The following is a 234,404-nucleotide window of genomic DNA, read 5'->3' as shown; positions in this document are numbered from 1 at the left end:
GCTGAAGGTTTGGGGAAGGGAAGAGACACAGTCTCCAAGCTGGGCTCTCTGGAGGACAAGAGTGCTGCACGTCCACTTCCATGAGGAATATAAGGATTTGGAGATACTTACCTTTGGGGAAATACTCACCTTTGGATATATGCACCTGTGGAAATACGTGTGACATTTGGAAGGACGTTTTGCTGGGTTGGCCACTAGCTGCAACGTGGAATACAGTAAGACTGGGGAAAAGTTATTTGAGCGAGGGAGAGTTATGATTTTGGATGTGGAAGAGACATCCCTGAACTGTTAACCCTTAAAGAGCCACCAGAGAACAGAATTGTGTTATACTTTCGTTAGTTTCCCAAGACCTTTAATAAAATCCTTGTTTTGGTGAACCTGGTCTCCTTGCACTACTTGAGCAATCCCGCTGAAAGCTGTGTAGCCTCTCGTGACATCACGGATGGTGGAGAATACGGGCACGCCTGCTGTTAATAGTGCATGTCAGAGGAGGATACCGAAGGTTTGATCACCCAGTTTTCCAAGCTGGCCGTAGGCTCCCCGCGACTGAAATGGAGGACATATTGAAAGCCCTTGTTGCTGGCCAGCAAGCCCAGATGCAAGCAAACGTGGCTCTCTTGGAGGAGCAAAAGAAAGCCAACCTTCTGAAGGCAGAGGAATTGCAGTTGCAGAGACAGAGGGTTGTCCAAAATACCCGCCCAATAAAGGCAAGTGACTTTATATCTAAGATGGGAGCTACCGATGACATTGAGGCATACCTGCATGCATTTGAGGGCCACGGCCACTAGGGAAGCCTGGCCCAAGCAACAGTGGGTTGGTCTGTTAGCCCCCTTTCTAACCGGGGGAAGCGCTGAATGCTGTCCGGGACCTGGGCCCCTGACCAGGTTACTGACTATGATGCCCTGAAGTCTGAGATCCTCAGCAGATATGGACTCACAAAGTTTGGTATGGCCCAGCGCTTTCACAGCTGGACCTTCCAACCAGACCAACCTCCTCGGCGCAGATGCATGAACTTGTCCGAATCGCAAGGAAATGGCTGGATCCGCAGAGGAATACAGCAGCGGCGGTGGTGGAGGCGTTGTGGTGGATCGTTACTCACGCGCCCTGCCTTATGAGGCAAACGGTTCATCAGTCAACAGGCCTTGACCACGGCTGATCTGACCGTGGAAGCTGTGGAAAAGTACCAGGCCACAGCGGAGATGCTGAATGCTTCCCGAAAAGACCCCAGGAGTGCGGCCCCACCACAAATGGGAAGAACCCGTCCAAAGGACCCCAAGGTCTCGAACTCAGCCACGTCAGGACTTATCCCGGCTCCAGGGGAGCCAGAAACCAGGCGGGTCCAAGAAGAGTACACCAGGAGGGGGAAACTCGAGCAGTGTTACCGGTGTGGGGAGATGGGACATATCTCCTGGCAGTGTGGGAAACCAGCCGATGAACCTATGCCCACTGCGGAGTCCTCCAGCTCAGCACCCACACATCGTTTTGCCTCGCTCTTGGGAGTCGTAGATGGCGGCCCAGATCGACCCCCCACCTGCCCGGTAACTGCGAATCACCATGATGTGGAGGCCTTACTGGATTCTGGTAGCCGGGGCCACCCTGGTGCGTAAGATTTCGGTGGGCCCAACGTGTCTGACCCCGGGGAAAGTCCTCCCAGTTTCCTGTGTCCATGGGGACACCAGAGAATACCCCATTACTGAACTTACAATGACCAGCACACGGGAACCATACACACGCCGTGGGTGGTTGATTCCCCTCCCGTCCCTGTCCTAATTGGACGAGACTGCCCAGCCTTTACCCACTCTGGAGAGAGTCTCAGGAGAGGATAACCAGTACCTCGGGAAACGGAGAGGCAAGACTCATCCTGGGAAGGCTCCGTGCAATCCTCCGAGTTACTCACTCCCGCCCGGGCTCTGATAGGGATGGCAGTGCCCAGACCGACACCGAGACTGGTCCGGATACTGGAGAAGAGAACGCAGCCCAGGAAAGTGCTCCGTTCTCCAGTGAAGAAGACGTCCCAGGCACCGCAAGAGCTTCCCCTCTCACAGGCCAGTATGGTACGGCTCAATTACAAGATCCTACTCTTGCAAATGCCTTAAGAAATGTGCAGGTATTAGAAGGTGTAGTGTTAGGTGATAAGACAACCCCTACTTACCCCCATTTCGCAGTAAACCGGGGTTAGTATATCAGATAGTCAAGAAAAATGAGGAAGTGCATGAACAGCTCCTCGTGCCACAGCCCTACTCGGGCCACAGTACTCAACCTAGCCCACACACAACCGCTAGGGGCCCACTTGGGGTAGAGAAGACTAAGGAAAGAATCATGCAACGCTTTCTTTTGGCCAGGAGTACACAAAGAGATAGAGAACTACTGCCGTAGTTGCCCTGAGTGTCAGCAGGTTGCGCCAAAGCCCACATATAGAAACCCGCTCATTCCCTTGCCCATTATCGAAACTCCTTTTGAGAGGATTGGATTAGAGCATAGTCGGGCCCTTACCGAAAAGTGCCAGGGGACATCAATACATTCTGGTCATTCTGGACTATGCGTCCCGGTACCCGGAGGCCATTCCGCTGAGGAAGGCTACATCCAGACAAATCGCCAAGGAGCTGTTCCGCCTCTCAACTAGTCTGGGAATCCCAAAAGAGATATTGACGGACCAAGGGACTCCATTCATGTCCAGGGTGATGAAAGAACTCTGTGCTTTACTGAAAATCAAACAGCTGAGAACCTCGGTCTACCACCCCCAGACAGATGGCCTAGTGAACGTTTTAACAAAACACTAAAATCCATGCTGCGGAAAGCGGTAGGGAAGATGGGCGCAACTGGGATCAGCTGTTACCTACATTTATTTTTAGGTGAGAGAGGTACCTCAGTCTTCTACTGGTTTTTCACCCTTTGAGCTCTTGCTTTCACAGACCCAGAGGACTGCTCGACACCGCCAAGGAGGCCTGGGAGGAGCAGCCATGCCAACAGCGGACACTGATCGACCATGTAGGGGCTATGAGGGAGAGAATGAAGGCCATCTATCCCATGATGCGGGAACACCTGGAGGCCAGTCAGCGGCAACAGCAAGCCTCCTACAACAGATCTGCTCAACCCAGGGAGTTTAAGCCGGGGACAGAGTGCTGGTCCTGGTGCCAACCGTTGAGTGCAAATTCCTGGCAACCTGGCAAAGGACCATATGAGGTCATTGAACGCATGGGAGAAGTAAACTACAAGGTGAGGCAACCAGATAAAAGGAAAACTGAGCAGATTTATCATGTTAACCTTTTAAAGAAGTGGCACGCCAGAGAGGCGCTGTTCAGCTCTACCTCCCCCACAGAGACCCAGGAACCGGCGCGAGACGAGGTTCAGCTGGGTCCAAATCTGTCCCCACATCAACGACAGATGGCCCTGGAACTCGTGGAGCAGAACCAGGATGTCTTCTCCTCCCTTCCCCGGTCACACAGAGGTGGTCCAACATGAGATCCGCACCATGCCTGGCCGAACGGTAAACCAGCGCCCTGCACCGCGTGCCAGAGGCTCGTAAAGTGGTTATACAGAAGGAGGTAAGGAAGATGCGGGAGTTGGGAGTAATCGAAGAGTCCCACAGTGCCTGGGCAAGTCCCATCGTACTAGTTCCCAAGCCAGACGGTTCAGTACGATTTTGTAATGACTATCGAAAGTTGAATGAAGTGTCTGAATTTGATGCATACCCAATGCCTCGTGTCGATGATTTAATAGACTCCTTGGGGCATGCTCGCTTTCCTAACCACTCTTGATCTCACAAAAGGCTACTGGCAGGTGCCCTTGACCCCGGCGTCTAAGGAGAAGACAGCCTTTGCCACCCCCGGGAGGGGCTCTACCAGTATACCCGACTTCCGTTTGGTCTCCACGAGGCACCTGCCACGTTCCAACGCCTGATGGATCGAGTCCTTGCGCCCCCACAAGAGGCACGAGCGGCTTATTTGGATGATGTTGTTATACAAAGTCAGGATTGGGCCAGCCACCTACCCCGGGTACAAGCGGTGCTGGATTCGCTCAGGGAAGCAGGGCTCACGGCAAACCCGAAGAAGTGCAAGGTGGCCTTCAGTGAGACAAACTACCTGGGGTACACCATTGGGCGGGGTTGGTCAAACCACAGGAAGCCAAACTGCGGGCCATACAGGACTGGCCCCAGCCCATCAACAAGAAGCAAGTAAGGTCATTTTTGGGCCTCGCTGGCTACTATAGACGCTTTATTGCAGATTTTGCTACCATAGCTGCACCGTTGACGGAGCTGACGACCAAACGCCACTCACGAATGGTGAAGTGGAACCCTGCGGGCGGAGGCGGCTTTCCTCAACCTGGAGCGAGCACTCTGCTCCAGTCCGATCCTGGTGGCACCAGACTTCAAGAAGGAATTCATTGTCCAAGCGGATGCTTCGGAGGTGGGTCTGGGTGCTGTCCTCACCCAGGCACATGACGGTGAAGAACATCCCATTCTCTACCTAAGCAGAAAGTTACTTCCAAGAGAGAAGAACTATTCAACGGTGGAGAAAGAATGTCTGGCTGTAGTCTGGGCCCTGGAGTCCTTCGGTTCTATCTCCTGGGCCGACGTTTCATGGTGGTATCTGATCACGCCCCCTCTGCAGTGGATGGCCAAGAACAAGGAATCAAACAGTAGAGTAACCAGATGGTTTTTGAGCTTGCAAACCGTTTAACTTTTCTGTTGTCCACAGGGCTGGCAAGCACCACGGCAATGCGGACGCCCTCTCCCGGCGTGATGCCTTCTTCGCTGCCTTTACCGCGGACGAGGACGTCGGTCCCGAGGAGGGGATGTGTGATGTCACGAGAGGCTGTGTCCTGGAGGGACGTTACATCCCCCTGAGATGGCTGCAAACCCAGACAGCTATGGCTCCATCTGCTGGTATGGTCGGAACTCCAACCCTCTATGGCCAATCTTCCCACGCAGCTGAAACCAATCAGGAGCTGATGAGCTGAAGGTTTGGGGAAGGAAGAGACACAGTCTCCAAGCTGGGCTCTCTGGAGGACAAGAGTGCTGCACGTCCACTTCCATGAGGAATATAAGGATTTGGAGATACTTACCTTTGGGGAAATACTCACCTTTGGATATATGCACCTGTGGAAATACGTGGGACATTTGGAAGGACGTTTTGCTGGGTTGGCCACTAGCTGCAACGTGGAATACAGTAAGACTGGGGAAAAGTTATTTGAGCGAGGGAGCAGTTATGATTTTGGATGTGAAGAGACATCCCTGAACTGTTAACCCTTAAAGAGCCACCAGAGAACAGAATTGTGTTATACTTTCGTTAGTTTCCCAAGACCTTTAATAAAATCCTTGTTTTGGTTGAACCTGGTCTCCTTGCACTACTTGAGCAATCCCGCTGAAAGCTGTGTAGCCTCTCGTGACATCACATCATCTTATTTGATTAGGCTATACAGAGGGACAGACATAATTACAGACCCTGTGGTAATCTGAAGCACCCAAAAAGGCAACTAGATGTAATCTGACAAAATTCCCCCCCAAAACATAAAAGTTACCAAAATTCTGGTAGTTTCTGGAACCTCGAAAGTTTCCATTAATACTGTATACCCTCCCTTTGCAACCCTATGACCATGTTAGCACACTGCTGCAGCAGCAACCTCGTAATATTCAGCACTATGGATAGCTCTTAACCACTGCAATGTTCATTCAATGCTCCAAGGAGCTTAGCAGAGCTTTGTGTTTCTTTCTTTGAAGACACTGGTGAACAGTGAATGGTTGTTGTTGGCAACCATTTCAGTCAGTCAGGCAGTCAAGCAGGCAGTCAGTCAGGCAGGCAGTCAGTCATTCAGGCAGTCAGTCAGTCAGTCAGTCAGTCAGGCAGGCAGTCGTTCAGGCAGTCAGTCAGGCAGGCAGTCGTTCAGGCAATCAGTCAGTCAGTCAGGCATGCAGGCAGGCAGGCAGGCAGGCAGGCAGTCATTCAGGCAGTCAGGCAGGCAGTCAGACAGGCAGTCAGACAGGCAGGAAGGCAGGCAGGCTGGCAGGCAGGCAGGCAGGCAGGCAGTCATTCAGGCAGTCAGTCAGGCAGGCAGTTGTTCAGGCAATAAGTCAGGCAGGCAGGCAGGCAGACAGGCAGTCATCCAGGCAGTCAGTCAGTCAGTCAGTCAGGCAGTCAGGCAGTCAGTCAGGAAGGCAGGCAGTCATTCAGTCAGGCAGTCATTCAGGCAGTCAGTCATTCAGGCAGTCAGGCAGTCAGTCAGGCAGGCAGTCGTTCAGGCAGTCGTTCAGGCAGTCAGTCAGTCGGTCAGTCAGTCAGGCAGTCATTCAGGCAGTCAGTCAGTCAGGCAGTCATGCAGGCAGTCAGTCATTCAGGCAGTCAGTCAGGCAGGCAGTCGTTCAGGCAGTCAGTCAGTCAGTCATTCAGGCAGTCAGGCAGTCAGTCAGGCAGGCAGGCAGGCAGGCAGGCAGGCAGGCAGGCAGGCAGTCGTTCAGGCAATCAGTCAGGCAAGCAGGCAGGCAGGCAGTCATTCAGGCAGTCAGTCAGGCAGGCAGGCAGGCAGGCAGGCAGTCGTTCAGTCAGGCAGTCATTCAGGCAGTCAGTCAGGCAGTCAGGAAGTCAGGCAGTCATTCAGGCAGGCAGTCAGGCAGGCAGTCATGCAGGCAGTCAGTCAGTCATTCAGGCAGTCAGGCAGTCAGTCAGTCAGGCAGTCAGGCAGGCAGTCAGGCAGTCGTTCAGGCAGTCAGTCAGTCAGGCAGGCAGTCAGGCAGTCAGTCAGTCAGTCAGGCAGGCAGGCAGGCAGACAGGCAGGCAGGCAGGCAGGCAGGCAGTCGTTCAGTCAGGCAGTCATTCAGGCATTCAGTCATTCAGGCAGTCAGGCAGGCAGTCGTTCAGGCAGTCGTTCAGGCAGTCAGTCATTAAGGCAATCAGTCAGGCAGTCAGTCAGGCAGTCAGGCAGGCAGGCAGGCAGGCAGGCAGGCAGGCAGTCGTTCAGTCAGGCAGTCATTCAGGCAGTCAGTCATTCAGGCAGTCAGGCAGGCAGTCAGGCAGGCAGGCCGTCGTTCAGGCAGTCGTTCAGGCAGTCGTTCAGGCAGTCAGTCAGTCAGTCAGTCATTCAAGCAGTCAGGCAGGCAGGCAGTCGTTCAAGCAATCAGTCAGTCAGGCAGGCAGGCAGGCAGTCATTCAGGCAGTCATTCAGGCAGTCAGTCATTCAGGCAGTCAGGCAGTAAGTCAGTTAGGCAGTCATTCAGGCAGTCGTTCAGGCAGTCAGGCAGTCGTTCAGGCAGTCAGTCAGTCAGTCAGTCAGTCAGGGAGTCATTCAGGCAGTCAGTCAGTCAGGCAGTCATTCAGGCAGTCAGTCATTCAGGCAGTCAGTCAGGCAGGCAGGCAGTCAGGCAGGCAGTCGTTCAGGCAGTCAGTCAGTCAGGCAGTCATTCAGGCAGTCAGTCAGGCAGGCAGTCAGGCAGGCAGTCGTTCAGGCAGTCAGTCAGTCAGGCAGTCATTCAGGCAGTCAGTCAGTCAGGCAGTCGTTCAGGCAGTCAGGCAGGCAGGCAGGCAGGCAGGCAGTCGTTCAGGCAGTCAGTCAGTAAGTCATTCAGGCAGTTAGGCAGTCAGTCAGGCAGGCAGGCAGTCATTCAGGCAATCAGTCAGTCAGGCAGGCAGGCAGGCAGGCAGGGAGGCAGTCATTCAGGCAGTCAGTCAGGCAGGCAGGCAGTCAGGCAGTCAGTCAGTCAGGCAGTCGTTCAGGCAGTCAGTCAGTCAGTCATTCAGGCAGTCAGGCAGTCAGTCAGGCAAACAGGCAGTCGTTCAGGCAATCAGTCAGTCAGGCAGGCAGGCAGTCATTCAGGCAGTCAGGCAGGCAGGCAGTCAGGCAGTCAGTCAGTCAGTAATTCAGGCAGTCAGTCATTCAGGCAGTCAGGCAGTCAGGCAGCCAGTCATTCAAGCAGTCATTCAGGCAGTCGTTCAGGCAGTCAGTCAGTCTGGCAGTAATTCAGGCAGTCAGTCAGGCAGTCAGTCGTTCAGGCAGTCAGTCAGTCAGTCATTCATGCAGTCAGGCAGTCAGTCAGTCAGTCAGTCAGGCAGGCAGTCGTTCAGGCAATCAGTCAGTTAGGCAAGCAGGCAGGCAGTCATTCAGGCAGTCAGTCATTCTGGCAGTCATGCAGTCAGTCAGTTAGGCAGTCAGGCAGGCAGTCGTTCAGGCAGTCGTTCAGGCAGTCAGTCAGTCATACAGTCATTCAGGCAGTCAGTCAGACAGGCAGTCATTCAGGCAGTCGTTCAGGCAGTCAGGCAGTCGTTCAGGCAGTCAGTCAGTCAGGCAGTCATTCAGGCAGGCAGTCAGTCAGGACGTCATTCAGGCAGGCAGTCGTTCAGGCAGTAATTCAGTCAGTCAGTCAGGCAGTCAGGCAGTCAGTCAGGCAGGCAGGCAGGCAGGCAGGCAGGCAGTCATTCAGGCAATCAGTCAGTCAGGCAGGCAGTCAGGCAGGCAGGCAGGCCGTCGTTCAGGCAGTCGTTCATGCAGTCGTTCAGGCAGTCAGTCAGTCAGGCTGTCATTCAGGCAGTCAGTTAGGCAGGCAGTCGTTCAGGCAGTCAGTCAGTCAGTCAGTCATTCATGCAGTCAGGCAGTCAGTCAGTCAGGCAGGCAGGCAGGCAGTCGTTCAAGCAATCAGTCAGTCAGGCAGGCAGGCAGGCAGTCATTCAGGCAGTCATTCAGGAAGTCAGTTAGGCAGTCATTCAGGCAGTCGTTCAGGCAGCCAGTCAGTCAGGCAGTCATTCAGGCAGTCAGTCATTCAAGCAGTCAGTCAGGCAGGCAGTCAGGCAGGCAGTCGTTCAGGCAGTCAGTCAGGCAGTCATTCAGGCAGTCAGTCAGTCAGGCAGTCAGGCAGGCAGTCGTTCAAGCAATCAGTCAGTCAGGCAGGCAGGCAGGCAGTCATTCAGGCAGTCATTCAGGCAGTCAGTCATTCAGGCAGTCAGGCAGTCAGGCAGTCAGGCAGTCGTTCAGGCAGTCATTCAGGCAGTCAGTCAGTCAGGCAGTCATTCAGGCAGTCAGTCATTCAAGCAGTCAGTCAGGCAGGCAGTCATTCAGGCAGTCAGTCAGTCAGGCAGTCATTCAGGCAGTCAGTCAGTCAGGCAGGCAGTCGTTCAGTCAGTCAGTCAGTCAGTCATTCAGGCAGTCAGGCAGTCAGTCAGTCAGGCAGGCAGGCAGGCAGTCGTTCAGGCAATCAGTCAGTCAGTCAGGCAGGCAGGCAGGCAGGCAGTCATTCAGGCAGGCAGGCAGTCAGTCAGGCAGTCAGTCAGACAGGCAGTCAGGCAGGCAGTCGTTCAGGCAGTCAGGCAGTCAGTCAGGCAGGCAGGCAGTCGTTCAGTCAGGCAGTCATTCAGGCAGTCAGAAATTCAGGCAGTCAGGCAGTCAGGCAGGCAGTCGTTCAAGCAGTCGTTAAGGTAGTCGTTCAGGCAGTCAGTCAGTCATTCAAGCAGTCAGTCAGGCAGGCAGTCAGGCAGGCAGTCGTTCAGGCAGTCAGTCAGTCAGGCAGTCATTCAGGCAGTCAGTCAGTCAGGCAGTCATTCAGGCAGTCAGTCAGTCAGTCAGGCAGGCAGTCGTTCAGTCAGTCAGTCAGTCAGTCATTCAGGCAGTCAGGCAGTCAGTCAGGCAGGCAGGCAGGCAGTCGTTCAGGCAATCAGTCAGTCAGTCAGGCAGGCAGGCAGGCAGGCAGGCAGGCAGTCATTCAGGCAGGCAGGCAGGCAGGCAGGCAGTCAGTCAGGCAGTCAGTCAGACAGGCAGTCAGGCAGGCAGTCGTTCAGGCAGTCAGGCAGTCAGTCAGGCAGGCAGGCAGTCGTTCAGTCAGGCAGTCATTCAGGCAGTCAGAAATTCAGGCAGTCAGGCAGGCAGTCGTTCAAGCAGTCGTTCAGGTAGTCGTTCAGGCAGTCAGTCAGTCAGGCAGTCATTCAGGCAGTCAGTCAGGCAGTCAGTCGTTCAGGCAGTCAGTCAGTCATTCAGGCAGTCAGGCAGTCAGTCAGTCAGTCAGGCAGGCAGTCGTTCAGGCAATCAATCAGGCAGGCAAGCAGGCAGGCAGTCATTCAGGCAGTCAGTCATTCAGGCAGTCAGGCAGGCAGTCGTTCAGGCAGTCGTTCAGGCAGTCGTTCAGGCAGGCAGTCAGTCAGGCAGTCATTCAGGCAGTCAGTCAGTCAGGCAGTCATTCAGGCAGTCAGTCAGTCAGTCAGGCAGTCGTTCAGGCAGTCAGGCAGTCGTTCAGGCAGTGAGTCAGGCAGGCAGTCATTCAGGCAGTCAGTCAGTCAGGAAGTCAATCAGGCAGTCAGTCATTCAGGCAGTCAGTCAGGCAGTCAGTCGTTCAGGCAGTAAGTCAGTCAGTCAGTCAGTCAGTCAGTCAGGCAGGCAGGCAGGCAGGCAGGCAGGCAGGCAGGCAGTCGTTCAAGCAATCAGTCAGTCAGGCAGGCAGGCACGCAGTCATTCAGCCAGTCATTCAGGCAGTCAGTCATTCAAGCAGTCAGGCAGTAAGTCAGTTAGGCAGTCATTCAGGAGTCATTCAGGCAGTCAGTCAGTCGTTCAGGCAGTCAGGCAGTCAGACAGTCGTTCAGGCAGTCATTCAGGCAGTCAGTCAGTCAGGCAGTCATTCAGGCAGTCAGTCATTCAGGCAGTCAGTCAGGCAGGCAGTCAGGCAGGCAGTCGTTCAGGCAGTCGGTCAGGCAGTCATTCAGGCAGTCAGGCAGTCATTCAGGCAGTCAGTCAGGCAGGCAGTCGTTCAGGCAGTCAGTCAGTCAGTCATTCAGGCAGTCAGGCGTCAGTCAGGCAGGCAGGCAGGCAATCGTTCAGGCAATCAGTCAGTCAGTCAGGCAGGCAGGCTGTCATTCAGGCAGGCAGGCAGTCAGTCAGGCAGGCATTCAGGCAGTCAGTCAGTCAGGCAGTCATTCAGGCAGTCAGTCAGTCAGGCAGTCATTCAGGCAGTCGTTCAGGCAGTCAGGCAGTCGTTCAGGCAGTCAGTCAGTCAGGCAGTCATTCAGGCAGTCAGTCAGTCAGGAAGTCATTCATGCAGTCAGTCATTCAGGCAGTCAGTCAGGCAGGCAGTCGTTCAGGCAGTAAGTCAGTCAGTCAGTCAGTCATTCAGGCAGTCAGGCAGTCAGTCAGGCAGGCAGGCAGGCAGGCAGTCGTTCAGGCAATCAGTCATTCAGGCAGGCAGGCAGGCAGGCAGTCGTTCAGTAAGGCAGTCATTCAGGCAGTCAGTCATTCAGGGTGTCAGGCAGGCAGTCGTTCAGGCAGTCGTTCAGGCAGTCAGTCAGTCAGTCAGGCAGTCATTCAGGCAGTCAGTCAGGCAGTCAGTCGTTCAGGCAGTCAGTCAGTCAGTCATTCATGCAGTCAGGCAGTTAGTCAATAGGTCAGTCAGGCAGGCAGTTGTTCAGGCAATCAGTCAGGCAGGCAGGCAGGCATTCATTCAGGCAGTCAGTCATTCAGGCAGTCAGGCAGTCAGTCAGTTATGCAGTCAGGCAGGCAGTCATTCAGGCAGTCGTTCAGGCAGTCATTCAGGCAGTTAGGCAGGCAGGCAGTCGTTCAGGCAATCAGGCAGTCAGGCAGGCAGGCAGGCAGGCAGGCAGTCATTCAGGCAGTCAGTCAGGCAGGCAGTCAGGCAGTCAGGCAGGCAGGCAGGCAGGTAGGCAGGCAGGCAGTCGTTCAGTCAGGCAGTCATTCAGGCAGTCAGTCATTCAGACAGTCAGGCAGGCAGTCAGTCAGGCAGGCAGGCCGTCGTTCAGGCAGTCTTCAGGCAGTCGTTCAGGCAGTCAGTCAGTCAGGCAGTCATTCAGGCAGTCATTCAGGCAGGCAGTCGTTCAGGCAGTCAGTCAGTCAGTCATTCATGCAGTCGGGCAGTCAGTCAGTCAGGCAGGCAGGCACGCAATCAGGCAGTCAGGCAGGCAGGCAGGCAGGCAGGCAGTCATTCAGTCAGTCAGGCAGGCAGGCAGGCAGTCATTCAGGCAGTCATTCAGGCAGTCATTCATTCAGACAGTCAGGCAGTAAGTCAGTTAGGCAGTCATTCAGGCAGTCGTTCAGGCAGTCAGGCAGTCGTTCAGGCAGTCAGTCAGTCAGTCAGGCAGTCAGTCATTCAGGCAGGCAGTCAGGCAGGCAGTCGTTCAGGCAGTCAGTCAGGCAGTCATTCAGGCAGTCAGGCAGTCATTCAGGCAGGCAGGCAGGCAGTTGTTCAGGCAATCAGTCAGTCAGGCAGGCAGGCAGGCAGGCAGGCAGTCATTCAGGCAGGCAGGCAGGCAGTCAGGCAGGCAGGCAGGCAGTCGTTCAGTCAGGCAGTCATTCAGGCAGTCAGTCAGTTAGGCAGTCATTCAGGCAGTCGTTCAGCAGTCAATCATTCAGGCAGTCGTTCAGGCAGTCAGGCAGTCGTTCAGGCAGTCATTCAGGCAGTCAGTCATTCAGGCAGTCAGGCAGTCAGTCAGTCAGGCAGGCAGGCAGGCAGGCAGGCATTCGTTCAGGCAATCAGTCAGGCAGTCAGGCAGGCAGGCAGGCAGGCAGTCATTCAGGCAGGCAGTCAGTCAGGCAGTCAGTCAGGCAGGCAGGCATTCGTTCAGTCAGGCAGTCATTCAGGCAGTCAGTCATTCAGGCAGTCAGGCAGTCAGGCAGTCAGTCAGGCAGTCATTCAGGCAGTCAGTCAGTCAGGCAGTCAGTCAGGCAGGCAGTCGTTCAGGCAGTCAGTCAGTCAGTCATTCATGCAGTCAGGCAGTCAGTCAGGCAGGCAGGCAGGCAGGCAGGCAGGCCAGGCAGTCGTTCAGGCAATCAGTCAGTCAGGAAGGCAGGAAGGCAGGCAGGCAGTCATTCAGGCAGTAAGTCATTCAGGCAGTCAGCCAGTCAGTCAGTTAGACAGTCATTCAGGCAGTCGTTCAGGCAGTCAGGCAGTCGTTCAGGCAGTCAGTCAGTCAGGCAGTCGTTCAGGCAGTCAGTCAGTCAGGCAGGCAGGCAGTCATTCAGGCAGTCAGTCAGGCAGTCATTCAGGCAGTCAGTCTGTCAGGCAAGCAGTCGTTCAGGCAGTCAGGCAGTCAGTCAGTCAGGCAGTCAGTCAGTCAGGCAGAGAGCAAGGAAATACCGTACAGTGGATGACAAATAAATAACTACAAGAGAGAGATTTTTGATTTTCTCTTTATTCTTTTTCCTGATTGGAAACAAATTGCAGGGTCATTATTTTCATTAATCACATCACATGACATGATGCATCAAAATGTTACTCTATCTGTTTACAGGAATACACTGAATAGAACACAAAGTTTCACAATGGATACACGACTGACGCTTCGCCCATTGCACTTATAACAGTGAATGACTTGAGTTAGACTTTTTCTGGATTTTTTGTTGCATTTTCAATTAGCTTTTTCCTCTTATTTAAATCTATTTTTTTATAACGGATCATGTCTCATCAACTTTGAAACCTCCCGATAGAATGACAATAGAATGCCTGGATAAACTTTTACCATGGAGGTATTTCTCCTTGTTTTACAAACACAATATGTATAGAAACTCTACACAGACCAAATATGTTTCTGAATACAAGTTTATTCCACTGTTGCCAACAGTCAATACGAGCCAGCCAAATACACTATGCTTATTTCATCATTATATTCATAATCATGATATTTAATCATAATAAATATTATTTTATACACAAAAGCACAAAAGTTGGCAGCAAGTACGGCGTGGGGATGCACAAGACGTCCGAACTATGAATTCAAACGCTGTACAGAAGAATCCATCTGTATTTACAGTGAGAGTGTCTGTCTGTCAATCTGTCTGTCTGTCTGTCCATTTGGACGGCTACAGTCAGTGAAAGCTGTCTGGTCTCATGCACCTCTTCTCTTATCGACCACAACGTCTCCATAAAGATGGTGAGCATGCAGCTATCTATACCAAGGTCCCTCTGTGGATTCAACCTACACACTCTCATTTATATTATTACTGTGAGATAACAGATTTGTTTTACCTCTCCTTGAAATCAATAACACATGTCCTATTGGTGTGTCATATTTCTGTCTTTACATACCAGTCAGGCTTGTGCTTTCATTATAACATGCCCTGATTTGATGAATGATTGACTTGGGGTCAGCAGCATGTTGAGTCTCTCTGACCTGATTGACAGTACTGTAGTACTCTCTAGATTCCCTCTAGATTAGCCTTGGATGTGGAAGGTTCAGTGGTCCGCTGATTGAGTTATAAAGTTCTAGATGAGTTCTAGTTATAGACCATTCATTTAAGGGCAAATTCTAACTTCAATTTAAGTCAGATTTTCACTTTAAAATGCACCGCATGACTAAGTGGAGGTTAGGATTTCCCCCATTTGTTCATCCAACTACTAATGATACCTTGATATGTTGTTTTTTGTATGCACACTGACTGACATTTTACAAGGAGAATTTCTGACCAACCGCATTACAGGTTTGTATAGCAGCACGGACTGGACAGCCGAACACGCCACGGCACAGTGGGGCCCTGGTCAAGCCACACACACCAAGACTGAATGAGAGCATACAAACAGCCGGACAAAGCCAAGCAAACCATGCTTCAAGCAACAAGATGGTGGACATTCATGACTGACAATCTACACAGTTAACCCTTTGGCAACAAGTCCCCCCATATGGGGAGTGATGGGGTACTATAAAACATGCCACAAAAATAAAAGTATAGATTCAATAGTTAAATATTCAGATCCATACATACAATTAGCTAAGTATAAATATGTTCATAACTGTTTTTGACGTCTTTCAGTTCACAATGTTGTTGGATTCTTGTGAGTAACATTGGTCATTATGGTATTAAACTTTGTTTTTTTGTCTTTTCCAGTTTCAAAATGAATCATTGCATAGAACATTTGAAATGATGATAGCTTCCAACCACTCCTGCGTGTGTGTGTGTGTGTGTGTATGTTTGCTTGATTGCATGTATGTCTCTGTATGTCTCTGTGTGTGAGTGTGAGTAAGTGTAAACGTAGAGATTTAGGTGTGTATGTGTGGTTTGCAACTCTCTCAGACATTCTTACTGATGTTTATCAACAGCTTTCAGATATTCCCATCCATGAATATAAACAACATTAATACCATTGTGCTGTATATTGTTTTCTGCATGCTATTGCTTTTAAAAATCAACCAGCAAATTATTAAAATGCAAGAAAATAAATAAGAAAACAATAGACCATAAAATATAAATAGACTTACCAAACAAAAACATAAAAACAGAAGTCACATGAATATAAATGAATAAATACACAAATGAATCATTAACATTATCAGTGTTCTAGATAGATGTATATACATACAATAGTATACAGTGGTGCAAAAATAAATGAAGAAAGGTATGATATGGACATTTCAAAACATATGAGGTATACAAGTAGAAATATGTACCGAATAAGGCTCTTCTTTTCAGAAAAATATCAGGCAAAAATGACAAAAAATTAAACAAGATGAAAATACTTATTTTTTGTAATAGATAAAAAAGTACAAATAAATAGTCCCAAAGTGCTCTGGGATTGACAAGTGATGGCTTTGCGATGGCTAAAAGACAGCCGTGGTCACGCTTGCTTGCGTTCCATCTGGTCCTCTCTCCTGTGTGGATCTCACACTCTATTGGTGGGCACACTGGTAACTCCTCCTCTTCTGGACATGGTGGTGAAAAAGTGTTAAGAAGATATGGGTTTCTTTTTTCAATTATTATTATTATTGTGTTTGCATTCCAATGTTCACACATACATGTTGCATTCTGTAGACGTCATATCATCACAACAGGTGGAGGAGAAATAAAACCACATTCAAAGAAAGGGTCATCGTTCCCTGGAATGTAGAGATCATAGAAACCAAGCATTCAAGGGGTTAATAACCAGGGCATTGTTTGTTTGTTTGTTTGTCTGTTTGTTTGTCTGTCGCCATTGGTACTGTCTTGCCTTCTCCAGTGTAGTAGTTAGAGTGTCATAGATGTCTCTTTGGTACTAGTAAAACCTATGAGCTGTGTATCTATCTCCCTCCTCCACTGTGTTATAATGGTGATACTGTTATAAGGCCCTCTGAGCACAAAATGTGGAGTCATGAATGATTCTGGTCAGATGTGGACTCCTCAGACCGAGTCTGCATCCCAAATGGCACCCTATTCCCTATATAGTGCACTACTTTAGACCAGATGTGTCATTTCCATCTACAATGGCTTCCATCTGGCCTTGTCTTAGAACCACAGAACTTCAGCAAGTGATGGGAGAACTCTATTGAATCTCGGTGTGCTCTCCAAGATGACAGAGATTCATGTGAAGAAGCAGCATCCTCCGTTGTTGTCCCTCTGAGCTGAGCGATGCGGAAGCCAAACCTACGGTGTGTGACAGCTCCCTGTTCTGTTCCTGAATCAGGTGTTATTTCTCTCAGTAAGCAGACAGACAAACAGGGAGGTGAGACAGACAGGATTGTATATTCTCTCTCTCTTCGCACTGTCTCATTCACTCTCCTACAGGAGCTGTGAGGTAGGTTCTCGTTGGCATTCTGCTGGTGCATCTGAAAACATAAGGTCAAAGTTTAGTGTCTCTCACCTATAGATCATTTCTACTGAATTTTGGGGAAACCTGAGGATTTTGAGAAAGTTACCGGAATTTTAAAACCCTACGAGATTAACACACTGAATCTATTGCATTAGGATCCAATATGTCACAGACATTTTAATAATATGACAAACAGGCAAAATACAGTACACAGAGAGAGACTGTAAAATGTGTTCATTATTGTCTCATATACCTTAATTTTCTGACTATAAGCCGCGCCTTTTTTCCAATTTTTTGACCCTGTGGCTTATATAACGGTGCGGCTAATCTATGGATTTTTACAGCTAACGGCCACTAGAAGACCTCCTAAATCTATGGATTTTACAGGTTACAGTCCACCAACTTTAACTCTATGGGCTCTATGACCGGTCCGCGCCCCCCACCTTTAAGCGGCGGGCTCCAGCAGGAAAAGCTGGAGGCCGGAAAAGAGTGAGACAGGTAGCGCGCAAAAGTAAAAGTGGAACCGAGAGTGGTACGAGAGACAGAACGAGAGACAGAACGAGAGCAAGACAGACAGACATTACGAGAGCGAGACAGTTTGTCTCTTTCCCGACAATCCCCTCTGTGCACGAACCCTTACATATGGTAATTAAACATTAAAACACCTGCGGCTTATAGTCCAGTGCGGTTTATATATGTACGCATCATTCAATAACATTCAATTTAGCTGCTGCGGCTTATACTCCGGTGCGCCTTATAGTGCGGAAAATACGGTAGTTAGTGCTGAAAGATTTCAGGACATGATTTCACCTCAAGGGGGAAGAGGAGAGCTGTAGTACTGTACTACTGTACTGCTTGAGGGATAACTAGCTACTTGTGCACATACGCCTACACAAAGAGACACACATACACACACAATTCCATTCTCATTCCTCACACATGGCTCACCAGAGCAGAATCCCTTAGAGAGAGAAGGAGAAAGAGCCAGAAAGAGAGAGAAAGATCGAGTAACAGAGAGATCGAGACAGAGAGAAACAGAGAGAGAGAAATAGAGAGACAGATAAAAAAAGAAAGAGATATTGAGAGAGAGAGAGAAAGAGAAAGAGAGAGAGAGCGAGAGAGAGAGAGAGAGAGAGAGAGAGAGAGAGAGAGAGAGAAAGAACCACTGTGCCAGAGATCATGCACCCTGGAGGGTTCCCAGTGGCCAACATCCTAGTGCCAGACTTTAATTACCATGGGAACCAATCACATAATAATAATAATAATACATGTTTTGTTTAAAAAAAGTCATATTGATATGAGATCAATGTAGTACAGCATCTAGATTCTTTTTTTGAAAGCTCTGCGTTTTAAAATAGGGCTATACATATAAGCTCTGCAATACGACTGATTAGAAAGGTTTGATTGTAGCAAATGTACTGAGTTTTGCTCGTGACCTTCCCCTCATAGACTAGCTACACTATACCTCCTGTGGCTGTACAGTAATAGGCCACATCCACCATGACCCGACACCTCATTAAAACAAACCACACTCCCTATCTAAGACCTCACAACTGTCCCAAGACTGTCACGGTGAGTGCAGTAATGCTCAGGGCTGAGTAGGCTTACCTGCTGGTCAGAGAGGCACCGAGCAGGTTTTATCTCTAGATCCCTGCACTGGATCACTGGATCTCTCACCCCTGCCACACACACTCCCTCACCTCCGCCACACACACTAGAGATGATAGACACCCGGTGTCACGGCCTATGATATCAAACCAAGATTCAACCCAACCCAGGCAGACCCTATAATAACTACACTAGCACAATGACAGACACAGCAGTGATCATAGGGAGAAAGCAGGGCCCAAGTAGCATCATGTGATAGTCATCATGTGTTTTAAAATGGGTCCCAATAAAAATGCATTCAAATCTGTTGTGTTGAGAAAACAATTCTACTGTGCTGCTTTCTGTGTTAGTCCATTTTACAATGTAATGAGGGATTTTTTATAGTATAGTGAGTCATCATTCTGTGGGCCCCAGTTTGTGTGTGTGTGCGTGCATGCGCGTGCGGGTGTGTGTGCATGAAAGGACAGTAATGCCATTGTTAGTCTGCTTATCCATTGGCTAATTAATAGTGCTTTGTGCCTGACCCAGTTTAATGGATGTGTGTGTGGAGGAGTGAAAGGGTACACCTCCTGGACCTATCCTGGGCTCTTACCTCTGGGCTCTAACCTGGACTAACCTCTGACCTCTAACCTGGGCTAACCTCTGGGCTCTAACCTGGACTAACCTCTGACCTCTAACCTGGACTAACCTCTGGCCTCTATCATCTCTAACATCTGACCTCTCTAACCTCTGACCTCTATCCTGGACTCTAACCTCTGACCTCTCCAACAGTGGAAGAACATGGACACAGTCATTTCTGTTTACCTGACTTGACACGGCAGAGAACCAATTCAATGAAAAAGTGCTAATAACTGAGCACACAAACACACACACATTCACACACACTTGTGCACACATTCATGCATGCACCCTCACACTTGTGCACGCACACATACAACACACACACACACTTTGGATACACGTGCTGGATTAATGTACTGTACAACTTCACTTACAGGGAGCAGAAGCAGCAGCAGAAGTCCCTCTTTAATCGTCTGCTCATGCTTGGGACTCCCGCTCTGACATGACATCCATCCACTTCGTCCTCTCTTCTTTCCTCTGCTCATGTCTGGGGATCCCAGCCAGTGTTGACCAATCATCCACCATTCTAACCCTAATTCTGCTCATGTTGTGTGCGCATGTCTGGGGAGTTCAGTGCTGACCAGGCATCATTTGATTCCAACCCTGATTGGTGGTAATGTGGGGTGAAAGAATAGAGGGAGAGAGAAAGACAAAAGAGACAAAAGGAGAGAAAGAAAGAGAGACAAAAAGAGAGCGAGCAGGAAAGAGAGAAAAAATAGTTTTTTTTTTTATAGAAAAAATTAGAGAAATGCCCCCAGAAGATCAGACAGAATATACAATCACAGTCCTTAATGAGTCATCACTTCACTCATGCTTCAACATTATGCAGACATGGATCTACAGTGGCTTGCGAAAGTATTCACCCCCCTTGGCATTTTTTATATTTTGTTGCCTTACAACCTGGAATTAAAATTTGTTTGTTTGTATAATTTGATTTACACAACATGCCTACCACTTTGAAGATGCAAAATATTTTTTTGTGTGAAACAATAGAAATAACACAAATAAGACAAAAAAAACAGAAAACTTGAGCGTGCATAACTATTCACCCCCCCAAAGTCAATACTTTGTAGAGCCACCTTTTGCAGCAATTACAGCTGCAAGTCTCTTGGAGTATGTCTCTATAAGCTTGGCACATCTAGCCACTGGGATTTTTGCCAATTCTTCAAGGCAAAACTGCTCCAGCTCCTTCAAGTTGGATGGGTTCCACTGGTGTACAGCAATCTTTAAGTCATGCCACAGATTCTCAATTGGATTGAGGTCTGGGCTTTGAGGTTTCCCTCAAGAATTTCCCTGTATTTAGCGCCATCCATTATTCCTTCAATTCTGACCAGTTTCCCAGTCCCTGCCGATGAAAAACATCCCCACAGCATGATGCTGCCACCACCATGCTTCACTGTGGGGATAGTGTTCTCGGGTTGATGAGAAGTGTTGGGTTTGCGCCAAACAGAGTGTTTTCCTTGATGGCCAAAAAGCTCAATTTTAGTCTCATCTGACCAGAGTACCTTCTTACATGTCCCCTGTATCTCAGTTGGTAGAGCATGGCGCTTGCAACGCCAGGATTGTAGGTTAGTTTCCCACGGGGGGCCAGTACAAAAATGTATGCACTCACTAACTGTAAGTCGCTCTGGATAAGGGTCTCTGCTAAATGACTAAAAATGTACATAGGTTTGGGGAGTCTCCCACATGCCTTTTGGCGAACACCAAACGTGTTTGCTTATTTCTTTCTTTAAGCAATGGCTTTTTTTCTGGCCACTCTTCCGTAAAGCCCAGCTCTGTGGAGTGTACGGCTTAAAGTGGTCCTATGGACAGATAATCCAATCTCCGCTGTGGAGCTTTGCAGCTCCTTCAGGGTTATCTTTGGTCTCTTTGTTGCCTCTCTGATTAATGCCCTCCTTGCCTGGTCCGTGAGTTTTGGTGTGCGGCCCTCTCTTGGCAGGTTTGTTGTGGTGTCATATTCTTTCAATTTTTTAATAATGGATTTAATGGTGCTCCGTGGGATGTTCAAAGATTCAGATTTTTTTATAACCCAACCCTGATCTGTACTTCTCCACAACTTTGTCCCTGATCTGTTTGGAGAGCTCCTTGGTCTTCATGGTGCCGCTTGCTTGGTGGTGCCCCTTGCTTAGTGGTGTTGCAGACTCTGGGGCCTTTCAGAACAGGTGTATATATGTGACACTTAGATTGCACACAGGTGGACTTTATTTTACTAATTATGTGACTTCTGAAGGTAATTGGTTGCACCAGATCTTATTTAGGGGCTTCATAGCAAAGGGGGTGAATGCATATGCACGCACCACTTTTCCGCTATTTATTTTTAAGTTATTTTTTTCATTTCACTTCACCAATTTGAACCATTTTATGTATGCCCATTACATGAAATCCAAATAAAAATCCATTTAAATTACAGGTTGTAATGCAACAAAATAGGAAAAACGCCAAGGGGGATGAATACTTTTGCAAGGCACTGTATGTTAATCTATGCAAATATCCAGTTGATACAACACTTCATCAATTGATCCACCACAGTGTGGGGCTGTTGCCCAAATGGCACCCTATTCCATACCTAGTCCACTACTTTTGACCAGACCTCTATGGGCCCTGGGCAAAAGAAGCACACCATATAGGGAATAGGGTGCTATTGAAGATGCAGCCTCTGTATCCTGTACTGCATTGAACTTAACGATGATGATAGTATTAACACTTTGACGGGTGAATATTTAACTTCAAAAAATATGAAAACTATTTAAATATTTAATATACATCATGAAAATATGAAGAGTACAAGGGAGGACATTTATTTGTGGAGCATAGTGCAGGTTATCACAAATATGCTCAACATTCTTCTCCAAAGACAAGACACACTGCCCCAATGTGTTAAGAAATGTATTTATTTAATGAGATACTCACTGATGCTCTCAGGTACCCTCCTCCCTCATCCTCCTCCCTCTTCTCCGTTTTGTTGTGATAGTGAAATGTAAAAAATGCCGACAACAGTTTCATAGGTTTTTCCAGTACCAAGCCTCCAACCCCCCTAATCGCAAGTCCTCATACCCTGCAAGACAAACACAAGCTTTCCCTTACATCTGGGACTTCCACAACACACATACAAAGTGCAAGTGTCAACTACTTAAACCTTACATCTATGAAAAATCACAAACAAATCCATTGCATTTACCCTCCTCTCTTACGTTCACCAAAATGAAGTGAACTTCTTGCCGAGGCCAGAAATAGCTGTGTAAAAGAGATAGAGAATAGATGGGGTGAGAGGGAAACAAGAAGAAAGAAAAAATCGTATTTAGTACAGTATAGAAAGTTAGTACATTAGTCCTTTTCACAGAATATTCTGTAGAAGGGGTGTACATCAAATGACGGGTCCATGTTTGTATTATGTTCAATCACTAAGAAAGAACATCAACGACTGAGACACACACACACCATACAGAAGAAAAGTCATTATTTAACAGTAATTCCTTCCACATCAGAATCTGGATGCATCCCAAATGGCACCCTATTCCCTATATGGTGCACTTCTTTTGACCAGGATCCATATGTAGTGCACTATATGGGAATAGGGTACCATTTGGGATGCAACAGTGTTCAGGTACTCAGGGCTTTACCATCTCCCAGTTTCCCCGCCTGTTCGGCTGCCCCTCCCGCCCCTCCCAGGATATTGGTGAGAACGTTGACCCCCTCCGCTGGGGGCTGGCCTGCCGCTGCACTGCCGATCCCACCAGGCCTGCTACCTATCCCTCCAGGCAGCGTTGCTTTAGAGCCTGCAGAGGAACAACAACAGCACTGTCAGATGACACGAAGGGGGTATGTCACTCTCAGTATGTCATTCTGTTTGGGTAGTATGTCATGTCTGTTTGGGTAGTATGTCATGTCTGTTTGGGTAGTATGTCATGTCTGTTTGGGTAGTATGTCATTCTCTGTTTGGGTAGCATGTCATTCTGTGTTTGGGTAGCATGTCATTCTCTGTTTGGGTAGCATGTCATTCTCTGTTTGGGTAGCATGTCATTCTCTGTTTGGGTAGCATGCCATTCTCTGTTTGGGTAGCATGCCATTCTCTGTTTGGGTAGCATGTCATTCTGTGTTTGGGTAGCATGTCATTCTGTGTTTGGGTAGTATGTCATTCTCTGTTTGGGTAGCATGTCATTCTCTGTTTGGGTAGCATGTCATTCTCTGTTTGGGTAACATGCCATTATCTGTTTGGGTAGCATGTCATTCTCTGTTTGGGTTTGAGAGAGTCTAAAGACAGTAATGTATTAATGCAGTGTTAGACTGTGCGAGAGGTGTCAGTCTCACCGATGCCTATGAGGGGGGGTGTAGCTGTCTTGGGTGGCTGTGCTGCTGCTGCCCCCCCTATCGCTGCTGCAGGTTTCACCCCCCCTATCGCTGCTGCAGGTTTCACCCCCCCAATAGCTGCTGCAGAAGTCACCTGTCGCGGAACAGAAAGAGAGGGGAACAAAATTGTTACTGTCCAGCTGTTCACCAAGAGGTGAAAAATAAGAGAGGGAAATTACATAAGCCCAGTAATTTCATGATTATTGCCAGGATGCACAATTCAATAGACCTTGAAATACCAAACCCATCTCAGGTGTACTCACGGCTGTGGTTGTTGGCTGGCCTGCAGTGGGTCCGGCTGGCTGCCGGCCTTGTGCCGGAGTCTGGCCAGGTTTAGCCTGCTGTTGTGCCGTCCCTGGTCCTGCCATTGGTCCTGCCACGGGTCCTGGCCCCGCAGTGCCTGGAGTGGCCTGAGGGCCCCCAGTGGTGGTCTGAGCAGGTTGGCTCTGCTGCGGGGGCTGCTGCTGCTGCTGGGTTCGTTGCTGCTGCTGGCCAGGCTGCTGGGACGGTTGGCCCCCGTCTGGCTCCTGGGACCCAGGCTGTCTGCCTGACTGGGGCAGCCCACTGGACCGCTGCCCCTGTTGCTGCTGCCCACCTGGACCCCCCTGGGGCTGCTGCCCCTGGCCCTGCTTGGCCCCTGCAGAAGGAACCCCTTCCTGTCTCCTGGAGGACGAGCCTGGCGGCCTCTGACCCCTGCCACCGGTGCCCTCGCGGTGGTGGCCGGAGGCCGGGTCATGAGAGGAGTAGTCTCCAGAGTCCCGGTCCCGGTAGCCATCCCGGGAGGAGCGTGGGTCCGAGCCTCCCCTCTTCTGGGTGGAGGAGGATCCACGGCCCTCAGAGCGGGCGGATGGGTCTTTGGGGTGTGTTCTGGAGGAGCGGCTGGACGACCGAGGCTCCTCACCGGAGTGGCGGGAAGAGGAGTGCCTCCCCGAGCTGCCGCCGCTGCTACCATGGTGACCACGGTGGTCGCGGGATGATGAGGTGGACGAGGGGTGGCGAGGTTGGTTGTTGTACTCGTCCTGAGGCCACAGGTCCTGCTCTTCGGGAGGCTCATCATAGTCATGGTAGGTGTGCTTCACGTTGGCGCCGGTCTGTTGTCTACCAGTGGAGATGTGGCCTGCGCTCCCATGGTGTCTGGAGCGGTTGGAGCGAGCCTCCCTCGGCTTCTCAAACCAGTCTGTCTCCTCCTGACCCAGATGATAGGCTTTTTGAACAACAAAGAATATCACATTATCATGTGTAGAGAGGAGAAGAGGAGAGACATGTAGTCTGAACTGAAGTCATGCAGACGACAGACAAAAAGACGGGCCCAAAGTCTCAAAAACATGGAAAGTCTTTCAAAGTCAAACAAAAAACTGCAAAAAACTTGTAAAATCACAAAACGCAAAAAATATAAATGTTTTCACCAGGCAAAAAGAAAAAAAGAAAACATAGGCATATGCGGTTTCATGCATTGGGCACAACACTCACAGTCACAAAACAGAAGAAGCCATCATGCTACTCTGAAGACCATTGGCATTCAGACTCTTTCCAGCAGACAGAAAGACAGAGGAAGTCAGGCAGTTAGTGGCATTCAGCACCAGTTACCTTCACTGTCCGACACAGCAGCATGCTGGTCGTCTACGAGATACGGGTCATCTGGCTTGTACACGTGGCTCCTGGGCAGGTCCTTCATGTGGTGGTCCTGGACATCTGGCAGGGAGTGGCTGGAGCCGTACTGGCTCCTCACGTCATGGGGGTCCCCTGGTACTCCGGTGCCACCTCGTCCGACCCCCACAGGCTTCCCCACGGAGCTGAGGGGGCTCTCCTCCTCTGAGTTATAGGTGCGCAGTCCGGGCCGTCCGCCGCCGCCTCTCTGAGACCGCTCCATGGCGTCCCTCTCGTAGGACTTGCTCCTGGAGGAGTCCCTGGAGGAGATCTTGTCCATGCCGTAGCCCGTAGACCGGGACCTCCCCGAGCCGTACATCCGGTCCTCCTCTTCCAGGGCTTCCCGGCTTCCCGGGTGGCCACCATAGTACTTCTGCTGGTCGTAGCCGCTCTTCTTCACCCCGGACCGAGACACCACAGTGCAGCTGCCGCCGGTGGAGGTGGTCATGGTGTAAGAGGCCAGGTCGGACTCTACGTCCCGTGCCTCCTCGATGGGGGAGAACTTGGAGATCTTCTGCTCCATGCCTTGCTTTCTGTGCTTGCTGCGCTTACTGGAGGAGACAACGGCGGGAGCCAGGCTCTTGGATGGGTGTTTCTGGGTCCCCGGGCCCCCTGGGCGTGTTGTGCTGGGGTGTTTATTATAGTCGTCATAGTAATAAGAAGATCCCCCACCACCTACAGTGGTGCTGGTCCGGGGGTCCACAGCGCCCTGCTGGTGGTAGCCCGTGGTGCCTACAGACATGTACGGGTCCACAGGCTCATTGCTGTAGCCAGTTTGGCGCGCTGGGCCGTTCTCACCGTAGCGTCCTGCAACAGGATGTCCCAGAGCGTCAACAGCTGAGCCTGTGTTCTCTTTGGTCAGCTCGCTGATGTCGTCGATCATGACGTAGTTCCTGGGGATGTTCTGCTCCAGGTTTGCGGTGTAGAGGCCGTCTGCAGCGTAGGCCGATGTGGGGCTGTCCACACCGTGGGTCAGGCCTGGCTCCGGGGGGCGGTACTGCCCATAGGCATTGGGCATGGTGTTGGAGGCATAGACTGAGCCAAAGCCGGTGTCTGGAGATGATGTGGCCACCGACACGGCAGGGTTACTGATCACCTCGTAGTTGGTGGGCAGCTTCTGTTCCAGGTCGGCCAGGGAGGTCTGATGAGGCCTCTGGTGGACCGTGAGGATCTCAGCCTGGGGCTGGAAGGACATGCCCTGGCCGGGATAGGGGCTCTGGCCTGGGTAGGGGAGATTCTGGCCCAGGATAGAGGGGTTGGGAGGCTGGAAACCCTGGTGGCCATGCTGTTGCACGCCCAGGTCTGTCTGGTAGGAAGGCTGGCCGTAGCCCCCGTGGGCTGGGTAGCCTGGCTGGGGCTGGTAGCCTGGGCCTTGGGGTGGGTGGGGCTGGAAGGTGCCTGGCTGGGGCTGGCCGGCTATTGGATACTGAGGGGGCTGGAAACCGATCTGTTGGTAAGCAGCGGTTGGCTGCTGTGTGGGCGTGTGCTGGCTCTGTGGGTACTGATAGGCCATGTAGGAGGAGGTGGGCGGGTACTGGGAGGCCTGGCCAAGGTCGTTGGTGAACTGGCTCAGTGCCGCCGTGCTGGGCCTCGTCAGCAGCCCATTACCGTCGAACGTTCCCGTGGCTGCCACCATCCTCAGGTTATTGAGCTCAGTGTCTGACATGTAGTCGCGGGGGTCGCCCATGCAGCGCATATAGGCCAGCTCCCTCCTCTCCCTCTCCTTCACCAAGGTCTCCTTGCGCTGATGGATGCCCAGTTCCAGGTACCGCAGCTTGGCGTCAATCTCCTTCTCCTCCTCCTCCAGCTCCTGCTGCTGCTTGCGGAGCTTGGTGGACTCTTGCTCCACGGCCTTCAGCTCACTCAGCAGGCCGGCCTTGGTGACCCCCTGGGCAGGCCTGGGCAGCACCCTCTCGGGCTGCATCCCTGGAGAGCTGCTGTACATGTGGGACATGGCTGGGGTGACGATAGGGAGAGGGCTCTCCTCTGGAGGCGGGCTGGGCAGGGTCCTTTTTACCTTTCTCATCAGAGAGTTCTGCTGCTGCTGCAGGGTGGCCATCTGGAGAGAGAGGCAGAGAAACACCATCAGGATAACACTCACATAACATTGAACAGAATGCCTGCATGGAAATCAGACTACCTGCACTAAAGAAGATTCCAGTCCAGTCCCCTATTCTAATCATTACACCTTGATACTTTGTCATTTCCATAGCTTAATTCAGAAAATTGCAATATTATAGACTAACTTCTATCAATGTAGCCCTTTCTTGCAGTAAAATGACCTAGTGGCCTCATGGGTGGAATTTTATTAATATTTGTCATAATTAATAAACATTATTTTTTTTAAACGCTGAAATTCCGGTGTTTCTATGTCAAATGTTTTTGTTATATTTCAGTCTGCTGTGATGTATATAAAGTGTATTTTGGGGTGCAAACTCAAAATGGAATACATCCACTCTATATCTGACATGGTACAGGTGTCTTCTTAATTTTAAGTCCATAACCATGTGTGTGAGGTGTTTCAAAGTAGATTTGTTTAAGACTACCAAGAAACACTCTGTGTGACCCTGATTTAGCCCACTGCAGTAAAATTAAGGTAAAATGTATAATTATATGTTTACATTTGTTTGGGTCCATTCAAAAATACTTTCATCATGAATAAATGAGCATACTAAAAATCAAGAGCAAGTTTCTTATTAAAATGTACTCTGCAAAAGATGAGTGCTACAACCATGAAGAATGATGTCCATGTGAGAGAGAATTGGTAACTTGGGAGCAATTCTCAGCATAAATAGTTAATATTAATACTTTTTAGAGCGTTAGAAGATTCCAATCATAACATAGTCATACACGTTTTCATAAAAATTAAAACGTCCTTCATCCTCATCACTTATCGCAAAACCTATGCCAACAACAACAAACTAAGAGCAATGATAAATCATTGTGCACAGAAGAGAAAAAAACATTCAAACATGGCTAGATTTCTTCTTTCTACTTACAGTTTAGGAGTTGTGTAGACCCATGGTGAATTTATTAAGTATCCGTGAGAATGCCATTTTATTCAAATGTTGATGTATGGCCAGCACAAATAAAACAAGAAATGTATGTAAAAATCATTTTATGATTCTTATGTGTGCCTGTTCATCGGACAGCCCTGGCACTGAGTACAGAAGGATCTGACTTTACTTTGACCAGCTGCTAACATGTCGGAAGACAGCAGGGCTGTACCAGGATGCCTCCACATTATGTCTCCCCCTGGCATTTCTAAGGGCTTTGCCAGATATAGCAGGCAAAGCATGAAGGAGAAAGAGAGAAATGGGGTGTGTGTGTGTGTGTGTGTGTGTGTGTGTGTGTGTGTGTGTGTGTGTGTGTGTGTGTGTGTGTGTGTGTGTGTGTGTGTGTGTGTGTGTGTGTGTGTGTGTGTGTGTGTGTGTGTGTGTGTGTGTGTGTGTGTGTGTGTGTGTGTGTGAGGGAGAGAAAAAGCAGATTGAAAAGGCAAAGGAGAAAAAAGAAAGGGATATCAGAGAAAGCTATGGAGTGAGAAAAAGAGAGGATGGTATAATGGAATAGAGGGGACGCTTGCCTGGTGCCTAGCATGGACAGTCCTTTGATGCCAAACCCTGTGTGATGCATCTGTGCTCTCACACAGGACTATCTAGTCTGTTCAGTATCACACTCTCTTCAGTACTCTGTTGTTTACTTTCTCTGCTCTCTACTGTAAATAAGATAGTCATGAAAAAACGTCTTCTGTCTTGTTAAATGCTTGTTCTTTTCTAAAAAATATATATTTATTTTTAGTCATTTAGCAGACGCTCTTATCCAGAGCGACTTACAGTTAGTGAGTGCATACATTTTTTTCATACTGGCCCCCTGTGGGAAACGAACCCACAACCCTGGCGTTGCAAGCTCCATGCTCTACCAACTGAGCTACACGGGGCCTAAATAACTTACAATGTACCTATTTATTTTCATATCAGGTCACATTATGATGTAATGTGTTAATGTGAAAGTTATTGAAGTGAAAGTGAAATAATAATAATAATAATAATAATGTAACTTATTACATACCTGACTGTTGGAGAGGGCCTGCTGATGGTAAGGGGAGAACCTGTTCTTGGCAGGGTCTTCTGAGGTGGGGCTGAGGGGTTTGGGGTCCGACATGGAGCGCTGCACACTCTTGATGGGTCTGGGGAGGCTCTGGTGACGCTGAGCAGACTCTGCAGTGAAGGCTTTCTGCTGGGGTGTGACATGTGCCTTGTTGAGCTTCTCCTGGGAGGCGAACGTGGTTTCCAGCATCCGATGGGGCGACAGCGGGGACACAGGGGAGTACAGCACCTGGGGAGACTTGGGAGGCTGGCGAGACGGGGACTCGTTCTGCTGCTGGCCTTGGTAACCGATATCCAGAGGGTCGGGTTTCCTCCTTTCGAACTTGGCCACCCCTTGGGGAGGAGGTGGGGTGGAGCCCACCATCTGCATAGTGGTGGAATATGGGCTGATGGTAGTGGGGACGCTGAGCTGAGGGGCCACCACCCCCTGAGACTGGGCCTCTGGTTCTGTCTGACAGGCCAAGCTCTCACCCTTATGGGTCCTCTCTGGGGCAGAGATGTAGTGAAGCAGCTCCACCTTGTTTGTCTCAGCCGCAGTGATGTGGATTGCAGGTGAGACCCTGCCCAACTGGTCTGCCTCAGTCTGGCATGAGGAGTCGTTGGTGGTCTGAATGGCTATGCTGGAGGAGGACACTTTGGTGGTTCCATTGGATTTGACCTCGGTGCTGGAGTCTGAATGCTTGGATAAGCGCGATCTCCTGCGCCTAACCGGTTGCTCCCACTCTGCCTGATCTTCGTCGTCTGTCTGGACGCTGCAGTCGGCGATCCGCCTGGTTCTCCTGCCCCTGCGGTTCATGTACCTGTCCTCAACCTCTTCATCGTCCGTCTGCACACAGCTATCTGCAATCCTCCTCACCAGCTCCTCCTCCGATCCATCCCTAAGACGAGGCATAGAGTTCTGCTTCTTCATGACCCTGGACTCCAACTGATTCTCACTGTTTCTCAAGGACATCTCAGAGGCAGAGTTTGGTATGGGCCTTGGGGTCACCACTGCTTGGACCACCTGCCCTTCCATGTGGGGTTGCCAGAACTGCACACTTTGGCCGTCCTGTTGAATCACCCTACCACTCTGGTCACAGATGATGAAACCTTGAGGGGTTCCTCCTCCGACTACTACCCCTTGTATGGCACCTTGAGGGGTTCCTCCTCCGACTACTACCCCTTGTATGGCACCTTGAGTGGAAGTGGCTGCAGCAGATGCTGCTGATGCAGCGGCTGCCTCGGCTGCTGCGGCCGCAGCCGCTGCCTCCACTACTGCAGTCTTCTGCCTCTTCTGCTCCTCCAACTGCTGCTGCAGCTGCTGCTGCAGCGACTGGATCTGGTCCAGTTGCATCCTCTGCTGAGCTAGCTGTTCCCTCTGCATGACCAGCTGGGTCTCCCTCTCTGATTGCTGCTGATGCAGTACTTGCTGTTTGATAGTCTGCAGCTCCTGAATCTCACGTTGCACCAGCATTTGTTCTTTCTCCCTGTGCCTCTGGAGCTCCATGCGGTCTCTCTCCAGTTCCTCATGCAGGCGCATCTGCCGAAGTTTCTCCAGCTCTACGCGCTCTCGCTCCATCTGCAGCATCTGCTCCTGCTGCTGTCTCAAACGCTCCTCTACCTTTTCTAGCTCTGGGTCGACCGAAGTGGCGATGGTGGTGCTTGGTGCTGCAGTAGAAGCCATCTGGTGAGTGGTCTGGGGCTGGGGCTGCACTAGAGCCTGTGGATCAGGCTGAGTTATAGGCTGGGACTGGGTTTGAGTCAGAAATGAAGTTTGAGTTTGAGTTGCTATTTGTTGTTGCATTTGAGTTTGCATTTGTTGCTGTATTTGGGACTGTATTTGTTGCTGTATTTGGGACTGTATTTGTTGCTGCATTTGGATTTGCATATGAGTTTGAGTATGGGGGTGTGTCGTAACATTCTGCCCTTGGATTTGAGTTTGGGGGGTCTGTTGGTTTGCAGGGACTACTACAGACTGAATTGGCATTGCAGTAGTTTGTCCACCCATATGAGCAATTGGCTGGGCTGGTGTTAAGGTTGCAGCCGTGTGTACAGAGACGGTTGCAGAAGGCTTCCCAAGGTAGACAGGAGCTTCTTGGGTGGAGGTGCTTGTGGCAGGTACACTTCCAGGAACACTAGCCATTGTAGGGAACTGGTTGGGAGGAGGGTACCCGTAATGTCCCTGTGTGGACAGAGGCATCTTTGGGGTCATATGAGGCAACCTGTTGAGGCTCGCCAGTGGTACAGCAGTCACGCCTGCAGGGTAAGGTCGGTATATTCCTCGTGGCATGGGTCGCAGAACAGAGGAGGGCTGGGTGGTTATTGGCAAGGTAGAGGCTATTGGGGTGTTGATGGTGGAATATGTCATACCGTCAGCTCCTCTCATTGCAGACGGATATAAGGCCCGTATGCTTGCTTGTCTGGCATTGATCAGATTGGTTAGGGCTTGGCCGTGTGCAGTGGGCCTCCCGTCAGGGCCATAGAGCAGGTTGGCTCGGATTGATGCTAAGCTTTGCTGTAGGTTGAGCCTGGCTGCAGGCCCTGCTCCACTTCCAGAACCATACTGCATCATCTCAGGGTTGCTGTACCGTTGACCAAAATGGTCCATAGAGTTCAGAGCTGCACACATTCGGCTGATCTCCCTGGCAGTGGTGGCACTATACTGTGCCAGGTTGGCGTCCGGTAAACCTGCCTGACCATAGCCGTAGTCTTGGTTGATGTTGGACATGGAGCCGTACCTTCGTAGGGGCAAGGGAGGACCTGCAACATCTCCTTGATGACGTAAGTCTGTGTAGGATCCGTATTGCGCACCCATGCCAAGATATCCTCCTTCGTAGGCCTGATTAATGGTGCTCAGATCCACTGCCAGGTCCCCAGGGTCAGTCCTCTGATAGTACTGAATACCTGCATTAGACAGGTTGGTGTCAGACATGGAAGGTTGAAGCCTCCCTCCGGGGGGTATAGGGTATAGAGGGACTCCCTGCATAGGTTTATGCTCCTCTGGTGCTCCTTGCATGCTTGCTGCCTGATAGCCATTATTACCAGGTGGTTGTTGTTGTTGCTGTTGTTGCTGCTGCTGTTGTTGTTGCTGCTGCTGCTGGCCTACAATGTAGTGTGGGGCAGGGGGTGGAAGAGTGACTTGGGAAGGTTCAGTGGTAGAATTTTTCTGAGTTAAGTTCCCTGCACAGCTACCAGCAAAGGGTAGCTTGTAAACAACGTCACAACAAGCCACTTGGTTCTCTGGTTTCTGTATCTGTCCACCAGTGAGATCCAGGACCTGGGGAGGGGGAGGAGGCTCTTTGACCAGCTGAGTCACGGTGGCCACCTGAGAGGCATTGCTATCTTCCAGTTGGACCATCATGACATGGGGCTTTCCAGTGGACAGGTTCATAACTGTGGGTTTGTTCTTCAACTCCAAGGCAAGCCCACTCTGACCATAGTCATGTTGATTGTTAGAGGGAGGTAGAACTACAGACACTGGCTGGGGAGGCATGGGAGATACTCTAGGAATCACACTGACACTGACCACAGGCTGGGCACTGCTACTGCTCGTCTGGCTAACCACCAGGTCTTTCTTCAGCAACAGCGGCTGGACCTGGTTCGCTAGGTTATAGCGAGCAAAGGAAGACTGCTGGTGCTGCTGGAGCTGCTGCTCGAGGAGCTGTTGTTGCTGTAGGAGCTTCTGCTGCTGCATCTGGAGCTGCTGCTGCTGGATGCCCAGATCCTCCAGACACGCGTCAATCTTAGGAATGGTCGGGTCAGTGATGGGTGGCTTAGTTTGTGTTAGACACATTGCTGACCCAACGCCTTGCCCCAGATCCATACGGTTCTGCAAGGGATCTCCGTAAACCACTGGATGCCCCTTTGGCTGAGATATAAACATGGACGCTGCCACGGTGACGCTGACTGTTGTTGGAGTGGATGCTGAAACGTGTGGCTGCTCTTGTGCATTCAGGTTCATGGCTGCATTCAGTGGCTGCACTGCTTTGTGACGGTTGGGTGGTTGTTCAGCATCGAGCGAATACCTCCTTGTATCAGTTGCCAGAGATGTTAGATCCATGCCCTGGTCTGTCATGATGACTGGGGCAGCCTTCATTGGTGCTCTCAGGTCCACTACAGATGCAGGTCCACTCGGATGCATTTGCATTTGGCCCTGCTCTACGACCCTAGAGGTACCTGGGACATTGGAGAGCCTACATAGGGAGATATTTTCCATTGACATTGACCCACGACTGTATGTGGTAGCTGTGGTTGTCATTGTCATGCTTATACCTATATTAACCCTATCTGCAGTTTGGAGCCTCTGTAAACCATGTTGAGGGGATTGTTGCGATGGGTGCATTTGTGGGGACGTTGGAGAGCTCGTTGAAGGAATATGTTGCTGATACATGGGCTGACGGATAGCCTTTGTTGGCGAGGACAGGGGAGAAGTGGAGGAGTTTACAGTCAGAGGCTTGGCAGGACTGGTGGTGGTCTTAGAGCCCAGCGTTATCTCCATTACTGGTGAGTTGGAGGAGGACTGTTGTCTTGCAAGGCATGGCGATGCTGCTCTTTGAGGCATCTGGGGTCCATGTTGTTGCAGCGGTACTGGGGAGGTTGGGCCCCCAGCGCCAGGCTGAGAATGTTGTGGGGACCCCCCAGGCCCAGTGGGTTGTGGTGACACCCCAGGCCCTGTAGGTCGTGGGGACAGGGAATGAGTGGGGCTCTGTGAGGGAGAGGGGGAAGGGGAAACAGGAGGACTGGGGCCTTTGAAATAGGAGAAGAGGGAGGATGCGATGGAAGGCGCTCCAGAGTCAGGAGGAGGCGCCCCCTGTGCTGGTCCCTGAGGACCTGGTCTTACAGCCACCGGGGGGATAACACCTCCTATTTTGGCAGTCTGCATCCTCATCCGGTCTTGGGTTTCTTTTGATAGATGCTGTGTCACACTGATTCCTGGGGGGACCCCTTTTCCAGCCCCACATGGGTCGTTTGAGGAGAAGGAAACAGGTGCAGAGATTTGTGTGGGGCTGGAGCCAGGGGTTAGAGGTGCTCCAGTGCCTAGATGTTGTTTGCTGCCAGGCTGAGGTGCTCCAGCCGGTTGCCTTTGTGGACTTCCTTGTTGTTGGCCTGGCCTTCCTGGCTGTCCCTGCTGCTGCTGCAGCATCTCTGCTTTCCTCATCATTTCTTCATACACCTCCTCTGCACTTTTCAGTGTCTTGTCCAACGGTGAAGTGGCAGTATGTTTTTCAGTTGGGGAGTAGAGGGACATGAAGGTGGGTAGGTTGTGGTGGCTTCCTGACTTGTAGAGCTTGGAGCCCATCATTTCAAAGCCCTCTGCCTCTGAGTCCATGGAAGGGGAATACTCTGAGCAGGAGGATCTGTGGAGCTCCTCCATCTCTGCTGCCTGTCTCAACTCCTCTGTCGGGGATGCATCCTCGATGGGAGAGAGGTTGCTGGGGGGAGTCTTGGATCTCTCTCTACGTCTCTGGGCCCTTAGCTCCTCTTTGTCCCTCTTGGTTTTCCTGGCTGTGCTGCGGATCCTCTGGAGGTCCAGATCTCTCATCTTCTCCTGCTCTCTCAGAAGCTCCTCTTCCTCCCTCAGCTCATCTTCCTCGGATGAGTCCTCGATGGTGGGCAGGAGTGGGCCGTGGGAGCGGTGGCGAGCCTTCCTCTGCTGCTTGGCTTCCTCCAGTCTCTGCCTGCGGCTGGGGCTGCTGTCACTGTCATCCTCCATGGAGGACACGGAGGTAGGTGACGTGCCAGATGTGTAACTGGGAGTGGTGGCAGGGAGGGTGGATGAATACTCCCCCTTCGACCGCTCCTCTGGTGATCCAGTCAGGCTTTCCATCTCCAGCTCTGGCTCTCTGAGATCATGCTCTGAGTTGTTCAGCTCAATGGTCTTAAACCGCCGCAGGCCTCCTTGGGAAGCCATCATACCTTCATCGTCTTCGCCATCTGCCTCCTTGGTATCCTCCTCAAAACTACTGGAATGGTGGGTGAGGCTGCGTCGTTTCTCTTTCCCCAAATCCTTTTTGTTTTTTGTTTTCTGGTAGCCGTACCCTTCCTCCTCCTCCATCTCGTCCTCGTCAGCGCTCATTTCCATGATCTGCCTCCTCATGAACTCCTCATCTGTAATTTCTTTATGGGACTTCTTCTGCCTGGGCGGTAAGGGGGACAGACGACTCTCGCTGCTGTCCTCCACATAGTCGTGGCGCAGCTTGGGGCTGAGATCGTCAGACACCACCCCATCCGAGTTGTACTCCTCGCCCTGGTCTGCAGCGGACTTGGACTTGGACTCTAGCAGTGGCCGCATGGAGCTCTCTAGCTTGGTGATCTCAGAGGGGCTGGAGGGGCCTCGTTCACCCAGCTTCAACCCAGGATCCTCACGGATATGGCCTGTGATCTCGCCCACGGAGCCGGAGATCCCATCTGAGGAGTAGCCCGTGTCACTGAGGCTCTGTGTGCTGGACTTGTTGGAATCCTAAAGGAAAGAGAGAAACAAGAGAGACAGGTCAGACGCCAGTATTAGCATCAGTCCTGTTGCCCCCTGACTTAATTAATTTCTGTAGCAAAAAGTATATTACAGGCATCAGTAAACCCTTTCTTTCCTATCGTTTCACCTAACTCATCGGCAGTGTCACTTTTATGGGCATTTGTTTCACAGATGATAGGGGTTGGAATAAAAGCACTGGAGCTTATACAGGCTGTATTACTATTCTGGCAAGACAAGAGAATAATTGCATTGAAAATAATTCAGTCATCAAAGCACAGGCAAATATATAACAGATAATGTAATTAACGTTATTAAAGCACAGGCAACTATAACTGATAATGTAATGAACGTTATTAAAGCACAGGCAACAATTGCAGACAATGTAATGCACACAAATATGACTATAAAAGGTTAAGATAAAAAGTGACAAAAACAACAAAAAGACAAACAACAATAAAACACAAAGAAAAAACATGATATTTTGGTTACATGCTTGTATAATTAAATGTGCAATGCAATCTCTTCCATTGTTGAAGAATGATGAATGATGGTAAAGAATAAACAATCTGATCAAAATATAATGATTAAGTTAAAAAACGGTGCATTGCATGTTAGCTAATAACACTGATGAATCATGATTACAATCCCAGAGACAAGGATGACCATATTACAGATCATACAGGCTTAACATTATGATTGAACTAATAAAAACATGAAGAAAAGATACCAAAGCTGATGCATGATCGTAAACGGCTGATGCATGGAGATGCCGAAGACAGGTGGGATGAGAATGATGTAATGATCATAGTGATGATGATGATGATGATGATGATGGTGACAACGACGATGACAAGAATGACTAAAATGAAGGTAAATCAAATTCTGGTGGTAAATCAAGAAGAATAACGGTGGTGAAGACGCTCACTTCATGGTGTTTTGACTCCTGCGAATCTTCAGCGGCTTTCTTCTTTTCATCTTTTGATGTGGTAATGGCTTCAGGTGGTCCCTTCTTGGGCGAGGCTTTGGCTTGTGTTTCCTTTTGAGTTTTGTGGACGACTTTAGTTTTATCCTGGCCCTGCTGCTGTTTACCGGCCTGCTTGTTGGGTTTAGGTTGGGTAGGTGCACCCTTAGCAGGTGAGGGTGCACCCTTGGTAGGGGTGGATGCAGCTTTAACAGAGGAGGGCTGGGCAGGTCCCTTGCTCTGGGCAGTGGGTCCTGTCTGTTTGGCAGGGGAGGGTGCGCACTTGATAGGGGTGGATGCTGTTTTAGTAGAGGACAGTGCGCCCTTGGCTGGAGAGGGCAGGGCAGGACCCTTGCTCTGGGCAGTGGGTCCTGTCTGTTTGGCGGGGGAGGGTGTGCCCTTAGCAGGGGTGGATGCTGTTTTATTGGGGGAGGGTGCACCCTTGGCAGGGGAGGGCTGGGCTGTTTTAGCAGGGGAGTGTGCACTCTTACCTGGGGAGGGTTGTGCCTTGGTAGGGGAGGGTTGGGCAGGCGCCTTGCTCTGGGAGGTGGGTCCTGCCTGTTTGGCAGGGGAGAAAGGAGGGCCACTTACTTGGGCACCCAGTGGTTTTTGTTGTTGTTGAGGACCAGTCGGCCGTAGCCCTGCATGCTGATTGGGCCCTCTCTGCTGAGGCTGTTGTTGATTGGCTGGAGCTGATTGCCGTGGGGATCCCATTGGCTGAGGAACAGGAAGTGGAGCGTCTCCCAGGGCCCCAGACAAAGCTCTCTGGGTCTGGCAGTTCAGGCAGAGCCATTCTTTATTCTGAAACAAAGACAGAACAAAAAGAGGCCTTTAGAAAACTGCAAGGTACAGGATTGTATCAAAACAAACATTGTCTGTTAACTGCAAACTGAAGATTATTCCATAATGATCATTCAAAAAGGGACAATAACACTGTCAGTCAAATAACATTTAGAAACAAGAAACATCAAGAAACAATGAATAAAACATAAAGTCAGGAAGAAACATTCAACAAACAGCCCCACACATATTCTATATCATACCACAGTGACACATAATATGGTATAAGTGGTATGGTGGGAGCTGAGAAGAGGTGCTTTCCTTGTCCAACAAGGTGAGAGTCTGCTTGAGTAACATTAAAATAAGACAGGACAGGAATAGTACAACCGTTTTCTGCACTAGAGTGGTCTGCACTACTGCTGACTGCACTACCTCTGTCTACACTACCGCTGTCTGCACTACCGCTGACTGCACTACCTCTGTCTGCACTACCTCTGTCTGCACTACCGCTGTCTGCACTACAGCTGTCTGCACTACCTCTGTCTGCACTACAGCTGTCTGCACTACAGCTGTCTGCACTACCGCTGTCTGCACTACAGCTGTCTGCACTACCGCTGTCTGCACTACAGCTGTCTGCACTACAGCTGTCTGCACTACCGCTGTCTGCACTACAGCTGTCTGCACTACCGCTGTCTGCACTACAGCTGTCTGCACTACCGCTGTCTGCACTACAGCTGTCTGCACTACCGCTGTCTGCACTACAGCTGTCTGCACTACAGCTGTCTGCACTACAGCTGTGCTCACAGCAGCACTTAAAAATGAAGCATGTCCTCTTAACTGAAATAATATAAAAACACGACTCTCCAATAAATCAGCAGTCTCATTGAAGGTTTAAGCCGCTAATTTACACCAGTGCAACGTCCCAAATAGCACCCTATTCCCTACAGTGGCTTGCGAAAGTATTCACCCCTCTTGGCATTTTTCTTATTTTGTTGCCTTACAACCTGGAATTTAAATAGATTTTTGGGGGGTTTGTATCATTTGATTTACACAACGTGCCTACCATTTTGAAGATACCAAATATTTTTTATTGTGAAACAAACAAGAAATAAGACAAAAAAACAGAAAACTAGAGCGTGCATAACTATTCACCCCCCCCCAAAGTCAATACTTTGTAGAGCTACTTTTTGCAGCAATTACAGCTTCAAGTCTCTTGGGGTATGTCTCTATAAGCTTGGCACATCTAGCCACTGAGATTTCTGCCTATTCTTCAAGGCAAAACTGCTACAGCTCCTTCAAGTTGGATGGGTTCCGCTGGTGTACAGCAATCTTTAAGTCATACCACAGATTCTCAATTGGATTGAGGTCTGGGCTTTGACTAGACCATTCCAAGACATTTAAATGTTTCCCCTTAAACCACTCGAGTGTTGCTTTAGCAGTATGCTTAGGGTCATTGTCCTGCTGGAAGGTGAACCTCAGTCCCAGTCTCCAAATCTCTGGAAAACTAAAACAGATTTCATTCAATAATTTCCCTGTATTTAGCGCCATCCATCATTCCATGTGATCCTCTGTAGCTCAATTGGTAGAGCATGGCGCTTGTAACACCAGGGTAGTGGGTTCGATCCCCGGGACCACCCATACATAAAAATGTATGCACACATGACTGTAAGTCGCTTTGGATAAAAGCGTCTGCGAAATGGCATATTATATTATATTATATTATTCTGACCAGTTTCCCAGTCCCTGCCGATATAAACATTCCCACAGCATGATGCTGCCACACCATGCTTCACTGTAGGGATGGTGTTCTCAGAGTGATGAGAGGTGTTGGGTTTGCGCCAGACATATCATTTTCCTTGATGGCCTAAAAGCTCAATTTTAGTCTCATCTGACCAGAGTACCTTCTTCCATATGTTTGGGGAGTCTCCCACATGCCTTTTGGCGAACACCAAACGTGTTTGCTTATTTTCTTCTTTAAGAAATTGCTTTTTTCTGGCCACTCTTCCGTAAAGCCCAGCTCTGTGGAGTGTACGACTTAAAGTGGTCCTATGGACAGATACTCCAATCTCCGCTGTGGAGCTTTGCAGCTCCTTCAGGGTTATCTTTGGTCTCTTTGTTGCCTCTCTGATTAATGCCCTCCTTGCCTGGTCCATGAGTTTTGGTGGGCGGCCCTCTTTTGGCAGGTTTGTTGTGGTGCCATATTCTTTCCATTTTTTAATAATGGATTTAATGGTGCTCCGTGGGATGTTCAAAGTTTCTGATATTTTTTTATAACCCAACCCTGATCTGTACTTCTCTACAACTTTGTCCCTGACCTGTTTGGAGAGCTCCTTGGTCTTCATGGTGCCGCTTGTGTCACACCCTGGCTCTGGGACTCATTATGTTGAGCCAGGGTGTGTTCATTTCTATGTGTGTATTTCTGTGTTGGTGTTCATTCTAGTTTGTTGTATTCTATGTTTGCCTGAGTGACTCCCAATCAGAGGCAATGAGTGTCAGCTGTTGGCTGGTTGTCTCTGATTGGGAGCCATATTTAACTGTATGTTTTCCCTTTGTGGTTGTGGGTTTTTGTTCCGTGTTCGGTCATTGATACCGTGGACGTCACGAATCGTGTTTTGTTTTGTATTTTGACGCTTTAACTAATTAAAGTCACGTTTGTTCATCACGCTGCGCCTTGGTCTACTCCTTACCTCGACCGTGACAGCTTGCTTGGTGGTGCCTCTTGCTTAGTGGTGTTGCAGACTCTGGGGCCTTTCAGAACAGGTGTATATATAATGAGATCATGTGACACTTAAATAAAGTCCACCTGTGTGCAATCTAACTAATTATGTGACTTCTGAAGGTAATTGGTTGCACCAGATCTTATTTAGGGGCTTCATAGCAAAGGGGGTGAATACATATGCATGCACCACTTTTTTATTTATTTTTTAGAATTTCTTGAAACAAGTTATATTTTTCATTTCACTTCACCAATTTGGACTATTTTGATCCAAATAAAAAATCCATTTAAATTACAGGTGTAATGCAACAAAAATAGGAAAAACGCCAAGGGGGATGAATACTTTTTCAAGGCACTGTATATAGTGCACTACTTTTGACCAGAGCTCTAGTGCACTATATAGGGAATACAGTGCCATTTCGACACCACCTGGGTTATTACCAGCCCCACTATTTTGTCATTTTTCTTTCATAATGCTATAATATAGAAACAACGTTGTCAGGCTAAGCAGTAAAGTACTGTACAGTGAGGCTCCATCCTAGTGGTGGCAGAAAGCCAAGGCTTTTAACAGAGAGTATGCTGACTCTGAACACATGGGACTTGTTTAACATTGACCTTTATGTTGATATCATCACAGGAGAGTCAACACATATGGAGAACGATCAGTTACTCTTGCTAAAATTGGATTCGATAAAGAGTGAGTGAGGGGTATAAAAACAAAGGGCATTTCTGGGTATAATAATTAAATTAAACTAAGACCTTTTTGGATGATTATTATTTTTGTAAGAAATAACTGTCCTCTCATACTATATGGCCAAATACCATCATAATAAAGATTGATCAAAGATCCGGAACAGTCATTCTGATTCCCATGTAAAATAGCCTTTTGAGTGACTAAAATATCACCCATAATATTTTTGGGGGATAGAAATACTCAAAGTTTTAGAAAAAGTAATTTTTCTCTCATGGCTAACTACCAGGAAGTTTGAAAAGACAGGCTCAGTGGGAGGGGAGCTTATATTCATGAGCTCGCCTTGACTGACAGCTCTTTGAAATGCCTATGTCAAGCAACTTTGATGCAATGAACAGTGTTGCAGTAAAATCATCTCAAGAAAATTTGGTGATACACAAAGCAATGATGTCAATTTTTTCACATTTCTACCCTGCTAGAGCTTCTCCGGTCAACTGTAAATGCTGTTATTGTGAAGTGGAAACGTCTAGGAGCAACAACAGCTCAGCCGCGAAGTGGTAGGCCACACAAGCTCACAGAACGGGACCGCCGAGTGCTGAAGCGTGTAGCGCGTCAAAATCGTCTGTCCTCGGTTGCAACACTCACTACCGAGTTCCAAACTGCCTCTAGAAGCAACATCAGCACAATAACTGTTTGTCGAGAGCTTCATGAAATGGATTTCCATGGCCGACCAGTCGCACACAAGCCTAAGATCACCATGCACAATGCTAAGCATTGGCTGGAGGGGTGTAAAGCTTGCCGCCATTGGACTTCATGGTTCGGGCTAGGACCCTTAGTTCCAGTGAAGGGAAATCTTAACGTTACAGCATACCAAATTTGTGGCAACAGTTTGGGGAAGGCCCTTTCCTGTTTCAGCATGACAATTCCCCTGTCTACAAAGCGAGATCCATACAGAAATGGTTTGTCGAGATCGGTGTGGAAGAACTTGAATGGCCTGCACAGGGCCCTGACCTCAACCCCATCGAACACCTTTGGGATGAATTGGAACACAGATTGCGAGCCAGGCCTAATCACCCAACATCAGGGCCCTCTAACCAATTGTGCTATTACGTGTGTTTTTTCGCGTTATTTGTCATTTATTCCGTACATAATGTTTCTGCCACAGTCTCTTATGGCCAAAATTGGACAAAGATTTTTTCTTCAACGAGTAGGATGCAAAGGATATTCTACAGACACCTGACAAGGCCCAAATCCCCATCATTCGCATGAGAAAGAGACTGAGATATCGTGGAAGTAGCTCGGGGTGCCTTGTAAGGATCCGACGGCGAGCGAGTAATCTGCCTCTTCCATCAATCCTATTAGACAACGTACAATCATTGGAAAACAAAATGGACAACCTAAGATCAAGAATATCCTACCAACGGGACATAAGAAACTGTAATATCTTATGTTTCACCGAGTCGTGGCTGAACGACGACATGGATAACATACAGCTGGCAGGATATACGCTACATCGGCAGGATAGAACTGCTGACTCCGGTAAGACAAGGGGTGGCGGTCTGTGTATATTTGTAAACAACAGCTGGTGCACAAAATCACACTTTTTTTCTTAAAACTGCATTGTTGGTTAAGGGCTTGTAAGTAAGCATTTCACTGTAAGGTCTACACCTGTTGTATTCAGCGCATGTGGCAAATAAAATTTGATTTGATTTGACCTAACTAACGCTCTTGTGGCTGAATGGACACAAGTCCCCGCAGCAATGTTCCAACATCTAGTGGAAAGCCTTCCCAGAAGAGTGGAGGTTGTTATAGCAGCAAAGGGGGGACCAACTCCATGTTAATGCCCATGATTTTGGAATGAGATGTTCGACGAGCAGGTGTCCACATACTTTTGGTCATGTAGTGTATCTAGCTATATAAACCACAACCCTCTGCAAACATGCATTCTCTGATGTTGGTAAGAAGGCGGTACTTATTTAAATTAGGTAAGAGAATAACATGTTACCATTGTTGTATTAAAATGAGAGTTAGGGTTATGTCACCCTATCCCATTAATAATCCCGCCTCCTGAATCCGAGTGTTTGAAAAGTGGGGAGGGGACCAGTAACTTTTGATCAACATTGATCAATGTAAATGCAAATGTCATTTTTCATACATTGATCTGGTTTCATCCAATTATCATCCAATTTCATGAAAAACATGATTTTGACTGTTCATGTTCAGGATCTGAACTAGGGTTGAATATTTTCCAGGTATTTTACAAATGTTCCATCTCGAGAATAAATCCCTTTTCTCCCGGGTAACCCGGTATTTCCCGCCAAAACCAAAACCGGTAGTGTCATTCAAAGGCATTATAAAGCATATAAATATGTCTGGATTTGATTAGAGCTTTGATCATCATGAAAATTCAAACCTGATGGTACCTGAGCCTGTTGAGCCATATATTAAATACATTTTATGAGCCCTACATTAACGACATTTAATGAGCCCAAGCCCAAAAAAGTCCAAATGATTGCAGTTATCCAATAGGCCTACATATATGATATAGGCTACTGCACATTACCCATAACAGAAAAACATAAAAGCCCATAGATGTAGCTAGCTATATGCTCTCTTGGGTAAATAAATTAAACTAGCTCCATCCAGCTAAAGCTAATCTTTTTGAGTGTGAACTGTATTACTGTACTGTGGTAATGTGGTATTACCGTCATTACACATACACGCCACCAGGTGGTGTAGCACTTGAGTGCCTAGTGGTATCATTGTTAGAGTAATGGAATGCACCCCAATACACACGTTGAGTGCAGCTGCGACTGCCTGCCTGTTACACATGCTCAAGGGTTAGTAATAATGTAATCTGTTTATAAAGATCTGCTCCCTCACTCCTTCCAAGGCGTATTATACTGTATTATATGGACTGAAATTACGCACATTGTTCAAACCATGATAAAGCAGAAGAGAATGTGCGATTCTGGTGCAGCACGTGCGGCCTACAAAGTTACAAGTATAGGCTAGCGAATTTGATTTTAATGTTGAAATATAATAGGGCCTATTTGTATAATTAGGCTGAAGCATATATACCTTTCATAATATTTCCCCTAATGTTATTAGCCTACCTCCTCTTTCTCTCTAAATTGTTGCTTCATTCCTTCCTCGCGTTCAACAGTTAATTTAAAAAAGTTTTGTTGTCCTTATCTTCCTCATTCTACACTCTAAAAATTAGGGGTTCAACAAGGGTTCTTCTAAGATCCTCAAAGTTCTTCAAAGAACCTTAGGGTTCTTGGCACTGAAAATTGCACCCAAAAGGTTCTTCCAAGAACCCAATAGGAGGTGGGGTTCATCGAGGAACCTCATTAGTTGGTGGGGGTTCTTGCAGGAACCTAACTGCCCAACTGAAACATTTGGATTTTAATTTGAAAGGACAGCAGGTGCAGGCACTTAACTGAAAAATGTAAAGATCTCCTCAATTTAAAGTAAGGTTTGTCCCTTGTAAGATCTAAATTGATATTGTTTTATGATGATACCATCTATCTTTTTATAGTTGTGCAAATCTTTCTAAAACAGAAAATGGACACAATTCAATGGATATCAATCAACAAAGAGGTAAGAATATGTATGCTATAACAATATGTTGAAGGCTAGCTGTATTCGGTGCAGATGACTGAACTGCTCACTTTTGTGTCTGTGTCTGCAGGTTTACAGATGAGGAGGCATACAAAGGTATGTCAATTGGTATAGGTATGTTATGCAGATCACATGTACCATCCTCCTCCCTTACCTCTTCAATGAAAATCCCATAGGCCTATACATAATGGACAAGGTATGTGTATGAAAATTATTATCAAAATAGTTTTTTTAATTCACATTTACCACAAAAACCAAGGTATGAATACTGTTGTGTGCGTGTTTTGTTAATCATCTGTATTTACTATTTTTGGGATTCACAGATCCTCCCTACAGGAAACCTGTTCGATCGCCATGCACTGCAAAATCATTCTGGCTATGGATACGGAGAACATCAACACATTAACATCAACATGCCAGAGGATATATCCATTGGACTTGGGGCTCTGCTGGGAGTTTACCTTATATTTAGATTTTTTTATTCTGCTTTGCCACTAAAATCATAATAAACACTGAGAACCAAAATATTGTGTTATTGTTGTTAAGCGTTTTACTAATAATAATAGGGGAGGCAGGAGTAGTTCAAAAATTAACCCCAAAAGGTTATTCAAAAGGTTCTTCAAGGATCCATTAAAAGGGGTTCTTTGAAGAACCCTTTTAAAGAGTTATTCGAAGAACTTATAGGGGTTCCCCCACAGTTTCAATTTGAAGAACCCCTAAAGGATCCTCCAGGAACCTTTACTTTCTTAGAGTGTAATGTCATCCTTGAATAATATGGGACTAGAATTAGATGCAGAAGGCTTTCACTTCTCTTCACGACGATTGAATGGTTATGGGTCTGAATAAATATCTGCTATAGCCTACCGCCATCGCATGTTTGCTCTTCTTTCAAACTACACTTTAAAAAGTAAAGGTTCCTGGAGAATCCTTTAGGGGTTCTTCAAATTGAAACTGTGGGGGAACCCCTATAAGTTCTTCGAATAACTCTTTAAAAGGGTTCTTCAAAGAACCCCTTTTAATGGATCCTCAAATAACCTTTTGAAGAACGTTTTGGGGTAAATTTTTGAACTACCCCCCCTCCCCTATTAATATTATTATTAATAATACACTTAACAATAACAACAATAACACAATACTGTAGTTGTCAGTGTTTATTATGATTTTAGTGCCGAAGCAGAATAAAAAAATCTAAATATAAGGTAAACTCCCAGCAGCAGTCCAATGGGTATATCCTCTGGCATGTTGATGTTAATGTGTTGATGTTTTCCGTATCCATAGCCAGAATGATTTTGCAGTGCATGGTGATCGAGCAGGTTTCCTGTTATATTCATCAGAGGTGTATGGAGGGTGAAGTCTGTGAATCCAAAAAATAGTAGTTATACAGATGATTAACAAAACACGCACACAACAGTATTCATACCTTGGTTTTTGTGGTAAATGTGAATGAAAAAAACTGCTTTGATAATGGTTTTCATATACATACCTTGCCCATAATGTAGAGGCCTATGGGATATACATTGTAGCGGTAAGAGAGGAGGATGGTACATGTGATCTGCATAACATACCAATACCAATTGACATACCTTTGTATGCCTCCTTGTCTATATACCTGCAGACATCTATATACCTGCAGACACAGACACAAAAGTATGCAGTTCAGTCATCTGCACCCAATACAGCTAGCCTTTAACATATTCTTATAGCCAACAGTACATATTCTAACCTCTTTGTTGATTGATATCCATTGAATTGTGTCCATTTTCTGTTTTAGAAAGATTTTCACAAATATGAAAAGATGGATAGTGTCATCAGAAAACAATATCAATTTAGATCATACAAGGGACAAACCTTACCTTAAATTGAGGAGATCTTTACATTTTTCAGTTAAGTGCCTGCACCTGCTGTCCTTTGAAATTCAAATCCAAACGTTTCAGTTGGTCAGTTAGGTTCCTGCAAGAACCCCCACCAACTTAGGAGGTTCCTCGATGAACCCCACCTCCTATGGGGTTCTTGGAAGAACCTTTTGGGCGTAATTTTCAGTGCCAAGAACCCTTAGGTTCTTCGAAGAACTTTGAAGATCTTAGAAGAACCCTTGTTGAACCCTTAATTTTTAGAGTGTACCCGTGAGTTCTATTGGCTGCTGTATTTAACATTCAGCAAAAAAGACCTTGCGTCCCTCTTCGAATAGTCTATTGGTATAAGAAATGCTAACAAAAATAATGTCCAGCAAGCTATTCTAGTCTAGCTTTTCCTGCATGGAACTCCCAAGAGCTAAGGAGCGTTTTTTAAGGAGCGGCCAGAAGAGCACAGGTGCTTGCGTATTGCGCAAGGGACAGAGGCTATAAATTAGAAGCTTATTATGCATAACCCATCATTAATTAGCTAAATATAAGGCTATTACTGCACTGAATTTATTACCTGAAAGAGGTAGGCTAGTCCTGTGTAGCTCAGTTGGTAGAGCATGGCGCTTGCAACGCCAGTGTTGTGGGTTCGATTCCCACGGGGGACCAGTATAAAATAATAAAAAAATGTAGGCACTCACTAACTGTAAGTCGCTCTGGATAAGAGCATCTGTGGTCTAAGGCACTTAAAAAACGCTCCTTAGCTTTTACTAAAATGTAAAATGAAAATATAGAGCTACAATGAGCTACAGTGTGTACTCCTGAGTGGCGCAGTGGTCTAAGGCACTGCATCGCAGTGCTAACTGTGCCACTAGAGATCCTGGTTCGAATCCAGGCTCTGTCGCAGCTGGCCGCGACCGGGAGACTCATGGGCGGCGCACAATTGGCCCAGGGTAGGGGAGGGAATGGCCAGCAGGGATGTAGCTCAGTTGATAGAGCATGGCGTTTGCAACGCCAGGGTTGTGGGTTCGTTTCCCACGGGGGGCCAGTATAAAAAATATATATGTATTCACTAACTGTAAGTCGCTCTGGATAAGAGCGTCTGCTAAATGACTAAAATGTAATGTAAAAAGTATTTGATCCCCTGCTGATTTTGTACGTTTGCCCACTGACAAAGAAATGATCAGTCTATAATTTTAATGGTAGGTTTATTTGAACAGTGAGAGACAGAATAACAACAAAAATATCCAGAAAAACGCATGTCAAAAATTTTATAAATTGATTTGCATTTTAATGAGGGAAATAAGTATTTGACCCCCTCTCAATCAGAAAGATTTCTGGCTCCCAGGTGTCTTTTATACAGGTAACGAGCTGAGATTAGGAGCACACTCTTAAAGGGAGTGCTACTAATCTCAGTGTGTTACCTGTATAAAAGACACCTGTCCACAGAAGCAATCAATCAATCAGATTCCAAACTCTCCACCATGGCCAAGACCAAAGAGCTCTCCAAGGATGTCAGGCACAAGATTGTAGACCTACACAAGGCTGGAATGGGCTACAAGACCATCGCCAAGCAGCTTGGTGAGAAGGTGACAACAGTTGGTGCAATTATTCGCAAATGGAAGAAACACAAAATAATTGGCAATCTCCCTCGGCCTGGGGCTCCATGCAAGATCTCACCTCGTGGAGTTGCAATGATCATGAGAACGGTGAGGAATCAGCCCAGAACTACACGGGAGGATCTTGTCAATGATCTCAAGGCAGCTGGGACCATAGTCACCAAGAAAACAATTGGTAACACACTACGCCGTGAAGGACTGAAATCCTGCAGCGCCCGCAAGGTCCCCCTGCTCAAGAAAGCACATATACAGGCCCGTCTGAAGTTTGCCAATGAACATCTGAATGATTCAGAGGAGAACTGGGTGAAAGTGTTGAGGTCAGATGAGACCAAAATGGAGCTCTTTGGCATCAACTCAACTCGCCGTGTTTGGAGGAGGAGGAATGCTGCCTATGACCCCAAGAACACCATCCCCACCGTCAAACATGGAGGTGGAAACATTATGCTTTGGGGGTGTTTTTCTGCTAAGGGGACAGGACAACTTCACCGCATCAAAGGGACGATGGACGGGGCCATGTACCGTCAAATCTTGGGTGAGAACCTCCTTCCCTCAGCCAGGGCATTGAAAATGGGTCGTGGATGGGTATTCCAGCATGACAATGACCCAAAACACACGGCCAAGGCAACAAAGGAGTGGCTCAAGAAGAAGCACATTAAGGTCCTGGAGTGGCCTAGCCATGCTACATGCTACATGCATTGTGAACTGCGCTCCATACTGAGATGTGCTGTCTGTCCCCACCCTGAGCTTTGATTCATCATGCAGAGGCAATAGAGAAGCCATATTTCACATTGCATATAATTTTACAGTTCCATTTCATGCAATGCTGTTCAAATAAATAATTTATTATAATTTACTGGTTTCTCACAGTTATTTATCCCGGAAAAAGGGTGTGGTTTTGGGTGGGAAATCCCGGTAAATATTGGTAACTAGGTTCCCGCCATTCAACCCTAATCTGAATTTCTTCAGAGTGCGATAATTTGGCTCAGATTAAAACAGACCGGCATTGGATTAAGTATCTGTTCAACCAAGATGTTCCTTCCTAGATTTTGAACCAAGTATCCATGATGTCTATGACCTCGTTTAAGGTTAGATTATGTATTTCAAGCACGGCATTAGCCGCAGTGCGGCCCTTGACAGGATAGATCAGAGCTGGCTAAAGGACTCAGTCAAACCCCTGTAGTTGTACATTTCAAAAGGCTGTCTAAGTCATGTCTTTCATCTGGATGAGAAGGCTTACTCACCAGACAGTGTTAAGCGCTTTGAAGCACATGAGATGACGCCACTGTATGAATACAAATCAGCACTATGGTTATTAGTGGTGACACACAGAAACCCAACTGCAATTAGTTCCACAGTCAACTGTTCAGATGTAATCAGTCCTTCATGGAGCAGATGACACTCATCAACAGAGAGTTAGACACAGACTGTCACCCCTCACATTCAATCAACAGAGAGTTAGACACAGACTGTCACCCCTCACATTCAATCAACAGAGAGTTAGACACAGACTGTCACCCCTCACATTCAATCAACAGAGAGTTAGACACAGACTGTCACCCCTCACATTCAATCAACAAAAGGTACATCAGAAATGAAACCCTATTCCTATATACTGCACTACTTTTTACCAGATTCTTATAGGCCCTGGTCAAAAGTAGTTCACTATATAGGGCAATTTCGGACGTAACCCGAGAGTTAGACACAGGCACTCATCCCTCACATTCATACTTCCCACCACAGATTATGTCAACACTCTTTGAGAAAAAAGGGTGTAAACCTATCAAAGACAGGATATTAGCAGAAACATATTCCATTTCAGATCAAGGAGCTGAGCAATGAGACAGATCTGCGGTTTCCATATTAGGACAGCCTCAGTCTAAGCAGTTGTTTTATGCTCAGGTCAATGGAAAATAAAAATGCTTCTATTACCGGTTATGAGAAGTGCAAAGAGACATGGTGGCACCACGTTTGTAGCCCAGTGCCTTCATTCAAAGCGTCTCAGAGTAGAAACGCTGATCTAGGACCAGGCCCTCCCTGTCCATGCAATCTTATTCATGAATGATTTAAAAGGCAAAACTGATCCTAGATCAGCCATCCGACTCTTAGACACTTTGTGAAGCTGGCCCCAGAGCCTCAAGGCATGGAAAAATGGTGTCTGTGTCTGTGTACTGTTTCCGTCGCGTCTTCACACACACAAAACAAAGGCGATAATAAATAACCCCATAAACACCTCTATAGGCGATTACCATCTGTACCATAAATCATATCCTTTATATGGTGTCCATATGAGGACAGCATCCTTTATTGTTATGATGCCTTCTTTAACCTCTGAGGAGGAAATGAAGACTACAACAATATACTACAAAACCATCCCAAGCTCACAAAGGAAAGCACAACAGAGGTGTTCAATTATGACATCATAGAGGACATCTCTGCTACAGTACGCTTCCATAATTCATTGCATTTCAAGCTATTCTTATTTTTAGAATTTAATATTTCAAATGCATTCGGTTTTTGGTTACATTTCAAGAATTCAGTGTGTAGTAGCAGCATGAGAAAAAACAACCTGCTGAATATGTCTGCAAATACAATATGGCAATACGACCTAACAAAAAGTGAGTTACTCTACTTGCAATGTCTTTAACACAGAACTAAAGTCTCACTCAATTGGTCAGCTGCTCGAGTTCTGGGTCCATACGTGTTAAGAGAAAAGATGAAGAGATGCTAGAACAAGAAGTGGAACTGGATTGAAGAGCTCCACCCTATCTCTTTGCAAGTTACTGGCAGAATGTCCCATCCCCTACAGAAATTCGAAAGATGCTAACACCTGCAAAATCGTGATTTGTGCAAATAACCAGTAAAAAAACAAAAAAAAAAGATGTATTGCTGGTCGTTATCCCACGCATCCCATTCCAATCCCAACAGATTCTATGGTACCTGTTATGTTTATGTAGATCTGTCCACGAGAGATTCCTCTACTAATCTGCTCACTGCACAATGTACCTTTTCAACTGTCAAAACAATAACATTCTATATGCATGCGCAACCAAGAGGTTCCCCAGTGAACATCCAATGCTGCAGCGCGCCATAATTGCTAGTTAGTTAGCTAGCTAGTTAGTTGGCTAGATAGCACAGAATGACAAGTTCACATTTCTTGATCCAACCAAAAAACTGAACAAACGAGTGACACTATACAAAAGTATGTCAACACCCCTCTCTCTTTTCTCAGTATCCTGCAGGGCACCGTATGGGATTTCTCTGACATACATGATCAAATGAAGGTTGATTAGATGGTAATAGATAGAGCTGTATACCTAATAATACGGACAAAGCCAGATGAGAATGACATAATATACTATATATACAAAGTATGTGGACACCCCTTCAAATTAGTGGATTCGGCGATTTCAGCCACACCCGTTGCTGACAGGAGTATAAAATCGAGCACACAGCCATGCAATCTCCATAGACAAACATTGGCAGTAGAATGGCCTTACTGAAGAGCTCAGTGACTTTCAATGTGGCACCATCATAGGATGCCACCTTTCCAAGGAGTCAGTTTTGTTAAATTTCTGCCCTGCTAGAGCTGCCCAGTCAACTGTAAGTGCTGTTATTGTGATGTGGAAACGTCTAGGAGCAACGACGGCTCAGCAGCCAAGTGGTAGGCCACACAAGCTCACAAATTGTCTGTCCTCGGTTGCAACACTCGCTACTGAGTTCCAAACTGCCTCTAGAAGCAACTTCAGCACAATAACTGTTTGTCGGGAGCTTCATGAAATGGGTTTCCATGGGCGAGCAGCCGAACACTAGCCTAAGTTCACCATGCGCAATGCCAAGCATCGGCTGGAGGGGTGTAAAGCTCACCAAAATTGGACTCTGGAGCAGTGGAAACGCGTTCTCTGGAGTGATGAATCACGCATCACCATCTGGCAGTACGAATGATGAATCTGGGTTTCGCGGATGCCAGGAGAACGCTACCTGCCCGAATGCATACTGCCAACAGTAAAGTTTGGTGGAGGAGGAATAAAGGTCTGGAGCTGTTTTTCATGGTTTGGGCTAGGCCCCTTAGTTCCAGTGAAGGGAAATCTTAACTGCAGCATACAATGACATTCTAGATGATTAGAGAAATAGTTAGTCGAGATCGGTGTGGAAGAACTTGACTGGCCTGCACAAAGCCCTGACCTCAACCCCATCGCACACCTTTGGGATGAATTGGAACGCCGACTGCGAGCCAGGCCTAATCGCCCAACATCAGTGCTCGACCTCACGAATGCTCTTGTGGCTGAATGGAAGCAAGTCCCCACAGCAATGTTCCAACATCTAGTGGAAAGCCTTCCCAGAAGATTGGAAGCTGTTATAGGAGCAAAGAGGGGACCAACTCCATATTAATGCCCATGATTTTTGAATGACATGTTCGACAAACAGGGGTCCACATACTTTTGTTCATGTAGTGTATATACAGTCGTGGTCAAAAGTTTTGAGAATGACACAAGTATTGGTCTTCACAAAGTTTGCTGCTTCAGTGTTTTTAGATATTTTTGTCAGATGTTACTATGGTATACTGAAGTATAATTACAAGCATTCCATAAGTGTCAAAGGCTTTTATTGACAATTACATTAAGTTTATGCAAAGAGTCAATATTTGCAGTGTTGACCCTTCTTTTTCAAGACCTCTGCAATCTGCCCTGGCATGCTGTCAATTAACTTCTGGGCCACATCCTGACTGATGGCAGCCCATTCTTGCATAATCAATGCTTGGAGTTTGTCAGAATGTGTGGGTTTTTGTTTGTCCACCCGCCTCTTGAGGATTGACCACAAGTTTTCAATGGGATTAATGTCTGGGGAGTTTCCTGGCCATGGACCAAAAATGTTGATGTTTTGTTCCCCGAGCCACTTAGTTATCACTTTTGCCTTATGGCAAGGTGCTCCATCATGCTGGAAAAGGCATTGTTCGTCACCAAACTGTTCTTGGATGGTTGGGAGAAGTTGCTCTCGGAGGATGTGTTGGTACCATTCTTTATTCATGGCTGTGGTCTAAGGCAAAATTGTGAGTGAGCCCACTCCCTTGGCTGAGAAGCAACCCCACACATGAATGGTCTCAGGATGCTTTACTGTTGGCATGACACAGGACTGATGGTAGCGCTCACCTTGTCTTCTCCGGACAAGCTTTTTTCCGGATGCCCCAAACAATCGGAAAGGGGATTCATCTGAGAAAATGACTTTACCCCAGTCCTCAGCAGTCCAATCCCTGTACCTTTTGTAGAATATCAGTCTGTCCCTGATGTTTTTCCTGGAGAGAAGTGGCTTCCTCGCTGCCCTTCTTGACACCAGGCCATCCTCCAAAAGTCTTTGCCTCACTGTGCGTGCAGATGCACTCACACCTGCCTGCTGCCATTTCTGAGCAAGCTCTGCACTGGTGGTGCCCCGATCCCGCAGCTGAATCCGATAAATGGTTGATTTAGGTGCAATCTTACTAGCAGCAATATCCTTGCCTGTGAAGCCCTTGATGACGATGACGGCACGTGTTTCCTTGCAGGTAACCATGGTTAACAGAGGAAGAAAAATGATTTCAAGCACCACTCTCCTTTTAAAGCTTCCAGTCTGTTATTCTAACTCAATCAGCATGACAGAGTGATCTCCAGCCTTGTCCTCATCAACATTCTCACCTATGTTAACAAGAGAATCACTGACATGATGTCAACTGATCCTTTTGTGGCAGGGCTGATCACTCATTCTGGAATATATGCAAATTGCCATCATAAAAACTGAGGCCGCAGACTTTGTGAAAATTAATATTTGTGTCATTCTCAAAACTTTTGACCACAAATGTACACACATTGATTTGTTGCTACCAGAGCCACTAAACAAACACATCAGAGAACGTTTATTTCCCGTTTATTATCCATTTGCTCTGGTGGTGTGAGCTACATTTGGCTAGCATAGCAAATATCAAATCTAATCGTATTTGTCACATGCGCCGAATACAACAGGTGTAGACCTTACCGTGAAATGCTTACTTACAAGCCCTTAACCAACAAAGCAGTTCAAGAAATAGAGTTAAGAAAATATTTACTAAAGAAAGTCAAGTAAAAAATAAAATAAAAAGTAACAATAAAATAACAATAACAAGGCTATATACAGGGGTAACGGTACCGAGGAGTCAATGTGTGGGGGTACAGGTTAGTCGAGGTAATTTGTACATGTAGATAGGGGTAAAGTGACAATGCTTAGAAAATAAACAGCGAGTAGCAGGGGGTGTCAATATAAATAGTCCGGGTGGCCATTTGATTAATTGAGCACGCCCCCATTCTCATCGTAGTGGAACAGGTTGAGAGCTTCAAGTTCCTTGATGTTTACATCACCAACAAACTATCATTGTCCAAACACACCAAGACAGTCGTGAAGAGGGCACGACAAAGCCTATTCCCCCTCGGGAGACTGAAAAGATTTGGCATGGGTCCTCAGATCCTCAAAAATGTCTACAGCTGCACCATGGAGAGCATCCTGACTGGTTGCATCACCGCCTGGTATGGCAACTGCTCGGCCTCCGACCGCAAGGCACTACAGAGGGTAGTGCGTACGGCCCAGTACATCACTGAGGCCAAGCTTTCTGCCATCCAGGACCTATATACTAGGAGGTGTCAGGGGAAGACCCTAAAAATTGTCAAAGACTCCAGCCACCCAAGACATAGACTGTTCTCTCTGCTACCGCACGGCAAGCGGTAACGGAGCCCTTTTTTTTGCACTGACTCTGTTGTACTGGCTCTATGCACACTCACTGGACTCTACCCACACACTCACACATACTAAACTGACACTCCAACACGCACATACACACACACTACATACGCTCACACACACAAAACATACACACACATACTCACACATAGACACACTTTCACACTCTTCACACACGCTGCTGCTACTCTGTGTATTATCTATCCTGATTGCTCTACCTCTACCTACATGTACATATTACCTCAATCACCTCAACTACCTCGTATCCCAGCACATTGACTTGGTACCGGTACTCCTTGTATATAGCCTCGATATTGTTATTTTATTGTGTTACTATTTCCTTTTTTTATTTATAAAAAAAAAGGCTAATATTCTTACTTTTTAACTCTGCATTGTTCGGAAAGGCCTCGTACGTAAGCATTTCACAGTAAAGTCTACACCTGTTGTATTCTGCGCATGTGACAAATTAAATTACATTTGATCTCAACAAAATGTAAACAATGTGTGAGGATTAGCTAATCCTGTTTCAGTATAGAAATGACAAGCCACATGTACAAGTGCATTGGACATGCCCACGAGGCCAATACTAATCACATCATATGTCTGCTTTGGGCATGCATGCATGCCATAAATAATCTCACATCCACTACAAGCAATGGAACCAAATGGGTAGAGCACGGATAGTGGAGGCAAGAGAAAAATCCCCTGGAGAGTGACCACAGTCAAGGGTCACTTTTAGATTAGCTGCAAAGTAGCCATGTAATGTATGAGTTCCATCCCTGTATAGCTGACCGGGCCAGGATGCTTGAAGCTAGCATGCTAACCACTAGAGGAGGACAGTGAGTGTTGCAGAATGAAGCAAAAATTGCAGGAGGAGATCCTCCCGCAGCCGAGATGCTTACGGTATTAAAATACAGATAAATTCATGATAGACAGGAGGAGACACTAATTAAAGTCTTAGGGGGGATGACATCACATCACAGTGGCTACTAGAACTCACCTGCAGCTCACCTCTGCTACAGTCACACCCCTTTCACCTCCTCCTACGCCACCAACAGTATAACTCATGACTGTGTGATTTGAGTCAATGTAGCAGAATGAAATAACCACAAAATCAGTTCTGTGGGTGCTAGATTGACTCAGTTCACACAGTCTGCTTAGTTCACACAGTCTGCTCTGCTGGCTGCTGAGGTTGATGCGGAGAAGGAGGAGGTCAGTGAGTGTAGCAGAGGGGTGAGTGTGTAGCACATGTGAGCTAGTTGACAGGTGAGTGCTAGGCTCTTTCTCAATTCATCATTCTCAAAACCCATTGGAGAAGAAGATTAGAAGGGAGGGACCTTTTACCTTCTCCTCCAATACAGTTGTGATACAATACAGGTGAGGAGATAGGATGCGAGTAATCAAGGAAAGACATAGTGAGACAAAGCCCTAGTAGCCATCGTGTGGTGATGTCACCCGCCCTGAAACCTAAATTACTGTTATCCTAGCCCAACCAAGATCATGCTTTTTGTAGGATAATGGATGCTCCTTTGTGGGTATGAAGTGCTGTTGTGGACAGGGGTTGCATCCTAGGTCAGCCATACAGGGATTGTTACACCAAAACCAATGATCAAGGACATCAGCTTCATCTGCAAATCTGTGCAATATCATCAGACACAATGAGAATGAGTGACAACCAAATAAAACAGACAAACAGGGAATGTTCAATGACAAAAATACACTATACTTAAAAATGCAAAATGCAAACATCGCTCCTCCATTTTCCTGGTTGCTAAAATTCTAATAGTTTGCCTAATTTCAGTTTATGTGACAAAAGAAGCAGTCATTGTATAGAGAATCATTGTACCATCTAAACTTAAACCGCTATGAAAAATATTTTTCATAACCAAATATATTGCATTTTCAGTTGTTGGAAGCTGGTGTACAAAACTAAAAGTAGAAGATGCAAAACAAAACTTAAGAACGGGAAGCATAGAAATAGCTTACATAGAACAGATCTACAACTTCTTAGACTTGCTTTCAATGAGAATGACAGCTCTATAACACAAATTTCTATGTGGATTTGGTTGGGTCGCCCAAAATGTACATATTGTAGCTTTAATTCTAAGAATCAACACTTTATTTAATATCATACAAAGAACGCCTATGTAAATGGTTAGTGGGTTTAGACATCAATCTTACTCCAAAACAAGAGATGATTGAATAGTTAAATGAATACAAATAAATGTCTAATACAAATAATAAGCAGAATGTCAGGGCTGGGCTGGAACAGAAACCTGCACACCCAGTAGCTAGATTTCTAGGAGCAAGGTTGGCCATGCATGTTCTAGGTCTATGCATTGTTACTTTTTGTATTCCTACAACCAATTCTAACAGTAAACCAATAGCATATATAACCCATTGGAAAGACCATATATCCTTCAGTCTCTCCAGGACTTGGGACTTTCTTTGGGACCTTCATCCGCAGACAGGGTTTAGCAGCTTTCACAGGTCTCTGTATCTGAGGTTTGGAAACATCAAAATTAGACCAGGATTATAACATTTGATATTTCGTTGCAATTGTGTTTTTGTATTGTCAAAGCTCTCTCTTTGGGACTGGAAATCTGTTCATTAGCTAGCTATCTTAGCTACTATCTAGGTAGCTAACATTGTTGTTTTTAGCAGATCAAGGTAATGTTTGTGTAATAAAATCAAAAACAAATATTGGATGGCTGTCTATCCTATTGATATGTAGCTAGCTAGCTAGCTGACGTTTCCTAGAATAGATGGTTAACTTGATAAACAACTTACCCGTGTGCTACACAACATCCTGGCGTCGCCACCTCCTGCTGCTAACGTTACTATCCACGCAGGCAATGCTGCCCGCTGCGATGCTTCTTTGGGAACTCTATCAACTTTAATTTTGAAAAATAGATCCGTCGCCGGTCGTAAGGACCATCCCACCCGCGAATACTATGAAAATTGTGCCATCTGGTTTGCTTAATATAAGGAATTTTAAATGATTTATACTTTTACTTTTGATACTTAAGTACTTTTAAAACCAAATACTTTTAGACTTTTACTCAAGCATAATTTTCTATTAAGGTATCTAACTCAAGTATGACAATTGGGTACTTTTTCCACCACTGCTATAGAGACAGTGTTTATATAGGAGGAGGGAGGAGATAAGAAAATAAAATTGATCATGAAAAAAAGAGAGAGAACGAGCGAGCTAGTGCTCCACATTCAGGAAATTATTTAGTCACTTTGTCTGTGTGTCTGGAACGTGGACCCTTGAGGGTCCTGGCAGACAGACAGCCTGATAGGGAGGTTAATCTGAGGCCCCGGAGAACAGCAGTTGACAGATACAGTCTCTCCAGCGATAAGGCATGGAAGTGCCACTCACTCTCTCCTCAGCTCCTGTCCCTTGGCCTTCTCATTTGGTGAAAGTGAATTACCTCATGTATTTGAGTACACACAAGTGTGTAAATGTGACTGTGTGAAGGTGTGTGACTGCTTTTTTGGGTGTCAGTGTGTGAAAGGGTTTATCAGTTAATTTAGGCCTGTACTGTAAATGTGCAGGTGTGGTGCTGTAGGTGCATGAACAGTGATTATTAATAGGTTAGAGCATTACTGATCTTAGATCTGTGAGGCGATTTCGATGTGTGTGTGTGTGTGTGTGTGTGTGTGTGTGTGTGTGTGTGTGTGTGTGTGTGTGTGTGTGTGTGTGTGTGTCTGTTTGCTTGTTTGTGTTCTCCAGTCTGGGCTCATTAGTAGCCCTGCGTGCCCTCAGCGGGAGCTGCTCTGCTCTGCTCTGGTTGTGTAACATTATGATTGTGCAGAAACACTGATGTGAACCTAAGCAAAACACACACACACACACTCACACACACACGAACACAAACGCACACAAACACACCACTCTCTCAAACACACCTGGCACACCTGTCCAACCTCACACATACAGTAGAGGGATACCAATATAAATAAAATGCTGATCTCACTACATGCAAACGAATAAAGAAGCAATTATGTTCAGAGATGACCACATACAACAAATGATGCAGAGTGAGTGCATCCCTCTTCCTACCAATCAGACTGTAGTTGACCATGAAACAATAATGGCACAAACCACCTAGCTACCCAACCCCAACAAATCTAAATGTTACTAAACACAGTTTTTCCATGTGAACTATACAGGAAGGTATATGTATGATTAGGCCTAGCCTGTACGGTCATCACTAAGCTCAGGGCCCTGGGTCTGAACCTTCCCTGTGCAACTGGGTCCTGGACTTCCTGATGGGCTGACCCCTAGTGGTGAAGGTAGGCAACAACACCTCTGCTACGCTGGGGCCCAACAAGGGTGCGTGCTCAGCCCCCTCCTGTCCTCCCTGTTCACCCATGACTGTGTGGCCACACACGTCTCCAACTCAATCATCAAGTTCGCTGACGACACAACAGTGGTAGGCCTGATTCCCAACCATGACGAGACAGCCTACAGCAGCCAACCCCAATAAGCGGCCCGCGGGCCAAATCCGGCCCGCAAGAGCCAATGTCTGGCCCACACTGACAGCATTGGCATTCACTTGTTATAATAAACATTAATTTATTTTGAAATTATCCCACACCTTGACCTGTGGCCTTTACCGCGTTCGCGCACTTTGCGTACTCGTCTCCACTCGACTAGCTACCTAGTGTAGTGTCACACACACACAGTAGCCGCAGCCGCTCGCCAGTTAACCCTCTTTCATCAAAAGGACTGACCACTTCCTCACAAAAAAGTATTAAATCCAGTCAAACCAACATGGCATTCGCCAAGATACGCAAGGTAGACCAGGAGAACCGTCAGTTCAAAACTGACTGGACTGAGAGGTATTGCTTTTTTTTACCGGACCACAACAGTGCTAAGCCCACATGCTTAATATGCATGCAGACTGTAGCTGTAATCAAAGCGGACAATCTGAAGCGGCATTTTAACTCTATTCATGCTGCCAGTTTTAATGCAAACTACCCAGAAAAATCTGACCAGCGAAAACAAAAAATTGTGGCATCCAACTAGTTAGTAAAATGTTAAACTTAATACACAGCAATAAAAAATAATACACAAATAAAAGCTAATTAATTATATTGTCACATTAATATCAAACACTTTTGGTTGTTAACAGCTTGATATTATTTGGTTCACATATTTTAAAAGTTTAAAAACTAATGTGGCATATTCTGATAACACATCTGAAAAGTACCTAACTAAAAATCTCTGTCTGTCTGTGTTTGTCCTTCTGTCTCTTCTCTTAGAAAGACCGCCTGAATGCAGATATCCAAAGCATGGGTGTTCCAGACAGAAGTGGGCGCTGTGTATGTGTGTGTGTGTGTGTGTGTGTGTGTGTGTGTGTGTGTGTGTGTGTGTGTGTGTGTGTGTGTGTGTGTGTGTGTGTGTGTGTGTGAATGTGTTTGCTGGACTTTCTGTTTGCTGACTGTTTGCACAGAATATGCTCCAGGGGCATTTCATAATTAAATAGTTGGTTTTGGACTAATTTAGTATTTTTCATTTTTCTCTTATGTGACTCCTAACACCACTACTAATAATTATAAAATCACAATAGAAGTGAAAACTGATAAAAAATAAAACTGTCGCCAAAAAAACTAACATGTTGGCCCTCGGCTTGGCATGCCTGACCAAATTTGGCCCTTTTGGAAATCTAATTGGGGAACCCTGGCCTACAGGGAAGAGGTGAGAGCCCTGGCGGAGTGGTGCCAGGAAAATAAACTCTCCTTCAACGTCAGCAAAACGAAGGAGCTGATCGTGGACTACAGGAGACAGCATGCACGGCCCCCATGCACGTCAACGGGGCCGCAGTGCAGAGGGTCAAAAGCTTCACTGACGACCTAAAGTGGTCTCTTCACACAGATATTCTGGTGAAGAATGCGCAACAGCGCATCTTCAACCACAGGAGGCTGAAGGAATTCGGCTTAGCCCCTAAGACCCTCACAAACTTCTACAGATGCACCATTGAGAGCATTCTGTCGGCCTGTATCACCGCCTGGTACGGCAATTGTACCATCCGCCACTGCAGGGCTCTCCAGCGGGTGGTGCAGTCTGCCCAATGCTTCAGCGGGGGCACACTGCCTTTCCTCCAGGACATCTACAGCACCCGGTGTCACATGAAGGCCAAGAAGATCATCAAAGACCTCAGCCACCTGAGCCACAGCCTGTTCACCCCGCTACCATCTAGAAAGGAGGAGTACAGGTGCATCAAAGCTGGGACCAAGGGGCTGATAAACAGCTTCTCTCTCCAGGCCATCAGACTGTTAAACAGTCATCACTAGCCGGCCTCCGGCCAGTACCCTGTCCTGGACCATAGACACTGTCACAAGCCGACTACCACCGGGTACTCTACCCTGCACCTCAGATACTGCTTTGCCATATGTACAGTGTATTCACCCCCCTTGGCAATTTTCGTATTTTATTGCCTTACAACCTGGAATTAAAATGGATTTTTGGGGGATTTGTATCATTTGATTTACACAACATGCCTACCACTTTGAAGATGCAAACTATTTCTTTATTGTGAAACAAATAAGAAATAATACAAAAAAACAGAAAATTTGAGCGTGCATAACTATTCACCCCCCCAAAGTCAATACTTTGTAGAGCCACCTTTTGAAGCAATATCAGCTGCAAGTCTCTTGGGGTATGTCTCTATAAGCTTGGCACATCTAGCCACTGGGAATTATGCCCATTCTTCAAGGCAAAACTGCTAGAGCTCCTTCAAGTTGGATGGGTTCTGCTGGTATACGGCAATCTTTAAGTCATACCACAGATTCTCAATTGGATTGAGGTCTGGGCTTTGACTAGGCCATTCCAAGACATTTAAATGTATCCCCTTAAACCACTTGAGTGTTGCTTTAGCATTATGCTTAGGGTCATTGTCCTGCTGGAAGGTGAACCTCCGTCCCAGTCTCAAATCGCTGGAAGACAGAAACAGGTTTCCCTCAAGAATTTCCCTGTATTTAGCGCCATCCATCATTCCTTCAATTCTGACCAGTTTCCCAGTCCCTGCCGATGAAAAACATCCCCACAGCATGATGCTGCCACCACCATGCTTTACTGTGGGGATGGGGTTCTCGGGGTGATGAGAGGTGCTGGGTTTGCACCAGTCATAGCGTTTTCCTTGATGGCCAGTAAGCTCAATTTTTGTCTCATTTGACCAGAGTACCTTCTTCCATATGTTTGGGGAGTCTCCCACATGCCTTTTGGCAAACACCAAACGTGTTTGCTTATTTTCTTCTTCAAGCAATGGCTTTTTTCTGGCCACTCTTCTGTAAAGCCCAGCTCTGTCGAGTGTACGGCTTAAAGTGGTCCTATGGACAGATACTCCAATCTCCGCTGTGGAGCTTTGCAGCTCCTTCAGGGTTATCTTTGATCTCTTTGTTGCCTCTCTGATTAATGCCCTCCTTGCCTGGTCCGTGAGTTTTGGTGGGTGGCCCTCTCTTGGCAGGTTTGTTGTGGTGCCATATTCTTTCAATTTTTTAATAATGGATTTAATGGTGCTCCTTGGGATGTTCAAAGTTTCTGATATTTTTTTATAACCCAACCCTGATCTGTACTTCTCCATAACTTTGTCCCTGACCTGTTTGGAGAGCTCCTTGGTCTTCATGGTGCCACTTGCTTGGTGGTGCCCCTTGCTTAGTGGTGTTGCAGACTCTGGGGCCTTTCAGAACAGGTGTATATATACTGAGATTATGTGACACTTAGATTGCACACAGGTGGACTTTATTTAACTAATTATGTGACTTCTGAAGGTAATTGGTTGCACCAGATCTTATTTAGGGGCTTCATAGCAAAGGGGGTGAATACATATTGTCACGCCCTGACTCAGGGGACTCGTATATGTTGAGTCAGGGTGTGTATATTCTTTGTTATGTAGTATTTTCTATGTGGGATCTAGTATGTATCGTTCTATGTTGGCCGGTGTGGTTCCCAATCAGAGGCAGCTGTCGCTCGTTGTCTCTGATTGGGAACCATACTTAGGCAGCCTATTGGCACTATTGAGTTGTGGGATCTTGTTCCTTGTAAGGTATGTTGTGTGTGCTACCTTGGACTTCACGTTTCGTTTATTGTTTTGTCGAGTGTTTATTGGTTTAATAAACATGTACGTATATCACGCTGCGCCTTGGTCTGACCCGTCATTCAACGAACGTGACACATATGCACGCACCACTTTTCCGTTACTTATTTTTTAGAATGTTTTGAAACAAGTTATTTTTTCATTTCACTTCACCAATTTGGACTATTTTGTATATGTCCATTACATGAAATCCAAATAAAAATAAATTTAAATTACAGGTTGTAATGCCACAAAATAGGAAAATGCCAACAGGGATGAATACTTTTGCAAGGCACTGTACATAGTCATTGAAGACTGGTCACTTTAATAATGTTTACATACTGTTTTACCCACTTTATATGTATATACTGTATTCTAGTCATGGCTCATCCTATATAACTACTGGTGTTCACACATTTCTATTCATATACTGTCCATACTGTCTATACACATCATTATATACACTGAGTATACAAACATTAGGAACACCTTCCTAATATTGAGTTGCACCCCCCCTTTAGCCCTCAGAACAGCCTCGGGGCATGGACTCTAATAAGGTGTTGAAAACGTTCCACAGGGATGCTGGCCCATGTTGACTCCAATGCTTCCCTCAGTTGTGTCAAGTTGTCTGGATGTCCTTTGAGTGGTGGACCATTCTTGATACACACGGGAAACTGTTAAGAGTGAAAAACCCAATAGCGTTGCAGTTCTTGACACAAACCGGTGCGCCTGGCACCTACTACCATACCCTGTTCAAAGGCACTTAAATATTTTGTCTTCCAACACATACACAATCCATGTCAAATCAATCAATAAAATTTTATTTGCCACATGCGCCAAATACAACAGTGAAATGCTTACTTAAAAGCCCTTAACCAACAATGCAGTTTTCTTAAAGAAAAAGTAAAATAAAAAAAGTGTTAAGTAAAAAAATAAAAGCAAATAACTAAAGAGCAGCAGTAAAATAAAATAACAGTAGGGAGGCTATATACAGTGGGGTACCGGTACAGAGTCAATGTGCGGGGGCACCGGCTAGTCGAGGTAATTGAGGTAATATGAACACTACCGGTCAAAAGTTTTACAACACCTACTCATTCAAGGGTTTTTCTTTATTTTTACTATTTTCTACATTGTAGAATACTAGTGAAGACATCAAAACTATGAAATAACACATATGGAATCATGTAGTGACCAAAAAAGTGTTAAACAAATCAAAAAATATGTTATATTTTAGATTCTTCAAATAGCCATCATTTGCCTTGATGACAGCTTTGCACACTCTTCGCATTCTCTCAACCAGCTTCATGAGGTAGTCACCTGGAATGCATTTCATTTAACAGGTTTGCCTTCTTAAAAGAAAATGTGTGGAATTTCTTTCCTTCTTAATGCGTTTGAGCCAATCAGTTGTGTTGTGACAAGGTAGGGGGGGGCACTATGATGAAACTGGCTCTCATGAGGACCGCCACAGGAATGGAAGACCCAGAGTTACCTCTGCTGCAGAGGATAAGTTCATTAGAGTTACCAGCCTCAGAAATTGCAGCCCAAATAAATGTAAGTAACAGATTTGGCATTCTCTCAACCAGCTTCACCTGGAATGCTTTTCCAACAGTCTTGAAGGAGTTCCCACATATGCTGAGCACTTGTTGGCTGCTGTTCCTTCACTCATCCCAAACCATCTCAATTGGGTTGAGATCAGGGCATTGTGGAGGCCAGGTCATCTGATGCAGCACTCCAACACTCTCCTTCTTGGTAAAATAGCCCTTTCACACCCTGGAGGTGTGTTGGGTCATTGTCCTGTTGAAAAACAAATGATAGTCCCACTAAGCCCAAACCAGATGGGATGGCGTATCGCTGCAGAATGCTGTGGTAGCCATGCTGGTTAAGTGTGCTTTGCTGCAGGAGGGACTGGTGCACTTCACAAAATAGATGGCATCATGAGGAATGAAAATTATGTGGATATATTGAAGCAACATCTCAAGACATCAGTCAGGAAGTTAAAGCTTGGTCGCAAATGGGTCTTCCAAATGGACAATGACCCCAAGCATACTTCCAAAGTTGTGGCAAAATGGCTTAAGGACAACAAAGTCAAGGTATTGGAGTGGCCATCACAAAGCCCTGACCTCAATCCTATAGAACATTTGTGGGCAGAACTGAAAAAGCGTGTGCGATCAAGGAGGCCTACAAACCTGACTCAGTTACACCAGCTCTGTCAGGAGGAATGGGCCAGAATTCACCCAACTTATTGTGGGAAGCTTGTGGAAGGCTACCCAAAATATTTGACCCAAGTTAAACAATTTAAAGGCAATGCTACCAAATACTAATTGAGTTTATGTAAACTTCTGACACACTGGGAATGTGATGAAATAAATAAAAGCTGAAATAAATCATTCTCTCTACTAGTATTCTGACATTTCACATTCTTAAAATAAAGTGGTGATCCTAACTGACCTAAGACAGGGAATTTCTACTAGGATTAAATGTCAGGAATTGTGAAAAACTGAGTTAAATGTCTTTGCCTAAGGTGTATGTAAACTTCCAACTTCAACTGTATATTCCGGACTTTGACATCGCTCGTTCTGATATTCCTTAATTTCTTTTTACTTTTGAATTACAGTGGGGAGAACAAGTATTTGATACACTGCCGATTTTGCAGGTTTTCCTACTTACAAAGCATGTAGAGGTCTGTCATTTTTATCATAGGTACACTTCAACTGTGAGAGACGGAATCTAAAACAAAAATACAGAAAATCACATTGTATGATTTTTAAGTAATTCATTTGCATTTTATTGCATGACATTAGTATTTGATCACCTACCAACCAGTAAGAATTCCGGCTCTCACAGACCTGTTAGTTTTTCTTTAAGAAGCCCTCCTGTTCTCCACTCATTACCTGTATTAACTGCACCTGTTTGAACTCGTTACCTGTATAAAAGACACCTGTCCACACACTCAATCAAACAGACTCCAACAACTCCACAATGGCCAAGACCAGAGAGCTGTGTAAGGACATCAGGGATAAAATTGTAGACCTACACAAGGCTGGGATGGGCTACAGGACAATAGGCAAGCAGCTTGGTGAGAAGGCAACAACTGTTGGCGCAATTATTAGAAAATGGAAGAAGTTCAAGATGACGGTCAATCACCCTCAGTCTGGGGCTCCATGCAAGATCTCACCTCGTGGGGCATCAATGATCATGAGGAAGGTGAGGATCAGCCCAGAACTACACGGCAGGACCTGGTCAATGACCTGAAGAGAGCTGGGACCACAGTCTCAAAGAAAACCATTAGTAACACACTATGCCGTCATGGATTAAAATCCTGCAGCGCACACAAGGTCCCCCTGCTCAAGCCAGCGCATGTCCAGGCCCGTCTGAAGTTTGCCAATGACCATCTGGATGATCCAGAGGAGGAATGGGAGAAGGTCATGTGGTCTGATGAGACAAAAATAGAGCTTTTTGGTCTAAACTCCACTCGCCGTGTTCGGAGGAAGAAGAAGGATGAGTACAACCCCAAGAACACCATCCCAACCGTGAAGCATGGAGGTGGAAACATCATTCTTTGGGGATGCTTTTTCTGCAAAGGGGACAGGACGACTGCTCCGTGATTGAGGGGGAGGATGGATGGGGCCATGTATCGTGAGATCTTGGCCAACAACCTCCTTCCCTCAGTAAGAGCATTGAAGATGGAGTCGTGGCTGGGTCTTCCAGCATGACAACGACCCGAAACACACAGCCAGGGCAACTAAGGAGTGGCTCCGTAAGAAGCATCTCAAGGTCCTGGAGTGGCCTAGCCAGTCTCCAGACCTGAACCCAATAGAAAATCTTTGGAGGGGAGCTGAAAGTCCGTATTGCCCAGCGACAGCCCCGAAACCTGAAGGATCTGGAGAAGGTCTGTATGGAGGAGTGGGCCAAAATCCCTGCTGCAGTGTGTGCAAACCTGGTCAAGACCTACAGGAAACGTATGATCTCTGTAATTGCAAACAAAGGTTTCTGTACCAAATATTAAGTTCTGCTTTTCTGATATATCAAATACTTATGTCATGCAATAAAATGCAAATTAATTACTTAAAAATCATACAATGTGATTTTCTGGATTTTTGTTTTAGATTCCGTCTCTCACAGTTGAAGTGTACCTATGATAAAAATTACAGACCTCTACATGCTTTGTAGGAAAACCTGCAAAAACGGCAGTGTATCAAATACTTATTCTCCCCACTGTATGTGCGTTTTGTTTTGTATTGTTTTCTAGGTATTATTACTGTTGGACCTAGAAACACAAGCATTTCTTTGCACCTGGGATAACATCTGCAAATCTGTGTACGCAACCAATAAACTTTGATTTGATTTGTACTGTAAATGTGCAGGTGTGGTGCTGTAGGTGCATGAACAGTGATTATTAATAGGTTATAGTTGTACTGATCTTAGATCTGTGAGGCGATCTAGATTTGGTGTGTGTATGTGTGTGTGTCTGTTTAATTGTTTGTGTTCTCCAGTCTGGGCTCATTAGTAGCCCTGCGTGCCCTCAGGGGGAGCTGCTCTGCTCTGCTCTGGTTGTGTAACATTATTATGGTGCAGAATCACTGAAGTGAACCTAAGCAAAACACACACACACTCATACACACACAAACACACACACACACACACACACACACTCGCACCACTTTCTCAAACACACCTGGCACACCTGTCCAACCTCACACATACAGTAGAGGGATACCAATATAAATAAAATGCTGATCTCACTACATGCAAAGGAATGAAGAAGCAATTATGTTCAGAGATGACCGCATACAACAAATGATGCAGAGTGAGTGCATCCATCATCCTACCAATCAGACTGTAGTTGACCATGAAACAATAATGGCACAAACCACCTAGCTACCCAACCCCAACAAATCTAAATGTTACTAAACACAAGTTATCCATGTGTACAATACAGGAAGGCCTATGTATGATTAGGCCTAGCCTGTATGAAAATATCACTCCAGAAGAGTGTTTCTTACAAACTATATCGTCCGATATCCTCATGATGTACTAGTAGATGAGGCTGTTCCAAACCAATAGGTCAACTATACATCTTAGTAATTAGTGGTATACACTCTTAGAAAAAAAAGGGCTATCTAGAACCTAAAAGGGTTCTTTGGCTGTCCCCATAGGAGAACAATTTGAAGAACACATTTTGGTTCCAGGTAAAACCCTTATGGTTTCCATGTAAACCCTTTCCACCTGGAACCAAAAAGGGTTATCCTATGGGGACAGTCGATTAACCCTTTTGGAACCCTTTTTTCTAAGACTATAGCACTGAGTGATCAATGCAATAACCACCTCATCCAGTACACAGTAATAACATTACTGTAATCGTGATGGTAACAGCAGGTTTTCCATGGTTGGTAATGGTTTAATTAGGGACAGTGTGCAACATGGCTGCTAACGACCTAGGCAGATACATCATATAGACATGACATTGTTTCGAACCATTAGAAATATGAAAATAAGCACTACATCAGCATAATGCTGTTCCCATCTACCATATGTACAGTGTCCATATTCGGACACCTCCCTGTTACTGGATAAGAAGTTGATTAGCAGGACTGAAACTGAGGCTGTCCTAATATGGACACCGTACATTTGGCTTCCATCAGATCCGCTCCCCAGCTCTACTGATTATCCAGTAACTAGGAGGTTCAGTCACCAGTGAGACACAGCGGAGCAGTAAGAGAGAGTTTCACAGCGCTTTTTAGCTAAGTTGGCAGTCGGAAAATGTCATTTTCTCCAGCTGGGAAGGAGATAAAAAAGGAAGTTGTCAAATGTTTGGCAAGAGAGAGGGAAAAAAAAGAGAGTGTGTACTTTTCAAGGACGAAGCTAACTTTTCCCTGCACACGACTCTTGTGATATTGGAGGTCCATTAGACACTCCAACAATAGCCACCAAGCCTGAACAATCAACACATCCAAACACAGAGTCTGCATCCGAAATGGCATCATATTCCCTCGGTACACTTAGAAAAAAGGGATCCAAAACGGTTCTTCGGCTGTCCCCATAGGACAGTGTTTCCCAACCCTGGTCCCTGAGTACCCCCAACAGTACACATTTTTTTTGTAAACCTGGACAAGCACACCAGATTCAACTTGTAAACTAATCATCAAGCCCTCAATGAGTTGAATGAGGTGTGTTTGTCAATGGCTACAACAGAACTGTGTACTGTTGGGGGTACTTGTGAACCAGGGTTGGGAAACACTGCCATAGGAGAACCCTTTTTGTTTCCAGGTAGAACCTTTTTGGTTCCAGGTAGAACTCAGTAGGATTCTACCTGGAACCAAAAGGGTTCTACCTGGAACCAAAAAACGGTTATAAAAAAGGGTTCTCCTATGGGGACAGCCGAAGAACCCTTTTACGTTTTAGATGGCTCCTTTTTTTCTAAGTGTGTAGTGCACCGGGCTCTGGTCAAAAAGGATACCTAGTCAGTTGCACAACTGAATGCATTCAACTGAAATGTGTCTTCCGCATTTAACCCAACCCCTCTGAATCAGAAAGGTGCGGGGGACTGCCTTAATCGTCGGCGCCCAGGGAATAATTGTTGTTGGGGGTTAACTGCCTTGCTCAAGGGCAGAACGGCAGATTTTTCCACCTTCCCGGCTCGGGGATTCAAACCGGCAACCTTTAGGTTACTGGTCCAATGCTCTTAACCGCTAGGCTACCTGCCGCACCCTACATAGGAAATAGGGTGCCATTTCGGACGCAACCCATGGGCAAACACAAACAAACGGCCCAACAACACAACAAAGGAGTGCGATGGAGGGGCTATTGTTCATATCTCTGTGTTACATAAGCAGACAGCAGAGAGTATCTCTACCCACAGCTCTCTGTGAGCTAGATAATGCCTTCGCTAATTCTGCCCAAATCCTGCACAACTTAGTTGGCTGTTGAAGCGAGACGGCAAGGGAGCGTGGAGGGAGTCATTGGCATTCCAAACAGACGAAACACACTTTGTTTTTCTCTCCCTCAAGTGCTCTACTGAGGAGCTAAATATAAACAGGTGCAGCCAGGGTTCTCAGAACTAACCATCTGTGCAGTTTATGTTGGGTTTGTGTTGGTGTGGGTGTGTGTGTTGGGCTGGTGTTGGTGTGGGTGTGTGTTGGGTTGGTGTTGGTGTGGGTGTGTGTTGGGTTTGTGTTGGTGTGGGTGTGGGTGTGTGTGTTGGGTTTGTGTTGGTGTGTGTGTGTGTTGGGTTGGTGTTGGTGTAGGTGTGGGTGTAGGTGTGTGTTGGGTTTGTGTTGGTGTGGGTGTGTGTTGGGTTTGTGTTGTGGTGTGTGTGTGTGTTGGGTTTGTGTTGGTGTGTGTGTGAGTTGGGTTTGTGTTGGTGTTTGTGTGTTGGGTTTGTGTTGGTGTGTGTGTTGGGTTTGTGTTGGTGTGTGTGTTGGGTTTGTGTTGGTGTGTGTGCATGTTGGGTTTGTGTTGGTGTGTGTGTGTGTTGGGTTTGTGTTGGTGTGTGTGTGTGTGTGTGTGTGTGTGTGTGTGTGTGTGTGTGTGTGTGTGTGTGTGTGTGTGTGTGTGTGTGTGTGTGTGTTGGGTTTGTGAGAGAAGGAAGGAGAGGGAGAAAACGGGAGAGTAAAAAGAACAAACAATTTACATATTTCGTATAATCCACATTATACACTCAAGGGCCCACACACATACTGTCAGAAGAACCCACACATGCATATTCAGACTCATTAAACCATCCTAACACAGTAACAAAACTCTCACACACACACACACACACCTAGTCCCCCCCCCCACATGTGGATGAGTTGGCCTGAAGGGAGAGAGAGATATTGGCACACAACACACATGCCCTGGTCCCTGTGGACTGCTATGTCAGCTGGTAGACCCCATCCATCAACTACAGGCTTATCACTGGCTGACACCCAAACAGCAGGAAGTCCCTTTTGGGGTGCATTCATAAAGAGGATGTTAATGTAAAATGCTAATAAGGGAATGCTATTAAGAATTTCTGTAGCTAGCTTCCTGTCACACGTTGGTGCTGCCAAACATGCCCCTCTCTTGTTCCTTTACTGATTCAGTGTAATGTCACTGTGTGGGTGAGAGAGAGAGGGAGAGAGGAATGGGGAATATAGCGAGAGAGAGAGAGGGGGGGAGATAAAGTAAGAGGGAGAGAGGGAAGGGGGATAGCGAGAGAGAGAGAGAGAGAGAGAGAGAGAGAGAGAGAGAGAGAGAGAGAAGGAGAGAGAGGGAGAGAGAGAGGAGAGAGAGAGAGAGAGAGAGAGAGAGAGAGAGAGAGAGAGAGAGAGAGAGAGAGAGAGAGAGAGAGAGAGAGAGAGAGGGGGGATAGAAAGAGACCAGAATAGAGAGACCAGAAACCAGAAGACTGGGAAGGGAGAACTATTCATGTAGAGAGTGCTTTGGCTTTTACAGCAACCAGCTAGCAGCAACATTACACTCACAAAAGTTACAAAGGAATATAAACATTTCAAATGTCATATTATGGCTATGTAAAGTGTTGTAACGATGTGCAAATAGTTAAACTACAAAAGGGAAAACAAATATGGGTAGTATTTACAATTGTGTTTGTTCTTCACTGGTTGCCCTTTTCTTGTGGCAACAGGTCACAAATATTGCTGCTGTGATGGCACACTGTGGAATTTCACCTAATAGATATGGGAGTTTATCAAAATTGGATTTGTTTTCGAATTCTTTGTGTGTCTGTGTAATCTGAACGAAATATGTGTCTCTAATATGGTCATACATTTGGCAGGAGGTTAGGAAGTGCAGCACAGTTTCCACCTCATTTTGTGGGCCGTGTGCACATAGCCTGTCTTCTCTTGAAAGCCAGGTCTGCCTACGGCGGCATCTCTCAATAGCAAGGATATACAGTCATGGTCAAAAGTTTTGAGAATGACACAAATATTAATTTTCACAAAGTCTGCTGCCTCAGTTTTTATGATGGCAATTTGCATATACTCCAGAATGTTATGAAGAGTGATCAGATGAATTGCAAAGTCCCTCTTTGCCATGAAAATGAACTAAATCCCAAAAAAACTTTTCCACTGCATTTCAGCCCTGCCACAAAAGGACCAGCTGACATCATGTCAGTGATTCTCTCATTAACACAGGTGAGAGTGTTGACGAGGACAAGGCTGGAGATCACTCTGTCATGCTGATTGAGTTAGAATAACAGACTGGAAGCTTTAAAAGGAGGGTGGTGCTTGAAATCTTTGTTCTTCCTCTGTTAACCATGGTTAACCGCAAGGAAACACGTGCCGTCATCATTGCTTTGCACAAAAAGGGCTTCACAGGCAAGGATATTGCTGCTACTAGGATTGCACCTAAATCAACCATTTATCGGATCATCAAGAACTTCAAGGAGAGAGATTAAATTGTTGTGAAGAAGGCTTCAGGGCGCCCAAGAAGGTACAGAAAGCGCCAGGACCGTCTCCTAAAGTTGATTCAGCTGCGGGATCGGGGCACCACCAGTGCAGAGCTTGCTCAGGAATGGCAGCAGGCAGGTGTGAGTGCATCTGCACGCACAGTGAAGCAAAAACTTTTGAAGGATGGCCTGGTGTCAAGAAGGGCAGCGAGGAAGCCACTTCTCTCCAGGAAAAACATCAGGGACAGACTGATATTCAAAAGGTACAGGGATTGGACTGCTGAGGACTGGGGTAAAGTCATTTTCTCTGATGAATCCCCTTTCCGATTGTTTGGGGCATCCGGAAAAAAGCTTGTCCGGAGAAGACAAGGTGAGCGCTACCACCAGTCCTGTGTCATGTCAACAGTAAAACATACTGAGACCATTCATGTGTGGGGTTGCTTCTCAGCCAAGGGAGTGGGCTTACTCACAATTTTGCCTAAGAACACAGCCATGAAAAAAGAATGGTACCAACACATCCTCCGAGAGCAACTTCTCCCAACCATCCAAGAACAGTTTGGTGACGAACAATGCCTTTTCCAGCATGATGGAGCACCTTGCCATAAGGCAAAAGTGATAACTAAGTGGCTCGGGGAACAAAACATTGACATTTTGGGTCAATGGCCAGGAAACTCTCCAGGCCTTAATCCCATTGAGAACTTGTGGTCAATCCTGTAACGATCCCGGCAGTCTGAGTCGGGTCCTGTCTGTGTACTAGTTTTTCTGCTCGTGATCTCCAGTTTCCCGAGGGTTCTGGAACGCTCCCTGCCTGGTTGCCGGGCAACGTTGCTAGGCGGGAGCTCTCTTGATTTCCGCACCTGCATCCCATCAGCAATCTGCACACCTGGTCCTGATCATCACCCTTCTTAGGCTCTGGCCTAACATCCATTCCCTGCCGGATCGTTAGCCATGAACAGTATGTTTATCAGCGGATCAGTCTTAGAGCTTAGAGCATTAGTTTTGTTGTTTTGCACCTTGTTTGCTTGTTGTATGCTTACCTCCGTTTTGTTCTCCCTGCAGTCACTCGTCCGGAACCTTCACCCAACCTCTGCCTGATGGTCGGCGGCTGCCGAGCCATCATTGGATCAACTACTGCACCCTCAACAACTCATCCACGCCGCCCGCTCTGTTCCCTGGATTATTCAGCAGCACTCGTGGATCAGTTAAATAAACACTCACCTTTGACACCACTTACCTTGTCCTGGTCTGCTTCTGGGTTCTGGCTTAGTAAACCGTGACAAATCCTCAAGAGGCGGGTGGACAAATAAAAACCCACAAATTCTGACAAACTCCAAGCATTGATTATGCAAGAATGGGCTGCCATCAGTCAGGATGTGGCCCAGAAGTTAATTGACAGCATGCCAGGGCGGATTGCAAAGGTCTTGAAAAAGAAGGGTCAACACTGCAAATATTGACTCTTTGCATAAACTTAATGTAATTGTCAATAAAAGCCTTTGACACTTATGGAATGCTTGTAATTATACTTCAGTATACCATAGTAACATCTGACAAAAATATCTAAAAACACTGAAGCAGCAAACTTTGTGAAGACCAATACTTGTGTCATTCTCAAAACTTTTGACCATGTACTCACTGAGTGTCACGTCTACTCCCGCTCCCACTCTCCGGCGCTCGGCGTCGCCGGCCCTGGCCCCGTGGACACCGAGCCAGACTGAAGCCCCTGCAGTGGACAAGTAGTTCCGGCATGCAGAGGAGGTTTGGGACGCTGCCCACGTGAGGCTCCAACGTGCCGTCTGACGCCAGAAGGGGCAGGTGGACCGCCACTGCAGTGAGGAACCCGTATTCTATCCTGGTGATCGCGTCTGGCTCTCCACCAGGAACCTCCCGCTCCACCTGCCCTGCCGGAAGCTGAGCCCCCGGTTTGTGGGGCCATTCAAAGTCCTCCGGAGGGTCAATGAGGTAAATTACCGATTATAGCTCCCCACTAACTACCGGATCTCACCCTCTTTTCACGTTTCCCTCCTCAGGCCGGTGGTTCCTGGTCCCCTGGCAGATGCCGTCCCCCACAACACCCCTTCACCTCCCCTGGACATCGAGGGAAGCCCCGCCTATGGCGTAAGATCCTTTCTGGACTTCCAACGTCGTGGGAGCTGTGTTGGGTTCTGGTGGACGACATTCTAGATCCCAACATCATCCAAGATTTCCACCTTCGCCGTACGGTCCGGCCCGCTCCTCGCCCTCGGGACCGTCCTCCTGGCTGGCGTCGTTCTGCGGTTGGAGCCGCGTGTTGGGGGGGTACTGTCACGTCTACTCCCGCTCCCACTCTCCGGCACTCGACGTAGCCAGTCTACTAACCACCAGTCCTGGCAACCCATCATTACGCACACCTGACAACCTTCATTACACACACCTGCGCCTCATCATTAGGTACACCTGGACTTCATCACTTCCCTGATTACTCCCCCTTTATCTAGCACTCCATTGTTATCACCCATCAGACAGTATTGTTTCTGTGTTCATATTCAGACGCTATTCTTATTCGTGTATTCACTCTATGTTCGTTCTTATTAAACTCTCTGACTGCACCTGCTTCCTGACTCCATGTGTCTTCGTTACATAGAGTCTGTACATAGTCAAAGCTTCCCTTAATTTTGGGTCAGTCACAGTGGTCAGGTATTCTGCCACTGTGTACTCTCTGTTTATGGCCAAATAGCATTCCAGTTTGCTCTGTTTTTTGGTTAATTCTTTGGTTGGGTCTTATTGTGTTGCTGTCCTGGGGCTCTGTGGGGTCTGTTTGTGTTTGTGAACAGAGCCCCAGGACCAGCTTGCTTAGGGGACTCTTCTCTAGGATCATCTCTCTCTGTAGGTGATGGCTTTGTTATGGAAGGTTTGGGAGTTGCTTCCTTTTAGGGGGTTGTAGAATATAATGGCTCTTTTCTGGATTTTTATCATTAGCGGGTATCATCCTAATTCTGCTCTGCATGCATTATTTGGTGTTTTACGTTGTACACAGAGGATGTTTTTGCAAAATTCTGCATGCAGTCTCAAGTATTTTTAGCCAGATCCTAATTGGGATGTCGAATTTTATGTTCCTTTTGATGGCGTAGAAGGCCCTTCTTGCCTTGTCTCTCAGATTGTTCAAAGCTTTGTGGAAGTTACCTGTGGTGCTGATGTTAAGGCTGAGGTAGATATAGTTTTTTGTGTTTTCTAGGGCAATGGTGTCTAGATGGAATTTGTATTTGTGGTACTGGCAACTGGACCTTTTTTGGAACACCATTATTTTTGTCTCACTGAGATTTACTGTCAGGGCCCAGGTCTGACAGGATCAGTGCAGAAGATCTAGGTGCTGCTGTAGGCCCTCCTTGGTTGGGGACAGAAGCACCAGTTCATCAGTAAACAGTAGACATTTGACTTCAGATTTCTGCAGACTGTTCTAGTTCAAATCAAATCAAATGTTATTTGCCACATGCGCCAAATACAACTGTAGACCTTACAGTGAAATGCTTACTTATAAACCCTTAACTAACAATGCAGTTTTAAGAAAAAAAGTGTTAAGTAAAAAATAGATAAGTAAAAAATAACAGTAGGGAGTCTATATACAGGGGGTGCCGGTACAGTCAATGTGTGGGGGCACCGGTTAGTCGAGGTAATTGAGGTAATATGTACATGTGGGTAGAGTTAAAGTGACTATGCATAGATAATAAACAGAGAGTAGCAGCAGCGTAAAAGAGGGGTGGGGGACAATGCAAATAGTGCGGGTAGCCATGATTAGCTGTTCAGGAGTCTTATGGCTTGGGGGTAGAAGCTGTTAAGAAGCCTTTTGGACGTAGACTTGGCGCTCCGGTACCGCTTGCCGTGCGGTAGCAGAGAGAACAGTCTATGACTAGGGTGGCTGGAGTCTTTGACAATTTTTAGGGCCTTCCTCTGACACTGCCTGGTATAGAGGTCCTGGATGGCAGGAAGCTTGGCCCCAGTGATGTACTGGGCCGTACGCACTACCCTCTGTAGTGCCTTGTTATCCTGGCACCACACGGCCAGGTCTCTGACCTCCTCCCTATAGGCTGTCTCATCGTTGTCGGTGATCAGGCCTACCACTGTTGTTTCGTCTGCAAACAGGTACAAAAGTACCTATATCCACAGTAAAACCAGTCTTATATTGACGTAACCTGAAAGGCTGTTCAGCACGGAAGAAGCCACTGCTCCAAAACCGCCATAAAAAGCCAGACTACGGTTTGCAACTGCACATGGGGACGAAGATCGTACTTTTTGGAGAAATGTCCTGAAACAAAAGTAGAACTGTTTGGCCATAATGACCATCGTTATGTTTGGAGGAAAAAGGGGGGTGGCTTGCAAGCCGAAGAACACCATCCCAACTGTGAAAAACGGGGGTGGCGGCATCATGCTGTGGGGGTGCTTTGCTGCAAGAGGGACTGGTGCACTTCACAAAATAGATGGCATCATGAGGAAGAAAATGTATGTGGATATATTGAAGCAACATCTCAAGACATCAGTCAGGAAGTTAAAGCTTGGTCGCAAATGGGTCTTCCAAATGGACAATGACCCCAAGCATACTTCCAAAGTTGTGGCAAAATGGCTTAAGGACAACAAAGTCAAGGTGTTGGAGTGGCCATCACAAAGTCCTGACCTCAATCCTATAGAAAATGTGTGGGCAGAACCGAAAAAGCGTGTGCGAGCAAGGAGGCCTACAAACCTGACACAGTTACCACAACTCTGTGAGGAGGAATGGGCCAAAATTCACCCAACTTATTGTGGGAAGCTTGTGGAAGGCTACCCGAAACGTTTGACCCAATTTAAAACATTTTAAAGGCAACGCTACCAAATACTAATTGAGTGTATGTAAACTTCTGACCCACTGGGAATGTGATGAAATAAATCATTCTCTCTACTATTATTCTGATATTTCACATTCTTAAAATAAAGTGGTGATCCTAACTGACCTAAGACAGGGACTTTTTACTAGGATTAAATGTCAGGAATTGTGAAAAACTGAGTTTAAATGTATTTGGCTAAGGTGTATGTAAACCTCTGACTTCAACTGTATATACTGTATGTTTTGATCTCTCTCTCTCTCTGTGTCTCACACACATCAGTCTGTGTGTAGAAGGAGAAAATGGGGCCCATTTAGAAGATTGATCCTGTGGGCTTCTGAGACATACAGGCCTTTCTGGACAATGAGAATACTTTATCTAGAGCAAAACAAACAGCGCAGATTACTGACCACTGTGACTGCCCACCCCTCTTCTCTCCTCTCCTCCACTCTCCCCTCTCTCTCTCCTCTCTGCCCTTTTGCTCTCTTTGTCTCTCATCCCCCTCTATCTTCTATCCTCCTCTCTGCCCTTTCCCCCTCTCTCCTCTCCTCTCCCCTCCTGTTTTCTCATTTCCTCTCCCCCCTCTCTCTCTACTGTCTCCCCACACACAGTCTGGATAAGACTAACACCAGACTGCAACAAGCTCATAATGTAAGCAAGAGAAAGATGATTATAAAGTCAGTAATGTAAGGAAGACAATAGTTCACTAGGTAACTTCTCCCATAGGGTAGGATGCTTTGTCGCTACAGAAAGTCTGTGTCAGTGAATAATGGCCTTCGCTTACAGAACGCACACACACATTGACACACACATGGACACACACACACTCCCTAGTTTCTCTCTCTCTTTCTCTGGTGTGAGATAGGTCAGGTGGGTCACTCTCTACCGTCCTCTTTCCCCTTGTCTCCAAAACACGATGCCCACATGCAGTTCACACACACCCACTCAAGCACGTGCGCACACACACGCGCATGCACACACACACAAGCACACACACAAAAGATCTGCATAAAAATCCCTGGCAAAATTCGACGTTAAGTGCCAACATGACAAGCACTATGGTGGATGTCTATAGTGTGGTTTCTATCGTTTCTGTAGCCAATTTGTAACGCCTATGTGGCATGTTTATAATTTTTTCTACACATGAATTTGGCACTAGTGTTTGAACAGTTTAAGCTACAAATATTATGACCCTTCTGTTTTCCTCTCTGATGCTCACAAGGACTCATTAGAAGGGAGGTTGAGAAAAACACACCTAATGACAAAGGGAAATGAATTCAAAGCAAACTTCCTTCAGACTGGAATTTGGCATTACCTGATTTGACATAACTTTGTGTTATTTATTGAGATGCTTAGTTTTCAGATTATTTAAAAATGACCTAATTACTTTTAAGAAGCTTTTAATGGTTGTTAAAATAAATAAGATAATAATGGTGTGCGAGCACTGCGCCTTTTCCTTTTCAATGATTATCAAATTTTTTGGTTGCACCTCGACTCACATTGGTTGAGCGCTCTAAACTTCTTTCCTAATTAATTTTATTCAACATTTAATTTTAAGAAAAGTGCATTATTAGTGTGTGTGTACGTTGCTTTTTTATACAGTTCTTCCGAAGAATAATTGCAGGTGTGCCTTGTTAATTTATGGAATTTCTTTCCTTCTTAATGCGTTTGAGCCAATCAGTTGTGTTGTGACAAGGTAGGGGGGTATACAGAAGATAGCCCTATTTGGTAAAAGACCAAGTCCATATTATGGCAAGAACAGCTCAAATAAGCAAAGAGAAACGACAGTCCATCATTACTTTAAGACATGAAGGTCAGTTAATCCGGATAATTTCAAGAATTTTGAAAGTTTCTTAAAGTGCAGTCGCAAAAACCATCAAGCGCTATGATGAAACTGGCTCTCATGAGGATCGCCACAGGAAAGGAAGACCCAGAGGATAAGTTCATTCGAGTTAACTGCACCTCAGATTGCAGCCCAAATAAATGCTTCACAGAGTTCAAGTAACAGACACATCTCAACATCAACTTTTCAAACTTTTGACTGGTAGTGTATGTACTGGCATCCCTGTATGTGTATGTGTGTGTGTGTGTGTGTGTGTGTGTGTGTGTGTTAAAGAGACATGGCAGCCCATAACCATCAGAGATGTCAGTGTCAACAACAAGAGTTGAATGATGGAAGTGTGAAGTACTACTAAAGAGAATAAGGAAGGAGTGCAGAAGGCTATAGGAGCCTATGGAGGGAGCCAGAGACAACACCGTCTCATCTGAGTCAGACAGGGAGATGGAAGCAGGCAGGCAGAGTGCAGACTGGGAAATACACACACCCATAACGCAAACACACAAACTTGAACGCACAGAGACAGACAAACACTCATACAGAGAGCCACACACACACAAGCATACGCACAAACACGCACAAACACATACACAGCTGATCACAAACACACATACACTAATCATCACACACACGCATACACAGTCACACACCTGGGACAGTGGCACAACTGTGACTGTCACACACCTGGGACAGTCACACACCTGGGGCAGTCACACACCTGGGACAGTCACACACCTGGGACAGTCATACACCTGGGACAGTCACACACCTGGGACAGTCATACACCTGGGACAGTCATACACCTGGGACAGTGACACACCTGGGACAGTCATACACCTGGGGCAGTCACACACCTGGGACAGTCATACACCTGGGACAGTGACACACCTGGGACAGTCACACACCTGGGACAGTCACACACCTGGGACAGTCATACACCTGGGACAGTGACACACCTGGGACAGTCACACACCTGGGACAGTCACACACCTGGGACAGTCACACACCTGGGAAGATGAAGATATGGCCACATGCACACAGGGCCATTCAATGAAACATATGCATATATATACTACAGACATAATGCAGCCAGTCACATGTGCTCTCACATATAATGTGTGTGTTTGACATTTATACAGATTCTGTGCAAATCAACAGATCTTCATATTGCCTAGAGAGGCCTATCAATTTAGCCTATCACTTTGATATAATAATCCTACGCAGACCTGCACATAATTTGGTCATAGGGCTCTGGTCAAAAGTATTGCACTATACTGTATAGGGAATAGGGTGCCATTTGGGACATCTAGGCTACTGTACTCCTGGCAGATAATCAGTTCACAGCAGGACTTTCTCTCCCACATGCTCTCTCTACTGGGCGTTGGGACACACACTGGGACCATGAAATGTCACAACACAGTGGCCAGGAATATCTCAGGTGCTCATTATCAATATGTATCATATCTCTCTCTCTTTTCACACCTCTGGCCCTGCTCCTCATATGTTCCGTCACTTGTCACTCACAAAATCGCTACCTTGGCAGCAAAAAATCACCACTGAAACAGCTTTGTTCTTGATTAATCTGTACTGAGACTGAGGCTGTCCTAATATGGACACCGTACTCCTGAGTACAATAGGCCCTCTTTAAAGAGTAGCTCTGACAGGAGGACAATGCGTTGGTGTGCGTACCAAATGGCACCCTATTTCCTATGTAATACACTACTTTTGTCCAGGGCCTTGGTCAAAAGTAGAGTATTACACTATTTGGGACGCACACTTGGTCAGAGGACCACGTCTGACCTGTCCTGTCCTAACCTTCACCATTAAGGCAACAACAGCTGAGATGGAGTACCTACTGATGAATAAACAACAAAGATGGAGGTCATAATTAACATACAGCATAGTAGATGGCCATGATAATGATGCTGCTCAGTAGAGGAGAAGCATCCAGCTGATAATGAATGGTTGAAGAGTGAAGGTTAGTGTGGCCCAGGGTCACCGTGAATTATTAACGTCAGCAGAGCAGGGGGCCCCACTGCCAGCCAGGTGAGACTGGGGTTAGCCTGAGGTGACTGGGGAAATGTGTCTCACACACACACACACACGGACGCACAAGCACACACACACAGAGCGGGCTCAGCAAACAGAGGGATCCTATCACTACTCTTTCATCACCGTAGTAGTAGTAATAATAGTAGTAGTAGTAGTAGTAGTAGTAGTAGTAGTAGTAGTAGTAGTAATAGTAGTAGTAGTAGTAGTAGAAGTAGTAGTAATAGTAGTAGTAGTAGTAGTAGTAGTAGTAGTAGTAATAGTAGTAGTAGTAGTAGTAGTAGTAGTAGTAATAGTAGTAGTAGTAGTAGTAGTAGTAGTAGTAGTAATAGTAGTAGTAGTAATAGTAGTAGTAGTAGTAATAGTAGTAGTAGTAGTAGTAGTTGCAGTAGTAGTAGTAGTAATAGTAGTAGCAGTAGTAGTAATCAGTAGTACTAGTAGTAGTAATAGTAATCAGTAGTAGTAGTAGTAGTAGTAGTAGTAGTAGTAGTAGTAGTAGTAGTAGTAGTAGTAGTTGTTGTTTTTAATAGTAGTAGTAGTAGTAGTAGTAGTAGTACTAGTAGTAGTAATAGTAGTAGTAGTATTAGTAGTAGTAGTAGTAGTAGTAGTAGTAGTAGTAGTAGTAGTAGTAGTAGTAGTAGTAGTAGTAGTAGTTGTTGTTTTAATAGTAGTAGTAGTAGTAGTAGTAGTACTAGTAGTAGTAATAGTAGTAGTAGTATTAGTAGTAGTAGTAGTAGTAGTAGTAGTAGTAGTAGTAGTAGTAGTAGTAGTAGTTGTTTTAATAATAGTAGTAGTAGTAGTAGTACTAGTAGTAGTAACCCCTGTAGCTCAGTTGGTAGAGCATGGCACTTGCAACGCCAGGGTTGTGGATTCGTTTCCCACGGGGGCCAGTATGAAAATGTATGCACTCACTACTGTAAGTCGCTCTGGAGAAGAGTGTCTGCTAAATGACTAAAATGTAATAGTAATAGCAATAGCAGTAGTAATAATAGTAATCAGCAACACCCTCACATCACACCTGTGTGTGTGTGTGTGTGTGTGTGTGTGTGTGTGTGTGTGTGTGTGTGTGTGTGTGTGTGTGTGTGTGTGTGTGTGTGTGTGTGTGTGTGTGTGTGTGTGTGTGTGTGTGTGCAAGTGTGCGTGGACGTGTTTAACTATACTTGTGGGGACCAGAAGTCCCAGAAAGAATAGTAAACCAAGAAAAATTTGACCAACTGGGGACATTTAGTTGGTCCCCACAAGGTCAAATGCTATTTCTAGGGGGTTTAGGGTTAAGGTTATAAATAGTGTTAGGGGTAGAATTAGGGTTAGGAGATAGGGTTAGTTTTAGGTTTAGGGTTAGGGTTAAGGTTAGTTTTGTTGGTTACATTTACATTACATTTACATTTTAGTAATTTAGCAGACACTCTTATCCAGAGCGACTTACAGTTAGTGATTACATATTTTTTTTATACTGGCCCCCCGTGGGAATCGAACCCACAACCCTGGCGTTGCAAACGCCATGCTCTATCAACTGAGCTACATCCCTGCCGGCCATTCCCTCCCCTACCCTAGACGACGCTGGGCCAATTGTGCGCCGCCCATTAGTCTCCCAGTCGCGGCCGGCTGCGACAGAGCCTGGATTCGAACCAGGATCTCTAGTGGCACAGTTAGCACTGCGATGCAGTGCCTTAGACCACTGCGCCACTCAGGAGTTGCCTGGGTAAGGGTACGGGTTAGGGTTAGGTTTGGGGTTAGGGATTAGGGAAAATAGGATTTTGAATGGGACTGTATCTCCCCACAAGGTTAGCTGTACAGGACTGTGTGTGTGTGTGTGTGTGTGTGTGTGTGTGTGTATAAGGCACCCCATCACTAGTACAGCCCAGGTCAGGCTACTCTACACCCCATCACTAGTACAGCCCAGGTCAGGCTACTCTACACCCCATCACTAGTACAGCCCAGGTCAGGCTACTCTACACCTCATCACTAGTACAGCCCAGGTCAGGCTACTCTACACCCCATCACTAGTACAGCCCAGGTCAGGCTACTCTACACCCCATCACTAGTACAGCCCAGGTCAGGCTACTCTACACCCCATCACTTGTACAGCCCAGGTCAGGCTACTCTACACCCCATCACTAGTACAGCCCAGGTCAGGCTACTCTACACCCCATCACTTGTACAGCCCAGGTCAGGCTACTCTACACCCCATCACTTGTACAGCCCAGGTCAGGCTACTCTACACCCCATCACTTGTATAGCCCAGGTCAGGCTACTCTACACCCCATCACTTGTACAGCCCAGGTCAGGCTACTCTACACCCCATCACTAGTACAGCCCAGGTCAGGCTACTCTACACCCCATCACTAGTACAGCCCAGGTCAGGCTACTCTACACCCCATCACTTGTACAGCCCAGGTCAGGCTACTCTACACCCCATCACTAGTACAGCCCAGGTCAGGCTACTCTACACCCCATCACTAGTACAGCCCAGGTCAGGCTACTCTACACCCCATCACTAGTACAGCCCAGGTCAGGCTACTCTACACCCCATCACTAGTACAGCCCAGGTCAGGCCGAGTCAGCAGGTATGTGGGTCAATCCCCTGGGACTCCTTCAATGAGGGTCACATGACCAGGGCTGCAGGATTAGAGAGGAAATGAAGGATCATCCACTGAGCCAGCCAGAGGGACTGAGCCAGAGCTACAGCCAGGCGTAGAGATACAGAGCTATAGACCAGATACTGTACAACGCTCATTGCATGTGTACTACAGTACATGGTCAGATCTACCTGGCAAGGCAGGTTATTTACTACATTGATGCAATGATATGAGGGGTTAGAATGATGTTTGACTCCTCCTAGACTGGCTGACAGACATTTGACCTTTGATCTTCCTGGTGATTTCAAATCGATGTGCTCTGGTTGTAGATGGCAGATGAAAGTTGATCTATGTGCTCTGGCTCTATGTTGGCAGTGGACAAGATCATCCCATTCAATTCTCCATGGACCTGAGAGCAGAGAGAGTAGCACTGCTCCACCTCCACACCTGCAGCTTCAAATGACACTCACACAGGGAAAAATAAACCACTATTTAATACAAAACTCTCTAATATTGAATCCATTCACATTCATATTAATTTACATGGTTGCTCAGTTGGTAGAACATGGTGCTTGCAGTGCCAGGGTTGTGGGTTAGATTCCCACTGGGGCCAACCATTAGAAAATGTATACACACACTACAGTAATGCACTTAGGATAAAAGTGTCTGCTAAATGGTATCAATCATTTAACATTGCAAATGCATATTGTTAATGTGCCTGTGTTGTAAACAAAGGAAACTGTTAATTAACCATCTCCATTAGGGAAACGCAGCCGGAGAACTGTACACAAACAACTCAATTACCCAGGCGTTTAGGGTGGGGGATCATCTGACAGCACTTCCTGTTTCTCCACTAACCAGGGTGATGGATGGAATGGAAGAAGGAATGTTACTACAGTTACAGGAGTGTTTACTGCAGCATTCCCGGTCTGGACATGTCATATGGCAGCAGAGCAGGCCCATATTCACAAAGTATCTTAAAGTAGGAGTGCTGTTCTAGGATCAGTTTTGCATAATGAATAAGACTACATGGACTGGGGGACCTGATCCTAGATCACCACTCCTACTCTGAGAGGTTTTATGAATATGGTTTTTGTGAACACAAACTCTCCATGGATCAACAGTTATCTTTTCCTGAATGGCGGTTCTCATAAGTACACAAACTTCCAGAGAATGCCCAGTTGGATGTTATCCAACACCCTGTGAAGTAGCCATCTGACATGGGATCATTCCTACCGCCAAAAACACTTTCATAAACTTGAATTCAAAAAGACACATTGTGTAAACACTGTTTAATAAAGCACACACACATTCAGAATGACGTTTGCACAATTCCTTCAAGCAAAAACAAACAGTCAGAGAGAGTATTGTTGCAGGACAACAGTCTGTCATTAATAGTGTGTCTATGCAGTATGTCCAGAGAGACTTCCAGGAGCAATTAGGGTTAAGTTCCTTGCTCAAGGGCACATCGACAGATTTTTTCACCTAGTCGGCTCTGGGACTCAAACCAGTGACCTTTCAGTTCCTGGCCCAACACTCTTAACCGCTAGGCTACCTGCCACAGGGTAGAAGAGTCATGTCTTTATGCTCTTTATTTACCCCTCCTGTCCATCTGTGTTAAGCCTCGGGACTGACAGCACACGATCTGTTATTCACCAAAGACAGGACCGGGTCTCAACACTGGCAACATGGTCTCCAACGGTACAACACAAGGTCTCTACTGACATGACAGTCTCTCCCTCTCAGCACTGACAACATTGTCTCCCACACAACTGACTGTACATGGATGGGGCCCCTTACTCAGCACACAGTACTGACACAGTACAGGCTCCCTCGGTAGTGACATCACTAGAATGGGACACCACACCCACCCCGCCCGGCCATCTAGATGTGTGAAAGTTAGTGTATAAGCTAATGATCCATCATGTATTTGTAAGTCGCTGTGGATAAGAGCGTCTGCTAAATGACTTAAATGTTAAATGTAAATGTATGACATTCCTGGGAGTGTGTAAACTTACATTTTGTATTACCATATCATTTTTGTATGTTCTCTATAGTTATGTACTTGAAAATGTATCAATTGACCAATTCGGCACATTTGGGCAGACTTAATACAAAATAATCCAGTATTGCAATGCTTCACTGGATCAATCTGAAACTTTGTACACAGACTGCTGCCATCTAGTGGCCAAATACTAAATTGCGCCTGAACTGCAATATTATATTGTGGCCTTTCCCTTGCATTTCAGATTACTCTGAAATATTACCTATAATGAAAGAATTAAATAGATTTCCTTCCAAAAAATTATAATTAGGGATGTTAAAAAGCAGCTTTTCTCTGTGCCCCTGCTAGGCCTGTTAGGAAACCTCTTTAAGGAATACCTGGGATAGGATAAAGTAATCCTTCTACCCCTCCCTTACCCCCCCCAAAAAACACATTGTAAAGTGGTTATCCCACTGGCTATAAGGTGAATGCACCAATTTGTAAGTCGCTCTGGATAAGAGCGTCTGCTAAATGACGTAAATGTAAAATGTAAATGAAACAACAGAATGGTGTGGGTGTATATCAGCCAAAAACTGCTAATTTGCCAGCCCAGCCAATGAGACGTGCGTGCACTTGGATATTCAAATTAGCTACCAGCTCCATGTGGGACATGGCTGCACGTGCTGGCTATCAGTCTTGCTTTGTTTTACCCATTAGGCAGCTTAACCAAGTCAAATAGTGTGGACGGATTCAGAATTTGGAAAAGCATTAACTACTAGGGCACTTTCCTATAACAGCAATAAATGCGGACTGATTATTTCGCAAACCTGAGTCGTTTCTGTCCATTGCTTTGTCACTATTCCTGATGTTTTTGTTGTTAGCTAGGTAACTAGCTAGCTAGCTAGCTGTGATTGCTAGCAGCTAAGCAAACTACCGCTGCTACCTATATCAGTCAACAACAGCTAACTAGGTTTCCACTTGACATCCAACTTTCAGCTACAAACCACAGGATTTGAAAAAGAAGTGACTGGTGAGATAATTGTATAGGCTTTGTCCTTATGGCTAACATCAGCTGTGTTGATGAAAGTTACAATCTATCTGAAATATTAAAGCTGATCTACCCCCTAAAAAAATATTTAAAATAAATAAATAAACACCAGCTGTGGTTTTCTTGCCTTGCTAGCTTGTGTGTTGTGTGCACTTCTGAGCCCGTGTCTTCCCAAGTCTCCACCCTACCAGAGAATTTGGGGGAAAAAAGGAAAAAGCTGCTGGACCAATCACATACAGGCCTGTCTCAGCCAATCACATACAGGCCTGTCTCAGCCAAAGAGGATGGTGTCATGTTCCAAGCTAATTACAAGCATTTTGGAAACAGTTTTACTGAGTTGTTTGTCTCTAATTAATGCTTTGTAGGTGGTGGGCCGTAGCAAGCTATCTGCTTTAGTTTTTGAGATGATTGATCTCTGTCGATGGTGGAGCTGGTTTTTACATATTCTGTACATTTATTTATTCTGAACACATTTCCGTACTTACTTTTATGTTCGCTAGCTGGACAGGCAAATGCAGCCAAGTACGAACCTGTAAACCAATCAAAAGTTGTGTACTATCCATGTTACTACCTCTGCTAATCACGTCTGCCAATCACGTTATCCGTATCTAAGGTAGTAGACAGCTAGTGACACCCCGAGAGAGCTCTCCATCTGACAAACTGCTATCAGGTAAAGTCTTTCTTTATTTGTAATCTAACTATTTAGTTATAGAAACGTGATACCATCAATGCAAGCTGTAAAATGACACCCAACTTAGTACACAGCAACCTTAGTAATGTAGCTAGCTTGCCAGTTAGCTAGCTAATTACAACAAGTAGATTTGTTGCTAGCTAGCAGGAGCAGATTGCTTTATCAATAGCTAGCATATCATTCTGGGACAAGGAGAGTTTTAGCTATTTGTATTTGCATTTCTTAAGGAACCCTATTAGCTGCTGCCAAGGCAGCAGCTACTCGTCCTGGTAAGGCAAAAACAGTACATACAACATTATTACACCCCTACATATCTAAAATACAACATTTATAATACCACCATACATACACTACATTACCAAAAGTATGTGGACACCTGCTCGTCGAACATCATGGGCATTAATATGGAGTTGGTCCCCCTTTTGCTGCTATCACAGCCTCCACTCTTCTGGGAAGGCTTTCCACTAGATGTTGGAACATTGATGAGGACACTTGCTTCCATTCAGCCACAAGAGCATTAGTGAGGTCAGGCACTGACGTTAGGCCTGGCTCGTAGTTGGCGTTCCAATTCATCCCAAAAGTGTTCGATGGGGTTGAGGTCAGGCCTCTGTGCAGGCCTGTCAAGTTCTTCCACACTGATATCGACAAACCATTTCTGTATGGACCTTGCTTTGTGCATGGGGGCATTGCCATGCTGAAACAGGAAAGGGCCTTCCCCAAACTGTTGCAACAAAGTTGGAAGCGTTAAGATTTCCCTTCCCTGGAACCAAGGGGCCTAGCCCGAACCATGAAAAACAGCCCCAGACCATTATTCCTCCACCAAACTTTACAGTTGGCACTATGCATTGAGGCAGGTAGCGTTCTCCTGGCATCCGCCAAACCCAGATTCGTCCGTCAGACTGGCAGATGGTGAAGCGTGATTCATCACTCCAGAGAACACATTTCCACTGCTCCAGAGTCCAATGGCAGCGAGCTTTAAACGAGTCTAGCCGAAGCTTGGCATTGCACATGGTGATCTTAGGCTTGTGTGCAGCTGTTCGGCCATGGAAACCCATTTCATGAAACTCCCTACGAACAGTTCTTGTGCTGACGTTGCTTTCAACATGTCAATACCTCTCACAAAGTCAAGTAGTGATGCAGTCTATCTCTCCTCTACTTTGAGCCAGGTGAGATTGACATACATGTCATTGATGTTATCTCTCTGTGTACATTTAAGGGCCAGCCGTGCTGCTCTGTTCTGGTCCAACTGTAATTTGCCTATGTCCCTCTTTGTGGCACTTGACCATATGACTGGGCAGTAGTCCAGGTGCGACAAAACTAGGGCCTGTAAGACTTGTTTTGTTGATAGTGATGACAAGAAAGCAGAGTAGCGCTTTTTTACATCTTAGCTACCATTGCATCTATATGTTTTGACCATACAGTTTACAATCCAGGGTTTAAGACTACAAAAAGCTATCCGTTTATTTCAAGTAATAATTTAAATCTAAAGGACAAGTAGTATAAATCTAATACAGTCATCAAGGCAGGACCCACTAATTTCATTCATACTGACAAATAAGAAATGCCACATTATCCCTGTCAATAGTTGGAGTAGGATGATTGCAGAGCACCCTGCCTCAGACTGTCAGGATGTTATTTTCTAGCTCACAAACTAGAATATTTTGCTGTGATGATTTATTTCATTAATTCTTGACTCTCACTTTTGTCTCCCATTATCTATTCAGTTGTGAGGAGAACCATCCTACTGCAGTTTGAACTAGCCCTGCCGTCACTATTTAGACATTGCGACCACATGTGCATTTGCCTGTTGTCTTTTCTTTCTTTGTGGGTTCTGTCTTACACAGTCTAGTGCATTTTAGAGATGAAGAACACCCACTACAGATACACGTGCTTGTTTGAGCAGCTTTATTCATTATTGTCTCTCACTTTGTCTCCCATGATCTATTCAGCAAGTCCTGCAGTTTGAACTAGCCCTGCTGTCACTATTTAGACCAGGGATGGGCAACTTTGGTGGGGGTGGGGGACACAAAAAAACGACACTCATTATGAGGGGCCGCAGTGGCTCGTTGGTCTACTTGAAAATAAACATATAATTATGCCAAAACATGATTAAAAAACTGACAGAGAGATAGCTTATGAAACACAAATTGACATTACAGTAGCTGGCTAGGCTTGTCAAACTGTAACATTGGCTAGCTTTAAATAAATTGGCTAAATGGTCAACAGAGTTACCTCTTCATACGATCAAGACAATTCATATTGCATGCTGTATATTTCAAGTGCACTTGAAAACAGATACAGTATTTATCTTATTTCAGTCTTTGGGAGCTAGCTATATCTGTGTTTACATCTTAGATAGAAGCCGGCCATTGGCTGCCTTCATCACGAGGGGTAGGTACAGGAGTCTTGATTGGTTCCAAGTTTAGCAGTGGCAACAAATGTTATACTCATCATTATATAAGAATGTTTTACTGTCATATACATAAAATCAGCTCCTCCCTCGGCAGGGATCGATCAACTTCACGTTTTTCAGCTTCAGCCCACCACCTATTGGCCACAACAACAAGTAAAGGATGAGTCAACAACATTATTTGGGTATGGGTTAACAGAATATGAGCAGTTAAAAATTAGATTTTCACTGACAGATACTTTAACCACCTCATCTTGACATGACAGAGGAAACCGAGAGTTCCTCTCCTCCACTCCTGTCCTCTCCATCACTCTCCCTATCTATGGCTCTCTTGCTGTCTTTTTCAACTCAGGCAATCCTTCAGTCAGCATATGGGCTGAAGGAGTCCCTTTTAATGGTGGCAAGAATGCTGGCCAATGGGGGTTGAGAACAATTTATGCTGCCAAATCAGATTGAAGGAGATTTACACATTGGCCAATCAGAATGGAGTGTGATTAAACGCTGGCAGAGAGGCCAGGAAGTTCTCAGCCCTGACCCCCAGCCAACAGTGTGTGTGTGTGTCTGTGTGTGTGTGTGTATGTGTGTGTATGTGTATGTGTATATGTGTGTGTTTGTGCGTGCATACGTACGTGCATGCATATCACAGGAGGTTGGTGGCACCTTAATTGGGGAGGACGGGCTCGTGGTAACGGCTGGAACGGAATGAGTGGAATGGTATTAAACACATGGTTTATATGTGTTTGATGCCATTCAATTTCGTCTGTTCCAGACATTATTATGAGCCGTCCTCACCATAGCAGGCTCCACTGGTGCGTATGTGTGTGTGCATGGGTTCGTGTGTATAACAAAGACTCTCAAAGACACTGCTTGACATTCCTAATAAAATGTTTTACCACCTGTTGCCAGCACTTTTACAAGGGATGATGTTCTCAGAAGGGAGTGATGTCTCTCAACAATGAGAGCAAATTCAAGGGACTACGTCCAAAATGGCGCTATATTCCCTATATAGTGCACTACTTTTGACCAGGGCCCATAGGGTAGTGCACTATGTAGGGAACAGGTTGCCATTTAGGACCCTACCCTAGTAAAGTCAGAGGTCTAGAGGAAGACATCAAGGAGATCTATTCATCTGACTGAACATTGGATAAAGAGAGGGTGGTATTAACTAAAGTCCTGTGGTCAGTATAAAACTCTAAAACACGTTTAACATACTGAGACAAAAATAAATCGATCTCTCAGCAACATTACATTGATTAATAGAGCAGTCCACATTAGATCCACAACAGCAATCTAAGAAAAGACTGATGTTCTGACCTTCTAGACACATGGACTCATTGGACTGATATTGGGGCCTGGATGCAGAAACTGATGTTTCCAACATGTGGACTATTTGAACCAACTGCATCCAAGATGGTGGCTCTGTTGGTTTGAGGGAGATGTGCTCATAACCAAGATAGCGGTGAGATCAGATTGGACACAGGGGTTAATTGAACAAAGGGGGTGAAAGTGAGGGGACCTACCCAGGGGTCAAAGCCTGTGATCCAGGAAGCTAACAGTAGATACCAAAATACAGCACTCCTCACCAGCGGGCAAAGTGGGTCGAAATCACTTCATAGTTATTTCAGTTTCTGGTTGTGAACACTCTTAGAAAAAAGGGTTCCAAAAGGTTTCATCAGCTGTCCCCATAGGATAACCTTTTTGGTTCCAGGTAGAACTCTTTTGGGTTCCATGTAGAATCCTCTGTGTAAAGGGTTGTACATGGAACTAAAAATGGTTCTACCTGGAACCAAAAACAGTTCTTCAAAGGGTTCTCCTATGGGGACAGTCAAATAATTATGTTAGGTTCTAGATAACACCTTTTATTCTAAGAGTGTAATGACATCATTTTAACCAGTTTCGACCAGTTTTGACTGCTGGGTCTGTCCTGCTAGCATTGACGCATCATCCGTACTGTAGCTACAGCAGTATCTCTATTAAACCTGCACCAAAAAAGCCCTGTGATCTCACTAATCTACCTATTAATATTTAATCTTCCTCTAAAAAGAGTGGGCAGAACCCAAGCCTTCAAACAGAAGAGCAGGCTTAGCGACATCGCCTACCTGAGGGAACACACTGAATGGGTTGGGTAAAGTGTTATGAAATGTAATGTCATGTAGTATTTTAAACTGTATGTAACTGTCTTATGTTGCTGGACCCCAGGAACAGTAGCTGCTGCCTTGACAGCAGCTAATGGGGATCCATAATAAATACAAATACAAATACAAATACAAATACAAATACAAATACAAAATACAAATACCTCCCTATTTCTAAACCTGGATTGAATATTACATGAAGAGAGACAAAACGACTTCATCATAAAGCTCCAGTACTGGGGTGTATATGGACGTCGTGTCATTGCTTCTATAAAATAAAAGTCACACAATGATGTATTGTCAATGTTCCAGTCCAGCCCTGTGAACACTGACACAATGGCTCCATCTCAAATGGCACCCTATTCCCTATATAGTGCACTAATTTTGACCAGAGCCCTATGGCCATGGTCTAAATTAGTATACTATAAAGGGAATTGGGTGCCATTGGGACACATCTTCTAGCCCTGTGAATACTAAAAGACCTCACAATAATTGTCCAGCAGAATTATTGTCTTAAACTCCTGTCCCAGGACTGATCTCTGTGGTCTCTCTCTGGCTCACTGTGGGAGAGATGCACTGCAAATGGAGCTGTAGTGCTCCTACTAATGGGAGTTGTGGGTGGTAGGCTGTGGGAGGACCAGTACTTTTGGCTGAGTGCTGCGATAGAGTAGCCTGGAATTCAAACAGATATGCTCTGGACTCACAGCAAGGATTAACGGGTTTTAAATCTCATCTGTGTGATCATCGGGTTTTTCTCTCTCTTTCTTTCCATTGTTTCTCAATTTCCTTTGGCTTTTCTTTTAGTTAGCTTTCTCTGTCTCTCACTCCGTTTCTCTCAAAACACACAGAACCAAAGAATCACATCTCTCTCTCTCTCTCTCTCTCTCTCTCTCTCTCTCTCTCTCTCTCTCTCTCTCTCTCTCTCTCTCTCTCTCTCTCTCTCTCTCTCTCTCTCTCTCTCTCTCTCTCTCTCTCTCTCTCTCGGCATGCAAACTCTTCCTCATCTCCTCCTTTCTCTCTGTAATAATACTAGCGTTAGTGGGTGTACAGTCGCGTGTCTGAGGTGCTTTGGGGAACAGTGCAGGAGGAGGAGTGCAGATGAGGCGGATGAAATTATGTGAAGAGACAAGGGGACCTAACGGAGGGGTGGGGTGGGGGGGCTCTGACAGCGGGGAGAGACACAGTGCGGCCAGGGGCCCCTGGCCACCAGACCTTGACGATGATGAGTTGTGAAGATGTGATTAAGCCAACGCCGAGATTCCTTATAGGCTCCCCATCCTTCTTCAGATAGAGAAAGAGAGAGAGAGAGAGAAAGAGAGAGAGAGAGAGAGAGAGAGAGAGAGAGAGAGAGAGAGAGAGAGAGAGAGAGAGAGAGAGAGAGAGAGAGAGAGAGAGAGAGAGAGAGAGAGAGAGAGAGAGAGAGAGAGAGAGAGAGAGAGAGAGTGAGAGAGAGAGAGAGCGACAGAGAGAGAGAAAGGAAGGAAGGAAGGAAGGAAGGAAGGAAGGAAGGAAGGAAGGAAGGAAGGAAGGAAGGAAGGAAGGAAGGAAGGAAGGAAGGAAGGAAGGAAGGAAGGACATCATCAGAACAGGGAAAAGAACAGAGAGGAGAGGAGAGGTAACCTGAGTAACAGTCAGTGGCTGTGCTCTGTGGAAAGTACATTAGATTGATCATCAGAGAGCTGATATTGCTGCAGGTCAGAGAGGCCTCAGCACAAGTACACTCTTAGAAAAAAGGGTTCCAAAAGTGTTCTTTGGCTGTCCCCATAGGAAAACCCTTTTTGGTTCAAGGTAGAACCTGAAACCAAAAGGGTTCTACCTAGTACCAAAAAGGGTTCTACAAAGGGTTCTCCTATGGGGACAGCCGAAGAACCCTTTTAGCTTCTAGATATAACCATTTTTTCTAAGAGTGTAGAGGCTGACCTCCCAGTCATCTCTTCTACAGTCCACAGCATCCAATGAGAAATCATACTATGGATATACTGTAGACCACGGGGTCCCACACATTTTCACTCAGGCCCCCTTGCAGCATTGGGGAACATCCCACGCCTCCCCTGCGCTCGCGTGCACGCCACATCTATTTCTATGGGCATAAGCACTGTTCATGACACATACAGTTCACACCCACCTTGTTGGCAGGGCGGAAATATTGCAGGTTTAAAGCTTATTTCCTACAATTCTATACATTATGCCATGGGATGGATACTTTTTTTTGCCATTTTAAAGCCAATATCATGCAATTCTATGCATTTTGCCATGTCTAATGTGTGTTCATGTGATAGGTGAGTTAGAAAATTACAACAAAATCAATGGGCAAAAACACCTAGCTCGAAAACATTAGCTGACGTGCTAGTTGATCTGGACATTTCTGACAAGTTATAAATAGCTCTAAGGTATGCAAAGTCTGACATGACAAGAGGAAAACTGCTGATGCACTACCCAATATCGAAATTACACATTGTGCATTCTACTATTACAACTTTTAGGAGAAGTTGAAAGCCTGACTGAGCTCCTTAACTGTGGGGCATGCTAGGGTGTGTGTCCCACAGTTTGGGAACCACTGCTGTAGACCACCACAGTTTCTAAACACTAGAGAAACCAGTCCTTGGACATAGACTGCAGTATCTAAACACTAGAGAAACCAGCCTCCTAATACCAAACAAATAACCAAGCAAATCCCATGGTGTGGGAAAGTCTCCTGGATAAGCCAGCTCTGAGCCCCCTGACTGCTCCCTCTCTCCCTCCCTCTCTCCCTCCCTCTCTCCCTCCCTCTCTCCCTACCTGCCTGTCTGCCTGTCTGCCTGCCTCCCAACACTAAGGCCCCAGAGCAGAGTGGGGGGATGGTGTTTAAGCTCCTCCAAAACCAGAAAACATCTGTACTGGGTGCCATATTAATCCACACAGGAAGCTGTCACAGCTGTTTGACACCTCCACTTCCTGTTGTCACCACTCTAGATTTATTTGGACTGGTTGAAATGGACCAAACATGATTAAATGTAGCACCGTGCTGTTGGAACCACCTTCATTATTCATGTCCTGTATGTACAGGATATTACACATAAACACACAGTGCCACCATAATCTGACTCACTCATCAGACAAATTCATTGTTTTAGCATCGTAGCCCTGCTTAATCATTTTACAAAGCTTACTCTAGACAGTATTCTCAGATGACATGTATGTGTGTGGGTGGATCTTTACAAGAGTGTGTTGAGGTTAAGCACCATGCTCAAGGGGATAGCAATATTCCCTTAACACGGATTATGCAACCAACACCCTGGCCTATTAGCTCACTCTTCAGCAGGGCTTTCTAACCCTGTTCCTGGAGAGCTACCATCCTGTACAGTGGCTTGCGAAAGTATTCACCCCCCTTGGCATTTTTCTTATTTTGTTAAAACCTGGAATTAAAATAGATTTTGGGGGGGTTTGTATCGTTTGATTTACACAACAACTTTGAAGATGCAAAATATTTTTTATTGTGAAACAAACAAGAAATAAGACAAAAAAACTGTAAACTTGAGCGTGCATAACTATTCACCCCCCTCCCAAAGTCAATACTTTGTAGAGCCACCTTTTGAAGCAATTACAGCTGCAAGTCTCTTGGGGTATGTCTCTATAAGCTTGGCACATCTAGCCACTGGGATTTTTGCCCATTCTTCAAGGCAAAACTGCTACAGCTCCTTCAAGTTGGATGGGTTCCGCTGGTGTACAACAATCTTTAAGTCATACCACAGATTCTCAATTGGATTGAGGTCTGGGCTTTGACTAGGCCATTCCAAGACATTTAAATGTTTCCCCTTAAACCACTCGAGTGTTGCTTTAGCATTATGCTTAGGGTCATTGTCCTGCTGGAAGGTGAACCTCTGTCCCAGTCTCAAATCTCTGGAAGACAGAAACAGGTTTCCCTCAAGAATTTCCCTGTATCTAGCGCCATCCATCATTCCTTCAATTCTGACCAGTTTCCCAGTCCCTGCCAATGAAAAACATCCCCACAGCATGATGCTGCCACCACCATGCTTCACTGTGGGGATGGTGTTCTCGGGGTGATGAGAGGTGTTGGGTTTGCGCCAGACATAGCGTTTTCCTTGATGGCCAAAAGGCTCAATTTTAGTCTTATCTGATCAGAGTACCTTCTTCCATATGTTTGGGGAGTCTCCCACATGCCTTTTGGCGAACACCAAACCTGTTTGCTTATTTTTTTTCTTTAAGCAATAGTTTTTTCTGGCCACTCTTCTGTAAAGCCCAGCTCTGTGAAGTGTGGTCCTATGGACAGATGCAGCTCCATCAGGGTTATCTTTGGTCTCTTTGTTGCCTCTCGCCTGATTAATGCCCTCCTTGCCTGGTACGTGAGTTTTGGTGGGCGGCCCTCTCTTGGCAGGTTTGTTGTGGTGCCATATTCTTTCCCTTTTTTTAATAATGGATTTAATGGTGCTCCGTGGGATGTTCAAAGTTTCAGATATTTGTTTATAACCCAACCCTGATCTGTACTTCTCCAGACCTGTTTGGAGAGCTCCTTGGTCTTCATGGTGCCGCTTGCTTGGTGGTGCCCCTTGCTTAGTGGTGTTGCAGACTCTGGGGCCTTTCAGAACACGTGTATATATACTGAGATTATGTGACATTTAGATTGCACACAGGTGGACTTTATTTAACTAATTATGTGACTTCTGAAGGTAATTGGTTGCACTAGATCTTATTTAGGGGCTTCATAGCAAAGGGGGTGAATACATATGCACGCACCACTTTTCCACTATTTATTTTTTTCATTTCACTTTTTTTCACTATTTTGTGTATGTCCATTACATGAAATCCAAATAAAAATCCATTTAAATTACAGGTTGTAATGCAACAAAATAGGAAAAACGCCAAGGGGGATGAATACTTTTGCAAGGCACTGTAGGTTCTCTCTCTCTTTCTCTCTCTCTCTCTCTCTGTCTCTCGCTCTCTCTCTCTCTCTCTACCCCTATCCCTCTCTCTTCCCCCCATTTCTTTCTCCTACACATACACCTCACACACAACCCCAGTGCCTCCTCCCATGTGTAGCAGGTCCTTACTGCGGTCTCTCTGTGCTGTTGTTGCTAAATCAACAGCCTGATTTTGTACGTTTGCCCACTGACAAAGACATGATCAGTCTATCATTTTAATGGTAGGTTTATTTGAACAGTGAGAGACAGAATAACAACAATGAAATCCAGAAAAATGTGTTATAAATGTTATAACTTGATTTGCATTTTAATTAGGGAAATAAGTATTTGACCCCTCTGCAAAACATGACTTAGTACTTGGTGGCAAAACCCTTGTTGGCAATCACAGAGGTCAGACGTTTCTTGTAGTTGGCCACCAGATTTGCACACATCTCAGGAGGGATTTTGTTCCACTCCTCTTTGCAGATCTTCTCCAAGTCATTAAGGTTTCGAGGCTGACGTTTGGCAACTCCCTCCACAGATTTTCTATGGGATTAAGGTCTGGAGACTGGCTAGGCCACTCCAGGACCTTAATGTGCTTCTTCTTGAGCCACCCCTTTGTTGCCTTGGCCGTGTGTTTTGGGTCATTGTCATGCTGGAATACCCATCCATGACCCATTGTCAATGCCCTGGCTGAGGGAAGGAGGTTCTCACCCAAGATTTTACGGTACATGGCCCCATCCATCGTCCCTTTGATGCGGTGAAGTTGTCCTGTCCCCTTAGCAGAAAAACACCCCCAAAGCATAATGTTTCCACCTCCATGTTTGATGGTGGGGATGGTGTTCTTGGGGTCACAGGCAGCATTCCTCCTCCTCCAAACACGGCGAGTTGAGTTGATGCCAAAGAGCTCGATCACATCTGACCACAACACTTTCACCCAGTTCTCCTCTGAATCATTCAGATGTTCATTGGCAAACTTCAGATGGCCCTGTATATGTGCTTTCTTGAGCAGGGGGACCTTGCGGGCGCTGCAGGATTTCAGTCCTTCACGGCATAGTGTGTTACCAATTGTTTTCTTGGTGTCTATGGTCCCAGCTGCCTTGAGATCATTGACAAGAACCTCCCGTGTAGTTCTGGGCTGATTCCACACTGTTCTCATGATCATTGTAACTCCACGAGGTGAGATCTTGCATGGAGCCCCAGGCCGAGGGAGATTGACAGTTATTTTGTGTTTCTTCCATTTGCGAATAATCGCACCAACTTGTTGTCACCTTCTCACCAAGCTGCTTGGCGATGGTCTTGTAGCCCATTCCAGCCTTGTGTAGGTCTACAATCTTGTCCCTGACATCCTAGGAGAGCTCTTTGGTCTTGGCCATGGTGGAGAGTTTGGAATCTGATTGATTGCTTCTGTGGACAGGTGTCTTTTATACAGGTAACAAGCTGAGAATAGCAGCACTCCCTTTAAGAGTGTGCTCCTAATCTCAGCTCGTTACCTGTATAAAAGACACCTGGGAGCCAGAAATCTTTCTGATTGAGAGTTAAAGATTTGCATTAAAATGACATTCAATTTATAACATTTTTGACATGCGTTTTTCTGGATATTTTTGTTGTTATTCTGTCTCTCACTGTTCAAATAAACCTACCATTAAAATGATAGACTGATCATTTCTTTGTCAGTGGGCAAACGTACAAAATCAGCAGGGGATCAAATACTTTTTTCCCTCACTGTAGTATGACTTCATGCTCATCCTTTTCAAGTGGCACAGCAGAACCAGGAAGGAGAGCTCTCTGTGGGACCTGCTATGACGGCAGCACAGCCTCCTGTGTGTGTGTTCTTTGTGTGTGTGTGTGTGTGTGTGTGTGTCGGTGTGTGTGTATATATGTGTGTGTGTGTGCCTCACAGGAGTGATGGAAACACACTCTGGATCCATGCTGCCGAGGCGTTGTTGTATCATCACCCTCCCCACCCCCTCTTCACCTCCCCCCACCCCCTTCCCCTCTACTTCCTATGGGAGAGGCCAGGCAGGCTGGGCACAGTGTGAAAGGCCTGAATGGATGGTGCCATGGTGCCATCTGGCTCAGTATGGGTCTCCTGAGCAAGGGAGCCTAGCTAGTACCAACACCGAGGCAGCAACACATCCCAATCCAGCATACTCCCCATTGTTCCAGCATACTTCCCATAGTTCCAGCATACTGCCCATTGTTCCAACATACTCCCCATTGTTCCAGCATGCTCCCCATTGTTCCAGCATACTCCCCCATTGTTCCAGCATGCTCCCCCATTGTTCCAGCATGCTCCCCCATTGTTCCAGCATGCTCCCCCATTGTTCCAGCATGCTCCCCCATTGTTCCAGCTTGTTCCACTATTGTTCCGTTGCTTGCTACCCAGTGACATCACAGCAGCCACGGGGTTGCATCCCAAATGGCAGCCTATTCCCTATATAGTGCACTACTTTTGATCAGAGCCCCAAATGCAGTGCACTTAATAGGGAATAGGCTGCCATTTGGGATGCACCCATGTTGTGCCGAGCCCAGACAATAGAACATGTCCAGGCATGTTTTATCTGTCTAGGAGAATGGCTGGTGTGTTGTGTTGTGTTATCACACGCTAGTTGTGATGAAGAGGAAGCGCTAAACTCGAGCATTGTGTGATTGTGAGGAGGCAGCGTAGCAGCGTAGCTGTGGGCGAATGAGAGTCTTAAGTTAGTCAACGTTGTGGCCTAGTTAGGACGAGGAGAGGGGGCTGTATGTGCATTCAATGTTGTTCATGAAAATATAAATTTTGTAGCTCAAATAGCTGTTATTTACTGCAAATATTTATTTATTATCTACTGTATGTCTTATATAAAATGTATATGCTATAAGCCAAGTAATTATGTTACAGCATATTATTATTATATGACTTATATAGGTCTAGAATGTATCTTAGCAATTGTTACAGGCCAAATAACTGTGTTAGTGCAAATATACTTAGAATGTATCTTAGACACAGACAGGAGCATTATGGTGTTGGAGAGCTTGATATTTACTGAGAGAGAAAGATCAATCTATTTCCACTGAGACTGAATTACAGAGGATAACCCCATATTTTCCTCTCTCTCTCTCTCTTCTACACCTACTGGACTGTTCATATTTGCTCTGTCAAAGCTGGGCACTCCTGTGTATGTTAGAGAGAGAGAGAGAGAGAGAGAGAGAGCGAGCGAGAGAGAGAAAGAAAGAGAAAGAGAGACAGAGAGAGAGAGAGAGAGAGAGAGAGAGAGAGAGAGAGAGAGAAAGAGAGAGAGAGAGAGAGAGAGAGAGAGAGAGAGAGAGAGAGAGAGAGAGAGAGAGAGAGAGAGAGAGAGAGAGAGAGAGAGAGAGGAAAGAGAGAGAGAGAGACAGAGAGAGAGAGACAGAGAGAGAGAGACAGAGAGAGAGAGAGAGAGAGAGAGAGAGAGAGAGAGAGAGAGAGAGAGAGAGAGAGAGAGAGAGAGAGAGAGAGAGAGAGAGAGAGAGAGAGAGAGAGAGAGAGAGAAAGAAAGAGAGAGAGAGAGAGAGAGACAGAGAGAGAGAGAGAGAGAGAGAGAGAGAGAGAGAGAGAGAGAGAGAGAGAGAGAGAGAGAGAGAGAGAGAGAGAGAGAGAGAGAGAGAGAGAGAGAGAGAGAGAGAGAGAGAGAGAGAGAGAGAGAGAGAGAGAGAGAGAGAGAGAGAGAGAGAGAGAAAGAGAGTGAAAGAGACAGAGAGAGGGAGAGAGATACATCTGCCTCCTGTGTCCATGGGAAACAAAAATAGCAAGTGAGTGAATATGCATTACATTATGCATGTCTGTGTGTGTACGTGTGTGTCTGTGTGAGCAGTAGGATATTGATCATCGGTTCCTGGCATTCCCAGACCCTTTTACACAGCCAGAATCCCTGGACTACAGGAGGCAAATCAATCCGGTGGGCAAAGGGGCAGTAATCCCCGGCTCAGTCAGCCTGCCAGGCTGCAGCCAATGACCATAGTAGCATATCACTTTACAATGCATGTCTATACATTTACATTTTAGTCATTTAGCAGACGCTCTTATCCAGAGCGACTTACAGTTAGTGAATACATCTTTTTTTTTTTTTTTTTTTATACTGGCCCCCCGTGGGAATCGAACCCACAACCCTGGCGTTGCAAACGCCATGCTCTATCAACTGAGCTACATCCCTGCCGGCCATTCCCTCCCCTACCCTGGACGACGCTGGGCCAATTGTGCGCCGCCCATGAGTCTCCCGGTCGCGGCCGGCTGCGACAGAGCCTGGATTCGAACCATTGTTTAAGTCTACAGAGGAGCACTTACAAAGGAGCTGATACCCAACATTGAGTCAAGGTGTTTCTGTGCTCTTCATTTACTCTGCTGCTACCTAACGGTGTTCTCTACACATTTTGCGTAACCGCAGCATTCAAATAAGGCTGCAATGGAAACTAATGGGACTGTAGCGACTGTGTTGGCATCAAAATCCGGGGTGTGAATTAAGTTTCTATTCAAGCGTTGATTGACATGGTAAATGGCCCAATAGTATTCGAGAAAATATGAAAAAACTGACCCCTCTGATGCTGTACGTTACATCTTGATTTACTCTGCCTACATTTTCCTTGATAATATATCAAACAGAGGAGGCTGGTGGTCGGAGATATAGGAGGACGGGCTCATCACAGTGGATGAAATGGAATGGATGGAAAGCTATCAAACATATCAATCATGGTTTCGATGTGTTTGATACCGTTCTTGTTATTCCATTCCAGCAATTGCCATGAGCCCCTCCTCCGACATATCTGCCAACCAGCCACCACTGATATCAAAGCTGGTTTTATCTCCAAGCAGAATGGATAGGAGCAGTGTTAGCCCAACCCCATAGGCTAGCTTGCAAATGGTCTGTCTAATGGTCTGAGATGGACAGAAATAGAGATAGTGACCTGCAGGGAGTGTCATCACACATATTTAGACTAAGTCGTCATAGCTACAGATACAAAACCCCAAGCACTCTTGTCATTGGTTGAAGTACATCATATGCCCCATGATCACTGTGCACGTGAAAACCCAACACACCAGAGGAGATGTTGACAGAGACCAAAATAAATGCCCTGACGCAAGTGAAACAGCATCTCTCACACACACATACACACACAAACACGCGCGCGCACACACACACGTACACACACACACACTGGCCTTGTGTGACACCAGGGATCAAACACAGCACTCTCCCTGTTCCACATTTCATACACTTTTAATCATGTTCTCCCTGGCTACATTATTGATGAGCTATATTTTCTATTCCTCTCTCTGTGGCTTTGTGTACTGTTCTGTTTTATGAAGGATCTGGTCCCCTCACTAACAACCCACTCAGGGCCCATCTCTCTCTGTGGCTTTGTGTACTGTTCTGTTCTATGAAGGATCTGGTCCCCTCACTAACAACCCACTCAGGGCCCATCTCTCTCTGTGGCTTTGTGTACTGTTCTGTTCTATGAAGGATCTGGTCCCCTCACTAACAACCCACTCAGGGCCCATCTCTCTCTGTGGCTTTGTGTACTGTTCTGTTCTATGAAGGATCTGGTCCCCTCACTAACAACCCACTCAGGGCCCATCTCTCTCTGTGGCTTTGTGTACTGTTCTGTTCTATGAAGGATCTGGTCCCCTCACTAACAACCCACTCAGGGCCCATCTCTCTCTGTGGCTTTGTGTACTGTTCTGTTCTATGAAGGATCTGGTCCCCTCACTAACAACCCACTCAGGGCCCATCTCTCTCTGTGGCTTTGTGTACTGTTCTGTTCTATGAAGGATCTGGTCCCCTCACTAACAACCCACTCAGGGCCCATCTCTCTCTGTGGCTTTGTGTACTGTTCTGTTCTATGAAGGATCTGGTCCCCTCACTAACAACCCACTCAGGGTCCATCTCTCTCTGTGGCTTTTCCTGGGCTGCGTTTCAAATGACACCATATTCCCAATTTAGTGCACTACTTTTGAACAGGGCCCTGTTCAAAAGTAGTACACTATACAGGGAATTGGGTGCCATTTCGGACGGGCCCTGTTCAAAAGTAGCGCACTATGTAAGGAATAGGGTGCCATTTCAGACGCACCCATGTCATTACTGCTAAAGGAGACAGTACTGTAACCAGAGTGTGTGGGAGCGAACCATTAAAGTATTCTAAATGTCACAATCAGGTGAATAATCTAAGGCTGAGTCCCAAATGGCACGTTATTCCTTATTTAGTGCACTACTTTTTACCAGGACCCATAGGGCTCTGGTCAAAAGTAGTGAATTATATAAGAAATAGGGTGCCATTTGAGATGCACCCTAAGACGCAGGAGGAGACAGCTTCACACTCCTATGCGCGCACACACACACACCTGCCTGCGCGTACACAAACACATTGTTTTCTATCAGATGGTATGCCTTTTATAGATATGTTCACCCTGTGCTGTGGCATTTATTTTATTTGATAAATGTCAGGTAAAACCGCAAGCAATTTAAAGCAGCCACGACACACACACACACACACACACACACACACACACACACACACACACACACATAGGAGGGTTAATACACACATACACACACATTTTCCTCTAATCTTCTCTATAAAGCAGCATGGAGAAGTAACTAACACACACACACGGACATCTTATTCACTAGAGACCCGCAGGAATCCCACAGTTGTGATTGATGTGAATCACCCAGGCTGCTGTAACATTACATCCCTCTCTCTCTCATACTCATTATCTTCGTCTCTCACTTTCTTTCTCTCTCCCACCCTCCATCTATCACTTTTATGCTGTCTCTCTCTCTCTCGCTTTCTCTTCATCTCACTTTCATTTTCTCTCTCTCACACTGCTTTCTCTCTCTATTTTCAGCAAACTGTACTGATGAAAATCGAAGCTGAGCCTTCATTTGATATACGGTATGGTACAGTCTGTCTATTCAAAGGCAATGTATTATGGCTCTCATAGGGCTAAGAGGCATTGTGATTCCATAAATAATACCACATTTTCTACCCTAAAGATTTCCTGTTTTTCTTCAAAAGCCATGGTCACATAATTCCTTTCCCCTCTGTTATGTATACAGTCAACTCAGCCACTGAGTGCATGCTAATACGTGCAGTAGCTCCTAGCTAAAACGCAGATAGACAAACACATAGGGTTAGCATAGGGCTCTGGTCAAAAGTAGTGCACTATATAGGAAATAGGGTGCCATTTGGAATGCACCTTATGTATCTGTCCAGGGCTATACTCACTGGCCCCTATCCTAGATCCACACACAAATATTCCATTAACATCAATGTATTATTTATATGAAACTATGGGTTTATGTGCTGTTTAGGAGCTGTCCAGTGGGGTGGTGCTGAATGTGGATTGGCTAGCGGAAATGTTCGGTGGTGTGGTGCTGAATACGGGTTGGCTATATAAGCTGTCCAGTGGATTGCTGCTGAATACACTCAGAAACACCCTGCCAGGAGAGGAAGGGTGAAAGCTACACCTGGGCTCACACTTCCGGTCATAAATAACCCCATGGACCTCCTTTTCTCCTTTCCCCTCTTCACTTCTGCTTCTCTCCTCCTTTCCCCATTAGGCCAATTAGAGCAGCTCACAACCACACCCACAAGAGAGAGAGAGAGGGGGGGGGGACTACCACAAATAAACTTGCCTGAGTCACAGGGAGAGAGGGAGGAAGGAGGGAGGGGTGGAGGAAAGGTGAGCGAGAAAGAGAGATCAAGAGAAGGTTAGCCTCCAGCCAGGACAGGAAAGAGGGTGAGGCAGGAAAATGGGAGGGAGAATGGAGAGAGAGGGAGAATGGAGAGAGAGGGAGAATGGAGAGAGAGGGAGAATGGAGAGAGAGGGAGAATGGAGAGAGAGGGGAAGACTGTGTGTGTGATAAAAGGGCATTGAAAAAAAAAGTACATGTACTTCAATACAGGCATTGTATTGTGGTGTTTCACTATAGAGCCAAAACATAAAACCTAGTATGTAGATGCAGACTTCACACTGCTGTCCGTCCATAGAGTTAAACAACTACAGTGTAGCTCCTTCTGAGATTGAAACAAGTCCTGCTGAGACTGAGGCTGTCCTAATATGAACACCATACACACAACACACCAGCGAGGCATCTCGTCACATCACTCTAAAACTTTCTGCACTCTTTGGACATCTCATAAAACTCTTCAGTTGCTCGGCTCGTTCCGCTGCGTCTCTAGCCACCCAGGCATGAAAGCAACGCCTGACAAACGATAGCGCCGTGTTTCCATAGCGATCTATCCATCTATGAATGGCCTGCGCCACTGCTGGTGACAGCCAGATGCCGAGGAAGACAAGGCAGGCCAATTAAAAGCCCAACGCAAGCCACCAACCCTGTTGTTACTGCCATCATTCAATTGGGCCTGATTTGCATAATTAAGCTGGGTGATTGGCCTGACTGCTGATTGGCCTGAAAGCCTAACAAGCGTCTGTTCTAACCAGCAGTTTTTAGTACCATTGGAGAGAATAACGGGGTGTGTCACTCACACTGACCTGTGGATCACCACAGGAGAACATCGGAACATATTTTATTATGACTCATTGATATTAATGAATGAGTAATCTGTTAATCAGGAAGGATCAAACCCAATGTAGTTTTATTAGCCATGTCTGTATCCTTAATGGAACCTTATTTCCCATGGGCCCTGATCGAAAGTAGTGAACTACATAGGGAATATGGTGCCATTTGGGACGCAGACTAAATCTCTCTTTGCACCACAGGAGGGACTGCTGTGATGCTAACTGGTGAGATCAGTCACAGGGCTTCACTTCTGGAGTGACATTAACTGGTGAGATCAGTCACAGGACATTATGGAGCCACACCAACTGGTGAGATCAGTCACAGGACATCACTTACATTTACATTTACGCCATTTAGCAGACACTCTTATCCAGAGCGACTTACAGTTAGTGAGTGCATACATTTTCATACTGGCCCCCCGTGGGAATCGAACCCACAACCCTGGCATTGCAAACACCATGCTCTACCAACTGAGCTACACTTCTGGAGCAACACTAACTGGTGAGATCAGTCACAGGACATCACTTCTGGAGCAACACTAACTGGTGAGATCAGTCACAGGACATCACTTCTGGAGCAACACTAACTGGTGAGATCAGTCACAGGACATTCTGAATCCACACTAACTGGTGAGATCAGTCACAGGACATTCTGAATCCACACTAACTGGTGAGATCAGTCACAGGACATCACTTCTGGAGCAACACTAACTGGTGAGATCAGTCACAGGACATTCTGGAGCCACACAATCCCACCTGATTACTGAAGACAGACAGAAAGACAGACAGACAGGAAGTGGTGTGCTGGCTGCCAACCCCTGGACCAGAGCAGACAGAGACTGAGGCTTAATCTCAATTAATATTTCCTTGATTCCTTGCATCCTTCTTATCCAATGTGTTTTGAGAAGGAGGAGAGGAGAGAGCTAGCAAGGAATCAATTAAAGGTGAATTGAGAACGAGCCTGAATGCCCAACAAACCAGATGTATTTTATACATAGCAATGAAAGGATAGAGGAGCCATGCCACTGAGCCAAACCCTTGGGAAAGCTTTAGTAAAACACAGGTCTAAGAAAGACCAAGAAAGACCAGGGCAGCCAGAGGGAGACATATTCTATTGCACTATGACATGGCATTTTTTGAGAAACACATCCATAAACCATTCTATCATCTATTTCATCACAGGGCAGTTGGCCCAGTTTTATCACAGGGCAGTTGGCCCTTATTCAGACCCTGATGGAATGCACCCACATACCTCACACAAAGCCACAAAACTCTCTCTCTCTCTTTATGTCTCTCTCTCTCGATTTCTCACACACACACTCACAGGCATGAACTCATGCAAACACACATACACACACAGAGACAAACACAGACACACACACAAAAGCCACAACCAACTGTCAGAAGACTCTGATCTAGAGAGATGAGTTAGAGCAGCCTTACCTCCAGGTGCGGTGCAGGGTTGAATCCACACAGGTTGCAGACCTGGGCGTGGCACTGGGTGCAGGTGTTGTAGTTGGGTGACTCGGCCGTCACGCCCACATTCAGGCTGGTCTTACACAGGGGACAGCAGGCACCTTTAGCCTGCTGCTGTTGCTTCTGGGGCGGTGCATGGGGTCCCTGTTGGGGTGCATGGGGTACCTGTTGGCCTGGATGGGGTCCTGGTGGTTTCCCTGCCCCAGCTGCAGGTGCCTGGGGTCCGGCTGGTTTAGGGGCAGGTTTGGGGGGCTGTTGCTGCTGCTGGGGCGGGGTGGGTACTGGGTCCACTGATATGAGGGTGCTGGCCTGGTTGAGGAGGGACGCACCGAAGCCACCAAAGCCTCCAAACAGCTTTCCAAAGGTCTGCTCGGGGGCGGCGGCCGGGGGCGGGGGCTGGCGGGATGGGGAGCTCCCTGCGCTGCGGGTGTGGTCCTGGCGAAGGGGCAGGGGCTGGTGGGCAGGGGAGCCACGGAGGTCAGGCTGGGACGGGGCTTTGGCCATGCCTGGGAGAGGGACAGCTCCTGGGGGGAGACGAGCCCCACCCTGACCCTGGCCCTGCGCTGGAACTGGACCCCCTGGACCTCTCTGCTGCTGAGGGATCTGGCCTGGGCCTGCACCAGTCTGTCTGTTAGGGCCTGGTGGGGGCTGGGCTTGTGTCGGACCCTGATGCTGGGTTAGAGGCTGTGCCTGAGGTGGGGCTTGGGACTGGGGCTGAGGTTGAGGTTGGGCCTGGGGCTGGGGTGGGGGCTGAGTTTGAGGTTCAGAGATGGGCTCTGGTTCGGCTTGGTGGGACGGAGAGTGGATCTGCTGCTGGCTCTTGGAGCGAGGTGTCTCCATGTCCATTCCCAAAGCTCTCTGCATCTGGCAGTTCAGACACAGCCACTCCTGGACCTATGGCAGCAATAAACAGGAAATAAAATAAGAGTTATTAATTGTGATCTAAAAGGCAAAACTGATCCTAAATGAGCACTCCTACTCTGAGACGTTTCAAACATATGGCACCTGGTGTTGGCTTGCCTCACTAGGAGCATCTTGTTGGTAAACAGGAGTTGTGATAAATTATGATATTTGCAGTTCACAGACACATGAGATAAACTGAGCTAGGGGCTCCTTCAATAAAACAAGACGGATCCCCCTGATTATACAGGCTTTACAACTCTATCGCCTTCTTTCCCTCTCTATCTCTCCTCGTCTACCGCTCTATCAGTCATCATCCTCTCTCACTCTATCTTGTCTTGGTCTATCTCTCCTCGTTTCTCTCTGTCTCCCTTTTTCTTTCATGTCTTCATCCCTCTTTACCGTCTCTGTCCCTGCCCTCTATCTCTCCGTCTATCTCTCCCTCTATCTCTGTCTCCATCTCTGTCTCCATCTCTCCCTTCATCTCTCCCTCCATCTGTCCCTCCATCTCACCCTCCATCTCTCCCTCCATCTCTCCCTCCATCTCTCTATCCCTCTCTTTCTTTCTTCCATCCTATCACCTTCTATCTCTCCCTCTATCTCTCCCTCTCTCTCCCTCCATCTCTCCCTCCATCTCTCCCTCTCTCTCCCTCCATCTCTCCCTCCATCTTTCCCTCTATCCCTCTCTTTCTCCCATCCTATCACCCTCTATCTCTCCCTCTCCCCCTCTCCAGCGCTTTCTACCTCTATCTATCTTTCCTTCTCTCCCTCTCCATACTCCCTCTTTCCCAGGCAGATACTGTAAGAAGATGGGAGTGATGCCCCCTTCTCCACCTCTCTCCGTCGCCCTCTCCCTCTCTCCCTGTGGCAGCAGCCCTGTCAGAGTGAGAGTGACAGCCCGGTGGTGGCCTGGCCCATAGACCTGGTTGATAATTATCATCATGGTGATTTGATAGCTGCTGCCACACACACACACACACACACACACACAGTTAGTGTCATTGCTATTACATAACAGAACGAATGCTGTTAGGATATGATGGCAGGGGAACAGGGGACATGGAGGGTGTGGTCTTCACCTCTGACTGACCTTTGGAACTAAGTGACACAGGACCAAGTGGCCCTAGGCAGTTCCACTCACAAACCATACTTCTACTGTATACTGTTTACAGCCACACAGACACACACAGCCAGGCAGACACACACACACAACCCCAGCACTCTCTGGGTTAGGAAAGAAAGGCGCTGTCATCCCAGACATCCTTGTTTAATTTCATCAACAAAGCACGATTTGAGAGGACATAATTTTCAGGCTATATCTTTCATTTAATGGCCGTTTATGGTCTGTGGCATTGATTGCAACTGAATGTGTCTGTCCTTACTTCATGAAGTTTCTCATTTGTACTGAGACGTAATGAATCTTGTCTAGCTTGTTTAGTTTTTCCTCCATCTAGCCAGTCTGTACCAGCCACTATTGATCACTGCTCACAAATTTGATTCCGTTATTATTTTCCTGCGTGTTATTACTCTGATAAAGGTCAAAACACACAGACACATACAGTGCCTTCGGAAAGTATTCAGACCCCTTGACTTTTTCCACATTTTGTTATGTTACAGCCTTATTCTAAAATGGATTAAATAAATACAAATCTCAGCAATCTTCACACAATACCCCATAATGACAAAGCAAAAACGTTTTATTTTTTTTGTGCACATTTATTACAAATAAAAAACAGAAATACCTTATTTACATAAGTATTCAGACCCTTTGCTATGAGACTCGAAATTCAGCTGAGGTGCATCCTGTTTCCATTGATCATCCTTGAGATGTTTCTACAACTTCATTGGAGTCCACCTGTGGTAAATTCAATTGATTGGACATGATTTGGAAAGGCACACACCTGTCTATATAAGGTCCCACAGTTGACAGAGAAAAAACCAAGCCATGAGGTCGAAGGAATTGTCCGTAGAGCTCCAAGACAGGATTGTGTCGAGGCACAGATCTGAGGAAGGGTACCAAAAGATGTCTGCAGCATTGAAGCTCCCCAAGAACACAGTGGCCTCCATCATTCTTATGGAAGAAGTTTGGAACCACCAAGACTCTTCCTAGAGCTGGCCGCCTGGCCAAACTGAGCAATCGGGGGAGAAGAGCCTTGGTCAAGGAGGTGACCAAGAACCCGATGGTCACTCTGACAGAGCTACAGAGTTCCTCTGTAGAGATGGGAGAACCTTCCAAAAGGACAACCATTTCTGCAGCACTCCATCAATCAGGCCTTTATGGTAGAACGGCCAGACGGAAGCCACTCCTCAGTAAAAGGCACATGACAGCCCGCCTGGAGTTTGCCAAAAGGCACCTAAAGACTCTCAGACCATGAGAAACAAGAGTATATGGTCTGATGAAACCAAGATTGAACTCTTTGGCCTGAATGCCAAGCGTCACGTGTGAAGCATGGTGGTGGCAGCATCATGCTCTGGAGAGCTTTTCAGCGGTGGGGACTGGGAGACTAGTCAGGATCAAGACAAAGATGAACGGAGCAAAGTACAGAGAGATCCTTGACGAAAACCAGCTCCAGAGCGCTCAGGACCTCAGACTGGGGCGAAGGTTCACCTTCCAACAGGACAACGACCCTAAGCACACAGCCAAGACAATGCAGGAGTGGCTTCGGGACAAGTCTCTGAATGTCCTTGAGTAGCCCAGCCAGAGCCCGGACTAACCCGATCGAACATCTCTGGAGAGACCTGAAAATAGCTGTGCAGCAATGCTCCCCATCCAACCTGACAGAGCTTGAGAGGATCTGCAGAGAAGAATGGGAGAAACTCCCCAAATACAAGTGTGTCAAGCTTGTAGCGTCATACCCAAGAAGACTCAATGCTGTAATCTCTGCAAAGGTGCTTCAACAAAGTACTGAGTAAAGGGGTCTGAATACTTATGTAAATTTCAGTATTTTTTTTCTTCGAATAACCTGTTTTTGCTTTGTCATTATTTGGTATTGTGTGTAGATTGATGAGGGAAAAAAACAATTTAATCCATTTTAGAATAAGGTTGTAACGTAACAAAATGTGGAAAAAGTCAAGGGGTCTGAATACTTTCCGAAGGCACTGTACATATATCGGTATATCATTTCACTCACAAACAGACACACACACATCTGTATAATTTCACTAACAAATACAGAGACATACTCACAAACTCATATTTATTTAGTGCCTTACTTTTAATCAGGGTTCAAAAGTCCCTGCTAAATAGTAGTGCAATATACTGTATTTATTCCCTATTTAGTGCACGTGTGTGCATATCAGTCATAGCAGTATCCCAGACCCTGTCTTTAGTACCTTGTAGTTTCTCTGAGCTGGGAGTGACGAAGCCAGAGTTTGAACTCTCAATCGACCGGAAGGAGGGGTAGGAGGCGGGGTTAAACCCCTGGGACACTGGGCATGCTCAGAACAACCGTGGGCTGCAGGGAAAATATATCTACAAAAAAACAAGCCAGGGCCTTGATCAAATCAAGTCTTTATCATCAGGCCCAGATGATAAAGACTTGATTTGATCAAGGCCCTGGCTTGTTTTTTTGTAGATATATTTTCCCTGCAGCCCACGGTTGTTCTGAACACACCAAGTGTCTCTCTCTGTGTGTGTCTCTGTCTGTGTGTGTCTCTGTCTGTGTGTGTCTCTCTCTGTGTGTGTCTCTCTCTGTGTGTGTCTCTCTCTGTGTCTCTCTCTCTCTCTCTCTCTCTCTCTCTCTCTCTCTCTCTCTCTCTCTCTCTCTCTCTCTCTCTCTCTCTCTCTCTCTCTCTCTCTCTCTCTCTCTCTCTCTCTCTCTCTATATATATATATATTACTCTCTCTATATATATATATATATATATATTACTCTCTCTCTCTCTCTCTCTCTCTCTCTATATATATATATATATATATATATATATATATATATATATATATATATATATATATATTTACTCTCTCTCTATATATATATACACTGCTCAAAAACACTAAAATAACACATCCTAGATCTGAAATGAATGAAATAATCTTATTAAATACTTTTTTCTTTACATAGTTGAATGTGCTGACAACAAAATCACACAAAAATTATCAATGGAAATCAAATTTATCAATCCATGGAGGTCTGGATTTGGAGTCACCCTCAAAATTAAAGTGGAAAACCAAACTACAGGCTGATCCAACGTTGATGTAATGTCCTTAACCCTCCCGTTGTCCTAGGGTCAAAATGACCCGCCACTGTGTTGAACCAACTTTATTAAATTTTTATATTTTTTGGATCATTTCTGAGAAATAGGCAGTGGTACTTTCTTTAAAGTCTCACTGCCTCCTTCTCACAAAAATCCAGAAAATCACATTGTATGATTTTTAAGTAATTAATTTGCATTTTATTGCATGACATAAGTATTTGATACATCAGAAAAGCAGAACTTAATATTTGGTACAAAAACCTTTGTTTGCAATTACAGAGATCATACGTTTCCTGTAGGTCTTGACCAGGTTTGCACACACTGCAGCAGGGATTTTGGCCCACTCCTCCATACAGACCTTCTCCAGATCCTTCAGGTTTCGGGGCTGTCACTGGGCAATACGGACTTTCAGCTCCCTCCAAAGATTTTCTATTGGGTTTAGGTCTGGAGACTGGCTAGGCCACTCCAGGACCTTGAGATGCTTCTTACGGAGCCACTCCTTAGTTGCCCTAGCTGTGTGTTTCGGGTCGTTGTCATGCTGGAAGACCCAGCCACGACCCATCTTCAATGCTCTTACTGAGGGAAGGAGGTTGTTGGCCAAGATCTCGCGATACATGGCCCCATCCATCCTCCCCTCAATACGGTGCAGTCGTCCTGTCCCCTTTGCAGAAAAGCATCCCCAAAGAATGATGTTTCCACCTCCATGCTTCACGGTTGGGATGGTGTTCTTGGGGTTGTACTCATCCTTCTTCTTCCTCCAAACACGGCAAGTGGAGTTTAGACCAAAAAGCTCTATTTTTGTCTCATCAGACCACATGACCTTCTCCCATTCCTCCTCTGGATCATCCAGATGGTCATTGGCAAACTTCAGACGGGCCTGGACATGTGCTGGCTTGAGCAGGGGGACCTTGCGTGCGCTGCAGGATTTTAATCCATGACGGCGTAGTGTGTTACTAATGGTTTTCTTTGAGACTGTGGTCCCAGCTCTCTTCAGGTCATTGACCAGGTCCTGCCGTGTAGTTCTGGGCTGATCCCTCACCTTCCTCATGATCATTGATGCCCCACGAGGTGAGATCTTGCATGGAGCCCCAGACCGAGGGTGATTGACCGTCATCTTGAACTTCTTCCATTTTCTAATAATTGCGCCAACAGTTGTTGCCTTCTCACCAAGCTGCTTGCCTATTGTCCTGTAGCCCATTCCAGCCTTGTGCAGGTCTACAATTTTATCCCTGATGTCCTTACACAGCTCTCTGGTCTTGGCCATTGTGGAGAGGTTGGAGTCTGTTTGATTTAGTGTGTGGACAGGTGTCTTTTATACAGGTAACGAGTTCAAACAGGTGCAGTTAATATAGGTAATGAGTGGAGAACAGGAGGGCTTATTAAAGAAAAACTAACAGGTCTGTGAGAGCCGGAATTCTTACTGGTTGGTAGGTGATAAAATACTTAAGTCATGCAATAAAATGCAAATTAATTACTTAAAAATCATACAATGTGATTTTCTGGACTTTTTAATTACAGACCTCTACATGCCTCTACATGCTTTGTAAGTAGGAAAACCTGCAAAATCGGCAGTGTATCAAATACTTGTTCTCCCCACTGTATATATATATATATATATATATATATATATATATATATATATATTACTCTCTCTCTCTCTCTCTCTCTCTCTCTCTCTCTCTCTCTCTGATCTTTATGAAATCTGATCTGTTTCATGAAAAAGCATGAAAACAGCAACACTATCAAGGTCTCTCTCTCTCCATATTGTTCTCCCTCTACATCTTCATCACTCGTTCCTGTCTTCATCTCTCCTTCCTTTCTCTGTCTGTGTGTGTGTGTGTGTGATAGAGAGAGAGAGAGAGAGAGAGAGAGAGAGAGAGAGAGAGAGAGAGAGAGAGAGAGAGAGAGAGAGAGAGAGAGAGAGAGAGAGAGAGAGAGAGAGAGAGAGAGAGAGAGAGAGAGAGAGAGAGAGAGAGAGAGAGAGAGAGAGAGAGAGAGAGAGAGACAGAGAGAGAGAGAGAGATAGAGAGATAGAGAGAGAGAGACAGAGAGACAGAGACAGAGAGAGAGAGAGAGAGAGAGAGAGAGAGAGAGAGAGAGAGAGAGAGAGAGACAGAGACAGAGAGAGAGAGAGAGAGAGAGACAGAGAGAGAGAGAGAGAGAGAGAGCGAGAGAGAGAGAGAGAGAGAGAGAGAGAGACAGAGACAGAGACAGAGACAGAGACAGAGACAGAGACAGAGAGAGAGAGAGAGAGAGAGAGAAAGAGAAAGAGAGACAGAGAGAGAGAGAGAGAGAGAGAGAGAGAGAGAGAGAGAGAGAGAGAGAGAGAGAGAGAGAGAGAGAGAGAAAGAGAGTGAAAGAGAGAGAGAGAGAGACAGAGAGAGAGAGAAAGAGAGAGAGAAAGAGAGAGAGAGAGAGAGAGAGAGAGAGAGAGAGAGAGACTATTTCATCCTGGAATATCCAAGGCCTGAGGTCATCTGCCTTTGGCCTAAAGAGCAGGAATCTGGACTTCACCAAAGAAATCGGAAATACAGACATTGCATCCTACAAGAAACATGGTATAGAGGAGACGGACCCACTGGTTGCCCTCTAGGTTACAGAGAGCTGGTAGTCCCATCCACCAAACTACCAGGTGTGAAACAGGGAAGGGACTCAGGGGGTATGCTAATTTGGTATAGAGCAGACCTAACTCACTCTATTCAATTAATCAAAACAGGAACATTTTACATTTGGTTAGAAATTCAAAAGGAAATTATCTCAACTGAGAAAAATGTCCTCCTGTGTGCTACCTATATCCCCCTACTAGAATCCCCATACTTTAATGAAGACAGTTTCTCTATCCTGGAGGGGGAAATCAATCATTTCCAGACCCAGGGACATGTACTAGTCTGTGGCGACCTAAATGCCAGAACTGGACAAGAACCTGACACCCTCAGCACACAGGGGGACAAACACCTACCTGGAGGTGACAGCATTCCCTCCCCCATATGCCCCCCTAGGCACAACTACGACAACATAACCAACAAAAAACGGGTCACGACTCCTGCAGCTCTGTTGCACACTGGGTATGTACATAGTCAATGGTAGGCTTTGAGGGGACTCCTATGGTAGGTAAACCTATAGCTCATCTTTTTTTGGGGGGGGGGATGGATCAGCTTAATATTGCAGATAGATTGTATCTTCTATCAATGTAATTGTCTGCATCACTTCCAATCCCCCATGTTTTTTTTTTTTTTTTATATATATATTCCCCTTTATTACTTTTCAACCCCACCATCCTTTCCCTACTTGGAGTAAATTAGTGAACAACAACGCCCAGGCCTCTACTTCCGGTCTATACTTACTATCTACACCTTATGGACAGAGTTAATTTTACAATAATTCTATATCTATATATATATATATTTATTTATTTTTTTGCTCCTGAACTTCTTCTACTCTCAACCTCTCCGATCATTTTCATGATGTCCATCCGGTTTGCTTCTAAATGCCATATCTTTCTAACTGTGCTCTTTCCCAAAAGCTCCCAACATACAACCTATATACTTATTATGGACACAGTATGCTTACATTATTAGCTATCTTTGTTATTATTTGTTGTTATTTGTTATTAGTCCCATCCTTCAACTCTATTCAATACCTCCCATCTATCTCTTAACACCATCCATATAGGATTTCTATTTGCCATATATATTTCAACCGTACTGTGATGTTTTACAAAAGTTCTGAACCTTTCTATTCTCATTGCTTCTACAGATTGTGAATTAAAAATAAACATTTTTGCTAAAAGTATTATTATATTATTGATTGATTGACTATGACTTTTCAGATCACCCAGTAATGCTATCTGCAAGGTTAGTTCCAGGTAAATATTGCAATCCTTTAGCCATTCCTGGACCTGTGTCCAAAAACAAGCTACAAATGGACAGAACCAAAACAAATGATCTAATGATTCTATCTCTTCACAGCAAAATCTGCAGAGCTGGGAAGATTGTATCCCCCATATAAATAACATTCTATTGGTAGCAAGAATTTTATATAATAATTTAAATTGAAAGATTCTAATTTTTGAATCCGGTGTCGTTTTGCGTGTCAGTTCATAAACACTATGCCATGGGATCGGTACGTCAAAGATCTCTTCCCAACTATTTTGCAATCTATATGGGACGGCTGTCAATCCTTTGGTCCTTAAGTGAAACTGATATACTTTTTTATTTATCACAGTTTTCCTTAACCAATTATGTTCTTTAATGCAAGGCCGACAGACAAGTTCCTTACTTTCTCCCCCTTCAACTTTCCTCTTCCACTTTTGCGGTAAGGCTGCAATTATTTGGTTGTAATTCTGGGTAGAGCAGACATTTCCATATGTTTTTGTTAGCTGCATGTGCGACATAACTCCACCAGTCCTACCGATGATATCATTTACAAAGATTATACCTTTTTTAAACATTCTGTCAAAAAATAAAGGTTTTTTGTCAATTAGTATATTTGAATTTAACCACAATATTTGTTGCATTATTTGTTCTGTCGTTTCTGGAGGATTAAATTGAAATTGCAACCAACTTTCTATGGCTTGTTTTAGAAATAGTGACATTTGGGAGATTATTTCCTTTTCAAATAACTGAAAGTGAGAGGTTGTAATCTGAATAAAGGGAAAAAGGCCTTTCTTGAACAGTGGGTGAGACAATCTTACTAATTTGCTTGAGAACCAGTTCGGATTTAAGTATAACTTTTGGATGACTGAAGATTTTAGTGATAGGTCTAATGCTTTAATATTTAATAATTTCTGTCCTCCGAATTCATATTCATTATATAAATATGCTCTTTTAATTTTGTCTGGCTTGCCGTTCCAAATAAAATTGAATATTTTTTTCTCATATAATTTAAAAAACTGTTTGCTAGGCGTAGGCAAGACCATAAGCAAATAGGTAAACTGGGATAATACTAAAGAGTTAATCAGGGTGATTTTTCCACAAATTGACAGGTATTTTCCTTTCCATGGTAGTAAGATCTTATCTATTTTTGCTAACTTTCTATAAAAATTTATTGAAGTGAGATCATTTATTTCCTTTGGGATATGTATTCCGAGTATATCTACATCACCATCAGACCATTTTATTGGTAAACTACATGGTAATGTAAAAATTGTATTTTTTAGTGATCCAATACGTAATATAGTACATTTGTCATAATTTGGTTTTAATCCAGAGAGGTTAGAAAATGTATCTAGATCCTCTATGAGGCTGTGGAGGGATTCTAGTTGTGGATCTAAAAGAAAACATGAATCATCTGCGTACAATGACACCTTTGTTTTTAAGCCCTGTATTTCTAATCCTCTGATATTATTATTGGATCTGATTTTAATAGCTAACATCTCGATGGCCACAATAAATAGATATGCCGATAGTGGACAACCTTGTTTCACTCCTCTTGACAGTTTAAAACTTTCTGAGAAATAGCCATTATTTACTATTTTACACCTAGGGTTACTATACATGATTTTGACCCATTTTATAAGAGATTCTCCAAAATTGAAATGCTCCAGGCATTTATATATAAATTCCAGTCGAACTTTATCAAATGCCTTTTCGAAGTCTGCTATGAATAGCAGGCCTGGTTTCCCATATTTTTCATAGTGTCCTATTGTTTCCAATACTTGCCTTATATTATCTCCAATGTATCTTCCATGTAAAAAACCTGTCTGATTAGAATGAATAATATCCGACAATACCTTTTTAATTCTATGCGCTATACATTTTGCTAGGATTTTTGCATCACAACACTGAAGTGTAAGTGGCCTCCAATTTTGTAAATGGACTGGATCTTTATATTTTCCACTTGTATCCTGTTTCAGTAATAATGAGATCAGACCTTCTTCTTGAGTGTCAGATAATCTAACATTTACATAGGAGTGGTTAAAACATGCTAATAACGGTCCTCTTAGTATATCAAAAAAGGTTTGGTATACCTCGATTGGTATGCCATCCAACCCTGGAGTTTTCCCAGACTTAAAGTCTTTAATTGCATCCAGAAGTTCTTCCTCTGTAATTTCACCTTCACATGAGTCTTTCTGTGTGGCTGTTAATTTGACATTATCAATAGAAAAAAAATCTCTACAATTAGCTTCAGTTAGAGGAGATGGAGGCGACTGAAAAGAAAACATATGCTTAAAATACTTTGTTTCTTCCTTCAAAATATCATTAGGTGAATTATGGGTGACTCCGTCAATTGTAACCAGTTTCATTAAGTTCTTTTTGGTAGCATTCCTATGTTGAAGATTAAAAAAGAATTTTGTGCATTTTTCCCCATATTCCATCCAGTTTGCTTTATTTTTATAATATATTACACTTGATCTTTCTTGAATAAGTTTTTCCATTTCTTTTGTTTTTCCTCTAATTTATTCTGAGCCTCTATGTTACAGTTTTTATTGCCATCTATCTGTTCTGTTAGACTTTCTATTTCCTTTCTTAGTATAAACTCTTTTGACCTAAATTGCTTTTGTTTTCGAGATGAGTACTGAATTGCATGGCCTCTAAAGGCACATTTAAAGGTGTCCCATACAATAAGGGGATTCGCTGTACCTATGTTATGTTGGAAAAAGTCAGTTATAAATTCCTTTGTTCTAATTATAAATAAATTATTATCTAATAGGCTTTGATTAAATTTCCAATATCCTCGCCCACGTGGAAATTCAGTCAGAGTAATGTATATGCCTATTATATGATGGTCCGACCGCATTCTGTCCCCTATCAACACTTTTTTTTACTTTTGGTGCCAACGAGAATGAGATAAGAAAGAAGTCAAGACGACTAGCTTGATTCAGTCTCCGCCATGTATATCTCACTAGATCAGCATATTTAAGCCTCCATATATCTACTAGTTCTAATGTATCCATGACATTCACAATTTCCTTAAGAGCATGTGGGTGATTGTTTGTGGTGTGATTTCCTTTTCGGTCCATTGAGCTATTTAAAACAGTATTATAATCCCCCACCATAATAATATTGTCTTGAGTTGCTTGCAGGCTTGATAATTTATTATATATATTGTCAAAGAATTGTGGATCATCATTATTTGGTCCGTAAAGGTTAATGAGCCATATCTGTTTATGGTCCAATACCATATTTAAAATAATCCATCTACCTTGCGTATCTATTTGGACAATTTGCACATTCGGATCGAAATTACTATTAATTAATATCATCACCCCTTTTGAATTTCTTTGCCCATGGAGAAGTATATTTCCCCCATTCTTTTTTCCACGCTACTTCATCTCGAATTGTTGAATGAGTTTCCTGTATACAATAGATATTATATTCCTTCTCTTTGAGCCATGTAAATATTGTTCTTCTTTTGTTATTATCAGCTAAGCCATTACAATTATAACTGGCTATACTTATTTCACCATACACCATAATGAGATACAAGTTTCAAGTCTATTTATCATTATATATGTTTGTAAATTTACCAATAAAAATAGCGTAATGATTGAGTGTCCATATAGCTGTACCGTGATATTTGCATTGCTACGGAGTAACCCTTCAATTGTTCTCCACTAATTCCCCCGCTAAAGCCCCTCCCCATCCCAAGTTGAGCCGTCATCCCAGAGATCAGCATCCCACCCACGTCCCTCCGTATCCCTAAGGCCCCGAGAGGCCAGGACCCATCCATCGAAAACAGCACACAGTGCCACCCACAAAACAGAAGCAGGTTAACCGCCAAAAGCATTTCCAATGCTTTCACCTCTATATATATATATATATCTATATAACTATTATTATTTTTTTAATTATGCATATCCTATTTTCCATCATTATCAATTAATATGCGTAATAATGTCGGCAGTTCACGCATAGGATTCTAACATATAACCAGGATTGCCATTGTATTACATTTAATTCATTGACAAGCAATTATTATCCTAGCAAATAATTCCCGCGGTCCATCCCATACCCCCCCAACATCCCCCCACCCCCCACAACAGATGCCAGACAAGCACACACGCACATACTCACATACTCCAACACACTCAACCCCCTCCTCCACAATCCACCATAAAATCCGATACTCAACGGCTGTTATATCCCAGAGCCCAACTCGAGAAATAACTTGATTTACGAGTGCACATACAGTTAAAGCTGATTGAGAAAGCATGCAGATTGAGCAGAAATTGATAACAATGTGAGATTTGATTAATCTACTTAATCTATGTCAAGTCCTAGGTGATGGAGATCAGATCCACCCTCTTCACCTGAGACACAAACACTCTGATCCCCTGTTGTAACCATTTTCCCAAGCATCTCCATGCGGTCAGACCTTTGATTATTTTGTGCCACCTGGGCCACAATGATAAACCCCCTCTCTGATTGTCCGAGTGTGACCCCCTCCCCATGGGTTACTGCAGCCAGTGTTGCCAGCACTGCCACTACCTGGGTGGGCGTACCCCACCGGAATCCCCACCGGCTAGGTAAAAGGTCGTCAAGGTTCTCATTAGCAGCTTTGAGAATGTCCTTGTATATTATGCTCTCCCATCAGGGGGCTCTGGCTTTGTAGGACCAACCCTGCCAGGCAGGCTCAGAATCTTGAGGGGTCTCTGACCGCATTTATTTCTCTGTTTAGGCTGCATATTCACAGCAGGTCCATAAAATAGATGGGAACTTCTCTTTGGTGTATGGGTCGCTCAGGTGGGTGTCCAGGATATAGGGTTAGGGATCTTTCCATCATGATAGGACAATGAATAATTAGATTAGATGTATACTATATTTAAAAATGTATATCCCTCATCTACACAAAATTGAAAGCTCTCTCTCTCACTACCCCTGTTCATAGACCCCCGGTCGGCTCTGGGATATGCAACCATTTCCCCTCTCACTCACTTAACGCCGCACCTTTTCAAACACAAAAATGCACACCACATGGTTGACTGCGGAAGAAATGGGCCGAGCGTGCAAACGCACCCGCATCCACATCTGCTGCAAGGGGGAAAGGACGCCAGAGAGAACACAGGACCAACCACAACAACCATCCGCCAAAACAACAACCTCCCGCCAAAAAATCCATGTTCTAATTATTTTTATATAAAGATGTATTATTCTGCTTGTTATATCGTTTTATCCATTTATAAAATACTATACTTACTATAAATGTTATTTAATATTACAATCCCTATCATTGCTAGTATCAGGTGCTCCAATATTTGACTCCTCTATTACAACTTTTAGAATAGCCATGGAGTAGTCTTTGTGTCTCTGAACATTTGGTTGTCAATATATAATTTATCCACCAATCGGAAATACAGAGATTGCATCCTACAAGAAACATGGTATAGAGGAGACGGACCCACTGGTTGCCCTCTAGGTTACAGAGAGCTGGTAGTCCCATCCACCAAACTACCAGGTGTGAAACAGGGAAGGGACTCAGGGGGTATGCTAATTTGGTATAGAGCAGACCTAACTCACTCTATTAAATTAATCAAAACAGGAACATTTTACATTTGGTTAGAAATTCAAAAGGAAATTATCTCAACTGAGAAAAATGTCCTCCTGTGTGCTACCTATATCCCCCTACTAGAATCCCCATACTTTAATGAAGACAGTTTCTCTATCCTGGAGGGGGAAATCAATCATTTCCAGACCCAGGGACATGTACTAGTCTGTGGCGACCTAAATGCCAGAACTGGACAAGAACCTGACACCCTCAGCACACAGGGGGACAAACACCTACCTGGAGGTGACAGCATTCCCTCCCCCATATGCCCCCCTAGGCACAACTACGACAACATAACCAACAAAAAACGGGTCACGACTCCTGCAGCTCTGTTGCACACTGGGTATGTACATAGTCAATGGTAGGCTTTGAGGGGACTCCTATGGTAGGTAAACCTATAGCTCATCTCTTGGCAGTAGTACTGTAGACTACTTTATCACTGACCTCAACCCAGAGTCTCTCAGAGCGTTCACAGTCAGCCCACTGACACCCCTATCAGACCACAGCAAAATCACAGTCTACTTGAACAGAGCAATACTCAATCATGAGGCATCAAAGCCAAAGGAACTGAATAATATTAAGAAATGCTATAGATGGAAGGAAAGTAGTGTTGAAACCTACCAAAAAACAATTAGGAAACAACAAATTCAATCCATTCTAGACAACTTCGTGGACAAAACGTTCCACTGTAATAGTGAAGGTGTAAACTTGGCAGTAGAAAACCTAAACAGTATATTTGACCTCTCAGCTTCCCTATCAAATCTAAAAATCTCTAACAGAAAACCAAAGAAAAGTAATAACAGTGATGAATGGTTTGATGAAGAATGCAAAAACCTAAGAAAGAAATTGAGAAACCTATCCAACCAAAAACATAGAGACCCAGAAAACCTGAGCCTACGCCTTCACTATGGTGAATTACTAAAACAATACAGAAATACACTACGGAAAAAGAAGGAACAGCATGTCAGAAATCAGCTGAATGTAATTGAAGAATCCATAGACCACTTCTGGGAAAATTGGAAAACACTAAACAAACAACAACACGAAGAGCTATCTATCCAAAACGGAGATGTATGGGTAAACCACTTCTCCAATCTTTTTGGCCCTATAACAGAGAACAAACAGCAAAAAAATATACATGATCAAATGCAAATCTTAGAATCAACTATTAAAGACTACCAGAACCCACTGGATTCTCCAATTACATTGAATGAACTACAGGACAAAATACAAAGCCTCCAACCCAAAAAGTCCTGTGGTGTTGATGGTATCCTCAATGAAATGATAAAATATACAGACCACAAATTTCAATTAGCTATACTTAAACTCTTTAACATCATCCTTAGCTCTGGCATCTTCCCCAATATTTGGAACCAAGGACTGATCACCCCAATCCACAAAAGTGTAGACAAATTTGACCCCAATAACTACCGTGGGATATGCGTCAACAGCAACCTTGGGAAAATCCTCTGCATTATCATTAACAGCAGACTAGTTCATTTCCTCAGTGAAAACAATGTACTGAGCAAATGTCAAATTGGCTTTTTACCAAATTACCGTACGACAGACCACGTGTTCACCCTGCACACCCTAATTGACAAACAAACAAACCAAAACAAAGGCAAAGTCTTCTCATGCTTTGTTGATTTCAAAAAAAGCTTTTGACTCAATTTGGCATGAGGGTCTGCTATACAAATTGATGGAAAGTGGGGTTGGGGGAAAAACATACAACATTATAAAATCCATGTACACAAACAACAAGTGTGCGGTTAAAATTGGCAAAAAACACACACATTTCTTTCCACAGGGCCGTGGGGTGAGACAGGGATGCAGTTTAAGCCCCACCCTCTTCAACATATATATCAACGAATTGGCGAGGGCACTAGAACAGTCTGCAGCACCCGGCCTCACCCTACTAGAATCTGAAGTCAAATGTCTTCTGTTTGCTGATGATCTGGTGCTTCTGTCACCAACCAAGGAGGGCCTACAGCAGCACCTAGATCTTCTGCACAGATTCTGTCAGACCTGGGCCCTGACAGTAAATCTCAGTAAGACAAAAATAATGGTGTTCCAAAAAAGGTCCAGTTGCCAGGACCACAAATACAAATTCCATCTAGACACCGTTGCCCTAGAGCACACAAAAAACTATACATACCTCGGCCTAAACATCAGCGCCACAGGTAACTTCCACAAAGCTGTGAACGATCTGAGAGACAAGGCAAGAAGGGCCTTCTATGCCATCAAAAGGAACATAACATTTGACATACCAATTAGGATCTGGCTAAAAATACTTGAATCAGTTATAGAACCCATTGCCCTTTATGGTTCTGAGGTCTGGGGTCCGCTCACCAACCAAGAATTCACAAAATGGGACAAACACCAAATTGAGACTCTGCATGCAGAATTCTGCAAAAACATCCTCCGTGTACAACGTAAAACACCAAATAATGCATGCAGAGCAGAATTAGGCCAATACCCGCTAATTATCAAAATCCAGAAAAGAGCCGTTAAATTCTATAACCACTTAAAAGGAAGCGATTCCCAAACCTTCCATAACAAAGCCATCACCTACAGAGAGATGAACTTGGAGAAGAGTCCCCTAAGTAAGCTTGTTCTGGGGCTCTGTTCACAAACACAAACAGACCCCACACAGCCCCAGGACAACAACAACAACAACACAATTAGACCCAACCAAATCATGAGAAAACTAAAAGAGAATTACTTGACACATTGGAAAGAACAAACAAAAAAACAAAGCAAACTAGAATGCTATTTGGCCCTAACCAGCGAGTACACAGTGGCAGAATACCTGACCACTGTGACTGACCCAAACTTAAGGAAAGCTTTGACTATGTACAGACTCAGTGAGCATAGCCTTGCTATTGAGAAAGGCCGCCGTAGGCAGACCTGGCTCTCAAGAGAAGACAGGCTATGTGCACACTGCCCACAAAATGAGGTGGAAACTGAGCTGCACTTCCTAACCTCCTGCCAAATGTATGACCATATTAGAGACACATATTTCCCTCAGATTACAGCGATCCACAAAGAATTCGAAAACAAACCCAATTTTGATAAACTCCCTTATCTACTGGGTGAAAAACCACAGTGTGCCATCACAGCTGCAATATTTGTGACCTGTTGCCACAAGAAAAGGGCAACCAGTGAAGAACAAACACCATTCTAAATACAACCCATATTTATGTTTATTTATTTTCCCATTTGTACTTTAACTATTTGGGGTTTTATAGCAGTTCACCAAAATGGACAGTATTATTCTAAACGAGCTCCACCCCGAAACAAGGTTTTGTCTAGTAGGGATACTGCTTTTGTCAAAATATACTTTTCATAGCAGGTTAGGAGAATTAACGTAAAAGGTTAGGAGAATTAACGTAGACGGTTAGGAGAATTAGGTTAAACTGTACCCATCTAGACATGACCCCGAAACAAGGCAATAGAAATACCCAGTGTGCTTTCTAGTTGATTTTGGTATGTTCATTTTAACATATACATTTTGGTCATTTAGCAGACACTCCTATCCAGAGTGACTTAGAGTTAGGGCATTCAACTAAGGTAGATAAACAACAACATATCACAGATATAGCAAGTAAAACGTTTCTGTAAACGTTACTGAGAATGTTGTTGCTGTTCGAGATGGCTACTTGCAAATGTATTTCTGTATTTTAAAATACAAAATACATGTATTCAATACATTTCAAAATAAAAGTATTTTGTAGTTGATTGTGATACATTGATCTTTATGGTATTTTGCAATGTTTGCCAATCCCTGTGTGTGTGTGTGTGTGTGTGTGTGTGTGTGTGTGTGTGTGTGTGTGTGTGTGTGTGTGTGTGTGTGTGTGTGTGTGTGTGTGTGGATGTGTTTAACTATTATTGTGGGGACCAGAAGTCCCCACAAGAATAGTAAACAGACCAACTGGGGACATTTTGTTGGTCCCCACAAGGTCAAATGCTATTTCTAGGGGGTTTAGGGTTAAGGTTAGGGTTAGAATTACGTTAAGGGTTAGGACCTAGGGTTAGTTTTAGGGTTAGGGTTAGGAGCTAGGGTTAGGTTTAGGGTTAGGGTTAAGGTCAGGGTTAGAGTTAGGGTAAGAGTACGGGTTAGGGTTAGGGTTAGATTTAGGGTTAGGGGTTAGGGAAAATAGGATTTTGAATGGGACTGAATTGTGTGTCCCCACAAGGTTAGCTGTACAAGACTGTGTGTGTGTGTGTGTGTCTGTGTGGGTGTGTGTGTGTGTGTGTGTGTGCGTGTGTATGTGTGTGTACACATGGAAACATAATATTTTAGCAGTGAGGAGCCTGCAGAGAGCTGGATCTATACAATCACCACAGCACTCCCACCTATCATACCAAATACACACTGACAAAGCGCCATATGTTAAAGGTCCAAAGCTGACATTTTTATCTCAATAACAAATCATTTCTGGGTAACAATTAAGTACTTTACTGTGACTGTATTCAATTAAAATGGTCGAAAAGAGCAAATAGCAATTTATCAAGCAAGAATTTAGCTAGGACTGTCTTGGGAGTGGTCTGAGTGGGGAGACGAAAACTGAAAACTAGCTGTTATTGGCAGAGAGGTTTGGAACTCTCTTTGTTATTTGTCTATTAACTAATTTACCATATGGTGATGTCAAAAGGCAGTCCAAAACTCCATCCCACCAAAACAGGCTGAACGTTCAGGCAGTCTTTTCAAACAGCTCTTACACTAAAAGGGTTTTTTCATCATTTCCACAATTTCACAGTATCATTCCAACCTCATAGTGTGGAAATATATACAGTGGGGAAAAAAAGTATTTAGTCAGCCACCAATTGTGCAAGTTCTCCCACTTAAAAAGATGAGAGAGGCCTGTAATTTTCATCATAGGTACACGTCAACTATGACAGACAAAATGAGAAGAAAAAAAATCCAGACAATCACATTGTAGGATTTTTAATGAATTTATTTGCAAATTATGGTGGAAAATAAGTATTTGGTCAATAACAAAAGTTTCTCAATACTTTGTTATATACCCTTTGTTGGCAATGACACAGGTCAAACGTTTTCTGTAAGTCTTCACAAGGTTTTCACACACTGTTGCTGGTATTTTGGCCCATTCCTCCATGCAGATCTCCTCTAGAGCAGTGATGTTTTGGGGCTGTCGCTGGGCAACACGGACTTTCAACTCCCCTCCAAACATTTTCTATGGGGTTGAGATCTGGAGACTGGCTAGCCACTCCAGGACCTTGAAATGCTTCTTACGAAGCCACTCCTTCGTTGCCCGGGCGGTGTGTTTGGGATCATTGTCATGCTGAAAGACCCAGCCACGTTTCATCTTCAATGCCCTTGCTGATGGAAGGAGGTTTTCACTCAAAATCTCACGATACATGGCCCCATTCATTCTTTCCTTTACACGGATCAGTCATCCTGGTCCCTTTGCAGAAAAACAGCCCCAAAGCATGATGTTTCCACCCCCATGCTTCACAGTAGGTATGGTGTTCTTTGGATGCAACTCAGCATTCTTTGTCCTCCAAACACGACGAGTTGAGTTTTTACCAAAAAGTTCTATTTTGGTTTCATCTGACCATATGACATTCTCCCAATCCTCTTCTGGATCATCCAAATGCACTCTAGCAAACTTCAGACGGGCCTGGACATGTACTGGCTTAAGCAGGGGGACACGTCTGGCACTGCAGGATTTGAGTCCCTGGCGGCGTAGTGTGTTACTGATGGTAGGCTTTGTTACTTTGGTCCCAGCTCTCTGCAGGTCATTCACTAGGTCCCCCCGTGTGGTTCTGGGATTTTTGCTCACTGTTCTTGTGATCATTTTGACCCCACGGGGTGAGATCTTGCGTGGAGCCCCAGATCGAGGGAGATTATCAGTGGTATTTTATGTCTTCCATTTCCTAATAATTGCTCCCACATTTGATTTCTTCAAACCAAGCTGCTTACCTATTGCAGATTCAGTCTTCCCAGCCTGGTGCAGGTCTACAATTTTGTTTCTGGTGTCCTTTGACAGCTCTTTGGTCTTGGCCATAGTGGAGTTTGGAGTGTGACTGTTTGAGGTTGTGGACAGGTGTCTTTTATACTGATAACAAGTTCAAACAGGTGCCATTAATACAGGTAACGAGTGGAGGACAGAGGAGCCTCTTAAAGAAGAAGTTACAGGTCTGTGAGAGCCAGAAATCTTGTATGTTTGTAGGTGACCAAATACTTATTTTCCACCATAATTTGCAAATAAATTCATAATAAATCCTATAATGTGATTTTCTGGATTTTTTTTAATCAATTTGTCTGTCATAGTTGACGTGTACCTATGATGAAAATTACAGGCCTCTCTCATCTTTTTAAGTGGGAGAACTTGCACAATTGGTGGCTGACTAAATACTTTTTTTCCCCACTGTATCGCTCCAGTGCTGCAGCTAACCCAGTTTTTAGACCAGGCAGTTTTTGAACTAAACTTTCAGCCAAAAGTCAGCAGGCTCGCTCTCCAGTTGGTTTTGATTGTTTGACTAAACCATGAATGTATTTTTTATTAAATCATGATGTTCCATGTCCACTCCTTATGTGAATTCTCTGAAATCAGCCCATCCTCCATGGCCTCACATTATGGTTTAACCACGTCCGATTTTTATCGACTTACTCTATAATTTCATTTCTGCCTTTCTATAATTTCTCTCTCTTTCTTAGCTTTGTCTATTTTCTTGTCTCCAGTCTATTCTGTGCCTAAATTCAATTAAGTTAAATTGAAATGGCTTTAATAACCCCAAACAAATGGTTATTGATGCCATGGCAAAGATATCATGTGATAGAAGTCTTCAAAAATGGGACAACTGTTTTGTATCTTTCTCATCACGTGTCTCTCACTCTTTTCTTTTGCTCCCCCCCCCCCTCTCTCGCTCTGTCTATCCCCCTCTCTTTCCCCCCTCTCTCGCACTGTCTACCCCCCTCTCTCGCTCTGTCTATCCCCCTCTCTCTATCCCCCTCTCCTCTTTATATATATTTCCCCCTCTCAACTCTCCCCCTCCGCTCTCTCTTGTACTGGGAAATATTTGCAGGAAGAGAGAGAGTGAGGAGGGGAGGGAGGGAGAGTGAGAGAGAGAGAAAGAGAGCAAGAGAGAGAAGGGGAGGGAGAGAGAGAAGGGGAGGGAGAGAGAGAGAGAAGGGGAGGTAGAGAGAGGGGGGAGAGGGGGGGAGAGAGAGAGGGAGAGAGAGGGGGAGAGGGAGAGAGAGGGGGAGAGGGAGAGAGAGAGAGAGAGAGAGAGAGAGAGAGAGAGAGAGAGAGAGAGAGAGAGGGGAGAGAGAGGGGGAGAGAGAGGGCGGATCTATAAATAGAGAGGGAGACCATGGCAGATCTTCCCCTACATGATGGTTGGTAAGAGACCACTGGAGTGTTTGTGCCACTTTCTCTTTCCCTCTGGCTCTCCATCTCTCTCTCCCATCCAACCTTCTTATAGATATTCTCTCCCTCTCTCTCTCTTTCTGTGTGTTTGTCTTTCTTTCTATCCATTTCTCTCTCTCACTCTATTTTCTTCTATCTCTACATCTCTCTCCTACCCTACCTCCCTATAGCTTTATATTATTCCCTCTCTCTCTATACCCCCCTCTTTCTCTCTCTGCCCCCTCTTTCTTATTTTTATTGGCATGGGAAACATATGTTTACATTGCCAAAGCAAGTGAAATAGATCATGAACAAAAGTGAAATAAACAATTAGAAATTAACAGAAAACATTATACTCACAAAAGTTTCAATGGAATAGAGACATTTCAAATGTCATATTATGGCTTTGTACAGTGTTGTAATGATTTGCAAATACAAAAAAATATAAAAAAATAAAAATAAATATGGGTTGTTGTCATGATCGTTTATGGAAGATACGGACCAAGGCGCAGCGTGATAAGCGTACATTTTATTACGTACTTAACACGACACAAAAACAACAAACAAACGATACGTGAAGTCCTAGGTTACACAAAACAAACCTTTACGGAACAAGATCCCACACCGACTAGTGCCAAACAGGCTGCCTAAGTATGGTCCCCAATCAGAGACAACGAGCTACAGCTGCCTCTGATTGGGAACCCCCCTGGCCAACATAGATCTACACGATCTATAAAACACAACATAGAAAATATGACATAGAAACTCCACACCCTGGCTCAACATTTAAGAGACCCCAGAGCCAGGGCGTGACAGTTGTATTTACAGTCGTGATTGTTCTTCACTGGTTGCCCTTTTCTTGTGGCAACAGGTCACAAATCTTGCTACTGTGATGTTACACTGTGGTATTTCACCTAATAAATATGGGAGTTTATCAAAATTGGATTTGTTTTCAAATTCTTTGTGGGTCTGTGTAATCTGAGGGAAATATGTGTCTCTAAAATAATCATACATTTGGCAGGAGGTTAGGAAGTGCAGCTCAGTTTCCACCTTATTTTGTGGGCAGTGTGCACATAGCCTGTCTTCTCTTGAGAGCCAGGTCTGCCTATGGTGGCCTCTCTCAATAGCAAGGCTATGCTCACTGAGTCTGTACATAGTCAAAGCTTTTCTTAATTTTGGGTCAGTCACAGTGGTCAGGTATTCTGCCAATGTGTACTCTCTATTTAGGGCCAAATAGCATTCCAGTTTGCTCTGTTTCTTGGTTAATTCTTACCAATGTGTCAAGAAATTATCCTTTAGTTTTCTCATGATTTGGTTGGGTCTAATTGTGTTGCTGTCATGGGGCTCTGTGGGGTCTGTTTGAATTTGTGAACAGAGCCCCAAGACCAGCTTGCTTAAAGGACTCTTCTCTAGGTTCAACTCTCTGTAGGTGAGGGCTTTGTAGTGGAATGTGTGGGCATCGCTTCCTTTTAGGTGGTTGCAGAATTGAACAGCTCTTTTCTGGATTTTGATAACTAGCAGGTATAGTCCTAATTCTGCTCTGTATGCATTATTTGGGGTTGTGCATTGCACACAAAGTATATTTTAGCAGAATTCTGCATGCAGAGTCTCAATTGGGTGTTGGTCCCATTTTGTGAATTATTGGTTGGTGAGGGGACCCCAGAACTCACAACCATAGAGGGCAGTGGGTTCCATTGACTGATTGAAGTATTTTTAGCAAGACACTAATTGGGATGTCGAGTTTTATGTTCCTTTTGATGGCATAGAAGGCCCTTCTTGCCTTCTCTCTTAGATTGTTCACAGCCTTGTGGAAGTTACCTGTGGTGTGGATGTTAGGCCGAGGTAGGCATAATTCTGTATGTGTTCTAGGATAGTGTCTAGATAGAATTAGTATTTGTTGTCCTGGCAACTGGACCTCTTTTGGAAACCCATTCTTTTTGTCTTACTGAGATTCACTGTCAGGGCCCAAGTTTGACAGAATCTTTGCAGAAGATCTAGGTGCTGCTGCAGGCACTCCTTGGTTGGGGACAACAGCACCAAATCATCAGCAAACAGTAGACATTTGATTTCCAAGTCCAGTAGGGTGAGGCAGGGTGCTGCAGACTGTTCTAGTGCCCTCGCTAATTCGTTGATATATATGTTGAAAGGGGTGGGGCTCAAGCTGCATCCCTGTCTCACCCCATGGCCCTGAGAAAATAAATATGTGTGTTTATTGGCAATTTTAATTGCACACTTGTTGTTTATGTACATAGATTTTAGAATGTCATATGGTCTTCCTCCAATACCGCCTTCCATCAATTTGTATAGCAGACCCTCATGCCAAATTGAGTCAAAAGCTTTTTTGAAATCAGCAAAGCATGAGAAGACTTTGCTTTTATTTTTGTTTATTTGTTTGTCAATAAGTGTGTGCAGAGTGTATACATGGTCTGTCGTATGGTATTATGACATTTGCCAATTTGACATTTGCTCAGGACATTGTTTCACTGAGGAAATGTTGGAGTCTGCTGTTGATGATACTGCAGAGGATTTTTCGGAGATTGCTGTAATTATTGGGGTAAAAATGTTCTCCAGTTTTGTGGATTGGGGTGACCAGACCTTGGTTCCAAATATTGTGGATCAGAGCTGAATTTGTGGTCTGTATATTTTATAATTTCGTTTAGTATACCATCAACACCACAGGCCTTTTTGGGTTGGAGGGTTTGTATTTTGTCCTGTAGCTCATACAATGTAATTGGAGAATCCAATGGGTTTTGGTAGTCTTTAATAACTGACTCTACGTTTTGTAAATTATCATGTATATGTTTTTGGTTCTTTTTTATATGGCCGAAAATGTTGGAGAAATGGTTTATCCATACATCTCCATTTTGGATAGGTAGCTCTTTGTGTTGTTGTTTGTTTCTATCTCCCCCCCCCCCTTCTCTCTATCTCTCCCCCCCTTCTCTCCCCCCTTTCTCTCTCTCTCCCCCCCTTTCTCTCCCCCCTTTCTCTCTATCTCTCCCCCCTTTCTCTCCCACCTTTCTCTCTCTCTCCCCCTTTTCTCTCCCCCCTTTCTCTCTCTCTCTCCCCCCCTTTCTCTCTATCTCTCTCCCCCCTCTTTCTCCCCCCCTTTCTCTCTATCTCCCCCCATTTCTCTCTCCCCCCCTTCTCTCCCCCCTTTCTCTCTCTCTCCCCCTATTTCTCTCCCCCCTTTCTCTCTCTCCCCCCCGTTCTCTCCCCCCTTTCTCTCTATCTCTCTCCCCCCCTTTCTCTCTATCTCTCCCCCCCCCCCTCTTTCTCTCCCCCCCTTTCTCTCTATTTCTCTCCCTCTCTCCCTGAGGAAATTATGTTATTATTGGAACACCTGACTCTCACTCACCCACATAAGACCAGCTTGTCATCGTCACATTCACTTAAAACATCACTGCTGTCTGGTGCAGTCTTATCTCTGTTATAGCAGCTCTTGTTTCATATAATGCAAATACAATGCATATGCATGCACTCACACACACATACACACACACACACTGGCACCAGTGGAGGCTGCTGAGGGGAGAACGGCTCATAATAATGGCTGGAACAGAGCAAATGGAATGGCATCAAACACCTGGAAACCATGAATTTGATACCATTCCACTGACTCCGCTCCACTCATTACCCCGAGCCCGTTCTCCACAATTAAGGTGCCACCAACCTCCTGTGGCTGGCACACACACAAACCAACAAACACACGCACACATGCACACATGCACACACAACCTATACACTGAGTGTACAAAACATTAAGAACACCTTCCTAATATTGAGTTGCCGTTCTTGACACAAACTGGTGTGCCTGGCACCTACTACCATACCCCGTTGAAAGGCACTTAAATATTTTGTCTTTCCCATTCACCTTCTGAATGGCACACAAACACAATCCATGTCTCAATTGTCTCAAGGCTTAAAAATCATTTTTTTACCTGTCTCCTCCCCTTCATCTATACTGATTGAAGTGGATTTAACAAGTGACATCAATAAGGGATCATAACTTTCACCTGGATTCAGCTGGTCAGTCTATGTCATGGAAAGAGTTCTTAATGTTTTGTATACTCATTTATATTTACATACAACACCCATTTCAGATGACTGAATGAACATGGATGATTGACAGTTCTGCAATTGGTTAATGGCATATCATGGCCATAATGTTACACCCTGTTAATGTCACTCTAAATTGCATGGCTGGTCATAATGTTGTTTTTATGCTGCCTCCAGTCTCACAGTCTACCAACAATAGATGCGTCCCAAATGGCACCATATTCCCCATTTAGTGCACTACTTGACCAGGGCCCATAGGTAGTGCACTAAATAGGGAATAGGGTTACATTTGGAACGCATCCAATGAGTTCCATTCCGCCAGGATCAGGATGGCAAATTGTGCCTATCATGAATCAACTGTGAGAGGAAGTCAATGACAAGGCTGCTGTGTGCTGAACACTAAAGCTGTGTCTCAAGTGGCACCCTATTCCCAAAGGTAGTGCACTATATAGGGAATACGTGGCATTTGGGATGCATCCTTGCTGGCTACCACTCCCACAGAGCTTTGCTATTGTGCTAAAGGTTGCATCGGAGGCTGTGCATGTACTAATGAATTAAGCCCTCTTATGAAATAGCAAAATAAAGCTGAAAAAGACCAATACCCACTGACACACCTCCCTCTCTCTCTCTCTCTCTCTCTCACACAAACCACAAACCAACCACCCTGACCACACTGACCACACTGTTATATATGTTCTCCCACTTAAAAAGATGAGAGAGGCCTGTAATTTTCATCATAGGTACACGTCAACTATGACAGACAAAATGAGGAAAAAAAATCCAGAAAATCACATTGTAGGATTTTTTATGAATTTATTAGCAAATTATGGTGGAAAATAAGTATTTGGTCAATAACAAAAGTTTCTCAATACTTTGTTGTATACCCTTTGTTGGCAATGACACAGGTCAAACGTTTTCTGTAAGTCTTCACAAGGTTTTCACACACTGTTGCTGGTATTTTGGCCCATTCCTCCATGCAGATCTCCTCTAGAGCAGTGATGTTTTGGGGCTGTCGCTGGGCAACACGGACTTTCAACTCCCTCCAAAGATTTTCTATGGGGTTGAGATCTGGAGACTGGCTAGGCCACTCCAGGACCTTGAAATGCTTCTTACGAAGCCACTCCTTCGTTGCCCGGGCGGTGTGTTTGGGATCATTGTCATGCTGAAAGACCCAGCCACGTTTCATCTTCAATGCCCTTGCTGATGGAAGGAGGTTTTCACTCAAAATCTCACGATACATGGCCCCATTCATTCTTTCCTTTACACGGATCAGTCGTCCTGGTCCCTTTGCAGAAAAACAGCCCCAAAGCATGATGTTTCCACCCCCATGCTTCACAGTAGGTATGGTGTTCTTTGGATGCAACTCACCATTCTTTGTCCTCCAAACACGACGAGTTGAGTTTTTACCAAAAAGTTATATTTTGGTTTCATCTGACCATATGACATTCTCCCAATCCTCTTCTGGATCATCCAAATGCACTCTAGCAAACTTCAGGCGGGCCTGGACATGTACTGACGGGGTGAGATCTTGCGTGGAGCCCCAGATCGAGGGAGATTATCAGTGGTCTTGTATGTCTTCCATTTCCTAATAATTGCTCCCACAGTTGATTTCTTCAAACCAAGCTGCTTACCTATTGCAGATTCAGTCTTCCCAGCCTGGTGCAGGTCTACAATTTTGTTTCTGGTGTCCTTTGACAGCTCTTTGGTCTTGGCCATAGTGGAGTTTGGAGTGTGACTGTTTGAGGTTGTGGACAGGTGTCTTTTATACTGATAACAAGTTCAAACAGGTGCCATTAATACAGGTAACGAGTGGAGGACAGAGGAGCCTCTTAAAGAAGAAGTTACAGGTCTGTGAGAGCCAGAAATCTTGCTTGTTTGTAGGTGACCAAATACTTATTTTCCACCATTATTTGCAAATAAATTCATAAAAAATCATACAATGTGATTTTCTGGATTTTTTTTCCTCAATTTGTCTGTCATAGTTGACGTGTACCTATGATGAAAATTACAGGCCTCTCTCATCTTTTTAAGTGGGAGAACTTGCACAATTGGTGGCTGACTATATACTTTTTTTCCCCACTGTATGTGTTCTCGCATACCCCGAGAGCATCTGGTCAGCGGGGTGGTGGCACAGGAATCCTCATCTCTCCCAAATGGACATTCTCTATTTTTCCCCTGACCCATCTGTCTATCTCCTCATTTGAATTCCATGCTGTCACAGTCACTAGCCCATTTAAGCTTAATATCCTTGTCATCTATCGCCCTCCAGGTTCCCTTGGAGAGTTCATCAATGAGCTTGACGCCTTGATAAGTTCCTTTCCTGAGGATGGCTCACCCCTCACAGTTCTGGGGGACTTCAACCTCCCTACGTCTACCTTTGACTCATTTATCTCTGCCTCCTTCTTTCCACTCCTCTCCTCTTTTGACCTCACCCTCTCACCATCCCCCCCTACTCACAAGGCAGGCAATACGCTTGACCTCATCTTTACTAGATGCTGTTCTTCTACAAATCTCACTGCAACTCCCCTCCATGTCTCCGACCACTACTTTGTATCCTTTTCTCTCTCGCTCTCCTCCAACACTACTCACTCTGCCCCTACTCAGATGGTAATGCGCCGTCGCAACCTTCGCTCTCTCTCTCCCGCTACTCTCTCCTCTTCCATCCTATCTCTTCCCTCTGCTCAATCCTTCTCCCTCCAATCTCCTGATTCTGCCTCCTCAACCCTCCTCTCCTCCCTTTCTGCATCCTTTGACTCTCTATGTCCCCTATCCTCCCGGCCGGCTCGGTCCTCCCCTCCAGTTCCGTGGCTTGATGACTCATTGCGAGCTCACAGAACAGGGCTCCGGGCAGCCGAGCGGAAATGGAGGAAAACTAGACTCCCTGCGGACCTGGCATCTTTTCACTCCCTCCTCTCTACATTTTCTTCATCTGTTTCTGCTGCTAAGGCCACTTTCTACCACTCTAGATTCCAAGCATCTGCCTCTAACCCTAGGAAGCTCTTTGCCACCTTCTCCTCCCTGCTGAATCCTCCTCCCCCTCCCCCCTCCTCCCTCTCTGTGGATGACTTCGTCAACCATTTTGAAAAGAAGGTTGACGACATCCGATCCTCGTTTGTTAAGTCAAATGACACTGCTGGTCCTGCTCACACTGCCCTACCCTATGCTTTGACTTCTTTCTCCCCTCTCTCTCCAGATAAAATCTTGCGACTTGTGACGGCCGGCCGCCCATCAACCTGCCCGCTTGACCCTATCCCCTCCTCTCTTCTCCAGACCATCTCCGGTGACCTTCTCCCTTACCTCACCTCGCTGATCAACTCATCCTTGACCGCTGGCTATGTCCCTTCCGTCTTCAAGAGAGCGAGAGTTGCACCCCTTCTCAAAAAACCAACACTCGATCCCTCTGATGTCAACAACTACAGACCAGTATCCCTTCTTTCTTTTCTCTCCAAAACTATTGAGCGTGCCGTCTTTAGCCAGCTCTCTTGCTATCTCTCTCAGAATGACCTTCTTGATCCAAACCAGTCAGGTTTCAAGACTGGTCATTCAACTGAGACTGCTCTTCTCTGTGTCACGGAGGCTCTCTGCACTGCTAAAGCTAACTCTCTCTCCTCTGCTCTTGTCCTTCTAGACCTGTCTGTTGCCTTTGATACTGTGAACCATCAGATCTCCACCCTCTCCGAGCTGGGCATCTCCGGCGCGGCTCACTCTTGGATTGCGTCCTACCTGACCGGTCGTTCCTACCAAGTGGCGTGGCGAGAAGCTGTCTCCGCACCACGTGCTCTCACCACTGGTGTCCCCCAGGGCTCAGTTCTAGGCCCTCTCCTATTCTCGCTATACACCAAGTCACTTGGCTCTGTCATATCCTCACATGGCCTCTCCTATCATTGCTACGCAGACGACACACAACTCATCTTCTCCTTTCCCCCTTCTGATAACCAGGTGGCGAATCGCATCTCTGCATGTCTGGCAGACATATCAGTATGGATGACGGATCACCACCTCAAGCTGAACCTTGGCAAGATGGAGCTGCTCTTCCTCCCGGGGAAGGACTGCCCGTTCCTCCGCACACTACACTGGCTTCCAGTTGAAGCTCGCATCTGCTACAAGACCATGGTGCTTGCCTACGGAGCTGTGAGGGGAACGGCACCTCCATACCTTCAGGCTCTGATCAGTCCCTACACCCAAATGAGGGCATTGCGTTCATCCACCTCTGGCCTGCTGGCTCCCCTACCTCTGCTGAAGCACAGTTCCCGCTCAGCCCAGTCAAAATTGTTCGCTGCTCTGGCACCCCAATGGTGGAACAAGCTCCCTCACGACGCCAGGACAGCGGAGTCACTCACCACCTTCCGGAGACATTTGAAAGCCCACCTCTTTAAGGAATACATGGGATAGGATAAAGTAATCCTTCTAACCCCCCCCTTACCCCACCCCACCCCCCACCAAAAAAAATAATAATATATATATATATATATAGAAAAATGTTTTCTAAAAAAATTAATAAAAATGTGTAAAGTGGTTATCCCACTGGCTATAAGGTGAATGCACCAATTCGTAAGTCGCTCTGGATAAGAGCGTCTGCTAAATCACGTAAATGTAATAACCCTGACAACACTGTTATAACCCTGACCACACTCACTAAATGACTCTGTTATAACCCTTACCACACTGTTATAACCCTGACCACACTTTTATAACCTTGACCACACTCACTAAATGACTCTGTTATAACCTTGACCATAGTCTCCACAGTCTCTATCAGTGACCCAAGCCCTGCTCAGATAATCCTGTCATGAACCCTGCGTCCTGAGTCTGTTCCTGCCTGTGTTGCCGTTTTTCTGCTCTGTATCTCCTGTTTCCCGAAGGTGCCTGAACGCACCCTGTCCGGTTGCCGGGCGACGTTGCTAGGCGGGTGATCTCTCGATTACCCGCACCTGCTTCTCATCAGCTTCGGCACACCTGGTCCTGATCATCACCCCTTCATAAGCTCTGACCTGACATCCATTCCCTGCCTGATCGTAGCCATAAACAGTATGTTTTGCCAGCATATCAGCCTCAGAGTACTAGCGTTAGTTTTGTTGTTTTTTGCACCTTGTTGACCTGCCTTGTACTTACCTCCGTTTGTTCTGTCTACAGTCATTCTCCCGGAACCTTCACCCAAACCCTGCCGTGCCATCAGTTCATCTGCCACTTCACCACCACCTACTCATCTCCGCCACCCGCTCCGTCTCCTGGACTATTCTGCATCTTTTATCTGTAAATAAACACTCTCATTCGTTCAACTCACCTTGTCCTGGTCTGCTTCTGGGTTCGGTCTTAGAGAACCGTGACAAATCCCTACCATTGTGTCACTGAGTTGTCGTAGTGCTGCTGCAAATGTACATTGTCCCAGGGGCTTTGGCAGTCATAATGTAAGTAACCTAATTTATGTACCTCTAATGCCCCTGAATGCCTCTGTTAATCCTACAGCTATTGTATGCAGCAATCATGTGCCTATGAACCTGAGTTATACTGTTAGCACTGAGGCCGTTTTCCCTATAAGGAAGTCAGTCCACTGTGTGCAGGTCACCCTGCATTATCAGCTCGAACATAACTATCACTGTCATGTCTACCTCTGATAAGCCTCACAGTTAAGCAATAAAAACAATAAAGAATCCCAGAAAAGTTATAAAAATAGCCCACATTAACATATGTAGCCTAAGAAACAAGGTTCATGAAATCAATAACTTGCTAGGAACAGATAACATTCATATACTGACTATCTCTGAAACTCACTTAGATAATACCTTTGATGATACAGTGGTAGCAATACATGGTTTCAACATCTTCAGAAGAGACAGGAATGACAATGGGGGCGGTCTTGCGGTCTATATTCAGAGCCACATTCCTGTAAAGCTTAGAGAGGATCTCATGTTAAATACTGTTGAAGTAATATGGCTACAGGTTCATCTGCCTCACCTAAAGCTCATTCTGGTGGGAAGCTGCTATAGACCACCAAGTGCTAACAGTCAGTATCTGGATAACGTGTGAAATGCTTGATAATGTATGTGATATCATCAGAGAGGTATATTTTCTGGGTGACCTAAATATTGACTGGCTTTCATCAAACTGCCCACTCAAGAAATAACTTCAAACTGTAACCAGTGCCTGCAACCTCGTTCAGGTTATCAGTCAACCTACCAGGGTATTTACAAAAGGCACAGGAATGAAATCATCCACATGTATTGATCACATCTTTACTAATGCTGCAGAAATCTGCTCTAAAGCAGCACCCAAATCCATCGGATGTACTGATCACAATATAGTAGCCATATCTAGGAAAACCACAGTTCCAAAGACTGGGCCTAATATAGTGTTTAAGAGGTCATAAAATTCGTTTTGTAGTGATTCCTATGTTGAAGATGTAAACATGATTTGCTGGTCTGTGGTATGTAATGAGAGCAACCAAACGCTGCACTTGACATTTTTATAAAATTGCTTATACCAGTTACTAATAAGCATGCATCCATTCAGAAAATTACTGTAAAAACGGTTAAATCCCTGTGGATTGATGAGGAATTAAAAACAATTATGGTTGAGAGGGATAAGACAAAAGGAATGGCAAATAAGTCTGGCTGCACAGCCGATTGGCAAACATACAGTAAATTGAGAAATCGTGAATAAACTGAACAAAAAGAAGAAGAAACTATACTATGAAACAAAAATAAATGAAAACTATATATACAAAAGTATGTGGATACCCCTTCAAATTAATGGATTTGGCTATTTCAGCCACACCCGTTGCTGACAGGTGTATAAAATCGAGCACACAGTAAATGCAATCTCCAGTAGAATGGCTTTACTGAAGAGCTCAGTGACTTTCAACGTGGCACCATCATAGGATGCCACCTTTCCAACAAGTCAGTTCGTCACATTTCTGCCCTGCTAGAGCTGCCCCGGTCAACTGTGCTGTTACTGTGAAGTGAAAACGTCTAGAAGCAATCATGGCTCAGCCGCGAAGAGGTAGGCCACACAAGCTCACAGAACGGGACCACCAAGTGCTGAAGCACGTAGCGCGTAAATATCATCTGTTCTCGGTTACAACACTCACTACCGAGTTCCAAACTGCCTCTGAAAGCAATGTCAGCACAATAACTGTTCATCGGGAGCTTCATGAAATGGGTTTCCATGGCCGAGCAGCCGCACGCAAGCCTAGGATCAGGATGTACAATGCCATGTGTCGGCTGGAGTGGTGTAAAGCTCACCACCATTGGACTCTGGAGCAGTGGAAATGCATTCTCTGGAGTAATGAATCACGCTTCACCATCTGGGGTTTTTCATGGTTTGGGCTAGGCCCCTTAGTTCCAGTGAAGGGAAATCTTAATGCTACAGCATACAATGGCATTGTAGACGATTCTGTGCTTCCAACTTTGTGGCAACAGTTTGGGGAAGGCTCTTTCCTATTTCAGCATGACAATGTCCCATGCACAAAGCGAGGTCCATACAGAAATGGTTTGTCGAGATCGTTTTGGAAGAACTTGACTGTTCTGCACAGAGCCCTGACCTCAACCCCATCGAACAGCTTTGGGATGAATTGGAACGCCGACTTCGAGCCAGGCCTAATCGCCCAACATCAGTGCTCGACCTCACTAATGCTCTTGTGGCTGAATGGAAGCAAGTCCCCGCAGCAATGTTCCAACATCTAGTGGAAAGCCTTCCCAGAAGAGTGGAGGCTGTTATAGCAGCAAAAAATCATATTAATGCCCATGATGTTGGAATGAGATGTTCGATGAGCAGGTGTCCACATACTTTTGGTCATGTAGTGTATAAAGAATGATAGTAAAAAGCTTTGGAACACCTTAAATGACATTTTGGACAAAAAGGCAAACTCGGCTCCATCATTCATTGAATCAAATGGCTCATTCATCACAAAACCCACTGATATTGCCAACTACTTTCATGATTTTTTCATTGGCAAGATAAGCAAACTTAGGCCTGACATGCCAACAACAAATTCTGAATATACACATCCATGCATAACTGACCAAATTATGAAAGACAAGTATTATAATTTTGAATTCCGGAAAGTGAGTGTGGAAGAGGTGAAATAATGATTGTTGTCTATCAACAATGACAAGCCACCTGGGTCTGACAACTTGGATGGAAAATGACTGAGGACGATAGTGGATGATATTGCCACTCCTATTTGCCACCTCTTCAATCTAAGCCTACTAGAAAGTGTGTGTCCTCAGACCTGGAGGGAAGCAAAAGGCATTCCACTACCCAAGAATGGCAAAGCACCCTTTACTGGCTCAAATAGCCAACCAATCAGCCTGTTACCAACCCTTAGTAAACTTTTGGAAATAATTGTGTTTGACCAGATACAATGCTATTTCACAGTAAACAAATTAACAACAGATTTTCAGCACGCTTATAGAGAAGGGCATTCAACATCTCCTGTAAGTCACTCTGGATAAGAGCGTCTGCTAAATGACTAAAATGTAAATGTAAATGTAAATGTATGGCCTTACACAAATGGCTGAGAGAAATTGATAATAAAAAGATAGTGGGAGCTGTTTTGTTAGACTTCAGTGCAGCTTTTTACATTATCGATCATAATCTACTGCTGGAAAAATGTATGTGTTATGGCTTTACATCTCTGCTATATTGTGGATCGAGAGTTACCTGTCTAACAGAACACAGAGGGTATTCTTTAACCTTTTACAGCATTGGGCTAAATCAGGGTCACACAGAGTGATTATTGGTAGTCTAAAAACATTCTACCTTGAAACAAAAGTTTACACCTCACACAAATGGTTATGGGCTTAAAAAAAGAAGACACCTGTACCATGTCAGCTATAGAGTTCAAATGTATTACATTTTGAGTTTGCATCGCAATATTACACTTTATATACATCACAGAAGACTGAAATATAACAAAACTGTTTGACATAGAAACACCGGATTTTCTGTGTTTCCTTTTAAATAATCTTGATTAATTATGACATTATGAAAAAAATTTATAACATTCCACCCATGAGGCCAAAGAGGGCGCTTTTGGTCATTGACTGCAAGAAAGGGGTACTGGAAGCCTTTCCAACACAATCCAGGTAGAGTCAGGCATTCCCCAGGGCAGCTGTCTAGGCCCCTTACTTTTTTCAATCTTTACTAATGACCTGCCACTGGCTCTGAGTAAAGCCTGTGTGTCTACGTATGCTGTTGACTCAACACTATACACGTCAGCTACCACAGCAACTGAAATCACTGAAACACTTAACAAAGAGCTGCAGTCAGTTTCAGAATGGGTGGCAAGAAATAAGTTAGTCCTAAATATTAAAAAAATTAAAAGCATTGTGTTTGGGACAAATCATTCACTAAACTCTAAACCTCAACTAAATCTTGTAATGAATAGTGTGGAAATTCAGCAAGTTGAGGAAACTAAACTGCTTGGAGTAATGCTGGATTGTAAACTGTCTGGTCAAAACATATTGATGCAACAGTAGCTAAGATGGGGAGAGGTCTGTCCATAACAAAGTGCTGCTCTGCCTTCTTAACAACACTATCAACAAGACAGGTCCTACAGGCCTTAGTTTTGTCGCACCTGGACTACTGTCCAGCTGTAAGGTCAGGTGCCACAAACATTTTTTGATTACAATTGGCCCAGAACAAGGAAACAAGGCTGGCCCTTAAATGTACACGGAGAGCTAACATTAATAATATGCATGTCAATCTCTACTGGCTCAAAGTAGAGGAGAGATTGACTTCATCACTACTTGTATTTGTGAGAAGTATTGACATGTTGAATGCACGAGCTTTCTGTTTAAACTACTAGCACACAGCTCAGACACCCATGCATACCCCACAAGACATGCCACCAGAGGTCTCTTCACAGTCCCCAAGTCCAGCACAGACTATGGGAGACGCACAGTACTGAATAGGGTCATAACTACATGGAACTCTATTCTACATCAAGTAACTCATGCAAGCAGTAAAATCAGATTTAAAAATCAGATAAAAATATACCTTCTGGAACAGCAGGGATGTGAAGAGACACACACACACACACACACACACAGGCACAGACACATGCTACACAGGCACAGACACATGCATACACACACACATAATAAAATATGCGCTACACACACATACACATGGATTTTGTGTTGTTGATATGTGGTAGTAGAGTAGTGGCCTGAGGGCACACACTTAATGTGTTGTGAAATCTGTTGTGAAATGTATTGTAGTGTTTTTAAAATTGTATAACTGCCTTAATTTTCCTGGACCCCGGGAAGAGTAGCTAATGGGGATCCATAATAAATACAAATACAAACCACATTCTATGACACTGACCACATTCTATAAACCTGACCACATTCTATAAACCTGACCACATTCTTTAAACCTGACCACATTCTATGACCCTGACAACATTCTATAAACCTGACCACATTCTATAAACCTGACCACATTCTATGACCCTGACAACATTCTATAAACCTGACCACATTCTATAAACCTGACCACATTCTATAAACCTGACCACATTCTATAAACCTGACCACATTCTATAAACCTGACCACATTCTATGACCCTGACAACATTCTATAAACCTGACCACATTCTATAAACCTGACCACATTCTATGACCCTGACAACATTCTATAAACCTGACCACATTCTATAAACCTGACCACATTCTATAAACCTGACCACATTCTATAAACCTGACCACATTCTCTGTTCCTGAGGTTCTAACCAGTTCAAACGTACCATACATTGTAAAATATACATATATATATACTGATATAGTGGGAGTTGATTCAGTCTCAGCAAGAGACTGGGGATGTCCTAATATGGACACTGTATAAACAAACAAAATCATCAATAGGCAAAGTAACACATGATCCACTGTTTGTTCCTACCTCGGTGAGGTGCGGGTTGGGGTTGAAGCCACACTGGTTGCACACCATGGATCGGCACTGGGTGCAGGTGCTGCAGTTTGGCTGGTTGTCCTCCGTGGTGCCCGTCAGGTCAGCTGTCTTACAGACGGGGCACAGCTTGCTGCTGGGCATGGGGGCGATCTGGGGCAGGGAGTAGGGTGAAGTGGGGGTGACGGCGGGGGACACCGATGGGGATCGTCCCATCCTGCTACTACCCACGTCCACCTGGAGGTTCTTACGGGCGACGTGGCCCTGGCCCTGCTGCTCCCCCTGGGAGGCCAGGCGGTCCCCTGCCTTGGGGCTGGACCCAGGGTCTGGCTGGGGGGGTCTTCCAGAGATGCTGTGGATGACAGATATGTGTTAGACTCTCGTGAGAGGATGTTGTGTTACACCTCAGAACAGGCCGGGGGTTTGAAGTAGAGTTTCACTAATAGGACATTGCACTTTCAAATCAAAGTTTTATCAGATGTTTTCAGACCTCAAAAGTAGTCTAATGTCAAGATGAAACCATGTCACACGACATCGGTTGTGCAGATCCAACCATATGCCTCAAACACAAATACACAACCACGTATGGTGATTAATCTTGAATGAATATATGGGTACATGAAAAAATAAAGAGTGGGTGAGTTGGAGAAATAAACTGTTTTATCTTGGTGAGATAAGTATAGAACAGTGTTTGGCTTTTAAAAGAGCTGTGAATTTTTTCCTCCTCCTCGCCCACACCTTCAGCCTTCTGATCCACTGGCAGTGGAAAAGACATAGGCTATGTCTCAAATGGCACCCTATTCCCTATATAGCGCACTACTTTTGACCAGGGCCCTATATAGGGAATAGGGTTCTATTTGACACAGACAGTTTCCCTACAGTAAAGTTACTCTGGAGATGGGAGGAGGCAGTAGTCAACTAAAGAAACACTCGCCCTCTCAATCACACACACATGTACACACACACACACCTTTCCAACCCTGCAGTCTGAAGCACTGAACTGAGCATGCATACATGTTGTGGTCTGTGTTCAGTTCATATGGAATAGACATGGTAGTGTCTGCAGCCTATGCAAGGTTTAGGTAGTATTGCGTGTTGAGTACGTAGTGAATTGTATTTAGTCTGCTATGTTCCTAAAATTCCTTTCTGGTGAATTGTTTCTGTGGACTTAATGCCATGTCTCTCTCTTGGCGGAGGGGAGAGGAGAGGAAAGGAGAGACAAGGAGAGACAAGGAGAGGAGAGGAGAGGAGAGGAGAGGAGAGGAGAGGAGAGGAGAGGAGAGGAGAGGAGAGGAGAGGAGAGGAGAGGAATTAAAAGACGAAAAGAGATGAGACGAGTTGAGAAGAAAGGTGGTTTATCAGACGTCCGCAGCACTAATAACTTCTCTCTTTTGTTTTTGTCATTCTGGCCATTCTGGCCTGTAGACGCCAGCGGCCAGACCGTGGATTAACACAGCAATTAAAATAGAAATCATAGCTTTCTGCTTTCTGTCACAACAACAACACTACGCAGGCCTTGTTTTGTCGCTCATGTCTTCTTCAAAGACCAGTAGTCAGTACACTGCTCGGCAGCCAGCCTCCACTTCCAGGGTGGGAGAAGGAGAAGGAAATGAGGGATGAGAGAATTAAAATAGAACTGTTTGTGACAGTGAGTCACTGAAGACGGGCTGAGCAGAATTGAGCAGAGCAGCACAAATCACCCAGTTTTCTCTCTCTCTCTCTCTCTCTCTCTCTCTCTCTCTCTCTCTCTCTCTCTCTCTCTCTCTCTCTCTCTCTCTCTCTCTCTCTCTCTCTCTCTCTCTCTCTCTCTCTCTCTCTCTCTCTCTCTCTCTCTCTCTCTCTCTCTCTCTCTCTCTCTCTCTCTCTCTCTCTCTCTCTCTCTCTCTCTCTGAATCATTCTGTTCATCTAAGACCTTGACAAAAGTCTTCCTGGCGGTGTGCCGTTTACGCAATATAATCTGTATTAATGAGCCAAATGAATAGAGCTGAGGTAGGCTCCTGGTTACATCAAAAACAAATCTATGAAATGAAATATTTCTTAATAGAAAAACGCAAGCATTTTGTTCTACATTGGGCAAAGTGATGGATATCGGTCATCTGCCAGTGAATAGCACTCTGTTGACAGGGTTAGGGTTAGGGTTAGGGCTTGTGAATAGCACTCAGTTGATAGGGTTAGGGTTAGGGCCAGTGAATGGCACTCAGTTGACAGGTATAGGGTTAGGCATAGTGAATAGCCCTCAGTTGACAGGGATAGGGTTAGGGTTAGGGCCAGTGAATAGCCCTCAGTTGACAGGGATAGGGTTAGGGTTAGGGCCAGTGAATAGCCCTCAGTTGACAGGGATAGGGTTAGGGTTAGGGCCAGTGAATAGCACTCTGTCGATAGCAAAGCACCATGAGTTTTCTCTGTTGTTGTCATTAAACAAGGAGAGGAGAGGCAGGTTGTTAAAGGAACAGTGAATTGTTTGCTTTATCCCACAGTGAATAGTGGAGGGTATAAACACCTGGTGTGCTCCCTCTCTGATGACTGTTGTTCTGAGTCTGATGCCAGTGGAAGTGGAAGCAGAGCCTGTGTATGTTTTAGTTTTTTTGTTGATGATGCTTCATTGTCATACACCGGATAGGTGCAGTGAAATGTGTTGTTTTACAGAGTCAGCCACAGTAGTACGGCGCCCCTGGAGAAAATTAGGGTTAAGTGCCTTGCTCAAGAGCACATCGACAGATTTTTTGTACCTTGTCTGCTCAGGTATTCGAACCAGTGACCGTTAGGTTACTGGCCCAACGCTCTAACCGCTTGTGTGTGTGCATGAGTCTGTGAGAGAGAGCGAGAGAGCGAGAGAGCGAGAGAGCGACAGAGCGAGAGAGCGAGAGAGCGAGAGAGCGACAGAGCGAGAGAGCGAGAGAGCGAGAGAGAGGGTCTGAACCACTCACGTGTACCAAATACTAATGTCACTGACAATCAAATGAACAGCATTGCTTACCTACACTAGTCAACAGTGCATCTGCAGAAGGTCTACGATGTATAGTATGTACAGCTATTACTAGGATACTATATAAAACAATATCTATATTCTCAGTCATTACAAATTAAACTACATAGTGTATACTCTCAGTACAGACACAAGGCCTCTTTCCTCACTGCAGACAGCCAGACACAGCTTCTATGCAGATAATATATAATCATATATGCCATTTAGCAGAAACGTGTATCCAAAGCAACTTACAATCATGCGTGCATATATTTTTTGTATAGGTGGCCCCAGCGGGAATCAAACCCACAATCCTGGCATTAAAAGCACCATCCTCTACCAACTGAGCCACACAGGACCAGATGACAGGCAGATACAATCCCAGTACAGACAGATATGCAGACAGTAATGCTGCTATATTCAGCACACAGAGTATCTCTCAGAAGAGACAGGGGCTCTGTCCCAAATGGCACCCTATTCCATAGTGTACTACTTTTGACCATAGCCCTATGGGCCCTGATCAAAAGTAGTGCACTATATAGGGAATAGGGTGCCATTTGGAATGAACACACAGACAGAGCTGACCTCCTCAGAACAGACACTGGTCTATGCTCACTAATGACCCTTCATGTGGGGCCTTTTAACTGTGAATTATTCTAATCTATACTTAATATACAGTATATTGAAATAAATGGACAGGCAATGACTGTTTCCTTTATGAACATGGTCAGTGGCGGTGATTTAAATATTTCAGCAGCAGCAGATAGTGCTGGAATTGTATCCTAAATGGCACCCTATTCCCATTATAGTGCACTACTTTTGACCAGGGACCATAGTCATACAGTAGTTGAGTGTCACAGCTTATTTGTACTTATCTGTATAAAATATAATTGGTTAATTGATTTGACTTTATTATATATACCTGGGGCAATGGACATTCAGGAGAATTCCAACACAGGCACACCTCATTATACTGAATTAGGTACTGATTAGGTGATCACCTGAACCAAATCTTATTTAACGGGGAAAAGTATAAAAACCACTGCTGTGGTCATCACTATCCTCTTGCAATAGGACCAGCTGGATGGCAAAAACAGTGCTAATAGTACCTCAAAAGTAATATTAATACAAAAATAACTATTGACCATGCCTAAAGAGTTGAAAAGGAAAGTTTTAAGTGAGGAAAAGAAAGTTTCAATTCTGGCTTTACTGGCAGAGGGATACAGTGAGCGTCAGGTTGCTTCCATCCTTAAAATTCCAAAGACGGCGGTTCATAAGAAAAAGGTCAAGCAGCAGACATTGGGGACAACAAAGCTACAGACCAGCAGAGTGCGAAAACGACTCTCTACTGACCAGGATGACCCCCAACTCATTCGAATGTCACTCAACAACCGTAGGATGACATCAAGTGACCTACAAAAAGAATGGCAAACGGCAGCTGGGGTGAAGTGCACGGCGAGGACGGTTCGAAACAGGCTCCTAGGGGCAGGGCTGAAGTCGTGCAAAGCTAGAAAAAAGCCCTTCATCAATGAGAAGCAAAGAAGAGCCAGGCTAAGGTTTGCAAAAGACCATAAGGATTGGACCGTACAGGACTGGAGTAAGGTCATCTTCTCTGATGAGTCCAATTTTCAGCTTTGCCCAACACCTGGTCGTCTAATGGTTAGACGGAGACCTGGAGAGGCCTACAAGCCACAGTGTCTCGCACCCACTGTGAAATTTGGTGGAGGATTGGTGATGATCTGGGGGTGCTTCAGCAAGGCTGGAATCGGGCAGATTTGTCTTTGTGATGGAAGCATGAATCAAGCCACGTACAAGGTTGTCCTGGAAGAAAACTTGCTTCCTTTTGCTCTGACATTGTTCCCCAACTCTGAGGATTGGTTTTTCCAGCAGGACAATGTGCCATGCCACACAGCAAGGTAAATCAAGGTGTGGATGGAGGGCCACCAGATCAAGACCCTGTCATGGCCAGCCCAATCTCCAGACCTGAACCCCATTGAAAACTTTTGGAATGTGATCAAGAGGTAGATGGATGGTCACAAGCCATCAAACAAAGCCGAGCTGCTTTTAATTTTTGCGCCAGGAGTGGCATAAAGTCACCCAACATCAATGTGAAAGACTGGTGGAGAACATGCCAAGACGCATGAAAGCTGTGATTGAAAATCAGGGATATTCCACCAAATATTGATTTCTGAACTCTTCCTAAGTTTTGTGTTGTGTTGTTTAAAAATGAACATGAACTTATTTTCTTTGCATTATTCGAGGTCTGACAACACTGCATCTTTTTTGTTATTTTGATCAGTTGTCATTTTCTGCAAATAAATGCTCTAAATGACAATATTTTGGGGGGGAATTTGGGAGAAATGTTGTCAGTAGTTTATAGAATAAAACAAAAATGTTATTTTTACCCAAACACATACAGTGAGAAGAACAAGTATTTGATACACTGCCGATTTTGCAGGTTTTCCTACTTACAAAGCATGTAGAGGTCTGTACTTTTTATCATAGGTACACTTCAACGGTGAGAGACGGAATCTAAAACAAAAATCCAGAAAATCACATTGTATGATTTTTAAGTAATTAATTGGCATTTTATTGCATGACATAAGTATTTGATCACCTACCAACCAGTAAGAATTCCGGCTCTCACAGACCTGTTCGTTTTTCTTTAAGAAGCCCTCATGTTCTCCACTCATTACCTGTATTAACTGCACCTGTTTGAACTCGTTACCTGTATAAAAGACACCTGTCCACACACTCAATCAAACAGACTCCAACCTCTCCACAATGGTCAAGACCAGAGAGCTGTGTAAGGACATCAGGGATAAAATTGTAGACCTGCACAAGGCTGGGATGGGCTACAGGACAATAGGCAAGCAGCTTGGTGAGAAGGCAACAACTGTTGGCGCATTTATTAGAAAATGGAAGAAGTTCAAGATGACGGTCAATCATCCTCGGTCTGGGGCTCCATGCAAGATCTCACCTCGTGGGGCATCAATGATCATGAGGAAGGTGAGGGATCAGCCCAGAACTACACGGCAGGAACTGGTCAATGACCTGAAGAGAGCTGGGACCACAGTCTCAAAGTAAACCATTAGTAACACACTACGCCGTCATGGATAAAAATCCTGCAGCGCACGTAAGGTCCCCCTGCTCAAGCCAGCGCATGTCCAGGCCCGTCTGAAGTTTGGCAATGACCATATGGATGATCCAGAGGAGGAATGGGAGAAGGTCATGTGGTCTGATGAGACAAAAATATAGTTTTTTGGTCTAAACTCCACTCGCCGTGTTTGGAGGAAGAAGAAGGATGATACAACCCCAAGAACACCATCCCAACCGTGAAGCATGGAGGTGGAAACATAATTCTTTGGGGATGCCTTTCTGCAAAGGGGACAGGACGACTGCACCGTATTGAGGGGAGGATGGATGGGGCCATGTATCATGAGATCTTGGCCAACAACCTCCTTCCCTCAGTAAGAGCATTGACGATGGGTCGTGGCTGGGTCTTCCAGCATGATAACGACCCGAAACACACAGCCAGGGCAACTAAGGAGTGGCTCCGTAAGAAGCATCTCAAGGTCCTGGAGTGGCCTAGCCAGTCTCCAGACCTGAACCCAATAGAAAATCTTTGGAGGGAGCTGAAAGTCAGTATTGCCCAGCGACAGCCCCGAAACCTGAAGGATCTGGAGAAGGTCTGTATGGAGGAGTGGGCCAAAAATCCCTGCTGCAGTGTGTGCAAACCTGGTCAAGACCTACAGGAAACGTATGATCTCTGTAATTGCAAACAAAGGTTTCTGTACCAAATATTAAGTTCTGCTTTTCTGATGTATCAAATACTTATGTCATGCAATAAAATGCAAATGAATTACTTAAAAATCATACAATGTGATTTTCTGGATTTTTGTTTTAGATTCCATCTCTCACAGTTGAAGTGTACCTATGATAAAACTTACAGACCTCTACATGCTTTGTAAGTAGGAAAACCTGCAAAATCGGCAGTGTATCAAATACTTGTTCTCCCCACTGTACCTATAAATAGTAAAACCAGAGAAACTGATAATTTTGCAGTGGTCTCTTAATTCTTTCCGCAGCTGTATAGTGTATCATCATAAAACAAAGCTGGAGAAAATGCAGAGCGTACAGCACCAAGCGTCAACCCATCTGTGCAAGTCACCGGCTGGGTGATTTGTGAGATACCACCACCACCATCCAGCGAGATGGAAAGACACTGACATGTGAGGAATCCGAATTTCCATACACAGAATTCACATACTAACTGCACATGTAACAATATAACCTGAGTGACAAATCCTTGTCACTCATTGTCATACCAAATGGACAGAAATAGGCCTACATACATATTGTAACACACAGAAAACACCTGCATTCACACTATACAACGGATAACCTTTTTCAGCAGTCATACAGGCTGCCAGAGGTAAGCTACACACGATGGGGTTACGTCCCAATTGGCACCCTATTCACTATACAGGGCTCTAGTCAAAAGTAGTGCACTATATAGGGAGTAGGGTGCCATTTAGGATGTTTCCACAGTAAAAGCAGGCAGCTGTATGTGAGTATTCTGGTCTCCTCCTCAGCTTGTGTCATCCAGTCACACTAATGCTAGAGACCATCCATCTGAAGGTAATCTACACACACACACTCACCACAGACAGGTCTTCATCTGAGCATTCTGTGTGTGTGTGTGTGTGTGTTACAAATGAATAATGAGTTGCAAATGAATATTAACAGCAAACACACTAGGAGGCTACACTGTACAATTTACTAAAGGCCATATGGGGAATGAAAGCGACTATTCTTCACGTGAATGTAGCTTGTAAACTCGAGTTTGCACAATCGATTTCATTGTCTCCTCCGTGGTATAATATGTATGTTTTATTTACGATATGGTGCTCCAACAGCACAACCGACCATTTACAAGGTGTGGCGATACAAATGATTCAGAGGCTACGGGGAACACACGTTGGCTCACTATGCTTTCATCCCCTCACCCCGCCTCTATAGAATATTAGCCTACTAATCGTTGTTCTTTTTCTATTGGAATACTCTCGATAGGCTATGTGATGATGGATGGTATGCTATTTTTTAACTCGACTCAGTAACGGTCGTCTATTAGACGGCCAATTAGCAGGCGATTTTGGTCATTGATGGGAAAGAATAATTGGTCTCATGGATACCCCATTATTGATATTCTCTGAATCTACGTGAGAAGGCCACTACAGTCACAGCAGTTGCTTATCTTCACAAGCCACGCCCATCGTGGAATCAAAGCATAGAAATGAATGGAATTGCTTATCAGCTAAATACAGGACTAAGTTTTAAATAGTATCGCTCATAAAGAGAATGTAAAGTATATGAACAAGGTGTTTCGGTCCATTCTTACAAAGAGATGGCCCCTCTGGTCTAGGTACAATCTGATGGCCCACTCTCGCGCGCACCGTGCAAGGGCGGGCGTGGAATCTTCATCAATGAAAATGTTCAGTTTGGTGGCTACAATACGCACGCTGTAAATTGCACAGTTTAGAGCTGTGGCCATTCACGATTTAAAATGTCTACCATCCCTTTATAGCTTATACAATAGCCTTTATATTACCCGCCTGTTAAGGTGATGTTTTAGACATTTATGCATGCATCAAATGTGTAAAAGTAGCCTATATACCAAACATACAATACATTGTAACAAAAATATTAAAACTAGGAATCATCTATATGGACAATATGTGTTCCAACGATATTGTAAATTAATAATTAAAACACCAGCTGTATTTTCTCCACACTCTGAAAAACGGCCACTATAGGCTATAGCTGATCCTCCCGCTATAGGCTAGGCTACATGACATCCGTCACGATAAATAAATATCCTGGAAACGGAAACACTGTCGTTTTATTGTCACGGTTCTGCAGAGAACTGTCCTAGATTGTAGCCTACCTGTTAATCCCCGGGCCGGGTCCGGCCCCTGTACCTCCCGTTGGCGCACCATTGCTGGGCTTGATGAGCTGTCCAGAGCCCGCTGGTGCTGAAATGGAAGTCGGAGCACCCGCAGAAGGAACAGTGGAGCCGGGCTGTCCCGGCTGGCCCTCTCCCTCGATGCTGCCTTCATTCCCCATCGTCTCGGGAGATGATTAGGAGAGAAACGATGTAGTAGAGGTTTCTACAGTTAGAATAAAAACTCAGAGACAACTCAACGCTGCTCTCCTTCCGCCATCATCGCCTACAATTCAGCTTCCTGCACGGAGCACGCGCACTGGCAGAAAGGGTAGAACGCGTGCTGACGCAACCGGGAGAGAGCGCGTACAGGCGCGTGCCCTAAATCCTAATTTGTCTAGCCTGCCTAAACAGGTCCTAGTAGGAGGTGTAAGGGTCACGCGGCGCCCGAGGAGGGGGCAAGACACTTGAACCCACCTAACCGCTACGAAAAAAAACTTTTTCCAATATAGAGGCAATTTGATCCATGTGAACTGTCATTCATCTCCATTTTCTAAGGCATGTTATGTAGACATAGTGTTTGTTAAAGACAAGTATGCTCCGTGGAGAGGGTTGTCTCTCTCTTGGATTGGTGGACCAGTGTCAGTGGTGCTCTCCAGGTTGTGCAACCTCTTATATTCCAAATCTCTGAGAGTAAAAATAAGTAACCACTAAATAGCAGAAACTAAATCTTCAATGAAGCCTGTACATTCTCTTCCTCTTAAAAGGGTACATTCTCAAATGGCACCCTATTCCCTATTTAGTGCACTACTTTTGACCAGGGTCCATAGGACTCTGATCAAAAGTAGTGCACCATATAGAGAATAGGATGCTATATGGGATGTAGACCCACTCCCTGTCCCCTCCCCCTGTCTGTCCTCTCTGGCCACTGTGTGTCTGTGAGGACTGAGGAGCCACCTGATCAGACTATTGACCAGACGCTGTGCTCTGCAGGACCCAAGGGAATAAATGGATCCCATTTCCTCCCGAGCCCAGGCTACTCCATCATTGACAGGGCTATCTATAACCTCTCCCCTCAGCACCACTAGCATTAATTCATACTTCTGTGAAAAAGCCAGTCAATGGTTCATTTTGGACCAAACGGGAGGAAAGAGATTGGCAGATAAATAGGTTCACTGACAGAAAGACAATAATGGATATGTGGTTGTGGTAGGAAGTGGTTAGTGTTTCTGTGTGTTTAGCGCTGGTGTGTATGTACCACTGCCATGGAAATGTTAAATGAGCATGTAGAGTCATAATTAATTAAAATGTTTAATCTTACCCATCGTCCCTGTAACATTTCAGGAAATTGACAAACGGGCACATTTTACCATCAACGAACATGTATTACGAAACATCAGAAGCTATTTTGAATACATCTCCTTGGTCCTAAAGTCATTAAATGTTCAGAGTACATTGAGGGAAGTTACTGCTTTCAGTTCAGCTCATCTCCCTGGTGTTGTGCCAATGACATTGAGTTATAATGAGGGAAAATGTTTATTGTTACACAATCTAATATTAGATCCTGTTGTTGTGGTGGGTATTTAAAAAAAAGTGTATTCAAACGGCAGAACAACATTTTTAATTGAGTCATAGGGGTCAAAATTACTGAGTTAAGGTTAGGTTTAGGAACAAGGTTTAGGTTAAGGTTACAATTAGGTATTACGTCAGTGAGGTTAAGGTTAGGGTTAGAGAAAGGCATAAAAGTTAACATTGGGTTAGCATACCGCCGTTCACCACCATTCATTTTCTGCCAGTTAAATATACACTGCCTAAAAGAAAAAGATAACATCCTTTTTAAATGCCTGTACCAACGTGGTCATGTCACTGCACTGTCGGCCCTGAGTGAGTGTCCCAAATGGCACCTTATTCACTACATAGGGTGCCTTCTGAGGCGTATCGGGAGTATGCATGGTCAGCTCTATCATGGTGGTGTAACAGACACATTGGGTTAATGAAGAGTAGAAGGTCAAACCAGTACAGCGGGACTAACCCTATTTAACACTTACCTTCAACATTCTCAATGGCACTTTGGCCCTAGAAAACCCCAATATTAGAGTGCATTTCAAATTCAGAATGTTGAGTTGTGTTGACTTAACCAAAGATAAGATTGTGACAAGTTGTGTTAAGGCTTACTGGCTATATAGGCATATATATATAATGTTTGTTCACACTGCTCAATGATGGATCAATATATCCTGCAGTATATGGCGTTCATTAATATGTCCAAAGGCAGAATTGCTGACTTGTGACAGTTGGTGTCAAGCAAGCAGAGTTAGACAAATGTATTTAAGTGTCACTCCACAATGATACAAAATAAGATAAAAATATAAAAATACAACTTTGTGGACCACTCAAATTGAGTTTTGAGCCACTTAAACACTAAAAACAATCATAGTCAAACATAGTACAGGCGTCATCTATAATGCATTATATCACCTATACACGTTTTCATAAACAAAACCAAAAGAAAGTACAGTGGATAAAAGGACAATTAGGCACTTATTAAGAAACGTCTCCGTTGGTGGATAAGGTGGCAGTCTTTGTAAGGTTGTACCAAGGTTTAGCCTATATTTTAACACAAGCCTCATAGAAGAATGGATATGTGGGAGGTGGCCTCACCTTCTTGTGCCAGTATGGATATAAAAGTACAGATGAACTCATAATTATAGGCCCTTCTCTGGTCAACAATTTGATTAATACACCAACACCATACATAAACACATCCAGATGGCTCTGAATGCAAATAAACACAGGGAAAGGAGAGACAAATCTGATCTCTGGTCACATATGATAATATTGGACAATGTGCCTAAAAGTCTCCAACGTGGCATTGCATTGGAAGGAACCCATGTTGTGAGAAGCCTTGATGATATAACTGTGACAAAAAAATGGGTTCAGCAGCACTCATCCTGCAGTCACAGCTACACCTAGTGGACACCGGCAGCAACTGCACAACATGTCTGCTTGGCAATTGTCTCAACAAGTATCACTGACTCACTCGCCCCGTCGCGCAGTTTTGACAGCTTTTGTCAGATGTGACTTTTCGTAGCAGGTTAGGATAATTAATGCAGCAGGTTAGGATAATTAGATTAAGTTTAGGAAAACGATTCCATTTCAACTTTTGACGTTTTTTTTTTACAAAAGCTGTATCCTTTCTAGCCATGACCCTATAGCGCTGGCTGGCGCATAGCATAGGGCAGCAAAAGGCTCTTCTCCACCATGGCCCTGCTCTGCTGATGTTGCTGGTGCTGTCTCGACCGGCGTTAGAGCCTCCCCCTCTAACGCCGGTCCTCTGATGTCCAATGGACAGCTATTCTTGGAATAGAGTCTGTATTCTTTCTTAGAAACTTGTCCTATCCAGCTCCAGTGGGGTCTCAACATGTATAAAGCTATTGAAGTTATGAAACAAATGCACTGTCAAAGCCAGGCCCCAGTGATTTTTCATCTCACCAAATATGACCCAGACATCCACCTATGACATGATAAGGAGTGAGTGAGGTCCATAGTGCTTTTGTGTTGTTTATTGTAGTATTCATGTGACTAGGATAGAAAAACCCATTTCTGTTACCACTGATGCTGAGCAGACAAACAGATACATACTGTATGTACAACAACACACTGACGATGCTCTCCAACGATTAGAACCTCGATTTACAGATAAAAAACATTAAAATGAGTAGATCTCATCTATACATTTACAGGACCTCGAAAGAGATTTAGGCTACGTCCCAAATGGCACCTTATTCCCTATAGTGCACTACTTTTACCAGAGCCCTTGGGCCCTAAAAGTAGTGCACTAAATAGGAAATAGGGTGCCATCTGGGATGCACCCATACAGTACTGCCAAAGCATGATACAAGCAAGCAAATAGTGGTGAACCAGCCCTGCGTGACAGGAATGAGGATATATCACATCACATGATCAGACTAACTCCCAAGCAGCTTCCTGTGTCCCTCACAGTCAGTTGACCCCTGGGTTGTGTTCATTAGGCACCAAATGGAAGAAAACGGACTAATTCTCTGGAATTGCAAACGCTCATTTTCCGTTGCAAAACATTTTCCGCCGCGTGGCCTAATGAACACGACCCTGTACACAGTGTGATGGCACAGACAAAGGTCCTTTCAACATGGAGACTAAGTGTTCGTCCCAAATGGCACCCTACCCAAATGGCACCCTATTCCCTATATGGTGCACTATTTTGACCAGGGCCCATAGGGTAGTGCACTATATAGGGAATAAGGTGCCATTTGGGATGCAATCTAACATACATACAGTACATATCAGTTTTCTATTTATTTATTACTCTTCCTCTTACAGGAAAGCATACATAATTTGGTTCAACTAATCAACAGATGGTCCATTGGATGAAGTAAAAAACGGACATTAAAATACAACAATATGAATAAGTCCTTTTCTCCCTGAAGTCACAGGACAGTCTCATGAGTGCAACAAGGGTTTTTGCCTTTTCTCTGCTGTGATTGGTGCACAGTGACTCCAAGCGAGCACTTCCTGGGGTCACTGGCGCTTGGCCTTGTAGGGTCGCGAGCGTTTCCTGCGGTCTGGTTTCCTCTGTTTGTGTAGACGTCCGATGCTCACTCCCTGGCGACGACGCACAGATATATTCTGCTCGACCAAACTGGCCAACATGCCTGCAGACAAGAGGAGATAGAAAGCGATGAGGAGAAATGACAATGAACTCCAGTGAATTGATTTAAAGAGGTTCCTGTAAAATGGCCTATGATCTGGTAAATGTTATATCACATTTCCTGCATTAAATCACATGAAAACCCTTGTCAAGAGAAGAAAAAGCATAATTTATGAACTACTCTCAGCCAGCATGGACCTCTGACTGCACAGCAGGCAGTAGAGGTGAAATATAGAGCTAAGAGATTAGTTCATATATGAGAGGGAGGGAGAGGAGAAGACTGGATGTGCATGAAAATCCACCTAGGTTGTTGTACCAAAGGAAAGAGGTGGCCTTACCTTCTTGTGCCAGCATGGATATAAAGGTGCAGATGAACTCGTCATAATTATGGGTCCTCCTCTGGTCATCAATCTGGTCAAAACATGGGTGAACATTTTGATTAGCACACCAACATACAAAACACACATAGCATACATAACACACATAAACCTGCCCACATAGATTTGGATGTCTGTGATTAAACCTTTGAATGGCTCTGCTTTAGAGCAACTTTACTATTCTGTATTATAACCTTGTATTTTTTCCTCTTCTCCACCTCCTCTTTAAGAAACACTTCATAGTTGGCGATGTCAGCCTCCACACACTTGAGCAGAGCAAGCAGCTCCTGCAGGAAACAAGAGAGAAACACCAACTGTGACATTTGGTGATAACATAAAATCTCTCTCAGAAACATATCTGGATTTAGATAGGATAGAGAGAGAGGACTTACTTTAGGAGAGTATTTCTCCACAGAAGGCTTGCTGCTTCCAACGGTTTCCGTGGAGATGACCTTTTCCTTGCTGGGTTTGACCTCTGTTGCGTCTTTGATCTCGTCCTCTTTCACCTCCACCAATGGTCCCTCCTTCCCCTCCTCCTTCACTCCTTCCCCCTTTCCTGCTGGATTTCTCCCCTGCTCTTTTACCTTCTCTGGAGCGCCGGCCTTCTTCTCTTCAAGAGGTGTATCAGCTGTACAGGCAAGAAACATACCTATTTAGCAGCTATAAACCAGACCTGGGTTTCAAATACTTTGAGTGTTTGCTTTAGCCTGCCTGGAATGCCAGCCTGGGTGGGGTTTGCACTTTGCAACAGGCAAGCTCAATTAAGCACAGAAAGTATTTTAAAATATTTCAAATAGTGTTTGAACCCAGGTCTGCTATTAACTCAGTGATATCGTCTTCCATATGCTTCCGTTTGCTAATACATTGTTTATCTCTTGCATCTCAAGAGCTGTGTGACTCTGGTATTAGATTAGTATAATCCAGGTATTAATATAGATTATGTAATTAGGTCTGAAGGTAAACAGATGCTCTTTGAAATGTAATTTATGATGATGATCTTAATCGAGTGCCCATGTTCACTTCCCCACAGGTCCAATACCTCAATCGCTCTCACACACACACACACCCGTCCTTCCTCACCGGGTGGCGGTACAGTATATATAACCCCATCCTCCTGTAGGTGCAGCAGGGCGGTGCTGACGGAGGGCCCCAGCTCTCTGACGGCCCGGTTGTGCCTGGCATCCAGCCTCAGCAGACCCTCATCCTCCCCGAACAATACCCGGGACAGGTGGGACGCCACGGGGCTGGAGGGCCGTGTGGCCGCCTGGGAGCGGGCCGGGGAGCGCAGTGGCGAGTTGAAGGCGCTGCCGATCTCTGAGGCGGTGTCGGTGCTCTCGTTGCTGGGTGTGGGCGAGGGCTGGGAGGCGGCCGTGATCACGATGCCCCCCGTGCGGCCCTCGGTACGGACGGAGAGGGGCGTGGCCAGAGAGTCCTTCCTCTGGACTTCCTTCTTGAGTTTCTCAGCCAGGACACCGTGCGCCAGCTTGGTCTCCACGCCACTGCCGCCACCCCCGACACGGCCTGTACGGGAACGTAGCACCCCTTTACGCCTGAACCTACACACACACACACACACACAAATGCACAAACATAACCAATACATTTCAAGCACTCCAATTGCTTGGAAGAGAACATTTTGATCCTAGATCAGCATTCCTACGATGAGACGCTTTGTGAATACGGGCCCATGTGATGTGGAGGAGCTGACCTGGTGGGTGTGCCAGTCTCTTCCTCCTCTTCATCCTCATAGTCATCGTCATCAGAGTAGGGGGGCTGGGGCGCGCCGGGCACCCGGGGACGACCCACCCCTGTCACCCCTGTCGCAAGGTCCTCCTCCTCCTGTCAATCACAGAGAACAACCAATCAGCGACCTTGCCAAGGCAAACATACAGTATTGGCTTCTCGAGTCGAACCTTAACTTGAGATATGAGTGTGTAAGTCAAGACTGTTGTGAAAATCATCGTGCATTAATGTCAATAAGAGATTTGTGTGGAAATGTTGAGTTGTGTCACATAACCCGTTCCCCCCTGACCTGCATGGGGGACTTGGCGTAGTTGTGGTTGTCCAAGAAGGCGGGCAGGCGAGGGACAATGGGGTTGGGGCTGGTGACAGGCTGGGAGGTTCCCGCTCCCCCCAATGGGGCGGCTGGTTTCCCCATGGCTTTCCCCTTGCCTGAGGGGCTCGGGGCCAATTGGGACTGGGCTGCTGTGTTTGCACAACAGGGGAACATAAGGTCATGTCCATGAATGTCAGTGTACCAGTTGAAGCACATCATACCCTGCGTTAGGCTGCGTCCCAAATGACACCATATTCCATATATAGCGCACTACCTTCGACAGGGCCCTGGGCAAAAGTAGTGCACTATAAAGGGAATAGGGTCCCATTTGGGAGGCATCCACAGACTCACATTCTCATGTCTATAAAGAGAATCTACATTTTTTCGGAGCTGAATTTAATACCTGTGGGAGGAGTCTGCTCAGCACCCTGTGATGTAACAGGTTGAGGGTCCGCCTCTTCTTTCTTGATAGCAGGGGGCGTGTCCTCTGAGGGGGAGGAGTCTGGCTGCTTCCTGTCCTGTACAAGCTCTGGCTGGGTGACCCGGATCAGCTGGGGAACAGGTCACACTCATGTCAAGTCAATCGGACAGAGACGTTGTGCATTTCTGTATATCTGTTTGTATGCGTCTATGGGTGCATTTGTTTTAGCTAACTGAGGGCACCAGCTGGGAGATTTGCACATTTTAGACCACTCCTTGCCTTAGTTACCAGCTGGGCACCAGGCAAGCTAAAACGAATGCACCTACAGACACATATAAACAGATATACAGACATGCACATTCTCACTGGGCCATATCAGTGGGCTCCTCAGTCTGTGTCCAGACCTACTGTAGCCCCTCCAGAACCGTTTGATAGTTTACATTTTACACACACACACTTTAATCATTTTGCAGGCGCTCTTATCAAGAGCAATTAGGGTTAAGTGCCTTGCTCAAGGGCACATTGACAGACTTGTTTTACCTAGTCGACTCAGTGATTCGAACCAGCGACCTTTCAGTTACTGGCCCAACGCTCTTAACCGCTAGGCTACCTGCCACCGCGCACGCGCACACACACACGCCCCTGTGTCTCCTGACCTGCTGTAGCCCCTCCAGTACCATCTGTCTGTTCCTCTTCAGGATCTCCAGTTTGGACTCATACTTCACCCTGCGGTCTGGAACCACTGCCATCAGGTTAAAGCGGATATCATGGTAGGGCTCTCTGGGAGGGACGAGAAAAGTGTGTGAGTGTGTGAGAGAGAGCTAGGGTCTGAACATCTCATTCAGTGTTAATGAGGCAGGAGATTGGCCCCTGACTCACCCAGCCGTGGCCAAGCCAATCCTCTCCATAATGACCCGCCGTGCCTTATCCGTCCACTCCTCCTCCTCTCCCCATGGCCCTGAGAGAGAGAGAGAAAGAGAAAATGAAAGTGTTTACATTTGACCCCCCCACTATACCGGGAATATGGTGGCATTTGGGACACAGCCATTGTAGTCTTCAAGGTGCAAGATGGTGCCGACAGACATGGCAGCTCTGCTTCTAGCTCCTAAGCAATTTTGTATTACCTCCCAAGATAATTCTCTTCAGTTAAAGTCACAGCCCTCCATAAGGCCATCAAACAGGCAAAACGTCATTACAGAGACAAAGTGGAGTCAATTCAACGGCTCAGACACGAGACGTATGTGGCAGGGTTTACAGACAATCACGGATTACAAAGGGAAAACCAGCCACGTCGCAGACACCGACGTCTTGCTCCCGGTCAAGCTAAACACTTTTTCTTTGCCCGCTTTGAGGATAACACAGTGTCACCGACGCGGCCCGCTCCCAAGGACTGTGGGTCTCATTCTCCGTGGCCGACGTGAGTAAGACATTTAAGCGTGTTAACCCTCGCAAGGCTGCCAGCCCAGACGGCATCCCTAGCCGCGTCCTCAGAACAGCTGGCTGGAGTGTTTACGGACATATTCAATCTCTCCCTATCCCAGTCTGCTGTCCCCACTTGCTTCAAGATGTCCACCATTGTTCCTGTACCCAAGAAAGCAAAGGTAACTGAACTCAATGACTATCGCCCCGTAGCACTCTCTTCGGTCATCATGAAGTGCTTTGAGAGGCTAGTTAAGGATCATATCACCTCTACCTTACCTGATACCCTAGACCAACTTCAATTTGCATACTGCCCCAATAGATCCACAGATGATGCAATCGCCATCACACTGCCCTATCCCATCTGGACAAGAGGATTAACTATGTAAGAATGCTGTTCATTGACTATAGCTCAGCCTTCAACACTATTGTACCCTCCAAGCTCATCATTAAGCTTGGGGCCCTGGGTCTGAACCCCGCCCTGTGGAACTGGGTCCTGGACTTCCTGACGGGCCACCCCCAGGTGGTGAAGGTGGGAAACACCTCCACTTCACTGATCCTCAACATGGGGGCCCCACAAGGATGCATACTCAGCACCCTCCTGTACTCCCTGTTCACCCATGACTGTGTGGCCACGCACGCCTCCAACTCAATCATCAAGTTTGCAGACGACACAACAGTACTAGGCTTGAATACCAACAATGAAGAGACAGCCTACAGAGAGGAGGTGAGGGACCTGGTGGAGTGGTGCCAGGAAAATAACCTCTCCCTCAACGTTAAAATGAAGGAGCTGATCGTGGACTTCAGTAAACAGCAGCGGGAGCACGCCCCTATCCACATCGACGCGACTGCAATGGAGAAGGTGAAAAGCTTCAAGTTCCTCTGCGTACACATCACTGACAATCTGAAATGGTCCACCCACACAGATAGTGTGGTGAAGAAGGCAGCGCCTCTTCAACCTCAGCAGGCTGAAGAAATTCGGCTTGGCCCCTACGACCCTCACAAACCTATCACAGCCTGTTACGGCAACTGCACCACCCGCAACCGCAGGGCTCTCCAGAGGGTGGTGCGGTCTGCCCAACGCATCACCGGGGGCACACTGCCTGCCCTTCAGGACACCTACAGCACCCAATGTCATAGGAATTGTCAAAGACTCCAGACACCCTAGTCATAGACTGTTCTCTCTGCTACCGCACGGCAAAAGCTACCGGAGCGCCAAGTCTAAGTCCAAGAGGCTTCTAAACAGCTTCTACCCCCAAGCCATAAGACTCCTGAACATCTAATCAAATGGCTACCCAGACTATTTGATCATCAGACAACCCTTTTGCAATTATGTTAGCACAGCTGAAAACTGTTGTGCTGATTAAAGAAGCAATAAAACTGGCCTTCTTGAGACTAGTTGAGTATCTGGAGCATCAGCAATTGTGGGTTCGATTACAGGCTCAAAATGGCTTTCTTCTGAAACTCGTCAGTCTATTCTTGTTCTGAGAAATGAAGGCTATTCCATGTGAGAAATTGCCAAGAAACTGAAGATCTCGTACAACGCTGTGTACTACTCCCTTCACAGAACAGCACAAACTGGCTCTAACCAGAATAGAAAAAGGAGTGGGAGGCCCCGGTGCACAACTGAGCAAGAGGACAAATACATTAGTGTCTAATTTGAGAAACAGACGCCTCACAGGTCCTCAACTGGCAGCTTCATTAAATAGTACCCGCAAAACACCAGTCTCAACGTCAACAGTGAAGAGGCGACTCCAGGATGCTGACGTTCTAGGCATAGTTGCAAAGAAAAAGCCATATCTCAGACTGGCCAATAAAAAGAAAATATTAAGGTGGGCAAAAGAACAGAGGAATATTGAAAAAAAGTGTTACGGACAGACTAATCGAAGTTTGAGGTGTTCGGATCACAAAGAAGAACATTTGTGAGACGCAGACCAAATGAAAAGATGCTGGAGGAGTGCTTGATGCCATCTGTCAAGCATGGTGGAGGCAATGTGATGGTCTGGGGGTGCTTTGGTGGTGGTAAAGTGGGAGATTTGTACAGGGTAAAAGGGATCTTGAAGAAGGAAGGCTATCACTCCATTTTGCAACCCCATGCCATACCCTGTGGACGGCTTTGAATGGAGCCAGTTTCCTCCTACAACAGGACAATGACCCAAAGCACAGCTCCAAACTATGCAATAACTATTTAGGGAAGAAGCAGTCAGCTGGTATTCTGTCTATAATGGAGTGGCCAGCACAGTCACCGGATCTCAACCCTATTGAGCTGTTGTGGGAGCAGCTTGACCGTATGGTACGTAAGAAGTGTCCATCAAGCCAATCCAACTTGTGGAAGGTGCTTCAGGAAGCATGGGGTGAAATCTCCTCAGATTACCTCAACAAATTGACAACTAGAATGCCAAAGGTCTGCAAGGCTGTAATTGCTGCAAATTGAGGATTCTTTGACGAAAGCAAAGTTTGAAGGACACAATTATTATTTCTATTAAAAATCATAATTTTTAACCTTGTCAATGACTACATTTCCTATTCATTTTGCTATATTTCCTATTCAAACTCATTTCATGTATGTTTTCATGGAAAACAAGGACATTTCTAAGTGACCCCAAACTTTTGAACGGTAGTGTACATATTACCTCAATTACCTCGACTAACCGGTACCCACTGCAATGTGCCCCCGCACATTGACTCAGTACCGGTACCCACTGCAAATTGCCTCGCTATTGTTATTTTTACTGCAGCTCTTTAATTATTTGTTACTTTTATTTCGTATTAATTTATATTGTATTTTTTTGTGATTTTTTTTGGTATTCTTTCTTAAAACTGCATTGTTGGTTAAGGGCTTGTAAGCAAGCATTTCACTGTATTCGGCGCATGTGACAAATAAAATGTGATTTGATTTGACATGGAATCACTGGTCTCTTTAATAACGGAACACTAGTCACTTTAATAATGTTTACATACTGCTTTACTCATTTCATATACTGTATTCTACTATACTGTATTTTAGTCAATGTCACGCCGACATTGATTGTCCTAATATTTACAGTGCCTTCGGAAAGTATTCAGACCACTTGACTTTTTCCACATTGTTACGTTACAGCCTTATTCTAAAATTGATTAAATTGTTTCCCCCCTCAATCTACACACAATACCACATAATGACAAAGCAAAAACAGGTCTTTTTTTTTTTTTGCAAACAAATGTCAAAAAAAAGAAGAAAAACGTACATATCACATTTACATACAGTGGGGGAAAAAAGTATTTAGTCAGCCACCAATTGTGCAAGTTCTCCCACTTAAAAAGATGAGAGAGGCCTGTAATTTTCATCATAGGTACACGTCAACTATGACAGACAAATTGAGAATAAAAAAATCCAGAAAATCACATTGTAGGATTTTTAATTAATTTATTTGCAAATTATGGTGGAAAATAAGTATTTGTTCACCTACAAACAAGCAAGATTTCTGGCTCTCACAGACCTGTAACTTCTTCTTTAAGATGCTCCTCTGTCCTCCACTCGTTACCTGTATTAATGGCACCTGTTTGAAATTGTTATCAGTATAAAAGACACCTGTCCACAACCTCAAACAGTCACACTCCAAACTCCACTATGGCCAAGGCCAAAGAGCTGTCAAAGGACACCAGAAACAAAATTGTAGACCTGCACCAGGCTGGGAAGACTGAATCTGCAATAGGTAAGCAGCTTGGTTTGAAGAAATCAACTGTGGGAGCAATTATTAGGAAATGGAAGACATACAAGACCACTGATAATCTCCCTCGATCTGGGGCTCCACGCAAGATCTCACCCCCGTGGGGTCAAAATGATCACAAGAACGGTGAGCAAAAATCCCAGAACCACACGGGGGGACCTAGTGAATGACCTGCAGAGAGCTGGGACCAAAGTAACAAAGCCTACCATCAGTAACACACTACGCCGCCAGGGACTCAAATCCTGCAGTGCCAGACGTGTCCCCCTGCTTAAGCCAGTACATGTCCAGGCCCGTCTGAAGTTTGCTAGAGTGCATTTGGATGATCCAGAAGAGGATTGAGAGAATGTCATATGGTCAGATGAAACCAAAATAGAACTTTTTGGTAAAAATTCAACTCGTCGTGTGTTTGGAGGACAAAGAATGCTGAGTTGCATCCAAAGAACACCATACCTACTGTGAAGCATGGTGGTGGAAACTTCATGCTTTGGGGCTGTTTTTCTGCAAAGGGACCAGGACGACTGATCCGTGTAAAGGAAATAATGAATGGGGCCATGTATCGTGAGATTTTGAGTGAAAACCTCCTTCCATCAGCAAGGGCATTGAAGATGAAACATGGCTGGGTCTTTCAGCATGACAATGATCCCAAACACACCGCCCGGGCAACGAAGGAGTGGCTTCGTAAGAAGCATTTCAAGGTCCTGGAGTGGCCTAGCCAGTCTCCAGATCTCAACCCCATAGAAAATCTTTGGAGGGAGTTGAAAGTCCGTGTTGCCCAGCGACAGACCCAAAACATCACTGCTCTAGAGGAGATCTGCATGGAGGAATGGGCCAAAATACCAGCAACAGTGTGTGAAAACCTTGTGAAGACTTACAGAAAATGTTTGACCTGTGTCATTGCCAACAAAGGGTATATAACAAAGTATTGAGAAACTTTTGTTATTGACCAAATACTTATTTTCCACCATAATTTGCAAATAAATTCATTAAAAATCCTACAATGTGATTTTCTGGATTTTTTTTTCTCATTTTGTCTGTCATAGTTGACGTGTACTCTCTCATCTTTTTAAGTGGGAGAACTTGCACAATTGGTGGCTGACTAAATACTTGTTTTCCCCCACTGTAAGTATTCAGACCCTTTACTCAGTACTTTGTTGAAGCACCTTTGGCAGCGATTACAGCATCTAGTCTTCTTGGTCATGACGCTACAAGCTTGGCACACCTGTATTTGGGGAGTTTCTCCCATTCTTCTCTGCAGATACTCTCAAACTCTGTCAGGTTGGATGGGGAGCATTGCTGCACAGCTATTTTCAGGTCTCTCCAGAGATGTTCACTCGGGTTCAAGTCCGGGCTCTGGCTGGGCCACTCAAGGACATTCAGACACTTGTCCCAAAGCCACTCCTGCGTTGTCTTGGCTGTGTGCTTAGGGTCATTGTCCTGTTGGAAGGTGAACCTTCGCCCCAGTCTGAGGTCCTGAGCAGGTTTTCATCAAGGAACTCTCTGTACTTTGATCCATTCATCTATGCCTCAAACCTGACTAGTCTCCCAGTCCCTGCCGCTGAAAAACATACCCACAGCATGATGCTGCCACCACCATGCTTCGCCTTAGTTATGGTGCCAGGTTTCCTCCAGACGTGACGCTTGGAATTCAGGCCAAAGAGTTCAATCTTGGTTTCATCTCATGGTCTGAGAGTGTTAAGGTGCCTTTTGGCAAACTCCAAGCGGGCTGTCATGTGCCTTTTAGTGAAGAGTTGCTTCCGTCTGGCCAATCTACCATAAATGCCTGATTGTAGTGCTGCAGAGATGGGAGAAACTTCCAGAAGGACAACCATCTCCACAGAGGAACTCTAGAGCTCTGTCAGAGTGACCATCGGGTTCTTGGTCACCTCCCTGACCAAGGCCCTTCTACCCCGATTGCTCAGTTTGGCAGGCAGCCAGCTCTAGGAAGAGTCTTGGTGGTTCCAAACTTCTTCCATTTAAGAATGATGGAGGCAACTGTGTTCTTGGGGACCTTCAATGCTGCAGAAATTTTTTGGTACCCTTCCCCAGATCTGTGCCTCGACACAATCCTGTCTCGGGGGGCGCTACGGACAATTCCTTCGACCTCATGGCTTGGTTTTTGCTTTGACATGCACTGTCAACTGTGGGACCTTATATAGACAGGTGTATGCCTTTCCAAATCATGTCCAATCAATTGAATTTACCATAGCTGGACTCCAATCAAGTTGTAGAAACATCTCAAGGATGATCAATGGAAACAGGATGCACCTGAACTCAATTTCGAGTCGCATAGCAAAGGGTCTGAATACTTATGTCAATAAGGTATGTTTTTTATTTTTAATACATTTGCTAAAATTTCAAAAAAAACTGTTTTCGCTTTGTCATTATGGGGTTTTGTGTGTAAATTGCTGAGGATTTTTATTGATTTGATCCATTTTAGAATACGCCTGTAATGTAACAAAATGTGGAAAAAGTCAAGGCACTGTATATATTTCTTAATTCCATTACTTTACTTTGTGTGTATTATTGTGAATTGTTAGATACTACTACACTGTTGGAGCTAGGAACACAAGCATTTCGCTACACCTGCAATAACATCTGCTAAATATGTGTATGTGACCAATAAAAGTTGATTTGAAGGGTTATATTGCCAAACCGTTCTTTAAGTCTCAACGTGAGTTAGCGGTACCACACTGGTTCTCAGTCTTAACGTGAGTTTGCGGTACAATGCTGCTTCTCTAAGTCTATCACAGTGTGCATTCTTACCGTGGTCAATGGGGTACGCCTTGAGGCCGTCTAGCTCAAACAAGCGGTCTTTGATGGGAACGTAGCTGACAAAGTGGAATGCTTCCATGGTCCGCACAGCGCTAATCCCGTTCTGCTTCTCCGGCAGGTGCCTGGGCTCCGGTCTCCATGGAAACAAGAGAAGGAAGAGGTGTGGGAATCGGACAGAGCTGAACGTCACCTGCGGCCCTTTCCATGCAAGACCAATCAACCATGGTGGCAGAACCACGTTTGTATACATCAGGGTTATTGTATTCATTGGTGCACAGGTAGCAAAACATTTTGCAATGAAAAATGAACACAATCGTTTCTTATTGGACAAGTTCAGGTAGGTCATTCCCTGTTTCAGTCTTTTCTTATGTGCCTAGTGAATAAAACTTAGTGGTAGACCCAGAATGAAGGGGCATACACACTAAGGAGGGACAGATGCAACAGTGCATCCTACCTGGCATGGCTGTTGTGTGCTTTAGCCAGCTCTGGGGCATTTCCAATGGCGTAGCCTTTACTCTAAAAGAACATAAAATACCATAATGTAAAATGTGAATAATAATGACACCACAGAAAAAATTGGAGAGAGGTGTGTGGTGTGTGTGTACGCCTCACCTCTGGGCCAAAGCCTTTAGTGAAGGTCTTCATGCGACTAAGGGTAGTGCCCAACTCAACCCCTCTACAGTTCAGGAGCACGCTCAGAAGTGCATGGGTGGCACAGGAGTTGGGGATCAGCTGTGCACAGAAATAATAACAGTGTAAAGGAACTCAATAGCAGAAAGAAAAGAAAAACAATGCCTTTCTATGACACCATCCCACAGTAGGAAATGACGGAATGAACCACATCCTGACAACAATATAGCCGCAATGCATGCAAATCAGTATTAGTGCAAACTGACTGCTCTGAACCCTACAGTGTAGTTGAGGATTAAACAGACTCACCTGGTGGGCAAAGAACATGTCATTAACAATGTCATCATCGATGACAGAGGTCTCATCCACCAAGGTGGAGACTTTCCTCCTAGACCTTCGCTCCTCGATCCACTTGAACAGGAAGATGAAGCCATACACGGGGCTAGGGGGGATGACAGGAGTTAGTCAACAATCAGACAGTGGTCCATAGATTTGGGTCTCCATACACAGTGGGCTTAATTTACATTAGTAAGGATTTCAAAGAGGTTGTCACACAGTGTGACATAGGGCTCTGGTCAAAAGTAGTGCAATATGTAGGGAATAAGTAGCCCTTGATCATGACTCTCAGTTCCATTACATTACACACACCAGTAAGGTACGAGGTAGACGGCAAACCTGATGTCATTGTTTTCCAATGACAGCACGATGGTAAATGCCATTGAGGCTGGCAGTGAATGCCGGAATTCAAATATTTCAACTTTTGCCATCTGCCGTAGCGTTGTTTTCTACCGGATGTTTGTTTACTGAAATCCCCATAGCAACGTATACCGTCGTCAAAGATTTTTATAACTAAACCAAGATAGACCACAGCCAGTCGTTTCAAATGGGAACAAATGAGTCAGAGGGCAGAGCCAAGCACGAGCTTGCGAGATCCTATTGGCGATATATTTACATAATTCCGTTAGGGAATGCCTACTCTGTGAAGTGCGCGTGTGTAACAACTCAATTCGCCTTTGCACTCCTTCTAAACAATGTAATTTTGTAAAGACTTTAGCAAAGGGTAAAGTCTACAAAATGTTGTCCATTCTGTTCGTAACAGATTCTAGTTTTGGGAACAGAAAACTGTATTGAGATCAAATGTTTCATTGATGAGAAAATTTGCAGAATGTCGGCCAAAATCCATCTCGTTCCAGCTTCTCCCATTGCCGGACACTTGGCTTCCTCCCACTACCATATTTGGTAGTGAGTGGAAAAGCCAAGCGGATGCTTCACATTTATACATCCAGTGAAATATCTGTCTCATTGTTCTATCTGTGCGCCGTAGTGCTGGCTTGCTTTTGCAGTCACCGTCTGTCTTGCCCCGCTATGCCGACTGGTATGACGGTTTTTGCGTCCCATGTCTAAACACAGCATAAGAGTCATTGGACAACTGATGTTGGGCGATTAGGCCTGGCTCGCAGTCTGCGTTTCAATTCATCCCAAAGGTGTTCGATGGGGTTGAGGTCAGGGCTCTGTGCAGGCCAATCAAGTTCTTCCACACCGATCTCGACAAACAATTTCTGTATGGACCTCGCTTTGTGAACGGGGGCATTGTCATGCTGAAACAGGAAAGGGCCTTCCCCAAACTGTTGCCACAAAGTTGAAAGCACAGAATCATCTAGAATGTCATTGTACAGTGAGGGGAAAAAGTATTTGATCCCCTGCTGATTTTGTACGTTTGCCCACTGACAAAGAAATGATCAGTCTATAATTTTAATAGTAGGTTTATTTGAACAGTGAGAGACAGAATAACAACAAAAAAATCCAGAAAAACACATGTCAAAACTGTTATAAATTGATTTGCATTTTTATGAGAAATCAAAAGATTTCTGGCTCCCAGGTGTCTTTTATACAGGTAACGAGCTGAGATTAGGAGCACACTCTTAAAGGGAGTGCTCCTAATCTCAGCTTGTTACCTGTATAAAAGACACCTGTCCACAGAAGCAATCAATCAGATTCCAAACTCTCCACCATGGCCAAGACCAAATAGCTCTCCATGGATGTCAGGGACAAGATTGTAGACCTACACAAGGCTGGAATGGGCTACAAGACCATCGCTAAGCAGCTTGGTGAGAAGGTGACAACAGTTGGTGCGATTATTCGCAAATGGAAGAAACACAAAATAACTGGCAATCTCCCTCGGCCTGGGGCTCCATGCAAGATTTCACCTTGTGGAGTTGCAATGATCATGAGAACGGTGAGGAATCAGCCCAGAACTACACGGGAGGATCTTGTCAATGATCTCAAGGCAGCTGGGACCATAGTCACCAAGAAAACAATTGGTAACACACTACGCCGTGAAGGACTGAAATTCTGCAGCGCCCGCAAGGTCCCCCTGCTCAAGAAAGCACATATACAGGGCCGTCTGAAGTTTGCCAATGAACATCCGAATGATTCAGAGGAGAACTGGGTGAAAGTGTTGTGGTCAGATGAGACCAAAATCAAGCTCTTTGGCATCAACTCAACTCGCCGTGTTTGGAGGAGGAGGAATGCTGCCTATGACCCCAAGAACACCATCCCCACTGTCAAACATGGAGGTGGAAACATTATGCTTTGGGGGTGTTTTTCTGCTAAGGGGACAGGACAACTTCACCGCATCAAAGGTACGATGGACGGGGCCATGTACCGTCAAATCTTTGGTGAGAACCTCCTTCCCTCAGCCAGGGCATTGAAAATGGGTCGTGGATGGGTATTCCAGCATTAACAATGACCCAAAACACACGGCCGAGGCAACAAAGGAGTGGCTCAAGAAGAAGCACATTAAGGTCCTGGAGTGGCCTTGCCAGTCTCCAGACCTTAATCCCATAGAAAATCTGTGGAGGGAGCTGAAGGTTCGAGTTGCCAAACGTCAGCCTCGAAACCTTAATGACTTGGAGAAGATTTGCAAAGAGGAGTGGAACAAAATCCCTCCTGAGATGTGTGCAAACCTGGTGGCCAACTACAAGAAACGTCTGACCTCTGATTGCCAACTTGGTTTTGCCACCAAGTACTAAATCATGTTTTGCAGAGGGGTCAAATACTTATTTCCCTCATTTAAATGCAAATCAATTTATAGCATTTTTGACATGAGTTTTTCTGGATTTTGTTGTTGTTATTCTGTCTCTCACAGTTCAAATAAACCTACCATTAAAATGATAGACTGATCATGTCTTTGTCAGTGGGCAAACGTACAAAATCAGCAGGGGATCAAATACTTTTTTCCCTCACTGTATGCTGTAGCGTTAAGATTTCCCTTCACTGGAACTAAGGGGCCTTGCCCGAACCATGAAAAACAGCCCCAGACCATTATGCCTCCTCCACCAAATTTTACAGTTGGCACTATGCAGTGGGGCAGGTAGCATTCTCCTGGCATCCACCAAAACCAGATTCGTCCGTCAGACTGCCAGATGGTGAAGCATGATTCATCACTCCAGAGAATGCATTTCCACTGCTCCAGAGTCCAATGGTGGCGAGCTTTACACTACTCCAGCCGAGGCTTGGCATTGCCCATGGTGATCTTAGGCTTGTGTGTGGCTGCTCGGCCATGGAAACTCATTTCATGATGCTCCCGACAAACAGTTATTGTGCTGACGTTGCTTCCAGAGGCAGTTTGGAACTCGGTAGTGAGTGTTGCAACAGAGGACAGACGTTTATTACGCGCTTCAGCACTCGGTGGTCCCGTTCTGTGAGCTTTTGTGGCCTACCACTTCGCGGCTGAGTCGTTGTTGCTCCTAGATGTTTCCACTTCACAATAAGAGCACTTAGAGTTGACCAAGGCAGCTCTAGCAGGGCAGAAATTTGACGAACTGACTTGTTGGAAAGGTGGCATCCACGACGGTGCCACGTTGAAAGTCACTGAGCTCTTCAGTTAGGCCAATCTACTGCCAATGTTTGTCTATGGAGATTGCATGGCTGTGTACGTTATTTTATACACCTGAAATAACCGAATCCACTAATTTGAAGGGGAGTCCACATACACTATATATACAAAAGTATCTTTCATATTAGTGAGAAATAACTTTCAAAAAACAAAACTATAAATTGATACACACCTTTACAGGGTTGGTGTTCCCACACAGCCATATATCCATGTTACAGCGCGTGTTTACAGAAGACAGAGGGAACACCTGTGCTAGTTAGCTATCTACACCTGTGTGTAATGGAAGAAGGCCGCCAGAAATATGTTGTCACAGAAAAATACTGTTGGCTGCAACTGTGATAATGCCGGTTAAAACGGTAAGTGTGTATTTTGCATTTGTGAAATCGTTTTCATGTGATATGAAAGTAGATGGCTTTATGTTTCTAGAACTGTACCACAATTGTGTATCAACTCATGTTTAGATGGAGTATTTGGCTGTTTTGGCTGCCAGAGCCAGCCTACCTCTGGTCCCTGGACCTTAAGAAGTAAGGGTATAACGTTAGGCTCCTTAAGAATACATCTTGGGCTAGAGAATAGGGTGCCATTTGGGATAGTGGCAGTAGCCTGATTAGCATTACTCCATACCTTGGACACTTGCTTTGTAGGTCGTATATCTCCTCTACCTGGACCCCCTTCACACCTACATTATAAACACACATGCAAAACACACAAAGGGATGCTCAAAGTATTAACTGTTGGTTAAGGGCTGTAAGTAAGCATTTCACTGTAATGTCTGCACCTGTTGTATTCGGCGCATGTGACCAATAAAATTTGATTTGATTTGATTTGAGTATGTGCTGTTCAAACTTATCTAGTACATGTTACTTTAACAACCAACCTGTCAAATCAACTCACCAAAATCCTCCACCAAGAGCGTGAACAGCCCTGCAAACACCATAGCAACCCACACGTTAATGGAGCGTTTAACACTATTGCATCGACCATACAAACACATATTATTATTCCTCCTGGTGCAACTGGCTAAGGAACAATCAATGTAGCTTTTAACGTTAGCTGTGGCATTGACATACGACTATAACGTCAGTTGCCATTATTAAACGTATTGATGTGTTTACTGACAGTAAAAATAGAGATTATCAAACATTCAGATTACAGATTAGATTATATTTGACAACGAATTGGTTAACGTTAGCTAGCGTTAGCTTCTTACCCGGGTCACTCTCGAGTTCCAGCCACCCTTTGTTCATTTTTTCATGTACACACAGTCAATCGACATTAAGGCTATTCCCGCCAGTCCATATTCATAGAATCACTACATACATTTTATCCAATTAGCTAACGGAACGAAGAAAAATGCATTTCTAAAACGTCGTAGCTAGTTGAGAATTAAACACAAAAGAATGACAGCTCAGACGCTTTACATTTACGTAATTTAGATGCGACTTCGATGGAGTCGCGTTCAAGAGGATTCCCACTAACACAGCCACAAAATCAAAATTGGCTCTATTGTAAAAATTCATGAAAACAAAAATGTGCTTTTTAGTCTTCATTTAAGGTTAGGGTCAGGTATAAGGTTAGCAATGTGGTTAGGTTTAAAATCAGATACATTTCAGAAATAGACGGGGTTTTGCCAAAAACAGTACAGTATGAAACTGTGGTTAAACCATAATTATGACTTTGCAGCTGTGGTAACTAGTGACGACATCCATTCAAGACTACTCCAGCAGATGGCGCCATAACATACTTTCTCGTGATGTGCATTTATAGACAAATTACAAAAATGCTATAATTACTATACTATAATCATTGACTCAATTCTTTCGTGTTGCTGAGTGCAGCACAAACTAAAATCAATAGGAATTTTGGGCCTTGCCTGATAGCAGTTTTGGGCAGCTTTTAAACCGTTTTGGGCAATTCGAGTGTGCCTCCGGAACCAACTTCTGGCGAGTTGTTTTTCCATACGTGCAGGGGAACATTGTTACTGTTACCCTTGAAGAAACTGTGAGGGGGAATAAAAAAAATAGGTAGCTAGCTACACTGTTTATAAAGAATTGATTAATCATAAACATATCATCACTATTTCCTAAGGGAATGCAAAATGTAAGTATATAGTTTGGCAGCTTTTTGGTTCGAATTTAACTTGTGTTTCAGTGACATAAGGGGTTTTCTAGATTAGCCATCCTCTGGACAATAGACGTTGGCTGAAAACAGCGATTTGTATGCTAACATGATGCTAGCTCACTAACAACAAGCTAGCTGCTCAATCACGCACGAATTAGCTGCTTGTTGGCTGTATTTGGTACGACTTGTTTGTTCATATTTATAGAAATCGTTCAACGTTAGCTAGCTAACTAGTTGTGGCAAAACAAAAGCTAGTAAGTCATCTGTTTATAGTTATCGCGGTAGCTAGTTTACCCAGCCTAAGAATAATCCTGTCTTTTGAATGGGCTAGGTAGCTAGCTAACGTTAGCTTTTGCTAACGTTAGCTAACTAGCTATTTTTAGCAATGTTTCAACCCAGATTAGCGTTCAAAAGCCCAAAATCTCAGTATCCAGCTAGCTAGTTAGCTTGTTAATATTAGTAGATTGTACATTTTCTATAATGTTGATGTTCGCTAGCTAATAACGTTAATAACATATTTAACTTTAGGACGGTGGGCACAGAAAACAACAAGTAAGCCAGATATCGGCTACCTGTTTATGGTTGTTCGTCATAGCTACCTACAGAAGCTAGAGTTGGATATAATATTTTGCATTTATTTAGCATGTTTATGTAACACAGTGCACTATTGCTCAATAGTAGTGTGTGAGCGAGAGAGGGAGTTGAAGTTGTTTTCTTAAATCAAAATTCAAATAACATACAATTATCTTGTCAAGGTGCAACACCATCTCTGTGTGCTAGGATTTAACATTTTACACATTGCAATGTCAACAGAATGCAAAAATATACGTGTTGATATTGAGTTGCCTTGGGATCATAGTTTGGTATGCAGGAGGAGAAGAGGTATTATCCACATGCTGCTCAGTGTAGTAGTCATACAGTTAATATTTTTGTAAGCAGCTGTGCAGGAGTGTATAAATATTTTATGCTGGACATGCATGTATTATTGAGAACCTTTCAATACTCTGTGTGTATCGGCTGAATCTGTCTGGGTTCACCATGGATACTGATCACGAAGGAACTGAATGTTGATATTCATAGGGTTTGAGAGAGGCAGGCAGCGATCTGTGATTCTGAGTGTGTTCAATGCTGCAGCTTCCTCTGTCAGTTTTGACCTTTTTTTTTTACACTAGGTTTTCACCTCTAGTGTTCTCTCAATCAGCTCTGGGCCTGTATCCACAAAGCTGATCAAGGATCAGTTTTGCCTTATATATTATAATGAAAGAGCAGTGGGAACCTGATCCTAGGTCAGCACTCCTACTCTGAGATGCTTTATGGATACAGTCCCTTGTAGCCTACATAGAAAACCTGAATAACACAGCTAGCGAGATAGATATAGGCAATTCCATGGTAACTGAATTACGCTTTGACTCAGATTTTTCACTTTAAAATGTATGCCAAACAAAAACCATTGATTTTAAAGTTTAACAAACCATACAACTTCTGTACTGTGCTGTCCAAACTTGTGAAACATAGACGTCTATGATTGGTTCAGATTTGGTCCGGCCAGGGCGGACTGACCAGATTTCAACTACTTTTCAGGATGCTTGTTACAGTAAATGGAAAGAGGGTAGGTGTCAGTAAGGTGACATTAAGTGGAGAGAGAGCGGCAGAGATAGTAAGAGGGTGGGGTTGTCCAGACTGTTTTCACAGTCTTGGTTTGACCACCAGATGACAGAAAGAGAAGAAAAATAAACGTATGAGCTGAACATAACAGTATGCCAGTGGGAGGACTGTGGCAAACTGTGGTTTGTGACTACTATGTAGTCCTGTGTAGCTCAGTTGGTAGAGCATGGTGCTTGCAACGCCAGGGTTGTGGGTTCGATTCCCATGGGGGGCCAGTATGAACATGTATGTACTCACTAACTGTAAGTCGCTCTGGATAAGAGCGTCTGCTAAATGACTAAAATGTAAATGTAATTTCCTATTGTAGCGAATTCAATGCAGTAATTCCGTTACTGATTTTTCAGAAATTAGAGTTTTAATCATTTAATAATTCCTAAACAAACTTGATATCAGTAAAACACTGTAACTATTTGGTAGGTCTACCTTTACTTGTTACTTCTTGGAACTTTGATTATCTTCCCTCATGAGGGAGAGAAATGAGGAAATATCTTAGATACGTGTGTTTTTAGTAATAGAATTACAAGGCAAAAAGCAATGTTTCTTAAACCTACGGAAGGCAAATAATTTATCCCAAACTAAATGTTGATATTAGTTGACAGGGGTCTTTACTTCAACATTGTGGTTCTAATACCTTAAATAAAATACATATTTAAGTAAAGTATAATCTCTGCATTATACAAGCCTCCTTTTTATGGGGGCTTATTTAGTTGATCAAAATATGAATGACGTTGTAATTGATTAACGTAACCTATTCATTACACAGGTTATGTAATTGGTTATGTAAACTCAATAAGTGGCAGACCAAACAACCACGTCAATTATTGTGTATGTAACACCTTTAAATTAAGTGTATGACAGCACTAGTATGAGAGGGAAATGGTAAAAAAAAATGGTTTTGTGCATATTGGATTTATTTGGATGGGTAATCGTCACAGATACAGTGCCTTCAGAAAGCATTCATACCCCTTGACTTATTCCACTTTTTGGTGTTACAGCCTGAAATCAAAATTGATTAAATAAAAAACATTTCTCACCCATCTACACACAATACCCTGTAATGACAGTGAAAACATGTTTCTAGAAATGTTTGCAGATGTATTGAAAATGAAATACAGAAATATCTAATTTATATACAGTGGGGAGAACAAGTATTTGATACACTGCCAATTTTGCAGGTTTTCCTACTTACAAAGCACGTAGAGGTCTGTCATTTTTATCATAGGTACACTTCAACTGTGAGAGACGGAATCTAAAACAAAAATCCAGAAAAATCACATTGTATGATTTTTAAGTAATTCATTTGCATTTTATTGCATGACATAAGTATTTGATCACCTACCAACCAGTAAGAATTCCGGCTCTCACAGACCTGTTAGTTTTTCTTTAAGAAGCCCTCCTGTTCTCCACTCATTACCTGTATTAACTGCACCTGTTTGAATTCGTTACCTGTATAAAAGACACCTGTCCACACACTCAATCAAACAGACTCCAACCTCTCCACAATGGCCAAGACCAGAGAGCTGTGTAAGGACATCAGGGATACAATTGTAGACCTGCACAAGGCTGGGATGGGCTACAGGACAATAGGCAAGCAGCTTGGTGAGAAGGCAACAACTGTTGGCGCAATTATTAGAAAATGGAAGAAGTTCAAGATGACGGTCAATCACCCTCGGTCTGGGGCTCCATGCAAGATCTCACCTCGTGGGGCATCAATGATCATGAGGAAGGTGAGGGATCAGCCCAGAACTACACGGCAGGACCTGGTCAATGACCTGAAGAGAGCTGGGACCACAGTCTCAAAGTAAACCATTAGTAACACACTACGCCGTCATGGATTAAAATCCTGCAGCTCACGCAAGGTCCCCCTGCTCAAGCCAGCGCATGTCCAGGCCCGTCTGAAGTTTGCCAATGACCATCTGGATGATCCAGAGGAGGAATGGGAGAAGGTCATGTGGTCTGATGAGACATAAATAGAGCTTTTTGGTCTAAACTCCACTCGCCGTGTTTGGAGGAAGAAGAAGGATGAATACAACCCCAAGAACACCATCCCAACCGTGAAGCATGGAGGTGGAAACATCATTCTTTGGGGATGCTTTTCTGCAAAGGGGACAGGACGACTGCACCGTATTGAGGGGAGGATGGACGGGGCCATGTATCGCGAGATCTTGGCCAACAACCTCCTTCCCTCAGTAAGAGCATTGAAGATGGGTCGTGGCTGGGTCTTCCAGCATGACAACGACCCGAAACACACAGCCAGGGCAACTAAGGAGTGGCTCCGTAAGAAGCATCTCAAGGTTCTGGAGTGGCCTAGCCAGTCTCCAGACCTGAACCCAATAGAACATCTTTGGAGGGAGCTGAAAGTCCGTATTGCCCAGTGACAGCCCCGAAACCTGAAGGATCTGGAGAAGGTCTGTATGGAGGAGTGGGCCAAAATCCCTGCTGCAGTGTGTGCAAACCTGGTCAAGACCTACAGGAAACGTATGATCTCTGTAATTGCAAACAAAGGTTTCTGTACCAAATATTAAGTTCTGCTTTTCTGATGTATCAAATACTTATGTCATGCAATAAAATGCTAATTAATTACTTAAAAATCATACAATGTGATTTTTCTGGATTTTTGTTTTAGATTCCGTCTCTCACAGTTGAAGTGTACCTATGATAAAAATTACAGACCTCTACATGCTTTGTAAGTAGGAAAACCTGCAAAATCGGCAGTGTATCAACTACTTGTTCTCCCCACTGTAACTATTCACACCCCTGACTCAATACATGTTAGTATCACCTTTGGCAGCAATTACAGCTGTGAGTCTTTCTGGGTAATTCTCTAAGAGCTTTGCACACCTGGATTGTACAACATTTACACATTGTTATTTTAAAAATTCTTAAATCTCTGTCAAGTTGTTTGCTGATAATTGCTAGACAGCCATTTTAAAGTCTTGCCATAGATTTTAAAGCCGATTTAAGTCAAAACTGTAACTAAGTAACGGTAAGCTGTAACGGTAAGCTGCTCCATTGTATATTTGGCCTTGTGTTTTAGGTTATTGCCCTGCTGAAAGGTGAATTTATCTCCCAGTCTGTTGGAAAGTAGACTGAACCAGGTTTTCCTCTAGGATTTTGCCTGTGCTTAGCTCTATTCTGTTTCTTTTTATCAACAAAAAAAACCTCCTTAGTCCTTGCTGATGACAAGCATACCCATAACATGATGCAGTCACCACCAGGCTTGAAAATATGAAGAGTGGTACTCAGTGATGTGTTGTGTTGGATTTGCCCCAAACATAACGCTTTGTATTCAGGACAAAAAGTTAATTTCTTTACCAAATTTATAGCAGTTTTATTTTAGTGCCTTATTGCAAAAAGGATGGATGTTTTGGAATATTTTTATTCTGTACAAGCTTTCTTTTCACTCTGTCATTTAGCTTAGTATTGTGGAGTAACTACAATGTTGTGTATCCCATCCTCCGTTTTCCCCTATCATAGCCATTAAACTGTAACTGTTTTAATAAAGTCAACATTGGCCTCAGTGAAATCCCAGAGCGGTTTCCTTCCTCTCCGGCAACTGAGTTAGGAAGGACGCCTGTATCTTTGTAGTGACTGGGTGTATTGATATACCATCCAAAGTGTAATTAATAACCTCACCATGCTCTAAGGGATATTCATTGTCTAATTTTTATTTTATTTTTACCCATCTACCAATAGGGGCCCTTCTTTGTGAGGCATTGGAAAACCTCCCTGGTTTTGTGGTTGAATCTGTGTTTGAAATTCACTGCTTGACTGAGGGACCTTACAAATAATTGTATGTGTGGGGTACAGAGATGAGGTAGTCATTCAAAAATCATGTTAAAAACTATTATAGCACACAGTGAGTCCATGCAACTTATTATGTGACTTGTTAAGCACATTTTTAATCTAAGATTGAAGATTAGTTGATTATTTGAATCAGCTGTGTAGTGCTAGGTCAAAAACCAAAATATGCACCCCTTGGGGTCCTGAGGACTGAGTTTGGGAAACACTAACTTATTGAGTCAAGACATTTCAGCTTTTCATTTGTAAAAATTTTGAAAAACATAATTCCACTTTGACATTATGGGGTATTGTGTGTAGGCCAGTGACACAAAATCTAAATGTAATCTATTTTAAATTCAGGCTGTAACATAACAAAATGTGGAAAAAGTCAAGGGTTGTGAATTCTTTCTGAATGCACTGTAGTTTCCCCATCAACTCTTATGACCTAGTATGAGCCTTGCCAAGCTTGCTGCTCCACACATAATAAGAGACATTACATAAAATATCTAATTTCTAGCTTTGTAGCACACTGCATCTGTCATTAATAGGAGAATGGTATGCTTAAAGTGCTTGAGCGAGAATGTCTATCTACCATTGCGTGTGTGGGTGGGAGACCTGACACAGTCGTTTTTAGAACCATCTGAAGGAACAGTGTACAGCCCGCCCTGAGCTTGTATGTAGGCCTTTGTATGTGAGTGAGGTGAGAGAAAGAGGGAGAGGGACCATGCTCTGTGTGTCTATTGGGTTAGCCTGTTCAAGGGAAGGCACAGCCTGAGTGGCAATGGGCAGTTATGTAACTTAGCTCTTATGTAATTGGCCAGCTCGCTCACACACACCAGATCCTGACACTTTGAGAATGCAAGTTTTGGAAGAGAGCAGGGTAAAGCAACCACAGAGCAATGACACTTTATGATTTACTGTATTGTTCTATTGCAAGCACTTCTCTGTCATAGATGGTGAGAGTGAAAAATGAATCCATTTGATTGATAATAATCTACTTGCTGATGTGATTTATGTTATCATGCTTTTTGTTGTTTTTCCACATACAACAAGACAGCCCACTTCACAACAATAAACAATAGTGTTTGCCAAAATTACATGTTTGTTTCCTTACCCTGATTTAGCCTAGGTGAACTATCTCTTTAAATGGGGTCACTGCTTTGTTGTTTGACATAATGGCTAAAGCGGTGTGTACTCTATTTGATTGCAGGTACCCCCAGTGAGGATGTGTAGGTAATGCTCTCTGAGCTCTGCGGGACGCCATGTCTGAAGAAGCGATCTCAGGAAGTGACCTGGACCCCAGCATTAACAGCGAAGAGGAGGATCTGGAAGAGGAAGAGGAGGAGATTGAGGATGACGATGAGGGTGACAACGATGGGGATGATGAAGATGATGCAGTCGGTGAGTGGGGGGGAGGTGTCACCTCCATAGAAGTTGCCTTTAGTTTACTACTCACAATTAATGCTGGTATTTCAGTCAGAACAGAAGACAACATTCAAGAAGTAATTCTAATTCACTTTAAAGACTATCTGTTAAAGGTAGAGTAGGTGATGCATAAAATCCACTGTTGTTGTGCTGCAGCTACCACGTTGCAGCAGAGTGAACTGTACCCATCCACATGGGCAGATACTCTGTGCGAGTGCATCGCGCTCAATATTCTCAGTTCATCATATCGCTGAGTTTCCGTTTTTAAATGGTTGTACAGCAGGCAGCTGCTAAGAAACGTGATGAAACTAGTTTTCTTCTTGTTTGTCAAGTCTGACGCAAAACATCTATTTAAAATGTGAACTTATGTAGTCAACCAATCAGTTACATCGAGATTCTGTCCCCAATGGCATCCTATTCCCTACATAGTGCCTATGGTACCTGGGCAAAAGTAGTGCACTGCAGAGGGAATAGGGTGCCATTTAGGACGCACAACAGTCAGGTAGTGAGCCAGGCACTTGGAGAGAGTCTGAGGAGCTGCCATGTCACCATGTCCTACATTGTTACAGACAGACTAGTGTCAACAACATGTTAGAGCAGACAGAACAACAGGTAGGAGAATGCAGGTTTTGATGAATGCTGCTGGAATGAAACTGCCTGCATCTGCTCTGAACAACGCCTCCAAACTATGTGTTAAATGCCAAGAATGTGAGAGGCTTCCAGGGGTAAGGAACACCAGGCAAGGCCTCACTCACACTTACAGCCTGGCTGCCTAGAAGGATGGGAGAGTAATGAAGACACTGGGTGTGTCCCAAATGACCAGGGCCCATAGGGCTCTTGTGAAAAGTAGTGCACTATTGAGGGAATTGGGTGCCATTTGGGACGTAGTCACTGTCTGTAACATGTCTTACTGGGGTCAGACAGTAACAGCCATGAATGAACCATAGAGAAGATTATTATTATTTGGCTCAATAAAGAATACAAGAGTTAGGATTTAAGGATGTTTTCCCAGATCCTGGAATAAGAATCTTGTTCAATTGAGATTCTCCATTGAAAGTACCCCAGAAACGGATAAACCAGTGCTTCAGTACACCTTTCAATAGTGTCCAAGAGAGATTGGAGAAAGTTCCCAAGAAGCAATGCTTTCCCAAAAGGGTTTGTCTATTTCTCTAACCTTATTGGCCGGTTTCCCATACACTGATTTAATAATTAGTTGACTGATTTATGTAATTCTCTGCTCCTCTGTCCAACAGAGCAGCCAGAGAGTGGCCATGGGAGTACAGAGATGGAGACCCAGGGAGGGAGGGACTCCCCCTCAGCTACCTCACCCTCAGAAGAGCCTCCCTCTGGGCCCCCGTCTCAGCCCACCTCCAGGCCTTCTTCCCGGCCCAACTCAAGACCTGCGTCTCGCTCCCAGCCCCCGTCTGACCATGGCTCCCAGCCCCCGTCCCGCCCTGAGAGCCCCAGTCAAGACAAGCCCTCTGCGGGCAAAAAGAAGAAATCGAGGGCTTCAAAGTCCCAGGCCCCTTCATCCGGTCCTGAGAGCCCCAGCCAGGACAAGCCCTCTACGGGCAAAAAGAAGAAACCAAAGGCTTCAAAGTCCCAGGCCCCTTCGTCCCGTCCTGAGAGCCCCAGCCAGGACAAGCCCTCTGCGGGCAAAAAGAAGAAACCGAGAGCCTCCAAGTCTAAGGACCCGAAGCCTGCTAAATCCTCTAAGCCTGCACACATGAGGAAGAACATCAGGTATTTGTTTGATAGGGTGGTTTTAATGTATAATACACCCTCTCCTCTAACCCAACCCCCTGTCCTCCTCCTCCTCGAACCCATCCCCCTGTCCTCCTCTCCTCGAACCCATCCCCCTGTCCTCCTCTCCTTGAACCCATCCCCCTGTCCTCCTCTCCTCGAACCCATCCCCCTGTCCTCCTCTCCTCGAACCCATCCCCCTGTCCTCCTCTCCTCGAACCCATCCCCCTGTCCTCCTCTCCTCGAACCCATCCCCCTGTCCTCCTCTCCCTCGAACCCATCCCCCTGTCCTCCTCTCCTCGAACCCATCCTCCTCTCCTCGAACCCATCCTCCTCTCCTCGAACCCATCCCCCTGTCCTCGAACCCATCCCCCTGTCCTCCTCCTCCCTCGAACCCATCCCCCTGTCCTCCTCTCCTCGAACCCATCCCCCTGTCCTCCTCTCCTCGAACCCATCCCCCTGTCCTCCTCTCCTCGAACCCATCCTCCTCTCCTCGAACCCATCCTCCTCTCCTCGAACCCATCCCCCTGTCCTCCTCCTCCTCGAACCCATCCCCCTGTCCTCCTCCTCCTCGAACCCATCCCCTGTCCTCCTCCTCCTCGAACCCATCCCCCTGTCCTCCTCCTCCTCGAACCCATCCCCCTGTCGTCCTCTCCTCTAACCCATCCCCCTGTCCTCCTCTCCTCGAACCCATCCCCCTGTCCTCCTCTCCTCGAACCTGTCCTCCTCTCCTCGAACCCATCCCCCTGTCCTCCTCTCCTCTAACCCATCCTCCTCTCCTCGAACCCATCCCCCTGTCCTCCTCCTCCTCGAACCCATCCCCCTGTCCTCCTCCTCCTCGAACCCATCCCCCTGTCCTCCTCCTCCTCGAACCCATCCCCCTGTCCTCCTCCTCCTCGAACCCATCCCCCTGTCCTCCTCCTCCTCGAACCCATCCCCCTGTCCTCCTCTCCTCGAACCCATCCCCCTGTCCTCCTCTCCTCTAACCCATCCCCCTGTCCTCCTCCTCCTCTAACCCATCCCCCTGTCCTCCTCCTCCTCGAACCCATCCCCCTGTCCTCCTCTCCTCGAACCCATCCCCCTGTCCTCCTCTCCTCGAACCCATCCTCCTCTCCTCGAACCCATCCTCCTCTCCTCGAACCCATCCCCCTGTCCTCCTCCTCCTCGAACCCATCCCCCTGTCCTCCTCCTCCTCGAACCCATCCCCCTGTCCTCCTCCTCCTCGAACCCATCCCCCTGTCCTCCTCGAACCCATCCCCCTGTCCTCTCCTCTAACCCATCCCCCTGTCCTCCTCCTCCTCGAACCCATCCCCCTGTCCTCCTCTCCTCTAACCCATCCCCCTGTCCTCCTCTCCTCTAAACCATCCCTCTGTCCTCCTCTCCTCTAACCCATCCTCCTCTCCTCGAACCCATCCCCCTGTCCTCCTCTCCTCTAATCCATCCCCCTGTCCTCCTCTCCTCCGAACAGGAAGCTGCTAAAGGAGCACCAGATGGAGGCAGTGACCAAGGCAGCCCAGCAGGAGGAGTTAGAGAGGCTGAGGCGTCTGGAGCAGCAGAGGAAGGACTATACAGCACCACCTGTCATAGAGTGTCCTCCCCCAGGTGAGAGTTCTACCCCAACCCACCCTCTGGACATGTCTGTCACACCCCACTATCTCTCTATTTTAGTGATGGGCATTTGAAATGATTTCACTATTCGAATAATATCATGTTATTTGTTTGGATATCCAGATAGTCGAAATACATGTGTTTTTATTTTTGGGGGGGGGGCCTTCAATGGAGATGTGAGAGCCGGTGCTCTGCTCGTTTCAGCGGAGGGGTGGGAGAGGAGATGGGGCCGGTGTGTTGCAGTCTATGTGTGTGGCACTGACTGAGTGAGAGAGGGAGAAAGTAGCCAAACCGAATTGTGCTAGTTAGACAAACTTGTTGCTGCCATAGGTTATACCATCTGGTAGTGCCTGTCTTGGCTGCATCAAATCGTTGTAAAGAAGCTAGCTAGCTACAGTAGCCAACTAGCTAGCTAAAGTAGCAAGGCTAATTGAGGCTATTTTGAGGCATCCTTGTCTACAACAACTCCATTCATATGAAACAGCCTACCTGTTGGTTGATCACTGTAGCCTACTCCTTCTCATTTAGCCAACTTAACTTATTTTGCATTGATTAGAAATCTCCCACTTCACTTGCGACACATGGAGCCTCTGACTGTAGCGCCAGCGCCTCTTTTTTATGGGGCGCACTCATAAAAACTGTCATTAAACTGTTTTAGAAAAATTTAGATGGGGCAGAAGTCTGTGTGTGGTTGAGGTTCTAAAATGTAAATGTAAAAAAATGGTTCTGGATGTCCAGATAGCTAGCAACAATGACAAGAAGCTGCCATGTGGGGAATCGTAGGTGGCATTTTTCAGCTAGTTTCTACCGTGTTTTGACTCATGTCACGTCTATGCTAATACAGCAAAAATTCGCTAGCTAGCTAACCAACAACTGTAATGATATATTTGAGACAAGTGCTCATTGTGCAAATGTATTTAGGTTTGCAATAAACATTGGAGACGAAATATAGTTCACATATGATCTAAGCCAACCCCGTCTGTTTTGCCCCATAGTTGCGCACATTTAGGTTTTCTTGCGAAACAACCAACCCGTCTGTCAAATAGATACTTTTATTACATTTTAGACACAGCCCTCCCAAAAATGTAATACTTTCCCATGTACAGTGCCCATCCCTTCTCTTTCCATCTTTCCCTTACCCGTTTCCTGCTCTGCCTGCCTGCCTGCCTGTCTCTCTCTCTCTCTCTCTTTCCCTTCTCTCTCCTCTCTCTCTCTTATTGTTCTCTGTACATGTCCCCCTCTCCTCCAATAGAATCGGTGTTGAGGCCTGGGGAGGAGGAGTGTCAAGGTCAGGGGTCGTTAGAGGCTGCTTTCCTAGCCAGGCAGGACGTCATCTGCCTGGACAGCAGTGACAGCAGTGAGGAGGAGGAGAAGCAGGAGGACGTCAAGCCACCAGCTATCCCCATTATCAGACTCGCTATCAGACCCGCTATCAGACCCGCTATCAGAGACGGTAAGACTGTAGGAGGACTGCTAAAACGAAGGGAACAACCACAACTCTCTGGCTGTGTCCCAAATTGAACCCCGAGACCCTATGCACGTGGAGATCTGAGACTATTTGATTGGTGTAAGCAATATGATGTGACTTCCCCATAGCCTATCAGAAGGTAAGGTGGTGCTATTGACATATTTCTTAGACCTGTCCAATCCTCTCAGTTATCCACAAGTGTAAAGAGCATTATAGGTAGAACCTTAAAGTTATAATGTTCCTTGGTTGGACTAACAGGAATATATACCCAGTTATTGGTTAGTACTTATAATGAACACAGCATGCTATCTAGAGGCAGCACGGACATCATAATTACTTCATAATCCATGTGTCAGTCATAACGTTGTTTTAGCTGTCAGGTTACAAATGCTTAATGGCATGAACTATGAATATCAATTCCCCTGCTTGGAACCAATGATGCCCGCAATCTCTCCAGGACCACATTGGAAATAAGTGTGTTATTTGGATGTTTTTAACTGTCATTATTTAACCGAATAATAAATAAATACATCTAATCAATCAAATTCCTCCCTGACCCAGACGTGATCGAGCTGAGCTCCGGGGACGACGATGCACTGCAGATCAGCAGCGAGTCAGCCAATGAGGACGAGGACGAAGGTGCGGGGGGCACGGCGGAGAGCAGCGGCGCGCACATCAACGACTCGCTCAACCAACCAGACGCCCAGGGGAGGGTCCTAGTTAATATCAACCACCCCGCAGAGGAGGAAGACCTGTACCTCGCCCCACAGCTGGCCCGCGCCGTCAAACCTCACCAGGTACGCTAACTCACACACACACTGCTGCAACATGGGAGAAGGCGTCACAAAGGCAGACCAGGTAAAAGTGCCTTGACTGCATACGTTATGTAATTGAGTTCATTCTCTCTCTTCCTCCATCCCTCACCCCCCCCCTCCTCTCGCTCCATCTCTTACCTCCCCCTTCTTTCTCCCTCCCTCCCTCCCAGGTTGGTGGGATCCGGTTCCTCTATGATAACCTGGTGGAGTCTCTGGAGCGCTATAAGGGCAGCAGCGGGTTTGGCTGTATCCTGGCTCACAGCATGGGTCTGGGCAAGACACTGCAAGTCATTTCCTTTATAGACATCCTGCTCAGACACACCGGGGCCCACACCGTACTGGCCATCGTCCCTGTGAGTAGACCGTTAAGGAGATGATGGGTGTGTCTCTCTCTGTCTCTCTTCTCTTGCTTTCTCCCTCTCTCCCGCTCTCTATTCTCCCATTGCACTATGTGCGTCTCCCCTGTGTGTCTGTCTGTCTATCTGTGTGTGTGTGTCTGTCTGTTTGTCTATCTGTGTGTGTGTCTGTCTGTTTGTCTATCTGTGTGTGTGTCTGTCTGTGTATGTGTGTCTGTCTGTTTGTGTGTCTGTCTGTGTGTGTCTGTCTATCTGTGTGTCTGTCTGTGAGCACAGCTGTGTCTTTATCTCTCTTTCTCTCTCTCGCTTTCTCCCCCCAGGTGAACACCCTCCAGAACTGGCTGGCGGAGTTTAACCTGTGGCTTCCCACCCAAGAGGCCCTTCCCCCTGATAGTGACCCTGCCGTCGTCACAGGACGCACCTTCAGAGTCCACATCCTCAATGACGAGCACAAGTACGTGACATTATATAGTAGAGCTGACTAACACACTGCAGTGTGTGTCAGTTGTTTACTGCCGTGTGTGTGTGTGTGTACTGCCGTGTGTGTGTGTACTGCCGTGTGTGTGTGTACTGCCGTGTGTGTGTGTACTGTCGTGTGTGTGTCAGTTGTTTACTGCCGTGTGTGTGTGTACTGCCGTGTGTGTGTGTGTGTGTGTGTGTGTGTACTGTCGTGTGTGTACTGTATAACCATGAGGTACATAAAGACAGCACTGACGTGTGCCTGTGTGTGCGAGCATGTGTGCGTAACATTGCTGACGTGTGTGCCCTACAGAACCACGGTGGCCCGGGCTAAGGTAGTGGAGGACTGGTCCAGGGACGGAGGCGTCCTCCTGATGGGGTATGAGATGTACCGCCTGCTGTCCCTGAAGAAGAGCTTTGTGACGGGCAGGAAGAGGAAGTCCAAGAAGCCCCAGGGACCTGTCATCATCGACCTGGACGAAGAGGAGAGGCAGCAGGAGCTCATGAAAGGTCAGGGGTTAGAGTTCGCTGCCGGGCCCATTGTGATCTGGGGCCGGAGTAGTAGTAGTAGTTACAGATTAGGAGTGCTGATCTAGGAACAGGTCCTACCTGTCCATCTAATACTATTAATTGTGATCTAAAAGCCAAAACTGATCCTAAATCAGCACTGACTCTGAGACGCTTTATGAATATGGCCCTGATCCATTGATAATGAGAAACAGCACACCAATATAATGATACAATACTGTAGGCTGACAGGAGTTCACTAGACGCTGGATGAATAATGCCTTGTAAAGAAGCTGCATAAATTACAATATTAAAATGCCAAGGCTGATGAATTGCCTGCACATCAATGACATTCTACTACTAATAGTAAATCAGAGAACATTATTATTTTATCTATTCATCATCATTCATGTAACCTGTGTTTTACTCTTTTTTCACACACACATTCTCCCAACCTGTGTTTTACTCTCGCTCTCTTCTCTACTCCCACAAACACACCTACACCCACCTAGGTATCGAGAAGGCGCTGGCCAGGCCCGGTCCAGACGTGGTGATCTGTGATGAGGGTCACCGCATCAAGAACTGCCACGCCAGCACCTCGCAGGCCCTGAAGAACATCCGCTCCAGGCGACGCGTGGTCCTAACGGGCTACCCCCTCCAGAACAACCTGATAGAGTACTGGTGCATGGTGGACTTTGTCAGGCCTGATTTCCTGGGCACCAGGCAGGAGTTCAGTAACATGTTCGAGAGGCCCATTCTGAACGGGCAGTGTGTGGACAGCACGCCGCAGGATGCCAGGGTGATGAGATATCGAAGTCACGTCCTCCATAGTCTGCTGGAGGGCTTCGTCCAGAGGTGAGCGCAGAGAAGAGTGCAGACTGTCTGGTTTAAAATGATTCACCTCCCTCGCTCACCCTTTGCTTTTTATATCGCTCTTTCTGTCTCTCTCTCAGGCACTCTCTCGCTCTCTCTTTCCCTCTCTATGTTTCTCCATCTCTCTATCCTCTCTATCAAATATGGTTTCTTATCCCAAATCAAACCCTAACTCTTAGCCCCTACTCTCTCCTATAGATCTGTAAAGGATTGGTGAGGTATATGCAGTCTGATAATAATCTGTTGTGGTTCATCCGTGTCTGTCCCAGGCGAGGCCACGACGTACTGAGGGACCAGCTCCCCTCCAAGGAAGAGCATGTGATCATGGTGCGCCTGTCGCCCCTGCAGAGGGCCCTCTACGCCGAGTTTATGAACCGCTTCAGAGAGGCAGGCAACAGCGGCTGGCTGGGCCTCAACCCACTCAAGGCCTTCTGCGTCTGCTGCAAGGTGAGGCTGAGATCGCTGTACTGGTGCTGTGGGGTTACAGACAGACAGACAGGCAGGCATACCACAGACCCCTCAAACTCAACTCTGGACCTCTAAGCCAGTTCCACTGCATTTTTTAATTGTTCCCCTCTAATTAGGGACTGATTTAGACCTGGGACACCAGGTGGGTGCAATTCATTATCAAGTAGAACAGAAAACCAGCAGGCTCTGGACCTCATAGGGTAAGAGTTGATTACCTCTGCCATAGACCATAGTGACCATAGGGTACTGCTGTGGGTTAGTCAGCCTAGCCAGGATATACACCCTCATCTTAAAACATGGAATCAGTAACACTATTGAAGTCAGTCCATTGATGTGTGCGTGTGCGTGTGTGTGTGTGTGTGTAGATCTGGAACCACCCTGACGTGCTGTACGAGACCCTTCAGAAGGAGAACCTAGCCAACGAGCAGGACCTGGACCTGGATGACATCACGGCGGCCGCCAACCCCCGCTGCCCCGGCGCCAGCCTAAAGGCCAAAGCGGCCGACTCGGCCAACAGTCGGATCAACGTCGGCCTGCCCCCGCTCAACCCCATCCAGGAGAGAGCCAATCAAGTCATCACCTACGAATGGGTACGTAACGCCACTCTCTCTACCCACAGGCTGGCTGAGAACATGTTAGATACTTCTCCTATGTTAGCCTGGGTCCTATGCATTAGGAAGAAAATGGGCCGAAACGGGTAGAAACCTAGAGTCTCACCTACCTGAGTTTGTCCAATAAGAAACGCTTGTTTTCATGTTCGTTTGCAAATCGTTTTGCTACGGTGTGCACTACTGAATACAAGCCTTGTTAAACCAGACCGAATGCTGTGCTCATTATTGCATGATTTTCCACTGTAAAGATTCTAAAGTTGTATTGTGAAACCTAGGGATGTAATGATTCACCGATACGCATAGGCTCCCCGGTTTAACTGTTTAAGATATGAGCGCATCGGTCCGCGGTACCCCAAACCGATCCAAATGTAGCATGCATCGGTCAGAAAAGCGATTCAAAAGTCACGAATTGCTGGTTCACAATTTTTTTGGGGTTGCTCAAATTACTTTCTTTCTACCTTCAGAAAATACCTCATATTTTGTGACAACTGCGTCCTCCCCTTCGGTGTCTAACTAACCATGCCATTATGTTGACAGCCATAGATCTCCAAGTCATTTTGCATGCCGATCAACCCCAGACTATATGAGTAGCCTAGTCAAACTGCATGCCGATCAACCCCAGACTATATGAGGAGCCTAGTCAAACTGCATGCCGATCAACCCCAGGCTATATGAGTAGCCTAGTCAAACTGCATGCCGATCAACCCCAGGCTATATGAGTAGCCTAGTCAAACTGCATGCCGATCAACCCCAGACTATATGAGTAGCCTAGTCAAACTGCATGCCGATCAACCCCAGGCTATATGAGTAGCCTAGTCAAACTGCATGCCGATCAACCCCAGACTATATGAGTAGCCTAGTCAAACTGCATGCCGATCAACCCCAGACTATATGAGTAGCCTAGTCAAACTGCATGCCAATCAACCCCAGGCTATATGAGTAGCCTAGTCAAACTGCATGCCGATCAACCCCAGGCTATATGAGTAGCCTAGTCAAACTGCATGCCGATCAACCCCAGACTATATGAGGAGCCTAGTCAAACTGCATGCCAATCAACCCCAGGCTATATGAGTAGCCTAGTCAAACTGCATGCCGATCAACCCCAGACTATATGAGGAGCCTAGTCAAACTGCATGCCGATCAACCCCAGACTATATGAGTAGCCTAGTCAAACTGCATGCCGATCAACCCCAGACTATATGAGGAGCCTAGTCAAACTGCATGCCAATCAACCCCAGGCTATATGAGTAGCCTAGTCAAACTGCATGCCGATCAACCCCAGACTATATGAGGAGCCTAGTCAAACTGCATGCCAATCAACCCCAGACTATATGAGTAGCCTAGTCAAACTGCATGCCGATCAACCCCAGGCTATATGAGTAGCCTAGTCAAACTGCATGCCAATCAACCCCAGGCTATATGAGTAGCCTAGTCAAACTGCATGCCGATCAACCCCAGACTATATGAGTAGCCTAGTCAAACTGCATGCTGTGCACAGCTTTGCGCACCCACCAACAAGAGGTAGACCCTGATCTGACACATCTACGTGTCACAGGACAGCATTCAAATGTTTGTAAAATGGCTTGCGCAATATTAGGCTTTATTAGTTGAGTGACAACCAGTGTAATTTGCTAGGTTATTTTTATGAAATGTGCTGTTGAAAATTGTGTTTTACCTGAAATAAAAGTAGCCTAAGCTACTGCCCGGTCGACGCAGCAGAAGAGAATCTCACTAACCATTTGATTATTAGACGGGGGTGCAATCCAAAGTTGTTCTATTTATTTATTGGCTATGTCATAGTTCATTTTTACAGATAAATATTGATAAATGAATTAGTGGGTGATGGTGATTTCAGATCAAAAGTGGGGGGACAAAAAGCAAATATTGCCCCCCCAACTGATAGTGGGGTGGTAGATGGCCAGTTTCCCTTATGGCTCAGCTCAGGTGCCCACATCCACCATATACATCATTTACACACACACAGAAGTCAGCTCAGACAGATCCAGCTCAGACAGATCCAGCTCAGACAGATCCAGCTCAGAGGCCCAGCTCATGAGCTCCATCAGCAGCAGATTTTCATTTAGAATGGAAAATGAATGCGTTTATGCAACAAATGCTAGTGCATCGAACCGACTCGCATCGATTCGTTCCTCTAATCAAACCAAATCGCACTGTATGTTTTCAAACTAAAACGTATTGTTCCTGTATCGTATCTCATGTATCGAATCGTCTTAAAAGGGAAATATGCACATCTCTAGTAAAACTTAAGACCTCCTCGTTGGTGTGAAATAATGAACTTCATTCACCCACCTCCTGTCCTGTTCCATGGATCTCTGTCTCTCCAGGCCAAGGACATCATGAGCAACTACCAGACTGGTGTTCTGGAGAACTCTGCCAAGATGCTGCTGCTCTTCCACCTGATCGACGAGAGTGTGAGCAGAGGAGACAAGATATTGGTCTTCAGGTTGGACCTATTCCTATGTCTGACGTGGAACACTTCATTCAGACACTCCAGACACTTCCTACGACCAGACTCATATACTTAGACTTTATTGTCCTTTTTCTTAGAGAGACTGGAAATTAGTATTTTTGCTTTTCACCTCGAAGTATCAATGTGGTTGTAACTAACTGACTTGAATGTGTTTTTAATGTATGTGTGTGTGTGTGTGTGTGTGTGTGTTTGTTTGTTTGACGTGTGTCCATCAGTCAGAGCTTGTCCACTCTGACAGTCATTGAAGGCTTCCTGTCCAGACGGCCGATGCCAGCAGGCCGAGTCTCCCCCGACAACCAAGGCCAGAACCAGACCTGGGTCCGCAACATCAACTACTACAGTGAGTCACACGGCACAACCCTGTTCCCATGGCAACCACTACTACCCAGACCATGCCATCATCATTATTCCCATGGCAACCCTTTGACTCTTCACTTGTGACAGCTCAGCTGTGATTTGAACCCAGATCCCACTAATGTACTCTGTTGTTCCAGACTAACTATTAGACTAGTTAGCTTGTTTTCACAGCATCCGGTGGAATATTTTGGCTTCAAACTGCTAACTGAATTTATCTACACTCACATCAGTCTTTCTGTGATTCCTCACATCCTATCTCCTCGCCTCCTCAACTGTCTTGTAAGGAAAGGTCCAGGGTCTCCATCAGACCTTCTTCTCCAATGGGTTTTGAAGTGGAGGCAAGAAGAGACAATACGAGGAATTGATGAAAGATGAATTAAGAAAGAGCCATGCTTTTTCTCAGACATCGATCTCTGGGTTAATTTTCTAAATCATACTGCCCCCTACTGGAATGGCCACCACACTACACTAGATACAGTATGTATTGTGTCCCAAATGGCACCCTATTCCCTAAATAGTGCACTACTTTTGGCCAGAGCCCTATATGGGCCCTGTTCAAAAGTAGTGCACTACATAGGGAATAGGGTGCCATTTGGGACATAGCATGTTTGCTGGAATCGCCCCATGATGCTGATGTAGTGAATGTGTCTGTTGTCTACCCCCAGGGTTGGATGGGAGTACGTCTGCCTCGGAGAGAGAGAAACTCATCAACCAGTTCAATGACCCAGAGAACACCTCCACATGGGTCTTCCTCCTGTCAACGAGGTAATATACTGTACAGACACACTGATACACATAAAAATATAAGTGAAATTGATGTGGTGTGATGGGCTCTTCCCTTTCTAGTCATTATATTTCTATGCTTATATTCTTCACTCAAATACACAACAAAAGCTGCGTTTACACAGGCAGCCCAATTCTGAATCTTTTTTTTTCACTAATTGGTCTGTTGAACAATCAGATCAGCTCTTTTGCCTATAATTGGGCAGAATATCAGAATTGAGCAACCTGTGTAAACGCAGCCAAATGCACTCAATTAGACACACTAGCTCACACATATTTATTCACACACATAATTGGATATATTGCCCCTCCCTTTTACATACACTTGATTAGCCATTCACTTACACAACCACACAAACACACTTGTGCATGTTCTTAATAAGCCTGTGTTGTGTGACTTGCAGGGCGGGCTGCTTGGGGGTGAACCTAATCGGGGCCAACCGGGTGGTGGTGTTTGATGCGTCATGGAACCCATGTCACGACGCCCAGGCGGTGTGTCGGGTGTACCGCTACGGACAGAAGAAGCGCTGCCACATCTACCGCCTGGTCTGTGACTTCACCCTGGAGAAAAAGATCTACGACCGACAGGTCTCCAAGCAGGGCATGTCTGGTAAGAGAGAGGGGGAGAGGGAGGGAGGTTAGGAAGGGAGAGAGAGAGTGGAGGGGGGTGTGTGTGTGTGATGGTGCTGCTGCTCCTGTGTGTGTGACAGGGCATGTCTGGTAAGAGTGTGTGTGGTTTAATATATTGAATATGTCATGGCATGAAATTGAAGTTGAAATGCGAATGGCGGCGTAGTACAGGGGAATCTCAGTGGTCAGTAACACACTGTGATTGGTTGTGTCCAGACCGCGTGGTGGATGACCTGAACCCGGTACTGACGTTCACCCGCAAGGAGGTGGAGTCTCTGCTGCACTTTGCGGAGGAGGAGCCTGACCCGGCCAAAGCCCCTCTGCAGCCTCACGAAGAGATGGAGACGGTCATCAGCCAGGCCTGTCAGCTCTACCCCCACCTCATCACTAAGGTACACTCACACACTCACTCATGCACAGATACACACTCTCACACGCGTAGACACTCAGTGCCCAGTTTATTAGGTTCACCACCCCGGTCACCGCTCCTGAGTCACGTGGCCATGGCTTGCTATATAGAGCAGGCAGACAGGCATCTTGGCATTCAGTTACTGTTCGATTGAACGTTAGAATGGGAAAAACTAGTGACCAAAGCGACTTTGAGTGTGGTATGATCATCGGTGCCAGTTGCGCCGGTTCCAGTATCCTCCTGGGCTTTTCACACACGACAGTGTCTAGGGTTTACAGAGAATGTGGCGAAGAAACCAAAAACATCCAGTCAGCGGCAGTCCTGTGGGCGAAAACAGCTTGTTGATGAGAGCGGTCGAAGGAGAATGGCAAGAATCGTTCAAGCTAAGAGGCGGGCCACAAATAGGTCAATAACAGCGCAGTACAACAGTGGTGTGCAGAACGGCATCTCGGAACACACAACTCGTCGGTCCTTGTCACAGATGAGCTATTGCAACAGACGACCACACTGGGTTCCACTCCTATCAGCTAAAAACAAGAAGATGCGGCTCAAGTGGGCACGCGATCACCAACACTGGACAATTGAGGAGTGGAAAAACAACCCCTGGTCCGACGAATCCCGGTTCCTATTGCGTAATGCTGATGGCAGAGTCAGGATTTGGCGTAAGCAGCATTAGTCCATGGACCCATCCTGCCTGGTGTCAACGGTACAGGCTGGTGGTGTAATGGTGTGGGAAATGTTTTCCTGGCACACGTTAGGTCCCTTGATACCAATTGAGCAACGTTTCCATTCCCCAAAGAATTCGGGCTGTTCTGAAGGCAAAGAGGGGTCCGACCCAGTACTGGATTGGTGTACCTAATAAAATGTATATACACACCGTCATGTCATGGATCACTGTATTAATATGGTACACACACCACTCACACTAACATCCCTGTTGATATGTACCCCACCAGGAACCCTTCCATCATGAGTCTCTGCTGGTGGACCGGAAAGAGTCCAAGCTCACTAAAGCAGAGAAGAGAGCTGCTAAGAAGAGCTATGAGGATGAGAAGCGTGCCTCCGTGCCCTACTCTCGCCCCTCCTATGCCCACTACTACCCAACAAGCGACCAGACCCTCACCAACATCCCAGCCTTCAACCAGCGCAACTGGTGAGTGGTCCAATGAATGCACTATTCCTACCACTAATCATACAGCATCCCTAACCAATCCTCCAACAGCGCTGTGTAAGCCTGTTAAGCAGGCCTAAACAAAAGCCTATCCATACAAATGATCCTTCTAGCCTCCAAACTCAACCATGCCATCTGCAGCTATCATCAGTCTAGAAAACTGTCCCAAATCAGACTGTGTATTGATATGATCCTCATGTGTTTTTGAATCCTCCAGGCGTCCCATAGCTCGGGGTGATGAGAAGCCCATGGCCAGCGTCCGGCCCATCCAGTCCACCCCCATCCCCATGATGCCTCGCATGGCGGGCATGGGCATGGCCGGCTCCAGCTCCGGGGTCAGCTTCCCGGTCAACTACCTGCAGAAGGCGGGTGTCTATGTTCAGAGGATCGTCACTACCACTGGTACAATAGATATCCTGCAGGGATAATCACTTTTGAATTGAATTGGTGCTGATAGACACTGAAACGCTTGGCAGGGTCCTGTTCATTTGGGCACATCGTGTCCAATTTTTTTGCCGCGTACAATGAAAATGAGTATTTAATAGACAAGGTCAGATAGAACTTCCCAGTTTCGGAGCGGTTTCTTCTGTTTTGGGCCAACTAAACACAACGGGTTAGGAGTTTTAGGAATAACTCCTGGTGATATAGGGCTACGTCCCAAATGGCACCTTATTCCCTATAGAGTGCACTACTTTTGACCAGGGCCCATAGAGAATAGGGTTCTATTTGGGATACTGCCGTGGTATTGTTTGGACCTTTTTGACTCCTTCTGTTTGCCCCTTCAGATATAGTGATCCCTGGAGCCAACAGCACCACGGATGTCCAGGCACGTATCGGTGCAGGAGAGAGCATCCATGTGATCAAAGGGTCAAAAGGTAATAAGAACATACTGTATACTGTAGAAGCTGTACCTCATATCTACCTGCATGTGTAGTTAAATTAATTCTCTACATACTCTAATCAAAATACTGTGCTCACCTTGGAGAGCGGTTTACAATATCCACATGGACACCTGAATTCCCAGGTTGTTATCTCATTTAGATAGGGCTTGGTACTTTAACCTAAGCATCAAAACTGACTGGTGCTTCCCTGCATGCTTATTTTTATGTTTCTTACTTTACCTTATTTTTTACTGAATAGTTTTATTAGCTAATGTCATGAGAGGAGAGCTTGCAAGTAAGCATTTCATTGTACTGTGTACACTTCTCTGTATCCTGTACATATGACAAATAAAGTTTGATTTGATATCAGACACTAACTGCGGTCTTCCTCACAGGTACCTACATCAGGACCAATGATGGGAGGATTTTTGCCATCCGCTCAGGGAAGCTCAGCAGAGCAGTGCAGGGAGGATCTGCTACTAACAGAGGTGCTCTACACATACACAAAGTACTTTACATTACATGATGAGGAATCCATGTAACAGGATATGACAGAACAAAGTGACTTGGTGTTCAGACTACATAGATAGGGCTGGGTGGTAGCCTAGCGGTTAAGAGGTTGGGCCAGTAACTGAAAGGTTGCTGGTTCTAATCCCCGAGCTGACTAGGTGAAGGTACTTAACCCTAATTGCTCCTGTAAGTTGCTCTGGATATGAGCGTCTGCTAAATGACTAAAATGTCAAATGCGCTGGGTAGTAGACTGAGGTATGTAGTAGAGAGAAAAAATAACCAGAGAGGACCTAGTACCGAGCCCTGGGGGACACCAGTGGTGAGACATCAACATGCTGCGTTAAGGGAATAATGACTCTCTTTTGACCCTCCTCTATTCCTCAGGTTCCCAGGCTTCCCTGCTCCACGCCATCGGTAACGGCTGTTTGTCTCCCATGGAGCGCCAGCGGCTGACCCCCGACAGCGCCTCGCGGCCCTCCACCCCCGAGAGCCCCGAGATCCTCAGAGAACTCAGCCGCTACGCCGTCACCGTGGATACCGTCACCATGGGCAACGAGCTGCCGTCACCATCGGACATGGCTACAGGGGACGAAGAGGGGGGGAGCAGAACGCAGCAGTACAGTCAGAGCACAGAGTCGGACCTCAGTCGGCAGCTCAGAGAGGACATCGGAATGAGTATCAGCGAGGCTCTGCGATGCTCCAAACGCAAGATGGCCGCAGCAGCGGGTGGACACAAGCAGGCGGGGGGCAAACGCAGCTCATCTGCAACCGGGTTCCCGGGCCTCTCCCTGGGCAGTGGAGGGCTCAGCTTCCCCCCCCTGAACCAGGCCCTGCTGGGGGGACACATGAGCCACCCAATGCTGATGGGAGGCAGCTCCTCATCCCCCTTCCTCCAGTCAGCAGGACAGACTCTGGGAGACCTGCAGACCATGTTCCCCTCGGCAGGGGCGGACCTCCTCAGCCATGCCTCCTCAGCCACAGGAAACAACGGACACCTCCCCTCATCCTCCACCTCCTCCTTGTCCTCCACCTCTTTCTCCTCCACCATTGCCACCATGCCCATGTCCTCAGCCTCCACATCCTCCTCCTCCACCCTTCCCCCCTACCTGATGAACCCCAGTGTGGCTGGTCTGCTTTCCCCAGGCTTCCCTCTGAACTACAGTCAGTCCCTGTTGCCTGAGCCCAGCATGTACTCCAACAGCCTGGGAGGAGGCCCAGGCAGCACTGGAGGAAGCTCCAGCTTCCTCTCCCACTTCCCCTCTTCCCCCTCCAGCCTCCTGGGTGCAGCGCTGAGCCAGCCCGACTCCCACCACCTAGCCACGGAGAACGGTGGCAGCAGCTCGGACGATGATGTCATTGAGGTGACAGGACAATGAGCCATTGAGCATTCTTAGACCCTGACAACCCCTCACCCCCACTCTAACATGGCTAACCTTCATAGCACCCCTACACACACACACACACACACACACACACACACACCTCTCCCATGAGCGTATGAATGAGAGAGAATGAGTTGTACCTCAATGTGCTTACCAAGACAGAGTAACAAATCCTTATGCTGAATATCTTACTGAAGAAGAGACTGAAGATTTGCCCGAGCCTCTGAGTTTGGTGAGGCTGAGCACCGGAGACCATGGATGGGAATGGATGGACGTTTTGTTGAGTGGGACCAGTTGAGATGAACATGGGGCTTCCAAGCACTCCCTCTCCGGCTATATCTTCTAGCATGGCCCAGCCATCCCCTTATTAGACCCCCATGACGATCTCTGAGGCCAGTCAGGATACTATCTGATCTGAGCTCACATCAGATGGAACTATATAATCATCTGTTGGACCGTTTGCATAAAAAAAAAAAAAAAAAAAAAAATGTGCTTTTAGAGTCGTTAGCTGTTTGCTAGATATTGTAGCGTCCCTGTTGGAAAGGATGACAAGACAATACAGTATATGTGACCTGGATGTTTTGATTCTAATAGTATTCTAAACTGATCTTGTTGATATTTTGTAAATGGTGGTTATAATCATTAGTTGTTTATACAGAGTGTTCAGACTGGGCCAGGGTTGAGTTCAAAGTTCAAAGGAAAGGGTTGGACGGAGAGACGGTGTGTTCTTATGATCAAGTTGTCATAACGACGGTGACGCCCTTAGCTCGATTGCCGAGGCGGCCATTTGAGTTACTTTTATTTCAAAGAGAGACCTTAAAGGTCAAATGAATGTACATCCATGTCAGCCTTTTGATAACAAGGGGGGCTGACCTGGGTGGGTTCGGACAATGTGTTCTCATTCGTTCGTTTAGCCTTAAACGACACTAAGGGGTCTTCTTCTTGAATCTTACCATTTACACCTTTAGTACACCCTTTCCTCTTCGGAACGACTTCAGACAGAACTACTGAGCATCCAGGCTAGTTGGTGTCCAACTCAAGGGACAGGCTCCACTAGCTCTGGTCCAGGGCGTTACGTGCAGCTTGCCGACACTCCGCAAGCCGCACGTAACACCCTGGACCAGAGATATACAAAACACTATTACACTTGCACTATACAAATAGGGATATGGATCATATACATTCACAAACAGTTTATAGATCTGGGCCCATATTTATCAAGTGTCTCAGAGTAGGAGTGCTGATCTAGGATCAGGTCCCCCTGTCCATCTAATGTTATTCATTATGATCTAAAAGGCAAAACTGGCCCTAGATCAGCACTCCTTCTCTGAGACGCTTTTATGAATACAAGCCCTGACAGAATCCTTTGGAGCCATAGGTTTACTCTGTAGCATGACTGGGTGTATACCTTCAGAAAGCGACAAACACACAACCATTTAGCTACAGTAGTTAACAATGACTACGGTAACCCACCAAGGACTGTGGCCATTTGTGTGGCATTGTTAAGCCAGCCCGTTGTGTGGGGGTGGATGTATAGATGGCCTTACCCAATGAGAAGCAAGCAGCACACAGGAGTAGCCTGTCTGAGATAGCTAGGTGTATCCCTGACCGCAAGGCAGACAGACAGTCAGTGTAAGTAGCTTCTCTCAGTAGTGTATCTCTGTAGCTCTACAGTGCTTTGGGTCTGTCTGTACTGGTCTGTGCTGTTCTGTGGTTGGTCGATACGTTTTTCTTTCTGTGATGTCATCTCAAAATCATAATGTGAGTGGAATGAATCGGGCCTCCAGGTTATTTTTCTCCACTGGAATTGGACATGGAACTCAAGTTGGGCTACAGGAGCCAAGAGAAATGTCTGATATATATCACCCAATTTTGTGTGGAGTTTCAGTTTAGTCTCTACACCCTATTCCACCTATAGAGCTATAAAAGAATGGGTGATTCCACCACACATCCCTCACAACCTCAACTCTACCCACCCACTACTGCATACTTACCTGTCATTATCCTTACAACCTGTTTCTAGTCGATCATGTATGTTGGATGTTTTCCTCCACCTCACCTCGCAACCTCCTTAACCTTTTCTAATTGGCCTGGTCTTGTGTCCATCAAATGATTCAGCCAATCATCCCAGTCCTTTTAATAGACAATTATTTCCTTGGAGGAAGAAGCCCCATCCTCCCTCCCAATCAGAATTGTTTTACTGTGCTTCTTATTTTTTTTAAGTGTCATCATGAGGAGAACGTGATCCGTATGTTTTTTTTAGTAGCAATGTTCTTTTATAACATCTTGATGTTAGCTCGCCTCTACTAGTTTGTCCTTTTATTTCAATGTATGAATTTACCAAAATTATTTATTTATAATGATCGAAATGAATTCATCTGTCGTATTTTTATTTTTTTTGTACATTATGCTCTCGTTTTTTATTCTGTTTTTATCAACGTTGATCTTTTCACCAGTGTCTGTGAAAGAGCAGACCAGTGTCGCAGACTGACTGTGAGATCGGGAGGTCAGTCACCACATGTATCCAGCATAGAGGCGAGCATAAAATGACGACTGTGTTACTTTGTTAATGTTATTTTAACAGTGAATAAAACACTTATCTTGCGTTATTACATTATTTTGGTTGTGTATTACGCTGACGTGATGCTCTTTGCGCAGATGTTTTTTGAACATACTGTATATTCACATGGAGACACAGACCAATATGCTAAATGTATCAACCTTCAATTGCACTCCTGCAGCTGGGAATCTGTGATGGATAATTGATTTGGTTATGATGCAAAACTATGCGTATGTCCTTATAGTAAGACTGCTGCGGGAGTTACAGAATGGATGGAAGCAAATACTGCACAGCTTTTTGACACTACATTGCAGTCAGTCTACCACATCAGTAAATATGACATCTTACGTACAATATTAGCAGATATCTGGTCCTCTGGTTTCGAGACCTGCCATTTTGGGGGCACAACACAAGTGTCAACTTTGGATAAAATAAATGAATCGCAAGAAATGTGCATTGGTCCATTTAAGCCTAAAGGCAATGCAAAGAAAACAAAGCAGCAGCATCAGTAACCAGCTTAAGAAATGACCCATGATGCCTTTTGGCCTCCAGGAGTTGTTTGCATGGTTACACGACACCATAATTGTTGTAAAATAGTATTAACATCATTATCAACAACCAATATCAGCACTTCCTGGGTTTTAGACACAAAACTGGCTTTCTTTTTCTCCTTGGCTCTCGGATACAAAATACTACTGAACTATACATTACTAAATACTCCCAAAGACATCCCTCCGCTAGACAGCAGATGGAAAAAGGCAGTATGGCCACCCAAAAGAACTGTGAAGGAGATGAAGGACTGAGGCCTGTCATGAAAAAAACATCCCCAAAAAGGCAGATGATCGGCAGCAGTGCCGCTCTCTCATGGACGCCTTATGTTCCACATATGAAGTTAGTAAGTATACACTACTAAACTACACTACTGTGTAATTCTCTGCATTACAACACTTTTCTACTAGGCCATGCTGACATGTGCTATCCAATTCTATCCTTATTGGTGATTCCATACCACTTCGTTGCTCAAGGTAAAGTTAACACACTCCAAATTGAAACAATGACCAAACTATGAAATGCTCTTCCACTTTGACATTAAAACTAGTTCAGCAGTAGATGTGACAAAATCATAATTGCACCAATGTGAGGCACCGATACTTTTGGGCATTAGGCAGAATGCATGTTGGTCCTCCAAAGAGAGCTCCACAGTAAAGCTTCTATTAAAGCTTTAAAGGGGAAGTTCACCCATTTTTACTGGTGGCCTTATTTTTACTCTTTCTGTGCTTGTAGTTGATCCCCCCCAAACCGTTTTTTAATATTTTGTTTCGTTACAGAGAAAATTGGTTGTCACATTTAGCTGAGTCATCACTTGCCATGGACTACAATGCATTATGAAAATGTGTCTAAGCATGTTATAAACAGTAGCGGTGCGTGGGTAAAATCACTGGGGAAGCAAAGCCAGAAAGAAAATGCCATATTACAACCTATGTTTTGTAATAATTGCGTTGTTTTCTCTATAACCTGTTAGTTCATATGCCTTGCCACTGTGATATATATAGGCCTAAGGCCGAGACAATAAGAAGACAGTGGCAGAATAAATTGAACCACCTTTTTTGCATCACAAAACCGAAGAGCATTTTTAGTTTTTGTTGTCCTAGGCCACCTGGCTAGCATGCTTGCTTGCTAGTCTAACTTCCTTTCATGGGCAACAATGAGCCAACTAGCAACATATTGAACTTCCATCCTCTTAGGACAGGGGCACAATGTATACATTTATGGTTAGATCAGAATCGCCGTTATAATCATTGGCCAGTACGGAGAATTAAGTAAAACCACAAGTCCAAATCCCTATCTCCATCCATGGCTAATTTAGGAAAGGGATGATTTTAGCTTGCTAGCCACCGGAGGGCAACAACCCAATGAGATGCAACAATTAAAGTTTTCTGTCAATGACGTTTGGTATTTTGATGTGATGTGATTGGTGTGAAGCCAAATCCAAACTGGCTTCCCTTTACACTTTTTTTTTGCGCCAGGAGCATTCAGAGCTGAGCTCACTCAGTTTAGCTCAACGCTGATTGGCTTATTTTATACTTTTTTTTAATCAAGGGAGGCCAAATGTTCACTGGCTTCCCTTGCATTCAATGCTATGGGCAGCAACAATGTCATACTATTTTTGACCAGACAACATCAGATAGATGGGCTACACATACAGAGACAGAGGGGCGCTGTTTCACACGCTCAGATGCTTTCTCCGGTGAGATACATTCAGCCTCTTGCAAACTGAAGAAAATTATGAAACACAGAGAGACTGGCTTCCCCTGGCATCCATGAATACACACCACTGGTTATAAAACACTCCAAAACACTCCAAACTACCTCATATTACATCAGAATATTATTCTGGATCATGTCTCTGCACTCAATTTTAGAACATAAATGCATATTTGCATATTTTTGTTGTTGTGAACTGCATCATTCAAACATGGATTTATGGCACAGTGGGGGAAAAATCTAAAATTGAGTGCAAAGGCATTATCCAGAATGAGATTCTGATGTAATATGAGTTAGTTTGGAGTGTTTTGGAGCATTTTATAACATGCTGGTTAGGACACCAGTCGTTTCTTAGTCATGTAGGTATTGGACACCTGGCTCATGATGACCAGGGTGCTGACAGCAGAGTAGGGTGCCACCAGGTGTATCTTCCCACAGCGCCTGTAAACCACACAAAGCAGGTGCCCAGGAGCAGACTGGCACTGCCAAGCAGGTAGGTGATGAGGCTAGACGCTGCGTGGTAGCGCTTCAGCCTAGCCAGGGACCAGTCCTTAGCCAGAGAGTGGTAGAGAAGCAGCAGAGCTGCCAGAGACTGCACCCCAACAACACACACCATCCCCAGGTCCACCAGGCCGTGCCACAAGGTGAAGTGGGGTTTGCCGTTCAGGTACTTGTTGTAGGAGAAAGATGCCAGGCCCAAGGTGGCACAGCTGATACAGAGGCACTGCAGGATCCAGTGGACACACGCCTTGGTCTTGTGGGGAAACTTCCAGATGGGAGAGCAGTGTGGAGAGAAGAGGGAGAACTTAGAGGGGAGGAGAGGAAAGGAAAGAGGGGAATCAAAAGGAGATGGGAAGAGAACAGCAAGGAGGATTGTTGAGGAAAAATGTATGTCACACTTCTGTGACATTTGAGTGAGATTAATTTACAAACTACATTATGTACACACAGATGTGTCAACTTACAGCCAGTGACATCAGGAAAGGGTGCCAAGAGAACAAACCTATTGGGTTATTTCATCTCAATTGAAAATATTTATAGTGGGTTAAGGTGGAAGGAACCCAGTAGCTATGTAACAGCGTTGATTGGGACCAGGGTGCTCTGCTGGCACCAAGGTTGGGTTACTCACTTGTTCCAGGCTTGGCCAGTACCGTGATAAACACTGTGAAGACAACACACAGCACGTGAGTCAGTATCCCACATGCGACTTTCCCATAACTGTAAATTCGAGGCTCTGATTCTTAGCGTTTCGACATGGTTTCCAGCCTTTCCTTTGCTCACAAGTTGGACAGGTAGAACTGTGCGTGCGCATCCAACGTCAGTGCAACCCAATTTGAACCCACAGATAGGCCTCGATTTTTAATAGTAAACATTTTTTGTAGATTAATCGAAACCCATAGTAGAGAAAGTTAATTACAAAGTCTTACACCAGTTTCTCACTAAATTCATTACATAAAGTGAAATAGGCTACATGAGAAAGCTGTTGCAACCCGTTATTGACAAGCAAGAGTAAAACTTAAGCAGTCAAAGCTGCAGCCGACCTAACGTTAGTCGTTACACAATAGATGACAAGTTTAGCTAAATAACACGATTAACTACCGGGCCAATAATTAAATTACGCAGATATGGTAAAAAGGCTCATTCATTGCGTGCAGTGTTTTATTCTCATCAACTGAGTCTGTGCGGCATTTCTTTATATTGAAATTCAAGCTACGGTGTGACGTGAACAGAATCACTATCCTTCCTACTTTCTCATGTGCATTTTGGGTATTGTAGTTCAGTTGAGCAGTTGTGTGAGTTCTAGATACAGGCATTGGTTCCACGCTAATTCTTCCTTGACCAGACTCCAAGAAGAGGGGTTAATTACTTAAATTGTCATTGTGGAACAGACTGTGAATTCCAATCGTTAATGAATAACCTCTATGGCACCAACATTGTTTTATATTCAGAAGGAATGTTTAAAATAATCATCATGGAGCACAAACCATCAATCAGCAACCCTACATTGTATTTTCTTTTCTTTACTAAAATAATGAACCTTTCCTGATAATATTTTTTGGGGCATTATAGTAGAGCTTGCAAGTAACAAGCAGTATAGTCCTAGAGACTGAAAACGGAATCAAGAATGCGACTGAATGTCCAGAGTTAATTGCCTAAATCTAGAATATTGCACAGTCTGTAACCTCATCATGGTGTGCATATAATGCTCTCTCTGTGGAGCAATGGTATGATGGTATGATTGTAGCATTGTGCTGTGTGTTGCTCACTGCTGTTATTAAACCGGGCATCTGGAATACCGTCCATTCCAAACCGCACCACTCAATGCACACTCAGTGCTCCTCCATTCACTGGTCATTGTGCTCCAGTTCCTCCCAAACTAGCATGTGACTTGTGCAACATGGCTAGACACTAGTCTGCCACATTCTCACTAGAACATAAAGATACACTGCAACCAACTGTCTGTCCACTAACATGTGCTCACACCATGTTCTCTCTCTCTCTCTCTCTCTCTCTCTCTCTCTCTCTCTCTCTCTCTCTCTCTCTCTCTCTCTCTCTCTCTCTCTCTCTCTCTCTCTCTCTCTCTCTCTCTCGCTCTGTCTGTCTGTTTAATTATACAGTACTTGTCTCTTAGTTTCTATTTCAACTGTGTACAAATGGACAGGAAGGAAACACGCTGTTTGCCATCATGATAAAAGTGTATTTTTCTTCCTTCATCCTCTTGCCTTCTATTTGCCTTCTCAAGAATGAGGGGGAAAACGGTTTATACAACACAACACATCAAAAGGTAGGAATACACTTTCTTGTAATTCATGAAATGGTTTCGGTTCAGGATTTCAACCTGGGCCAATATTAATAATGCAACATATTTATTGTGAATTAGTTTTGTATCCAGTTTATTAATGTTGGTTTACTGGTCAGAAAATAGCCAACACTGATTGATGAATTGAAATTAGTGGATTCATTTTGGTCTCCAGCAGCCATAGCAAATCAGAAATTCAAAACCAATTAAAATACTTTTTTTCTAATGGGAGAGAAGGAGAGGATTCCTCCCACCATTGTGACCCATGGCCCAGTGCTAGACTCTCTCTCTCAGCCCAGTGTTTGTTATCTACTATGGGCCTCTTGGAGTCCCTTCCCTCCCTTGCCCCTGATAAAGAAGGGACTTCTTCTCTGAGCAAGGAAGAAAATCAAGGATGAACATAAACTCACACTGGGCGCAAATCATAAACAGGAGGGAGCATGATAGTGTATAGGCCAACCATGCAGATCACTATAGGCTCTGGTCTGGCTCCCCATAGCCTACACCTGCTGTTTATCACTCCGTTCATGTTGTTCTATATATTGCCTGCAAAGCCTTGTATACATACTAGAATAAATATATTACATACACTTTAATATTCATACAATATAGTCTAACATCTCTGCTTCCATCTCCACTGTGTGTTTTGGAGAACAGAGCTCCATATTTCTAACCTGAGGCTTCTCTTCGGGTGATTTCCAAAACATTGAACATCTGAACATTTCGTATTTAATCAGTCAGACAGCCAACTTGTCTATAGGGCCAGGCTACATTTGGGGACTTGGAAATTACATAATGTCTTGGAATATCAGATCTGATTAATATTTGAATATACAAAATTACATAGGTGGTCTAGTATTTTAATATCACATCTCATAAAATGGGACTGTCTCACTTTCTCTCACACCTCGCTGCTGATCGATTTCAGCACTTTCAGCACTGGACAGCTCCCTAATTGGACGTACTTGCAACTTGTTTCATGTGAACAATTACATAAACACTTCCAGGAACTTGTAGCCTTTAGAAGTACTAAATGCAGAAATATTCTGCTCTGTTTGATGGAGAAGAAGCTATCCGGGTAAACCTCATGGCATGATGAGTGAGGAACTACAAGAAACAGGACGGGATTAGGCATCAGTAATCTGTCGACGAGAGTGTGCTTGGAGAGAAAAGAACGAATCTATAGCCCTAAACCTTGGACACCAGTCAACATTTGCCCACGGTTAATACATAACCACCAACGACGAGGAGGGGGTGTACACAAAGAGAGGTGAGCAGACGTCCAAAATCCTATTTTACAAACATACTGTTTGTGGTGCATCATGGTGGGTCGCGCGCGGTGTCACTAAAACCAGGTATCTCACCCGGTTTCAGAGAGCCATCGGATTAAAACGGGTCGTTAACTGGTCTTTATTAACATCGTCATCGAGAATAGTGCTGTTCTGGAATGTATATATATCTATAGGCTAGTGTTAAATTACGTTGAAAGAAAAGTGCCTAAACGTCGATGTGATGACCTCAATAACATCTCCAATGGTAAATTACAATTTAACACCAATATACACTATAGGCTTTCCTTTTAGCCTATTGATATATATATTTTTAAACTGTTAAACATGTTCGAGTCTGTGTAACTAATTTGTAACCAATGTGGATGGTTGTTGCTGAGCTGCGCGTAGTGGTGACCCAGTTGGCGAGTTGTGACCGTGCAGCGCCTGTTCTTATTCTTGTCAATACATTAAGCTATAGGGGACACAATCGTGGTGCACTGAAGGGAGAACGTTCCAACTCCAACAACTGCATTCCTAATATAAAATATATTATAGTTGCACTTGCCCTGGTCACAGCTAGGGCACCGCTGGGTTTAGGGGGTTGGCCTCTGTCAGGGCTGCTCGTTTAGCTAAGATATATCACTTTCAATTAAGAGTGAAGGAAATCCTTTATTATATTCCAGAACATATAGACTAAATGAGCATACGGCACATGCTTGGAATAGCAATGGATAGGCTATTGTCATTCAACCTCTCAATTGTATGCATTCCCTAGTAGAATAGTGCCTTTTTGTCTACAGTCTATATAAATAATAATAATATGCCATTTAGCAGACGCTTTTATCCAAAGCGACTTACAGTCATGCGTGCATACATTTTTGTGTATGGGTGGTCCCGGGGATCGAACCCACTACCTTGGCGTTACAAGCGCCGTGCTCTACCAGCTGAGCTACATAGGACCACATACAGTGGGGGGAAAAAGTATTTAGTCAGCCACCAATTGTGCAAGTTCTCCCACTTAAAAAGATGAGAGAGGCCTGTAATTTTCATCATAGGTACACGTCAACTATGACAGACAAAAATAGAAAAAAAAATCCAGAAAATCACATTGTAGGATTTTTAATGAATTTATTGGCATATGATGGTGGAAAATAAGTATTTGGTCAATAACAAAAGTTTCTCAATACTTTGTTATATACCCTTTGTTGGCAATGACACAGGTCAAACGTTTTCTGTAAGTCTTCACAAGGTTTTCACACACTGTTGCTGGTATTTTGGCCCATTCCTCCATGCAGATCTCCTCTAGAGCAGTGATGTTTTGGGGCTGTCGCTGGGCAACACAGACTTTCAACTCCCTCCAAATATTTTCTATGGGGTTGAGATCTGGAGACTGGCTAGGCCACTCCAGGACCTTGAAATGCTTCTTACGAAGCCACTCCTTCGTTGCCCGGGCGGTGTGTTTGGGATCATTGTCATGCTGAAAGACCCAGCCACGTTTCATCTTCAATGCCCTTGCTGATGGAAGGAGGGTTTCACTCAAAATCTCACGATACATGGCCCCATTCATTCTTTCCTTTACACGGATCAGTCGTCCTGGTCCCTTTGCAGAAAAAACAGCCCCAAAGCATGATGTTTCCAACCCCATGCTTCACAGTAGGTATGGTGTTCTTTGGATGCAACTCAGCATTCTTTGTCCTCCAAACATGACGAGTTGAGTTTTTACCAAAAAGTTATATTTTGGTTTCATCTGACCATATGACATTCTCCCAATCCTCTTCTGGATCATCCAAATGCACTTCAGACGGGCCTGGACATGTACTGGCTTAAGCAGGGGGACACGTCTCGCACTGCAGGATTTGAGTCCCTGGCGGCGTAGTGTGTTACTGATGGTTGGCTTTGTTACTTTGGTCCCAGCTCTCAGCAGGTCATTCACTAGGTCCCCCCGTGTGGTTCTGGGATTTTTGCTCACCGTTCTTGTGATCATTTTGACCCCACGGGGTGAGATCTTGCATGGAGCCCCCAGATCGAGGGAGATTATCAGTGGTCTTGTATGTCTTCCATTTCCTAATAATTGCTCCCACAGTTGATTTCTTCAAACCAAGCTGCTTACCTGTTGCAGATTCAGTCTTCCCAGCCTGGTGCAGGTCTACAATTTTGTTTTTGGTGTCCTTTGACAGCTCTTTGGTCTTGGCCATTGTGAAGTTTGGAGTGTGACTGTTTGAGGTTGTGGACAGGTGTCTTTTATACTGATAACAAGTTCAAACAGGTGCCATTAATACAGGTAACGAGTGGAGGACAGAGGAGCCTCTTAAAGAAGAAGTTACAGGTCTGTGAGAGCCAGAAATCTTGCTTGTTTGTAGGTGACCAAATACTTATTTTCCACCATAATTTGCAAATAAATTCATTAAAATCCTACAATGGGATTTTCTGGATTTTTTTTCTCAATTTGTCTGTCATAGTTGACGTGTACCTATGATGAAAATTACAGGCCTCTCTCATCTTTTTAAGTGGGAGAACTTGCACAATTGGTGGCTGACTAAATACTTTTTTGCCCCACTGTATATACATATATAGTCAAGGATTATTTTTCCCACATGTCAATTCCTGCTGAGTGCCTCTTTCCCAACAGTCACATGAATACAGGTGGCCTGTCATGTTGTCATGTTTCTTTCATGTCAAAGACTATGCTCTCCGCTATGCTCCCGTGCAGGAATAAACTAGTCAACTTGTCCCACATTTTATATATCATCTTATGAATCCTGGCTTTGGCCAACAAATATTAATCTTCATTTTTTTCCATTTGTAGGCTGTATTTCATATGTAGCCAGAGCCAGCTGTATTCTACCAACGACTTGTACTGCCTGTTAAACTGTTGAACAGAATTGAAATCTTTCTCTAGTTTTGGTGGATGAAAATGAAGTCTGTGAATGGCATGGTGAAAGGAATGACTGCAGCTAGCTTTCTGTAAAACATGTTTATATTCTGTCTTTCTCTTCCTGGTATAGACAGCAGTCAGAATACTGGGATGTGATGAAGTCTGATTGTGATTATAGAACTCCTGTATAAATGTATAATTCCCTCTGATTTAGAAAGCTTGTTTGGTCTGTCACGGAGCCTGAAGAGGACTCCATGAACAGATGTTGTTCAGCTGACACCTATTCTGGCACACTGCTCATCACGCCGAAGATAGCTTCAGAGCCAACACTTTCTCTGCACGATAGACAACATCTGACATGATCAAGGTTCTAAATACGGATGCTGCGACGGTCCTTGGATGGATTCATTCCAGTGAGACTGAGTTCCCTGTGTGGACCGGGTGTAAGTATAGTCCATGCTAACCATGGGCAGTGAGCCCCCACAGGCCGTTGCCCGGCTGTTTGCCTGGGTCAACGGGATCTCCAAGTGTGAGCTGATTGAGCTGAAAGATCTCAGCCTAAATGATCGCATTGAGCTGGCACCGGACCAACCAGCCCCTCCGCTCCCAGCAGCACCCCTGACTCCCAGGCAGGTGAGGGCTTCGCAGAGGTCTAGCCAGGTGGTCCGGCTGGTGGGGGACAGTGTGAGCGTTGAGGGGCCCTCGTGGTTCACAGGGCAGGGTGGGAAGGGACATGACTTCCAGCCCTGCAGCTACACCCAGATCACCTGGTGTGACCTGTGTGGAGAATTCATTTGGGGCCTTTACAAACAGAGCCTGAGCTGTGCTAGTAAGTACCAACCCAGTGTGTGTGTGTGTGTGTGCACTTGCGTGCGTGTGTGCGTGCATGCATGTGATCACTGTATGTGTGTTGGTATGTGGGTATATACACTGAGTATACCAAACATTTGTACCCCCCCTCCCCCTTTTGCCCTCAGAACAGCCTCAATTCGTCGGGGCATGGACTCTACAAGGTGTCGAAAGCGTTCCACAGGGATGCTTGCCCATGTTGACTCCAATGCTTCCCACAGTTGTGTCAAAGTTGGCTGGGTGTCCTTCGGGTGGTGGACCATTTTTGATACACACGGGAAGCTGTTGAGCGTGAAAAACCCAGTAGCGTTGCAGTTCTTGACACAAACTGGTGTGCCTGGCACCTACTACCATACCCAGTTCAAAGGCACTTCAATCTTTTGTCTTGCCCATTCACCCTCTGAATGGCACATCTACACAATCCATGTCTCAATTGTCTCAAGGCTTAAAAATCTTTCTTTAACCTGTCTCCTCCCCTTCATCTACACTGAATTTGGATTTAACAAGTGACATCAGTAAGGGATCATAGCTTTCACCTGGATTTACCTGGTCAGTCTATGTCATGGAAAGAGCAGGTATTCTTAATGTTTTTATACTCTGTGTATATGTATGTGTGTGCAGCATGTCAATTTGTGTGAGAGTTGAGAGAGTCAGACATTCACACATGCAGGAATATATATAAGTGTGTTAGCATGTTTTCTGTAGCAATCTCTTTTTCCTATAGTGTGATAGAGCCTTAAAATAACATTTCTCTCATATCCTGTGCACTCATCCCAATAGGATGTTTATTGATTAGGAATCAGATCTGTCTTATTGCATCTTAATAAAGATAATTACATAATTATTTCTCAAATATATGAACTACTCCATAAGACAAACAGCCTGCTTTTTGGATTTGTTTCTCATCCAATCAGGTGAAAGCTTGTCCCAGAGCACGACCCTATCAGCAGGAAGCTCTGGGAAGCTTGGTGTTTTTAGAGCATAGGGGACAGCAGGAGCATGGGAACATTCTTGTCTTCTAAAATAACCTTTGGACTGCATGTATTTCTGTGTTGTGTATTTTAAGTGGTAGTGAAGAAGGAAACTGCAACAGCCATCAAAAGTATATGCCCAATTCCAAATGGACCCCTAGACCCTACGCCCTTGTGGAGAGAGTCTAGTAAGCCATTTGGGATAGACCTAGCCAGCTTGTAATCCTAAAACCCGGAAATGAGTTACCTCTGGTTCGTTCAGCAATCCCTATGGGAAAATATCATTGGGAATGAATAGGGATTTGGAATAAATGCAGAAAATAAAGTCTGAGGTTAATACAGGCTTAGGAGATCTTATATGTTTTGTTCTATGAGCTAATATCAGTCAGTTAACATGACCTTTATGAATTATCAAGCCTTTATGTGCTTTATGTGTTTTTAATTTAAGTGATAATGCCAGAGAAGCCGGTGTTTGGAGGATATATTGGCACGGTGTTGTTAGGCCCAAGACGAAGACGAGGGCCAGCAAACCGTACCAGTATATCCTCCAAACACCGGCTTCGAAGCATTATCACTTTTAAATAACGAGTTACCAACATATTCAAATAATGATTGACATATTTTCAATTAAAACGTTTTTTTAATGAATTTATTCATACTATTTCATCCTTCCACAAGATATAGTCCCGACACATATCTAGGGTTGCTACCCAAGCCGGCTGGTCGTTTGTTCTATCGGTTCGTTTGCCAGAGACTCGACCCAGTTGTTCAGTCTTTTTGTTCTTTCTATGGACTCTTCAACAGTCGTTGCAACCCAATCGTTCGTTCTAAATGTTCCATTGCCATACTGGCTGGCAACGTTCTTATCCCTTACTTGCTAGCTAGCCAACTACGGCTAACTTACAGTCACGTCAAACAGTGCAGCCAGAATAACAACAGTAGCTGCATTTGTTTAAGCTGTTTTCTAGTGACATTTATTTGGATACATCCATAACAATGAGCTAATGAGGCACGATTTCGCCTGGCATAGAAAATGTTCTTTCTCATCAGGACACTGTTGTTCATAGGAGCTAGCCAACAACACAGCTAACACAATCACTTCCAACTGAAGCTGGAAAGACTGCAAACTAGCTGCACTTCGTTTCATTTTACTTTTTTCAATTTACATTTATTTGTATATATCCATAAAAACTATGCCAGCTGATTCATGATTTCGACTGGCTGAGAAACGCTGCCTACCTGTTTGTCTCGTCCCGACTCCCGACACATTCATTACTATGGGACAGCTGGAGATCGAATTTGAATATTGAAACAATGTTGCAAATGTTGGAGAGACAAACAGGAAGGTTTATACAAATCTCTGCTGTTGAAAACTAAATGTTAGTCTAAAAGTAATGTGAGATAATGTCTAGAGTTTATAAATTGCCTGGCTGGGCTGATGAGACAGTGGATTGCGCAGTCAGATGGAACAGAGTAAATAGGCATTTTAACGTCATAGATTTAGCCTTGTGGAATAGACACCGGCTGGAATACGCTTTGAACCAATCAGTATTCAGGATTAGACCCACCCGTTGTATAATATTACATAAATGCTTCAAAATTAACAAAAAGTGACATTAGCGGATGAAGATTATCTCATAGAACAAAACATGTAAGATCTCCTAAGCCTGTGTTTACCACCCTACAAAAACCATTCATTTTCTCCATAGGCTTTGTCCAATGAACCATGGCAGAGTTAGTGCCAACAAAAAGACGCCGTTACTATTTGTCTCTATTGGGCCCATGAGAGTTAAATATGTGTAGATAGTATGGGGCTGAATACAGTCAAGTCTGTTTAGCCAAAGCCACTAATTCATTAGACTTGCTTGCCAGACTCATGGCGGCTGTGGGACGAGACTCATTCATAGTTGATGTGGTGGACAGAATCAACAGCAGAGGGCAGTGAAGACCTATAGTGCATTCAGAAACTATTCAGACCTCTTGACTTTTTCCACATTTTGTTACGTTACAGCCTTATTCTAAAATGTATTAAATTGTTTTTTTTCCCTCGTCAATCTACACACAATACCCCATAATGACAAAGCAAAAAAAGGTTTAAAAAAACCTGGAAATATCACATTTACATAAGTATTCAGACCCTTTACCCAGTACCTTGTTGAAGAACCTTTGGCAGCGATTACAGCCTCGAGTCTTCTTGAGTATGACGCTACAAGCTTGGCACTCTGAGAGTCTTTAGGTGCCTTTTGGCAAATTCCAAGCGGGCTTTTACTGAGGAGTGACTTCCGTCTGGCCACTCTACCATTAAGGCCTGATTAGTGGAGTGCTGCAGAGATGGTTGTCCTTCTGGAAGATTCTCCCATCTCCACAGAGGAACTCTAGAGCTCTGTCAGAGTGACCATCGGGATCTTGGTCACCACCCAGACCAAGGCCGTTCTCCCCTGATTGTTCATTTTGGCCGGGCGGCCAGCTCTAGGAAGAGTCTTGGTGGTTCCAAACGTCTTCCATTAAAGAATGATGGAGGCCACTGTGTTCTTGGGGACCTTCAATGCTGCAGAAATGTTTTGGTACCCTTCCCCAGATCTGTGCCTCGACACAATCCTGTCTCGGAGCTCTACGAACAATTCCTTCGACCAGTCAAGTCCAATCAAGTTGTAGAAACATCTCATGGATGATCAATGGAAACAGGATGCACCTGAGCTCAATTTCGAGTCTCATAGCAAATGAATACTTATGTAAATAAGTATTTCTAAAAACCTGTTTTCGCTTTGTCATTATGGGGTATTGTGTGCAGATTGATTAGGATGTTTTTTATTTAATCCATTTTAGAATAAGGCTGTAACGTAACAAAATGTGGAAAAAGTCAAGGGGTCTGAATACTTTCTGAAGGCACTGTATATCTGCTGTGCTGCTCGATGATAATGAGAAAGCTGGGAAGGGGAATTCAGTTACCACTTTAGTCTCCATGTCATGCACAAGATGAATGGTAGAATAAACACATTTGAGGCAAATAGTTGATCCAAAATGTGTGAATGGTAATGTTGAAGCAATCAACCGTCTCTCTTCCTCACATGTGACCCATCTCCCTCTATGTAACAATGTACATATTGCCAAAGCTTACTTTGGATATTTACACTCTCTATCTCTCTCCCTAGACTGCAGTTACACCTGTCACTACCAATGTCGACCGTTTATCCAGTTGGATTGTAGCACAGATAGTAGGCTCCTCACTACCAACCAAACTGATGTTTCTGAAGACACCGTGGAGACAGATACTAATGTGGATGTGGTAAGTAGCCTAACAGATACAATGTCTCTTTATGGGAGTTGCAGTGTGTCTCTATCGTTCTTCAGTTTCCTTTACATTGTGTAAATGTTATTTCAACAAAGGAGAGAGAATTAATTGTCCAGAGAACATTGACTGTAGTTAGTAGAGGGGATACAAAGGGTACACAATTGAGTGTGTGTATTATATAGATAAACCAAGGTCCAAGGTCTGTACTAATTCAACATTACACCTTGCTGTGTGTGTGTCCCTGTGTGTGTGTCCATGTGTATGTGTGTGTGTTTGCGTACGTGCGTGTGTGTGCATGTGTGTGTGCATTTGGGGTCCCTTCTTTGTGGGTCTGTGCCGCTGGGGGGCGGGGTGGGGGGCAGAGCCTCTGCAAACAATTTAGGAGAGGGGTGGAGAGGAGGAGGTTGCTTAGTAACGCCACAATAAAACAGCTGTTCAAATATCTCCTTATATGCATAACTCATCAAATAATAAAGTCTATACATTTTCATCTATTATTCAACACTAGTCAGTTCTGCTGCATATTTTCTGTTTTAGTCAGTTCTTGACAGAACATGAGTCAGAACTAGACTATAGTTTGAAAACACCATGCTCCTCAGTTATTTATCCTATGGTGTTAATTGTGGTTTGACTGTTGGTGTTGTGGTCAATGGCCATATGAGCAATCGCTGTCACAGCTGAACATTCGGGTTGGTCATTTTTGGGAAAGAAGGAGGGGCTTGCGCTTATGGTAACAGTAGGGGAGGGGCTAGACGCTCTTTCAGTGCGTTAATTTCACGGTCGGAGAGGGGCAATAGGTGGGACTCAAGGACCACATGCGGACTCCCCATCAAATGTAAATCCTGTGAGGAACTTATGTAACGGGACAAGTAGAGTAGTAGTAGGAATGGTAGAATATTAGAATGTGTATTGGGGAGCTTATTGTTAAATTGAAAATAATTACCTAGGCTATGATTTTGAGAATTGATGACAATTAGTGAGGGACGCACAAATACGTTAACATTGTAACGTAGCGATATGGCATTAAAAGAGGCAATGGAAAAGACCACATCATTTGAGATGACTTGGGCAGCGCGACCAGCAGCGGAAACTGTAGCCAGGATGACTCGGACTCGGAGCTGGAGCAGTTTTGCACCGCGTGCACATCCTTCTTTATCAAAGTAAAAAGGAAAACGGTGAGGCGTCCGCGGCAATAAATAAAAAAAGTCAGAAGTCTGGTCTATCAAGTTAATAAGATAACATACTACCCTATGTAGCCTAAACGTTTGTGCAATGTCTTTGTTGATGGACTGCATTGTAGTCGGTTTTCAAAACAATGTCGTTTCTTATCATGCTATTGCCATTTGATGCAATTAAGTAACTCATACACAGAAACTCTCTGTAACACAGAGTTGGGTCAGGTAAATGAGATGTTTGTGCACACAAAGCTCCACACTAGAACAGTGTGTATGGCTTTTTTCCCAGCTGGGAATGATTCTGTTTTTGCATGACACATTGGAGAATTCGTTCAAAGAGAACTTGTGTTGCTGTGTGGAAATTCTTAATATGCTGGTTGGAACTGGCAGAGATATGACACCAAAGCCTAAATTTAACCTGTGTATGTGTGTGTGTGTGTGTGTGTGTGTCCTCAGTGAATTCCTCTCCTCTGTTCTTGTGGAAGGCAGGGATTCCTCATGTGCTTACTAGCTGGGCTTGGTAGGGAGGGGGTTGAGAGAGCAAGGTTGGCCACAGCTTCCATCTGCTTCATGCACCTGGCTTTAAACCCAAGGGAGTGAACTCGCTGTTTACTGGACAGAAAGAGAGGTTGTGTTATCGTGGGAAAAAGTTATGCCAGAGGAGGACATAGGATACTGTACTTTTGTACTACTCTTCTAACTACTGTATGCGGAAGGGACGTAGTCCACGTTGACTTACCACATGGCAAAAAAATATTTAGGAAAAACTTGAAAAAAATCACTTGTTTCATGAAAAAATAAAAACATTTGGGAGATCACTGATAGAGCAGGTGTATAATAAAGCTGTAGAACAACACAAGTAAGTTCTCTGCTGACCTCTTGTGGTTGGTTAGACAGTGAGCCTACAGCCAGACCATAGGAATAGGTCCTAGGAGATTTGTTTTGAAACTCACATTCCTCTCCTCTATTTCAGATTGAACCAATTGACTGGGGGAAACAAGTGCTTTCTGTCAGTGACATCCAGCAGAAGGTGAAGGAATACAATGCTCAGATCAACAGCAATCTCTACATGGTGCTGGTATGTAAATGTAAATGCAAATGCATGTATACACACACACACACACACACACCTGTGTCGAATGGCCAGTTAACCTCACTTTGTAAATTAGTTGCAGACCCATTATATCCTCTGTCCTGTATATATATGTGATAATCTGTAAGTTAATATACTGAACAGAAATATAAACGCAACATGCAACAATTTCAAAGATTTTACTGAGTTACAGTCCATATACGGAAATCAGTCAATTGAAATAAATTCATTAGGCCCTACTCTATGGATTTCTCATGACTGGGAATACAGATATGCATCTGTTGGTCACAGATACCTTTTTTTAAAGTAGGGGCGTGGATCAGAAAACCAGTCAGTATCTGGTGTGACCACCATTTGCCTCATGCAGCGCGACACATCTCCTACGGAATGTTGTCCCACTCCGCTTCAATGGCTGTGCAAAGTTGCTGGATATTGGTGGGAACTGAAACACGCTGTCATACACGTTGATCCAGAGCATCCCAAACATGCTCAATGGGTGACATGTCTGGTGAGTAATGCAGGCCATGGAAGAACTGGGACATTTTTAGCTTCCAGGAATTGTTTACAGATCCTTGGAAATGGGGCCGTGCATTATCATGCTGAAACATGAGGTGATGGCGGCGGATGAATGGCACGACAATGGGCCTCAGGATCTCATCACGGTATCTCTGTGCATTCAAATTGCAATCAATAAAATGCAATTGTGTTCGTTGTCCGTACCTTATGCCTGCCCATACCATAACCCCACCGCCACCATGAGATACTGTTCACAAAGTTGATATCAGCAAACCGCTCGCCCACACGATGCAATACACGCTGTCTGCCATCTGTCCGGTACAGTTGAAACCGGGATTCATCCGTGAAGAGCACACTTCTCCAGCATGCCAGTGGCCATCGAAGGTGAGCATTTGCCCACTGAAGTCGACTGCCAAATTCTCTAAAACGATGTTGGAGGCGGCTTATGGTAGGGAGATGAACATTCAATTCTCTGGCAACAGCTCTGGTGCACATTCCTGCAGTCAGCATGCCAATTGCACGCTCCCTCAAAACTTGAGACATCTGGGGCATTATGTTGTGTGACAAAACAGCTCATTTTAGAGTGGCCTTTTATTGTCCCCAGTACAAGGTGCACCTGTGTAATGACCATGCTGTTTAATCAGCTTCTTGATATGCCACACCTGTCAGGTGGAGGGATTATATTGGCAAAAGAGAAATGCTCACAAAGAGGGATGTAAACAAATTTGTGCACAAAATTTGAGAGAAATAAGCTTTCTTTGCATATGGACGATTTCTGGGATATTTTATTTCAGCTGTGTATATGAGTTCCTCAGGCACGTTATGTTCACACTGTATTGACATGTCCATTGACAATCCATCTAAGGACTCTGTATCCTTTTTTCAGAACCGAGACGGATCATACACTGGCTTCATCAGGGTCCTTTTTAAGCTGACTCGTCCTGTGTCACTCCCACCCCCTCGGAAGGTGTCTTCACCACAGGAAGAGGGGCAGCTGGAGGGGGGGCTGAAGTGCCGGACTTCTTTCTACCTCCCAAAAAACACAGCCAAACACCTGCACATAAGCTCCCGGACACAGGCACGAGAGGTCATAGAGGCCCTGCTCAACAAGTTCACTGTGGTGGACAACCCGGCCAAGTTCGCCCTGTTTGAGCGCAGTGAACATCAAAACCAGTGTGAGTGTCCATTAGCACAAATCATTCCACTTAATATGATACCAAACACAATGTAAGAAAATGTCCGGGTCACTTTTTTTTCTCTCTCTCTCTCTCTCTCTCTCTCTCTCTCTCTCTCTCTCTCTCTCTCTCTCTCTCTCTCTCTCTCTCTCTCTCTCTCTCTCTCTCTCTCTCTATTCAATTCAAAAGGGCTGTATTGGCATGGGAAACATATGTTTACATTGCCAAAGCAAGTTAAATAGATAATAAACCAAAGTGAAATAAACAATCAAAAATGAACAGTAAACATTACACTCACAAAAGTTTCAAAGGAATAGAGACTTCAAATGTCATATTATGGCTATGTATCTCTCTCTGTCTCTTTCTTTGTTTTACCTTTCTAGTATACCTCCGTAAGCTGTCTGATGATGAGCGTCCGCTCCACCTGCGTCTGTGTGCCGGACCTAATGAGATAGTCCTAAGTTTGGTGTTGAAAGAGAATGAGACTGGGGAGGTCAACGTGAGTCATCTCCAAAACCATACAAATATAATATATTTCTATGTCCCAAAAAAATACACAAAGAGGGCTCTCATATGCTCAACACTGAAAATGAAGTGTATTGGAAAGTGTTGACAGAGTAATTACTTTACTGCATTGAGAATTGAACATTGAGTTACTCTCTCTCCCACAGTGGGATGCATTCAGCTTTCCTGAGCTGCACAATTTCCTGCGGATCCTTCAGCGCGAGGAAGAGGAACACATCCGGCAGATCATCAAGCGCTACGCTCTGGCCAGGGACAGGGTGAAGGAGGCAATGGCCAGCGTCACCACCCCCGGCTGATGTGATGTGATGGCATCATGGTGGAGAGGCATGCACACTATTGACCAGCAGCCACCAGGAGCATGGTACACAATATGGTCATGGTACACAATATGCCATTCTGAGTTCAAAGGTCTTTAGAGCTGTCCTTGCTGTAGCAGATAGAGCACAGCACAGCAACCTCTGCAGCTGTAGATGGCAACTACGGCCAAAGGGGGTTAGATAGGGGGAGAGACAGGAAGTCAGAGATCAATCATGAACATGTCCTTGAGACGGACTTTGGCCGTGTTCCAGAGGATTAAAATCGTAATGTATCATGGGTAAATTGTGACTGACTGTCTGATCTACAAATAATAATGAGTCGTTATTTATGATGCAAGGTTCTTTGAAGATCAGTTAGTCGGCAGTCGCCTGCACTGTCAGCTGCAATGTAGAACAAGCCCAGGGACATAGTAGTGTAAGCTAGGAGAGAAGGTAGGGATATTTAGTGCAAACCAGTGGGCTACTACTACGGGTGTTGTGTGGCCTTGATTGGGTACTACTATGATGACTGGAAGAAGTTGTCTGAGGAGTGAGGACAGATGATAAAGTCATTGACTGGACACCCAGGAGATGTCCTGGTCTGGACACTGCTTAACCTGAGAACTGGAGTTTTTCACTGGGAAAATGTTTGCTGCTGCTCAGATGTTGGGCGAGGGTGCGATAACTGAAGATTGAACTGTATTGAGCTGTTGTTACTCTCATAATTCCCCTTGTCGTTAATAAAGGGATCATTGAATGCGTCTGACATGTCAATCTGTTGTGGGCTTTCTCTAGATTTCTATCTTAGTTTAGGGACGTGTTATGAAACTTGACAACTGTTTTCGATCAGGGTTGTGTTGAGTAGGGCATACTATAGCAAAATGTTTTTCAATGGAAAACAAAATTCTGTGTTCTTATAGGGACAGTTTAGGTCTCTCCCCGTTTCGAAAACATCGTCTTCCTACTGCACATGGCCCAGCTTTCTGGGAAGACATCTGTCATAAATACTCAGATAAATCCTTTAAACTTTTAGCTAGCCAGTGTCATACATGTTTTATTATGGGAATTACATATCTAAGGAAATGAATCAATTTTGCAATGTGTTCATATTTCCACGAATAATAAAAAGATAACAAATTAGTCATTTAATCTTTATTTTGTTATCAGTGTTGTTATTATGCCTTACATCATCCACTTTAGAGTAGACAATTTTGCACTCTCTTTCCTCATCTCCTTTCCTTCCCAACAAGGAAAGTAAATAAATAGACGGGAAGTGACGCAAGTACATGCCCTCGATTTAACGGAAGTGAGGGAGAGGCTGAGGCTAGATTTTTCAGCGTGAGAGAGCTGTTTGTGTTTTGAAGGCATTCGTCGTCAAAGGAAGTTGGCACATCCTTGATTTCATTCGATTGATCGACATCAAGCTGAAATTACTCTGGGTATGGTGATAGTGAATGCGCTTTCAAGCATGTAACAAATCAAATTGAAACGTGACAGCACGTATTGACAGCAAGTATGGCGTTTTGTAGCTAGCTATCTGATATTCTGAAGGGCCTTAGCTACAACTAGCATATCACAGCCTCAGACACGCTGGAATGTTCTGCCATAAGCTCAATAAATAATTAAAGCTGTTTCAGATATGACATGCTGCTTTTTAACAGGAAAGTTATAAAAGTGAGTAGTCGGCTAGCTAGCTACGGATGATGACAGGACGTCGTTGGTGTTAGCAGCTAGCTAAGCTACATTGGTTTGGGAAACTAACGCCAGCCTCAAATCCTACCTTGCTAGTTTTTTTAAAATAAACTGTGTGGTTCGAGTGCTGATTGGCTGACTGCCGTGGTATATTTAAGCAATAAGACCCGAGGAGGTGTGGTATATGGCCAATATACCATGACTAAGGGCTGTTCTTATGCATGACTCAAAGCAGAATGCCTAGACACAGCCCTTAGCCGTGGTATATTGGCCATATATCACAAACCCCCGAGGAGCCTTATTGCTATTATAAAATGGTTATCGATGTAATTAGAGCTGTAAAACTAAATGTTTTGTCACACCCGTGGTATACGGTCTGATATACCATGGCTTTCAGCCAATCAGTATTCAGGGCTCAAACCACCCAGTTTATAGTTAATTGATAATGCCCGAGAAGTCGGTGTTTGGAGGATATTTTGGCACGGGTGTCGTTAGGGCCAAGACGAAGTCGAGGGCCGGCAAACCGTTCCAATATATCCTCCAAATACCAGCTTCGAGGGCATTATAACCTTTATACAACAGGTTACCAACATATTCAAATAATGATAGACATATTTTCATAATTGTTTTTATTTTGATTTGTTTATTCATACTTCCACAAGATATAGTCCCGACACAAATCTAGGGTTGCTACCCAAGCCGGCTGGTCGTTTGTTCTATCGGTTCGGTTGCTAGAGACGCGTCCCAGTCCTTCAGTCTTTTTGTTCTGTATCTATGGATGCGTTCGTTCTAAATGTTCCATTGCCATACTGGCTGTCAACGTTCTTGCTTGCTAGCTAGCCAACTATGGCTAACTTACAGTCACGTCAAACAGTGCAGCCAGAATAACAACAGTAATTGCAATTGTTTAAGCTGTTTTTAGTGACATTTATTTGGATACATCCATAACAATGAGCTAATGAGGTGCGATTTCGCCTGGCATAGAAAATGTGCTCTCACGTCAGGACACTGTTGTTCATAGTAGCTAACCAACAACATAGCTAACACAATCACTTCAAACTGATGCTGGAAAGACTGCAAAATAGCTGCACTTCGTTTTAGCTTTTTTCTATTGACATTTCTTTGTATATATCCATAAAAATGATGCCAGCTGATTCATGATTTTGACTGGCTGAGAAACGCTGCCTGCCTGTGTCTCGTCCCGAATCCTGACATGTTCATTACTATGGGACAGCTGGAGATCGAATTTGAATATTGAAACAATGTTGCAGATGTCGGAGAGACAGACAGCAAGGTTTATACAAATCTCTGCTCTTTTGTATAATGTGAGATAATGTCTAGATGCTTTTTATAGTGGAGATCAAGTTTATGAATTGCCTAGCTGGGTTGGTGAGACAGTGGATTGCGCAGTCAGATGGAACAGAGTAAATAGGCATTTTAACATCATAGATTTAGCTGGTGGTCATTTGTGGAATAGACACCGGCTGGAAAGCGGTTTTAACCAATGACTATTCAGGATTAGAACCACCTGTTGTATAACAGACCGTATACCACGGGTATGACGTTTATTTTTACTGTTCTAATTATGTTGGTAACCAGTTTATAATAACAATAAGGCACCTTGGGTGTCTGGTATATGGCCAATAAACCACGGCTAAGGGCTGTATCCAGGCACTCAGTGTTACGGCGTGATTCAGAACAGCCCTTAGCCGTGGTATATTGGCCATATACCACACCCCCTCTGGCCTTATTGCTTAAGTATAGAATACTAGATTAAAGACTGCTAACCCATGCTAAATAGTCACAGATAGCTAGCTAAGTAGAAAAATAATATCAACATAGCTAAGATTGCAGGTAATTTGATCTCTAGCAAAATCAGCAGCTTCCAGGGAAACATTTGTCACCATTCATCAATATCTAGCTTCTAGTAACTTCCTTTCTCTGTAATTCCTTTAGATTCTAGCTAGTTACGGTCTTCTACTTGATAAACAACGTCCCTGTTGCGAGAATTGTCAACACCTTCATCGAGCACCAACTAGCTAAATCTCTCCTGGGTGCAGTCCGGCCAAGAAAATAATGTCCTACAGTTGAAGATGGGAGGTAGTGGCTCCAAAACCAAAGGTTATTGGCCTTTTGCTGGTTCAGGCAGTGTTGATGGTGATCCAACCAAAGAGGGAGTCGATGAACAGTCGCTGGCGAGGCTCCGAAGTTTCCGAAATGCGACGCCCTTCGTGTTTACCAGACGGAGGTAAATATAGCATCACAAGTAGCTACAGTGCATTCTGAAAGTATTCAGACCTTGACTTTTTCCACATTGTTACGTTAGACTTATTCTAAAATTGCTAAAATTGTTTTTTCCCCCTCATCAATCTACACACAATACCCCATAATGACAAAGCAAAAACTGGTTTTTAGAAATTGTAGCAAATTTATTTTAAAAAACATCCTGGAAATATCACATTTACATAAGTATTCAGACCCTTTACTCAGTACTTTGTTGAAGCACCTTTGCAGCGATTACAGCCTCGCGTGTTCTTGGGTATGACACTACAAGCTTGGCACACCTGTATCTGGAGCTCTGTCAGAGTGACCATCGGGTTCTTGGTCACCTCCCTGACCAAGGCCCTTCTCCCCCGATTGCTCAGTTTGGCCGGGCGGCCAGCTCTAGGAAAAGTATTGATGGTTCCAAACCTCTTCCATTTAAGAATGATGGAGGCCACTGTGTTCTTGGGGACCTTCAAAGATGCAGACATTTTTTGGTACCCTTCCCCATATCTGTGCCTTGACACAATCCTGTCTCAGAGCTCTACGGACAATTCCTTCGACCTCATGGCTTGGTTTTTGCTCTGACATGCACTGTCAACTGTCAATTGACCTTATATAGACAGGTGTGTGCCTTTCCAAATCATGTCCAATCAATTGAATTTACCACAGGTGGACTCCAATCAAGTTGTAGCTCAGTTGGTAGAGCATGGCGCTTGCAACGCCAGGGTTGTGGGTTCGTTTCCCACGGGGGGCCAGTATGAAAATGTATGCACTCATTAACTGTAAGTCGCTCTGGATAAGAGCGTCTGCTAAATGACTAAAATGTAAAAAAATTAAAAAAGATCAATGGAAACAGGATGCACCGGAGCTCAATTTTGAGTCTCATAGCAAAAGGTCTGACTACTTATGTAAATAAGGTATTTCTGTTTTATTTTTAATACATTTGCAAAATCTCAAACAATGTGGAATAAGGGAAGGGGTCTGAATACTTTCCGAATGCACTGTATGTCATCATAACATAATGCACATGCTACTGTCTGCTTCTCAGGATTAAGCAAGGCTTGGATTTCCCAATGCCTTATGCCCCTTTGATCTGAAGCAAATATTGTACACTTACAATATAAAGGGTACACTATTGTGTATCTTTCTAGAAACATCCCCTTACGATGTCAGTAGGCATAATAATCTCCGGGAGTGCACAGATCAACACATGGCACAGAGAGCTTATATTTGACATCCCTTTCTAGCTCTGTGTGGCAGTGCGCAAGGGGAGGGGTTTACCGATGCCACAGCTGTAGAGGGTAGACATTTGTCATGCTCTTATATCTCTGGACCACACCTAGTCTGATTTAATCAGGCTGTAATACACAATTAATTGGTATATACAGCCTAAAACGAATGCTTGCAAAATCGTTTAAATGTTCCTTACAAGACAATGTTGAATGAAATTTGTCCTCTGTAGCTCAGCTGGTAGAGCATGGCGCTTGTAACGCCAGGGTAGTGGGTTCGATCCCCGGGACCACCCATACACACAAAAAAAAAATGTATGCACGCATGACTGTAAGTCGCTTTGGATAAAAGCGTCTGCTAAATGGCATTTGTTATTATTATATTAAAATTACATTTAAACTTAGTCTACCGGTTTTCTGTGTGGTTTGACCTTCAGCTGCTAGAAATTTGACAAAATCTACAGGAAAGTATTGTTTACCCGACTGTTTAGAGAGCCAGTAGGTGTATGGTTCTGTTCAGCACCAAAGTAAAGTTTGTTTTATATTGGATATTCGGTTTTCTCTCATCAATAGCTATTGAACCAAGCATGCCATGACAATGAACATTTTATATTCTGAATCGGGAGGATGGAGAACAATTCACGTGTTTTTTTTGTATTTTTTTGCACACATTGGTGTCGATTTGTTCTCCATCCTCCCCTGATTCAGAATATACCATTTTCATTGTCATATAATGCCTGGTTCAATAGCTATTGATGAGAGAACAGAATATCGAATATATAAATCAAACTTTCCTTGGTACTGAACTGAAACAACCGGCTCTCTAAAAAGTTGGGATAAACAATACTTTCCTGTGGATATTGTCAAACATGTAGAGCAGCTGAAGGACAAACCGCACAGACAATTGGTAAAGTACGTTTAAATTACATTTTATTCAACAGGCATTAGTTCCAGGCTGTATATACCAATTAATTGTGTATTACAGCCTGATTAATCAGACTAGACCACACCCAGCAGTAACCCTTATGTCTTATCTGCCTTCAGCTCCCTCTACTTTGACGAGGATGGAGACCTGGCCCACGAGTTCTATGAGGAGACGGTTGTGACGAAGAATGGCCGCAAGAGGGTCAAACTGAAGAAGATCCAGAAAAACCTCATACCTCAGGTAACAGCCCCCTCTGTCAAACCGTTGGAATACAAAATTCAGGGGTGTATTCACTAGGAAGCAAACAGGACGAAACGGGGAAGTTCCTATCTGAATTTGTCTAATAGAAACTCTTGTTTTTGTTGCAAAATAGTTTGCTATAGTGTGCACTAATGAATACACCCCCCTGATTAAACAGCAATTTGGTATTTTGATGTCATCCTCTAGTCCTCTAGTATACATGATTTAAATTGTCCCGCCCCCCAGACCAGTATATCCGATATGGCAATATCCTGATCACATATCTGAATGTTTCGGTAACTAAAGAATAATCATGATGCTTTAGTTTTATTTGTGTTCATCATTCCGTCTCTTTCGGTTTCCCTATAGGGAACCATAAAGCTGGAGCACCCCTGCATCCATGTGGATTTCCCTGTCGTTCTGTGTGAGGTTTGATGAAGCCTGGGGCCACGTTTTGAGACCAGACTCAGACTAGCCACGGTGTCAACTCCGTCCCCCTGTTTTCCTCTCCACCTATACTTTACCCTGAAGCCCTCCACCTACCCTCCTCTAATCCACCATGGTCTCCCCGTGATGATGTTTGGCCGGAACCCTGACCTGTGATGATAGACAGGCTGTCTAAACACATGGTGTTGAGCCCCTGCATGTGGACTCTGTAAAGTGTGGCCCGTGTGCAGTCACGTTACACACAGTAGTAAGTGGCCACTTACGGAGACTGTCCATCTGTGAAACACCTCAGATAAGTTGGATGCTCCCGTTACCCTCAACCTATTCATTATATACAGTGTGTGAGTGTTAGTGGATATGGAATGAAATGTGACAACAGCTTGTCTGCTGGTCTCGCAGCAGCAGTGTGTGCTCTGGTAGGATGATCCATTGTACTTTGTAAGGAGAATGTAGTAGGACAATTTGAGTTGAACCATGAGCTGTTAAGTAGAGTAGTGTCTCAGAATAGGCCGGCAGTCCTATATCTGTAAACCCCGGCCTATAGAGTTAATTTACCATCTATACAGAGCTGCGAGGGGAATGGGTATTAAGGGGTGAGATTTTCCAATACCTGTTCAGTCTTCAGAGCATCCAGAGTAATGATAGGGCTTCACCTATTAGGGCCATATCCTGAGGTCAGAGATATAGGAACATTTAATGCACATTTTACATGTACAAGTAAAAACAAACGCCCCGTCATGGCTTGATATAATTTCCACCATGCATGACGCTGGCTCTGCTTCTGTCATTTCCCCATGGAGTTAGACAATCGGTGGCCAATGTAATCTAAGCTGATCTTAATGTGATGTTTGACTGGCTGTGGTGATCATGGTGTGAAGACCAGGGCTTGTAGTTATGAAGCGTCTGAGTATGCGCTGATCTAGGATCAGTTTTAACCTTTGAGATCATCATAGTGAATCACATTAATGGGGGGATCCTAGATCGGCAATCCTACTGAAGTGCTTTTTTAGTACGGGCCCAGGCCTCAGAGCCACGCATGTACAGTGAAGCAAGAACTCTAGTCCCCCTGGGAAAGTCCTCTGTTCCGTCGCTGCTTTGGCACGATACATTTCACTGTTAATTTATTATAACTGTTACAATGGCATTGTTTTTTAAATTACAACTCAAAATGTATCCAGTCGGCTCTTGGTCCCTTTATTTCTTCTATGCACCATTACACAAACTGATGTCTCCCTCTTTCAACAATAATTTCTGTCCTCTCTTCTCCCAACATCTGCGTTTGTAGATAGTGTTATGGAATAGGTTAGGTAGTTTAGACGGCACACTACAGCTCACTGCCATTCCCCCAGGGGGCAGCAGCAACCTTGTCCAGATGTTGAGCCTGGTTGATAAGCTCATCAGGTGCTGCCAATTAAGGTGGTCATCAGTCAGTGTCCCAGCTTGAGAGCTGTGATGCTGCTGGGTTCGTTTGGTGGCCACGAGGCCTTTCGTTTTGATTTTGAATCTTTAGTTTAGGCATGCCTGTTTTGTCGTTTTTTTATTAATTTGTTTTCATCACCATCTGAACATAATAATCCGCTTGGGCTCGCCGACCCAAAGGAGGAAAGTCAGAGCTGGACCTAAGGCAAGGTTGCTGTCTCCCTGGGCACATGTGCATCCAACACGGTCCTCAAATGCTGATTTCTCATACAATGAACAGAAAATATAAACGCAACATGGAAAGTGTTGGTCCCATGTTTCATGAGCTGAAATAAAAAATCCCAGAAATGTTCCATATGCACAAAAATCTTATTTCTCTCACACATTTGTTTACATCCCTGTAAGTGAGCATTTCTCCTTAGCCAAGATAATCCATCCACCTGACAGGTCTGGCATATAAAGAAGCTGATTCAACAGCATGATCATTACACAGGTGCACCTTGTGCAGGGCCCACCCATGGCTGCACCCCTACCCAGTCATGTGAAATCCATAGATTAGGGCCTAATGAATTTATTTCAATTGACTGATTTCCTTATATGAACTGTAACTCAGTAAAATCTTTGAAATTGTTGCGTTTATATTTTTGTTCAGTATATAAATGCACACATTCACTCAGGTTACATACAATGTAACTAGGCCTAGGACCCCTAGACAAAGCAAGGACAACAATATCCATAGGCTAGTTATTGGTTTCGTAACAGTAGTAGTGCCTGATTCAGCCACGAGGGAGTATTTGTCATTTGATTCTGCAGGATCTTTGCCCTTTAGCCTCCAGTACTAGTGATTGGCTCAAGCGTTTCCCCTAGCGACCCCAATAGAAAGGCGATTCCCCCCGCCCACCCAAAAAAATAATATCTCTGCCCAATACAACACCATTGTACTGACCAACTGATGAGAGAATTGCTCCAAGGGACATTTTCAGACGCTGTACAGATGATTGCATTATCAGCCATTATCAGCCAGTCGTATTGAAGTGGAGGAAGCCTGCCCTATCTAACGGGTGTAACTTCCAGACCTCTCCCTGAAAGTGGAAAAGATCAACATTGGGCCAGATCGTGTTATAATAATAATAATAATATGCCATTTAGCAGACGCTTTTATCCAAAGCGACTTACAGTCATGTGTGCATACATTTTTACGTATGGGTGGTCCCGGGGATCGAACCCACTACCCTGGCGTTACAAGCGCCATGCTCTACCAATTGAGCTACAGAGGACCAGTATTGAATCACCATGTCCACAGACACACACCTCTCTAGCCTGCCTCTTAGGGGGACATTAATTTAATTTCAGAGCCCCCATTGGCTACTCTCCCACACACGGGTCCCCTGTAGTATCTCATTTCCTTCTGAGGACAGACTCTGAGCTCCCTGGAAACAGTAAGATGGGTTTTAATTGGGTAAGGGGTGGGAGTTTCTAATCTTATAATCTATACCATATGGGCCCATCATGTCTGTCTGTGTTATGGACTTTTGTCTGATAAATTGCTTCTTGTATCCTTAGTTAACTCTGAGCTCCATGGAAGAGGTATACACAGTGGTAAAATCTAGACTGTGCTTGAGTTCTGGGCACAGATGACTCCTGCAGTGTCAAGCCATATTATAAAAAACCTTGTACACTGTTAGGAAAGTGATTGGGCTTGTTTGACATTGCAGCCGATGTGATGCATTTTCAGTCAATTGTGACTGACTGATCTGCAAATAATATTGAGTAGTTATTTATGATGCAAGGTTATTTGTAGATCAGTCAGTCAGCAGTCGCCTGCAAGGCTGGCTGCAATATCGAACAAGCCCATTAACTCATTCTTGACAACCAGGGTGGTACAGTGTCTGGGAGGAGAGGATGGAGTTCATCAATCATGTGAGGGTGTGTTTCTACATATTATAAATAACTTCTCAAGTGGTCCTTCCACTCTGTCACTATTCTAGGTTGGAGGGTGTGTGTGTGTGTTGCACATAGCATGCCGTTCTGTTGTAAATTGTGTTTGTCTGATTGCTAGCAGATTACCCACAGAACTTACACTGTGACTTCATTCGACTTCAGAGCAGTGGATAGACGCCACAGAGGCTGCTTCTGCTGCAGTTCTCTACCACTGATCTGAGCATGTGTAGTCTGGGGTGCACTACTTGAAAAGTTGTAATTGTCATCCAATAAATTGTGTCTATGAAAAGTGAATTGTAGATGTTGATTGTAGATAAAATGACTAAAGGCACTACTTAAAACATTATTTCACGACAAGAGGTTAACATTAGATCTTGTTGACAGGCTTGAGAGACATTGTTTTGCATCTCACATTGTGAAACTATTGAAGGCTGTGAAGCTCTGTGTTTACACAAGTGTGAGTCTGTGTGTGCCCTTGACCTTGGCACAGTTGGCAGCTGTAGATTGCGCCCAGGGCAATACCACTATGTTGAGCAACAGCATGTGGCATGTCCTTGGCCCTGGTGTCACACTGGCGGGTACTGTGCTGACGTGCGGTCGTCTGTGTCACGCAGTCGTTGCAGCCACAGTCCACCAATGTTCCTGTTGTTTTGGAAGGCATCTTCCTGTCCCCCGTCCTCTATGGGTCTGGACATGCTAAGAGGGGAAATTGAAACCTGGGGAAGATGTCACTGACGTCTACACATGGTGGAGGAAACGACCCCAACTACACTCTTTAAAAAAAAGGGTTCCAAAAGGGTTCTTCAGCTGTCTCCATAGGACAACCCTTTTGGGTTCCATGTAGAACCCTCTGTGGAAAAGGTTTTACATGGAACCAAAAAGGGTTCTTCAAAGGGTTCTCCTATGGGGACAGCCGAAGAACCCTTTTAGGTTCTAGATAGCACCTTTTTTTCTAAGAGTGTACTGCACAGGAAACAGCAGAGGGCAACTCTCACCAGGGTTGTTTGAGCGGGTATATTGGTGGGTGTGTTTGTGTTCGTGGGGCTACCTTTCACTCTCATACCTTTTCCCTATTTATTACTCATGAGGAAGGTGGGTCGTTCCACCTCCAAAAAGCACAATAAATAGGTTTTCTACACCCACCATTTCAGATAGTTCTGAAAATGTTTCTGTTAGAAACAGTTAAGATTAGCATTCCTGCAACATTATTTTATTGAGATGGTGGATGTCATGGCTTACTGAAATGACATGGAATGACCCAGGTGTCTTTTATAACCCTGTTCTTTGCCCATCTGAAAGTGTATGTTGAGTGTGTGTGTTTGTCCTGCAAAGAGGTCTGTGTTAGTGTCTGCTTAGAGGATAAAATAATGCTGGGTCATGATCCACTTCACTTTATTACTTTTATACAAGGTTTTGTTCTTGTCTTTTCAGCGTACAAAAAACTCTGCGGTGAGTCGCTGTGTACTGCGTCACAGGAGGGAGATTAAACAACAGTGAACTGTTGTTTCTCTGCACTTTTCCACAAAGATAGAATAAACTAGAATAATATTCCAGAGGTTTGGTGAAGGGCTATGCACAGGTAGGTTGTGTTCTGAACTTCATAATCTTTCTGTGGGGCTTTCAAGAAACCCCAAATTATCTTTGGGTTAAACAAAAAGGGATCATGAGTGTCCTATTTCTTCATGTTGGCTTTTATACAAGCATATTGTTATTATTTCACATAATATATGCCTACTGTGGCAGTCTCAGAGTATTTATGAGGAAACTCAATGTCCATTCCCACTGGAGGACATTTTTCTTTCAGTTCAGGGAAAGAACAAGTATTAGTAGAAGAAGATGTCTTTCTAGCATCCCACTTCCGGGAATCATAATTTTTTCTGTCCCTGGCTGTCATATAGCGAGGCACTCCCTTCAGAATGTTTTGCATAGTGCTCCTTTTGTAATTGTAATTTCAAAGAATTTGGCATAATGTTGCAATTAGTGAATTACCATGAAACATGTTTGTGGGTTGGACTGGAGCCAACCAAACTGTAAACAAACGTAAACACTTCAGAAAAGCTAAGGATAGGAAAGCAAACGAAAGCCAAAGACAGACTAGAAGCCATTTTCCAGTACCTCATGTGGCTTTTCTGTTATTCCTGGCCATCTCTTATGTCCTAACAGACCTGTGGGGTCAAAGGTGACATTCTCCCTGCAGGACAGTCAGACAGGAGTCTTTGAACTGGCCCTGTCTCGTCTCGAGTTACACTACCGTTCAAAAGTTTGGGGTCACTTAGAAATGTCCTTGTTTTCGAAAGAAAAGCAATTTTTTTGTCCATTAAAATAACATCAAATTGATCAGAAATACAGTGTAGACATTGTTAATGTTGTAAATGGCTATTGTGGCTGGAAACGGCTGATTTTTAATGGAATATCTACATAGGCGTACAGAGGCCCATTATCAGCAACCATCAGTCCTGTGTTCCAATGGCACGTTGTGTTTTTATCCAAGTTTATCATTTTAAAAGGCTAATTGATCATTAGAAAACCATTTTGCAATTATGTTAGCACAGCTGAAAACTGTTGTGCTGATTAAAGAAGTAATAAAACTGGCCTTCTTGAGACTAGTTGAGTATCTGAAGCATCAGCAATTGTGGGTTTGATTACAGGCTCAAAATGGCCAGAAACAAATAACTTTCTTCTGAAACTCGTCAGTCTATTCTTGTTCTGAGAAATGAAGGCTATTCCATGTAAGAAATTGCCAAGAAACTGAAGATCTCGTACAACGCTGTGTACTACTCCCTTCACACAACAGCGCAAACTGGCTCTAATGAGAATAGAAAGAGGAGTGGGAGGCCCCGGTGCACAAGAGGACAAATACATTAGAGTGTCTAGTTTGAGAAACAGACGCCTCACAGGTTCTCAACTGGCAGCTTCATTAAATAGTACCCGCAAAACACCAGTCTCAACGTCAACAGTGAAGAGGCGACTCCGGGATGCTGACCTTCTAGGCAGAGTTGCAAAGAAAAAGCCATATCTCAGACTGCCCATCTTAATCTTTTTTTTTTATTGGCCAGTCTGAGATATGGCTTTTTCTTTGCAACTCTGCCTAGAAAGTCAGCATCCCGGAGTCGCCTCTTCACTGTTGACGTTGAGACTGGTGTTTTGCGGGTACTATTTAATGAAGCTGCCAGTTTTTATCCATAGAAACAAACTAGAATATGGTGTGATGTCTGATAGCACGAGACTAGTACAAAGGTACTGCTAAACCCTACATATATTTCAGACTGAGTAACCTGTTGAAGATCAGAACTTGATGATCATAGTTAATACTGGGATTATTACCCTATTTTTACCCTTATTCATCTCACTTCAGCACCAACCCCACTAACTGGCACTGATGATTATTCACAAGCCTAGCTTCTTAGTTTAGTGACTGTTATCGGCTTTGATCTATGACCTAGGAACTGTTGCTTATGCCCAGCGTATAAAAGCAGCTTTTGTTTCTGCCTATACAGGGACACATTGAGGACAGGGTCTATCACACAACGAGAAAGTGACTATTATATAAGGCTCAACACAATGCAGCACAAAGTGGCAATGTTCCTACCACAGAGGTCTTTTGTGTCAAGTCACCCAAAATATCCAATGCAAAGAACAGAATGCACATTCATGATCATTTTAATGTACTTTCCACAGCCTTTAAAGTGCTGATTAGACTGAAAACTATGGGTTGCCGGAGACTTCTCACGCTAGCTCCAAGCGTTATCGTGTATGTGTGTGTATGTGTATGTGACCCCAGGCATACCCTTCCTCCCAGTACAGAGTCAGACTGAACTGTATACCCTGAGCTGGACAATAGCTGGACAATGGGAGACGCTTGAGGTCGTACTGCAGTCAGATGATCAGTGACAAAAACAAAGGAAGCCCCTGGCTTCAACACTAAACCCTACCATGTGCCTTAACACACACACACACACAGGATTTTTGTAGGGTTTGGGCATTTGGGGATTGTCTTCTAATAATTGGTCTTGTAAAATAAGTAATCTTTATGCCTCAGAATGTATACCTAGTTTAATACCTGATCCAACAACCTGGCAGTTTACCATTAAATGAAGGGATAGGGCAG

The 234,404-nt window shown here is 45.0% G+C and overlaps 5 protein-coding genes and 1 pseudogene across 8 annotated transcripts; 3 read left to right on the top strand and 3 right to left on the bottom strand.

Moving 5' to 3' along the window:
* Nucleotides 1-13,089: 13,089 nt before the first annotated feature.
* Nucleotides 13,090-152,268, bottom strand: LOC121578066 (protein bassoon-like). The gene is made up of 13 exons (XM_045223841.1): nucleotides 151,993-152,268; nucleotides 143,074-143,431; nucleotides 106,124-107,050; nucleotides 36,180-37,016; nucleotides 28,766-35,242; nucleotides 24,638-26,756; nucleotides 23,314-24,254; nucleotides 23,012-23,144; nucleotides 22,324-22,479; nucleotides 21,882-21,937; nucleotides 21,614-21,758; nucleotides 19,078-19,306; nucleotides 13,090-16,490 (listed from the first exon to the last, which is right to left on the bottom strand). The coding sequence occupies exons 1-10, from the start codon at nucleotides 152,169-152,171 to the stop codon at nucleotides 21,897-21,899; spliced, it is 12,168 nt and encodes a 4,055-aa protein (XP_045079776.1). The 5' UTR covers nucleotides 152,172-152,268; the 3' UTR covers nucleotides 13,090-16,490; nucleotides 19,078-19,306; nucleotides 21,614-21,758; nucleotides 21,882-21,896.
* A 3,988-nt stretch (nucleotides 152,269-156,256) lies between these two features.
* LOC121578065 (ubiquitin carboxyl-terminal hydrolase BAP1) lies at nucleotides 156,257-173,417 on the bottom strand. Of its 2 annotated transcripts, XM_041892151.1 has the most exons (17): nucleotides 173,170-173,417; nucleotides 172,854-172,883; nucleotides 172,584-172,638; nucleotides 168,371-168,503; nucleotides 168,044-168,163; nucleotides 167,886-167,947; nucleotides 167,423-167,565; nucleotides 160,410-160,488; nucleotides 160,187-160,310; nucleotides 159,513-159,660; nucleotides 159,086-159,258; nucleotides 158,762-158,892; nucleotides 158,134-158,609; nucleotides 157,446-157,681; nucleotides 157,248-157,340; nucleotides 157,015-157,087; nucleotides 156,257-156,680 (listed from the first exon to the last, which is right to left on the bottom strand). In XM_041892151.1, the coding sequence occupies exons 1-17, from the start codon at nucleotides 173,204-173,206 to the stop codon at nucleotides 156,547-156,549; spliced, it is 2,247 nt and encodes a 748-aa protein (XP_041748085.1). In that variant the 5' UTR covers nucleotides 173,207-173,417; the 3' UTR covers nucleotides 156,257-156,546. The 2 variants fall into 2 exon arrangements, with proteins under 2 accessions (XP_041748085.1, XP_041748086.1); XM_041892152.1 differs by lacking the exons at nucleotides 172,854-172,883; nucleotides 173,170-173,417 and adding an exon at nucleotides 172,132-172,229 and having other exon boundaries at nucleotides 172,584-172,628.
* Nucleotides 173,418-173,949: 532 nt separating this feature from the next.
* LOC121578064 (helicase ARIP4-like) lies at nucleotides 173,950-201,087 on the top strand. The gene is made up of 22 exons (XM_041892150.2): nucleotides 173,950-174,059; nucleotides 180,739-180,929; nucleotides 182,207-182,696; nucleotides 184,165-184,298; nucleotides 185,557-185,757; nucleotides 186,334-186,569; nucleotides 186,758-186,940; nucleotides 187,264-187,397; nucleotides 187,716-187,912; nucleotides 188,422-188,764; nucleotides 189,052-189,229; nucleotides 189,616-189,840; nucleotides 192,207-192,325; nucleotides 192,568-192,692; nucleotides 193,375-193,474; nucleotides 193,897-194,102; nucleotides 194,339-194,514; nucleotides 195,488-195,684; nucleotides 195,920-196,104; nucleotides 196,488-196,577; nucleotides 196,979-197,071; nucleotides 197,478-201,087. Exons 2-22 carry the CDS (start codon nucleotides 180,791-180,793, stop codon nucleotides 198,467-198,469), a joined length of 4,743 nt encoding a protein of 1,580 aa, XP_041748084.2. The 5' UTR covers nucleotides 173,950-174,059; nucleotides 180,739-180,790; the 3' UTR covers nucleotides 198,470-201,087.
* A 2,592-nt stretch (nucleotides 201,088-203,679) lies between these two features.
* LOC121578448 lies at nucleotides 203,680-204,556 on the bottom strand (annotated as a pseudogene).
* Nucleotides 204,557-207,027: 2,471 nt separating this feature from the next.
* On the top strand, nucleotides 207,028-221,278 carry LOC121578063 (ras association domain-containing protein 1-like). 3 transcript variants are annotated; one of them, XM_041892146.2, is made up of 7 exons: nucleotides 207,028-207,370; nucleotides 210,461-211,075; nucleotides 215,219-215,352; nucleotides 217,507-217,611; nucleotides 219,029-219,317; nucleotides 219,701-219,816; nucleotides 219,989-221,278. In XM_041892146.2, the coding sequence occupies exons 2-7, from the start codon at nucleotides 210,703-210,705 to the stop codon at nucleotides 220,136-220,138; spliced, it is 1,167 nt and encodes a 388-aa protein (XP_041748080.1). In that variant the 5' UTR covers nucleotides 207,028-207,370; nucleotides 210,461-210,702; the 3' UTR covers nucleotides 220,139-221,278. The 3 variants fall into 3 exon arrangements, with proteins under 3 accessions (XP_041748080.1, XP_041748081.1, XP_041748082.1); XM_041892147.1 differs by lacking the exon at nucleotides 207,028-207,370 and adding an exon at nucleotides 207,405-207,636; XM_041892148.1 differs by lacking the exons at nucleotides 207,028-207,370; nucleotides 210,461-211,075 and adding an exon at nucleotides 211,637-211,670.
* A 167-nt stretch (nucleotides 221,279-221,445) lies between these two features.
* On the top strand, nucleotides 221,446-228,109 carry LOC121578062 (tumor suppressor candidate 2-like). The gene is made up of 4 exons (XM_041892145.1): nucleotides 221,446-221,577; nucleotides 223,787-224,078; nucleotides 226,369-226,489; nucleotides 226,859-228,109. The coding sequence occupies exons 2-4, from the start codon at nucleotides 223,924-223,926 to the stop codon at nucleotides 226,922-226,924; spliced, it is 342 nt and encodes a 113-aa protein (XP_041748079.1). The 5' UTR covers nucleotides 221,446-221,577; nucleotides 223,787-223,923; the 3' UTR covers nucleotides 226,925-228,109.
* Nucleotides 228,110-234,404: the final 6,295 nt, after the last annotated feature.

Source organism: Coregonus clupeaformis, chromosome 12 (genome assembly GCF_020615455.1).
Source record: "Coregonus clupeaformis isolate EN_2021a chromosome 12, ASM2061545v1, whole genome shotgun sequence".
Lineage (NCBI taxonomy): Eukaryota > Metazoa > Chordata > Actinopteri > Salmoniformes > Salmonidae > Coregonus > Coregonus clupeaformis.
This window is presented reverse-complemented; position numbering and strand designations above follow the sequence as displayed.

What these genes read in the sequence shown, in the direction of transcription:
- LOC121578066 (XM_045223841.1), bottom strand. Translation starts at nt 152,171, where the DNA reads ATGGGGAATGAAGGCAGCATCGAGGGAGAGGGCCAGCCGGGACAGCCC. An exon ending in CCCGGCCCGGGGATTAACAG is followed by an intron (nt 143,432 to 151,992) that starts GTAGGCTACAAT and finishes TGTCATCCACAG; the next exon opens with CATCTCTGGAAGACCCCCCC. An exon ending in GGCGGGGAAACTGGGAGATG is followed by an intron (nt 21,938 to 22,323) that starts GTAAAGCCCTGA and finishes TCTTTTACACAG; the next exon opens with CTATTTCTGGCCTCGGCAAG.
- LOC121578065 (XM_041892151.1), bottom strand. Translation starts at nt 173,206, where the DNA reads ATGAACAAAGGGTGGCTGGAACTCGAGAGTGACCCGG. An exon ending in CTACAAAGCAAGTGTCCAAG is followed by an intron (nt 168,504 to 172,583) that starts GTATGGAGTAAT and finishes CATCCCCCCTAG; the next exon opens with CCCCGTGTATGGCTTCATCT. An exon ending in GCACACAACAGCCATGCCAG is followed by an intron (nt 167,566 to 167,885) that starts GTAGGATGCACT and finishes GTTTCCATGGAG; the next exon opens with ACCGGAGCCCAGGCACCTGC.
- LOC121578064 (XM_041892150.2), top strand. Translation starts at nt 180,791, where the DNA reads ATGTCTGAAGAAGCGATCTCAGGAAGTGACCTGGACCCCAGCATTAAC. An exon ending in GCAGCAGGAGCTCATGAAAG is followed by an intron (nt 187,913 to 188,421) that starts GTCAGGGGTTAG and finishes ACACCCACCTAG; the next exon opens with GTATCGAGAAGGCGCTGGCC. An exon ending in GTCTTCCTCCTGTCAACGAG is followed by an intron (nt 193,475 to 193,896) that starts GTAATATACTGT and finishes TGTGACTTGCAG; the next exon opens with GGCGGGCTGCTTGGGGGTGA.
- LOC121578063 (XM_041892146.2), top strand. Translation starts at nt 210,703, where the DNA reads ATGCTAACCATGGGCAGTGAGCCCCCACAGGCCGTTGCCCGGCTGTTT. An exon ending in ACAGAGCCTGAGCTGTGCTA is followed by an intron (nt 211,076 to 215,218) that starts GTAAGTACCAAC and finishes CTCTCTCCCTAG; the next exon opens with ACTGCAGTTACACCTGTCAC. An exon ending in ATGAGACTGGGGAGGTCAAC is followed by an intron (nt 219,817 to 219,988) that starts GTGAGTCATCTC and finishes TCTCTCCCACAG; the next exon opens with TGGGATGCATTCAGCTTTCC.
- LOC121578062 (XM_041892145.1), top strand. Translation starts at nt 223,924, where the DNA reads ATGGGAGGTAGTGGCTCCAAAACCAAAGGTTATTGGCCTTTTGCTGGT. An exon ending in TTCGTGTTTACCAGACGGAG is followed by an intron (nt 224,079 to 226,368) that starts GTAAATATAGCA and finishes ATCTGCCTTCAG; the next exon opens with CTCCCTCTACTTTGACGAGG. An exon ending in AGAAAAACCTCATACCTCAG is followed by an intron (nt 226,490 to 226,858) that starts GTAACAGCCCCC and finishes GTTTCCCTATAG; the next exon opens with GGAACCATAAAGCTGGAGCA.